Source organism: Metopolophium dirhodum, chromosome 2 (assembly GCF_019925205.1).
Source record: "Metopolophium dirhodum isolate CAU chromosome 2, ASM1992520v1, whole genome shotgun sequence".
Lineage (NCBI taxonomy): Eukaryota > Metazoa > Arthropoda > Insecta > Hemiptera > Aphididae > Metopolophium > Metopolophium dirhodum.
Genome location: NC_083561.1, coordinates 40,811,849 through 41,033,949, shown reverse-complemented (window position 1 = coordinate 41,033,949; position 222,101 = coordinate 40,811,849). Strand labels below are relative to the sequence as shown.

The 222,101-nt window shown below is 28.7% G+C and overlaps 5 protein-coding genes across 6 annotated transcripts; 3 read left to right on the top strand and 2 right to left on the bottom strand.

Annotated features, from left to right (window-relative positions):
• Positions 1–11,541: 11,541 nt before the first annotated feature.
• On the top strand, positions 11,542–171,768 carry LOC132939222 (otoferlin-like). Of its 2 annotated transcripts, none has more exons than XM_061006290.1 (37): positions 11,542–11,662; positions 51,850–51,896; positions 97,397–97,585; positions 134,960–135,285; positions 141,214–141,429; positions 141,514–141,709; positions 148,904–148,966; positions 154,027–154,111; positions 156,441–156,597; positions 158,317–158,503; positions 161,370–161,553; positions 162,627–162,841; positions 162,907–163,090; positions 163,167–163,351; positions 163,428–163,625; positions 163,691–163,807; positions 163,871–164,023; positions 164,114–164,314; positions 164,940–165,056; positions 165,163–165,297; positions 165,357–165,518; positions 165,613–165,755; positions 166,109–166,277; positions 166,416–166,602; positions 167,319–167,458; positions 167,515–167,667; positions 167,732–167,908; positions 168,023–168,157; positions 168,221–168,492; positions 168,552–168,722; positions 168,797–168,972; positions 169,042–169,172; positions 169,262–169,449; positions 169,536–169,774; positions 170,731–170,909; positions 170,976–171,076; positions 171,164–171,768. In XM_061006290.1, exons 1-37 carry the CDS (start codon positions 11,584–11,586, stop codon positions 171,342–171,344), a joined length of 6,138 nt encoding a protein of 2,045 aa, XP_060862273.1. In that variant the 5' UTR covers positions 11,542–11,583; the 3' UTR covers positions 171,345–171,768. The 2 variants fall into 2 exon arrangements, with proteins under 2 accessions (XP_060862273.1, XP_060862274.1); XM_061006291.1 differs by lacking the exon at positions 154,027–154,111 and adding an exon at positions 151,431–151,515.
• A 3,298-nt stretch (positions 171,769–175,066) lies between these two features.
• LOC132939806 (uncharacterized) lies at positions 175,067–177,462 on the top strand. Its single transcript, XM_061007187.1, has 3 exons — positions 175,067–175,218; positions 175,480–175,640; positions 176,189–177,462. Exons 1-3 carry the CDS (start codon positions 175,140–175,142, stop codon positions 176,378–176,380), a joined length of 432 nt encoding a protein of 143 aa, XP_060863170.1. The 5' UTR covers positions 175,067–175,139; the 3' UTR covers positions 176,381–177,462.
• A 4,644-nt stretch (positions 177,463–182,106) lies between these two features.
• On the top strand, positions 182,107–182,946 carry LOC132938938 (ATP synthase subunit s, mitochondrial-like). The gene is made up of 4 exons (XM_061005918.1): positions 182,107–182,207; positions 182,298–182,518; positions 182,603–182,765; positions 182,826–182,946. The coding sequence occupies exons 1-4, from the start codon at positions 182,107–182,109 to the stop codon at positions 182,944–182,946; spliced, it is 606 nt and encodes a 201-aa protein (XP_060861901.1).
• A 13,013-nt stretch (positions 182,947–195,959) lies between these two features.
• On the bottom strand, positions 195,960–197,972 carry LOC132938936 (zinc finger MYM-type protein 1-like). The gene is made up of 2 exons (XM_061005917.1): positions 197,471–197,972; positions 195,960–197,329 (listed from the first exon to the last, which is right to left on the bottom strand). Exons 1-2 carry the CDS (start codon positions 197,970–197,972, stop codon positions 195,960–195,962), a joined length of 1,872 nt encoding a protein of 623 aa, XP_060861900.1.
• A 1,576-nt stretch (positions 197,973–199,548) lies between these two features.
• On the bottom strand, positions 199,549–208,311 carry LOC132939610 (uncharacterized). Its single transcript, XM_061006871.1, has 3 exons — positions 208,153–208,311; positions 202,693–202,917; positions 199,549–201,422 (listed from the first exon to the last, which is right to left on the bottom strand). Exons 1-3 carry the CDS (start codon positions 208,244–208,246, stop codon positions 201,331–201,333), a joined length of 411 nt encoding a protein of 136 aa, XP_060862854.1. The 5' UTR covers positions 208,247–208,311; the 3' UTR covers positions 199,549–201,330.
• Between the last annotated feature and the right edge of the window lie 13,790 nt (positions 208,312–222,101).

The following is a 222,101-nucleotide window of genomic DNA, read 5'->3' as shown; positions in this document are numbered from 1 at the left end:
TCGATGTCTTGACAAAAGTATGCCGTGGTTTTTTAATACACTGTTTCTAAAATGTCTTTGGTAAAAAAAATATTTCATATATGAAGATTAAAAACTGTCATCATGCAAAGGAGTAAAATTTGAAATTTGTTTTATTTCAGCTGGTTATTATGTTTAGAACTGTCAAGTCACGACTGATGAACATGTTCACAATATTGTTTGGCATTTTATTTTGCCTTGTTGTTAAAAACAATTGGATATCAATTTCAACTTTTAACATTTATTTTTATTTTAACTGCAAATTTAGATAAAACAATACCCATTGGTAAGTAGGTATATTATCAAACACTAAAAGATAATATATTTTATAGAGTTTTTTTAATGTTTAATTTTACTTTTATGGGTTACTTATGGGATATTCGAATCCATAAATAACGATTTTGCGTGAATACATCTTTTCTATGTTGTGCGTTGGTTAATCTGAGAAAACAAAATATTGCGCTTGAAGAATTTAATTTGTGCTGTTTCTTATCTACTTTTTTGATTAAAATGTATAGAAAAAATATCAATCTTAAAAACCCAATAAGGTATAATTACAACTGCCACTCATTTTACAAAATACCGAACATCAAAACCAGACTAAAACTCAAAACTCACTTACGTCTTACATGTTTCGATGTGTTGAAAAAATTACAATCGAAAATATCAAAAATTCATCATGATCACAATATTTGACTTTAAAGTGTTAATAACAATTTTTAGGATCGGCCAGAAAGCTTGAAAATATAATATTAGATTTAACATAAGTTATTCTTGTTGCAATTTAAAAAGTGTCAAAAATACATAAACATTTTTCTTATAAACGTTTGAATTTAAAATGTCGACGGAATTCGATAACTAAATGAATAACAAAATTTAAATTATTTTGCTGTAATTCAGTAACTATTAGTCGTTGGAGAGACTTATACATTTTTGACATTAAGTAAAATGTATATTATTATTCTCTAAGCACAGACAATTTTTTAATATATTACCTATTATTATTAATATCATTTTAAGCTATTTATTATAGTATTCACGTCGTTTGTAAGTCTTTATCGCTCCCAAGACTTATAATTATTTATTATATAGTTAATATTATTAATGATATAAAATAATCAATTGTAAAATAATACTATAATTATAATATAATCGATTTTGCAAATGGTTTGGATTACTGTGTAAATGTGTGTGATCAATGAAATAAATATAATATAAAATACTTATCCTAGATTGACAGAAAGTCTCCTGCGCAGAATTCAAAATTTTCACTTCTATTACAGTGATCCACTCAACACCAACTGTAAAGTAGAGCTGTACCCCCTTGCCCATTTGAATAATGAAACTCGTTAAGTCGACTTATTCGAACAACAAGTAAATACAAATTGGCTTATGTAATGTCGTCAAACTGACTGTTGGTAATTTGGATTCAGATTCCTCGTGATATTCAAACGTAGGTACTAGGTATATACCTACCCTAAATGTTATTCTGAGGTATATGTCTTTATTACTATTCATACATGATTGAGATCCTATTCATTTGCACATTGAGTTGTAAAGATTTGTTGAATATTATATCCATTTTTAAAAGTTAATATTTTAAACTAATTTTGAACCCCCTGATCCTACAATAAGTTTTACTTAAAAGTACCAGGTATCGAATATTATTTATTAATATAAATAAAATAGAATATATGTAATTTATATATAAAACTAAGAACTACCTAGTTATTAACTATTAAGTATGATATTATGTTATTGTTATATAATATATTTATGTAGTTATGTGATTATGTACCTACCTATGTATATTATTATTATACCTATGTAATTATGCTGATCTATTAAAAAAAAAAATTAACAGACCCGATAACGGAACGAACGTAACGAGCGTGCGTACATGGCAAAGGTTACATCGCCGGACCGAAGAGATACGAATCGAAAAATGATTACATTTTTTCAAATCATATAATCAAGTGTATAGATATTATTTAATTAATTTATTAAATTTATTTACGGGCGTGAGCCTAATATTATTTACAAAGATATTATTAAATCTAAGTGGGTGTTACACATATCCAAATTTACATGGCCGTCATCAACTTTACAGTCAGTTGTTTCGTTATGAGATTATAAAGTTAATATAAATTACATAAATAATGAGATACAGCAATAATTATTTAACATGGCAAATTAAATAATACATATAAAAAAATAACAGTAACAATATCAACAGTAAAACAAGTGCGGGCGATGATCATTGCCAAGGCGCATCATCCTAACAACCGGCTGCTGTTTTCTACTATAATTAGTATTGCGAGTGGCAATTTTACAGTAATACTGTGTTTATTATTATTAATTATTATATAGTCCCAGGACTCTCGAATCCTCCACTCGAACATCCTTTTCTTTTGTCGGGCCATTTATATTTAATAAACTTCCTTCAGAATTACACCATCTAAATTATAAAGACTTTAAATTACAACTGTGGAAATGGCTACTCCAACAAACTGCAATCTGCACGCATTTAATATTATCCTAGAAATCTTTTATATTTCTAGATTAACCTATTACAATATACTACTGCTTTATTTTAACAACTTGAAGTTATTCATTTTAACTGTAATTTATTTTATTTTATAATACTTTTGTCTATTAGGAATGATATTATGTATTTATTTAGTAACATTTTGGATCCAAGTCTCTGACTACGTTTGTTTCTTACAATGTAGTATTCTGATTGGTTGATGGTAATGAATTGTGTAGTGTATGGTGTAACCGTTACAGCATGGTGGGATCGTAGGGTGTCAAGGAAAACATAACAAGGGGACAATATTGGGGAGGGGGCAAAATATATAATCACACCAAAGGGAACATGGGGAGTTAACTGGGTCGTTAGAAGTGTTTGGTCCTTCGTCGCCGCAGCTTTTCGGTCAATCACCACCGTCAAACGCCATCACCGCCTTTACAAGTCACACAATTTCTGTAAATAATTATTGGATAAATATGTAACAATAAGGGGGGGGGGGGGGAGGAAATAATAAAAAAGGTAATATAAAATTGGTAATTACCTTGGTAGGCATAACATTTTGTAATTTTGTAACTTTTTTATTTTGTACTTATATAATAATAAATAATATGATAATGAGATCACATGACTGTGGGGGAACTTGAAAAACCACATTTGTATTGTATTTAATGTGAAATGTTTTTTGATTTTCCATGTGGTTTGCCATCAGAGAAAATTTTATATTTTATGTTGTAATTTCGGTTTTTGATAATTTAAACTTTTAAAGAGGGAATTTTATACTCCGTGACGTTACCACTATAGTAAGATTATCTACCTACTATGCGCGTTAAATGTCCTGTGATTAAAATCCAAGGCCTTTGGTCATACATTTATAATAATATTATATAAAACAATACATATTTTAATATTTATATGAAAATCTCATGCCCCTATTATTAATACTTGCTTAGCTTCTTAACATTCCCGCCTTTCCCGACTATTGTTATTCATGAGTCACTGGGTCAGGCATATGTGAAACCGGAAGTTCATATTATATTTCATATACCGTATATCACTTTTTACGCCTATAGGCCGCCTAGGACTATTATCGCAGGCTTAACGGTAGAATTTCCTATTCCAAAATGAGTCATGGAAGTTTTCTTCCCTGGAACACCTTTCCGACGATCACTAGCCTTTTGAAATTATTTTCGCTATATCCAGCGCCTCGATATATATATATGTCGTAGGCCGTATGGAAAATTAAATTTTTTGCAAAAAGACTAGGCTCTTTGCAATGGGGTAGCCCGTTTGCGAATTACTTATTATTTTTCCATACAGCCTGCTGTTTTTAAGGCTCATTGCATACAGACTAACAGCAGTTAGGCCTTTTAAGAATTACAATCATAATAACAATAAATATTATGTGGTAATTTATTACTGATTATACTTATTACATAATTTAAATTATATTATTTTAAGGGTTATTGATAATAACACAGTACATTATAATATGTAACATGTAAACTGAATAATTATATACGGTAGGTATAAATTGGTACAAGATTTGGAATTATAAATACGTGGTTAAGCAGAAATGTTCTACAGACAACCGATGCAGAATTTCTTGACGAAGTACCAGATACGATGTTAACATTAAGAGAAATAGCGAAGAGACATTCTCAATTCGGAGGACAGGGTTATCAAAAATGTTTTTGAACACATCGTGCAAAACAAATAGATGCGCTTGTCGCAAAAACAATGTACTGTGTAGCTCAAGATGTCACGAAAAAACTACATGTAACAATAAGTAAATACTTTATATAATATTTAATATTGTAATGTAATATTTTTTATAATATTGCAATTTAATTTAATTTAATATTTTATATATATATTTTTTTTTTGTTAGTAATATAATATAGGTAATAAAACTAGTAATTCAATAGTCAATAACTGTACAAGTAATAAATTAATAAGTGTGTTATTATCAATAACCCTTAAAATAATATAATTTTAATTTTAAATTATGTAATAAGTATAATCAGTAATAAATTACCATATAATATTTATTGTTATTATGATTGTAATTCTTGAAAGGCCTAACTGCTGTTAGTCTGTATGCAATGAGCCTTAAAAACAGCAGGCTGTTTGGAAAAATAATAAGTAATTCGCGAATGGGCTACCCCATTGCAAAGAGCCTAGTCTTTTTGCAAAAAATCTAATTTTCCATACGGCCTACGACATATATATATTATAATTTTAAGCGAATCTCAGCCAAATTATTCAAACTGAAGTAGGTACCTTCATAAACCTATGATAATAATAACTAATAGTATAATATAATTATATTTTATAAATTATAACATGTTCCTAATAATTGTTGAGCTAAATACATTTTTGTCAAAAGCTAATAATAAAAAAAATACATATACATATGCATAATATAATATTATCAAAGCTCACTAAATTCAAATCAATGCGCACATGCACACATTCACTAATACAAATACAAATACAATTGATTTATTGTTGGTTTAGGTTAATCACGAACATCCGACAGTTTTAGTGTTAAAATTGCAAAAATGCAGCTGATAATACAAAAATTGCACAGCGCGAACTGCAGGATACCATTGAATCGCCGCTATAAATAAAATAAAATTAAAATTAAAAGATCAGTAGGCATATATTACGTTTTTTTTTAAAAAAAGCCATTACTAATTTAATCAGAAAATAGTGTAATCTACCTCAACGTACCTACCTACCTAATTGTATTATTTGACATTTAACTTATATTTCATATCATATGACTATAACGGCATTTTTAAATGTTTGCGGTTATTCATAAAAACGTTTTACTAAATTTTTAAATTTTGATATTCTTACCGATTATAATTTTAAATGACTAGTCTTATTAATTGTATTACTATAAGTCAAACATTACGTCATATTCTAAAACGTTAAGAACATTTAAAAACAATTTTAAAAAAACTTCTTATCTAAGCCTTAAAGTAAATTTATTTGCACGTTTATTATATTTTTAAAATAATAATGTAACCATAAAATATATACGTTGCTGTAACGGTGTGTGATCAGCTGTTGATTATAATATAGACTATGCTTTAATTTTCAAAAAAAAATATTTTCAAAGTACAAAATTGTATTAATAGTGATGGAAGAAAAATAAAAAATTGCTGATAAAATTAAAACTAGTTTGAAAAACATTCGCTTCTAGTTTGATAACTGTACCACTGGGTAATTGTGCAAGTAAACTTGCGTTCTGTTGGTAACATAGTATAAAAATATTTTAACTTTATTCTGTTTTTGACTAATCAGAATTAAAGAAAATTACAAGTTGAAATAACATGACCGATTTAATCGTATTTAACATATTATCATAAGACAGTATACTTACATAAAATAAATTCTAATTCGAGTAATAAGACGAATTGTAAATTGAATAAAAGTTTAAAAAAAATATGAAAAAGTTATTCCTTATTTTTATTTTTAATCGTATAAATTGATTTTCATATTATTCATAATCTAAATTACGCACAAATATTTTTAAATTGTTTAATATTCAATTAGGATTTAATATTCGGTTAACTATAAATTGTACGCGATCTACCAATAAAAACTAATAACAATGTTTTCAAAGTGTATCACCAGAGTTCGCCCAAATACTGTAATACTGTTAGGTTATCTATATTGATATGAATTAATGTTTCTTTGTCCACTATAGACTAAAAAACTACTGAACCGTTTTCAATAAAAATTATATCAATAGATTTCTTGAAACTCGGAGGGTATTTGTAGCTTATTTTTCAACCTCTTTAGGTTGGTAAAGGGTATTAGGGTGACTCACAGTCACACATGAATTTAGTTTTGGCTAACGAAAATCGAATATTACGTTGTTCGTTTCAATTTTAAATGGTTTCCATTGGTCTCAGATTATATACCTACTATAATATTAATAGGTAGAAAATATAATATGTATACCATTGTTTATTAAATAAAAAAACCCCAAATACTTATGAATTCAATCAAAACTTTTTTTTTTTTTTTAGTTAATTAGGCTTCAACTTCTAAGGTCATTATAGGCATTTATAGCCAGTAATAATTAAAAAGTAATAGTCTTAAAGCTATGGGAATACATTATGCTTAACATTAGGAAATAAATTATGTACATGTATTTTTTTTTTTTACAGTAATTTTGCTAAGCCTATGTTTGAGAAAAACGTAGCATATATGTTTTTGGAGTTCTTCAAGTGCTTGTTTCATCGTTGATGGGTTTCCGAGAATTTGTCTGGAGATTAAAATTATTACTTTTAAGGTTTATGATTTGCTTTCTTAATTGTGAACATATTTTTGATGTAAAAACATAAATGTGAATACTATTTACTAATCCTCATGATAGCTAATTTACGATGACTTTTACCAGTTGTTTGTGTTTAGGTGCATTCAAAATATCTCCAGATTTAGAAGTGGAAAATCTTAAAAACTAATAATTATAATTGTGTTTGTATTATATATTCCAACTGAAGCAAAACGGAATATGATAGAAAGATAGACCTGGGCGAAGTCAGATGATACAGCTAGTTTTTTTTAACAGTATTATGTAAATATATAATAAAATTATGTATATGTTTTTATTTTTATTCAGTGACTAGCTATCCCACCCGGCGTTGCCCCTGCCAAAGATTCGTTTTTTTAAAAAAATATATTTGTAAATAAAATGTATATAGGATATATTATCTACTAGTTATAATAGTAATATAATAATATATGATAATAATTAATAGAAACTCTATTGAGTATTGATAAACAAAAATAATATTATTTTTCGTGAGCTGAAAACAAATTTATTCATTAGATCCATTTAAATTACCTAGGTTTGGGATTGAAAAAATAAACTATAAACGCCTTCTAAATCTCAATGAATCTATTCGTATAACTTTTTACTGTCGACGGTCCAGTCTAGTGTTTGAGTCTACTGCATTTTTTTACTATTCAAGCTGTTATATCGTATGTTTAATTATTTTTATTTGTTTTTAGGTACATACAAATATACAATATTACAATTATTAATCTTACCAAATGGAACTTGTGATACATATCTGCGACGCGCTTGTCGCAGTGCGTTGCTTAAAATTAAATAAAGTTCTCGAACCTTATTTTACAGAAATTATGTATACGAATTATTAACAAAATATATTTTATAAATAATTATTGAAAATAAATTAGTTATCGCCTATCAATTAATTTTCTGTTCACAGACTTATCATTATATCATTTGATCTAGTTTATATCAAACTATAGACCGAATTGCAGAATGCAGGCTTCACCATGACCTAAGTTTAACTAGATCTGTCTATGTTAAAAATTGAGAACAAATCGATCAAGACTTCTCCGAAAAAATAGGAACGGAAGAATTTCCCATTTGAGTAGCCGTCAGGGAAGCTTTACTGCTTCGAACCCCGCAGTGCTTCAATAAATAATTTATTATTATAACTATTATACGTGATGTTTTGAAATTAAACATTTAGTGGCGAAACCTGACACTTAAAATGTGATTTAATTTAAATTTAAATTTAATTTACGAGTCTAAAAATAACATCTGAAGAGAAATGAAAAAGATGAATTTAATTTAAAATTTAAGAGGTTTGCTGCATAAAAAAAAATAACACTTATTCACGATTCTGACGTGCGGGTGTCGAAACGCACGACGAAAACCTTGGAATTGGATAACGTTTAGAATAATCTGTGCTGTGTGCCTGACATGTATACTATTGGAGTAGAACGGTTATTGTAATTAAGAATTTAATAGAAAATTAGAATCAATGTGGCCATTAATTAATTAAAAATATTAAGAGATATCAGTCAATTCACATTTAGAGGCTAGAGTGAGATTAAGAGTGAGTTTAGACGGGATCTGATTGGTGTAAAATCGTGGTGATCAAATATCATACTAAGCGTTTTTAATGTGTTAAATAAAATCGATATCAGATCAAGAATATGGGCTCAAAATTTGTATTCTAGAATGGACCTAACTAAATCGAAATAAAGCAGCTATTCAATTTTTCAGATCATCGAATTCTGATGAATGACGCTTCCACAAGTTCACAACATATATTTTGATAATATGTTTCTGGAAATTTAAATTGTGGGTTAAAATTATACCTAGGATTTTGGTGGTGGACGTGCAAATGCGTAGGTTCATATATTGCCATCTACAGCAATAAAGATATAAAGTCTGAGTTTCATGAGAATATTGATTTAGGAAAACTTCGAATAAAATCGATTGTTCGAAATCCTTCGTCCAATGTGTAAGTTTATAGATGTCCCAAGTACACTCTGTGGTCTGATTTTGTAAATATTTGAGATTTTTTTCAAGTTTTTGTTTATAATACATCATTTGTCGTAAGACATGATTTGTTTAATTTATCCCCAATTGTGAATCTCTCATTTTTTCTTTTAATTAAATTGATGCTATGTGACCTGTGTTTAACCCTTAAACCCTAGTTACCTCAATTATTTCATTCAAGATGAATTATTCTTATGAAAAAGTTTTAACAGATTTCTATGTGAGTTATCAGTTTATTTATTTTAATCATAATTGCATTTGGGGAGTCTGAACGAGAATTTATAAAGTGATAAGTGTCTTACCACTCTGTTACAAGTTTCCTTTTACTGGCTTTTTCTTGCATAAAATTCTTATCACAGTAGTACTACTTGTACTGATTTTTTTTTATAGATATTAGTGCTTTATCATATCGTTCTTTCGATTTAAGTTAATTATCTACTAGTCATGTTTTTGACAGTTGATTGATTTATTGTATTTGCAATAGTATTTTTCGTAGTTTTAAAGATAATCTGGATCGCAAGTGAACCATAGACTAACACTGACACACTGTTGAGGTTGAACATTTTTGTATGTAGAACGTATGGTCTTAAGACATACGCAATTAATTAAAAATTATTGGATCGTAACAAAACTACTAGTGTACAAACCTGTTTAAAAACAGTTGTTAAAATACCAATAAAGAAGACAACAAACTAAATTGTTTGACGGGAAAATTGTAAACTAGTTTGGATTGGCGATCCATACTTACAATCCAAACCGAATAGTGTATAGGCTCCCCCAGGGGTACCTTAACACTTTCGAAATGGTCTTATTATATAGTGATATGAGTTGTTGACTATAGTTGGCCCGCGATCAATAATCGTATAGATTATATATAGGTGTATCTCGAATAAAAATAAAAAATGGCTTACTTTTGCATTACCTATATTAGAATTCCGAAGTCGTGTTATTGGCTTCACTGTCGAAATCCTGTAGCAAGTCATTGGCGAAAACCGACAGTGTCTCGCACTAGTCCCAAATATCATACCCAATATCACCGCTGGTGCATGTTATCGAAGAATACATGTTGTGCTATATTTTTATCCGGAAATGTAAATTGCCGCTATCCAGTAAAACTGGTCGCACGTGTACAATTTTCTATGGCCAAACAATACGTCCACCCGTGCGTTTTCAGACGATGACTCCCCTAAGACGGCGGAAAGGTTCATCGACTGCAACCTTCTTTTACGCGTCGGAAAGCCATGATAATAACATCGGGTGTAAATCATAAGTAATGTTCATAGTGGTCAATAGTTGTGTGCGTATAATCAAAGCATACAGTGTAGCGGTGAACAAAAAATAAAAATATTTACATCGTACACAGGATCAATGTTGTTAGATATACTTTTAATGTTATGAACAATATGGACTAACATTACGTACTCTCCAGTTGTTTTTGCCTGTACAGGGTGTAATATTTCTTTAAACCATTAAAAATCAAACACTTTCCATAACCTGTTCATCTGCAATAAAAATTGTCATCAGTGTAAAAAAGCATATTTTAGGGGTTAGAGAATATTGAATACGTTAGAATTGAGGATATTTGAGAATATTTTATAAACATTTTTAATATTTTGATGATTTTACTTTTGCAAACACCTACAGTCTGTAAAATATTACTTCATTAATTTTATTAAAACTAACTTTCATCAAATTGTTACAACTATCAAAAGTTTGGAAAAATTTAATACGCCCTTAGTTGATATGATAAATATTATCAAAATAACTTTTACACAACTTGAGCAGATACCAGGAAAAATGGAGTAGTAAGAACAAAAATATTACGACTTAAAAAATCAAGGATGAACATTTTTGAAAAATATTGGACAATAGTTCTTGATGGAAATAACACAGTAGGTACATATTATTATCATGCATAATATATGTATAATATTATTACTTCACGGTGTCGTTCACTGACTATTATGTGATTCTAGCAAGCCCAGAATAAGGAGGAGGGTCTAAGGGGGCATAGTCCGGAGCATATTGATTTTGGGGGCCCATATTTATCTCCAAAATAAACATTGTTTTATAGGTTCAAAACCGTTTAAAAAAAATAAAATAATTTTAGTAGGTACTGATTAATATTATAGAATAAAAATGTTCTTAATTTTATACCACGAACAATTACAAAACGATAATAAATGCACAATTGATATTCCGATAGTTGATAACAGTATGACGAAGCTTATAAAATGGGAGTTATTGTGAACTATACATTGTACGCACAGATGATAGTGTTTATTATTTATGGTTGTACTTGGTAATATGATACAGAATTAAACAACTACACGCATGCAGTCGTAAGAATTTAGTGATACAATTTTTTTGAAGTTAAAGTATAAGGGTGTAAGTGATCCACGAGCTATATACAAATCAGTATTTTTAAGCGACCTTTTCGGTTGGGGACGTCGAAGAAGATTGGTCCGCTCGTCGGACCGAGAGAGAGCGGCACACAGCGCGTTCACAGGTGAAGAAAAACGCTCCGACCGAATCAACAAGTAAACCGTCGGGGCGGGGTGCTTGTTGCGCGGAAAACGCGCCGGTCCCGTCGCCGTCGCCGCCGCTGTTGCCGCCGCGGCCGGCCGAACCGCTCCAGTCGTCGTACCGCGGCCCCGCTGACCGTGTGCTCCGGTTCCGGATTTTGTGCGTCACCATGCGCTTGGTGGTGAAGATCAACTGCTGCAAGGTGCCCAAGTACAGCGGCGAGAGACTGTTCAAATTAGAGTTCAGAGGTAAGCAGAGCTGCAGCCCCAGTGTCACACCATGTCCGGTTCGGACGTTGGTGTTACAACATCCACGCCTCTCGTCTCGGAAAACGCAAATTTAAAAATAATAATATAACGACCGTATTGTCGCGTGTATAATTTTAACGATATTTTACGATTTATAATCATAATAATATTATTATCACCTACCGTAATCGTCTATTTATAGAAGTCATATCATGTCTATAATATGTATAATAATATACCCACTGTTGCCTGTTCGTCTTCATGTATTATTCGAAACATAAGACCGGAAACAAGAAAACACGGTGGGAGTACCTTGTAATATACACAGGAAACGCAATAACGTTACCATAATAATAAATCGTCGCACGTGCTATGTACGCGTGTGTGTAGGTATAAAAATCTATGATTCGGGGTTGGTGTACTATTTCATTCTAGGGGAAAAAAATATCATTATAAATAAAACTCGATAGATTTAGTAATTAAATAAATATTTATATTTAGTATTATAATATCATTGTCCATATTTTCATAATATAGCCTCAAACTATATTATATGCCTCACAAAACTTATAAATAACTAAATAAGTTATGTCTATGTATGAATGCATGCCCTAATAAATTTTTTTACCGGTAGTAATCTTATACATTGTGCAAATTAGAGATGACGTCTTATATGCATGTGTTGTCTCCGTCTTACAATAGTACAAGGTACACAACATAACAAATTTGAGTTCAGAAGAACCAAATTTCAACTTAAATATTAGAAACCTATTATTAAACTTTTGGGTAAGTATACATTGTTTGTATTTGTACGTTGGTTTTTACGGTATTTTAGTTTTCAAGAAAATTATAAGCATAATATAGTTTGAGGTGTTACAAATTTAAAAAATGCTGATAACTCGCTAAAAAATTAAAATATCGTAAAAAAACCAAAAGTACAACCACGGATATTGTAGATAGTTGGTTACAACATTCATTACTTTAATTTTTATTATTGGGAAATGCACTTTGATATTAATGCTAACAAAACAAAATTTGTTCTGCAGAACCCTAATTTTTTTATATTGTTTGTTTGTAAAATGGTGACGGCTCATGTAGGTATACTATATTAGTTGATAGCGCAAAATATTATCAATATAAACGAATATTTTTCAAATGATATTATGATATACAAAGTATAATATTAAACTTGGCAGGTAATCATTTTTATCCCTGTCAATGTAATGTTCTCTAATTAATATTTTTTTAAATATGATGTTGGATAGTGTTAACCGTTGTGTAATAGGGCAACAATTTATAATAAATATAATAAAAGGTATAGTATGTTTTTTGATTTACTTAAATTTAAAATAAACCAATTAAAATGGTTGGTTTGATTTTTTATTTTGTTCTTATGAGATTGCCTATTTATTATTTACAGTATTAATAGTTACATTTATATTTCTTATTAAGTACTCAAATACTATGAGTATTTAAGGAATGTGACGGATCCAAGAGTGGCCAGACATATTATTTCTCCAATTTTCATAGGGAAATTTACATAAACATTGACCTAGTAATAGTAATAGTCCTGTAATAATTGACTGTTTTCGAAAAAGTGACAATATGAAAAGACGTTTGGAATTTGTTGTTTAATATATAATAATTAATTGATTCGTTACATTAAGATTATACTAATATTGGGAAAAAATTTAAATTAAGAATAAAGTGTATGTTGTAATTTATTGTATTTGTGTTGTAAGAAAATTGTTGCCCTTGATAGTTTTTTTGAAAGTAACGAATGAAATAATTCGCATGTATTGGTAGTCTTTTTTGAAATCATAGCGTAGAAAAGGCGGGAAAGTCGAATTTGAGAAAATATATCTGTCAATCGAAATACCAAATGGACGGGAAATCATTTTTTCTAATAAAGGCTGAATTGAAATTGGATCTTCAATAAAACAGCTGTCTATTTCACTGTAATGCAAGACCGACAATTAAGTTAATCCATTTTACAATTTCTGAATTAGGATCCATATTTAATCAGGCCTCAATCTTAAATTTCGTACCTATGCGTTTCCGTCCTACTGGGTGAGATGAAATCTGAATTGAGAGCAATTCAAATTAATGGCCAAACGACTTCGGAAGTTATACATGAATATTTTGTTAGAAATCAGATACAATAATTGACAGATTGAATTCAAGTTGTTAAAGATTTGACTTAAATTTACATCTCCATTTAACACCGGCTTGTGTAATTTGATCCCTGTAAAACGTGTAATTATTTAAAACTAATAATATTTTGCACTTCCCATCATGTTACGGATGTCAGAGATTTTCGTCTACTGAAATGTAACTAAGTACATAGTACCATAAACAAATTCTAATCATTAAAATAATAATAATAATAAAGTTATAATTGATGATAATAACACGCGTATTACATAAAGTCTCATTTCCGTAACACGTTACCTATAATATGCATATCAGCTACCAGGGCCCCCACAAAGGGGGGGGGGGGCTATTGTATCTGATGTATAGGGGCCCGTTGAAATTAATTTGTAATTTTTGAAATTTCGATAAGAATACTTATTGTACCTTTATTAAAAAATATTTTATGATATAAATGTATATCATTATATTATATTTAACAAAAAAAACGCGTATGGAACACTTGCATCGCTTGTAATGGGTTGTATTTTATTGGAAAATTTAGTACAGGGGCCAAAATTTGATGTGGGGGGGGGGGGGGTTGCCCGAAAATCATAACTACAATATAATGAGTATTTTGTCGTACACAGACGCGTCTAAAATTACCCGTCCTGGTAAAATTCCCCGATGTGCGTATACCATAGGTTCGGTTTTTTTAATACAATTTTTTTTGACGAATTACTATATAATGTATGCCGATTATTATTAATATTGTATTTATTATGTAATAGGTATTATAATCGTATATACTTTATAGTATAATATAATGCCTATGTCATGGAAAATTGGTACATTCGGCTGTGAGAAACTGGTAAATATTTTAAACAGCCGAAAATAGCGCGGAAGGCAGCGCTATAGGTCACACCAGTTGAAGATAGTTTTTCAAAATTACCGTAGTTTGAATATTATAATTTAGTAACGAATCATATTGTGGCTATATCGTATTTTCCTTTTTAAATAAATATTACATTCACAATTTACTATTTAACTATTTTTTATAAAATTGTATAAAGTTTATGTTTGTGGATAATAGTAGGTAGTTAGTTAGTTAAGTTTATGTTAGTGTACAATATGTAGTGACTTCCAAATATGTCAACAACAATTCTTGTAAAAATGAAAATGTCTTCCATTTATACTCATGATTAAAATTATTTTCGAGGTAACCGAATGAATTTATGAAGATATACCATATAGATATGTGGACTTATTATTAATTTAAAGGATACCTGTACCTTTTTTCTATTAAAAAATTTAAGTAATACCAATGTAGTAGTAATTAATAATATATGTTATATAAATTCACAGAAACTTCATCAGATGTGAGATGATGCAAATGATATTCTAGTGGTTATAGCTAATTTAAATTGTTTTTTGATATTATTAAAAATAAAAATTTTCGATAAAATATACCTTAAACTTTTCCTCTAAAAATCATATAGGTATTAAGAAATTTTTTGAATATTTCAATTTTGACACAATATTATAATATTGCCGTTGATATAAAACAAGGAATACAGTTAAAATTTTACATTTGAAAGGTGCATGAAAAGTTACTAAAAATGGATAAAACACAAAGTGCTTTCCAAAAATATTTGTTACCTAGTGTATTAGAGGGCACCTGATATGGGGCCAATCACCTAACCTAACCCAGGCATATATTCTTGATACTTTAATTAACCATGTAAAACTGGTCATAACTTGGTTTAAAATTAAAATATTAAAAAAACCTTTCAAGGTGTCTCAGAAAATTATTCTTGTCTTTAAATTTGATAAAATGTAAAATCACTCTAGTACTAAAAATAACAGAGTAAAACAGATTATTTTTTACTTAAAATGTCCCATGCCAAGCCTTAGTAAAACGGAAACAACACTTGTGACCATGATGCCGGTTTGACAAAAAACTACTGCGCAATAGGAGTCATATGATGCGGATCCGCGAGAATTAGGGTGTAACATTTAATTTATATTTAGGTAGTCACTATATAATAATATATACCTATCGATAATATTAAAATATTAACAATAATATTCAATTTGTAATGAAATAATGACCAGGAAAGGGATATAATGCTTAGAATGTTTGCTAAGATAAAAATAAATGGCGTGGGAACATTTCTTCACAAAAACAAATAAATGGGATTTTATTTTATGAAAATAAATATAAAATGGTTTTAATTATTTCGTGTTGCGTTATGTTTTCTTTAATGATAATATTATTCTTTATGTTTTGTTATTACTATTATGTTATGTTTTTGCGGTATTTTATTTTTTTCGTTGATCGTGTTCCTTATTAATAACGTTTAAAAATTTCAATCGTTTTTTTTTCATACAACTTTATAAACATTACGTTATTTTCACATTTGAATGGCTTTTAACAAATAAAAGAAAATTCTGTTACATTTATGTTTGTTGATTTGTAAATTAAATTGCATATTATTAAAACTAACGAAGCTGAATAGGATTGTTGAACGTACATTTGCTATGTTACGGCCACTTGTAAGAGGGTGACATCACATGCTGGTAAGGTGTCCTTAAAAGTAGTTTTTTGAGCATTATTGTACCATAGCCTATATAGGTATACCTAGATAAATATATATTATTTAATTACCTATTTTATGTTTTAAAAAAATTCCGATGTTGGGTGAAATAATGAGATGATAGGTACAAAGTTGCATTATATCTAGTTTTTAATATTATTTTGGTGATACTAAAAGAAAATAACTATCACGTTTGTCTTCCATAAAAATATAATTCTACGACGGCCCAACAACAATGGATCTTGGTTGTTGACAGTGCAATGTACTTGACAATCGGTCATATATTTTAGTGTCAAGAGGCGTCATAAATACTGTCATCATTTATTAGATCCCAATACATATTAAGTAGCATACTCGTTTAATGTGTCAAATAATGATAAGTTGACAATTTATTTTTATTTACTATGAAAGCTAATCAAAAATTTTAAATCTAAAATTCTACCAGTTTATTTTTTAAGAACTTGCAACGGGACCGTAGGGAATTGATATACGTTATGTTAGCTACCTACATAATATTTTATGACATAATTATATTTTTGGATGACTTTTTTATTGATTGTGTATAGTTTGGTAAAGTTTTACGTGGATTAAATAAAAATAATATTGATACATTTAAATATTTCATATAGCGAATAGGTACATTTATGTATTTAATTCCGATTCCTGAGGAAATTAGAAAAATATATGTATATTCTATAAGCTTTGATAATTCTGGCGTTTCACGGGTTTAAAATTTGGTTTTTGTTTCTATATTCACAGCATGGTTGTCACATTCGGTAAAGTACCTTTATGTTTAGTTGATAGGAGAGTACAGAATTTTATTATTATATTTTATTTATTATATATTTTAGTTTTAAAAATAAAATTTTCACATCTAGATATCGTTTCTATTACAATGTTGTTAATATTGTTGTAAATACACAATAATATAAATTATAGTATACATTATAGGTCATCCAAAAACGTTTGGCCAAAACATACCTATTAAAAAAATAACTAATTGTTTTTTTTTGTTTTTATAATATAATTTTATTAAACAGTAAAAGTATGTAATTTTGAATAGGAAATTAAATAGCCATACTGGTGAAGAAAAGTTGCATGGATAGATTATAATTTATAGGTACTATTATAATCTCGTATTGAAGTATAATATTGTATTGTTTAAACTATTAAACTTTGAAACGTTTTGTTTTTGTAATATTAGGTTAAATTTCTGTTTTTATTTGTATAGTTAATCTTAATACCACGAAGGAAAGTTTGGAATAACTTTACTTATATAGTTATATCCCTGCATAACTACTGATTCACGATGTTTTATGGTTTATCTAATTATTTTTGATTAAACTGTGTTAAACAAACTTAAAGTATATTTAAAAATGTATTATCTATATATTTACAAATTGTTTTTACGAAATTTCAACGAAATTTGTTTCTATAAAACTTACTTATAGGATTCAAATAAAATATTTAACTGATATGATACGCTTATAGTAAATATTTAATTATTATTTAATTCTTAGTTTTTAATATTTCCTAAATTTGAAAAAAAGCTTAATTTATTAAAATTTAATTTACTATGGCATAATGTTTTATTTAAATCACGCACATAATGTAAAATACATATATTATTTGCAGTATTATATTGGATTAATAGTTAATATAGGTAAGTACTAATATTTAAATTATGTTTTTACATTGATATTATAAATTAAATTTCTGAATAAACCTATCTTATTACACGATTAAAAAAAATAACCCTTGTAATTTACTTTCTAAATAATAATATTTGATTATACTTAACTAAAATTTTATATGCAGAATAAACTAGAAGCATAATTATTTGGTGTCATAATATTACTCAGTTATGGTAATTATATTAAGAGAAGCCGAGTGCAGTACGATATTTTTTAATGCTTCTTTTTCAAGTTAAAAAAGAAAAAAAAACGTTTTGGTAGATCGATCCATAACTGGCTTACTGATTGGAAAGTGTTTTAAAATTAAGACACCTGGTGTATATATTAGTGAGAATTAAAAAAAAAACTGTATGGAATATCGTAGTTATTTTACCATAATCATTTTATGAAAATGTGATGGAATTTAAATAAGTAGTATAAACGGGGTAAAAAACATAAATAAAATGATTAGGTATTTTATTTTATTTTAGTAATAAGAGTTAATGCTCTTATATTTCTAAATAAATATTTTTGACGTACTTTTATTAAAATGTTTTTTAATATTATATCAAATGTGTGACGAGCAAGGAAAAACAAATAAACAAATTTTAAGAGTGGGTTTGTATTTAAATTAAAAATCAATCATAAATCATTGACCGACGAAACGGTTCTAAACACAAATTATGCAGAGTACCTAGGTACCTACTAACTTATGTTGTAAACATCATATTAAGTGCTTTAAAATAGATGTACTTGTTCATGAATATGCCACGGTTCAAATTTTAATATTTATTAAACATATTATCGACCAACAATTTTTAATATTTATTTTATTTTTTATTTTACTATAGTATAATATAATATTAAACATTTTTGAAAGCCAAAAAAAGCTTACAAAAACAAGTACTGTAATATAACAACCAAAGGTAAAAAAAAAACACACACACACACATAAATACACGTGAATAAAAAAAAACAACAAAAAGTAAGTTGGCTGATGCACGAAGCTTTGCAGAACCTTTTTATTGTTATATATAGGTGACGCTGTTATAGAAAAATTATCAAATTCATTAAATATGCTCATAAAAAGTCTGAAAGATTTAAACAATAATTTTAAATTAAAAAAAATATTATAACTTAATTAGTAGTGTAAACATAGTTAAAAGTATGTATTTGTTTCATAATATTATATAACAAACTATTTTTTATAAAAAATAACTATGATATTAATGAAATGTGGTGGAAAACTGGTTGGACAAAAATAATAATCAGTATTCAAAAGTTTTGTTACGAAGGAAAAAAATTGGCTGTTTGCTACTTTTCATAAATCTTTAGATAAATGGAAAATATCTGCGTTAAGTAATAAAAAAAACATATACATTTATTATTTTTAAATTGACAAATTTTGGATTTAAATTTTAGATTTTAAACTCATCGTCGTACAAAATGAAAATTCAAACTTTATCTGCTATACACGCCTAGAGCACAGATCTCTAATTTTACCATATTATTATGCCACACAGACACTGGAATTATAGTGTATACGATAATGAACTTAAATTGAAAAAAAATAAATATACACACCAATTAATTCATAAATATTAAAGTGTTTTACGAACTCGGTACTTTTAATACACACCCGTAAAATACTTGTAAACAATATATATTTATGTTTATGTTTTTAGAACGATTTAAAATAATAACTATACCACATATATCGAAAAAAAACTTTAAAACGAATTGGTGCATAAGTCAACAGCAGTTGTAGCCAGTAGAGTTTCTTACAGCCAACGGTGAAACAGTCGGTCATATTATTATATCCTACACAAATATTCAATAGACATTTTTAATACCTTTAAAAATATAATATAACTCACTTATATATTGTATAATTAACAATCATGATTGTCTCATTAAAGCATAATATTAATTAGATATTATAATATCTACTGACAAAACTTTTACTCATTAATACTACCTACTTAGTTAACTACACTCTTTAAAATGTTTTACCTAATTGTTGTAATATATTGTACGTGGCTGATATACGATTAGATCCAACTAAAAGAAATAGAATAGGAGATTTATAAAATTCAAAAGTCATCAATCAGGTATAAAACCTACGTGTATTTATAATTAGTAATTATTAATTTACTTTTATTTTATAATTACTTGTTTAACAATTTAGTATTTACTATTTATTATTTAATAATTAATATCTTATTATTTATAATTTATTATTAATTAAACCCTGTGAAAGTTAAATTTATGTTTGGTATTATAATATATAAATTAAAGAAAAAGAGTTATGAATAATATATTAGATCTTTTAAATTTGCATAATTAGTTAGGTTTACAAAATATAAATCTGACATCATTTTATTAAATTTTTTAATTTTTAAAAAATTGGTATCTACCTAACAATTTTTACTCTGCACAAAAGAGATGAGAATAAATGTATAATACTATAATTCTAAACTAAAATGTTATAACCGATAAGACTTCAATTATTTTAAAATTTGAATAGTAAATAATAATAATTTGAAAAGTTCGGTTCAAGACCAAATTTTTGAGTTCGACCCACCTCTTATAATTACTAATTGGGTATACATAATATAATATTATTATATGGTACGACTTAAAAGTTCCGGCGCATGCTAGTTGGGTCCCACATTCCAATTGGGTCCCCTGTAAAAAATCCTACTGTACTATTTTGGTCTAGTAGTATTTTTTTTCTCATGTTCACTATTTAATTTTTGTGATTTAAATTCGTCGTCTAGTTGTCGATAGTTAATAAGTTAATAATAAATGGGGCTGAAATTTACAAGATACAGCTGAGTTCAACGCATTTTATTATTACGATAAGATATTACTATTATTATACCTAATCAGTGTATTTCAAATTTTCAACGCAAATTACGTGATCCATATATTACATTTGTGCATTACATTATTACTACGATTCGATAAATAATTATAAACGGACCCGAATCGTACAAAATTTAAAACTTATATTATTTTCGGACTCAACTAGGATGCACCCAAAAGTTCAATATGAATTTCCACGGAAAATTATTTTTTTTCAACAGCTATATAACATAATTCTAGTTTAATAGCAATAGCTTAAAAAAAAATTCAATAAAATAATATTGTGTACATTAAATTTTTTAAAATGTTCAAAATAGTTATTTGACGTATTTGTTCATATAATATTATGACGTAAATTGTACATGCTTGGGACAGTTCAGCTTTTATCATTTCTTGTCACGCAGATTTACGGAGTAGTTGTTTTGTCAATTTTCATAAAAACTACTATACAATTTGAAAAATGACTTGTTGAGACTTATCAGAATTTAATTTCCAATTGACTGATTGATGATAACCACATGACACTTTTAGAAAATTCCCTATGCCCTAAATCAACGAAATACACATCGCTGTAAAATAAATACCTATATTAACATTTTCACATAGAAATGTGAACACGTGGTTAAAAGCTTGAATATGATTATTTCTGTTTATTTTCAAGGACATTTGGAGAGGAAAGAACCCTATACGAATAAAACTCCATGCTCAGGGTAGTTATATTTATCGTAATCTCCACTTAACTACTTATTCACTTCACTTTATGACATTTTTTAGCTGACAGTTTGGCTATGGAATTGCACATATTTTTGTCGAATTGCACTATTAGGACAATGAAAAGGTACCTCGCGTTCAAATTGCACTCAGTTCAAAAATAAGATAATGCTCGAATTGCATTCGTTCCAATCGTTACATTCAACCGTATAATAATATATCATTCGACGGTTAGAAAAATAACTCGTATTTCCATATCAAACTTTTAGATTCTGAGCGGAGCAATAGGAAGCTAGTGGTTTTACAATGGTGATTTTTATTTTTATTTTTTATCCTGTATACAACATTTCTACCAGAAGGAGTGCTTCGATTTCAACATATAGCGCCTTATATTTTAGCGATCAATATGGTACTGTAAAGAGGTCGTTTTTCGATTTTATCAATAGTTATTTAATGCCACGGGAAAAATTACCGAAAAATTACGAAAAACCACTAAAAATGGGATTTTAATTTCTAACGCTTTGTCTATCACCATAACAACGAATAGAAAATTATAATAATAATTATAATATTATTATAAAACTAATTCGACTTACAGGTTATAATAAATAATAACAATATAAAACATCCAGACTGTCGAACCCCGTTTCCGTTAGGTAACCTACTGTAACCTACTGTACAGCAGAGCGATATCCACTTGCCCGCTTTTTATTATTTTTATTTTTAATAATTACATATAGGTAGTATTCCTACTATTTAAATATACATTTTTTTCAATATTAATCAATAAGTAGTTATATTTTAAATGTTAAATACTTGGTTACGACGTGTAATAACGTCATTATAAATCGATCAACATAATATTATGAGCAACGGTGAATCGTGAAAAATAAGCATTAATAAGTTATCATAAGTAAGTATACTTCAGTCGCATATAATCTATAAAGAACTTTAAATGAAATCCATATTGAACGACATTCGAAATGGTTATAGGTATCTACATTTTGTATCACTCATAGGGCACGTCATATTATTTTAAAGATCTACCTTGACTCTGCCTTAGCAACTTCCATGTTTACAGAATCAAAATACTTCTTGGCTTGGCAGTGATAGTTGCTTCAAATAATATATATTGTTGTTTATTGTGAAAACATAATATAACTTGACGAAAATATCCCAAATGCAATAATAATACATAATATCTCGATTCTCGATTTGAAACACAATTTACCTTGGTAGGACAAAACTCAGTGTACGATGAAATACAAATGACCGTAAAATCATAAAGTTACGACGCTCGAGTGTAGTACCTAAGCATTGAATTAATGTTTTCTATTTTCACGCATATACAATATAGCACACATATGAAGGTTTTATTTATTTTTTGGTTTTATCATTCTTAAAATCAATAATATTATATTATGAATTGAACGTTTAAGATTTATTGGGCCTTAAAAATACTAAACTATTGTACTTAAGAGGACAACCACGTTACACCCGCATAATATTATGTTGTCGCCGTCTTACAAACGTACAAAATGGCGTATTTTACGTCGACAACAATCTATTTTACTCTGTTTTTTTAAAAAAATTAAACGGAGACAACATGTTATGCGGATGTAACGTCCTCTTAATCAACCATATAAACGTGGATAACTTTAAATCGAAAAACGTACTTACCTATTTTGAAATCATCGAATCACCCATATTTTGGTGTTTTTATTTTATCGTTATATACCTAAGTATTGAATTATAATAATAATTATCTATCTCAACATTATTCATTTGAAATCTAATGTAGGTAGCAATCTTATGTTTATAGTTTATTTATTTATTTTCCTTTTATTATGATAATCCTAAAAGGCCAATTGCATCTAGGTCATTGGCTGATAATTATTTACTTTTTTATGTTTGTTAATTATGTTTTGTTTTACTTGTCAGCTACTATATTGTTAATTAGTCAGTTATTAATATTATGATTAAAATATATTATCCTTAGCCCCTTAGGCGGATATATTTTTTTAATTTCTTACCACATTATAATCATTATAAACTTAAACTAGAATAAAAAAAAGACGACAGTACCCATTTAAACACGGGTTGTTTAAAAGTATTTTTCTTTTCGGAAGTATTAAAAATACTTAAGTAAACGGAAACTTTTAAAATTACAGAAATATGAGAATACTTTTACAAAAAAAAAACGATTTTTTTAATTTTCACTTCTAAGCTATTCTTTTATAATAAAACTTTATAGTTTATACCTATTACAATATTCCGTACTCACGAAAAATATATATACATAATATTACTTATTATTTTACGCACTGCGAGAAGATGAAGTTATTAAATCAGTCAGTACTTTGTTGTGTTGTAATTTTCAAAAAATACATTGTGATTTTTAACTATTTTAACTTTCAATAATATTATTTTAATAACTGTGTAATAGTAAATCACCGGTTTTCAATAAGTTTCTTAAGAGATTATGTAGGTCAGTTATATCTTATGTTATACTTAATAAGAATTATAATTACATTACAACATCATTTATATTTTTCTTTCTTTTACTTTCTTTAAATTCAACTAAAAACTAAAAATTGTCAGATATATATTTATATACCATATATTGTACTACCAATAAATATATAGGTAATAAATAAATAAATAAATATATAGGTACACATTTACGTTGGTTACCAATTAAATAATTAATTTAAGTGTGTTTATGCAAAGGTGTGTGTCTGTCACAACTCATAAGTTAGGAACTTCCTTTCTATTTTATTAATTTTTATTCTACTACAATATGGTAATGCCGAGTTAGTAAATCAAAATACTTGTAAATGCATCAATTGCCTAAAACCTTACTAAACTTAGATAGTAATACATAATATTATGATTACGTTTAAAAAACGATTACTCAAAAATACATCTAAAAATTGATTTGTATATCAAATATCTAATAATTTGGCTTAATACATCAACTCGAGCTATAGTTAAATGTCAACTTTGCGTTTTCGTGTGTCGAATATTGTTCTAATTGTATATTATTAGTATTTATTTTAAATATACCGACGATTGCAATTTGCGGCTATGTACAAATCCGGTAAGTAGTACTTGAAATTGAGAAAGTTTTCGGTTTCTATAATATATATAGTATTCCTTAAATAAGGACCGTGGTTTTAAACTATACTTGTTATCTATAAGTATTATTATTACATGGCTAGTCCGTGCACGTATCCATAAAAATAAAAGTCTCAGTCGGCAACTTGCGAGATAGAAAGTTTCTAGAAAATTATTCAATGTCTATAGAGACACAGTTAACTAACACTACTTTAATATACCAATGGACAGTATTACGTTAATTTGCTTAACAATTAAAATACTTTTAAATGCATTTTTTTGTCAGTAAAGGTTGTATAAGTTGCATTGGATTTTCGATGCTGACGATTCCAAGACTCGTGCAGGTTCAAGATTTAATTATAATCTATATTATTATAGTGTTTGACAATATTATCGTTCAAATTAATATTAAATTAATTAATATACCTATACATTTTGATAACTGTTTACTATATTAAAATTAATATTTGATAACTAGCACTATGTGCAAGTATTTTTTTAAGTTTGTGAAGGTACGTGGTTTCTAAAATAAAATAGATTTAAACTGTATTTATATTTTTATGTAAACTTGGTAAAGATTTATTATTTTGGTTAATAGTATAGTAGGTTGGTCTTAAATATTCTCAGGACAAAAGTTATTACCTATTTAGCTTAACTCAAAATATGTTTATGCTTATATTATACTACCTATAGTAATTAACATAGAGTTCACGAGGTCATTTACGGTCAAATGGTCACAAAATGAAGCTGTGCGGAATCAACTGAACGAACAGCAAGTAATGTCGGGCATGATATCGATTGAGGGTTATACTTACTACCTATTTACCTACTGTGGTTTTCTCTAGGTTAAAATGCCATAATTCGCGACGTTCATGTTAGCAATATTTTTTGTTGATTTACAAACTTCAGTTATCAACAAAATGCGACTCACGTAATTAACACAATTTACTATTTAAATGTATAAAAGGGAGATTAAAATATTGAATAGTATAATATTCATGAAAAAATATAGATAAGCAATTTGTTAAAGTTAATATAAAAAATTACGAAAGATATTTTAGATATTATATATTTATAGATACATTTAAAAAGATCATCCTGTATTTCATAAAGTACCAAAATACGTCCTGTAATATTTTGACAATTGTGGTTGCACTTACGTTATTAATTATTATGTAGAAAGAAGGTGCACTGTTTGCATTGAGATAAAATTACTTATTCTAATATTTAAACTTCAAATAGTTGTGTACTTGTGTGTGCTGATCTAGTAAAATGTAAAATATTTTCACATACCTATAAGAAATAATATATATTTTGTATAATAATGGAATAATATTTTGTATGTTACAAAATTATAGCTTTTAATTTATATTAAATTATAATAATATAAAAATTTAGTAAAATAAAAAAAATCTGAATTAATTATAATAGTTTAACGCATAATTAAAATAAATTGGATCTCTCGATATTTCAAGAAAGTATTAAATAATATTAACTAACCTGTATAATTTATAAAAGTATCAGCCATTTTTTTTTTTTATAATTTATCCGTCTTGTTAAACTTTTTTTCGTATTATTTTTTTTTTGGTTATTCGAAAAATTCGATTAATATTAACTGCAGCAGACACCGTTGTCCAATTTATAAGCTCAGCGGGTTTTGTTAAGCATTTCAAGCGATCTATAATAATATAGTACATCGCAGATTGTCTTATGCTTTTGGTTGGATTTTATTTTAATTAATGAAGAGCCTTGTTTCCATTCCATCAAATGCATTACCTCTTATTTTATCGCCTATAACTCTAATTTTTCTTTTCTTAACACCGTTGACGTTTTTAATCGACTGGGTGTAAGTAAACCATCAAAATTACATTATGTCATTATGTATATTATATATATATAACTGGATTTTAATTAACAAATAATACCTACATGGCCTTTATAATATAGGTAATATAATAGATTTTGCTGAGGTCACTGTCTTAAATCAGGTATTGTTCTAGATTTTACTTCATCGGGTGCGCTTAAAATAATATAAGACTCGTAATCTTTGTAAACGTGAACTAAGCTAACCGGTTTTGCACATATTATTTTGATAATTCACGATTTGTGAATGTGTAATGATTTATTTTTTCAACGTCAATTTTAATTTATTTAGAAGTTTAATTTTTAATTCAATAGTAGGTACTTTGGTATTGTAGACGAGTACTGTGTTTCAACATTTTATCGGTGGGTACCTATTCCGAATACAATTTGCTTGTAAATATACCTAATGGCGCAAATTATATTTTGATAATCTTAGATACTATAATATAGTATGTTACCTACCAAATAATAAATAATAAATATGCATTGATGATTTGAATAGCTGTTATGCCAACCTAAAATTTCTGATTTAATCGTTAATTATCGTTTAGGAAGGTTTACCTCCTTGATTTGTCAAAACCTTTCGATTTTTTTTAATTACATAAGTTTCAGCTGTTTTATTATATTGTTGTATTTATTCATTTGTCTATGGTAGCTAAACCTTAAGTCATATATTTAAAATTAGGGAAACAATTAACCACATATTTGTTGGTTTCTGCTAGCAAGTAGTAATTACGGCACAATAGCTAAGACAGACTTTTAAAAGACATTTTCTGAGCTCTTCGACGAACCTATCGTCTCCAACACGAACCAACAGGAATTATTATTGTTTTATTAAAAGGTTAAAATTTTATAGAATTATAATCATAATAATAACTTTATATCATGTATCCAGTGGCCACAATTTATATAAAAAAATACTAATTTCTACAATTACTATATTATAGTTGTCCCGCCCATGTCAAGATTTGTTTTTTTTTATAAATATATGTGTAAAAAAATATTATATAATATATCTACTAACTATAATAGTAATATAATATGCACCTATAACCAAATAATGTGTACCCTCTAACTAAACCAAATCGTATAATATTATATGAGCTCCTGTTTAGCTACCTAGGTATAGGTATTGATAAAAAATAATACTAATTTCTACTATTTATATAATATTATAATATGTAACCTGGCGACCATTTATAAACAAACACTGATTTTTAGAAAAATCCCATCGAAAAAAGCTTTTCAGTTTTTCCTGAATTTTCTAATTCTCTGAGAAACTTTTCCAATTTTTCGTTCCGTAAATACCTCATTCGGAATACTACGAACGTTTATAAAAAAAAATTAGACAAATCGGTCTTGATGAACAGCTTTTCGTGTAGCCATTACCTATATAGGGATTATTGTTATAATATTATATTATTACCATACGAGAATAATAAGTAAGTATCGAATTGACGAAAATAAGACATTTTTGTACAATAGTGTGCAATTGTGACAAGAGACAAAGTGTAACAATTGTATTCGTATCATATTTGTGAAAATGATACGATTCTGAATGTAGTTTATGTCTGACATGGTATATTATATTATGTGCATTTTAATATGGAAAATTTTCTAACTATTGCTGTCGATAGTTGGAATTTTAAAAATAAAGAAATATAAGACAGTAAAGTTTGTACCCACACAATATCTTCATGTAGACTAGGTATATGTACTTCTTTTGGGTAGATTAACAATTCAACTCATATAGTTGTAGCTGCAGTGACGTGTAATGTGCATTTTCAATAATAATAATAATTAATTACCTTTAACACCATAGATTTTGTAAGTTTTTTTTACGGTAATAACAAAATACGCTTTTGTATTCACTCAATATTATCATCTTCGACGATACTATTACTATTTATTTTATAAAAATGTTTTTAATTGTTTTATGAAACGATAGTTATATCTGTAAGATAATAATATAATGTAATGAATAATAATCGTAACCTTTTGAATATTTTTATTCCAATACTGTAGGTATTCAATTTACTTCGAGACGATTGCTATTCAAATAATAAAAAGTGATTTTTCCAGTGATATAAAATATATCTATTTATTTAATTATTAAGTGATATGTATTATTGTAAAAGATTTTCATTTTATTAAAAATTAATTGCATCACGTTCTTATAGGTATTCGACGCATTCAATGTGGCCACGTGAAGTAGCTTTTGAAACGCTTTCCATTTTTTTTTCCATAAGAAATAATAATTGCCTATACATTTTAACCTAAAGTTATTACTTATTACATTTATAACTTATAACTATTAGACATGTTGACACACATTATTCACGACAACATGAAATCATTAATCACCGGTAAATACGAAAGTAATGAATATTTAACCCCAAAACTAACCATTAAGTTAATTTAAGTAGCTAAAATTTGTCACGTACAAAAAACCGTCGGAAATTTAATTTAGGAAGATATTATGTAAAACGAACTTAAGCCTCGAGGAACTATGTTTATCGATTTTTCATTTCCATTGATACCCTAATGAAATTATTATATATCATCGGAGAAAAAAAAGCAACAATGTCATGACGTATCGATACTTAATCTTAACGTCTATTCTAATAATATATATAATAATATAACTTCTATATTGATCCATTATTTACATAACAATTGAATAATAATATTGTTCATAAATATAAAATGTTAAAAAATAATTTTTAAATATAATACCATTGTTTATGTTATGAATTAAAACAATATTTTAATGATAAATAAAATAATAATAAAAAAAACCTATTATAACTTTTAAACGTAAATATTATTTTACGCTTGCCGTATTGTATTATTTTTAATTTACTAAATTTTCCACACTTAGTAGGTATCCATGTATAAATGATTATAAAATGTACGTATAATATTATAGGTAGCTATTAATCTTATTTTCTATAACGTCATATAATATTTAATAGACTATCATAATAATGGTTAAAAAAGTAAACTCGAAACCGTCTAAAAAAAAAATCGAAAAGTTAAATTATTATTTACCATACCATTCATACCGTCAATAGATTCATTAATTTTCAATGTTTAGCTTACAAAATAAATTTGTTAACAATTCATTGCTCCCGGTATTATTATATCTTCCGATTTGTCACCATGCAACAGGAGTATGGTCTCTATACAGTGTGTTGCCTACACACAGGTACTCGTGCATACAGTGCAGTGTTTTATTTGTGACTGATGTTGCTGTCGCTACGTCTTTCATTAGTTTAATTAAAGTGGGTTCCAGGTGGCGACCCGTTCGTTCGAGAGGTTCTCACAGTTCCGTCACGTGGTTAAAGTAGGTCATTCGTGTTTGAGAAAATCAAGAAAATCAACCCCACGAATTCCCCCGAGTATGAACGATCCTCCCCCTCCCCCCCCACAACTTGAACTGTTAAAAGAGACATGTTGACGCGAAACCCATTGTTGTGTCACTGTACAAAAATCTATACACAAAAACAGAATGAATTGGTACTTTTTGTAGATTGCACTGAATACAAAAGTGTGTTGGGGTGCTCTATGGCGCGTACATCACTACATCTGACGCTATAATATATATAAAACTCGTATACAATACTTTTAAATTACCCGCGAAATGCTTCAAATATTATAATTGTTATTAACAATAGCCATGGCGGCCTCGGTGAACCGTTTTACCGTATTAAAGTTTGCATTTTTCCTTGTTCTCGTAGCCTTATGGTACAATTATAGCTGTTATAATAATGTAAAATAATTAATAAAGAGTAGAAATAATACTAACGTGCGTGTTCGCTTATAGATTACTTTTTTGAAATTATAACTGGCCGTTCGAATGGACCCCGATAAGTCAACACAATATGCTACGAATTAAAATTTAATTATAAGTGGGTACTTCTGAAATATTAAGCGTAGGCACTATAATACTATACTGTCGTCGTCCTGTCTTTTTCACGCTAAGACATTATCTTTTCTGTTATTCTCTTATACTACATTTGCTAATTATATTTTAAAACAAAAAATAACCCCCACTAGACGCGATAAAATAAAATATTATGTTAGCTATATGTAGGTACAAGAATACATTATATAAGTAATTATGTATCAAGTTTTAAGATATATCGTTATAGTGCAAACAGTCACCGTAAAGTTTATTTAGACCATATAATTAATTAAATGTAAATAATATGGTTAAATTAATTTTCAATGAGTTGGGAAAAATTAGGTTAGTACTATAAAATTCTATGTTTATTTTGAGATAAAATAATTTAATATGGGTACGAGATAAAATAAAATTATGCATTTTCTTTGGAACAACACGTGCATTTTAAAATAATGTATATATTTTATTTTAGAAAATTATTTATTCTAGTTTAATGAGTTGAAAACTTGAAAATAAACAATTATTTAACGACCATTTGTTTTATTATTATAATATAAAAGTAATACATTTTGTGTTCGAATTCAATCTTTTAAAGCTTCACAAAAAGTTTGAAGTTTTTCCTTAAAAATCTCTTCTGATTTAACAGTTTGAAAAACATTCAATAAAATCTAGTCCTCTATAAAATATTATTCTAATTTGTTTAATTAATTTCATTATCTTAAATTGTGTTTATTTAGTACGTATGCACATAAATGTCTTTAAAACAATTATTTAAAATGAACAATCTGTAAATCCATTTAGAATTATTATTAGTATGCGTAAATACGTAATTTATATAATGTATTATATTCGGACATGAAAGACAAGTTACAAAGAATCGACTATGTACTTTTGACGTAGGTAAATTGATTAACTAGATATATCAGAAAAAATATTTTTCAACCGATATAATGTTATGTAATCTGAAAATAAAAATAAACCATCCAAACACAATTATTTAATAACTTAGGTACTTATTATTCTTCAGCATTCAAATAATATGTATTTGCAATTCAAGCTATATATTCACTCGGAAACATCGGAATCCATATTGAATGAAACCAATTTAACTATGTGTTTAAAAGTTAATTGTTAAATCCATCAAATTCATTCGTATCGGTTATCAAAATTACGATTGATTATATATAGTCACTTCAATTTCATATCAATTACTATAATGATTTTTCAACTGAAACATTATTTTTTACTTAATGTAATTCAATTATAATGAGCATTTAATATAATTTACAATATCAACTTATATATTATTGTATAAATATATCCAAGAAATCATTTATCGACGAACAGTTTTTGTTTAACAACCATATAGGTATATACATACCTACTACATATTATTATTATACTCGTTTAAGTTTATTTTTTAGCAATTTGTCTTGTTTTGCCACGGTAATTCAATTAACTGCCGACGTTTTTAATTCGTATAGTAATTAGTTTTTTTTACGAGTTTTACATAGACGTTCGTTGAAATATTTTTAATTGAAAACATTACTGACGTAAAAATCAATATAATATTCTGTTTTGTGAAAAATTTGTGCCTCTGACGTTGATAAGCAAAATATTTTCGGTCAAAGGAAAATGAAAAAACCATTTACTAAACCGCGAGTTTAATGATAATAATCTTTTAATGTAGGAGTTTGATTTCGAGGCCATAGGGAATAATTTGACATGCGGATTTTCGCGTGGTTTGTTCCCCCTCAAGTGGGTGGGTAAATGACAACGTTTGTTGTATCTATAGGAAATAAATGTATTAAAATTGATAAACAAAAATGATTTGAGACGAATATATTTTGTGTTTACCATGTAATTTCTATGAGTTAAATACCGTTACACAATTTTTGTTAAGCTTTATACGTTAGTCGTCAGAACACATTTTTCAAACTGTAATTATTGAAAATGTATGGATGGTCTGTTCTCGAGTAAGTAAGACTTGACATGATGCTTTCATCAATGAATTATAGTTACTATATTATTATAAAGTTTTAAATTTAGGCGTCAGTTAGCAATTTTTTTATTCGTAAGCTTATATTTCAATACCCATCGAGTGCACCTTGAATTTATTTTCCCTTATTATAAAAAAAATGCGTTTTAAAAGTTGTTTTTTATTTGAAATAAAAGCAGCATAAGATGGTTGTAGTACACTATACGTTTTCTGTTTTATGTCTGCAATGTAACCAGAGTTACTGTTCTATTTTGTCTTTAAAATTAACGTTAAATAATGAAATATATGAAATTTTGATAATAGCTTTAAGACTGGGTCTATGTACCAAATATTTTAACATTAAAAATAACATAAAAAATGGTTACTAATTATACGGTACACTTACCAATGAAAAGTGTCGGTCGGCGCACAAACACAACGAGCACAATGTAGCGGAAATACTAAATAACTTAAACTAAATTTTAGAAACGAGATGTACAATATTTTTTTACTCGAGTACGTAAATTAAAATATTTAAAAACGTTGCTACTCAAATCACCAGTACATATTACTTTAATTTGTAGAACTATTTATCGGATTATAATATGATGAAATATAAATAGATACAATAATATGGACTGTAATATTATTCGACTCCCTGCAGGCCTTTCCCGGTATTCAGAACATTCTTGGAACATCTTCAACCATAGCCCTTTTTTTTTTTATATAATGTAATATTACCGTAATCTAATTTATTGTAAATATTATCGTATTTTTTTTCTTGATGGTTTACCTTTAAATTTATCAAGCACCGTCGATCGGTTTAAAAATAAATAATAACACGGTTCGTCAGTTAATTGACTTACATTTACCGCCATCGGTAATTTATATTATTATTATTATTATTATTAATATTACCCGTGTAAGTTTATTGATTTAATGTTAAATGGAATGAGCAACTACCATTTTACCACGAAATAGTTATGAAAACAGACTTTGGCAGAAGCGAAATTCTCAAACAGTATAGTAGGTAACTAAATATTAAACGTGGTCGAAAGCCCAGCATTTGAACAAGTTTACGAAGTATGCTGTCGTACTATATTGCAATGTCTAGTGTTTACATAATATTAGAACTATTAAAATACGTGTGGCCTAGAGCACAGTGCACGCGTATCTTGAAGATAACTGTCAAAATAGGACATGGTCAAAAACGTTTTATTATTTCACTGCAAGTCACGTACTACTTGGACTGATTAGTTTTGACACCATAACAGAACCCTAAAATGAATTAGGCCCTCATAAATTACGGTGTAATGGAGCCCTGACATAATTGATAATAATAATATGAAAGCTGCTCCGAAGGCTTTTCTCGTATAATTCAAAGTGTCGGAGGTCCAATGTCATAGCCATCACTTCCTAGTTTTGTTTTTTCCTCTTCTGAGACGCAAATAAGTTTACTATGCCTAATTAAATGTATTTTAATTGGAGATCTTATTGTTCGGAGAACAGTTGGACTTTCGTATCGATTATAAGTTATATACTCCCTCACTTTAACTTAAGAGACGTATTTTGATAGAATCCGCCTATGGGTTATTTTAAATTAACAGTTTCGTTAGGTGGGCTGTAACCCCCTAGAGGTAACCCTAGTTGCGCCCAAGGCAGCCGTCAAGTGTAATATTATAAATTTTAAATCGATGAGAATTCGTCATATGTGTAGTACATCTATTTTGACCCACGCTCAGTTAGAACCATAATTTGATTCGTTTCTTAAAAATTGTTTTCATTTTTCCGTAGTTTATTTGAGTTATTATTATTTTGTTGCATCGATGTTAGGCCCGAATAAAAAATAAGCATTTAAATTGTTTTACTATAATAGTATAATACATAAGTTTTTTTATTTGTGTTCATGTAATTTAAGATAACAATAAATCAAAAAGTTACATGAGATAAAAAAAAAACAAAACTATATTTTGTGTTATATTAATATCATAATAGGATAAAACGTATAAAACGTATAAAATATAAAATAACATAATAATCTTATAAAGTGCAAAATCTATGTAGATAATATATATAAATATTTTAGATATTTGGAGTAACTCAGAATTTACTTTCAGATATGTTACCGATGAAAGGACATAATATTTCAATGTAATTCTGTAATAAAACCTTGAAAAATAATATTATCCACCGTATTAGACTTTTTTATTTGATTCCTTTCAATGTTTTTTTTTTTAATATTTTAGTTTATTTGAAATCATAGCTCATCGACACAAGTTACAAAACAAACGCGATTTCGTGAATTCCATATTACTAGGTAGGTAGTTAAAATGGCGCAGCCTGTGGAATACAATAAATTAAGGTTAATTAACCGTTAAACACCCTCTCGTTGATTGCCAACAAACAGCAACTGCTAGAAATCAAAAACCATGTCCCAGCTGAGTTCCTGCATCAGTCACTGGGACAAGACGAGACGACCAGCAATCTAGCCTTAAAACCCATTATAGAAATTAGTATAGATACAATTATTTAATTGAAATAACATACATATTATAATGATATTATCATATTATTATTCAAAACCAACACCACTGTAACTAATATTATTTTAGCATTACTATTGTTTTATGTGTATCTATATAATATATAAACAAAACATGTTAATATATAATTGAAAGGAAATCAAACAATGTCCCAAACACCGTGACTTGTTTTAATAATAACAATAATTAAGAAAAATTGTTTAAGCTGATGCATAAAAAGAAACATTCGTGCAAAGATTCCTAGGTCAATATTGATATTTTCATCTATACATGCACATAGTACATACACACATATATACATACATACATATAATATACATATATACATACATACATACATACATGCATACATACATACATAGAGTTTATATATCCAGGTATGAATAAAATTGAAATGTCTGCTTGTTTGTATGGGCAAATCTCCGAAACGGCTGAACTGATTTTGACGGGATTTTCACAGGCAGATTGAGCCCGTTGCAAGGTGTTATCGAGGATACTTTTTAACCAGGAATTCAACCCCTAGCTAAACGGCGACTCACACGTGCGTTTCGTCCTTAAAAAGTATAAAAATTGAATTATTTGTTTATTTCTAGCAGCCGTTGGTTGCGCAGAAGAAAAAAAAACCGGTTAGTGATTATTATTTAACTTGGCGGTCACGAGCTAGAAAATCTCCTTTTAAATCATTCATTGAAGTACTACAAAGTACAAACACAGGTGTCCCTGCAATAATCCCAAACAACTGGTAATCCCCGTCTCGCGGTTGGATTTGTCCACAAACCGAGATACATTGACACAGACTTTCCCGTGGATTGAAGTATACTCAAACCGAAATACACCAAAATCGTTTTATATTTGTTCATTTCTCTCCGGGTGAATTCGGATAGTACAGCTGATGGTTTTGATATAAAAAAGAGGAAAAGTAGGCAACCGCTCTGGCACACAGTATAGGTGTCGAGTGTGATAAATGGAAATTTCATCCACGTAAAAAAACCAGCACACGGTCGTTTCGTCCCCGTCAATTACTAATAGGTAGCCAGGTAGGACATACTTTGCCCCCCGAGGACGTTATATTTTAGCCATAGGACGTTTGTTCTCCCAGTATCTTGTCAGTCAAATCTAAATCGCTATTTCTTTATTTAAATTTTCAATTCCTAATAAAAATGTAAAATGTCAGTATAATCATTAAATTTATATTTATTACAGTATAAAATTTCAAAATTCCTGTTTTTCCCTATTATTGAGATGAAAACTGGAAATTATTAATTGTTACCTCCCTAGAGTACCAACTAGATTAACTCTTCTACCAGAAAATATATTAAAATTAAAAATCAAAGAATTTTTCTTCTAGAAATCGTGTTCACATGAAAATTAAAAAAAACACACACGCATCACTGTACAATCAATACATTCATCGCTCCATTAAGATGCTAAAATGTGTTTGTAAAAAAAGAATATTTAAATATATGCATAATACTACAATAACATCATATTACTTTTAATCTATAATGTGCAAGCTGTATATATTATTCAGTTGCATATTATTATAAGCATCAAAATATTGAATATTTATGTAAAATAGGTATGATTAAAAAAAAGAAAACTTTATATCTGTATAGGAATAAACCTGTAGAGGGATACCTGAATTGTGTAAAGACTTCTCTAGACCTATCGTTTGGAGTGTGGGGTACACAAAAAAACGTTATACCTAAAATAATTTAACTGAACCTGAGCTTAAAATAGTGGTTGGATTTTACTTCGCCTTAACAGTTGTTTTGAACACTGTTCTACATTACATGTTAAATTAAAAGGTAAGCCATAGTAAGATAATGTATTGAGGTTGAACTCCCTTTCCTGTATGTATCAATGTATGTTATATTAACTCTATTCTAATTTAAATAAACACCTTGCACGTATGTAATACCTTACTTCTATGTTATTTTTTGTAATAAAATTAATATAATATATTACAGGTACCTGTAATACGATTTGTTACAAATTCACGAGTCATGACACACTTAATGAAATGCCTCGTTGATTTAATTAAAAAACGTATTTACTAAAAATGTTATTAAATCATTTTTTTGAGGGTTTCGATAATATAGCTAATGACACATGCTACTAATTAGGATTTAGAAAATAATTAATGGCATAAATAGATTACATTCCGATTTTCAAGTTAGTAGCGATGATTGGTGTAGGTATCAAACTATTATCAGTATTAAACTATAATATAGTCATATAGTGTAATCTGTAAACACGTAATAATAATTAGGTTTTTGTCATTAATGAACTTGGTGCATTACAAAGTGTCTTTGACGTAATATCATTGGATTAGAAGTATAATTCTTAATAATTTCACGAGCGTCATAAATAACCAACTTTATCATATTTTTAAGTCAATTTGATGAATGTAATGCATCAACAAACTACTGTATGTCTGTGTGCATATTAATTTAGACTTCTTAGTAAAATACAGCTACTGTTTAATATATTATGCAAATTAATAAACGTTTTACTTAAACTACTAAACTAACTAACTTCGTGTAGTCTTTATCTCAAATTAATGTCAAGCATATTATCATTATGTAATGACACAATTGTGTCTTGTTGTAAAATCCTAATACCTATTGCAATAGGTTTATGTAGATAAGTTTATTAGCATGCTTTCTACGACGGTAATTTGTGATGTGGGTTGATATTGCAAAAAAAAAAAAAAAGAATTATTATAAGGATAAAATTATTTATATACAATTATCATATTTATTAGTTGTTTGATTGTTTTTTTTTTGTCTTCTAGAAAGATATATTGATGTAGAAGTGATTTTATCTGGGCCTGGATGTTTTTTCACCAATTTTAAAATGTTTTGGGTTTTATTTAGTCTTTGTTTTAAATTGATTTTTTATCAATGGTGATCGGTGAGGATAATCCCGTATCGTTATGAATCTGTTTATTTTAATGAACTATGAGATTTTAGTGTTACTCTAGAAAATTTTGAAGAGTTTGTGCTTTTGTGATTTTTGTTTGGGATGAAGCAGCCCATACTAAGCATGAGCATAGGTTAGAAGTAGTCTTATTATTGCTATATTTAGCAGTAGAAAATATTTCATCTGCAGGGATGAGCTGTGATTTTATAAGGGTACAGGATTTTATCATTGTTTAAATCGTTTGTTTATGTGAACTCTCCAGGTTTATTTTGCATCTAGGTATATCCCTAAGTATCTTATCCTTGATGTTCCAATGAGTTTATTGGTTGTTAATTTGTACTAAGGTTGGATTTATGTATTTCCTTAAGCTAAATATCTTTGGTTTCATTTAGGTAGTGTATAAATAGTAAATAATTTACATTTTGAGAACCAAAAGGATAATTCATCAAGGAAGTGTTGTAGATATTTTATTGAAAGTTCTACGATTTTCGTTTTGTGTTATAATAAATGTCTATGTCATCTGCAAATATTATTGCCAACTGGAAATGCTGCGGTTTTGGTATGCTACGAGTTATGACAGTAGGTGTTAAATAACGTTAGTTCGATGACATATCCTGGAGGGATTCTTATCTAAAAGGCACGATTTATAATGATGGCAGGAGTGTTTGGTAAATGTATGTTGGGAGTTATAACTTTTAGGGTTCATTGTTTTGATAAAGTCATTCATTGATTATATCACTTTATCACAGGCCTGTGATATATTGAGGATGGCTCCCATTGATAGACTTGGTGCTTGGTAGTTGGTACTATTGTTAAGTGGAAGAGTTTAAATCCAAATTGATGGGGTGGATATTTTTAAAAACAGTTTTCCTCCATAATACAGCTGCAATAGGTGGTTCGTAAATTAAATTAATGACGTATCATTTGTGTGTTGAGAAATACTATTAAGTAATACAAATGGGTCAACAGTCAACACATATGATTTTGACAAGTATTCACTTCGTTATTGTGACCACAGACAATATTATATATACTGATCAGCTGTCCAAAATTGGTAAACGTGATTTCAGTCATTGGAATTATTATTTTTAAATTGCAACAAAATAACTTAAGAGAAACTTATGAAGAATCTTGTATTCAATTTTCAAATATTAGATATTAAAAGAACATTTTGTTAAATATTGGTTTTTACTTTTGACCACGCCTCCAAAATAAACAATTCCAACTAGATTCACTTTATTACCAGAAAATATGCTGAAGTAGAAAATAGAAGCATTTTTACTGCACCAAGAAGTGACAGGCATACACCAAAAAAAAAGTCACACATAGTAAAATCTATACGTCCATCGCGCCACTCAGAATTATCTATAACAACAATAATAACTTTAAAATGTAAATGTTTATTTTATAGTTTCATAAACACAGATAGTCAATTATTATAATATAATTCTCATAAATTAAATTTTTTAGTGCCATAAATAGTAGATTTAAATATAATAATATTATAGCAGTCAAATATTGTACGACACATTCTCAAAGCGTTTTTTTTTTATTATTTTTATCTTTTTCTCAAGTCTACTTTAGCTGATGGACGTAAATGTAATCATAAAGTACATTTTGAAGTAATAGGTATACAGATCTTGCTTTAGAGTTTGTCAGAAACGAAAAAAAACACTTAGTCACAAAAGAAAAGCCGTGTCAATCCCGTTTAGAAAAAAATCGTGAATATTGGTTAATCTACTGTGGGCACTTTAAAGAACTGTTAGTCATCTATCTACACTAAAAATAAAATTGATTTACCCAGAGATAAATATAATAATGCTAACAATTCCAAAGATAATATATAGGTAGTCACTAATCAAAAACATACTAATAAAAATTCGTATCATTATAAATTAATTCCCAGGTAACAAATTCAATACAATGTTACTTTTAGTTGGTTTTGTTTTATTATTTGCTGAGCTTTTCGTATACAATAGTATAATTGTTTTGCACATAATTGTATAACATATAGGGGATCAAAGAATGGTCCACGTTATACTTGAAAAACGTTAAGTACTTAAGGATACGATTTAATATTTATATTGTTTACAACTTTTATCCTAGGGTATCGAAACAGACGCGTTTTTTTATCTTGGTAGAACTTGCTTCGCAGACAACACTCACGGTTCACGAAATAATCAGATTTCGATAATTTTGTTTTATTTGAATCATGAGAACTTTATACAAGTCTCATTGCACTCGGAATTGTTGTTATTTTAAATATGTAATATATAGTATATACAATCTGCATCAGTTGACACAATATGCATATTTAGGCTCATAGTAAAAAGAAACACGATTACATTTGAAGAAAGAAGCCACACAATGGTGGTGACACTTTCACTTAAAAATAAAAATCTATTTTCAGACATTTTAATAAAGTCTAAAAAATCACGAATCTAATACTTTTATAGATAAAAATGAATATTATCCACGTATTATATGATAATATATTAGTTCAAGTAATTAATACTGGTAAAAACAATTTGAGAATTTAGTGTAATTGTATTAAATTAATATTGTCAAAACTAAAACTGTTGTAATAAGTCAAAATTTAAATTTAAACTGTGTGGAAATCTAACTCCATCTATAATGATGTTGTCATTACGATAATTATCCTTTCGTAATTATTATCGGCTAATTTGTGTTCTTAGAGCATATTTTTATCAGCGTTTCTTGTCGAACACACTTTTGGTACCTACAACTCATGTGTCAGCGAACAAATAATTAATATTATTATGTTCGTTGATACAAATGCGTTATACCAAAAGTGTGTTCGACAAGAAACGCTGAATGCTGATCAAAATATTATGCTAAATGTCGCTAAACTAAATACCATTTGTTTCAAGTAGGTAACCCCCTAAATACCTACGTGTTTCATAACTTATACCTATATCGTTGAAAATAATTTAAAAATAAGAAATTTTTTGTTTTATTAAACCTATCACAGAAAACAAAACAAAAAAAGGTGGGTAAGTGGATGTCGCTCTGCTGTACAGTTGTTTACAAATGGGTCACTGTAATGGATGGTGTTAAATTTGAATTCAATGATATAATATCGTTGTATAAGAAAAACGATTCTGAACGAAAACGGTCAGTCAGCCTATGATATTACCAAGTATATTTGATGATATTATTGTGAATAAAGTAATTTATATATTTACTTATTTACGTGGAACCTTGTTTTAAATTTTCAATCCTTAGCTACAAAAGTTGAACATTTTATAAATGTTTAACTACAAAATAATTATTACATTTTAAATTTGATAATTGTTGTCAAAATTTGAACTTTAAATGCTTAAAACCAACTAGATTCACTTTTCTATCAGAAAAGTTACTGTTGAAGAAAATCCAAGCACTTTTACTGTCCTAAAAGGTGATGACAGACACAAAAATAAAAAACACACATCATTGTAAAATCAATACATTCATCGCTTCGCTCAGAATCTAAAATATAACAAACTTTTAAATACAAGCCTATATTGAATATTTTTAAAACGTTCTTATGCCAAATGCCCAAATATGACCTATTGTAAGATAAGTAGGTAATGGAAATTTTTTTTTAAAAGCTAAACAAGACTAATTCAACTATTATTAATATGTCACGATATTCTTGCGAGTTATAGAACGGTTTATTTAAGAAAACAAGTATATATTTTTACTTCAATCTGGTTTCAAAAACAGTAATTGATAATTGTTACCAGATATTTGTGCTATGCCATGGGCCATGAATATAATTCTGTGCTTGACAAAAACAAAAAATTCAAATTCAAAGCTCCCTTAGGATGATAAAACTGGCATTTTAATGCAATAATTGCACGTCTCTTTACTCTGGACAGCAAATCAAATATTACTTTAAAACAAATATTTATATTTATGATTCTTACTGCTAGATGTGAGCGTCATGTGTTTATCAACTTATTTTCGTAAAATGTTCAAATCATATGATATTATTTAATGTCGTTTAAATAATGATAAATTTAAGCTAATATTATACAAAACAACAGTGAGTTATATTGTTTCAAAAAAAAGTTTTTTGTTATATAATGTGCTATTAAATATTATAGTGTAAATAGGTAATAGAATTATAATAATATTTATAAGTAATACAAAATTGTTTCTACAAGGTTAGTTCATCTATTATGTTAAATATGTTCAGAGGTAGTAGTGTAGTACATTATTATGGTTTGACTGACCAAGTCCTAAATTATTTATTAATTATACTGAGCTCTATTTAACAATATAATCTAAGCTGTTCTGAAACCACAGCAGTCCCGGGAGAAAAATGGATTTTCCGCGGTGAACGTCAAGTTACGAATTCCGAATTTGTGGTTACGAAATGGTTACTAAACAGTGGTACTATTTTGATTTAAATAAGTGCACTTTTCTTTAAGGGAGTGCCAGTGTAACGATACCGCACCACCTCCGGGAGAAAAATGATTTTCCGCGATGAAAATCAACTTATGAATTCCGACTTTGTGGTTACAAATTGGTTACTGACTAATAATATAGTTTTCTGAAAAAAATTCTGACACAAAGGGTGACAGAATAACGTAGGTACTGGCTGTATATATCAGTCTGAATATAATTAATAAATATTTATTTAAATGTATATAATATAAATAAAATAATATTATATTAGTATTCAATATTAAGTATACATATTTTACCGTATAAATCACTTATAGGCTATAGCCAATATAAGTATATTATTATCTGCTAAATTCAAATGCTTCTTTTCAAAAAAAAAAAAACGCTGTAGAAAAGTACGTAGTTGTGAAATGTTTTAACTACGCGGTGGATCATAATTAATTAATAAAACAGGTATAGTTGACTCTGTGAAAATACTAATAGTTTTGAACTTTTGTGTTAGACGATTTTTTTGTTTTATTTAATTGAAATTTATATGAAAAAGTATCTTTAACTTTAGGTTCTGAGCGGGACGAAGGATGTATTTATTTTTTAATGGTGTGTTTTTATTTTAGATTCTAAGCGGAGCGATGAATGTATTGATTTTACGATGATGTGTGTTTTTTATTATTTTTGTTTTTGTGTCTGTCAACACCGTTTGGGGCAGTAAAACTGCGTCGATTTTCTTCAACAGTATTTTGTTTGATGGGAAAGTGCATCTAGTTAGTGCATTCGGGAGGTCAAAATTTAAAATTCCCAATACCTAGTTTTCAAAAGCGCCGGGAAAAATGAACATAAAAATTAAGGAAAAACGTGAATTTTTACGCAAAATCGGTTTTGACAAAATCGATTTTGGTTTTTGGTGTAACTCTAAAACAAGTGAACGTATATTTTATTAGTATATCAATGACATTTTTACTGGTCGTTTATATTCGCATTTTCTGTAGGTACACGATACAATTTTCAAAATATTTAGTTTTGTTTTGAACTGTTTAGGGACATTTTCAGCTTCGGGTTGTATTTGTTTTTTTTTTTTCTATGAATGTCAATAAGACTTTATTTGTCGGCTTGAAAATGAAATACAATAGGCAACATCCGTGTGCGGTTTCGTTCGGCCGACATAAAGCACGTCCCGAGATTTGATCGAGTCGTCCGTGTCAGGAAACTTCTGTACGATAGCTCCGCATTGTAGACAGTGGTGCGCGGCAACGAGTTTGCTGCAGAACCAGTGTTCGGACTTATCTGGATAAATTCGTCTGGATAAATTTATCTGTTCATCTCTTATCTTATCTAGATAAATAGTTACAAGATATCTAAACGTTCATCTTGGATGATTTTTTTACCAATCTAAATAAATTCATCTAGATAATATTTTTTATTGATAAAAATCGCGAAATTCTACAAACACATTTTAAATATTTATACAGATTCTCAAACCAAGTTTATGGTTTGTAAATAATGTAATTATTTTTATTTATTATCATTATTATTATTATGTTCCAACTGAAATATACCTAAATTTAAAACCCATTTAAAAAAAAAATCGTATCTTTTTCTTATCTAGATAAAAAAGTATCTTTATCTTTATCTTTATCTAGATAAATATAATGAGTTAAGTTGTCTTTTATATCCATCTAGATGCATTTGAGTTGCATTATCTTTATCTTCGTCTAGATAAAAAAAAATTTCCATCTAATCCGAACACTGTATCGGGGACCCAACCGAAGTCCGCTGGCGTGATGCAACAGAACCGGTAAAAGAGGCCGTGGCTAAACACAAGGGCAGGTCGATATGGAAGAGGACAAAGCGTTTTCGTTATTGTCTTGTTGCGCTTGACATCGGCATGTTCTGTGATACACTTCGGAGCTTATATTATTAGGATAGTGTTCGGACTACCAACTCTAGTTTGAAAAAAAATGTATGCCTCGGACATAAAATTGTTATACCCTGTGCAAAGGCCTCTGTGACTTACACAATTAATAAACGTTTTCGTTACACTTTTGCCTATTTAATTGGCTTTCGTTTGATGTTATTACATCGTTGGTTATTATTAACACGCTTGTGAAAAATCAATTTATGCGGCTTGTGAAAATCGTGACTCTATTGTGCTGCGGGTTTTAGTTTTTAAATATTCTTATTTTTAATTGTATCTTATGGACACTTTTTAAAAAATGCTTCAATCTTCTATGCTTCGATATCTTTTCTGATAGGGGGAAGTTAACTAGTTACTGTACTTATTGTAGTTATTGTAATTTTTATAGCTAATGCTTGAGAATTTAATACATACCCAAAAATTTGAATTATTAAAAATGTATAAGCACTAGTTTTTTGTTATAGACATTCTACATTGAAATTCCGACGAAATCGGATATTTGAAGTTTAAACGAAGAGTAACGATTTTTAGTTATTATATTATATTTATCATTCTAAATTTTGTACACGGGGCCTTGGAACTGTTACGTATAATATTATTCTTTTTGTATTTTACTATACATGATGATATTTTTGAAATATTTAAATTATAGATATTGCCTATACCACGATAACCACTATCCGTTCAACGGTAAGCTGTAATTAAATAATAAGTTAATAACTATAACATAATATACATTAAAAAAATACATAATATTATAATAACTAATGATATTATAATGAATGCGATGTTTTCGGCAAAACAAAAATTCAACCAACCCGTATTACCGTAGGGGAGACTGAGATAACTACGGTCAGTGGGTATTACCGGTCACGTCGTTATCCAATTAACCAATACAAATAAATTATGTTTACCATACAAAAAGGTTAAGAATGATAGAAAACACTTATTCTTATCAGAACGATATTACCAATGGACGTATTCACGTTCGAATATGTACATTAATTAGTTTTAAGAGTTAATTTATGTAAAAAGAAATTTTCTTGCAATTTCAATTACGGCAAAAATATTGATAATATATTTCTACTATATCGAGACTTAAATCACGCATTCAAATCATGTACCTATAATAGTATTATGGGATTATTGGTGCAAAATATTTTCCAATTATTTGTGAAAAAGGGGAAATACCGATCAATATAATATAACATTATAATATACTATGCGTGTTGATAATCAACGATACCGCAGTAATTTGAATTTTTTTAAAAAAATATTTATATATATTTATATTTGTTTTAAAAATACGAGACTTATACACATCATAATGCGGATGTTTCTGTTTTTATTTAAAGTTAAACCAATCAATTTTGGATGAACAGCTTATGAAATAATGCGATTTCCCCGAGGTGACCGCAGTACCACTGCTATTTTTATTAATAAAATAAATTACAATAATTGCGAAAAAAATAAATAAAATAAAATATACTTGGTAATGACTAATTATGCCGTCTCCGCTCTCAGAATCGTTTTTTGTATGCAATGATTTATCGTTGAATTCAAACTTAACACGACCATTATACACGTACTACAGTGAACTCTATTCAATGACGAGGTACACTCGACTGAGGTACTGCATAACAGAGCGGTTGCCTACTTGCTAACTTTTTTTTTTTTATAATTATTTGTTGATTGGTTCTGTTACAGAAAATGGTTTATCTTATTTTATTTAATTTTCTTAATATTTAGTTTTATTAGCTTAATTTTAATATATATTGTCATTTCGTTTTCCCATAAGAAATACGTTTTCAATTTCCTTTAAATCATCTAGTCAATTATTTAGTATTTATTTTTTTAAAACTCTGTGTTTTCTATTTAACCATTTTCTAACTTGTAGTATTTACTTGTACGCACTCAAACACATAACATGGGCAGAAGTAATACCTATATAACCGACAACCAATGTGTACTACGTACCTACTTTAATTTTAATGACAAGATTTAAGATTTGGTATATGTATATCAATTTATACTTAAAGCGTATTTATTTACTGTTTAGATGTTTGCAGTACTCGGTGAACATTTTTTTAAGCTTTTAAAGCATAATATAGGAAAAGCTAACAGAAAAGCACAATTTTCAGAGCATTATCAGTACAAGAAATGATAAGCATTCTCAAGATTTAAATAAAAAAGCGTGTTTGGATGTATAGAATTCCTTTCTCCCTTTACTCTCTCTTAATTTAATATTCCTTTTATTCACTCCTAGTTATTCCTAATCCTAATTTACCACCTAAATAAACCCAATCCACCCCACTGCATCCAACTAAAAGTATTTGCGACTTTCAACATAATATACTTTTTAACTGTTTCTCATCCTCTTCTCAATCTTTGCCCTCGACGCTAACCTTGAAATTGTCATAAACGAAATGATCGCCATCGTATCTATTTTTTAAATAAATTATATTATTTACATATTTTACAATATAATATTATTGTTTATTATAATACTATTCACACGATTGGGTAACTCAACATAATATGTAGCACGGCGTAATGTATAGATAAAATAGGTACAACTGTGAATTATGTTTTGTAAATGGTTGAATATTGTTTAAGTAAATATGACGTAAGTAATTGCGTTTATATTACTCTTCAGCTTTCACGGTAGGTATGTGAATTTTAATTTTTAGTATTATAAATTCAAAACTCATAAGTTAGTCAAGTTAGAACTCAGAAACGGTTAGTTCCATCGAGCTTGGAAGTGTGTCTAAGTAGGGAAACAAAACGCCTGATGCGTTCCTTTTGCACTACTTTCATTAAAAGTTATCCAAATAATACTTATTATTACATTTAATTCCATTATTTGTAAACATAATATGTTTCTACTTTAAAAATAATTGTTAATTTGCTTTTTCATTATGAGGGCGGGCTACTTAATGTCTTTAAGTGCCCCATACAAAATTGAACCTTGTCTTATTTTTACTTAAGAAATCGTAAACGGTCAGTAAAATAATGATAGCAAATTATCTTTTATGATTTGCAGAAATTATTATCCTTTTTTATATTTAATACTGTTCGTTAAAATATTATTGTTATATAAATACCAAATAAAAATGATCTAACAATTGTTTTTCATGTTTAATTATGTTTAGTATATTTTATATATTGCTAAGGCTTTTACATAGGTATTTAAATCTTTAATACTATAACATATTTTTAATCCTCTAGAATAATATGGATATAAAGAATAATGTTTGACTTACTAAATGTTAGTACAATTTAAAACTGGATAATTGTCTTAGAGTTATATAATATATTTATATCTAGATAACATCCATAAACTAAACTATATGTAACATTTTCTACATTTTGTTTCGATTTAACAACATTAAGCAAATAATTCGGTGTTCTTTTTAGTGTTAATTTCCGTTTTCTGAAATATAATATTGTACGTTTTCTGACGTAAAAAATAAATGACATTTATCTGTACAACAAATGATATTTTGTGAGTACTTTTCTTTCGCTTCATTGATGTTCACATTTGCAAACATATATACATACTGTTTATTCGTTGGGGCGTGCACCATTATCCTATGATTTTTTTTTATACCAGGTAACTATGTGAATAAAACGATAGCTTGACAATTTTAAGTAAGGACAAAATTTACTGCACATTATTTGTACAAAAAGAAGACTTCAAACATTAAAAATTAAAATTAGATCTATAAAATAAAATTGAATAGCAATATGTTTATATGTCTTAACATCTTAACCTACTCGTGTGAAACAACTTAAATTAACTATATAGTAACTATAATAAGTAATAAGCATAATGTGTACTTTGTAGTTATCTATCACAAATACCGTATCAACCAAAAGACCAAAAATATAAAATTGGTTTTTTTTTTAAATAATACAAATATAAGAGAAATTGTAGATCACATATTGTTAGTATACAGTAAGTGAATAACGTATTTGAGATAGTTAAAATATTTTGTTGTTATTATTTATATAATCCTCGGCATTTTTGGATATTGGTTTTAAATTAAACAATATTATTATTACACTTTACTGTTATTATATCATGACATTTTTTTAGCATGGGCCATGCGCATACATTTAGTATATCGTATTATACTTTATATATTTAATATTTTGTTCATACTAATGTCTGTCATTGTTATTAATACTATATATGTTATGGTAAAAGACGTTATTAGTATCCTTAATAGATTATGGTAAAATTAAATGATTCTTCTTATTTTCAATTTCATAACCTATACCTACATATCCATGTAAAATCGTATCTTAGATTCGGTATATCATAAAAAAGATTATGAACTCTGGGCTTAATTGATTGGTTTTGGAATTTTAAAGTTATTAGTGAAAATAAGATGGAAAATATAAATGAAATATAAAATGTTAGAGTTTCACGTTTAATACAAAGTTTATTACTCTTCAAAATAATAAGTAATTCGATGTTAAAAGAAAAACCACGAGTAACAATAACGTACATAATGTAATACAAAAATAATAATAATAAAAAAAAAACGTACCTAAATGTTTGCTTGGTAAATAAAATCGGTAATAATAATATTAAATTGTCAAAATGTGATATAATGTATAATACCTTTAGGTGTTTTATTTTTACATTCAAATAATCTGACATTTGAACGAGTCCGCATACACTTTAGACCCTTAAATTTTGTTTCATCAGACGACACAGCTTAATTATTATGATTAGTTCCCATACGTTTGTTTTGTATAATATGTTTATCAGATTTTTATGACAGTAAATGTTTAAAATCAATTAAATAAAGAGCTGACCATAGTTCAAAAGTTTGAACGTTTATGGTACCCCCTAATTGAAATGTATATTTATAAATTAAATATAGATATAATATTATGCAGAAAATAAAATGTACCTACAAATATTATTTTGGAAAAAGTTCAAAAAAAAAACAACAACTATATTATGAAGTATTAGTTTTGATTAGTAAGTTATATTATAATCGTAGAGTAGAACGGAAAAACCAACCACGAAAAAAACAAATAAATGTACATACGGTTACACGGTACTTTATACATGGTATATTGGTATACTTATACATAGGTAGTTTTATCCATTCGATAGTAAGTTTTGAACAGCCATTGTTTTTTCAAAAATATTTACCTAATATTTACAATACCGTTATGATAAATAATGTTTGCATTTTCCATAGATATTCTGTTTGGCTTAACTTAATATCGTATAATGTTTCCATGGAACTTCATTGATTGGCTATGCGACAGAAATCAATAGGTTGATGATTACTAATTATCTCTACAGCCGATTAACTATGACTATCCTGCGAGTTGAAATAAAATTAATCTAAAACATATCATAATTAATGTGAACTCCAATATCCCCAGCCATCGTTACGTTGCATAAGTCGAAGGTTTGGTTTTTAACTAACACATTTTGACTCTTATGTGTATTATAAATAATATTAGTAATGAAATACACAGTATTTACTGACTCAGCCGTAAGACATCGTATCGACTATATCCAATATTTATCGAGATGTATGTATGTTGCTGTTATGCAAACAGACTGCGCCAGTATAAAATACAATCGCTACAAAATCGTTTCAACAACGTTTGTCTGCGTTATACCGAGTATAATAGTAAGATGTGGTTTGCATCTCGGTCCATAAATGCAACTCAGTGGGTACCTAGGTACTTCAGCTTTACGATTGAAATAAGGTTGCGATCAAAAGCAAACAAACAGTAATACGGGGAAATACAACTTAAAAATCAATGACATATTTTTACGTTTGAACCTGTATTTGAGTTTCTGTTTTTGTTTAACATCTAAAAATTAATAAGTTTCTACAAAGAAAAAAAAAATCAATAGAACCGTTGAATTCATACTTGTGCATAAGATTTTTTTCTTTTTGATACGATATTTCTATGTTGAAGTTGTTTCCAGTGTGGACTGAAGTCTTTATTTTTAATCTAAAACTGAGTGATAATTACTTCGTTTAAAAAAAAAAAAAAATTGTCACTTAAACATTTTTTAATTTTTTTCACCAAATGCATGGTTTTACACATTTTTTACGATAACTGTAAAACTATCGATATAAATTAAATATTTTTAACTTATATAAGAGGACGCCACGTGGGGATTTGTTGTCTCCGTCTTACATAAGTACAATATTACAAATTGTACGTTCACAACAACACATTTTACTCTGTAATTTAGAATATAATTACCTTATAATTTTAGAGGGAATTTACCTATTGTAAAATGTATAGGTAAGATTATTTATCTAGAACACGTCGGAGGCTTTTATTGATATTTTTTACTAAGAAACAAGTTATGACTATTTTTAAACTATAAATTATTGTTTGTATACTTTAAAAATTATCATAACACTTATTTAAAAATAACGATATTAATATCAAAAAAATCCCTCCAAGATGCCTTAGATAATATATTCTTATCTTTAAATTGTATTATAGGTAAATTCGCTCTGATTTTCGAAACTACAGAGTAAATAAAATTGTGTTATTGTGAACGTACAATAATTTACCATGTTATACGTTTATAGGACAATGAAGACAACAAATGCCCGTGGGACGTCCTCTGAAGTATATATCTATACTAATTATCTATATCGTAAAACCTATATATATATATAACTTAATATAATAGTATGCACTAAATCTACATATTTATATACCTGGATATATAAATATTAACCCTCCGAAATAGGAACTCGAAATAGGTAAGCTTACCAAAATGTTGTTTGGTTCTATAATATTATTATAGTTACAAATTCAATATACTAAGGTACAATAATATGACAAATCATTATATTTAATAAAATATGTGTTATTACAATCTTTTTTTTTTTTGTAAGTAAAAACCCCACGGCGCCATTGGGATAACGTGTATTATTATAATTTACTATCATGCGGTTTTTTCAAACAACAGCTGTTTAAAAATTTTTTTTCGATTGTAATTTATTTTACTAAAACGTTTGTAAATGTCGTAATATTACGTTACACTTACACTTACACGTACGTTATACTTACAACATAAAAAAAAAACTCAAGTTTACGTCTTTTTGGAAAACGTCAAAGAGTTGTTAAATCTTTACGAATTTGATTCTCATACTTAAATGTATTATGTTACATCCTGCGAGAAATCGGTAAAATATCTTTTTGACAAGATTATTTGACTATCGAAAACCACTTAAACTCCATTAAATTAATGAGTTTTAGTCTACCTACGTCGCCAACACCTATGTATAATAATTAGGTAATTAGGAATAGTTACGTTTTAAACACGCGTTCTTGTTTATAATGATTAAATACTTAATTATTTATATATTTCAACGATATCGCGTATAGTGTAGCGAAAGTGAAAAATGTCGGTATAATGTTATGTAAATTTATATTAAAAAGAAATTGAATTATTATTTTTTATAAAATATGCTTTACATTTAACACTGTATAATACAAGTTAATCGATTTACTTATGTTACGTGTTTATTTGTTTATAGGTATTGAGCAGCATTCAGAAATTATTGATTCTACATTAGTGAATCAAGTGAGTATCTATTTAATACTACAGTTTAACTTAATTTATTGCTAATGACTTAAGAATGTATTTCTATTATTTAATAAATAATACTGATGCGATAAAGTAAAGTCGTTTACCTATTAACATTTAGGTAGTCATATTTACACAACGTTTGGAGAATTAGACGTAATTCAATTTTAGTTTTCAGAAGGTAACTATATAACTTGGAATTTATACTTAAACTAAATGCTCATGCACTCAGATCAAAAAGACGACCGTTACACATAAAAACTCAAGTCGGAATGCTATAGTTTTCCTTTGGGCCTTATTTATAATAAAGGTTGCCCGTGGCGTTTGCTTTTAAAAGCTCTGTATAGAATATAACTTAGGTACCTCAAAAAAAAAAAACTTTAAATGCTAGTGTCATGTAACGTAAATAAACTTTATAGAAGTAAAAACTTATCGTTTATTATTATATTTAAAGCTTTGATGAATTAACCTTCTGTGTAACCTTCGATGATAAGATATTTTTGTTAAACTTATTATTTATAGACTATAGTTTTTAGTTAAAATCATTAATTTGTTAACGTATGTGATAATGTCTTGATCGTTAATGTTTCAAGAAATATTAATATGATAAAAGCTTTCATAACGCCTATTCATTCTATAATAAAAGTTTTTCCATTGTTGTATCGCTCGTATAACAATTAATATAGCGTCAGTCAAAATAGTAATCGTTATGAGTTTATATTAATTCTAATGGTATTTTTAACTCTACAAAAATGTGTACACATTTTAGTAATTATAAAGAAAATTATCCACCAACAGCACATAAACCGGATTTGGAATAAAATTCCGAATTAATATCTGAAAGTCTGGTTCTAACCAACAACTGTACATAATAATTTTTTTATGTAATGATTGGTTATTGTTTTCAAATCCAATATCAAAAAGTAATAAGTAATCTCCACATAGGTTTTTTTGTATCCGAATGATTCTTATTAAGGCCATTGTTAACTTAAATTTAGTACGAACAATAATTGTAGGAAATCATCTTATGTTGGTGTGGCATACTACAAACTACGGGGAGACAAAAGTGGTCCTTTGTCAGCGGTAATTGGATTTTCCACTATTTTGGACCATATTATTATTAGCTTAAATTTAAATAGCTATAAATATTAATACTCATATTAGATGTTAAATATTAGGCTATTGTAAGTACCAACGTAAAATTGTCAAGAAATATTAATTTAGTAATTTAATTTAAATTCATTCAAAAATATTGCTACCACATAAACAATTTATTTTTTAATATCTACCTTATATGTATAACTATGATTGAAAAAGAGTTTAAACAGCCATTTTTTTTTTTCAAACGTAAACATCAATATAATATATTATACAGGATGATTTACGAAGCGTATTCTTCCCCTTTTTTCTTTTTCAATTATGCAGTTATTCAAAATCTGTTCATGTAATTTTTGAATATAATTAAGACCGCATATTTTTATCAAATCCTACAGATTTGCGTACTACTCAAGGACTGCGAAAAAAAGGGTTGAGCACGGTAGACGAATCGCCATGTTTAATTTTCCGATCTCGGGCAAAAATACGAGATAATATCAAGTAAAGGCCAAATATTGCAACATCATTCTCTTAATTACCGAGCATGTTACTGCAGAGGTACTATGGTTTTTTATTTCATGTCTGTGTCTATTTTCTAAACTTGCAAACGGCCATTCACTGGATTAACATAACAATAATAATAATAATAATAAAGCAAGTATTGTTTCGAGTATCTCGGTATTTTAGTATTCATAATTTGGGACGAATAATGCACAACGGTGCATGCGAATAGGCGTGGGAGCACTCAGTCGAATGGGCTTGATGACCTGCAGTTTATTAGATTTAATATCGTCAGGAAATGTTCGTATATTATACTATTTGTAATTCATTGAAGAATACCTGCTGATGAATATTAAATGCTGGCCTAATCCTACCTTTGGAGGATCGTCAGAGGCAAAAAAAAAACTATACGGTGGAGAGTATACTGCAATTTATGGATTAGTAAAAAAAAACTCGTATAGGGTCGTGATGTGAGTCAGTCACTTGGGACGTGCCGATTATGTGAGCGAGATAGTATGGTTTAATGTATCAGCCACGTAGTTGTACATAATTTATTTTTCACGACATTTTAGCGACGGAAGATTATGCCGGTAGTCCTTTTGAAAAATATTGTTTGTTTCAGTAAAACAATATATTAAACAGAGTGATCGCTGCCGCAGTGAATGCATTAATTTTACTTATTTGGGCGTTATTTCGTTTTACAGTACGAACAAATGTCAACAGGTATAAGGCATATTAAGTACTAAGTGTATACGAAAAAAAAAAAATCAAAATATGACTGATTTTATACTTGGTCCCATAATTTTTTCTATGGTATTATGAGTGTATTTTTTTCAATTCAATATTTTTTCATTACCAAAATTTCAGCCTTGCAGTAACCAAAGCATATCACATTATTCTGAAATATTCTGATAATAATATTATACAAAATATCGAATACCGTACCGGCGCGCCAATTTTCATATTATATAATATATAGTACTCCGAGCGCTCCGAGTTCGAAGAAGTGGCTGGAATTGCAATAAAATTTCATAGCATATAAAATATATGCTACTGACTTCGGGGTTCGGGAGGTTGTCTTATTTTTACACTATAAAAATAAAAAAATAAAAAAAAATATGTAATATTATTTATACTTTACAGTAGTATTATATCGACCGAGAAAATGACGAGCATTACCTGTATAGTATAATATATATGTGGCACGTCAAAATAGTATTAGTGTTGCCCTGTAGTACATGTATATGACGTAATATATGCAGAAGTATTATTATGTTATGACGTATATTACGTGTGACAATCCGACCTTTGAGGCGGGTTTTTTTTTTTCTAAAAGGTATTTCGTGTCTTCCGCGTTAACAATCAACAACACTTTTTTGAGCCGCAGGAAAACGAGAGAGAGAGAAAAAAAAAAAGGTTGATACCTCGGTTCGTATTATACCTAGGTACCTAAAATATGCGGTCATGTCGAACGGTAACGTGTTCGGTATAGCTGAGATCGGAATGATGGATCGAATAGTTAAAGGGACGTCATCCGTTTGAAAACCCGGTAAGTTGACCTACTGCAGTTGGTGTTCGGAAATCGAAACGCACTATAAATAATTATTATTAAAAATCATCCGTAGCCGATTGCCGTGTAAACCTAAACCATACCACATTACCTTTGATTGTTCAATTAATCAACCTAAGCAAATGGCCACGTTGTCGTTTTTATTCTATCGTCATTATCGTATTATTGTATTATTAATTCCTAGAACGGCTTCGGAAAATTCATTCAGCTGCTGCGGCTGAAAATTCGATACTTGTACGACGAGCGTTAAATAATATTAATTCACACAGCTTGGAATTATTCCACTCGAATACGGATTAAAATAATATCTTTAGCTAAATGTCACGTTTTATCATATTTCGAGGAAAATGGCCACGTAGTCCAACGTATACGGCTTTAAAGGTAGCGTTTGAAATATAGGTATTCTGTTTCGTGTTGAAAATAATTCTCGCCGATATTATTATTGTAAAACCACGTGGATAGCATAATTATTTTGAAAATAATTAACAACATACCAACTACGTCTTTGAACTTTATTTGGAAAAATTGTACTCAAATATACATATAAGTTGGTTAATCATTTTTCCATTGAGAGTTGTATTCACGTATCACTCTGAATGTGAAATTAACTTCCAACAAATATCTTTCCAACAAAACCTGTTTGACTGTACGTATGAGAACTTAATTTATAGTGTTTTGAACAAATTGACCTAGTACATTGAATATTTTTGAAATGTGCTTGTAAGTCTCACACTTCATTTTAATAATATTTTGTATTTGAATAACATAAAAAATGTATAAACATTTTAAATAAAATGGATTCAATCAATGAACATTAAAACTAATATTTTTGAGTTGTGATTTTTTAGATACTTGTATATAGTATACCTAAATGTTACCATACATTTGGTCAAGGACTAATTCACAGTTAAATGTAGTCTAAACTTGACAATAATAAAACATTTAACATTGTTTAAAACAATAATAAAACTAAATTAAAATTCCTACGGCTCACATTTTGAAACACTTAAAACTAATAATTTGTATTATACACATTGTTAACATTTAATACTATAAACCACCATAAACAAAATTAATTTGTATAAAAATGTACATTTTCAACTTTTTAAATGGTATTTAAAATTGTTTACCAAACAATTAATTTTATGATATATTTTATTTAGTTTTTAACATTAAAAGCTATAGTTAAAAAAAATACCTAATATTTGTTTATATTTATTTTTTGTACTCGTTAGTCATTACCAGAGTTCATGACTTTAAGCATCAAAATAAAAGCACTTAAAAACTTAATTATACCTAAGCACTAAAAAACATTAAAATAATAATAAAAAAAATATATCAAAAACAGTAATACATCTCAAATTGAAAAAAAAGCTTTTTTTTCAAAACCATCCATGTTTTTTTATTTTTTACTATACATACATTTGTGCTTTTGTTGAGGATATTTTCTAAGACTGATTAGAAAAATAATATATTTTTGTCAATGGCTATCGACTGTCGTCTCAATGTTAAAATATAAAAAAAACTAGTAAAAAGCATAAAAATAATCAAAAGAGACATTTTAAAATTTAATATTTGAAATCGTTGTAACATGACATGAAAGCACACGAATAGATTCAAGCCAAAAGAATAAGCAAATTATTTAAACCTAGAACATTAGTTATCAATTATTGAATACGTCCGATTATCATTGGATACAAATTATAATATTTGATGCTTTAAACTAGTGTTTAGTTGATCAATAAAAATTTACTATGAGTCAAAATTAAAATTATATGCAAAATAGATATACTTTTATTTTTGATTGTAGTGCCAATTAAATATTAGGTTATAAATGTTTTAATAAGACATATTTATTATTAACTGAGTTGACACTTATGCTAAATATTCCAAATAAATTATGGTATAAGCATGAAATGTGTAAAAATGTACTTTTAATCAATCAACTTAAGTGAATACTTAAAAAAACATTGTTAGGTTATGCCATTTAATGGTTTATTCCTATTACGCGTTCGCTTCAACTAAGCAATTACAACAACTAGAAAATTGGACATGTACTGAAATCTATAGTTGTTGATCAATTAAATATAATTATTTATCAAAATAATTTATAAGCTTATCGGTCCATATTTGTTCAATTTATTGTTGAATTGGAGCGAATAATGTTAAACATACTTTCAGCACGCTTATGTTATTGTATACAACAACCTTTTCATAATTTCATGTTTACATAATATTGTAATCTAATAATATTATTCAATCAATTTAAATACACAATAGGACACTGTAAATTCGACCAAAAGAATTGTTTGTATGATTTATCACAAAACGATTTAAAGAAAACACGATCGTTCATTTTTTCATTCAAGCCTTTATTTAAGAAATTCAACTGGCATAAATATTTACTTTCTTTAATGAAAAACTAATCAGCAACAATGAATTCACGCTATTGTGAACTCGTTATTAACTGTTCCGGCATCTCGAAAATAAAATTAAAAAAACATAAAAAAACACACCTACAATATTCATGATTATACTTCAATTATTTGACGATTGGATTATCGACGTTATATTAATGCACTAAATATTATTATAATTTAATAGTAATTATATATTTTGATAAAACGGTTGGCTGGTGTTGCAGAAAATCCCTCTATGAATAATTATATATTTTGTACAGTGTATACTTTAGTTAGCTTATATTTCATAAAATCGGAAAAAAAAACCGTATCACTGCACTAAATCCGGTTTTTAGTGTAATACAGAGCGTAGTGTTTCAAAAAAGGGTGACTCGAGAATTTGAACTTTTTTATTTGGACACGCACAAATAATATGAAATAAAAATTATTTCTCTCGAGAAATAGTGATAAAGCCGCGCAGAAATAAAATAGCAATTAAAATAATAATAATACAAGTTTGAAATTTCAGTATTGCATCGTAAAGTATATAGTTTAATGTCCGTTTGGTATGACGTGTATAATATGTTTTTCCTTAAAGGTATATAATATTATTAGGTAGATACTTGTTGCTGAGAAGTACAAAATATAACAATGGTGCAAGCTTGCAACTTCATGGAGCTAATATAATATTTGGGACACGGGAAAAAAGCACTTAGAGGAACCACTGCGGTGTGGAGTATAGGAACCATACTGGCATAGAGTGCAGACTTATATTTTTCACTGCATAGTGTAGACCAGTGGTTCTCAATCTTTGTTGTTGTGCCGCGACCCAAATTTCCCCCGTAAAATCGTTCATGACCCACGCGTCGCTTAACTTTTTAAAAAGTAGGTTTAAAAACAAAATTTGTTTATTACTTTCATTGGGTATTTATTATTTTATAGGTTTATAATCGATATATTTTTACAAAATAATATACTTTTAATAATGAGGCGTATTAACCCGTCGTAATAAATAAATATACGACGAATTATTACTTATTACTCACGTAATATTTTTTGGTACTATATTACTATAATAATATAAGTATATTTAATAACCTAATAATATATTTAATATTAATTTAACATAAATTTCTTAAAATCTATGTAATTCAAAAAAATATTTCACCACCCACCAAAAATTGACTGACGACCCACCAGTGGGTCGCGACCCGCAGTTTGAGAAACGCTGGTGTAGACTTTATAATAGGAACACAACAATACCGTCTAAAAGATAACAATATTATAATACAGGTACGAGCGTGCAGCGAATAATGATACAAAACGTACATGTTACAAATGTTTATTCCATTTTACCTCTGTCCCTTTCCCATAATTCGTTCGTCTGTGCAACCATCGTATCGATATACGACGACGCAATCTCTTTGATGTCCTGTAATAACGTCCGTACAGTGCGTATAATATAACGTCGGCGCACAGACCTATACGAACACTGCAAATCGACGCGTTCTTTATTATTATTATTTTTTTAGTTTTGTGTATTTTCGCAGAAACACATAAAACAAAATATAAAACGATTCCGTTCATTCACGCGCGAAAATAAACGCGCGGTATTATTTTCATAAAATTTCGTGTTCCGGCATGATAAAAGTTCACAGAGGATGACGTCTATAATAGGGCAAACTCGCGTCGAAAACCCTAATAATATTTTAAGCGGGTTGTTTATTTTCGCGTGGTCCGTACTCCGTGCCCACAGCACACGACACACAGTAGTAAATGTCTAACTGAAGTTCAGTTGTTCAAGCAAAGTAATTATTGTTTCGAAGTGGATACAATTTTATAAATGCCCGGTTTTATTCGGTATGCCGAATATCTGTACGGATTGCCGGGATTTCATAAACACCTTGCACTGCCTAGTGCATTTTTCGATAGTTTAAAAATGTATACTTTTAGTAGGCCCAGAAAAAATATAGTATGATCATAATAATAATATCTCGTAAAATATACAGTATTTGTAAAATTTTAATTTTATGCGTATATATATTGTACTATAAACATTTATCAATCAGTTTTTAATGTTAATAGTCGTAAATCATTGTAGTTTGACGTACTTAAATACCATGTCTGACAATCTTAATTAGTATACAGGCAGATGCTTGAAATGCCATCTAAAGTAACCAAAAGTAATATTAGCTGATTAACTGTCATCTATAAATATTATGATACCGATTTGTCTACAGTATAGGTAGGTAAGCCGAAAAGGACAAAAAAAAAAAAATAAGTATACCGAATTTATTGTTTGACGTTAAAATTTTTATAGTTCCGCGGACGACGACGACATTCCTCAGCGCGCATAATTTTATACACGCTGGCTGCGTCCTTTGGGGCATTTGATTTTCAATAATAGTTTCATTTTGGAGTTTTGCACGCAGGCTTTGACGGTCCGAACTGAATTTCGAAATATATAGGTACTCTTGTCGAAACCGAGACGTGAATTTCTAGGTCTGTGTCCGCCTAGACGTAATTATATTATTATTATTAATATATGGGGGCGTGATAACAGTATAGACGGCGGACTTATTGCGAATCTCGAGCGGCGGGGCTGCGGCGGAGGGAGGGACGTAGCATTCGTCAAATGCCAGGCGAATTTCGGTAGAAAATAATAATAACATGATATCGGGTTCCGGGTCTCGCGCCGCTAAGAACTTATCTGTTTATCACAATAATTTCGCTTCCCGCGACTACTTCAGACGAACTACGGCCACGGTATGCTTACACCGGGTCGCGGTATAATATTATTCACAAGCGTATTGATTTAGGACGTAGGTAACCCGAAACCCGTCGCCGTAACCTCATTCAAAGTCAACACCACACGTCGTCTTACGATATTATCATCCGGTTATACGATGCATACAATATAATATCGTAGTACACACGCCTATACTCTTAAGACGCGTGTTAAGAGGACGTTATACCCGCATGACGTATTGTAGTTGTCTCCGTCTTACAAGTGCGTAACATAGCAAATTGTGCGCTCAGCAGAACACGTGTAGCTCCGTTATTATAAAAATTAGAGCGAATCGACCTCTTATGAAATCTAAAGGTAAGATTATTATCTAGGCAACCTCTTGGGTTTTTTTTTTTATTATATTTTAATTTTAACGCGAGTTATGAGTATTTTAAAATTGTAAATTTTTTACACGTCTCGAAATACTCATAACTCGCTTTAAAATTAAAATATACTAAAAAGCCCACGAGGTTGCCTAGATCTTACCTTTAGATTTTATAAGATGTCAATTCACACTAATTTTTAAATTAACGTAGCTACACGTGTTTTGCTGAGCGTACAATTTGCTATGTTACGCACTTGTAAGACGGAGACAACACATGCGGGTATAACGTCCTCTTAAGTATCATCAATAAACAGTCATTTCCTTGGTAAGGCAATGTGTCTTGGAAAACTATTTGATGTTGTTTTGAAGACAAAAAAATAATGACGGTTTTTTTTATAAAATTGTACATAGGTAATATGATTATTATAAGTTATAATTTTTTAAGATTTTTAATATTTTAAATGACAACTTCTGTCTCAGATTCTGAACGGATCGATGAATAATTTTAAGCTTTTTAATGTATTTGAATGTTTTTTTATAAACTTGAGCGAAAAAAAAATTGTATGCTTGGACATACAGCTTGAAAGTTTAATACTATAGGTTCCTCCTCCTGCAATAAGTAAAAAGAGGAACCTATACATTATATCTATAGACATTTCAACTTCAAATTTCCACGAATTTGGATAGGTATTTAAACAAAAATTAATTATTTTGTTGTAATTGGAAACATACGGTTCGCAGGAGCTTGCAACTTTTCAACATTACTTATCTGCGTATATTGTTATTTACTTACTGTAAATAATTCCATTTTAAAATTATTTAGATGACCAAATAGTTCTAAGCTACTTATATTACAACACGTTACCGCGATCTTATTCACGTTGTTCTACTTGTTTACCACGTTAAAAGACATTAGGAGGTACCTAGGTACATTATTTTTTATCGATTTCGGAAATTCACATTATGTTTTAATGAGCGTATCAAAAGAATACCTATGGCCTTTATAACGGGCAATTTAGCCCAAACTCAATATTATGTCCGTCTACTCTTGATGTTATCTTTCAAAACGTTTGTGTCACGGTACATTTATATAGTCGAAATAACTCTCCTGCGACATTTGAAACGATTGTTTTTATAAAATTGTGGTCATTAAACGAAAAACATTATCTGCGTACACCTGTTGTAATACATCTGCTTTTATTCTTTACGGGTTGTGTTTATTCAACGCCCATCCAACGTCCATATTATACAATTTACCTTTTCTTTTTGCCCTTTTTTTTTTTTCTTAACACGCAGTTGGTTTTTTACTACCTATATCAACATTATACTGTTCATTGTTACGGAAGCTACATCATATCGTCGTGTCCTTACAAAAATTGTGTTTGTACCTACCTAATAGGTACATTGCGACAAGTATTTAATATTTATAACAAACAAAATAATAAATTACGTTATCCACTCCATTGCTTAGTTTTTTTTTAAAAAGTCTTTTAAATTCCGTAGAATATAGGTGACAGTATGAACAAACCAATTACCTACCTGTTTTAAAAAAGGTTTTTATATGTAGGTACCTCAGAAAAATTATAAGAATGACATATAACCTATAATTATTTGATATATATTACAGGTTATGCAATTCTTTTAATTTTTAGATCTCTCCAATAGGTAGTGGAAAAGGTTGACTGTATTCTTTTTTAATTGAAAAGTGTGCTGTTGCGTTATATTTATACTATGAAAATTAGGACTTATTTTTTGGTTAGGACCATAAAATAATATAACATAAGGTATATGATTATCGAAAAAAAAATGTTCAATAGGTACTTATGTATTTTCGATAAGTAGGTACCTGTTGTATCTTGAATTCATGTGTCTGTTGCAGTATACATACCGAAAATCATTTATTATTTTTTTGAGTATGACTTTTATTGCCAAGTATTTCAATAACATGATTAAATTCCATTTATTTTTGGAGGTGTATGAATATTGAAGACGATAATATAAAATTAACATACCTCGCTATCGACTACTCAATTGTTTGAAAATGGTTTTTTTTATTTAAGTTTTTTTTTAGTTAAATTTTTTAGCTTTTAATAAAAATATCAACTATTTCGTAATTTTCGTTTTAAAATAATGTGATCTATATACTGTGCAAGTACTGTGAATGTAATCTGGATGTAGGCAAATTGGGTGTCCGCAAATCGTTCCAATTTGTATAGTATGGGAATATGGGATACTATAAGGATATTAGATATTTGGATAGCTTTACACAAAATATTTGCATAAACGTACGACCCCATACGACTCGACATGCCTATATTGGCTATTGTTGCATTGTGTTAAATGACTCGATACATTTCCTAAACGAGTGAACATGATATTATTTTAGTATAATGATATAATAATATAGGCGAAACGTTTTCCCTGAAATTAAACTAATATTGTAATGTTGTATCATTAATATTGCACTTAAATTTATTAGCGATAAACGTAAAAATTAATGTCGCGAGAACACGAACAGGATAATTTTTAACATATACGTAAATTAATTTCATCTTACAAAATTTATTTGTAGTATTTTATAATGAATATTCTACCAACGTACAATTTACAGTACTCGCAATGTATATTTATTCATAATAATGTCAATATGTTGAACACGTTAGACCCTTCATCGTGTAATATTAACGCTATCGCTTTCTCTCTGGGTCGTCAGACATAACGATCATTCTGATTGGTCAATTAGTAGTACCATTAAAATGGTTAATAGGCACACTCATTTTATGGTCGCAAGCTCACGCACGCCTTCAACCCTGCCTCGTTATTACATTTCACGGCACATATTACGGCAAAAGTCTAAATGAAAATATGAATGTGTTGTTATTATGTTATTGTGAGTTAATTTTTTTATATATAAACCTACTTATATCAGAAAGTGAGAAATTCTTTACACTGATGGTTACGATTCAACGATTAAGCTATTGCATAACATGTATTAACAGTTATGCTGTATAATATAATATTTTGATAATATAGAATAATATCATAGACCTTACTTTATATACCTTTTATTAGTATTTGGTCAACGTGTATAATAAACAAATTATGTAATTATAAATGGTAACAAATGGATAATACGTTAATACATATAATAATTATATTAGTACTTTTGCATGACGTATAGTATATTATAGTTAATAATGCGTGATAATTCAATACAATCGAATTCTTAACAACTTACTCTAGGTTTCAGAATACTCGTCTTGGAGTTTTAAAATGAATATTATTTCCACTTACTGCAGTCTAAAGTTGTATGCGTACGTCAATTCTAAAATTTTAAAATAATTCATAGAAGCATTATATATAACATATGATATTATATTATACGGACACCATCACGAAAGACGGAAAGAATAATAGAAACATCTGGGATTACATTTAATTTATTCGGTCGAATTACTCCAATGCTGGAGTTTACGCGTCCATCACTCTTATCTGTTTAGGTGTTCTTTCAGACAAGAAAAATATAGATTATTTTTGCCATCCATCATGATAGCATCGGAAATCTCTGTTTGTAGGTTAAAAGTCTTCGTCATTCTTTCAACTCGGACAGTATTGATTGTAACACCATGCTACAATAATAATACGATACTACGATTTATATAGTACGCCCATCATTTGAAGAGATTATTTTGATATAATATTTTTGGTAGTTGGTAGTATACTTCACATAATATTCTCTAGTTAAAATTCAACTGTTTGCATTCATAAGAATTTAAAACATACAAAATACGTACACAAATATATTACGTGTCAGCAAAAAAAAAAAAATAGATATAGGTACCTATATATTTTTTTAAATTTATTCAGCCGAAATAATAAATACAATACATTTCGTTAATAATAGCTGATACGTATACCAACTGAGCTGTAAGCTCGTATCTGGTAAACGGAAATAATAATAGTCGAATAATGTTACGTTTGTAACAGATTGAAAAATTGTAATTATTTTTTTTTTGTATACATATACTAATGTAAAGATATGATTTATTAATAAAAATTTTTCCACACAAGTTTCAATCAATATTTTTGGCGAACGTATATACAATTAATTGTTATTGAACCTATATAGATATCTTGTTTTTGTACAGATATTTAAAAACTGTTTTTAATTTGTTGTTATTGCTCGAGGGCTCTGCGCCCTGCTCCGTTCGCTCGCCAACTCTCCTGGGAGTGAGTGCAGATAAATTATTATAAATTATTATAAACTTTTATATTTTGTCTAAAATGTTTATCAATCACCGTACAATAAAACTTTCAATTCTTGGGGATACGTACCATATTCGGGGAGTTAAGCTTTTCCATGATGACGGCAAGTCTTTTTATTTTGAAAAGACGAAGCACAACAATATAAATTTACATTTTTTCAGTCATATTACGGATATCTAAATATTCAGGCTCATCCGTTTGTTCTTTCTCTAATTTTGGTTTCTTTGATTTCTTGTCTAGATACTCTTTGTGTTTTTATTTATTCTTTTCTACATTTTTTTCATGTTGTTCTTTTTTTTTTTGTGTAACGCACGCTCTTCATCTGATACTATCTGAAGCATCATTCCATTCATCTCAAAATGTACAAAAGATCTCTAATATTGGATGCCATAGTAATGTTATTTGACGAAAATGTTTTTCAAAACTTTTTTGTATAATATTGAAAGCTTATACTTTTAATCTTATTATTTTGCCTTTTTTTAACCAAAAAAACTTGTTGCTCTAAATTTTAATATATATGATTGATTTAATATGATTTACTAGGACTTACATAATATTATATGGGTATATAATGTGATTCACTAAGTATTTTTTCATTTAATAATAAACATTGATTCGAATTCTGATTTTTAAGTAGAAATGTCTAATTTCAAATTCTTGAGATATTTTGCACTACTTGACGATACAAACTTCTATTTTTAAAATGAGAGCCCCATCCTTTTTTTTATTGTAAATTATTTTGTGGATAATATTTTTTAAATTGTTGATGTACAAAATTTTAAAGTTATTATGAGTATTTTTTCAGTTATTAAAATGTTTATACTAAGAATAAAACTATTAAAGTCCCTAAAAATGGTTTTATAAATAAATGTAAAATTAGAGCTAGTGTTTATACTTGGACCATTTTTAAAAATTATAAATGTGAAGGATTAATATTAATTATCTACTAAATTGTTCAAGTCACCGTTATAATAGCACTCATATTTCCAAACCCATTATAATGTACCTACCTATTATTCTTAGTACCAAACGTTGAATAACTCAAAAACTATTCGCTTGCATTTTTATTTTCATGTCAACATTTTTAAAAAACATATCCGCTAAATAATTTTCAGTTGAAAAGTGGGGTTTACATTTAAAAATAACGATTGTATTTTCTCGAAATACTTAAGTAGTACGAAAAATCACACAAATCCTGAAATATAACCATTTAGTATAATAATTATTCTAAATTTTGAATGACTTCATTATTGAAGAAAAAGGAGGTGAGTATGCTTGGTGAATCACCCTGTATATATATACGTATAGCCAAAACGATGGTTAATACATTTTTTTTAAGTGGTATCTCAAAACAAAATATGTATAACATGAACAACAAGGCAACAATATATGTGAGGGGTGGGGGAGGGGGTTGCTGACCGAGCCCATTATCATAGAGAGCGCGTCTTACAGTAATCATAACAACATATAAATAATAATTAATAATAAATTAATATGTTTATATACATAAATACATAATGTTTGGTGTTCAATATTTGGCGGTACTAATCGTTTTTCCGGATACGTGCACTACTACGGTCTATAACCGCTGACGATTAATAACAATAATACCCGAAAGGTGCCGACCAACATCGTCGGCCACAACTCCTACCCCTGCACACTCACTCGTATAATATCTATGTGCCTACACATATAGACATAGTAGTAGTGGTAGTAGCGGTAGTAGTAATAATAATAATAATAATATCGATATATTGTAGTATATGCAAAGGGATAATTAATATTCCGAAACGATTGCGATATCGCGAGTACAAACAATAACAATAATAATAATAATATTATAATGTACACAATAATAGCGTACACGGGCACTGCTGTTCAGTTGCAGATATCGCGCAAAGGTGCGGTAACCGCGGCGTACGGGGTGCGGTATCAACGGTTGCCGAACATTGTATTGCTATTATTAACCCCGTACGTCGTACGCATATATTATTACGTATTATTTTACGACCAAATAATATCATTATAATATTATTTATTCGCATTGTTTACAATAGTGTGTTAATCCGGTAATCGTAATACACCGTTATTGTTTATCGTCGGTTAGGCGCATGGCCGCGGCACAGTGTCGAGACGACGGAATGAATATTGTCCTATTCCGCCGATCGATTTCCGCGCGCGCAACCCACACACACACAGAGGTAGGTTATACCGTGGTATAGGTATAATGCGTCATGATATAGAATAACAGAGCGAGAAACCGCGCGGTTTCGATTGTTGTCGCTTTCGATTTTGGTTTCGAAATGTTACTTGAAACCATCGCCCGAGAACAACTTACTATTATCGAGTGTTAGTGAAATGCCATGCCTCGGTCGGTGGCAAGGTATATTTTAATTTATTTAGATCCGGAAGATGGTGCCGCTATAGACTTTCTAGAAAATTATTTTCAAAAAATAAATATTTCCATATTATACCGAGTATAGACAAACGGTCGTCAGCACTTAACCGAAAGAATCTCGATTAAAATGTAGACCATATGCAAATGCATTATATTTATTAGACCTGCGTTCAACAGAAATCTATTTCCGAGACATAGGAATAATGAGACACGTGTAACGTACCATCTATTATACCGCGGTATAGGAAATCACAAGGTAAAAAAAAGTAATCCGCATAGCCCCCTCGGCCCAAAGACGCGTACCAGAGTCAAAAATCAAACGCACAGAGCTGGTACGTTGCAACACGAGCTTTATAATATTATAAATGCATATTACCACGGCGGAGGGATGAATATATTACAAAAAAAAAAAACATAAACCGACAACGCATTTTTGGCTATGACGCAGAAAACAAAAATGCGTATAATATTATAATACAGTGTGTTTCACTCAAATGGTAACACGAAATATTTTCATTCAGTGACCTTGGATTGAATTGGGGATTTTTTGAGGAGCTAGGGAATACTAAAATACACATTTTGTGATCATTTTCGAAATTTTAATTCTTTTATTGTACGCATGCGCACTAAAACTTACAATTTTTTTAAATGGAAACACCTATTTTCAACACCAGATTTCCATAGAACTATTTTTTTTAAGCAACTTTGATAAACAAACTTTTTTCCTATCTCAAAAATTGACTGAATTACAGCCATCCCAAGTTGAAACAAAAAAAATTGTTGTTAAATTTTCAATGTTCTGTATTTTGTCATTTTATTATTATTTTTGGTTGGAAGCAAGATAAACGGAAGGGCATGCGTTTATAGGTTATTTGAATAAAGTTAAACATTTTATTTTTATAATTAAGTTTAAATTTAATTTGAATTATTTTTAAACATATTATTACAAATATAATAATACACAATACAATAAGAATTATTTTGAAATAATTAATTACCACCAATTATTAACCTTCGGCATTTAAAACAAAATAACCTAACCGAAGCATGCACAAGACTGACCAAGGAACAAATAACGGCAGCTTCTCAAGACGAAGTCAAGCGCTGCTTACAATCATGTTTACTTAACAACGGGGAAAACTTTGAACAATTTATAAGGTGATTTGTATTATTTGTAATAATATGTTTAAAAATAATTTAAATTAAATTTAAACTTAATTATAAAAATAAAAAGTTTGACTTTATTTAAATAACCTATAAACGCATGCCATTCCATTTATCTTGCTTCCGACCAAAAATAATAATAAAATGACAAAATACAGAACATTGAAAATTTAACAACAATTTTTTTTGTTTCAACTTGAGATGGCTGTAATTCAGTCAATGTTTGAGATAGGAAAAAAGTTTGTTTATCAAAGTTGCTTAAAAAAAAATAGTTTTATCGAAATCTGGTGTAGAAAATAGGTGTTTCCGTTTAAAAAAAATGTAAGTTTAATCGCACAATAAAAGAATTAAAAATTCGAAAATGATCACAAAATGTGTATTTTAGTATTGCCTAGCTCCTCGAAAAATCCCCAATTCAATCCAAGGTCACTGAACGGAAATATTTCGTGTTACCATTCGAGTGAAACACACTGTATACGTCGGTCCCCGTACGCGTACTTAGTCGTGGGAGCATATTATAAAACACAAAAACAGTGCTCGGCGTGGCTTCGTCCCCGCACCTACCTGTACGATGGTTCCGAGGGGATTATAATATGGAAATGTGGAAAATTCCTGCAGCGCTGTGCGATTTCAGACGGGAAAATATCGTCACAACAATATTCGCCCTCTTCCCCGCGGCGTTGCTATACAATATTATAATATAATTTAATTTATTATTATTGTTTTCGTTATTCTCGTAAAATAGGTATACATGATAATATTATACATTATTTTATACACTACCGAATAGTGTTTAGGCGCAATTTTTTTTCAATGCATGCGTCACGACGCCGACGACTATATTATATGGCGGACGGGCGTCCGTTTTTCACGCGTATACTATATATTATTACGAGCCGACACGCATTCGCGTGTTTAGCGACGGACTTTTCATTTTTTGTCGCACTTTCGTGTGTGTATTATGTACGCAAAATCAATGACTGTGACAAAAGTAGGTTTTCCTCAGAAATGTAATGTGCAGTGTGCACCCACTAATGAATGAGTACCAGCAAAATAATTTTAAATATTATGCATTTCATTTTAGGCGTACCTACATTTTTTTCCCAAAATATTACTTTATTTCTGAAATGTATTATTAGTTTATTTAAACTTTAAGTGCAAAAACCAATTATGTGATTTTATCTAGCGGACAAATAACTTTTGTAGGGTTGAGCTGGATTTGTTTTTAAACGATAAGTGGGTACCTATTCTACAACTCAATATCAAGCAACTTCTTAAATTAAACAAAATTTTTATTTTTTTGTGAATCAAGCGCTGTTCTCTGGCACAGCACCGTAACGTGTCTCATTTTATACGCCATTAAGTTTTAGAAAAAATAATAACTGCGTGGTGAGTGGCTATTATATGGCTATAGATAAATCATTATTTTGTCAAGACGTCACAAAACGATGTATTTTAATTGCACACGGTTTAAAACTGATGTTACGCCGTAACCGTTGTTATTGTAGTACAATAATAAAATAAACTTAAAAATATGACCTTGTGTCCCACCTCATAATACAAGTGTGCAAATAACCCATGACTGGGTTTGATCTAAAAATATGTTTAATAGAATTTACTTACTATTATCATACTGATTTAATTCATCCATTCGAAACGGCTTTCAAATTTATTGATACAATTTATATGGATTTCAGTAAAGCTTTTGACAGAGTGATCCATGAATTGCTTGTAATTGACCTACAAATATTTGGACTGCACGGTAATTTTCTTAATTAGTTGAATTATTACTTTACTGATAGTGGGCAGTCAGTTAAATTGTCACATTCAATTTCAAAAATTATTTCTGTAACTTCTGGTGAACCTTAGGGTTCACACTTAAGGTCTTCATTATTTAATCTTTACATAAACGATCTACCGTTGGTTTTAATTCCGCTGTTAATGTCTTAATTTTCGGCGATGACACTAAATTATAGGCACTCAATTATTAAAAACCAGAATGATGCAATTAATCTCCAAGGATATTTAGAAGATAGGTTTGCACAATATGGTACCACGAAAATATATTACCAGTAAATATTAATAAATGCAATGCTATCTCAATAAGTAAAAAAAAACTATGCTTTAGTTTTAATTATAAAATTAATAATGTTATCATTCATCGAGTGGATTCAGTTAGAGATTTGGGTATTCTCTTTTCCTGTAATTTATCTTTCTCTTTTAGAGCCATGCGTGGTTAGACGTAAGCTATCTGACGTCTTACTCATTTATGATCTTTTTAATAACAATATTGAATAGTTATTAAGTAATATCGGTATTTGTACGCACAGTTATTCAATTAAAAACTCAAATTTATTTTTTGTACCTTTTTTAAAAAAATAATCACTGATTCTTTTTTCCCGATACCTTACCTAACCTAACCTAACCTATGTAATCTAATTTTTAACGATGTTGATTTCTTTTTTATGTTCCGCAAATGTTTTTAGAACGAAAGCTTTTTTTTATATTTTAAAACCAAAATCCATTGTTATAGTGTCACATTATTATGTTTCAGCTGGTACCTACTTAATCTAAACTAAAATATTATTGTATAATATATTATTTTGTTTTTGGTTGTTCTAGATTATTATCATATGTTTCTGTATTTAAAGGTCTGTCCCGTAAAAAGATGTACCTAAATAATAACTCATAGACTCATGAAAACATGGATAACATTATGCATTGTTCGTCTGTGAGAATAATATATTATACACATATAATTAATAAAGCTATTTACTGCAGTTGGGACTGGAAACAGCCAGTGAACATATAGGTGGAGGGTGAGAGCAAAACTATATCACGTACGGTATACCCATGCGTATTTAACTTCACCCACCTTTATAATATCATAGTTTATAGTTTTGACGAATTTACAACATACCTACGTATTATTAGCATATTAAAATTTCATAATTTATTGTTCTACAAGACTTATATTGTTACACGCCTAACGGTTATCGGCTTTTCGATACTTTTTAATCCCACCGTTTCATTTTGGATTCTGAGTCTATAACGGTACGCATAGTATTATAATAATGATAAATTAAAATATTATAAAATAATAATAATTCAAAACCGTTATTAGAAAATATAATAGGTACATATTTGTTATCGACGTATACCTATTCAATTAAAATATTTAAAAATTCAGTTGTTGATAGTTGTATTTGAAGCGAATGTTAAATGGAAACCGGCCACAAATATTGAGTCTTCTGTAGAGCAAATTGTTTATGAATAATATATTATTATTTATTATATTTCAAAATAATAAATATAATAAAACATAATATCATAACTTGTAAAATGTTTTAGCCAAATCGATATCGTTGTAAATGTTTATATAGTAATTACTTATTCTAATTTTTAAGTTTCAATAGAGAAATGTCTCTAAAATAATATATTATATGGGTATAGTTTAAAATTTATGATTAGATATCTATTGTTACTTATACATACACGTTTTTTAATTCAGTGTTTATTTTTTAATTTATTCGTCAATCATTTTTAAATAACTTACCTATATTATGTAGTATACTTGTCGTTATGATCTAAGTAGGTAGTAATAAGGCGGTGTGGTGTATGACGGTAAACAATGTTTTTAGATTATATCTAATATTTAGAGCTGTTTAAACTAAGTTAAGATAAAAGATAAGCGGCTCTTAGGTCTCGAAAGGCGGAATATTTTTCTTTGTCATTAATATCAAAGTAAAGAGTTTATTATTATTGATAAATTAAGTCTTGTGGAATGTGCGTGATCTTACTAATTAGTGCTATTGTTCACCAGTATTTTATTAATTATTATCATCTATACGTATGGAGGATAAAGCAGCTTTCTAATTTTCTACCCTTGGTATGGGGCGAAAAATAATCAAAATCAGGCATTCAATAAAACAATGTACTGCTCCAATATAGACTATGGTAGGTGTCTACTTTATAGATTTTTATTTCATTAAAATATAGGAAAACTAAAATATTATATTGATCTATATTCCATACAATATACTGTATAAAGCTGTATTAAAGCATATTATAGAAAAACTATAAACAATAAGACATTCGTTCGATTGTATAATGATTTTAGTCTACATTGTTATATTATTAAAATACTTGTGATTTATGAATATATCAATTTAAATTATGATTTTCTTTTAGTATGCGGTTTTTATCAAGTTGTATGCTAACCAGTCTCTTTTTATTCATATTTATAGTGCCTATTTATTTCAAATTTTAAATATGGTCGACAGCTGTGGCTAGCAAAGTGTTTAACAATTTGGTTGTTCAAAATACGTCTTATCATTAAAAATGTTCAAAACTGTTTACTTTAGAAAGTTTAATAAATATTTTCCTACTTATACATAAGGAAAAAATAGTTTAGAGTTAGATATTATACTGAACCGTAAAAACGGTATAAAACTGCATTTTTAAAACAAAAATCTTAGGCACCATATCGCTTGTATTGTAAACTATTTTCTGTCTACGATTCTGCGAACTAGTTGGTATCGCAGAGATGGAAAATATAAAAAAATATAGTACTTAGTATTGTAGTTGAAAATTTAGTGTCATTATAAGTTACACTCGTCATTAAATCACATCAAGTGTGTAAAAAGAAAAATACAGAAATTCCAGCGTCTACTTTATGACCATTCGAGGAAAAAATCTTATTTTTGTCATTTTATTTTGTTCCATAGTTGAGTTAATAAATAGAAATATATCTCAAAGTAATATCGAATGGAATGAAATAGAAATTCGAATACTATTCGAATCATATTTTAACAATATGATTCTTTTCCGTATTTTTTTCTATGACAATTCACTCACTTTAAATCGTTTATGTTACTGTTGCATTAAAAAAAAATATATATATATATGTATATATGTATATATAATACAAATTGTTTGTTTTATGAAAACTAAGGTGCTCTTAATTTATTCGTATACCTAATATTATGTAAGTGCATATCTTCTGCATATAATATTAAATAAATTATACAAAACCAATAAATGTTAATTCTGGAACTTAACATAAAAATGTATTAATTAAATCATTAAGAGACATTTTTATCTAGATAAACTATTATTTAAAAATCCAAATGAAAAATGTTTGAGAAAAACATATACATTAGTTCAGATTTATAACTTAATATATTTTGACCACTTATATCATTCATAATATTGTACACACAATTGTGTAGCTAATATTATAGTCTATAATTAACATTTTTCAAAGACTAATAATAATAATAATATGTTTTTATTGTTGTAAAAGTAGTCTTTATCGAATATGTTAAGTAATAATTACTTAAATAAAGCATTAAAATATGGATTTATTGGTAACCAGTAAAATGAATAATTATGATTTTCATTATAGGTACAACTACAGAAATATAGCAAGTATAAGGTACCTACGAACAAATGATATATTTCCACTTTTTTGTAGGCCCCTACTGAATATTTTTAAAATTGTGCTTATAGTAGATTGTCTGATAGTGTATCATTTCAGTAAAATAATTTACATAATAATGTAGTTTTTCAAATTATAAAATATGTGTACGTTTAATTACTGAAAATCGTGTTATAAACATATTAAATAGCTAAGGCTATTGTTTAATCTACAAGTAGGTAGTATAAATAACTGCTGTGTTAAATTGTAATATATATTTATTTTAAATTTTAATAAATTTAATTTTAGTTCTAATAATATTTATTAATTGCTTGTTTACACGGAAACTCACTGTTTTGTAAAATGGATATCTAGATAAAATCATTTCGGGATAGATTTCTTATGCATCGAAATGAAAAATAACAAACAAAATTATAACACTTTTAGAGATTTTACAACTCTTCGGCTTACATAAACACATTATTGTATACCTATTTGTATATTGCAAGTGGTCTGCTACATTATAATGTTATGTTGTAACAAAATACAATAATATAACAATAATTTATTGTACGGACGAAATATTTGTACATGCTACTTCGGTTTATCATTGAATCATTGCGTCACTCATTTGATGTATTGTGTTTTTATTTCAATATTAATCGCTGTTTTGACATAATATTTAAACCAATTGAACAATAAAAGGTCTATACTATAAATTATAATACACTTCGAGTGCCTATCTATATAGTTGTGTAAATTATTTACCATTGTTTATTTGTTTTAAATCCTAAATGTTACGTGAGAGCGATTTGTTTCACAATTATAGTGCATTTACATGGTTGTTTAATATATTTTTCTTTTGTACATTTTGGACGGTCACAACAACGATTTGAACGCAAAATACTTCCTTGCTTCTGGTAAAATAATATTTATTACAATTATTATTGGTATTTTTCAGAATTTTTTTTTTCTTTAAAATCTTGTCTACCTCACAACTTGAATAATATGCACTTAAACAGTAAGAGGAGCGCCACATTTTTATTTTTATCAATGATTTATACCATTATATTCATACTCTAGGGCACAATGAGAATATATGATAAATGAATACTGTTTACTATGAATATGACAGTGCTTTTCTTGATGGACAAAGCAATCCATTGGCGACACTTACTACCTATTATAGGCCTTAAGATCTCTGTCTCGGTGTTATATCAATACGAATCTCATAAATATAATTCCAGCTCCTTCTTCGGATTGAAAGATCGTTTAAAAAAAAATCCAAATCCGGGTTTAAAATGTATACTAAAGTAAAAAAATCATACTCAACTCTGAAGCAGTAACTCGCCATCTTCCCATGTCTCACATTTTTTTTGTTTTTTTTTTATTATTTTTTTTAAATATTTGATTACACGACATTATAGTAAGTTGTACGTACATTTTAAAATGGCTAAATAGCCGCTATAAATCGCACATACGTCCTAACCCCACCTACGTTTTGTCGTATCACGTACGGAAAATCGTGTGCGAGTGTGTTTACAAACGGTTTTCGGGTGTAATTTATTTGTCAGATATTACCTTTTAAAGGGATAAAACAGTTTTTACGTGTTCTGCAATAATAACATCACAATATTATTTAAAATGCGAGATAATCGCATAACGTTGAAACAATACACACACTGAAGGTATACCCGCGCGCTACACCTTACTCGTTTAATATACAGACATGGGTACGTAAATACAAAATATTAAATCGTAAAAACAGGGACAGCACTCGCAACTGTATGTGCTATATATATATATATACATCATAGTGAGTGGGTGTAAACGTCAGGGTAGGTTTGTGTATCACATAATAATAACGACGACAGTATAATATACACGCCACGTCGTACACTGCCGACGTTTTCCCGACCTACTCGTTATAAATTATAATTCTGCACAATATAATGTTTCGGCCGTGACGTATGTGCTCGGTGGTCGAGGGCATTTTTCGTGTGGGTACACTGTACAACACTTTGCCGACGGCGTCTTTGTGCTGTGAAACGGCAGCGAACTAAAGGCTTCAATGTCATATTATTATTTATATATCTATACGGCTGCAGCAAAGGGTCGCGCGATCAATCAACACTAAAAAGATTATGCGTATCTCGCCCGCGCTTTTCCGTATAACTCGTTTACCGGCGTTTGCGCGTGGGAAGTAAAATAATAAAATGATATCATACCAAGGTACTTACTTAATATTTTTCGTGTGCCCGCCGTCCCGCAGGTGTTCTAAGAGGTTAAAGGCTAACATAACGCAAGTGTGTTACCCCTGTGTTACCACGTCGTCGTCCCCGGGACCTGTTGTTGCGCAAAATGCGTAGTGCAATGTGCTTTTAATTTATTACTATAAAAATATTATCCAGCGCAGTAATCGATATAATGATTATGATAATAATAGGCACGTAGGTGTGTAATTTCCTAACGTCGTTTTTCCATTGTAATGCCACGAAATATATATGTTTGCTAATATAATAAATTAGCTACGTCGGTATACTGACGTCTTTGCTGTAGCGACACTTTTTTAGTGATTATAGTATAGTTAGATTAATATATTGAGTAGGGTGCATTAGTAGACACGTATATGAAGAGCTACACCTATAATATTATTATTGTACGAATGAGGTGTGTACAATATTAATGTCACACCGTCGATAAATCGTAGTACGAAAAAGATCATTCATTCGGAATTTGCAGCCTTCTCGTCGGATGTGGTTGATCGCATTATTATAATGATTGTAGATCGCCGGATATCTGCGGAAATTGTAGGCATTGGAGGATTTGTATTTCACATTAGAAGACTCCTTATACAATTACTGCAAAATTCCAATCACATAATATTATAATCTGCGGAGATATAAATTTAAATACTAAGACCGAAGATATACATTGTATTAAATATCTAAGTGTGTACTTAGTAGCTATGGATTTAAATCATGCATTAATGGTACTACTCGTAGCGTTGGTAATAGTAACACATGTATTGATCATATATTCGTAAAAAATAATCAGCTGTTTAATAACATTCATGGATACATAATATATCAAAGTACTATTACGGATAATTACGACGCCTCAGTCCGCTCGGCCACTCCGTCTCTCTAAAATTTATCATGGTTGTATTTAAGTCAGATTGTTATATTATTCTGAAATTTATTGTTCTTACTTCATCCACAATCGGCTAAACTGTTAATTATATATATTTAGATTAGTAACTGTAGGTACGAGAAACTTTATAAGAACGATCTTTGTCTCTAAAACAAGCTCAGCTTACGGAGAAAATCATTTATGTACAATGTCATATTACGAATTCATATTTGTATTAATTTAAATGTATATATATATATACCTGGAAATTGTTTTTAAACAAAAATAAATAAATCATAATAATAATACTATTTTATATCTAATAGGTAGTTTTTTTCGTTTGTTTTTAATATTGTTGTATTTACAAGCATCGAATTTGGGTCAATAAAATCGTGGGACTTGTCGTAACATAATTACAGGGACTTTTAAATTCTACTTGGAATATCAACGAACTGGATTCGGCTGACAAAAGTGTAGAAGGACCTAGACCCAATCACCTGCCTCTTCGGGGGTGAGTCCAATTCAATAAATCTATTTACTAGGCGTAATTATAAATCATCGTCCCGGAACTAACTGCGTACTACAGGCATTAAGCGCCGGCGGTCCGTTGCGTTGGAATTTGGCGGAGGCGCTGGGCAGAATACAAATGACGAAAGATATCACGAACGTCGAATATATAATAATATAATATATTGTGTCTGTGTAATAATATATTCCATCATTTTACCATTATTGATGTGCCTCCAACGGCGAAAACCATATTATAAGATCAATATAATATATTCAACTATGCCGTGCAGAGTAAAGTTTCACAACACCTATACGTGGTTTTCAGCACAATTACCATTATAAAACTGTTTATATTCAAATTTGAATACAATTTATAAGTTTGAAATCGTTTATATTATTTTGCTTTTATATGGGAGCGACAATGCGACATTGTTTCATATTACGACGCGTTTCCGCCGATTCCCACCGGCGTGATTTCGTGTTATTTAAACGCAGTGGAAACGACTTTACATAGATATATATTATATTTTTATTGTTGTGCTGAAATATTTGCCCGTATCATACCAACCATCAAAGCTAAAAGCTCAAAGTCAGACTCGGCGGAGATGGTCACTCTTATTGGACCGCGGTAAATATTTTGTTTTTTACAGATTTACTATTATCAGCAAATCTACCGGCAAAGCGGCACGGACGGATTTAGAAAAAGAGATCTTTGACAATAGATTACGCCAACATAATATTATGTTTGAGCTTTCATTGTTTACAGTTCTTTTCAATTTGGTCAGCGTTAGGTAAAAAAAATAAATATTTAATTATGTAGGTACATTCCATTCAATAGAAATGAACAAAAGAATGTTGTATTTGGTCAAAGTAACTCATCAGCAGTGAATTTGTTTTTCTTCAATATAAAAGAAGCAGAACTTTGGTAAAAAAAAAATTATTTGCTTTAACGTATAAACATAAAAAACCGTGTTCTAAATACTTACAGATAGTTCTTCCTTTGAAACTTCGATACCATCGAATTTAGGGAATATGAAACATGCACAGAAACTATATAATATAAATTAAATATAAAATGAGACAAATAATTTTGATTGAATAAAATGTAAAAAAATAATAATATTTCAGACTAACACACTAAGAGCCCACCAAAACAGTATACGACCTCACTCTATTTAAATTATAATTTGATATAATATTTAAATGTACACAGGTGGACTGCTTGCAATAATTTATTAGAAAACAATAAACTTATAAGTGTTTGTTCAAGTGCGTGTTGGATCTATTTTTATAGAGTACTTAAATGCCTTTGAAACATTTTTATATATTATTATTATTATACTGTAATATCCATAAAGGGATTATCAAAAAGAGAAATTGTTTTGAAGGTCATCAGCTTTATAATTTGTAATATAAAATACCTAATAGGTATATCCATACAATTTAAGTTTGTCAATATGTTTAACATACTTTCAAATGAATCTAAAATTACATTTAAATATAGTTGACTCGATAATTCAAATTCGTTTACAGTAAATTAATTTTGGATTTTTAAGAAACTAAGCTTATAAACACTTAACTATAGTCACTAATTTAGGTGTTAATTTTTTAGTTACTATTATGGTTCTTTTGTGTTATACACAAAGATAATATTGTCAGAAAATAATATGAAATAGCTAAAAGACCATATCAGTTATGGATTGTAAACCTTCATTGATCCAAACATTATTCTAAAAAATTTATATTTTTTCCGCAGCGTAGAAAAACATTGAATCGTGTTTTTGAGGCCACAATTCTAATGTAACAGATATAGCGCAAAAAAATTTTGTGTCAAAAAAAACAACTGTTAACTATGTAACGCAAAATAAAATTGGTTAACAATAATATACTAATTAATTATTTGTTTATGTTTGGTTGCCATTGCAACTTTGGCGCGAATAACAATACAATCTAATAACGATTAATTGATATAATTGTAGTTATCGTCTGATTGCCATGGCAAAAAAAAATTGTATCTAGTCCAAAAAACACGTGTATAAATTATATAATCGGACGTGTCCTGACTGACTAATACACATATAGAGCCTAAACCAGGGGGGAGGGGGTTAGGAGACATTAATGGACTGCTAAAAGTATTTTACATTTTTGCTAATTTTTTATTTCTTATTAGAGATTTAAAATAACTATCTAAGCAAAAAAAAAGTTTTCTGGACTTTGAAACTTTTTTCAAATCATCCAGATCCCCTTAGAAGCAAATGTCTTACCCCCGGCCTAAACTATGGTAGCTACAGAGACTTGAAATTTTCACGGTATTTTCGTATCACCATGCAGGGGTGCACTAAGAAAGGATGTTCAAAATTCGCATTTTAAAGAGGTGATCATACAAAGATTTTGAGATCCAAGATGGGAATTTTTTTTGTTTGTAAACGGTTGCCATTGGTTACATGTTATAATTTATTAGGTATTAGACATTTTTATTTTTTTGTATACAAATGGTCAACATTAATTACTCCGCGGCTGCAGATGAGGTAAAAGCATCAAATCGACGCGTTTGGCCTAAACAAATTATACTTTAATACAAATAGTTACGAGACTTTATTTATAAACTGATTAACCGTTTGCGACACAATTTCAGCGACGATTACTTAGAGATATCTATCAGGAAAGTTTAGAGAGTAGTTTGAACCACGTTCGGAAATATACAAAGACCTATAATATCTGATCCAGGGTATACTTAACCCTAGAAGCACATAGTTGATATTTTTACCGTCGACGAAGTTCACGGGGTCAGCTAGTACAATATTATACAATAACAGTTTTATCATCATAATTTAAAATTTCTTATTGTTCATTAAATGGCGAGCTGCGGCACACCGATTATAATACTGCGTTATCCGTGAACACACAAAGTTTGTTTTTAGGTACGTCTATAACTTTGAAACTTACACAAAAGGTAGCACTTATAATCGCAATACTACAAGACACGTAAGGTCGTAATTTGTACAATTTTATTGTTATTATTGATAACAAGTCGAGAGTTAATTTGTATAATAATTCAAATAACCATACCCATAATAGGTGAGAGTAACTTTCTGCTCTGAAATTATATCTTTACCTTCACTCACAGATTTAATAATTGTACAGCTATTACGCCACATAATATATCGTTGAAGAATATAATAATATATTCGAATAATATACAATAACTGTTACTGCAAACTAAAAAAAAAAAGATCATAAACGAACTGTCTATATAATCTCATTCAAATATTATTGAATAGAAACTTGAAATGAGGCGATCTTCATCAATTATGTACTAAAACACTTAAATGTTGATAATCGTTTTATTTCAAATACAATGCAATATCTATTATGGTATATTAACTCAACACTTTGTAAACTTAAAAATGTGTACGTAGGTAGGTAAAGGATCGAAAAATTCGAAAGTTTATGCTTACAATAAAATATATTTTTGTGTAGCAACATGTGTAATAATGCGTAGGTACATGGTAAATATTTTTGTTCGTGAGACAAACCGATGGTCAAATACTGCGTGTAATCTCCCTTTAATGTGCATAATATACGGTTTTTAACGGGAAATTCCCTCTTACTATACTTATACATGGTGTAATTACCACGGTGAAAAATGAAAATGGACAGTGAACAGACAAATAAATACTACTTACGTACTTACATTGTATATACTAACTATCCGATTAAACTAATGGATACAGGATACTCCAAGGCACCAACTAGTATAGATGCAATTTTCTACTTCATCTATTCACCTTCATTGTTGACAATTTAAGCATTTGTACTGCTTCAAAAGACGTCGATCGATACGAAGATAAAATCACACACATCAATGTAAAACCCAATACGATCATCGAACTCTGTTCAGAATCTAAAATGCAATCTTAATAATAACGGCTATAGACCGTTACTAGTAGCCCTATACCTACTTAAGAAAGAAACCTTATAATACATATTTGATGTTAATTACGTTAGAATGACTAAAACTAAATTCCAAAGACGATCAATAAAAAATTGTAATAATCTGGTCAAACAAAAACCACAAAAACATATGATGGCATATAGAACTTTTAAGCACATATCTTGCATACTCGAAACTAGTTTTCGACAAGTGTAGCGGTATAAACAACCCTTAAGTATTCCCGAAAGACCTTATGTTGGTTAATAGTTAGTTATAGGTTACTTACAACCGAGAATATTGTAGACTAAATAATAAATGCATTATTCGTTTCACTGCAACCTAGTTACCATGGTTAATACGTATTCGTAATACTAATAAATATTAAATGAAACTGTTACTATATAAATATAATTAGGAATATTTAACTACATTAATATATATATTATGTTCATCCCAAAGTGATAAGCAATCTAAAAAGATGAAATTCAAAATATATATATATAAATAATGATTTAGAGTACCTAGGTATATGGATTGCTGTTATAATTATTTTCTAAATATTTACTACAAAATATGCTTAAATAATGTGATATAGAAGATTATCTGTATTCAAAATGATGAGATATAAGATGACTATTTAACATCATCTGATCCTCAGGCTCAAAATTAACACCCACTTGTTCCGATCTTATAATACTTGTATTTTTTAAAACTAAATTTGAACTATAAACACTAATTTAAAAAATTTCATCACAAATTAAGTTAGCCATTCCACATCTAATTAGTAATTTCACTTTTGTATAAGTCACAAGTCGTTCTAAAATATTATTTAAATCTATTAGTTATAACTTATAACTTATCAGTACAATTATATTGGTGATCGGAATAGGAGTTATTAATTTAGTACACGTTTGAATTATGATTTTACTAGAAAAAAAAACCGTACACACTGCACACAAACAAATGAATATCCGACATACGAGTATAATACGACTATAGTTACACTCGTAACACCACGTAAAATTAGATTTTCGTCGAATATAGACTTTGACTTTGACATTGACATATCATTATCATATCGATTTGCCATGCGAGTAGACTTTAATGATAATATGTAATATGTAAATACAGTAATATAATATCAAGTGGCATTATGAGTAATAGGTATTATAATTTGTAAGGGTAGATATCACATAGACTGAAATATAATTGATTACTTTGTTGATCATGTGCTTGAATCATATTATCATATAAGTCATTTATTTAAACTAATCTCCCTCGTGCGTGGTTAAAACGATCACTTTTAATATACATATTTTACAAGAACCAATTTCATGAGTTCAATGATCAAATCAGCTGATACCTTGCGATACTGTTTGAATACAGTTTAATTCCAATATTGCAGTACAATTATTGTCCCTATAATATAATTTCGGAATGCTCCAAAAATAAGTCACTGATTTTTTTTATAAAGTACGAATTTAGCAATATATTGCAGTGGTTCCCAAATTTATTTTTCTTGTCACATATAATAATTATTATAAGCTACTAAAAAGTGCGGCATGCTTTCTATAAGCATTTATATACACATTGTACTTTTTCAATGCATATAGTATTGCCGAGTTGAGGAAAAACAAATGCCATCGACCAAAAGATAAAATACATTAAACTGTAGTTCTCATTAAAAACTATTAAAAATACAAATTTCAATTTTTAATACAAACTTGAATTTTTAATAACCACTTTTTTGTATATATATATAGCTTGAGCCATTTCTAGTTATAGAGTTTTGTCATACTAGTATTTTTCCATGGTTTACTTAAGGGTGAATATATATAATAAGTACTTGTCAATCTTCATTTTCAAATTCATTTCGTTGTTCACTTATATTATCTTTGAGGCATATATTATTTAGACCATGTGAAGCACAGCAGTGGAAATAACCTTATATTGTATCTAATAAACGCCTTACTCCTCTATAGTTTTCAGTGTTTTTATTTGATCTCCCTTCTAGAAGATGAACATAATATGCCTGTTTTCCAGGTTTAGACTTGTTATTTAAAAATTTTGAATCCGCAAAATGTATAAATTATAATCATACGGTTAAGATAAAAAAAATATAAATTTAAAACTGAAATCAAAATTATCATTACATAAATGATGTCCCACACTCCCACATAATTGGCTATTTAATCTTATTGCGTATCGTGAAAGTCTTTGAGTGTTCAATGGTTTACGACATGTTTTAAGCGTATATTAAAGTTTTTAATCAATATTTAGAAGTTTTGTAGCAAATAAAGCGTCATTTTAACTTACGTTGTTTGAACGTATATGTGGATAATAATATGTTATATATATATAATAACCATATATAACTGGCTAATTAATTATAATTATCGTATTTTAAAGTTTAAGCGAGAGGAAAGGAGTAGATGCACAGATAGATGATAATACATTTTAGAATTTTCTCTCCCCTCAGAATGTTTATAAACTTTAAATTAATAATATAACCACTCGGTGATTATTAATTAGGCACTAAAGAGATTGCTTGATATTCGATTTATACTAACCATTAGTTTCTAAAAATAAAATATTTTTCAATACAATGCAGAAATCCAAAATGAAACATCCGCAATCGATCACCATGTTCTGTTGTAAGTACTTATTATAGTATTTATTTTGAAAGCTTGTGCTCTAACTAATGAAAATTATTTTCCCACCTACTGTAGTAATAGTTAATATTTAATTTAATTTGACAGCACAAATAAATTATTGTATGTATATTGTCCAATTTAATAGGTAAAACAAATTCATCAGAGAAAAATAAGAGTATTTTATAATCAAGGAACATAATCAGAACACCGGGGCACAATAATTTTTTTTCATCCGTGGTTACTCAGTTTGTGAATAAGTAAAATATAACCATTTATTAGGTAGGTACAATAAAACATAATTTAAATAATTGTTACAAAAAATTATGAAAACAAATACGTCCATTTAAAAAAAATTACATCTTTGATAATTCACACACCTAATCAACATCCATTGTATCATATTATTGTATCCTCATATTATCATAAATACGTTTCTGGTCCCCATGTGAAACAATAACGTATACCCTTGTCAAGGTGGTTTTACAAGAAGCGTTCAAACTTTTCATAAATTATGTATTGAATAAAATTTTGCTTTTGGAATTATGAAGTAAGTGTACCTACTTAAAGTCTAGAGACTTTTTACATTTTTTTTTCATATAAAACATTTAAAAACTTTTGATATCACTATTTTATCAGATTTTCATTTGAATTGTACAAACCTATATATGCATACACATTACATGATCTGCAAGCAACCACGCAGTTAATTCTAAATATCAGTCGTAGGGTCATCTTAGAGGAATTAGTTAATAATTTCTATACATAGGTGACTGATGAGAGTCTTATGCCTTGACACGCCACCCTCAACTCGTAATCCTCGGTTAACGGACTGAGTCATTACGGATATTATCGGTCTGGGGCTCGCAAATGTCAAATGTACCATATGAGTAAATGACCCTATTTTCGATAGAATGTCATCGCGCTGCACTACTTTGCCTGCTCTCAAACAGTGACTACAAAAATGTTCGATCACGGATCGTTGAAAATCGTACACGTGTGCAGGACAGCGGCCATTGTGACCAACGGATAACATCACTGTCACCAGCTCGTAACTACGTAAACCACGTGGTTGATGATTGAGTCATCGAATCGACCATGGTATAAGTTTTGAAGCTCGACCAGAGAGCGTAACTCAAAATTTGGGACCGGAGCGAAATTGGATTCTCAAGTCTGTGTTAATATACTGTGATGTGTGTCCACTAGTGTGACGAAATTTGAGTAGAAACGAGTTGGACGTTTCCCAAAGGGCGACGATTACGAGCCGGGGGCCTCGAGGTAAGATACAAACACGTCGCCTATATTATTCATAATATAGTTCCTTTAGCGATGGACAGTTAATCTTACGGTTCTGTGACCGTTGCTGGCGTTCTTTAGAGTTTATTGTATTCTACAGGAATAGTACGTGCACACGACTAACTGCAGTATAATAGTATAATATTATAATATTATAAATTATACGACAATAGTATATAAAACGTATAACCATTTGAAATCGACCACTACGCAAAACTCTGTATTATACTGTAGACATATATATATATATATTAACTGTGGCCTTGAAGTGTATCTGCCTTTACTAGCTGGCCAACTATTTTTAAATTAAACGAAATTCTAACATTTTGTATCATGTCTATCGATCAATCCACAATCAATCACATACATTTTTAAATGGTGAACTATTAATAAACGAATGAAAAACATGTCCACAAATGCTGCGGTACATCGGAGTATCGCAAGTCCTTTCGTGTTGAAGGGTCGGCTGGTCGATATAAAAACCCACTGAACAGTGAACATACGAGAAAATCAATTTGTGAATGCAGGTCGGAAAATATTTTGGAAATTCATATTACGAGCTCAGTTGTGTAGTTGTCAGCATATTGGCTTAAATTAATAAACCGTCTTAGGGAATACAACTATTATTTTATATTATATTTTTTTTTGTTATCATACTTTATTACACATTTGTATTGTGCATGGTTGGATGGATGACCGTTAACGGTAATTTAGTCCACATATCGATGTAATGAAATCGTTATGTTCTTATAAATTTGCGTTATTTGGACATTAAGATTAAAATAGTGTGAAATATATCCCTAAAAACCTTGTTTCTGTAGTTGAATAAAAAAAATATCCCTCAAGTTAAAATATTATTTTAGGTTAGTTACATGCCCGAAAGCTTTATTTTTAATGATAGTCCATCATCGCTATTTATATAGGCATATAATATATAAATGTGCTTATCAAAATATAATATATAATACAAATCAATATTATATAATCGATGAATTTTGGTTTTAATGTGTGAATATATCGAAATAAATCATTAATTGTCGTAGAATTAAATATTCCATTAGGATTTTCATTATTCAGTGTGATAACAAAAAAAAAGGCAAACACCGTTGGAGAATAAAAATAATATCCCGTTTAAGGTTTAAGTCATTTGTTATAATCCAATACTTTAGAGGTACAAAATAAAGCTACTATAATTTCATGCACTTTGTATAATCTACTGTTTATAAAAAACTGACACGGATATAACGTTTTCATCATGAAAAACCATTACTCTTTTTGTCGCATTAGTTTAGTTTGAGAATAGCAAAGTAATGAAGCAATTATTGGCTTTACAATTTATTTTTTCGTAAGAAACAAATTTTTGTGAAAAGCTGAAAACATGATTTAAATATGTTCCACGTAGCATCCTATAATAAACTGGAAGTTAAACTTATATTTTTTTGTGAGCATGTTAAAATAAGAATTATTAAATTATTTCCCGAAAACATCACAAAAAAACAACGAAATGTAACAATAATGGTGACTAAGTACAAACATTTAAACTTTAAAATTGAAATGCCTATAAACAAATAACAATGCATTCAATATTTAATGATATTTTCAAATCAATTTGGGTTTAAAATTGTCTGCCTTAAATTATTATAAAACGTTAAGTGTAGTTTCAAACTTAAAATTTAAAACTTGATAGTGCTATCGACTGAATAAATAGAAAAAGCATCTGACTGAGTCAAAAAAACTTTTTACTCATTAGGGAAGTTCCCAAAGTTCTTTAACTATAAAATGTTGTCTAGAGGAACGAACATAAAATTGTACACCTACCTACATAGCTATAAAAAAAACAACTCTAACTTACAGCCATGAAAACGATTTGATTACCTACACTTTTTAAGATTTGTTAACAACTATTTATATAATATTATAAAAAACACAGAAATACAAATAGGCAATAGCAAACATTTTGAGTTAGAGTTTTTTAAAAAATATATATTATACCTATTAATGTAATAAAGAAGAACTATTGTAAATAAAATATTATAAATAATGTTGAGAAAAATACAGAAATAACAAAAAAGAAGTAAGTAAAAAAACACGTTCCACTCAGAATCTAAAACACGATATAGGATATATTTAAAAATATATGTACAAAAATTACTTGGATGAACGGTGGTAAATAAATATAGTAATATAATATTATTTTTACCTGAAAATAAATCATCATATAAATAAGTATCTTTTTTCTAGACTGTAAAAACAATAAAATTAATAATAACGTATAAAAACAAAATACGAAACACTAAATTTATAGGAAGTAAGTATGTATAATATTATGTTTATTATTGTATAATTATTCGGTATAATATTATTTATTTTTTACCTCGGGGAAAACTACTAAGAAAATGGAAAAAATGTATTTTTCAAATACCAATTATCATACAACGTGAAACGTTTGGAGCAAACTTAATAAAGAAAACAGTTATAACAAAACAAATAAAAAAATAATTTTTTCAAGTTATTTTAAAACTTTGTTCAATTCATCCCTTAGCAAAGATTTATTTAATTTCAATGTATGCATACGTTAACAATAAAATAAAAAACAAGTATTATGAACACGTTTTTCTAAATATTTAATTTCTGTTTGAAAACACACTTTTACAGTTGTCAGTTTGAGTAATTTTATGATTGCGATAAATTTATTTATGGAATTCAAAAACACGACACACTCAGGATATTCGTTTACATTATATTTAAAAACTATAAATTTTAACTATATTCAAAATAGTGTTTGAAGTAGGATTTATGTGGTTATAAATAATAAAACTTCATGAGAAAAACACGTAGTGTAAAATTCCATTGTTTCATTTTCCCTTTGCTATTAGGTCCCGACACAATATAGCAACAACAAGGAATATTTTTACATTAGCCGAAATACAATGCTTTTTTTGTAGGCAATTAAGACATTTAAAACCAAATATGATTTATGCGTCACATAAGCTCGAAAAATGTTTCACTTTTTATAAAACAATAATCGTTACCAAATACATGGCATGGTCTATATTATATTATTAATACCTAAGTAAATTTATATTAAGTTTCTCAATTTTTAATACACGTAATAAATGAAAACACCCACAAGTATTCAAACTTAAGCACTTTTCTTTTGAATCTATTTTGTTATTTTTCATTTGAATGAAGCCACTTTTAATAATGGACATAAAATCAAACAATTTAGGCGTAGGTACGTTGTACATTTTACTTGATAAAAAAACAGTCCCTGAATTCAAGCCCTAACATTAATACTGAAATGGAGTTACCACCGTAAAAAGTTTGAACCAATGAAGTACTGAAAACAAGTCCTTATTTCTGAATTTTTGATTAAACTATATATTTTAGACTTCCATCTTTTTAAAATCCGTGCTTAACTAAGGAACGTGAAACTTTTTATCATAATACAGTAATTTAGTATCCCTAAATATTTGAAGTGAAACATATCTTAACAGATGTTCGGATGGAAATTGGTTTTTGGTTGTGTGGAAATATAAGATAATTTCTTTTTTTTGAATAAGTTGAAAAAAACGATTCTATTCCGTATGGTTATACTACATTGTAAATGCTTTCAAACTATATAATACGGAAACAGGGCCCTGGGGGCTAGGTCACTATAGTTTAAGTGATCGAGCCAAAATATTTTCTTGATGCACAAAAGACCACCTCCCACGTGTAAAGTTTGAGCCTTTATTCTTGTTTGTTTCAAATGTTCCTTTTATTTTATATTCCGAGTTGAAACCGAGGGTTATTGCAATTGCTTTTACAATTGATTTTTTTTTCTAAAAACTCTTTTTTGCATGGGTATAAAAAATTAATTTCTCTATAGATTGGAAAATTAAACATAAATTGTATTTTAAGAATTTTTTTTGTTTATATTACTCTGTATTTTTTGAAAAAAATATAAAATAAATTCCTCCACAGATACTCATAATGAAATTTTTCTCGTTCTGTAACGGTTACTTTATTCCTATAGTTGTCTATTACCTATTGTAATAAGATTTAAATACTTGAGTTACAATTGTTTCCGCTTATAACTCGGTTGTTGATGCCAAAAACATCTAACAAAAAGAGAAGAATTAGGTATTATCGCGTAATATTATTTTGATTTCAAAGAAAACTATGCAAAATCATGTATGTTTTTTTTATTTCGATGATAGTATTTTGGAATTGTTTGCAATGACTAGATTTTTCTTGCTGACGGTTACACTAAGTTATGAAGTAATAATATGTACTATTTTATTTTATTTTGTTTAACTGCATACACAGATTTATAACTATATAAAATTACGGCGATAACTTTTTATAACTGAAATTTATGACGTTCATTATAACATGATATATAATTTATTCTATCAATTAATTTAATATGAACAAATTTCTTCAGTAGGTAGTTCAATAATGTGTAAATAAACGGAAAATGAACTTCAAATGTCTATGCTGAATGAAGAATTTAGAAGCTGTATAATTCTCTCCAAATTCTTAAAATATTAGCTGATAAAAACGGCACTTGTATATTTAAAAATATAATTGCGAAAATTAATTGAAATTATTGTGGAACAAATGAAATTAGAATCAGTGGACTCGTAAAAATACAAGAATTGATTTTTACCGATCATTATAGATTATATTTTATGTGTATATTATAATGACGTATCCCGACGCTACAACCGGTATTAAATTTAATTTTATTCCGAGGTTAGGTTAGGTTAGGTTATGGTATTATGTAGGGCCTTAATAGGAACTGTAAAAGACTAAAGATTTAATTTTTTTTCAAGACTTTTCAAAACTTGAAAACTTGTTATTTTGATGATTAAACTTGATCAATTGAAAAATACAACGTTGACTTTTTATTTTAATTCAATTCTCTTCCGACCTTCGGGTTATTGTTATATTTTTAGAAAAGCACATCCCGAGTGTCTCACATTTATTATGATGGGCATTGGACATTGGACATATGTACAAAATGTTACAATGTGTAACAACTACTATGCTGTAAATGCTACACATTGTTTTTGTATAGATCATTTTCACATTTCATACACACTCAAACGATAATATTATACACGTATAATATTGTATATTATGCAGAATTTTCATCTCTCAGAAATATCAAATAAATCTAACGCAATTTTATAGCACGGTATAAGCTTCGTGCTTTTATAAGATTATGCTAATGCTTACTGAAGTGTAAAATTTAATAATAAGCAGTTTTCTTCAAACCTTCCAGAATATGTTGTGTTTATAACTATTTTTTCATAAAACAAAATTGAAGTTTCGTTTTAATTAAATTACAATTTCTTGAATATGTGTATGTATACTTTGTACATTTTTTGAACAATTAATAAACAATATTTTTTGCAGCGAGTAATAAATTTAAACTTGAACCACAAATTCTCTGATTAAGTGCTTTTATATTAAAAAAAAACAGATACGGACGTTAATTATGCGTTTACTTTCGCGACATCCATTATTTTAGCGGACTTTCTAAATCATTTTGAACAGCGAATCATAAAAGTTGTACTATGTTTACGGGGTGATTATTTTAACAGTAAATACTCATTATCTAGAAAATTTCAAAGTATTACCAACGGTTTTAAAACTATTTTATTTACCTAATTTAAATTTATTACAAATTAGATTTATATTTTTTTTCTATTGTTTTTGATCGATATAATTTTTGAGTAAAAAAAGCAAATACTTGCTTTGAAATAAAACGTACATATTATTTAATTTCATATTTCAAACCAAAATATTTTGTTCAGAATGACTTATAATAATATAAACTGGGGAAGTCACTTCGATGTATGGGTAGATGAGTGTATCTCGTCATTGACTAGGTCACTGTAATGGATGTGTTAAATTTTTATTCAATGATAGGACACTGCATACGAAAAACGAATCTGAGCGGAAATGGTCGGTCAGCATATATGATATCTAAGAATATTAATTACCTTTATATTTATATCGCTATAGGTAATTTATATTTCTGTTAGTTATAAGTTAAACTAATAAAGTAGGTTAAACTATTTTTTTTTCAAAAAAAAATCGCATACCTATATTATAGTTTGATGTTTATCATAATTTTATTTCACATAATATTACTAGCTGTTTTCTGATTGTTTCGAACGTATAGAAATGAAGATATTTTAAACTTTTTATAATTATTTACAATTTGCGATGAGTGGAGTATATTGGAAAAATATTTTGTGGGGTACAACTTTTCACAAGAATGAATGTTTTTGTCAATATAATCATGCAGTACTCGCATAATTTTCGATACAATATTATGTGGTGGTGCATGTGTTTACGAAAGTTGTTTGTTGTTTGTTGACATTTTTTTTTAAATTGTTTAATCTACGGCACAACGGTTTGTATTGTTGTCAGACATTTTAAATTGTTGAAGTTAAAATCCACGGCGAATATGTATATTGTCAATCCTGAGATAGTGCAAAATAATGTATTTTAAAGTACCTTTTAACGCATTATTAATTATACATATTGGCTACTTTATTGCACACCATAAACATAAATATTAATTTTTGTACATACGAAACGATTATTAACGTTACTGCTTTATTTTATTAAAAAAATCTATTACAAATACAACTTTAACATAATACGAAAATACAAACAAATAAAAACTCGATTTTTAAAAAACAGACATTACTTTCTGAATAATAACAATAATAATAGCTCTGGTGTAATACAACGGAATCTTATCTAACCATCAAAACTACTCATTTTAAAAGTCATTAAGTGTCGTTCTTATAATCTTCTTCTAAATAAATGATGAGAGTAAAATATATAGAAAATAAGCCTTACGCCAAATCCTTGCCCTCAGTTAACCTACAGCCAGCAAGTATACATTTTACAGTATTTGAAAATAGTGTACCGCCGTAATGGCATAATCCCGTGTCCATCAATGGTCATCTAATGGAAAGGGATAGATATTAAACACCACGCCTGGTTTATATCATGTAAAAACAAAGTTAAAAGAATATATTATTGTATCACCTTGAGATGCGAAGTGCTATTCAATGTTCTTAACGAAGAATTCACACTGACTTGAGGTCATACGTGAAAAATTATATAAACTTTATAGTTCCAATGTGTACTTACAATTTACCAATCTGGAAATTATTCGTCTAAGAATTCGTTAAAACGCAAATCCGGAAGTGGCATTAAATAGTTTTGATTTTTATATAGAGTTTCCATCCAGTGATTTTACTCTGATCAATAATTTTTGTTTTATGTAACCGTATTTAAAATGAATAAGCTAACTTTTAATAGTAAAGTTTCTGTCATGTTATAAAATATTAAATAATACGCTATAAGTGTTCATAGATGGCACATTAATATATTATTATATTATTTTTCACTCCTATTCGCTAATTTAGATTCTGAGTGGAGCGATCAATATAATATTTAAATCTATTACAACCATGTGTGTTGTTTAGCATATTTTCTGGTAGAAAAATATTTCTAGTTAGAAATTTGTAAACATTTTTCTATGTGTACTAAAATTTGAAAATTTAACACAAGATTCAAAGGATAAGTATTCCTATATTTAAATATTTTGACGATAGGAATTTTAAGTTCAAATTTGGACGAAATTAGATATTTAAACGAAAAATAACGCTTTTAGTTATTTAGTTGAGGCACCTATAATTTAAAAATATTATTCGTGAGTTCATTTTTAAAATATACCTATATTATACATTAAAATAATATTTTATACACATTTTTAAATATAATTTATATATATATATATATATATAATTTTATACTAAATGCTTAATAGTAAATTACTTTAATATCTATGACTAATAATGAATAATATAGGCTGACAGACCGTCTTCGCTCAGAATTGTTTTTCATATACACTGATTTTATATAATTTATCTAATTAAAATTTAATACATCCATTACAGTGACTCCTCTAAAAATCTAATGTACAGCAGAGCGTTACCCACTCGCCTACTTTTTAATTTACATTTTTATGGTTTGCACAGTTTTCTTGCATATTTTATTGTATCATTAATTAGGTATTAAAAACGCAAACAACTACAACAGTGTGAATTTGTCTTCAGTTAATTCAAATAATATTAATTGACTGAACATTTTACATCATAATTTATATATTTCATAGGTCATAAAGTGTCACTAACGAGTGGCTCCTTTTCAAAAGAAAGAGTACACGTGAAAGTAAAAACAAAAAAAATTCTTCTCGTTGACTGATAAATGTATAGAACGTATACAGCTAAAAGACAATATTATATAACATAACTATTGTATCTTTCCTTATAACTTTATATTTTTGACATTGTCTTCATATTAAATCAGCAACTCAGGGAATCATTTATAAAATAATGCCCTTGAGGCAATATTTGTTTTGATAAACTCATTGAGCTACGTTTTATAAAATAAAATAAAGTAACAAATATAATATAGTAGGTACATTGAAATAAAATATCTTATATAAGAAATTCAATAAAAAAATATATAGGTATACACAAGGATTATTATTTTTATAAAAATAATGATTATCAACAACTATTAGGTACATTATTTTGTTATGAACTTTTATAACTGTGTGTAATTACACAAAAATATTGTTTTTTTTTTGAAATTAAAAAAAACCATCCAGATGAATAACATACTAAAAATATTGGTTGGTTAAATTATTTAGTTACCTATATGGTTTAAGAAGAGAAAATTGTATTATAGTACTTATTTAGAAATCTTGTTAATTATTAAAACTTTTATTTCATTAATTATAATAATAATTATATTTTAATTATATACTAAATTATATTTAATAATAATGAATAATGTAATATTATCTGAATCGAAATATGAGTGCCTACCTAGTGTTCTAGTTGTGTTTATTTGTCCAATAAAATCAATGAAGCTAGATAATTATTGTAATAAATATGGAAAAAATATATCATTTTAGAAACTGCATAGGTTGTAATTTTCAACTGTGATTATTCTTAATCAAATATTTAAATTGAATAGGTACCTGCCAATATGAAAATATATGTACATGTAATAGTTTTCGTATAATATTTAAAATGTCAACTATTTTATAAATTGTTAGGTATTATTTATTTTAGAAATGTGTTGTATTTCACTGAACATAATATTATATGTAGGTGCCTACCTATATATTTAATTTAATTTTTATTTTATTTACAATTTTTTATACAAACAAAGAAAATATGATAAAATGAAAACGTTTTTGTGACAGAATAATTATTTTGATCAAACATGCTATATTATTATAATAAAAAATGTATACATGTGCCTTAATGCATGTTAAAAATGTCTAATTATTAAAATATCATTATATATTATTGTCTATAGTCTATATAAATAATTACTTTAATCGGGTATAATTATAAGGCATATATTTAAAATCTGATATTGACGACCAAACGTTTTTGACGGTTATACAATTTCTAGAGTTAATATTATACTTGGCAATTGATTTTTCAGAAACCAAATGCCATTTTATAAATTAAATAAACAATCAAACAACAAACTCACATTTTTATGCCACGCAACCTAAAAATTCTAAAAAACAGAACACCTATTATTAATTAGGTAATGGATGTGCGTTTATTATAATAATATTATTGATGTGTTATAACTGCCAAATTGAATATGGATTGCATATTTTATAAGTTTTTATACATTATTTTTTGTCACTAAAATAGATAGGTACAATTATTATTAGATACAGATTTTTCTATGGTATAACATGTACCTATATAATATGTACATAATTATTATATTTAATTTAAAACTAAATTAACGGAGATTTCAATAAAAATTATGAAAACAACCGAATATATTATTATAAAAATAACTGTAGAATGAATTTATTACATTGCCAACATTTACCGAAATCATTGTAGTTTGTCTACATTAACAGTTACGTTCGACCGAGCAACACGTTTATCGTATCGCGCTCTCGTATTTTAGCTCTCGTAAGCATTCAATTGAGTTACATGTGAATCAGCTAAATATATGAATATTTATCATAAAGAAGATTTTTTTGGTTTTACGCATACTTGTTTCTCATTAGTATTCACACCCCAAAATGGGCGATAAACCCAACAATTCTATAAGTCTTAAAGACAGACTTATTCAGTCATCAAAAACAAATCATAGTAAACCCAATGATATAACATCTAATCCCGAGTCCACAGCCAACACAGTAGACAATATGACCAATGAATCACCAGCATCCTCACAATACTCAGATAACGCTGCTTACAATATCGCATTCAAGGCCATCGACACAAATAATTCCAATTACGAAATCAACAACAATACCAGTTATATACAGAGCGTTCCAAACTTAAGTATAAGCTCCACATCGAATATTAACATCGAAACCAAAAAAAACACCTTTGGAATGAAAACATTTGCTGAGACTACTCTCAACGTTAACCTACCCAAAAAGACCAGGCAATCGTCTTCGAATCATTTGATAACGTATCTCAAATCGAATACATCTTAGCAATCAGCAAATTAATTCTACAGAAAAATATCTAATACGTTTGTAGAATATCCAACAACCGTTTAAGTATATATTTAAACGACAAAAACACTGTTGATTTTCTGATTGATAATATCAATTTAAATGACCACACACAAGTAACAATTAGACAGTTAGTAAACTCGGCCAAAATAATTATAATTTTAAATGTTTTGCCCACTATTTCCAATGATATCATCACATTAAACCTATAAAATTACAACTTTCAACTGTTATCTCCGATAACTCACATCAACACAGGATTCAACATAAAAGAACTAGCACACATCCTATGCTTTAGACGTTAAATCTATATAAACCCCGTACAGCACTGTAAGCAGCTTTATCACCTTCAAAGAAAACTCAGCGCACAACGAGCCCCCAGTATCTGCTCAATATCTACCCAGTATGAGATACTCTCATAAAAAAACCTAAAGAACGACACTGATGCAAGCAACATGCAAACCTCAATTCAACCAACCCTCCTCGATGCCCCAGTAATTATAGAATCAACGCAAAACGATATTACGTCAATTCCCACTTCCGAAACAAAAAAAAGACCGGCACTATCATCAACAATATCAAGTCCAACAACTTGCTCGCCATCCCTTAAATCCGCGCCTCAAGACACGACTTTAAATGTAACTATATCTCCAAATCCAAAGTCAAAGAAAACAACTCAACCATCAACAAAAAAAAAAAAAACAAAACGTTCCGATTCTATCGAAAATATAATCATAAAGCTAGACGAAACACTGGAACCCATTAAAAATAGCTTCGAAAAGATAACGAACAAGAAATTAAACTATGAGCAGTTTAAGTACATAATGGAAAAATCTCTTAGTGAGCCCAACCCAACCCCAGTATTAGAACAGTTCAACATCACATGAAATGATCGAAATCATTGGTTCCATTCGGCCTAAAATTAATAATCCAAGCCTTAAAAACAGACTGACGAGACTTTGTAATGCTCTTTTATACACAGCTTTCTCCACTGACCCAAACCATACTAATTAATTAATTTAAATTTAGATTAAAAATAAAAAAATGCAATCCATCTTTAAAAATATCATTTAGTAGACTCTAAATGAACTTCACCAAAATCTCAAAATTATCCCCCAATATGCCTATTATGCGGCACCTGTCTTACAATTAAACACATAATGACAGAATGTCAAACATACATCGAATCAAGATTGACCTCAAAACTTCCGAAACACCTTCAGAACCTCTCTTTAAATTATTCGCAAACTTTTCTGTATATCGTTAGAAATAAGTTCTTAATGACATTTAAATAATAACTGTATGACTGTATCCCAATGACCTATGTCGCTGAGGGTAAAAAAAAATTATATTTTATTAAGATTATAAATGAGATAATCATAATATTAACTATTGCAGTCTGCAGAACAACTATTACAAATAAAATAATAATAAATGCGTGTTTTATTTTTCTAGAACTTTGAATGGCCGATATCAAAACGCTTGGGAAACGACGATGTACTCATCGTGCAACTACTCAGTCATCAACGACACCAGTGTGACAAAACTTTAGGGTATTACACTTTGCAAATGGACAAGGTGGTGGCCGAGGAGCACGTTCATCTAGTGGATTCGTTCTCAGACATAAACGACCGAGCTCTTCCGGTAAGTCTAAAAAGCGTTAGTTTTATAATATCCATCTATAATACCTATGCGCATATACTTTATTATAATAAATTATTTTAGATAGTTTAAATTATGATCTTATGGTAATTTCCGGTCTAACGATAATGACACAATTTATCTCACTGTTTGACAATTCTCACATAAATGTGGGCCGGAAGTGAGCTTATGACGTGTAGCATATAAATCCCATTTTACTTTTTATCGATTTTATATCTTATACAGTTTTTAACAGTCACAACCAATTTTAGTTTTCGAGAATCCGTTTTCCGCGATGAACCTTGTTTCTGTTTTATTCGTTTCGCCTGAAATCATCACTAGGTATATAATGGAATTTTCATTATTCATCTGCACGAAACGGATTCATTCAAGTACTATTCATACAATAGTGATTTCTCATTTAACTCCCCGGAATATGCACCTTTGTCTCGGACATGAGTGGTTTTACTATTCCAGCCATTGTCATGTTATACTTATAGATACATTGTACATTTATATACTTATACATTATACACGGCATCCTGAAGTTTAAAACGATCGCCCATCATAATGACCTTCTTTGTCAGTTTAATTTATTTTTAATTGGTGTTTACATAGGTAGGTACTTTAATAATTTCACCAATTTCTTATTAAGAACAAAAAAAAAAACGAAAGAAAGACGGACTTTAATGCTTATTAAAAATAATAATAATAAAATATTTTGATATCCATACATGAACTTATACTTTATTTATTTTATTGATTATTTCTTAAAAATGTAACGTCTACATTTATATTATAGCAGTATTATAATACATATGTTTGTAATAAATGTAATCATACATACGTTGTGCCCTTCAATAGATATTTATATTATAATTGTGTTATGAAAATCAATTTTTCTATACATATTTTGCATAACATTGTAAGCTGATTACTGACTGATAGGTTATTTAAATTTTTTATAACGTTACCTGTCTAAATCAATAAATATTAACCACTAGCTAAGCATTTAAGGAAGGTACGCGTTTAGCATTTTAAATTCAGTGTTTTAGATCATTCTCAATCCTAGCTACTAGATTTCGCAAAATCGACAGCTTTCAGTTTCTATACCGTAAAATAAATTATGAATTTAAATTTTCCAAAGTTGGATAAAATATTGTAACATGTAAATTCTTTTCTGCTCAACTACGGTTTTATGCTTACGACAGACAATTTCTTCTCCAAATAATATGATAAAAAAAAAAAGTTGGTCTTGTAAACAATCTTTACGTTTGTTATGTTTTAATACATTCAGCTGATGTTGACACATTAAACAGAGTTAATAGTGTAATGATAATGTATACAATTTTACAATAACAATATACGTTCAGAAGTCTTAAAATATATAAATATATGTCCATATACATCGCTAATAATTGTTTTGTAAAGTGATACATTCGTTAATATTTATTACTCAAGTTTTGTGCTTTTTGTATTTAAAACTATTGAACAAATTAACTATGATTTATCGTACCTAATGATTTAAACTTATAAAACGAATATAAATAAAATATTAAATGCATATTTATATAAATAGCAATAAACGAAACACAATATGAAGTCAACGAATGTCAGCACTCGAAACACTTAGTATTGATGGACAAAACTAACAAAAGAGCATCCAAGTATGGTCTGAAGTATCTCAAACACAATATGGACACACAAATATAGGTGTTATAAAAACTAAAAAAAACTATATTAATTTGTTTGATTGCATTTTTTAAAGGAATTTGTCTTTTGGCAAGTGCCGATGTGTATGTGTTAAAATCGCATTGCAAAATTGATTTTCCCATAACAACAAATTGACTCGGAAATTTATATATTATATGGTGAATAAAAATAACCTCTATGACTGTTAAATTATTATTTTGTTGTGATTTTTGCAGTACATAATCTTTAACACAAGATTAATTTGTCAGTAAATATTATGCTGTGTAAATTACGAGTGTTATTCATTCCTTACAGTATACCATTTACCATGGGATTACAACTAAACACGATGTTTATGGTTCCAAAAAAATTATTAAAATAAACATTCACTTTTTAATTGCTTAATATTGACATTTAAAATAAAATGTTGTGTATAAATATCTACGAAATCAATTACATCAAATTTACTTTGAAAATTAGATATAAAATAATTGTATATAATTGCATTGCTAATACGAATTTAATACTTTAATAGTTTAATCATTATAAGTATCATAATAAATAAATACAAGTAGGTTTATTAAAAAAAAAATACGATTGCGCATAGGTATAATATCGAAGTTCAATATTTAGTGGAAAATACTATAATATGTTCAAAAGTGTGTGCAATTATTTGTTTTAAATAAGTTTTTTTATTCGTTATTTATTTTAATAAGTCAAATTCAATTTGTGTTTATCGATCCATTTTAATGTTGAATTGTTACCAATATTTGACTGTTAAAATATGTAGTATACTTTTTTCATACAACAATTATTATTAAAAATGTTTTCAGTATAATAATATGATTTGTAGATGCATGTAGCGAAATTGACTACCCAGGACGCCGTCATAAATAATATTATTATTGTTGTAAAATAAAATAAAATTGATTGCTTTTCGATATCAATATCAATTTTATGCCATATTCAGCCATTTAAAATACATTCTAGTAATTGAAAATAGTTTTACCGTTATACCTAATTTTATTTTTAAACGATATTTCATAACAGCTGGACTATGTATACTTTGTTATTACCTACAATAATAATTATAGGTATATTGTCCACGTCAATTGCTTTTAGCTCTTCACATATATTATATTATTAGCTATACTACAATAATATATTACAACACATGTTGTGGCCAAAAGTTATTACATAAAAAAAATAATACAACAGTTATTTATTGCCTTAATGCATATAATAATATTATTATTTCCACGCGGTCGACAAATAGCATTTTTATCTCAATTGATGTTAATCGAGAAACCAATTCATGGTTTTCAATGCGTCACGTATTCAATCTCTCGACAATTAAAACCACGAACTAAGATCGTGATAGTATTAGCATATTACTGAAAAAAATTTACTAGAGGATGCGAAGTCAGCAAATTATGCAAATTGTGACTGAAGGCAACACACAGAACAATTTAAATAAGTATATTGAATTTTAAATGGATTTCAAACCGGATAACGTAGTTTTTCGTTACATATATTTTACTATCACATTGGTTACAGTTGTAACCATTTTTTTTTTAAACCATTAAAACTGGCTAAAAAGCTATATTATTATTTTTTTATTGAAACTTAGATTGTCAAAAAAAAAACGACGGCTGTTTTGAAACAATAAATATTATTTCGGAGAGCCATCGTGGTATACAGTAGTTGTGCATGAAGCGATTAGACGTGGACTTAACGGTACGCTATAACGATTGTTATTATTTGCTCATCCAGAGTGTAATGGGAATTATGATTATCACGATGTTATTAAAAAAAAAATCGCTTTTGACGTTAAAATATTTGATATTTCATTTTCTGTGCGGTGCAGCACGCAGGCACGCACAAAATAGGAAAAAGAAATATAATGAAATATGATATAAATATTATACTATTGAGGAAGAACAACATTGTTTTCCTCTCATTGTTCATCACTCGATGGTTTGGGGAAGAATGGTGAAAAACTATAGAAATATAGAAGTACAATGAAAATCAGGCGTTATTGTTGACCAATGGGTGTCGAAAGTTAACAAAACCAGAACCGTATTTAGATATTTTAACATAATTATTTCCACCCTTTCCCACTCACTCCGTAAATAAAATGTACACTTTTTTGCAAATAAAAAAATTATTTTACAAAACTATCGATAGGTACCTATCTTTTAATATAATAGTATATTAAATATGCAATTTTCTGGATCAGTTGAAATATTGTCCACACCTTTAAAAGAACCAATGTCTTAATTCAGCCATGAACAGAACAAGAACATTTTGACTCGGAAATTTTGAATTTCTTCTTCTCTGCCTACCAACGGTAGAAAGTCTACTGAAGTTTGATCTAAAAGATTATGCGTATACTTACGAATACACGATGTGGAGATCTTAAATCCGAGCCATTCATGCAGTTGTACTCGTGTAGACACGACACACGAAATTCGTATACATTACATGTGAAACATTCGTAAGAGTGATTATTATTTTTATCGTCCGACCACCGTTTCGAAGATTTTGTTCAAAAGACAAGTGAGTAACCGAATGTTTAAACGTGGTTATTTTATAAATACCGTTTTATATAATATTATTATAGTTCAAAAAATCGTGGTAGAACAAAAACACAAATGTCAATATATTAAAACTAATATTTCAATAGTATGACGTAATTATTAGATAGAAAATATAATATATTCTTAATTAACTAAGTTCAAAAAGTTAATGATTAATTATTTCCATTTTTAATCTATTTTCGTTGTCCTCTATCCATGTGTTCAATATACTATACCTACATTTTATTTTATTGAAGGTCGAAATTATTAAAACTTGTATTATTATTATTATTATTCATTAGGCACCTTTCAATATTTAATTGGACGAAAATTACTCCAAAAAGTCTTAACTGTTCGCATTAAATGGTGAAAATAAAAACAATTAGGTAATCCATCCGTCGCTTGGCCAATTTGTATATTATGTGGCGTATTACATTTATTTAAACCTTTATTGGTGTTTCGTGGTAATGCGAATGGTTAATAGTAGTTTACCGATGAAATGCGTACGATTATTTATTGATAAAAAACTAAGTTGCATTATTATTAAATCTTGTTGAATAACTATTCGTTTTTTTATTTCCACCTATGGTGTTTATACAAATGTAGGCAGCGGTAGCGGTATGTATACTCGATGATCGGTTACCATTACGGCATTTGAGTTAGTACACTCCATGGTATAACATCTAAGCCGACGAAGTTTTTCTTATTTTATTTATGCAGTTTATCTCGTTTTTTTCAACCCGTAAAAATGTTTATACATGGACGAGAGAAAGAGCAAAATACATTTTATACATTTTTTTTTTGTTTGTTTCATCATCAACCGGGCTACAGCTTTACCACCGCCGACACGTTTCGCTCTCTGCAAATAATTTATTGTTTACGCTTTTATTACATCGGTGCGATCTTAACGCCGTTGCCTTTATTCCACGAGCCTTTAATAATAATACAGTGGACTATCGGGTCACGTCTTTTATTTTTTTTATAGAAAAATTCCCACCACAACGCTGTTTTTAATAGCAGCCGCCGCACAGGTCGTCTACTCGTCTCTTAGTTCTCTACCCCACATTTGGCCTACAATATACAGGGTGTCCCGCGGGGATTTACTCCATTGCAATATCTCTTGAGATAATAGATATATAATAAACCTGTTTTTTTTATTAGACTCATAGAGACAAGGACTACACATATTTTATTTTATTTTTTGGTAAAAATGTTTCAAAGTTATTTTTTATTTTTGAAAAAATTGAAAATAGCCACTTTATAGAGTATTATTTTGTGAACATTTTGACATTTCAACATTTTATTTTCATTAATTTCATGATTTTTAATTGTTTTTTTTAGTTTATATGTAAAACGGCAAAAAACCGTTTTTGTCGAGGCGGCGAGTCCCCCCTCTACGGCTAATGTGTATAATATATCCTCACACGACACTCTGTATAATAATAATAATAATAATATAGCATTAAAATTAAAATAATAATCTATATATTATAATACCCGCGTGAGTGTCATTGATGGATGACTTCTCGCATCCATCATTTCTTGTAGGTAAATATTCTATTTATTTATCTATTCACTAAAGTGTTTATAAATAAATATGTGTATATGTAATTCTTCACTTACCACATAATAATATTATACTTAGTGTTCCTATAGGTATTATATTATCTAATAAATAATATATATATATGTATATATATTACCCATCTGTTCAGCCGAACCACGTTCTCCGCGGTAGTACGACATTATTGAACGTAATCAAAATTTTCAAAATAATTGTTGCAATTTTACTTTATACTATCACAACCACAGTAAGTTTCTCATTATAATATTGTTTTAGTGTTATATGATTGCTTGCGATGGCTATTGTTTCTTTTGATAATTTACTCCGAGACCTGCGCGGATATAATATAATATCCGCCCGAGTTCTCTGAAATATTTGTAAAAATGTTAATTAAAACCACCATCGCCGCCACCACCATCACCAAAACCACCACAAGCATAACGCAATTTCTAAAAATCCAATTAAATTTTTAAGCGCCAAGCAGTACAAACGAACAGCGAGCCGTGTCGGACTTAATTGTCAGGAACTTTGAATATTATTATTTTGTTTTATTCGGTTAAAAATATCATAATAACATTGTACCTACCTACGTAAAATCTCGCCGTCGTCGCGAGCGGTTTATTATTTACAGTAGGCACTTGGTGCTTTGTTCGTTTGTCAAATTTATTATTTTATATGATATGACTATATGATTATTATATTTATTATATTGTCTAATAACAATACAATATACATATTATAATATCAACTCAAGTAGTTTGTCGGCACTAGCATTTTTGTACTCGGTTTTCACGTCCAAATCTCGCAGTATTCGTGTTCGTTATTATAGATTATTATTTTCACGGTTTTTTGCAAATAATATGTATCGTACACTATATAGCTCCAAGGACCGTGCCTTGTCGTAATTTTTGTCGTATACGTATCCAACCGGACGATCCGGCAAAACCAATTTGACAGACCACTAATAATAATAATAATAATAATAATATTGTTTTATTAATTTAAAGTTTCGGGATTTTGTGCGACCTGTACCGTAGGTTTATCGCGCCACTTCATCTCCCATATAAATATACATAATATGTAGGTGTATAAATCGTGTGATATGATGGTTTGGACTTCATAATGTATACAATATTGTACATTATTATTAGAGCGCGGATTTGTAGACTTTCGCGGACTTAAAAGTATTGAAATATGCCATATAATATGCAGTAAAAATCATGAAAATATGCAAAAAATATGCAGTAAAAATCATGAAAATATGCAAAAAATATGGAGTCAAAATCATAAAAATATGTAAAAAATATGCAAAAATTTTTTATTTATTTAAAATTTACAATACAACTTATAATAATTAATTACTTAAATAGGTACTTCATAAAAAAAAATTTAGGGAATTTTCTGAAAAACTTAATTTATTTTTAAAATTTTATTTATTATTAAAATGAATAATCATGTGCATTTCAAGTTTTTCTTCTGTAAAGCTGTATCGTTTATCGGTTAACATATTTTTAAAGACTGAGAACGAACGTTCGACGTCAACCGAAGTTATTGGGGCATATTTGAAGCAACTTAGTATTGTCGGGTCTTCATAAAGATCTTCGAGCTGAACGTTTAGTTAACGAAACTCAGTTGTATACTGGTATGTCGATAACTGACTGATACAGCAAGAGCAATTTAGATTATAGGTAGACACACATTTATTTTCGGCATATTAACGATTTACGGACAACGAAAAACGATGTAACCGAGTGCCAAGTGGTATGTCGATAACCGACTGACACAGCAAGAGCGATTAAGTTTACGTCGTAATCGATTATGTATCTAATAAAGTTTTAAATAAATATATATATACATTATTGTTTAGTGACTATGAAATTTAGTTTTAATTTTTCTACTTGACAAAATATTATTTTATACATTTTTTTCAATTTTCGCTTCAATATGCAATAAATTTTGAATTTTGCCAAAATATGCAAAAATATGCAATAACCTTTAAATATGCAGAAATATGCAAAAAAAATTTTCTCCATTAGCTTCAAATTATGATTCGTGGAGATAACTGATAACAATCCAAAAATATTAAAAGGAAAAAATATGCAATTGCATAGAAATCCGCGCTCTAATTATTATATAGAAGCCGGAAAACTGTCAGTTTCAACTATGAACGATGAACGTGTATTTAATTATAATATTGTGTTCAAACATAACTTACTATTGTTGTAGGTATCCGTAACTTCTCGATCTTGGCGATTCTACCTGTCACGAAGTATATATACATATTATATAGTACGAAATTCGCTCGTTTGACGTCCATACACCCACGCTAACGATTTACTTTTCAATCAAAGTGTTGTTAATAATAGGCACTATCGATCATCGTGTAATTTGAATAGGTTATATCAACTCTTCAATCCTTCAATATAAACACCTACGATAGTTTCGTATCAAACACGACGTTATGCCGCGTTGTGCAGCGAATGTTAGAAATAGTCATAGACATAGATATTAATAAATGGACTGCGCCTGCGCCTATGTCACCGCGAGGCCAACATTGTTAGAAAGAGATCAAAGATGTTATACATGTATATGAAAGAGATAAAGTATAGTTTAAGAAAATCGTAACAGAAAAATAATTAGATATCATGGAATGATAAGCAAAATTTGAAGAGGGAAACCACAGACTTATCTATATTACACTGTCTAGATAAAGAACTCCTATACAATTTACATTGTTACAAGTGAAATTCAGCTGTAGACGGCCGCCATTTTGTTGATTGGCAAAACATTTCATTTATTATACAAAATGTATTAGGAATTATATTTTTTTTAATAGTCAAATAAAATAGTAAATGTAAAATGACTTTTCTAAAATATTTATTTTTTTAAACAACATGTTTAAAAATAATAAAATACTATACAAAATAAATCAGAATATCATCTTACTTGTCATATGAAATACCACACAATTGCCAACCGACTTAGAAGCTTCAATTCATGGCGGGAGTTCACTATCTATAGTACTATATACAAATCTATGGTGGAAACATTTTTAAAAACAATGTTATAGTGTATTACAATGTTTTTTACTCCATGATATGTGATTTGTTCTTTTATGACCGTCTTAAGATGCATGCTATCTCTTCCTAACAATGTTGGTATACGAACTGCGAAACCTCTATATCTACGATCAGTTAATTTATGTCTATGGGAATTATAGTATAAAATAGGTAGTGTTCGTGTATCGAATGGTTCGACATCGTATTACATAATATTATTATATATTATAACATATTATTTATGAAACGCATCTAAAATAGTAACTTTTGTCGCGAATATTAAATTGTTGACAGGGCACACACGAACAACAGTTCAGTTATTTGTTAATTGTCATGCTTGAACAATTTTACTCAACCTTCATCTGTGACGTGTCGTTATAAATACCCTATTAATACTTATTCGATATTATATAAATCCCATTCTTCAAATATACAACAAATCATGTTAACAATCACAATTAAGGTATCTAAATTATTTTATTTTATTTCTAATTAACATTGTCGTATAATAATATGAAATATAAAGAATAAAATACATATTTTGTACGAAACGTAACTAATATTAATAATTATTAATCATACATTTATTTTTCCTAATTCTTTTTGGGAATCATTATTGTTTTGGTAAAAGTTAAGCACATTTTAGAAACAATATTTTTGAATTTAAATCAAATATGATGTCAACAATTATGTCCAAAGCACCATATACGTTTAAGTTTTTTTTTAGACATGTCACGAAAATTTGTCATGTACCAAATAAATCCCATGCGAATGATCCTTGAGCTATTTACGGATTTATATTTTGCTCCTCCATATTTGTTATGTTAAAATCTTATGCAAATTAGAACTTAAAGTATTTAACCCGTCAGACATCAAAAAAGGGGTTAGGTGGGTACTAAAATGTAAAATGTTCGCATATTGTATGATGTCTTAAAGCATTTGGATAAAATATGTTTACGTTTACAATATAGCTAGGTAGGTAGGTACTTGTGAATTATGATATTTCGTTTTATTATTGTTAATATTTTATGTTACATTTCACTATTGACATAATATATTATTTTATTATAGTATTTATTTCTGAAATAAAAGAAAAAATAATCTTTTATTTCTCTTATAATATTCCTTTGTTCTACGTGTGAGCATCAGGAGAAAACGGAGTGCTGTATAAATCATAAAATGTGTAGGTATCCCGTAGATAAGGTTTGTTGGCCATCTAGATTATTTACGATTACGCACAAAAAACTTCTAGAAATCGAAATTTACTACTCTATACCTACCTAAGTTATAATGATTCAAAAAACAAAACAAGAAGTGTTGAATTATTTTATTTGTTTCTATAATTTATTCCATAAAGTAATCATATAATTATTGGACTTGTTATTAATAAACAACCTATTCAACAGATTATTGTTTTGAATAGGTATTTTAATAAAAAAAATAATATTCAAATCCAAATTTCACATTAAATTTATATTGAGTTATATCTGCCATAGATGATGGCATATTACAAATTATTCATGAATGCATAATTTGTCATCAATGCATTATACTATAGGTTCTAAGAATGCAAAATACAAATATTATTACATCGGTACTTATTTCAATATTCCAATTCAGTTACCTTTTAATATACTATAAAAAATAGTTTTAATTTTGTGAAAGGTTTTTAAAAATTCAAATTATGTTATTTATTTATCCGGAAATACATTAATTCCACTTGAAACCATTTATTAAATTTGACCGTGTAAATAGAGCGTTTCAAATTATTAGAATAAAATAATATTAATTAAAATTTTTTGACATTTTATTTCTGATATTACTGGAGTCGAATAAATAGATTTGTGTTTATTTTATTCGGTTGTTAATAGTCTATGCAAAATAGTAATTATAAACACCAGTATTTAATCCATATATTCATCATAGTAATTTAAAGTTATCAATTTTATACTCTAATAACTTTGATATTTCACAAATGGAAAAAATAAAATAAATTGTATAAGATATATATGTATTTTAAATCATAGAAAATAAAACTAAGAATCGATTGATTTGAAATTTGAATGATTCAACACAAATTAAATCTGACTTTAATTGGATGATATTTATGGGATATTTGTCCATGGATTTATTGATATAACACAATATTTTCTCTAGCCAAAAATGTACGTACCCATAATAAAAAATAGGTAAGCATTTTAGAACAAAAAAAGAAAAAGGTCGTTATGGTTGGTGTCTTCATAGTTTCCTTAGTCACCGTCCGGATGTATAGGTAATGTGTTTTCTCAGGTTTGCTAGTAGTTCACGAGCTCAAACTTACTTTCAAATGTTCATTAATGACGTTAATTATTATATTAGTGGCATCGTACAAACTTTGACGAACCAACTTAGACACAGTCGAAATAATATTATTTTCAAAAACACAAAACCTTGGTGAAATTATATATAATATTATAATAATTTTCACAATGTAGGTAGGTACTGACGTCAGTAGTATAAACTGTACATAATATGTAGACAAATCCAGCTTTCACATGAATCATCAATTAAATGTCAAACTGGATCCAATATTAAAAATCACTCAACTTAACGCATAAAATAAAACACGTCCAGAAATAGTATAAATTACTTTTGTGGTAAGCACCTGCTATAATCTATTATGTAGATCATAAATTAAAATCTGTTGAAAAATGTATACCCATACAATAATAAGATAATTTCGTTTCACCGCTATTTCTTAAAAAGTTGCTATATTGATAATGTACAATATTCAACACGATCTATCACTCGGGATTCTGTGAATAACAATTTTTAAATTAGTGGTCAAAACGAATGATTTCATATAATTTTATAATTTCTTATTTTACATCGTATTCAGTTTAATTTATTTAACATCTATAAGCAAAATCATATGATTTCAATATTATTTATTGCACTTCGTACTTTTAAAAATATTTGCGTAGCTTGGAAGTATTTAATGCTTATATTAAATTATTTCACTGGCATTTAAAAAATGAATAGATATCGCATGTTTATTATAAAAAAAAAAACAACTAATAAACAGGTATTTATTAAAAATGTAATCGAACAGATATTTTATTCATTCACAAAATTAAATTTAGAGAATTTTATAACATGCAATCATTTGTAAATATACATAATATTATTCAATTTCATTATTAATAATTGTAAAAGTTCTGATCTGCGGGGAATATTTTTCAATCAATATTTCGGCGAATTAACGTAAAATATATTACGGTAAAGTATACTGTAAAAGTATCATATTATAATAATAACGCAAATACACTGTGGTAAATATATAAAATGTGTTTTTTAAAAGTTTTCCCCACGAAATTATATTATCATGAGATTTTCTTTCACATTATAAAGTTTTAAAATAATATAGGTATGCATGAAAAACGATATACTTACTTACCAATTGATATTGATAAAACGTGTTCTGAAATGAAACATTTATTACAAATTACCATAGTAATATTATGTATATTATACTCCTTTACAATCATTATTATTTTATATACTAGATAATCTTTATATATATATTTCTTCTATCCGTGTGTAAGTATTCACACTTCTCCTAAACAGCTGCTCTGTTTTTGATGATATTTTTTTCGTGTGTGCTTGAGTGGGTCCTCGAATGGTTTAGATTCACAATTGGATGGACCAGGTAGTGGGCATACCTGAACAGGTACTAAAACAGTAATTTTGAGATTTACGATGGACCTTTTTGTTTATAAATGGTTGCTATTGGTTATAGGAGAAATAATTAGTAGAGATTAGTATTTATTTATTATTGGTTGCCATTAGTTATTTATAGTCACCTAACCAAGGTGACTGAGATTTACTGCAGCAAGTTACACCCAAAAGTAGCTAAAAAATCACATTTATTTTTATCATTTTTTACGAGAACGAAGTGCGTAGAATCAGCTAGTTATTATATAGCATTGTTTTTGAAAGCTTGCAAACTTAGCTTTTAATATTAACTTTCCTTGGGACATCGAAATATAATATTTATATACATTTTGTAGGTAAAATGTGATAATATAATTAGATAAACTATAAAATATATATTAACATTACAGGTATAGATAATAGGAGGATAATTATGGTGCATTTTAACTGGCAATAAATTATTATTATTATTATTTCAAAAACTATTACTTACTGAATAAGCCGCTTTTGATTACGAGTACCTAATTACAGCTATAAAGTTATATTGCGTTTTTGTTTGGGCACCTAATGCATTCTTGATGCATACTTTAGCTATTATGGTTCGATGGTACAATTATTACGTTTGTGCTAGGATTTCAACGTTATAATAATTAATAAGTATTATGCAGGCTCATTATTAATTTTTACTTTAAACCTAAGTAAGCTACATACTATGATAACACCTTATTTGCATTAAAATTGCCTTGTTTATACTATATTTTTAATGTAGGTACTACGTCACATAATTTCAGATTAGGTTCATTTTTTGCGTGTTCACAACATTGTTTTTTATTTCAAGTTTGCATTTGAAAATAAAATACCATATAATATATATATATCGTTATAATAAAATATGTGTGACGAAGTAGTAAGACTTACCTAAATATTTAAAAATGAATCATCTGTATTTTAAATATTAAATTACGGAAACGATGCAGTTTGTCATAATTTAAATTGACATGCATAATTCAGTTATGTATTTGAATTATTAAAAAATCCCCGTAAAGTTTTGTTTCTAAAAACTACGCCAAAACTTTAAATGGCAATTTCGTTTTTTATTTTTAATATCCTATCTCACAGGAGTTTCAGATAGCTCCAGAGTTAGATTAAACTCGATTTTAAAACTCATCACAATCTTTATTCTCATGAGTGAATGCGATAGTCGTCAATAGAGAAAAAGCTGCATAGGCACCTAATGACGTATATTTTAATGCACAAAATCCATAAAGTTGACAAAAGTATTAATATTGAAATTAAATACTTAAAGTTTTTTTATTTTTATTATTAACAGTAAGATGCTCCTATAGTCTAGGCCCTACAGTCTAGACTCTAGGGTATTTATATATATATAGATTATTAAGTTTTGACTATTTTAACATGATATAAGTTATATAATTAGCCCCGTTAAATGTTGACACAATAAAATTTTAATAATAATAATAACAATAATTATGTATAATAATATAAAAATATATAAGAAATGAACAAAAATAAATAAATAAAATATATAATTAAAATAAATAGAGAAGAATGGCGTGGATGTTAGCATAATAGAATATTGACGTTGACGTTTTATCTGAGCAATCGTATAGTTAATTAAAAAAGTCACGAGGACGACCCCGTTTTAATCAGCGTTGAGGTGGTTGTGCATGTAAGTTGTAGTACATTGAACCTGTTAAACTGAGCATCCATGAACTATGGACATTTTCAGTGTTTTTAACGTTCCTTTTAAATAGGAATCCGTTTAATTCCTCGTTCCTTTAGTATAAGCAGGAATTCGTTCAGTTCCTCGTTCACATGATGTTAAAAGGAACTTTCTCGTTCAATTCCTAGTTCCTCATGGTTCATGAGTTATCAGTTATTATCATAATCACTTATCAGTAATCAAAAAACCAAGTCATATGTGAATAAAAAATTGGAAGTCTCGTCTATTATTTTTCTTATAGATTAAAAACACGATAAGTAAACAACATTTTTCTCCCCAAATGTTTTTTTTAACTTTTCCGAGAAGAACAAAAGAATTATAATATTTACGTTCCTATTCCTAAAAATAAGGAATTGATTCACGTTCCTATTCCTTTAAAAAATAATGGAATCTATTCTTTCATTCGTTCCTCTACAAAGGAATCATTTCCAGGAATCGTTCCTTAACAACGCTGGACATTTTTAGGTAGAAATTTTATGCAGTCTTTGTGCAGTTTTTTAATATTTCTTATGAGCCAAAATGGGGCATCTGTGATTATTCAGAGTGCTTTGTTTTGGAAGGTTAGTATTTTTTTGTTATCTGAGAAGATGGATAATTTCTTTGTAATTACTATTAATTATTATGTTTATTGTTCGTTTATTATACTATAATATTTAACAGTTGATGTATCGAACCGTGTTTGAGAGCACAAAGTAGGTACCTATAGTATAATTTTACTTACGAACCGTTATCCTTTACCATATTATAATATCGTATTATATTCACGACCATATAGCACTATGTTTGTTTCAAATAGCGTTAAACTAATTATAGGTATTGCGTTCTCCGCAATCGACTGCAGCTTATCTATGGCTTATGCATAATATTATAGATTATTATTTATTCAAATTTGGTAAATCATGAAATACGTGATGAACCAATATGTACACACACATATTATATTTAGACGTAAATACACTAATTCGTGCGCGATATTTAATATTTGAACATGACGTCATGATTTGTTCAGGTCTCGTCAGGATGATCAATAAACGCAATATGTGCGTCACATCATCTATATCATTTGTCAAAGCAATAACTCAATCACCCACATTCAATGATTCGTATATTAATAAAAGAGTTATGAGGAAAACGTTTTTCTACTACATATTATAATAAAAATGATTCTTTGAGTCATAAACGATTATCTTATAGCTGTAGTTTTCCCGGTTATAATATAATATAGTTATTCATCTGCAAATAAAATATAATTAAAACCAATTCATATTACCCTATCATTGTTTGTCAGATATTTTTAAAACGACACCAAATATTTGGTAGGTATTCAACATTTATAATTTATTATAATATCGAAAGTTGTGTTTTTGACATAATATAATACAATATGTTTTAGATACCTATTTAATTTTTTCATAATAATAAAGTGTGTACTTATTAGAAGAGAGGAATAGATAAAACAAATAAATACCCATTAGGTTTCTGCGACCCTTCACGAAAACCTATTAAAAGCATATCGGCTTACTTGCTGAAGGACGATTTAAAAAATAAATGGAACTGATGATTCTGAAAAATTTATCCGTGAATTTTATAAACGTTAAACTCTGTCTAATTGTAGCCTGTAGGTAGTAGTTTCTATCGCCAAATGGTCAACACCATAATATGATAAAAAAAAATCAGATTTTTATACTCTACATCAAATTCACTCATTTATTGTGCCACATGAATAGCACTGATCGTATAAATAACAATCAGAAAATATATATATACTTAGGTGTACCTATAAATCGATATAAAAAATGTCGAACTACGTGTGCGTGCACCATATACACATTCACATATTATAATATATTATATTATGCACTTAACCACTCGTGGTAATACGTACTATATATTATGTATACCTACACAAAAAAAAAAGGTTCGATAAGATTATTCCGCCTGTATAATCACACACGGAGAACCTACAATCCAGTTTTTTTTTTTTTTTTTGATCGGCGCCCGTGTACCTACCGCGTATGCTCGTATAATATATTATTATTGAATCCGATGACTGCTCGTCGAAAAACCAACGCCCGGAATTTGCAATTAATTAGTTCGAAAAAAAAACCCCAGTACGAGGATTATCGTTTTGACGTCGGGTGGCGTTTGCATTACGACGACCGTAGTAGTATCTATCACGTGAATCGAGTGGCGTACGCATCGACATAATATTATCAATATTATACAAAACGCCCGCGCCGTTTCAAACTCGTCCACCATCGGGACGAAAATCACTCGGAAATCGAGTACGTCTGCAGAGCTCGCCGCCGGCCAATATCCCTACCCGCTAGTGGGAATACTTATTTATATACATAATATATGCTGGGTGATTCTCTTTTTATCGCCAAACACTCATCATTTCGAAAAGTATAAATGTTTTTGAAAAAAAATGTTACACGATTTAAATTAATTTATACTCAATATTTTTATTTATTTATTATTATACATAACGGGCAGAGCCTAATTCATTAGAAAATATTACATTAATATAAAGATAAAGATATAATATAACAGTAATATATATATAGGCCATTATGCAATAGATCGGGTTTTAACCTAACCTACCGTAATTTGTGGTGCAATTCAGCACCAGGAAAGGAGTAAAGTGACGAAGGAAATTATGTGGTACCCTAAAGTTGATATTGGAAAGCAGAATGGGGGCATCTATAGAACCGTCCAAGAGTTTGTTTAGAAACGATAAATTAGCAGCTGCTCTTCTATCAGCCAGTGACGAAAGCTTAAGTTCGATAAGTACAGGGAAATAGTCATGTGGGGCATGATCTATCTTTAGTATATATGAAGCGAAAGATAGGAAAAGTCTTTGGACGCGCTCTAGCATGAGAGAGTTTGAGGTTGTATGAGGGTCCCACAGTACTGATCCATTCAACAATAGACCGAACTTGAGAGCAATATAATAGTTTTATTGATGACTCAAGCTTAAATTCAGACGCTATTCTCTTAATAAATCCCAGTACTTAGAGAGCCCTGCAAGATGATGATTCAATGTGTTTGTGAAAATCAAGTGTAGGGGTGTATACTGTAGAGAATACCTGGTCTTTCACACTCAACACAGAAACAAGGGGAGAATCATTAATGGTGTATTGGAATGGAATGAAAGATCGACATCTGGTAAACGTCATTGTTTGGCACTTCTCCACATTGAGGCTGAGACCTAGTGAATTTAAGTAGAAGACCAGATTGTCCCAACTAGACTAGAATAAGTGACAGTCATTTATTGATGATATTTTTTGGAGTAATTTAAGGTCATTGGAAAAAGCAAGAAAGTGGCAGTTTGACAGTATTTGTTTATACCATTTAAAAAATAAACAATAATAGTGATTTTTGAAGTTTTTAACTTTTTCGAACGACAACACATATTCAAAAACAATAGTACTTTTTGAACAACGAGTGTTCCACGTTAAACAAATCGCCCGACACATAAGCTAGGTGTAGTCTCGTTAATATTTCGCATACATCAACACATATCCTGCTCATGGCCGCCGCCGACCCCTGTACGGGTTTGTATGACGTGAATACGAGCACGATACATATCATCTCGTTAGCAGATAAGTTGTTAAGAGTACTTATTTTGTTTTTCACCGGAACAATATATACGCAGGTGGTAGGTACTCATACGGACGACAAGTGTCAGTGGCACTCAGTGCGCGCAGTCAAGCTCGTGTCGCGGCAAATACAAACGAATCGCACAGTTCATAGTTCGTACAACAACGCGTTTTGTACTTTTGTACATAAATAAGTATGTATATGGGCTGTGGATATCACGGCTGGTGCCCATCCTACCTCTACGTTAGTTTTCAAGAGATTCTTCGAACGATTTCGTCGAAAAAATGTGCATATTTTCACCAAAACACTTTGGTCCCGAATCCCACATTTTCCTCAAAAAACGAGACGTGGCATTTTCCCCCGAGATAAAATAAAAATAAATCTTGACCATTTTCCTCCGATAAGGATAGAATTCAGAATATAATAAATATATTTCAAGTTATATTATATTATTAAATTTAAGTAAAAAAAAAAATTACCTTTGAATTATTTATTTTAATATTTGGAGGAATATGATAAATATTCCTAATTTTAGTCCATAAAACTAAAAAAGTGAAAATGGATCCACCACTCGGTGCTTATATACTAAATCAAGTAATAACAATAGTACAATACGCTCACAAATCATTATGTTTATTTTACAAATGTTTATTGTAGTGACTGCAATGAAACCAGTATTGTTTGATTTGTGCGGAAAGCCCGTAATAATTATAATATTATATTGTAATTATTTATTTTGTGAATTTTTTTTTTTAAATTCAAAGTATTATGATGAACTAAAATCAATCAAACTTTTTGTTAATGAAACAGTATAAATAATATGACACACAATTTCCAATTTAAATTCAATTCATCGTATATGTATAATTAATCAAAATCCTGAAATATGGAAACAGTTCGGCTTAATCTATATTATTATTATCATTATAATCATTATTAGATACTCTCTGCAGTCCTACTGAGTATACATCGCTTCAGAAAAAAAATTTCCAAAATCATTGTATATTATTATGATGTTATTTTAAATAATTATTACTTTTAAAAAAAAATATCAAACTTTATTTTATCAACTATAATATTATGTAATACCTACTATAATATGGAAAGTAATTCATAATTTAGATAGAATAATTTTGAACCCTCTTATTAATTATTATAGGTATTATATAATATTAATACAGAACATTAAAGTTTATAACATACAATCTATGCCTTAGGTTCTATACCAAGTAACAAGCTGTAAGACTGTTGGTAAGATGTAACATTCGTCAATATGCATTGTTGTGTATGCGTAATATTATCATAATATATTAATTATATATTTCCAAAAGTAAAAAAAAAACAATAGGAATTTATATAAATTTTATTTTCACTCTTTATTTAAACATTCGTTGCTCTTTATTTTACGGTATTTCCATATGAACCTTATAAGGATTAATTAATATACCGAATACATACAGAGTGTCCCGTGAGGATATCCCCATTATCCGTAGAGGGGACTCGACCGGTATTTTGCTGTTTTACCTATAAACTAAAAAAAATATTAAAAATCAGAGATTAATTAAAATAAAATGTTGAAAAGTCAGTTTTCACAAAAATATAAACTCTATAAAATGGCTATCTTCAACGGTTTCAAAAAAAAAACTTTTTAAAATTTTTTTAGCAAAAAATGTTATTAAATTAAAAAATAAAATACGTTTAGTTATATTATCTTTATGAGTCTAATAACATAAACAGATTTATGATATATTATCTCAGGAGAAATCGCAATGGGTAAATCCTCGTGGAACATCTTGTATAATATACTATATACCTATGTAATTTTTGGTACCTATACAATAGGTAATGTAGTTCATGTATTGAAGGTTATTTTTAGTTGATTATTTCCGTGTAACCAACTTAAGTTATCATTATATCCTTATATATATATATAAAAGAACAGGCCTGTTTTATGTACCAATTTTCTGACGACACTATTGAATTTTTTCCCATGTTTTTCGCAGAGTTATTCCAAATATTTAAATGAATGTCACCACGTCGCCCGATTTTTAATTTTTTTGTCAGGGAGGGGAGAGGGGTCGTGTTGTATTTAAAGATTATGGTTTTTACCGTGTCGTTTAAATAATTTAACGATTTTTTTATAAAGTTGTTTCAAATTCTCTTCCGAGTAAACTATTATTTCCAACTTAATTGTTACTGTTTGGTGGTTAGGTGTGTTCATTTTTTCCCGGGCGAAGTCGGGTGATACAGATAGTAAAATAATATAATATATATATATTTTTTTAAATTTTTAATACTGAACATTTTATTTGATACTTTGAATTTTTCCACTATACAGGGTGATTTTTTTATCGTGAACCAGTTAATATCTCGGGAAGTATAAGGAATTTAAAAATAATTTTTTTTTTAAGCTTTCAAGGTTTTACTATTTTACACTGTGTTACCTGATAATTGATAACGCTTGTCACTTCATACTTCATAATTTGTATATGACAGTTTAAACTTAAAAAGATTATAATCTAAGACCGTGCTTAAAAGTTAAAAGTTAAATTATATTAAAATACATAATATCTAATTAATTCATTATTTCAATTAAGTTGTTTTTATAAGTCATGGTAGTTAGTGCGTTTGAATTTTTGTTAACTAGTTCTTATCGTTTGGAAATGTTTGCATTCATTTTAAATTGACATCAGAAGATGTAATTTCGATACATAATTTGGTATATTTAACTATTTGCACTAAGACTTAAAAGGTACTTTATATCTCATAGAAAAATTATATTTTTATTCATTACCATCATTATTTAAAATTTGAGAATGTTATGTATAGTTTAATTATTTATCAATTTGTTAATGCCTTCAATGTCATATTTAATTATGATAGTATAACATTGTACTAACGCATGATACATATCGAAGACTTAATAGTATGTACCTATTATTGTATTTTTGTTTTTTTTCTGAGTGAAACATTTCTTTCATTCATGACCTGTAATTCTTACAGTACCTACTATAAATCTTTTACGTTCTGGCCGAAAAAAGGGCTAAATAATAAAATATGCCACTAAATACAATAATCATATTTAATTATATCGGTAGTTAGTATGTGAATATAGAATGCTTAATCCAGTTTTATATTCTGAGTGGTAATGTTAATACATTTATTGATTACCTTTACATTATACAATACACATTTTTATACCACTAGATAAGAGATTGATTTAACCCTAATATTTATTGGATGTTTTGAGACCAATAATTCTTTAAACTTCAACTATTAATCTTATGAAATGTAAATTTTAAATCTAAAGTATTAACATTTTTCTTAAATTCTTGAAATGTAGATTATACCTTGTGAGATTTTTAATGGCCACTAAGATCTACTTATTAATTATTATACATACTTATGTTAATATATTATTATTATTTATTACCTACTTATTAATTTTATTGGAGACGATTCATATTCTTCAATTGCAAGTCATTGTACATTTTGTACCTATCTAAGATTTCAAATTTGAAATTAGTATTTTCATCACAATTCAATGTGTAATTTTCATTTATTTACAAGTATCTAGATTCTAGATTCTCTAATGTATTCACCATAATTTTACTTTAATTCCTGACTCGTGACTCATGACTCATGAGTAATAATTTCTAAAGAATTAAAACATTTTTAAAGTTCTTGAAATATAGACGAGATGAACCATTTTGAATAAGATATTTTTGAAATTTCATAGTTGTCATTATTCTCAAATATTCTTCAATTTCTCTAAAAGTTGTTGTTCATTTGTACAATTGTACCTATCTAGGATTTCAAATTTCAAAATAGCTTTTTCATCAATAATTCAATGTGTATTCATTGTTTATTTAATTTTTATTCAGCCCATTGATTTAAATTATAACTGTTATTAGATATGGTCTATTTTCTTCAAACAGTTTACGAAAAAAGTTTATTATTATGTATGGTAAATTATTATGAAAATTGAAAGCAATTTTTTATTTCTCTAAAAGTCATTGTTCCTAAGATTTCAAACGTGACATTATTTTTTTTATTTAACTATATTCTCCATTAAATATTGTCATTATTAATCATATTGTGTCATTGTGATGTCTGATGATATATTTTTACTTTAATGTAAAGTGGAACAATTCAGCATATTTCAGCACCTAAATATCTAGATTTGCTAATATATTTACTTTAATTCCTGATTCGTGACTCATGAGTCATGAGTAATCATTTATGAAGAATTAAAACATTTTTTAAATTATTGACATTTAGACATGTTGAACCATTTTGAATTAGACATTAGTCGTCCATAGTCGTCATTATTCTCAATAAAATTATTCTTCAATTTATCTAAAAGTCATTGTTCATTTGTACCTAAATAGGATTTCAAATTTCAAATTAGCTTTTTAATCACAATTCTATGTGTATCTCGATGTGTATTCTTAATTTCCTAAATTTTTAAATGTGACATAATTTTTTTTATTAAATTATGTTCTCCATATTGATACTGTAATGAAAAGTGGAACAAAACAGAATATTTTAGATACTTATCTAGATTTGCTATTTTGTTAAATGTATTTAACATTATTTTGACTCACGAGTAATCATTTCATAGAATTAAATAATTTACTTAGTAAATATTTGCATGTATGGGTTTTTGTTGGTTTGTGTTAATAAAATTATAGAATTTATAACTTTTTGACTTTAAAACTTTAATGCAGTAATATTTTACAAAGTTATTCATACAAAAGCAACTATTTTGAGGACTTATGAATGCCTTATAAGTTATAATTATTTTCTACTAATTTGTTTAAACATTGGTCGCATTTAATAGTGTAATAAATATAGAAATCAATACAGTGTAGAGGTCGATTGAACTCATTTAAACCTCTGGCATGGACCAAAATTCTGCAAGTCTAAAATGACACTCATAATCATATTGTATTGAGAGTATATAACTTGTTGCAAATAAAAGAATTGCGAGTGTTTTGAACAACTAGTTGGTACCTATATTGATATAAGTTTTTAAAGACTTGTAGACTGTAGTTTATTTTACAAGGTTATTTGCACAAAACCAACTATTTTTAATCATTTTGAGCATATGAATACTTTAAAATACCTATTTATTAAGTAATTTGTTTAAACATTAGTCTCATTTAATAATGTAATAAATATAGCAAAATAGTAAATATACATATAATTTATTATTCAATTGCACCTCTTGTACGAACAATGTTCACTAAGTTTAAATTAGGTATGAAGTATGTTTTTATAGGGCTTTTTAACTGCTGACTTTCTTATCTCTTAAAGTAATATTTTTTTTTTACATTGTATCTTCACAAAATCATTTCATATAACCATAACTACAATAATTTAACATTTAAAAAAAATTTAAAGAATTTTTTTATTTGTGTTGTGTGCTCCTTTAACTTCTGAATAATAATATTTACTAAATTACAACAATAATGTATCATTTTATTAGTGAATATTGATCCTTCCGTATCAAAATTGTACACATTTCAAATATATTCACATTTATTAATACTAAATTGAGTTTTAAAATGGTCTTTCGGAAATCATGAATTTGATTTTAAATTTATTTTACTCTGCATAATATCTTGATTCCTCGGTAATTTTAATATACTAATATTTATTAAATGGTTCAACAATTATTTGTCTTTATATCAGTGAATGTTGATCCTTACTTATCAAAATTGTACACATTTCAAATCTGTACATTTATAAATATTAAATTAAAAGTTTTAAAAATGCTCTAAATCCAGTCGGAAAATGCTTCTAAAAAATGTTCAATCCCGGTCTAAAACTTAACCTTATTCACCACTCAGAATATATTACTATGATTTTTTACTGATGCAATTGACATATTTAAAATACTTCATATTTATGTTTGATGTTATGATTGGGACTTTGATGTTGTTATAATTAATTTTAAATGTGTACAATGTACATTATAAAATGTATAATAATATTAAACTTTATTTTGCATATTATAATGTTTCTACTTATTAGAGCAAAAAAATTTCATAAAAATGTAGTTTAAATTGCTTACACAAATGTGATGTATTTTACTAATGTTGTGTAAATATTGTGCGACTTTCATGTGATGATGGCATGTGCTCCATGTCACAGATGTTAATCTCTCCTACCGGTCTATAATTTTTTTTTTTGTTCAAAAGCATCGGAGCAATAGGTACAGTTATTTAAAAAAGGAAAAATTGATAATACATTAATAATTATTAAATACATTTTTCAATAAATACTGTCAAAATTGTCTTGTTCTACTGTTCTAGTGTATACATATTTTCTTATATTTGTATGCGTATATGTTTGTGTTTAAAGCTTCTAAGTCCCTAAGTCTAGCCATAACCTTTAGTCTTTAATAACTTTTAATTTTTAATTAATGTAACAACATCCAAGCCCTAATTAGGCTAGGAGTAGATAATGTAAAGTATGTTCAATGTTCATTTAATTTTTATTAATTTATCTAGGGTAGTGGACATGTTAGGTGTTAATTTTTTTTATTATTTATGACCTTACCCAAATCCTGCAAAAATTTGCACTATGGAAATTTGTTAATACCTACTCTAGTAAAGTTATAGATAACTAATGTGTTTATTGCCTTTAATAATTTAGTATTGAATTAATGTCCATTATTTGGTCTATTCACACACAAGATAGTTTTGATATAAAATGCAAATTATACATTATACAAAAAATATATCCCAGGATACGTAATAATTATAAATGGAAAGTCGGGTAGGCACTATGAACAATGGGCTCTGGGCCTATAGGCCCGCAAACAGATTAACAAGACTCACTTCTTCGATGCACAAAATATTGTAATATCAGTCTGACGTAGGTTATTTCTCGTGTCGCTTTATTTGTGTTATCAAAATAACTTACCTATTCTATTTTTTTTTAGTATACACAGATTGATTTGTAATTATTTATTTTTAATGAAAAGAAAACCTTAAATGGGAGGGGCATTGAAAAATGTATAACTAAAAAAAAAACGAAATGTGTGAATAGACCACTACTTTAGTCTTAGCTCTAAATCCAGAATCTAAGTACACACTATGTCATATTGTCATATACATATTTCGTATCTGAATATTAAGTTAATAAAGTTGTCGGCAAAGTATGAAATCTAATTCCCATATTATACTTAAAAATATTGCTGATTTGATAGAAGTATATTTTTAATTAAATTCAAGTTTATAACCAAAATACAATATTAAAACACATGTATATTGTAATTTTATTGAATTTAGATTTTGACTTTTGATATTTGGTTAAAAATAAGACAGAAAAAGATTTAATCTTCTTTTATTAAAATATAAACAACTAATGTATTAAGTTTCTGGTGACTGCCTTTGCCACCAAATTCGCGACCAAATATCGCACAATATTTACAAACTGCACCTTGTTCATCAATTCTCGAATAAACAACCCAAGGAAAACGCTTAATCCATCCTAATTGAAACTTTAAATTTTTTTTTAGATTTGTAGTTATTGGAAATTTGTAATTTTCATCTGGTGACCAATGATCAGTTAATAATTTAAATTGTATTTCATCACATACATTTTTACCAAAACAGTAGCCAATATCGTTGTCTTCAACGACTTCAACTATTTGCTCAGCGTCCGAATTTAATATATTATTTTCGGTTGTTTGCAAATATGTGGTTGAATGACTACATGATGGCTCTGGCGTGTCTATTTGTGGTAGAAGAATAGGAACATTATCAGTCTAAAATAAAGTTTATGAATTAACATTTTGGTAATTAAATTATTAATATACATAACACATGAAATAATATAACGTACCTTTGGAAGTTTAGAAAAATAATTTGACAGTACATTTTTGTTTTCTAGTTTACTTATTGTGATAAATTTAGAAAACGATTCGACGTGTTTGTCACAAACGTGCAGACGACAAAATGGTATAATAAATAGTAATATAATTTATAATTTACACAGATCTAATATTGTTGTTGTTAATCGTCGCTGACCCCCGACCGGCATCTACAGCGGTCGTTGTCCATCGATAATAAACAATCTATTATTAGCATAGACGTCAGATTTCTATGGAATACGCGCGTTGGTATAGAAGTCTGTGATTATTATTATTAGACGCTATAATATTTTCATATGATATTATGATATAAAACTAAAAACAGTCAATGATTAATTGGAGCTTAAGTCATTTTTGACTGAAAATATTTTTATGTTGGTATTAAAAATAAATAATTATTTTAAACATTTGTAAAATATTGAAGAAATTTCGGGGGGGGGGGGGGGGTCCAGACACCCTGGACCCCCCCCCCAGATACGGCCTTGCTGGTATACATCTAAACGTTTTTCAAAGTTGGACTTAATGAAATAAATATTCCGTTGATGTATGCCAACATTTCTTAAACAGAATGTATAATAGATACCATTAGAATAATTAATTTTTTTATTAGTTTTACTCTAATAACACAAATAGCCCACATAGTATAAAACTAAATCATGTTAAACAGAAGTATTCGGCCAAACATTGTCAAGAATACGGAATAAATAAATAATTACATAATAATGCAAAACATCGGTTATTTGAAAAAAAAAAAATATATTATTAAGTCTAGATTATTCATTAGTAATAATTAATATAAAATTTCTAAAATTAGCATTTAATTGCTTATATTTAATTAAAATCACATTTTTTATTTTTAATAGCCGTAATTTTTTTTTAAAATTTAAATCTTAAATTGAATATGAACGCACAGTGCTACCCCATACTTGTAGCACTAATATCCCTGTATACCTATTATTTGCTATTGAACAGTATTCCAGTAGGTTAACAGTCATTGTATCCTGTTACAATTTTAAATACTTAATTTTAGAGGTAAAATTGACATTTACATACTTTTCCTCCGATTCAGGCTTCTTGCGGAAGTATTTAATTATAACTATGAAACTATTTCATCGAGTATGATAATATAAAATAATAAATATTAATACACTCTTAAATACAAAAACTTACAAGAGATTTAATGCACATTGGAATTTAAAATAGCACCATAATATTATTATAACGTTCACAATTTGAAACTAACTTGCTTATTTATCTATTTTTATACAATTGTACTACAACATATACTTATAGATATAAATGTATAATTAAATCACCTCCGTAATAATATATACACTGCGGTATGTAAATAAAACATTATACATGCATGTTTTTCCGTAAAGTTCATATGAGTTGTTTTTTTTTTAGGGAGAGGGCCCTTGTGGCCTGAGGGACTGTAAATAAATTATTAGTTTTCGATTTAAATTAATCTTCAAAAGACCTAGGTATTTACATCACCACGTGTACGTGAGGTACAACTGCAGGGTGTGGCATGAGACAAGGTGTACATCATAGGTCAACAGAGGGTTGTTCTGAATAGTGACATAAACAGTTTCGTACTATGCAGTTTCATCTGTTTGGGTCAGTGTAGAATATTAAGTGGTTATAGCGAGGGGTCCTTCTAATAGTCCTAACTCAAGTACCTACCTAAGTTTATTATTATGATTTACATTTTTATTTTTCAGATCTTATAACATAATAGTATATACCATTGTACCTATATGAATTATGCACATTGAATATAGATTTTGTATTTACTTCTTATCTGATAACAACTCATATAATTTATATACCAATACACCTAGTATACTACCTAATAATTTAACTATATTATTGTTGGCCATGTGTGATGTCAATCGTACATAATAAATAAATAATATACACATATTAGGTAAGTATATATTTTTTTATAATATTTTTATAACTATACATTAAATTATAGCCTTAAATAGTTGTATCCTGATACTGTCCTCAAACATAAATTTGAATTTGCAACTTAATTGATAATTATGTTGAATTATAATAAGTTGTATTTATTTACATAAACATATTTCAATTATATGTCTAAATTCAAAAATAATTCATCAAATTGTCCTTACTATTTTTTTTTAAATGTTCTAATTTTATTTTAAGCACCATTATTTGTCAGATATTTAATTTATAGTTCACGTATTGTTTTACACTTTTGCTGAAATATTTAGTCATACTATATTGAAACTATGAAAACTTATTAAAACGTGTGGTGTAAAGATTAAACTATTAAAGGGTATCTAGTCGTTTCAATAGCTAGTAATTTTTCTGACATTAATTATGATGATTTATAAAATAGTTGGTGGTAACATGTATTATAATTTATTGTTTTTATGAGTAAAATGTTATAACTAAAGAAATGTATAAATAGTCTTTACAAAACTGTGTAGTTACATAAAAATAAAACTCATGAATTAAAATACACCCCCTTCCTTCTATAATAAAATAGATGGATACAATTTGTTGAAAAAAAAAATCAAGTACCAGATACTATATTACTACTATGCTTACCTACCTTAATTCCATATTACGATCAAGCAGTGCTATGATTACAGTTTACCTTTACATAATTATTTACCTGTATAAATTGTATCTATAACTAAAATATATTATTGCATTTAATTAAATATACATACTCGTTAAATTTTCCATTAGTTAAGGATTAATATGATGTACTATTGATGTTGAAAATAATAAAATTTTACTATGAAAAAATGAATTAGTGAAATAAATCGTGGATAATGATTACATTGGTAATCATAATGATTAATGTATTAATATGACTAATCTTCCTAATTAATTTTTTTTGTAGTCAAATTTTATGAAATAATGAAATTCGTAAATATTAATTAGTTATAGATAAAATGCATATAAACTGTAATCATCGGTTTGTCGTAGAATTACCAAAAATATTTAGAATCACTACTATCAAGTAGGTAATCAAATAAGTATTACATATTACTCATATTAGTATATTACATATTACATATAGTGTCATAGTAGGTACCTACATATTATTGTATAGTGCATACCATAATTATTAAACCATTTTATTAACAATGTAAATATTATAAGGTATTATGCTAAAACAGTTTGAAAAATATATCGTTTTGGATTGGAATATACAACAAGAATCTAATTTGTTACAAGTTTTATAATCCACCCAAAAATATGTAAATATATGCAAGCGAACGCGGCAAACCTCAGTTCAACATCTCTACAGCGAAACTTATAAAAATCTCATATGAACTTTTAAATGTATATTTTATGTTTTCCCGAGAAAAGGATATATTTCAGAACGATACATCAGTTGAATTAACAATTGTTTGCAAGTTACAACAGTAGAACTTAGAAGAGACTCCTGTAGTAATTTTATTTTTAAGTAGTAACGCTGAGCACTCTATAATATGAAATATTCTACATTTACACTGCAAAATAATGAAGTTTAGTAAAAGAGGAAGTAATTATAACAAAGAACATTGTTCGTACACTTCATTATTTTTGTGTATGATGATTCTAATGAGCAAAATATGTTGAAATTAAAAACAATATCGAATTAATACATGACTTGGGCTGCCGATAAAAAAATACAACTTTAAACCATTCGGTTGTATTTTTCATGTTTTATCGTATTTATCATTGTTCTTGGAATTATGTCTACGTTTGTTTACGAAATACAGATTTAAAAATTCATTAACTCAACAAACTATATGCAAGTTTTAAGCTTATTAGTATTCCTGAAAAAAAAAAAAAGACAGCAATTTATGATAAGTATAGAACTTATTGTTTACCATGTCTTTGTTGTAAATCTTAATTAGGACATTGAATTATACATCAAACGTTTCAATTATAATAAGAGAATTCTCTTTCATAAATTTTATTTTTATTTATTTTCATTATAATGTAGTATATAAGTTCTAATCAAAAATCTAAATGTCGGAATTATCGGACCTTTTGTAAAACGCCAAAATAATACTTAAATGGGTTACTTCGATAAACATTTTCGTTGTTTGAAGTGAAGTACTTATACAATTTGCCTTTAAGGATAAACCAACAAACAACGCTTATTTTGTCTTAATCTGACTCGTATAAAACAAAGTTGTATTAATCAAAGTTGTATTAAGTTAAAAATACATACGGTGAAACCTAGGTTCTTCTAAAAAAACCTTTATATTTTCTTGAAATAATAGTCGTTTATTATTTGAGTTTTTATATTATGTTATAAATATAATATCAGTTAACCTATTCTTTTTTTTATAATCCATACAAACAAGAGAAAACGTGATATAATGGTGCTAAAATCTTGGACTTAAATTAATTTACAACAGCTATCCAAAGGGATTTTTCATTTGAATCACCTCTATATAAGCCAGACGCCGCTATTTTTTTATTATTGTTATTTATCTGAAAACAACCGAGCTCAACTAAGAATTTCCGTTTCACGAATGCACTATTTAAATAACTGGGACATTTAAAAATTACTTCTTTAAAGTAGAATATGTGAATCCCCCCCAATAAAAAACCACACAAAACAAATGTGACCCCAGCTCTGATAAAAGTCAATAGGTAATACGGATATTCGTCGTTCGTGATGTGTTTCATTCATTATATGAATCGCTAAGGGAGGTGATGTATAGTCATACAATATATTTTAAAACAGTTCTGAACGATATTCTGTTTAGTATTTTAGTATTGCAGTAGAACCTTGATTATACGAATCCTCTATTATCCGAACAAATATCAAATGCAATTTACGTATCCGAACGTCAATAAAACCCTATTGTATAGTTCTTATACACCCAATCATGTATTTATTTGTATAATGATTCAATATTGTTAATAATAATAATAATAATAATAATAATAATAATAATAATAATAATATATCGTATAATATTATGTATGTTTTTGCGTGATATGTATGCACGTATTAAATATTGTATACAGTGAAACTCTAAATACCGGACACTCTAGGTCGCCGGATCTTGTCCGCTATATTCGGAGGTGTTTCCTATTCGGAGACTTCAAATAATGTAGAAAGTTTGTGGTTGGTTCTCAAGAAAACATTGACTATTGAGTGGTGTCCGCTTTGGGAGGTACATCAATATAATATGATGCAATATGAAATATGAATGTACCTACCTATATAATATTGAAAAAAATTCCCAATATCCGAACTTTCAAAGTTCCGAACGCGCGGTCCCAATTAGTTGGAATACCATCAAAGTATCTATATAATCAACTTATGTATTTAAGTTTTTTCAATGATTGTGATTCAGAGCAAAGTTAATACTATTAAAATCGTGTTTGTAAATCGTATCTACGAAAATATAAATAACAAAAGAAGTAAGTCCGATACATAAGAAATGATTAATAATTGCACTGAATTTTATTGATAAAATCAATTTTATTTAACCAGCAATAAATCGAAATTTGGAAATATGAGTGTCTTAAATATTGTTCTCTTATGAATATTTTATCTTTTTTTCCAGATGATTTATTTCCTTCTAAGCGATAGGGATAAAATGAATATTCAACGTTTTTATTTTATATCAAGAGAGCTTACAAATTATTTTAAAAAGATATTTATGTGGAATCAATATAATCATTTTATTTTATTCAATGGTTTGATGTCCGATATCATTTAATTTCAAAGTTTTACTTATTTCGTTTCAAAAAGAGTTAGGTATCTCTAAAAAAATTCATGCTATTTAGCCTGTTACAAAATATTATTATGAATAATATTATTTTAAACAAATCACTGATAATATAATATTTTAAACAAAGAAGGTCGTTAAGTGTGTAGTGTGTATTTTTCTTACTTTTGAAGAAATATAAGAGGCTATTAATAACACTACCAAAAATAAGACTAACTCGTACATAATATTCATCGTTCAGCAATGGTTGAACATTAATTTGTATGTAAACATATAAACATAATATAATGTCTACATTCGCCTAGCATAATAGGTTGATATAATATTATAATTCATAAGACGTGTACTATAAAACATTATTTATTATAATGAGCGTTAGGTTATTGCAGTTCCATACAACCCCAAAAAAAGCACTTAAGGTGACAAAAGAGCACTTAAATTAGTTTAAAAACTATTTCAAGAGGTAGGTAGGTACCCAATTTATGTTTAGAAGTTATCAAATACGTAAGACTATAATATTCTGGGTCAGGTAAAATTTTGTGAACATTATTTATGCTCTAGGTCTACTCGTTTTGGAATTACAACAAATTAGAAAATCGTTTAATAAGAAATATAATTTTACAAGTGAAATGTAATAAAAATTTGACATTCATTAAAAATGGACGTGACTTTTTGGTAAACTATGTTTTTTATTGTTCATTGTTATGGATAGATAAACTTTTAGAAGAATCATATTATACTCAATTTTCAAATCTTAGATGTAAAAATGAAAGTTTATGAATTTCTAACCACGAAATAGTTTTGAAATTTTCACGATGTTGAAGAATTATTTATAAGAAAAACTAAGATGCATAGACAATATCTCACATCTATAAATAGTTCAAAAAGAGTCAAAATATTTTGAAATGTATAAAAAATGCTAATATAAATATAGTTAGTGAACATTGCATGCATCTTAGATAAGACCTGTTATTACGGGTTTTCCTTGATTACCTTAAAAAAAAACAAAATCAATTTTGGTCAAAAACTAGTTTTGCGTACAAATTTTAGTTTTCACCTAATTTTCTTTTTTGTTTTTCCCAAAGATTAAGAAAAGTATAGGAAGTTTTTAACTTTGACCTCTTATAAGAACCAACTAAATTCAATTTGCTACTAGAAACCACCTCCAAAGTTAATAACCGAAAAAATATCTTATACTACTGATCGTGTATATTATATGAAAAAAAACTCATCTTTGTTGTCAAGTCAATAATATATCATCGTTTCACTCAGGATCTAATCTGATCAAGACTATATGTAAAAAATAAATGAAATAAAAAAAGCAAAATAACATTTGTGTATTATATTCCATACACACCTAGTGTGAATCAAACTTGTAACTGAAATAGCTTTGTATTAGAATGATTGAAAAAAAATAAAAATAAAATTGCTAAAAATCTGAACTTTTAGGTATATTTAATATAAATGGCATAAATCCTTCCTGCGTACACTGTTTGCATATTGTTAACATTAAATAGCAGTAACTATATATTAACGCATTAGAGTTGAATTTTTGGGACTCTATTTTACTAGCGATAGCTTAACTGGATATGTTAATTAAATTAAATAATTAATTACTGCAACTACAAAAATAGATAACCATGGAAATACACATATCACGAGAAAAGATTTCGCAATTATGCTGATAAATATTAAATACAAATATTTTATGTTTTTAGTTTTACTTGAATGTGTTTCAAAGTGTACTCCAAAATTCGGTACTTACATATTTTATATAATATAATATATATATTTTTATTTTTATAAGAATTTTACAATCTATTCTTAACTAGAATAATAAGCAAATGTGACAAAGAGTATTTACATGTGAATATTTTGAGGGAAGAACAATTAGTGACATTACCTATTTTGAATTGTTTTTTTTTAACATATTAAGCAAAACTATTTAAGTTTCAGCTGATAAAAGGTCGCAACACCATCTACGTACATTTATATTTTAAAATAATATTCACGTAGGTAAGATAAAAAAGAAAAAAACAACAACAAATATTTATATTGAGTTATTAAACAAATGTTGGAAAGTATGGAAATAAGTTCTTAAAGTTGTAACGGGATTGATTTAAGTTAGACTGAATAATAATAACGACGTTTTTTTGAAATAATAAAATTATTGATGAGTGTTATGATAGTAACAATCTCTTTTTGTATCTATAATTAAATTAATTTAAAAATACGCAGGAATCTTCTCAAATATTTTGAAAAGTAGAAATTTGAATAACATTTTCACGGTTTTGAATAATTGAGATTTTATAAATGTTGAACGTGTATTATAAGACGCAAAACAAAACAAAATAATACGATACCAGCTGTGCGTAAACTTTGTTATTCGCGGTGCTCCTCACGTACTATTTGTTTTGTGAATCTTTAAAAGTTAACTCGACTGAGAAAGATTGATATTTAATATTTATTAAATTGTTCTTCAAGATTATGCTCGTGTTTGATTTGAAACTATTACTATAGTGTTAAAGACGACGCTTGAAAAAATTTCAAAGACTTGAGATGGAAAGAAGCTATCTAGCTATCTCAACAAAGAAAATACCTAGGTATCTTAATATTTTCTTAAATGCACGAAATTAAGATATTTACAAAAGTTTCACACCTGTACCATGTACCATAGGTACCTACATGATAAATAGTCCACAAATACCTTCAGTTTGATTCACTAAGCTAACGACATAAATCCTAAGTACAATTTATTACCATTTTGAGAATCGTGACGGTAAAATATTTTATAAGAATTAAAATTACCATACACATTGAATAGGATCACTATTTATCAAAACATATTTTAAATATGCGTAGGCACCTACGTCTTATAAAAAATACAATAATATTATATTATATAAAGATTTATGTTATAGCTGATGGTATAATATTATATATACTGGAAACAAATAATATTATAATAGGCGTGTAAGTGTACTTTTTTTTTTTTTAATTTTAAACACGTTTATGAATTTAGAATTTTTTTTTATTACAATTTCCGAACAACATTTAGGTTGAATATTTGCAAAACCAGTATTTTTTTATTTTTTTTTTTTGTAACAAATGAATATTCATGAGTTAGTTGAACTAAAGTGAGTTAAAAAAGCAAATGCATTTTAAAAATCAATAGTTATATTCTAGTACTTGCGCATAGTAAATAAGTTGTTACTGGTATTTGTAAAAGCCCAAATGCTAATAAAATTGTATAAAAAGATATAGAACAATGTTTGAAATTATTAACATAAAAGCATTTCTATTTTGTTTCAAGACGATATCCATATAAATTGCTATTTTTAACAGTTATATAAAATATTTCAAAAACATCAAGGTCTGATGAGTTACAAATTATTACTTCGCCTATAATCCAATAAAGTTAAAATAAATTCTGAGTACATCATACATACCCTTTGAATTGTTAATTTGTTGACTTTTGTCTGTTTTGTTATGACACGCGTGCATAATTCATATTGTACTGAAAATGAAAATATCATTCTCAAAATATTCATTAAAGTTTAAATAATCAAAAAAGTGTATTTCATCCAGAATTCCGTACCACCTTTATAATATGTATTTAACCATGATTTAATCATTTTAAAATGACATTAATTCATTATTATTTATGAATAACTTATTACAAGTTACAACAACATTTTATCGTATCTAAAATTACTTTTTTTAACAATAATCTGATCATTACGGCGTAAAATTGGCTGTTATCTCCTTATAGCCTATGCCCTATAGGTACTTAAAATAGTATACCTACTAGTATTAGTGATGGGCAAAATTATCTTGGTCTTGCAGTCTTGGTCTTGCTGCAAGACCAAGACCAAGACTACGAATTGCTTTGCAAGACCAAGACCAAGACCAAAACAAGACCCACACTGCAAGAGTCTTTCAGTCTTGCAATATTTATTGTAATTTTTTTTTTGAAAATGTTCTCAGAAAACACGTCATTTAGTTGAGGTTAAATGAAATAATTTATTAGGTATATAATAAAATTGTAATATTGCATTGGACTGTACAACACGTTCCAGGAATTGAGGAAATAACAAATTATTGAATTATTGAAAACAAGATAAGAAATAATTGGGTACCACCATAGACATATTATAATAGAATATATATGTCTATGGATACCACTATAATAAACAGTATAAAGTGGTTTTGTAGCAAATAGCAATACAGAAATTTAATGGAATAATTTTTAGATACCGAATATGACACAAACGTTGATGTGCGAGCCGTGAGCACATACAAATATTATTATAATAATAACACCAGTCACCAATATGGGCGATACAGTATATATATAAACAGATCACATAGCTGCAAAATCTGAATTGACTAGTGACCTGAGGGAGTAGAAAATTACAAAATCAATTTATAAAAAGTGTATTAACATAATAATTATTTATAAATAAGTGCAAAATGACATATAACTGTTTATGTTTGAACTTTGAATTATATATTTATTATATATATATACATAAACTCTTTCTCTCTCTATACATGATATATATATATTGTAAAATATAGTTATACCTTAGAGATAATAAACAATTAACAAACTCTACAAACTCATAGCATAAATAGAGATCTTTTTTTAAATATTGCAAGAGTCTTGCAGCAAGACCAAGACTTAAAGTGCAAGACCAAGACAATAAATGGCTTTGCAAATTTGCAATACCAAGACCAAGACTGAAGGGGGGTTCACACTTACACCGTGTCGTGTTGAGTCGTGTGAAAAATTTTCTCTGATTGGCTGAACCGCGTGGTTCTATTGAGGTTTACCATATAGTATATTATCATAATTTGATCACACGATACCACAGTAACCAAACGATACCGCATAGTTGAATATATTCAACTTTTGGCCGTGTGGTTACAGATTAAGTGCAGAAAAATGATAACTGAAAAAATAATAACATTTACTGGAATTGATAATAATTTTGGTATCGTTGGTATTGTATTTTGGTATAAAACCCACGAAACGATGATGATCGTGATAAATGTGATCACACGATCATAAAAACTAGATACAACACGACACGACACGGTGTAAGTGTGAACCCCCCTTGAGTCTGCAAGTCTTGGTTTGCCCATCACAAACTAGTATCACTTCAGGTGATTCTCTCATGAATCCGATAAATGTACTATTTCTAATATGATAATTATTTTAAACCATACTTTTTGAAACGTGCATTGTTCAATAAACTAAGAAACACTTCTTGCGTAGGTATAATTTTTGTGTTAATTTTATCATAAAATGCATTCGTAAAATACATGTTGAAAACCAGCGACCCTGCACTCAGTGTTCGGAATTATCTAGATAATTATTTGTTCATCTTTTATCTTATCTAGATAAATAGTTACAAGGTATCTAAACATTCATCTTAGATAATTTTTTCACTAATCTAAATAAATTCATCTAGATACATTTTTTATTGATAAAAATCGCGAAATTGTACAAACGCATTTTAAATATTTGTATAGATTATCAAACCAAGTTTATGGTTTATAAATAATGTAACTAAAATATACCAAACTTTAAAACCCATTTAAAAAAAATTGTATCTTTTCTTTTATCTAGATACGTATTTTGAGTTCCATTATCTTTATTTAGATAAAAAATACTTATCTAATACGAACACTGCCTGCGCTCAGTTTTGTTATGAACGTATAAATTACGATCCTCGGACATTCGCCTTATCTCGCAACCGTTATGGTTGTGCGTATGGAAGTCACTCGATACAATTACCTATGTAATATTATTATGTCTGTTTACAGATCACCATCGATTTGGACATCGAATACTCCTCGACGAACGACAGCCGGAACCGGACGCCGTCGTTGTTCAGCTCGCGCCCAGAGTCGCCGACCGAATCGACTGACGAGCGGCAGATGCTGTTGGATGTCGAACAAAACATCGCCAACCTGGAGAGGACGTTCACCGATAGCCGACGGTTGGGTGAACGGCAACAGGACAACGAAAACAACGGCGAGAAGGAAGTCGTAGTCGGTGGCGGAAGTCGGACCGCGCCCAAGAAAGGGCTGTTCCGGTACAGCTCGTTTAGTTCGGACAAAGATGTCGGCGGTGGAAACGATCGGAAAAGGTGAGACGCTCCCTACCCATCCCCTCCTATCGTAGACGAATATACGAAAAGTCTGTGAGCACGAGGCACGGTCGTTTATAATATAATATTATTATTTACGGCCAGAACGAGACGAGGCTTTTCCGGAGACTACGACTGCTTTCAACGAAGCTTGAGGTCCATATCACGATCATCGTAGTTTCTATTATTGGTAAAACAACAATAATACTATTTCTCCACCGTTTCGCCTGGGTGGCAGACTGCTGAGGTGGAAAGACGTGTGCGTATCGACTATATGAATTAGTCTGGCTTCATACGGGGTCGTTAGAATCTCGTGTTCACAGGTTTTTTAGCCGGTTTGAAAGATATTATAAAGCCGTTTTGATAAAAAAAAAAAAAAATTCACACCGTATAAATGTACCTACATAATATTATTATAATACATAGTACAGCGGTTTTTTTTTTGTTATTACTCTGCTATATTTTCTGACCATACTCCCAGGTGTTTTTTGTTATTATTTTTCGTTTTTATGTAAAAATTATACAGCGTTGTCGATTAACAATAGGATGCGGGGATGCACCATTGTAAACACATTGTATAACTTTATATAATAGTCAGCGATGCGTATCCGTACGGATTAGACCTAATTATAAATACAGTCACATTTATTTTATTTGGATCAGTGATTTACTAATTGGCAATTTTATATCGGTAAATAATATGGGTATTATTTTACAGATAATCAGTACAATATAATACACTTTTTTGATGATTGGTAACAATTATACTGTATTTAGAGTCGCATTATTAAAGGTCGCAGCTTGAACTCGTATACTAACCTACTCTAAGTTATAGTATATGTTTTGTCCTTTCCTTAACTTTTGATTGCATCGAGTAAGAACTTCGTAATGATATCAAATTACTTAAAGAAAACCTTTTGGATATAAAGTGATCCATTTAGGTGGATATATATCGTCCAACATTTAAATACAGTGACGTAACAAAAACGCGTTTGCTAATAATTTATTCATTATATTTTAAGTTATTCTTTTTTAGTTTTTTGTACGGTTTTTATTAAATAATAAAATGGCTTACATTTAAACAAACTTAAAGTATAATCTAGTAGTCTACATCCCATTCATTGAACATGCCATACAATGGAATTGGATCATATTTACCACACGAATATCATAGAGCTTACGGACACAATGAAATAAAATATCAATAACGTCTTATATTTATATAGTACATATTATGAGTATAAGCCATGAATCATAACTTTTTTTTTTATTAAAAATAAATTCCAATCTATATACAATAAATAATTTTAGTGACGATGAATTAATGTATAATGATAATTCTACAATGGTGGAATGAAAGACAGGCAATCGTCCGGAAGATAAATTCAACAGGTTAATTGGAAGAGACAAAATTTAGTATTCTCGGTCAGGTTCTTTAGTGCGAGAAAAAAGGAGTTTGATTAGTGGATCGTGGTGAATTTGTGCTCTTTAGTGAAGTGAGAGGTAATGACTTTTTGGTAGCTGATTTAGTGTTCGGATTTTGAGGTCTTGAGCGTCCTAACATTTGAAAATTTAGCTTAATCCCATACTCGAATTCCACTTTAATGACCAGACCGATCTATAATAAGTATAATCGTAACAGGTTTCATAAATTATGAGTTTGAAGGTGGTTGATAATCTGGTGGATTAGATAAGTGGGCCAAGTCGGTTGAGCCTGCAGGTTTCAGCTGCTTTTCGTTTAGATTTAAAACGAGGGGTCCAGCTCAAACGTCAAAAATTAAGCCTAGATATTTTACTTAGGATCCATTAGAAATGTGTGATATTTTAGTTTGATCGATGAACATAAAGTACGTTAAGAGATCCTTTGGCATAAATAGAAGGTTATAAACGATGACGAGTGCTTTTTCACTTCCAACATTGGATCATATCAGGGTGTTTATGTGAATAAATGCTATAAGACAGCTATTGGATCTTTATCTGAAGCCATTTAGCTTTTATTATTGTGTCATCGGCGCATGTACCAATTTATATAATATTATATTATACTGCGATAAGTGTATCGAAATCGAATACAAATTTAATAAAGAAAAGTAGAAATGTCGCTACCGTGAATGACTCCAACTAGAATAATAACTATAGCCAATATATTTTTCTCTCAACTTCAAATCTAAAAACGAATAATATTTATATTATTTACTTTTACGTATACATTTTGCACCGACTAAGAAGTTTTTATAGCAAATGGAATTTACTATATTCGTATATACCTAAATGGTAATATTTTGAATACATGCACTTGATGCACAAAGCAAACACTTATATTACATATTTGATCACATAACCTATAACACTGTGTTCAGACTTTTGAAACAAGTGAGATACCACTTTCTTTTATGCGTCATACATACAATATTGTTTTTGTATTATCAATGTTGAGATATCTTCAAGTTATCTTTTGTTATATTTGTAGAAAACAAGTTTTTATCAACTATTCCATGATTTAAAATTTCCCCAGCCCATACATAAAAAACGAAACATATAGATTCAGTAATTTTATGATATTGCACTGATTTATAGTTAATATTATTTTTACTTTTAATCTTTAATATTTTTTAATTTATAAACAATGTCAACTATAATCGTATATACCGTGTTAACATTAAACTAGGTACCTATTTAAAAAGACTTTGTGTAAAATTGGATTTAGATACTCTTCAGTCTTCGTATATTTTGCCATGTTAAAAATATTTTGACATTTGATGGTTCAACATTAAAATATGATTTATATTATATTATATATGATAAGTATAGCCATATAGATAAATATAATAAATGTATACATTTATTTCAGTATACTACCTAGTACCTATATGGTCTAGATGACAATAATATTATAAGAAAACTAGTTGTTGCTGGTTGGGTACCTAAGTATAACTGAATAAGATTGATGATTTAAAAATGTCATGAATATAATATAATTTTTATTTTACTAATTTATTTCCTTTTATAAACGCTGGTTCTACAAATAATATTATATCATATAATAGTGTGGTAAATAGAAATAATTTTACTAATGATCCCTATAAATTATAATTTTATATAGTAATTTGGTTTAAACGAACAATAAACAATGCACAGGTTGATTAACTACCATCTTCTAAAGTTCATAATTTAATTGCAAAATAATAATATTTTGTTAAATTAGTACCTATATAATGTATACTAATATTATTATTTTACAATTTAATCCAAAATGCAGACTAAAATATCATTGTTTTAATTTAACGCTTTGCGCAAAAATTACAAAATAAAAAATGTGTAACCTATTGTTTACTCATTGTTTTTGTCTTGATTTCTAATTTGTAATCTTATTTGATAGTTTTATTTTTTAATTATAACATAACAGTATTGAGTACATATGTGTGTTATATGTTATTAGTTATTACTCTTCGTCCTCACTATTTTTCAGAGAAATTGAATGACAGTGTACCTAAATTACACGTAACTTAACCATCTCGTTTTACATACCATTCTCGCTATAAAACAATTAAATAATATTATTTTAAAACTGCTTATTAAAAAAAAATAAACATTTCCAATTATATTATATGATTTATAATGATTTCACTACTAAATTATGATTATATAAGTTTAAAATAAATATTTTTTTTTCTTTGGTTATAAGTACCTAGTAATATCATGTTGACTTAATTTTTGATGTTTTTGAAAACTCTTGTAACGCGCTGTCCCGTGAACAAAGTGAACTCATTTTAATTATTAATAGTCACCAAGTTTTAGATTCTGAGCGAAGCGACAAATGTATTGATTTTACAATGATGTGTGTTATTTTTTTGTTTTATTTTTTATTTTTGTGTCTGTCATCACCTTTTAGGACAGTAAAAGTGCTTGGATTTTCTTCAACAGTAACTTTTCTGATAGGAAAGTGAATCTAGTTGGTACTTTGGGGGGTCAAAAGTAAAAAATTTCCCAGTAGTTTTCAAAAGCGACGTGAAAAACAAAAGAAACATTAAGGAAAAACGGGAATTTTTACGCAAAATCTGTTTTCGAGAAAATCAATTTTGGTTTTTGGTGTAACACTAAAAAAAATGACCGTAGATACTTGCAAATTTCATTGAATATTTATATTAGCATTTTCTATACACCATAAAATTTTAAAAATATTTTGACTCTCTTTGAGCTGTTTACGGACATTGTCAGTTTTCAATTTTTTTAGTTTTTTTTTCTATAAATATCAATACAATTTTACTTGTCGGGTAAAAATGCGTGAATATTTAATATAAGGCTCCTGATATATCGTTCTAATAGCAGTTAAAAAATATTAAAAATACATAGGCAAAATTTTTTTTTATAAGCATTTAAAGTTTAAATTTTGACAACATTTATCAAATTTATAATTTATTAATTATTTTGTAGTTAAAAATGTATAAAATGTTTAACTTTTATGGCTAAGGATTGAAAATTTAAAACAAGGCTCCACGTAAATAGGTTATATATAAATTACTTTATTCACAATAATATCATCAAATATACTTGGTAATATCATAGGCTGACTGACCGTTTTCGCTCAGAATCGTTTTTCTTATACTATGATATTATATCATTGAATTCAAATTTAACACCATCCATTACAGTGACCCACTTGTAACCTACTGTACAGCAGAGCGACATCCACTTATCCACCTTTTTTTATTCAATTTATGTGAAAGCTACAGTTTAGGCCGTTATATTTGTGTATTTTTTAATTTTAAATTCAAATAGTTGATGAACATTAAAATAATTCATCGGAATTACGGACGAGAGTCTTCGGACTACCAGTTGGGAACCACTGGCTTACGTGGACAGTGGTGAGTTAGGTCTTCTAGTTAGTGATACCTAAATAAATGGCCAGCATGTGCGATAGTCTTGAAGTCGTCCGCAAATACTTGAGTTCTGACTCGAGTTGAAATTGTTTGTGTATCCGGGGATATAAATGTGCTGATTCTATAGCATGTCAGTGGAAAGAGATGTTTGTAAATTTGGAAGACAGTTGATCGGTGTTGAATGTTAGCATAATGTTAAGAGCGATGGTTTTCCATTGTTCCCTGGTTGAATAATGATAGAATTTAGTCTGGAATTAAATGCCATGAAACGTAGATGTTAATCGGTGAAAATTCGATGTCAGACGGAGGCTTGACTTGATGGTTCTCGGAGCCAGAGGTTCAGGCGAATTAATCAGTGACACCTCCTTTGGCCGTTTTATTGACTTGTTTTGTCATTGTACCCGGTTAAAAGGTCCAGTAGCTCTTAAAATACCGGGTCTGGTAATGGTAATAATGAAACTATGATATAATAATTATAATACGATTGGAGACTGATAATCTTGACTGGGTACACAAAAAAAAATTAAGGTGTTATTGTGGAATGCATCCATATTATATTATATAAGAGTATTTTCATTGATTTTAACCAGTGTTTGTTGATTTCCGGAGAGTTATATATTGTTGATGATGGAGAATAGCATTTGCTGCTGGGAGTTGATTTACGTCCTATGATATGCTTATGCTAAGTTACTTCGTTTGATCCTACCAAATCGTGTGAAAGATTTGTGATAGATTTTTTACATGGTGGACTGGTCGCGCGATGCAGTGTAATAGTTGCCTACATTTTGCCGATCCGGGGTTAGTTTCGTATTGATAAGGTTTCCGGTAAGAATATCTGTCAAAGTATTTTTTGTATATATTTTTCAGGTATTGTATGTCACTCACATAAAATGTATTTTAATATTTTTCTTATCCATATAAATACGATACACATCTAATAATATTATGTCATACTAATACAATTATTATACCATACATATAATAATAATAATAATAATAATAATAATAATATCTGGCATAGATTTCTTACTGTATTATAATTTTACAGTCGCGGTACAATTTTTAAGAAAGGCGTGAAGAGCTTAATGAGAATGGGTAAACAAAGAATTCCACAAGATAAAGAGGCATTGGTGGACAGCGACGATAGTGCTCAAACAGCTGGAATTACTCATCAACGGGGTCACACGACCGAGACAAGCGACCTATCTTCGGACAACGAATCTATTAGTTCTCTTAATGCCGAATACTCACCTAAACCGAAAAAGTAAGTTGCTATAAGAAACATGGTGTGGTCTGTGAAACGAAAACTTACCTAATGTTTTTTCTGTTATTTATAAACAATTTTCAGACCACTGAAACATAAAGATCAGCTGAACGCAACACAAAATGCGCTTAAATCTCAAGACTTTCAAGTATGTGTAACCATCATCGAGGCTAGACAGCTAGCAGGTCTGAATATGGATCCTGTTGTCTGCGTTCAAGTTGGTGAAGTAAAGAAATATACGAGCGTAAAGGAAAGCACTAACTGTCCTTACTACAATGAAGTAAGTACCATTAGTGTTTTATTACTTTGTTACAATAGTAGTACGTCATAATATTTACATAACATGGTAAATAAACTTTCTAAACATTCTGTGAGTATTATTTTAGAATAATATAATGTTACAGAGAATGTAATTGTTGCTGCAGGTTTAATGTCTACAATAACATTAGTCTTTTGAAAAATATTCGTACGATTTTTGTGCAGTATATATCATAATAATACACGAACACACAAGAGTCAAATTAAAAAATTAGTATTTGATATGGGTTGTTTTAATTAATTATAAATCGCTACTAGTACAAATTATTTGTATAACGTCAATATTAAAAGTGTTACCTATACTAAGAACATTTGGTTATACTTCAAAGAAAACTGAACAATACTTCTTGATCCAAACTTGGTATGAACGATTGTCACCATAATCATAGAAAATATATAAATATAATGCATAGAATGAATGGATTATATTCGCTATTTCGTGTCCTATAATATACTTATTATTTCATAAAATGTCAATCAATATTACTTTGGTGTATGACGTAAATGTCTTAAGTCAAAAACGCCAAATCCTTAGAAAAAAACATCGATAAATCATTCAAAAACGTTGATAATATTGTATTGGCTGATAATAAGGAATGCATTTAAAATTATTACGAAACTTGACTTAAGGTGATTAGACCATTTTAAAATGATCGATCTGTCAGATCCTTAACTCTGAACTAGATATATGTGTTTTGTACCTAATATAATGTGACCGCCTTCAATATTTCACGGTACATGACACGATAAATGTGGATATTCATATACATTATCAGGTATCAGTTCAACGTTATCAGTCGTCATAAGCCACCGGCTGATTCTGGGCATACCCACTTGTGTCGTGTAAGTGGAATTTTGATGGTGATGGTGATAATGTGGGACACTATTGAGTATATAGGAGTTGAACAAACACATAGCCACAACGCCACATCCATAGTATTTGAACTAAAACCTAAATAGTACTATATTAATATGGTCTATGTTCTTATCTAAATAAAGCTTTTGATAAGATACACATCTTCAGGGCCTTCCATTTGTACATTAATTCCAACTATTAAGATGCTGATTCGGTGGTTTCATCAATACGCATACTATGATTATACAGCTATGTAATGGTTTCTCTCAGCAGCATACACTATTAGCGAAACCTATTCATAACATAATATATTGAAATTAAATTTACGTAAAATTAAATATGTTTGTTACAATATTTTGATAAAAAAAAGTTTTGAAAATGTCATTGGTCATGTTATTCATCGAAATATTAGTCGCGACAAAAACGTATAGTTACATTATACTATATTATGGGTCGTAATTATAATAAGATTTAAAAATCATTTTGATGAACAAGACATAAATAAAGGTTGTACATTTTTATCATTTACGATTTTTCACTAACGCATTTTTTGCCTATCTTTTCCGAAATATTGCTGTACGTTGCATTTTTAGTATCTCGCTACTTTGACGTCACAAATTACACTGTAAGGGATTGATCGTATGGTTGAAAAAACATTGAAATACACTTTTTCCAAACTGTAACGTACAGTATCTAATGTTTTTTTTTCAAATTTAATATTTCAATAATTGTCTAAGCTATCGCCTATCAGCATATCAAAATAACAGAAAATAATATTAGGCCAAATAAGAACTAATAAGTTTTTAGTACCTCGCTACTTTGACGTCACAAATTACCATGTAAGGGATTGATCGTATGGTTAAAAAAAAACATTGAAATACACTGTTTCCAAACTGTAACGTATAGTACCTAATGTTTTTTTCAAAATTAATATTTCAATTGTCTAAGCTATTAGCATATCGAAATAGCAGAAAATAATATTGGCCAAAATAAGAACTACGCTAGGTAATTGGATTGGACGACGTATCCATGACTGGTACATGAGTACACGACGTACAAATGTACAATCTACTTGTCATTAACTCATTGTACTTTTACTTTTTAAGAACTTTAATAGATGCTTAATGACATTGCACAAACAAATACATAAACAAAACTTCTGCGATAAATGATAATGAAGTAAACATATGTAATTCCAATTCCCTATAATTACCAACCTGTCACTTCGAATATAAAATCGACAACGCATCGTTGTCTGTTCTGATTGTATCGATGTTCTGAAGTACCTACGAATTATTATAACTTAAAAGTAATACAATATTCTCATTTAAGCCATAATTTCAAAAAATCCAAACAATATCATTTGTGTCCCTAAATAATATTATTTTTTAATGCGTGTTATACTTATTAGTTTATTAACTTAATGATGCATACCTAGTTAGCATAATATTATTAATAAGTGCTAAAATATATAAAATCAAACTTCCATTTACCTTCTTATGAATGTTAATCCATTTTGTTTGCTTATTGACTATTGTATTTCATATACTTTACTCAATTCCTTCGTAATGCGCCCTGTTTTGTTGACACATTTCCGTGGAAATATATGCCCAGTGATAATTATACATTATAGTTTGAACTTTAAGCTATGTGTGTTACTAATTTTTAATTTATTTTTGGGTCACTTGTGGTTATTAAGAATCGAATTGTTTAATTCGATTTAATTTTTAAAATCGATAATACTATTTTACAATAAACAACTATCTCCAGGTTATATATATACATAATACACATAGTACTATATTAAAATTGTTTTCAGGTATCTATGCTACTAAATATACATTTGTAAATTTAGATTTATTAGTATTATAATTGTGCACTTTAACTAATAGGAACAGGGATAACACAGGGGGCCCTGGAGAAAGTGACCAGATGGTGATCCCCTGAGAAAATATTTTTTTAATAATTTGGACTTTTCAAATAAATAACAAAATATAAAAATTCCTTCTTAGTTAATTTATTTCCACGGTTATAGTAAAAAAGTGACATTTTGTGAAACTGTAGCACTTTGGCACTGACATGGGTTTTATGGGTATACAGTCGTGGAAGGACTGAAATACCATAGGAAAGTACAGCTAAAGTATTTTGTGAGATAATTCTCTGCGGGTGTCCCCGACTGCACAGCATACAGAGTGATTAAAAAATGTCCAGATACCTGTGTATTTTAACAAAAAATGTACGAAATAATAAAATGCAAATATAAATGTCTGTTTTAGATAATATATTATTTTGTGAAGCAATTTAAGCGGTCAAATATCCACATACACCATTCTATATCACTGCACTATTTTAATACGTTCTGGGGTAATTATTTACCTCGTGTGCGCTACGACAAAGTAAATTAATTTAATATAATATACAACTTTAAAATAATTACAACTGTATGTTTTTAGTTGCACAGTGTATACCCTACAAAATAAATAAACAAATATTTTGAATATTTTAAGTACTCATAAACTTTGTTTGCGACCAAATTTAAACCCATAATCTTACAAAACAAATTGCGGACATTTTGTGTCCATTATATTATTTAGTTACATCAAACTATATATTATAAGTGTTACTTTTGACCTAAATGTACAAAACCATCAATGGATTATAACCGTTTTAAAATTTAAACCTAACTTAACACTATCTCTCGTATTTAATAAACCACGTGAAACACATTCTATTTAAATTTGTACCTAGTCGCATTTATTATAAACTTATAAACGCGACAGATACACTTGTTTTCAATACATTTTATTGTTGTTAAATGGAGTTTTGTTCTTGACGCTCGCAAACAATGTAACGTTTTTATTTCTCCATTCGTTTTCACTACAGCATTATACTTTAAAACGATTTAGCTATAAAATATACACATTAAAAAATAAAACAAATTCTATTTCACAAACTATTATCTTGTTGCCCCAACTTCACCAATTCGTTTTAATCAAGAAAATTTATTACATGACGTATTTATAGTCACTATTTCGACCAGTTAATTGTTATCGAATCGAATTTTTCGTTGGCTAGTGAAGAATTGTCTGTAGTAATTTAAATACAGTTGAATTTGCATATAGGTGCTTTAAATTCTTTAGTAGTACCTTCAGTAGACATACTTTTTCGCGTAATTCTATAAACATAAACTAATATAATGTTTTTAACAAGAACCCATAGTATTATTTAAAAATTAAATTATTCATTCAATCAAGTCATTAAATCATTAAATAAAGTATGGTATATAATATTATATTATTGTCAATTTGATTTTTCCTGTATGGCTCGTGCTTAAAACTAATTCCAACGCTATTATGAAAATGTGAAACAATTTTTTGTCATGAACTTAATCTGTATTTACTATCCAATTTATGCACCAGTTGAGTTTATATTTTAACCACTTATAGAACGCGTTTAGTGATTAATTTTCCTTAAATTGCTAATAGTGTAATATCAAAAGTAAAACAGTATAATTCAATTATTATTGTTTCAAAAATCCATTATATTGCTTATCTTACAGCGTAAGTACAGCGTATTAGTTTATCTTTAGGGCATAAACGTAAGAACAAAGTCTTCTCGGTTTTTTATTCCACTTTATCAAAGCATGGAGTTAATATATTTCTCAGTTATAAGAAAAACTTTAATATAAAATATGCTAAAAAATGTTCCAAACATTTATGTTGTATAATATTAAATATGTTCAATTTAATAAACCATATTATAATATATGCAGTTAATATATAAAGCCATGGCATTTCCAACAAAGTGGTTTTATGCTAAATTATTATTTATTTAATTATATTATCAACACTGCATCATACCCATTGTCAGCTATACATTCTAAAAATTCGAAGAATGCATTGATAAATTGAATTTTGTTTCAATATATTTTTCTGGGAATACTGTTTGGGTCGATAGAATATTTAAATTCCTTAAAACCCTCCCCGAAATTACATAAGTGTTATTCAACGTACTTAAATTTTGTCTTTACATGAATATATGACAAGAAGCGTGGTGAACTATACCGTGTAATATTTTCTAAATAGGTACCTACCAACTACCATAAAAAACCTATAAGGTTACATTCAAAAAGTAGTTGTCTTTAAGACTGATCGTTTGAATAATAATAATATATTATTAAAATAGTGATATATTATTCAAGCGAGTGAAAAAAATAATGTAGGATACTATAAAGTCAATATTAATATTTAAAACTGTAAACAATGGTTGTAAAGATACAAGTGGCTTATGATATGGAGACAAAGTGGAACAATAATAAGAAAAAAAGTAAATAAATAATATTTTACATAATACAGATAATAATATGACTAAACATTTATACTACACTTACAATATATTAAATAGCATACATATTCTGTTTTTGTAGGTACCCAAATGTTAAAAAAAACATAATAGTTTATAATTAGTTTTTTGTTTTATAATTATTATGGTTTAAATTGTTTAAATATTAGTATTTATCGTTAAAAATTATTCTTATATTTATCAAACAATAAATAGGTATCAATTTAATATAAGTTTATACAGTATAGTTAAATCACATTTACAAAAATAATATAATTTAATTTAGGTAATAAAACGAAAATTCTGAACTAAAAACATGGTTAGGTAATGTAATATGCCTGCCACATTAAACATTTATTTTATCTCAGTAATGAACACAATCTAACGAAGATTTTAACTACACAATTATTTTGTGTATCATATTAAATAATGATTATAATATTGAATCCGTTAATTATTACTTTAAGATTTTAATTTATTTTGTATTGAAAATAATATGTTGTAAGTTTGAAATTAGTTAGGAGATGATAAATTAAAAATAATATTGCAGTAGATAAAATATGACAAATCTATCACAAATATAATATGTGTTATTGTAAATTTAGTTTAATATCAAATAATACACAGTTATAAAATACTCAAAGAAGTGTAAAACCAAATATTTAAAAATATTTTTAAGCGACTTTTTCTTTTTTTGCCCTGATGTTGGAACGCACATTTTTTCCGTATCTCATCAGTATAACATTTTTTTAATACTTTTGGACATCGATCACACGGCGCTTTACATAGGCAAAATAGGTACACCACTGTTGTGGTTTAATTTTCCTGCGTCATAATAATATTATATAATATAATATTTCAAATTTCAATACATCAAATTATGATATAAGGTTGTAAGTAAACTGTGAAATTAGAAAACATATTATAATGTATATATTATATACATAGGGTGTAACAAAAATTAACTTAAACGCCTGACATAATTGGTAATTATTATTTGTGTAATCATTTTTGTTCTTATTAATACTTTTTTTATGAATGATTAACAATAACCATAATAATAATAGTATATAACATCTACATTTTAAAAAAAAAATTTTTAAACGATACAAAATCAGTTAATTACATATTATTCATGTTATTTATGTTTCATCTAACACCTAGTATATAATGGCTGAATTAAATTGTATGTAAATACCGTTAATGAATTGTTTAATTTTTTATGACAAAACCATAATTGACTTTAAAATGTATAAATAATTTATAATTACCTATCTTATACGTTTTTTTTCATAAAATGTAATATTTGTATTTAAGTACCTATCAACCATATGGATTTTTCAATTTAATAAGAACACTACTAATATTTCAAACATCCTTAGTCCATGGTTTTTATGGTATCGACGCCAATTCCACGACCGCGGTTACCATGTTTACGGTTTTAGTGCGTATTTAACGGTGAGTCGGAAAGACTGATGGCCGAACCATTGATGTAGTTTTAACCACTGAAACAGCCACCAAAATCTAATTTAACTGTCGTACAATCCGTAGTAGATGTAAATAATAGATTTGTGGTGTCAATCTGGTACATTAATTTATATTGTCGACCAATAGATTTCACTTTTGCGAGAAAAATCAATGCATTGATTGGCCATGGTTAGCCATTGTCGTGTAAAAAAAAACTACAAACTTCAAGTTGATATATCTGTGTGGTTACAATAAAGTCTAATATTAAACATTAACATAAGTCGATTATTTTAAATATATAATAAAACACAACTATGGTAATGAAAAATATGTCAAGACCTGTATTATTTTTGAAACAAATTTCTAATATGTCATGTTATTTATATTTATGTGCCTATAGTATAAGTAATAGGTATTATTAATTTATATATTATGATATAAGTAGATATACAATAATTTTTAAATTAATTTTCGCAATTGTTCTTTTTTCAGTATTTTGTATTCGATTTTCATATGCCAACTGTTATGTTATTTGATAAAATCATAACACTATCGGTAAGTAACTCATGTTATAATATATCAAAGTATTTACATTTTATCTATGTGTATAGAATGGGCCATCGTAGTGTTTTCCCAATAGTTAATATTATGTAACAAATGTTAACAAATACAATATAGGACAATATTTGACGACGGGTAATTATGCCACGAATCTACCTGTATACAGGTATATATAGTATAAATGTTATATTATTATGTGGATATAATACATAATATAAAGACTTTTATGTTTCGAAAATTATTACCAAAATAGCATTCTAAATTTATTCCACCAATGGAACTTTAATAATTTTAACTAAACATCTATATCGTTAAACAATAATGAAAAATTATCTCTAAACACATCACTTAAAACATAATATTATACTATACATTTCGGCTTTAAGGTACTTTGATAACTTTAAGTAGGTACTTCACATTAAACTAGTTCACAACAAGTAATTAATTTCACTGTAATCCTACCAGGAATCTAAAAATAAATCTAGGTTGAATAAATTAATACATTTTTAACATGCTATTCAGCTATAATTTATTCGTTGCATTTATCTTTTACGATTAATAAGACATTAAATTCATATCAAATCATAATATTATTATGAAAACATGTAGATAATATCGTTTTTTTTAACATAATATATGTATACTTACTTTAAAAAGTTGAGCATGAGAATTTTAAATTTTCTAAAAGAAACTGCAATGTATAATTGTATATAGAATATTATTTTATCACTTTTTGATATCATACGATAAAAAATTATAATATAATAATATTATGGTCAAGACTGAAGTTTTTTATTTATACCCCTATAACATCGCGCGTTGGTAAAATTTTATAACAATATATATTTCAAAATTTAACATAAAATCTAAAAGATATAAGCATATCCAAATAAAATAAAGCATGCGCTTGATATCAGTAAGACGTATTTGCACATAACATTACCTTTAATATGACGAATAACGGTATATAATAAAATGTAATATAGAACATAAACCCCATGATTTTTTTCTTAAAAAATTTTCAAGTTATTGGGGAGATATTCTAAGAGGACGCCATTCTCTCATGCGTTGTCGCCGTATTACAAACGCATAACATAGACAATTGTACGTTCTGAATAATTAATTTAACTATGTTATGTTTAATTTTAGAGTGAATAAACCTATTACTAAAATCTAAATTTAGAAGTAAAAATATTATCTAGTGACAACATAGTTTTTTTGTATATTTTAGTTTTAAAATCGTAAAATGTTTGTACATTTTAAAATGCTCATAAATCACTTTACAGTTAAAATATAAAATAGGTCAATTCACTCTAAAATCAAACATAACAAAGTTAATAAATTATTCAGAACGTACAATTTGTAAGGTATGTTATGTGTTTGTAAGGCGGAGGAGATAAAGCAAAAACAAGGGTTTAAAAAAGTATGCTTTAAGTTGTACTTATTTAATTGATATAATATCAATTAATTAAAATGTTCCTATAGTATTAACAATGTGAGTATGCACTCTAAATATATTTACTTCAATATTACATACAATTTTACAACACTGTCTGCCCAAGGTATTTCAACATGAAAATTAGTTATTTTACAATCATAATATTATAAAATTTTTATGGTTATTACGTTTTATTGGAATTTTTAAATTATTCATTCTTAATAAAAGCCCGTATTTACATAATATTTTTTTTTACTCAGTCTTAGGCCATAAAACTATTACAGTGGGTACCAATAATGCACCTAATACCTATATATTCATATTATATTGGTAATTTTTTTAAAGTGAAGCAGTGGCAGTCCATATTAATATAATGAAAAATCTACTTACAATCTTTCACTAAGTATTTTAATCATTTGATTTATTTATGATGCAAGAATATTTTTGGATTTTAAAACGTTAAGCTAAAATTTTAATTTTTAATTTTAAAGAGGGGTTTTTTGAAAAGGTAGCTGATATTATTCGAAGAATTTCCTTGTAGGAATATCTATATTAAAATTTATTAAATTCAGTTTTACGTCTTACTAAAATGAGTATACATTAAAATTAATGTAGTTTCACTATTATATGAATATAGTCCTTCATATCTAAAGTGATTATTTTCAAACATTAGATATTTCATAATTACAAAGCTACTTCACAATATTAATAATTATTATAATTGTTCGTTTACACGTTTAGGGAGAATATTGAAAAATGCCACTAGACTTACACAGTTTTATTGAATATTGTAATGCTTAACACTTTTGAAAGTTGCTAACGTATACAAATCAATTTTTCAAGCATACGAATATGATAATAAGTATATATTTTATTTGATTAGGTATGCAATATGTTTATTGTATACACTAATGGAAAAACTCAACGAAATACATTTATTAAAACGTCATTGAAATGTTATGAGGTCAATACAGGTGATTGCGTTTTCTCTAAAATAATGTCTTTATGAAAAATCTTCAGGTTTTGCATTCTAAAAAAATCCTAAGGTCAGGCACGGTGGTTGGATCATTCAAGATCGACTTACACACCGTCTATGACACGCCCGGTACATTGCATTTTCTTTTTTCATAATTTGTTTATTGTTGTTTTTTTTTTAATATCCTTTGTACACTTTTGTACTATATCTACCAATCATATTATTGTATAATGCAACGTACACACACACACTCTCTTTCACACACGCACACACGCACACACACACACACACACACACACACACACACACATAAACACAAACAAACACCACTCGCATACGCACACATTATCACCTATTGTACACGAATTAATACTCACGTAATTTTGCTTGTTTACCATGTTTTGTCTTATTGTAATTTATTCAACAATACATCCCATACTATATTATGTTGTCTGTAATACTTACACAATAGTCCGCATAGTCCGTTACAAATGTTTCTACATGGTCATTGGTGCTTTGTACCACCAGGGATTCGGTTGGATTGGGATTGCGAACAAATTTAACTTGCAAAATAATAATGTTATGATTTCATTGGGTTCGATACGAAACAACCAAAAAAAAATTTTTCCGTCGGGAGGTTGTAATCCGAAAGGTACCTATGTGGCAGTATAATACTTTTTCCCATATGAGCAGTTATATTAGTGATTGATTCAAAAATGTTATTTTTTTTACAGCAATACCTACCTACCTACGTAACGAAGTTACGCCGAACCCTTGGTCGTTCAAAACGCACCATTAGCAGTATTTTTAGACCATATTATATAATATTTAAACGGTCTATGTTGTTATATTTATCGAATATTTTCTGATTTTTCGGAATGCTTTATTAAACCTAATATAATATTTTTGGCTTTATGTTTTAATTTTAAAAATGACTCTTGTTTTATTGACTTTATTTAGTCAGTGAATAATTAATATGAATAATATAAACAGTGACTTACAAAACAATACAATGTTGATAGCAAAACACAATCAAATATTAGTCATCACTCATCGTTTTTTTTTTTCCAAATGTACCATTGAAAATATGTTTGTTTTTCTTATGATTTTGAACATTTATTAAAATTCGTTATGAATAAAACTCCATAATATTGTATAATATTCATACTATGTTATTATATAATTAATTATATTAATAAAAAAACTAAAGACTGTATATATTGGAAAATGTTTAAATATGTTTTATTAACTTCGTACACTATCAAAATAGTTGTTGAATGATTTTTCCTATTCGGTTCAAAAGATATAACATTTAAAAAAATAATTGTATACGGTTACCTATCTATCTGTTTCAGGGGCGTGATCAAGGGGGGGAGGGGGTCAAACATTTCTACCTCCCCGTGGTCTCTGGACAAATATATATATTCTTACACAAAATTATTATTATTGTATTTCAAAATTTTAGATCAGGCAATTTGGTCTGATAAAAGTTTGAACCCCGCTCCATTAAAAACTTCTGAGATCGCCTACGATCAGTTTGGTTCCTAGCTAATTTTTTATAAATTAAACAGCTTTGTTATATTTTAAAATAATATTCACTAAACATGATAACAGTACTTACAAAGACCGTCGATAATAATAATGAGTAACAATATATTAAACAATATACCTAACTAAAGATTTGAGATTAATTGTGTTTAATATCTATAATAAAGTAACTAAATTAAATTCCTTACCATGAGGATTAATAATATAATAATAAAAAATCGAAATCTAATCAATGTTCCCAATGCTTTTATATATATTTGATCTTTTTTTTCAAGAATTCCTTGGTATTAGTAATTATTAGTAAAATATTGAGCCATTAAGTAATTAATCTTATAATTCAATTCAATGTGATCATTGATAAGCCATTGATTTTATTTTTAACGACCTCTGATTGATAAAAATTGCAATGTGTATCTTCTATAATAAATTCTTTATTAACAAAAATTAAACAAGTTAAATGAAAGTTGTAATTCGGTTAATAATAAAATTAAATTCAAATTAGAACAGTTCACTGTTTTTTTTTTTAAATATGTGTGTTTAAAAACGGTCTTTAATTTAATTTAATGATAGATACATAAAAATACGTATTACTATTTAGGACGCATTTTATATCTTACTATTGGTACGAGTACAATTAAGATCATTGGTTTAATCTGAACTCTAAATTAAAACTTAATTTATTTTATAATTTTCTAATTTTCTAATTTATACTTCACGTCATGCAATGTGTTAGTAATGCGAATGGTGTCTTATAATGAATATTATTGAATTAAAAAATAATCATATGACGACAACAACGATGAAAAAAAAAATAAATAAATAATTATAACTGCTGAACCAAAATTTGCATCAAACCTAAATGTTAAATTTATAAAATATAATAATATTATTATTTCGGAAAAATACAATTCACGCTTACAATTTTTATTGAGACACATGTCGGCGCCAGTTTAACTGGATTTAACACGAGGCGTGTGTTGAGTTCACATTATTTTATTATTTAGACTGACACGTATTTGTATTGTTGTACCTACACGAATTGCTGGACTTGTATTTTGTTTTTGTTCTCTGTCTGTCCAAACGCTCAAAAAGGTCTTACAATCCAGACACATATTAAAAGCGTCAAAACTGTGGGGCAGCTTTAAATTAGACGTTGGCACCGTCTGGTACCAGCCAGGTACATTATGGAGTTAACACTATAAACAATTGTATAGAAAAAATTATTAATAATTGTTAATCATGTACAATGTAGATAAATACCAAGTAATGAGTGTACAGAGATCGATATATTATATTATATATATATATATAGGAATGTTTTAATATTATTTTTTGTTGTTTACGACAATATTCTCCCATTCAACATTAATATAATATCTATAATATATTGATAATCATTTAATATTATATCCCACAATATACTTCATTGTCATGTAACATGTCATATTTAGTTCATTTTCCCTCTCGCATATTATAATTTATAATAAAACTACTGTCTCATTCATATTTTTTTTCATCGCATGAAGTATTTCCTCTTTTTGTATGATAATAATATAAAACATACATATATTGTCTGGCTCAGTCACTTTATTTTCGTCGAAATTTTTCCCACACAGCATGTTTTTTCTCTCACTATATTTTATTAAAATGTTATAATACCTATCATGAACTCGACAAATATTCATTTGCAAAGAAAAAACCGCACTTTGGTACTTTTATATTATATGCCTACCTATAGAACTTAGCTGCCAATGAAAATAGCCTGAATTCCCCTTCGCTTTTACGACTGAATTTTTTTTTTATGCATGGTTTTCTACGCGCTGCCGTTTTCGATTAAATCAAAACCTCGATCGGGCTAATTGCAATGGATTTTTTTTTGTCTGAGTAACAAATTTGTACTGCCGTCGGCATACTAATTGCAATCTAAAAATAGTTACATTGTTCTAATTGTAACATCGGAACAAATTTATGTTTAATACAATTTCTGTGTAAGTTATCGTATAGGACGCCAGTCCTCGTCAAAAAAGAAATGTATGAAGTCGAAGGGATTAATAATATGTTAATTTTATTTATAATAAAATCCATAACGAAAAAATATAATTTGTTTGTTCTTTAAAAATTATAGTTAACTTTTTCCTCGCAGATGACATATTTTACAATGAGGTAACCAGTTATGAATTATATTAAATATACGCTTTACGAAACAATCTTTAAGTAACTGTAGTTTTTAAGTATGTGTTTAAGTAGTGAATGATCTCGTAACTGTCTTTCATCAATATAATACAGGACAGTATAGACACTGTCTATAGACAGCCAAAAAACCACACTTGTTTTACACTAACAGTAGGTTACTTCTCACAGTAGTTATAATTTCAATAGGTATTTACTTCATTTTAATGTTACACTGCAATATTTCGCTGATCATAGGTTAGGTTAGGATATATGTCTGTATAATTTTCAGAATATTAGTTCAAAATTTAAACTTTGAAATCCTTGATTGAAATGTTAGCAATTAAAAAGTATTCAATAGGTAATGAAATCCGACTTTATAATATTTGATAGGAACTTAGGTACATAATATTATGGTTTTACGTTTCAATTAATTATGTCACCACAACAAGGTAAATTAATTAAAATGTTCATAATAACTAGTCTTGAAATATTTAATAACACACTAACGAGAGACAATACTAATTACAATTAAGTGTATAAATCATTAACGCACTGTAACGCTATTTTTGAATACACAATAAATGTAATAATAATTGATTAATTTTATTTTATATAATTGAAAACTATACCTAAAAAATCACTGTTAAATGTTTAAATTATAATATCTTAAATGTGGCACAAATCTCAATTTTTTTTTATTTTATACATTTTTAAACAGTTTTGATGCACAACGTAATAATTGTTTATTATTAAGAAAGTGAATTTACTAATATAGATTTTACTAAAATCTTACCAGCAATTGTTATTTTCTTTGTTTATAGGTTGATATAAAATAATACAAAAGCGTACAATTTAACTGATTACAAACGAATTACATGAAAAGTACCTTTATATTATTAATTATTAACGTAAAAATAATAAGTAATATTAAACTAAAAAATGATAAGTATTATTTTTCTTTCGACTCATAATATATTTTCTTCTACTCAACCCCAGTGATTTTTTTACAGTAGCCAAAGTGATTGTAAACAAAATAACTAAAACAGTTGTGCGTAAATAAACATCAAATAGCAATTAAAAATATTTGTGTATTGGATGAAACCCGAGTAGGTATAGCTACTCTAAACTTTTAAGAAACAATAAAAAGGTTCTGAGATCGAAAACGGTTTCGTTCATTATTTTTTTTACCACGTTCTTTTTTCAATTATTTATTTTTTAGATTTATTTTTAGTAATTAAAAAAAAACAGACCTAAACGAATCTTTTATTTTTTTTCATTATTGTATAATTCCAATATAAAAATCACTATAACGTTGGTGTGCCGTGACATTTCAGAGCATCAATTTTATCATAAATGGGCACTTCTCACCGACCCCGACGACATAGCTGGCGGACCCAAAGGATATCTAAAATGTGACATCAGCGTAATCGGAAAAGGAGACACTATTAAAATACCACCAAAAACAGAAAAAGACGAAGACGACATTGAGGCGTAAGTTGTTGTACATAGTAAAATATTATTTTTATAAGGAGGTGTATTACAAACGGAATTTTTATTTCTCTAATAAGTTATTAAGCAAAATAAAGTCTACTGAAACGTGTTCGGCTATAACGAGCTGGTCGTTATCTTTTTCCTATTATATACATATTATTTAAGTCAGCCTACTAGTTGTATTTTATTTATTTTTTTTTTTTTGATCCGTAAATGTTATCTTTAATTTTAATACACAACATAGGTTGGTATTGTCAAAATCTCAGGCAGTTATCCTCAATTACGTTCTGATTGGCTAACCTAACCTAACCTAACATTTTGCCATCCTTCCGGCTCTGGCCCTCCAACCGGTTACTGTGATTGACCGGTTATAACAAATACTCGTTATAAGGTGTATGACAAGCTACCGGTTATGACGAGAAAAACTAGCTGGCCCTCGAAACTCGTAATAACCGATTTCTACTGTATATTGTACTATTATTAACTTATTATATTACTTTATAATATTATTGTATTTCAGTTGGCTATCAACCTGTATATTTACTACTTAAATCTATTTAAATAAATTAATAAAATATCCTTTGAAATAAACTGCACTGACTCACCGGGAAAATCGTTTATCGTATTCAATAGTTAATAATTAAATTAAAATTTAACATATAAATTACAGTGACCTACTCAGTGACAAAGTACACTCAAACACAGCAAAGCGACCCATTGGTACGTATTAATAGTGTTATGTCCCCTTTGTCAAATTAATCTGGTAAGATTGTGTTTGTGGCATTATCCGTGAAAAATATTATACATTTATAACTATTCACCAATCCATTCTGTGTTTACCTAAGTGGGCTTAAACGAAAAACCATACGTATAAAATCCTCGAATTTTTAAATCCTCAATAGAATATTTTATTTACTTACTCAGGTCTCAGGGAAAATATCGCTGAACTTTTGATTAAAAATGTTCCACAAGAAAAATAGTAAAAGGTTTATAAATAATACATTATTATATTCGTGAGCTGCAAGTTGTGATGTTTATATTTTGTGTTTGTGTTTATTTTTTTCGCAACATCAAGCTATATATTATTTTTAATTTTCGAACATTTGAATACATAATAATCGAATATTTTTACCTTATTATTTTAATAAATGTTCGTGGTTTACCCTACCACCCCACTCCAGCTATTGTGTAGAAACTTTTCATGTTTATAAATAATAGACTACTGTTGGTTCAATGTTTGTTAAACGCTGCCATAATTTAAAATAAATGAAACTCCTTATAAATAACTAAGATAAAAATAGTAAACATTTTAAACTTATTTTTCAAAACCGTATTTCATGTACACAAAAAAAATTATTGTTTTGCGTGTAAAAAAATTTACTAGAATTAATACTATATTATTATGGCGGAAAAAAAGTAAGAATTCTATACTGCACGCACTTCCCGGCGGGAAACACTGCAGCTTTAGAAAGGTTTGGGGTAATTGATTGAGGGACTGCAGGTGGACTGCACATGTATATATGTAATGATGCTGGCTGCGGCCATGCAATCTGGTCTGATCACGATACTGTAATAACAATAATAATAATAATAATTATTATTATTATTTATTACAATTAAACCGATAAAATATAATAACTACGAGCGTTGATGGATCACTCGTGCAGGATGTCTATTGCACGTTGCTGCAACATTGAAATTAAAATATGATTATTTCAGCAACCTGTTGTTGCCGGACGGAGTGCCGGTGGACCGGCAGAGGGCCAAGTACGTGGTTCGAATATACAGGGCCGACGGCCTGCCAAAAATGAACAGCACGCTGGTGGCGAACGTGAAAAAAGCGTTTACTGGAGAGAACCGAGACCTTGTTGACCCTTTCGTGCAAGTATCGTTCGCCGGGCTAACCGTAAGTCAACCGCATCGATAACGTAATTTTGTCACCGTCGTCGAGGTCGTTACCGCCCACTGAAGCCAAAATATATTTTGTCCGCGAGTATCATAATAATATCGATATTTAATTTATTATTGCCATAGGGGAGTACGACGGTGGGTTTGGTTGGTAGGGCTATAGTCGCACCTAAAGTTATTATTTTTTGGCACCAAAAAATGGGCAAAAAAAAATTATTCCCCTCAAGTCTTTTCTACCTGATTGTTGGAATTTGGAAGTATATTACCGTGACGATGACATTGCGCATTCCACAACACGGGGGATGGGTTATTTAATGTATACATTACACTTTAATTTTCTGTTTGAGTATGTTTTATTCATGCACATTTTAGTAGGCATGTACACTTCTCTGAGAGGGGACAGTTTGAACTCTGAATGGGTGGGTGATCGAAAAAATAGTAGCCACGTCTGCCACATAAGTCTGCGCACGCCTATGCATGTATTACGTATTATGGTAGGAATTTCGGTAATATTGCAGATAAACGCATTGGGGAATCTTGTATAAAAAATTTATAAATTCATAGAATAATATTATTAAAATCGATTGATGACTTTGGTATCAATTAAAGTAAAGTAACAGAAATATAACGATTGAATAATGTTCGAATTAAATTGACATGGATATTTAAACATAATTCCTGATGATCAAGGATATTTTTAGGTATATGAAATAATAAAAGTGTTGGGCCTTATCGTCTCACTTTTCACAAAATATAAAATTGTACTTGTACTAATATTTTTGAATTTTAATATAAGAAAAGCTAAACAAAATACTGAGTCCAGGTTGTTAGTCAGACTCATAGTTAATATTATCTACTAGTTAGTACACTCATGATTCATGTCTAAACAATCTCTAACATTCAATATCGTATTCTCAAAATACATGTGAACTTTAACTGAATCATTTATCTGTATTAAAATCTGTATCTGTATCTTCAAAAAAAAAATAACACTAAAATGTAAAAACAGATAAAAGACTCGTTTTTATTGAAAAATTATATTCTAATACCATCACAGGCGTCACGACGAATCCGTTTTAAGTTAACTACCAAATTAAACGAAATAAACAATATTAAGTAGTTAACAACTTACTATACATAGGTTAGGTTATCGTAATGAAATCAATATTAATAATAGTTACAAATTATTACGAAACCTCTACCTACACTGTTTATCGTAGCCACAATAATTTATATTTAATACAAAGCGTTTTATAATGCATTACTAATGATTTATGAAAAGTATCGATTTGCTTCATTCTATTTACCCTAATTTATGAAAACTCGTCTAAACATAGCATCATATTATATAGTCTTTGATGGACTTACAAAGAATACCTACGACAGATTTATATAAATGTTTCAAATATTATTTTTTTATGAAAAAGTGGATACTTCGTCATTTATTTTGATGAAATAAAAGTTCATTTTACATTTTGACACACAAAGAATACCATAAAGTTGATTTACAGATAAATATCAGTTTAGTATTGAAATAAAGTATGCACAAATCATTTATAAATATTAATATCAGTCATCAGACATTTATTTCCTAATGACATTTAAGACTAACAGCTATAGTATTTTGTTTAAATCTTAATGAGTAATGAACATTTAATAATAATTAAAGTTTAGTTGATCGAATCAGATATCACTATAAAAAAAAAAAACTAAGTCTGTTCATAATATTTATAATCCGTGATAATATAAAATATATTCGTACGCACTACGCATTGACCCACTTATTCTGTAGAGTATCGTAGGTAATAAGTACACAAGTACCTACAACTGACTCGACAAAATCAAATAACCGATGAATTTACGAATTTGACCTGCACCTGCATATTGTGTATTAATCCCCAAAAAATTAAGATTATAGCCCAACAATCGATATGGTCGAAACCATCAATAATGAAGTCAACGACATATTATTATATCGACATTTTAAGTTGGAAATTAAAAAAATGGTATGCACATCTATTCCGCTAGTAGTCCTACCGCTTTTCACCTTAATTTAATATAATAAGTAATAACTATTTAACTAGGTATTTTAATGATTTTAATGTTTTTCTTTTAGCGTTAATGCATATAGATCACATATTATTGTACGACTTTTATGTATTAGATGTAATATCATCATAATTCAACAATTAAATACTTATTAGTAAGTTATATTATATTAAACTCCATAATCCCGCTACAACCATAGCTTACAGGGATTAGGCATCAACATTTATATTAGTATATACTATATGAAGTATGTTTATATAATTGTAATATTTATACACAATGTTTTGACGATTAAAATAAATAAATAAATATATCGTCTACTTAATATGTTAAGCGTTAAGCTAATAATGGATTTACCTATAATAATAATATATTTAGCACTAAAACGTCTTCGTTATTACCTCGCTACTGGCGTTTTAATGAAACACTACAGTTCGCGTTTCCATAACTTCACGGCACTCAGAGTTTAATTAAACGTTCAAAGCATTCCATCGTTATAGGACATAGGTTCACGTTCAGGAGCCATAGCTCTTACATATATTAATAATATGTACGTTACAATAAACCATTGTTCTGTTAATGCGTCGTTAGTGCGTGAGATTTAAATTTCGACGGTGTGCTATCGAAAACGATAAAGTAATATCGTGACTGTATTAGTATTATTTCGCAATGAAATAGACATAGAATTTTCAAAATTTGGCCGAACGACCGCGACGGTGTGAATACAAAATAATATGATTGAGAATTTAGCGATTGTATTTTTATCATTATTATTGTATATTATTGGTCTACGTGACTGAATTTGTTGGCTTAAGGGCAAAACGAGCGTACGCAAACACAGCTATTCGCCTGTGTGGAACGAGCAAATTGTTTTCTCCGAGATGTTTCCTCCGCTCTGCCAGCGGATAAAAATTCAACTGAGGGACAATGATCCAGTAAACACGATTATTGGCACGCACTTCATCGACCTGAAGACAATATCAAACGACGGCGAAAGAGGTTCTTAAATATACTTACACTGTGTATAGTCTGATAATATCTTTGACAATATTATTATAAGCTATCAAAGCATTTTTTAACATGCGGTCCGTCAAAATAATATTATATTATTATTAAAGTTTATTGTATTTCTAAGCGATATTAAATATCTGGGGCTTATGAATAATTTTTCTTAGTGTTTGTTATAAACTTATCTGCAGGCAACTAATTTGTATTTATACAGTTTTACATAAGATACAAAAACGAAATATTCACTAATTAGTAAACATATAATATTATAATCAATAATCATATTGAATCTAATGTAAGTAACAACTAACAACTACCGTATTGCACCATCTACAGTCTACACCAAAGATATTATAATATATAATAGGTTTTTAAATATTATTAAATCAATAAATGTAATACTAATATTATAGTAATATAATACATATTTAAGAGGACGTGATACCCGCATGTGTTGTCTCCGTCTTACAAGTGCGTAACATACCAAATTTTATGCAAAGCAGAACACGTGTAGCTCCCCATTAGTTTAAAAATTAGAGTGAATTGACCTCGTATAAAATCTAAAGGTAAGATTATTATCTAGACAACCTCATGAGCTTTTCATTATATTTTAATTTTTAAGCGAGTTATGAGTACTTTAAAATGTACGAACAATTTACAATTTTAAAATACTCATAGTTTGCTTTAAAATTAAAATATAATAAAAATCCCAAGAGGTTGTCTAGATAATAATCTTACCTTTAGATTTTATAAGAGGTCAATTCACTTTAATTTTTAAGCTAACGGTACTACATATGTTCTGCTTTGCGTACAATTTGCTATGTTACGCACTTGTAAGACGGAGACAACACATGCGAGTATCACGTCCTCTTAATATCTCTTTTAAAAAACTGAACCCATATCCCGAATTTACATTAAATAATTAAATAATTTCTAATTGAATTCGATTCAAATTTGGAGTAAATCCCTTGCATTTATAATGATAAATTGTTGAACTTTTTGATAGCTTATTTTATACGTAAATAAATTATATACAATACAAAAATGTTAAATTGGTATCATAGGGTTTCCCCCAACATTCGGTCCCACGTTCATACACATGTACGGATCAACAAGAGATTATAGTATTTTAGACAAGCACGCGACGCTTAATACTGGCCTTGGAGAAGGTGTTTCATACAGGGCAAGAGTATTAGTAGCGATACGAACTGAAATCACCGAAAACACGGAATTTATGAATTCCGGTGTAGATGTCGAACCTACCTACCCCATCACAGAGGTAAAACATAATTTCGTTTTTGAATAATTTATCCACTTATTCATCGACATTTTTCTGATTTCCAGACATCGTACTGTAAAAACGAAGAGTTCTTTTTGTTCATGACCATTTTAGATGCATCGATGATCGACAAGAAACTTGGAGAGAAACCAATATTTTTTGAACTCAGTATTGGGAATGCTGGAAATATGATTGATGGCCATAACGAATCTAGTTCTCAAGAAGATCACGATAAAGTCAACGTGCTCGGTAAATTTTCGTTTACTTTATGAATAATTTATACATCCCGATGGTTGTCTATCTTTTACGGATCACAATGTTTTAGAGAGCGTTATTTCGGAATCGTGGCAAAGCACAACGGCAGCCATAAAGCCTATATCCAACGATAAGGTGTATTATTATTTGCCATTGCGTGAAGACAAGCCTTGTTTACATGTCAAGTCAATATGGCCAGATTACAGACGAAGAATGTACAACTCGAATATTATAAATAAAATATCGGACAAACTGGTATGGCATGTTATAGGTTTATAAATATTTGATGTTTTTAAGTTGTTACCTATTATAATATTTTATGTGTGCACAGGAAGAAGGTCTGAATGAAGTGTCATTTTTGGTTGACGATGATGATCCGGATAAAGAAGAAAAACTGAAATCTGTCTTAGACGAACTGTCAATTAGTTGCAACCGATACGTGAATTTCACAAAGGGTGTAGGGTGTGGTCAGGGATTAGGAAAAACTAAGTTAGATAAAGAGAGAATGAAGCTATGCCTTAGAGAGATAGTAATTATTATAAAAACTGTTTATAACATTGAATAATTTATCGAAATTGTAAATTAAAAATACAGGAACACATTGGAAAAATGTCAAGAACTTTGAAAGCTATAGTTACCAAAAATTCATTCAAAGAACGTTACAGAACGGCACTGAGCTACTTACAAAAAATCAAAGTCCTCATCGAAGATGTTTGTATAATTTAAATACGTTTTTCAGTTTTTTTTTATCGTCGTACCTACTTTGATTTCTAGCCGCAACACGCATTGCCTGACATTTTCCTATGGATGGTAAGCAATGGAAAGAGAGTAGCTTATCAACGAATCATGACTAGGCACTTAATATATTCGGTAGCAGACGAAGAATGCGGAAAATTCTGTTCAAAAGTACACAGCATGTTCTTAAAGGTATTTCGATTAAAATACAATTATTGTCAAACACAATGAACATAATATTGTAAATAATTAAGGTATTCAATTTTATTATTATGATTTCAGTTACCGGGAAAGAAAAATTACGGTTCGTCTGGTTGGGCAGTACCAGCTAAATTGCAAGTGTACACGTGGTTGGGGCAAATGAAACACAAGAAGTACCTCTCGAACGGTCTGCCAAAAGGTTATAACACCACGCCTGAATTGTACAGTTCGGAAAATCCGAGATTGCCACCGCCGGCCTACATTCATTATTGTGAAAAATATGTAAGTCTATTTACTTTTGTAGGTTTTCCACTGCGTTCATATAACTGCACCGTAATTTTTGACTGATTTATAACAATCTCACTAGCAATCTTTTAAATAATTCAATTATAACTGGTGTTTTAATACTTTAGTACCTGCTCAAGAACAATACATTTTAAACGGGCAGATTTTATGAGAATTATTATTCAAATACGTATTCTAAACATGTTTTGTACTATTTATTTATGTGAAAAATACTTTAAACTTACAACAATATTTTTCATCAATGGAGAAAAAAGTTTTTGAACCCAAATTTATTACATAATATAATATGTCAACGTTTACAACGCTATTTTCAAAACATCTATAAATTATAATTGTTATAACATAAATGGGTTTCACATGGGACATTAAAAGAGCGTTCCTTTATATCATATTAGACTTAATAAGGGATGTGTGTATAAATAATATTATATTTACATAAAATATTAAACAAATTAGAATTAATCAAAATTAAAATAATCTTCGAATACTTTTTTTAAGTATTCTTTATTCGGATGAACATTGTGAATGCTTTTTGTGAACAGGTGTTCTAAAAAATGTAATTGATTCGTTACAACATTGACCACTGGTGTGTTTATTTTAGACATTTCAACTGAGGGCGTACATGTATCAAGCCCGTTCGTTAATAGGTTCCGACGCGTCCGGCTTGTCCGATCCGTACGCACAAATTATATTCTGCGAAAACTCGACCAAGACACAAGTAGGTTGTATATTATACTATAACATATACCTGGATACTATATTCAATCGGGTCGTCAGACTGTTAGATTTTGATGTTTAACAGTTTGCTTATCATCACATTACAGGTAATCGACGAAACGTTAAGTCCCACCTGGGATGAACTGTTGATCATCGACGAAGTGATTCTGTACGGGACGAAAGACGACATTAAAAAGCATCCGCCGACCATCGTGGTGGAAATATTCGATCAAGACAAAGTGGTAACTGTTCTGTTTCGTATGGGAAACGTAAACTGACTGTTTTCGTGTGTTGTCTATAGGGAAAGTCTGAATTTATCGGAAGAACCGTAGCTAAACCACACGTGAAACTTTTGGAAGACGATTATGTAAGACCGGAATTCCCACCGTCGTTGGAATGGTATGATGTCCATAGAGGCATGGAACACGCCGGAGAGCTTTTAGCGACGTTCGAATTATTACAAGTTCGATATTTGAAAATATATACTTATCTATTTTATGTATAAAATATGTACTAACCAAAACACATAATTTGTAATTTGATATGTTTTTGTACAGCTCCCTAACGCACTAATTGGCGAAAGTGCAATATTACCACCATTGCCAAATCCTAAGGATATTTATTCGATAGTAGACGGACAACACTGTGAACCAATCTTACCGATTCCAAAAGATATTAGACCAACGTTAGCAAAATATAGGTACTTAACGATAATATTTAATTACAATGAATTATTTATTTTTAATTTCCTACTATGGTTTACGTTTAATATTACTGGCGATACGATGACCTCATGCTCGACCACAATGTACATCGTTATATATGACTATACACTATACATAAGCAGTTAACTAGATTCTAAGGTGATTCACCAAGCATGCTCATCCTCGTTATTTCCATTAAAAATGTATCTATTAAAATTAGAATTGTAGTGTTCATTTTAGGACCATATTTCCAAAAACGTTTTCAAATAATTTTAAGAGTATTATGGATTTACAAAAAAAAAAAACAAAGACAGTTAATGAACAAGTAATGAATCACAATTGTTTTCAGGATTGAAGTATTATTTTGGGGACTGCGAGACCTGAAGCGTGTTCACTTGATGACTGTAGACAAGCCCCGTGTAGATATTGAGTGCGCCGGTCACATACTCTACTCGTCTATAATTCAAAATGCACGCAAGAATCCAAATTTCAGTACTCCAGTAAAATTTTTAGAGCTAGTAAGAGTCGTAAATTATTGAAAAAAAATACTATAATTGCTATTTAACCTATAATAGTATTTGAAAATTATTTCAATAGGTTCATAATGTTATTCTAGGTACATTGAACTGCAATATTATTATTGATGTATTTTATAGGAGCTTCCGGAACAAGAGCTTTATCGCCCGCCTCTCACAATACGCGCGGTCGACTGTAGGAGTTTTGGCAGATTTACCTTGGTAGGTACACATCTTATAAACTCAATCCATAGATATATGTATGTACCAACAACAAAGAAAGAAAGAGAAGCACTCGAACGAAATAGATCGCTACAACAACTACAACGTAAGAATGCAAAATAATTTTTTACTTTGTATTTTATTATATTTCATGAATGATTTAACTTTTTTTCGGAAGTTGTGCTTTTACGTGTTCCTCTCCATTAAAACAAATATCTAATTATTGTCTAAAAATTATATTTAAAAAAAAACTAAAAATAGGTATTAACATTAACATTAATTACAATTAACTTACAGCATTTATTACACAAATAAATTTTAATATTATAAGTTAAACGTGTACTTACATCTTTATATTATTTAAATGTTATTATTTAAACGCATTCGAACGGAGTTTTTAAAATTTAAAGAGCATACTTCGGAGCCGGTTATAAGAATAATTCTATTCGAGTGGTGCCATCTGTCCAGTAAAATTAAAAATTAAAAGAAACATAAAACTTTTTCCCGAACAAATTCGGACGACGAGTAATACAGCTAGATAAATATTGTTATTTGTATTAGCTTTTTTCAGTTAAGTAATTTTAAAACAATGATTACTTATGAAAATCTACAACTTTGATTAAAATTAAAAGTAAATTTCATATTTATTGTTTAATCTCATCATCAATTAAATACAACAAAACTAATACTTCTAAGCATCACTATTACGATAAAATGAGAAATCTACACATGTATAAAAACATATTATTATGATCAGTTTAACAATGTACTTGTCAAGCATGTACCTATATTAAAATATTATATAGTATAATGTATTTATAGAAATCAATCCAAAAAAAAATCAAGTGAGCACTAGTCGATTTACTAAAAGTGAGCAAAATACTAATAATAACAATAATACACAGCCTAATGGAAAGAACAATACTTCAGACAATAAAGATGCTGTAATCAACATTAGTTATGTAAGTTGTGACCCACGTAACTTAACATGATTTGACCAATGCTTATTTTATTTTAGGGTTCTAGTCATCTGACACAAAAAGACATAAAGACACAATTAAATAGATTAAATCGGATACAAAGTGTCGAGGAAATAATAGAATTGAAAAATGACGATAGCCGTGATTGGTGGACAAAATATTTTGCTTCTGTTGAAAGCGCTATTATTGAAGTTTGTACACAATAACTATTAAATAAAGTTCATCGTCAATTTAAACAATTAATACTTATCTTAGGAAAACCGAAAAATAGCATATGGAGACACTAACGGACTATTACCGATTCAAATGGAACCTACCCAAATTGAAGTGAAACCGCCCAAAAAAAGTTCAAAAGCATCACGTTTTGTAGCAAAATTAAGTCCAAAAAAATTTCAAAGGAAACGGGAAATTACCAAAATTGCTACTATGAAGGTAAATAAACTATTAACTAATAACTACTTGTATTTAATAAATCAGATTTATTAAATCTAATCTACGTAGTTTTATTAAATTAATAAATAACGGCTTGTTATTCAAATTAAATAGATATATTCAAACGAACTTGAGGCACAGCCCGAATTCAATGGTTTTCGAGAATGGTTATTACCATTTGATTTGTATCGGGGTAAAAAAACAGGTGATGATGTCGAAGATGACGCTCGGATAGTGGGGACATTTAAAGTAATATGTATACAATCATTTCGTTGCAACATTGTAATAAACATCAGTTTTAATGAATTTCAGGGTTCAATAAAAGTATATAAATGGCCTTTACCGAAAGACATAGAAGATCATACTATAATGGGCTTTGATCCGCAGTACGGATTTTTTCAAGGTTTACCTTCAAATGATCCAATCCATGTGTTGGTTAGAGTGTACATTGTAAAAGCTAATGATCTCCATCCTATGGATATCAATGGAAAAGCTGATCCATATGTAGTATTACAATTAGGCTCAAAAAAAATTAGCGACAAAGACAATTACATTTCAAAACAGCTCAATCCGGTTTTTGGAAAGTATGTTTTACTTACAAATATAAATATTGTATATACTAACATTTAATTATTCGTATTAGATGTTTTGAAATCGAAGCGACATTCCCACAAGACTCGATGTTAACTGTGCAAATACTAGATTGGGATCTATTGGGATCAGATGATTTAATAGGAGAGACCAGAATAGACTTAGAAAATCGATTTTATAGTAGACATAGAGCGATATGTGGTATTCCTAAAACGTATGAACTGTAAGTAGTGTCAAATTATCTTGGCCAGAGCTTAAGTATAAATAGTTGTTTATATATTTTATTCAAACATTTAGATCGGGGTACAATCGGTGGAGAGATTCAATGAAACCAACACAAATATTAGCCAAATTATGCAAAGAGGCTAAATTAGACCCACCAGTGTATTTAAACGGAACGGTTAAAATTGGTACTAAGACATTTTGTCTTCAAAATAATATCGACGACACAATCGAATGGTATTGTGCTAAAGGCAAGTGGAACATCTAGAATACAGAATGAAATTCAATTTATCACAGACGTTTAATAAGTATTGTTTTAGGTACGGAAGAACACATGGCGTTAGCCGTCTTGCACAACTGGCACGAAATACCGCGAAGAGGTTGTCACCTTGTACCCGAACATATTGAGACTAGGCCGCTGTTTATTGCGGACAAAGCGGGAATCGAAAGAGTAAGTCGCCATCAAAATAATGTTTCGATGAAATAAAAACTTGTCCGATGAACTGTAACAATAGTATTTACACTGATTCACACACTTAGGGCAAACTAGAAATGTGGGTGGACATGTTTCCGATGGATATGCCACTGCCGGGCCCGGCGTTAGACATATCGCCAAGGAAACCAAAATCATACCAGTTGCGAGTGATCATTTGGAACACGGACGACGTAGTATTAGAAGATGACGCATTTTTCACGGGCGAAAAGATGAGTGACATCTACGTGAAAGGGTGATTGCGATTGCCATAAACCATAATAGCGCTACATAATATAAAAATCACGATATATAACATGATAATAATTACTATATACACAGGTGGTTGAAGGGTCCGGATGACTGTCAGAGCACAGACATACATTACAGGTCGTTGACAGGAGAGGGCAATTTCAATTGGAGATTTCTATTTCCGTTCGACTATTTAGTGGCGGAAGAGAAAATCGTTATATCGAAAAAAGAATCACTGTTCTCGTGGGATGAAACGGAGAGTAAAATACCGGCTAGGCTCGAGCTTCAAGTGTGGGATGCTGATCATTTTTCAGCTGACGATTTTTTGGGTAAATGCGATAGCTGATAGTTATAGCATGATTGCAAATAGTTGATGCGTGTTAAGGTTCAGAAATAGTGATATTACTATTTTACGAGTGTTTTTATAATATGACTTTCACAACATTAACGTAAGTATTATAATAAAAAGCATTAACAATTGGTCAAAATTGGAAAACTTAACAATTTTTTATGTTGACACTAGACACTTATATTAACTAAAAAACTAAATATAATGCTGGATAGTAAGTGATGCACGGTAATACATGTGTTAAAAATTATATGGATTTGATGACACATTTTTCGGTCTGAAATGCAGTTTACCACGGTCTCAACAAATATTAAAAACAAAAATTTTAAAAACGTATTTACAACGCTGATTTTGAAATTGTTTAATTTTTTTTGTGGAAACCATCATCAAAAAAGTAATGATAAAAATACTCATAATGTTTGGTGCATCCGTAAAATGAGAGTTTGGAGATTCAATTCTCAATATGATACTTTTTATGGTTAAGTTAGTTTTTGAGATTAACTCGAATATAGTTTTTCATAACAAAGATGATTTTTTTAGTTTGTTGAGCGTAGCGAGTGAGTGCCTTATACACGATCAACTTTTTATTGGAAAATGTACTTTACCGAAGACCCGAAGTTTTTTAAGGTTGTTTTGTCATAACTTCTTTAATAATGATTTTGGCAAAAAAAAAATGTAATTCATGAGAAGTGTGGTAAAGTGCATTTGTTCTCATTTTTTGTTAAACAATATATCTTATTATATCTAATTTCTATTAGAATTTAGAATTTACAAGTTACAAGTTATATTAGAAAAACAGCATTAATAACCTTATTTTCCTCAAATTATTCTAAATAAACGTAAAAACAGTACCTATGCTAGTTGTACAAGTTCCAGTATTGTAAACTTGTGACAAACGACAAAGGGTTCCTCTATTCAAACCAATTAAATGTTTAGGAGCTTTAACGTTGGACTTGAACAATTTTCCGCGAGGTGCCAAATCTTCAAAGTTGTGCACGTTGGAAATGCTCAAGTCGGATGGATCAGTACCGATGGTTAATATATTCAAGCAAAAACGCGTTAAAGGCTGGTGGCCGTTTTATGTGAAAAAAGAAAACGAGGAAATGGAATTGACGGTTTGTAAACCATGGTAGTGTAACAATTTAATATTATTGTAATTTTCGCAAAACTCCATTTTACAGGGGAAGGTTGAGGCCGAGTTACACTTGCTTACCACCGACGAAGCGGAAAAGATTCCCGCGGGTATTGGGCGCAATGAACCAGATCCGTTGGATAAGCCAAAGTAAAATATGAATTTTGAATTAAATTCATTTGATTCACGTCATGTACAATACAATATTAAAATATGGTTATTATTTTATTTTTGCAGCCGACCAGATGCTTCATTCATGTGGTTCCTAAATCCATTTAAATCTATACGTTACATAATTTGGCACAATTATAAATGGAAAATTTTGAAGGGGATCATTGTGCTGGCGATATTCCTCATGATAATTTTGTTTTTCTATTCCATTCCCGGTTACTCAGTTAAAAAAATGTTAGGAGCCTAATCGTTTTGTTTTGTTTGTTTTCTTAAACTAAACCAATATTATCTGAGTAAAATATATGCATATAATTTTAGTTTTTGATCGTAATTTTTATTTTACATATCAGTACCATAACTATATAATATTCTAAAAAGTAGATGCGACTAGATTATCAGTATTGTAAAATAACTCTATTAGGATACCCATTTTTCGCATAATTTTATTAAACATAATCACTCTCGAAGTAACCATCCAAGTCCTTCCAAAAGTCTGTGTTCACAAAAATAGTATCCTAAAATCACAATATTGTTCATCATAACATTATACATGACGTAATCATGTAATTTCAATTTCCAGTTTATTTTTGATACGACTCGCGTCAGATAGGAATTGATCGAAATATAGTTAGTACCATATTTATATAAATAAAAAGGCTAAAATGATTAATTTAATCATATTTAAGTAAACGCCTAATTATTTTTAATAATACATACAATAATTATTATCACCAATAAAAATTATAATTGTAAGTTGTATTTTACATTTAATATTAAGATAAGACAACAGCAATAATATATCATAATTGATTATATATTTTATTTTATAAAATCGAATACGATTTAAATTATAAACATTGTAATCATTGATTCTTCATGCAGAATGCTTGTTACAAATAATTTAATAAGCAGAATAGCTTAAAGCTAAAATTTAATATTATTGTTAAATATTTTTTTTTTATAAATGTTTATATTTTATGGAATATTATATAGAAGTGAAATCTGGAACATTTTTTGAACGGCCGTTTATCTATAAAAAAAATTAAAAAATACTAAATATTATATAGAAACTTAAAATAATAGACAATGACCTGAATAAATGAAATAGTAATATGCATTATTTATGCAACTATACAAATATTATAATATTTGAACACAAGTTAATGTTGATAAGTGGCAATCAATTTTAGTAATATAATACCACACTACACAAATCCACCAAAATAGTTATACTATTATGTATTTATTTTTAAATTCTATCCTTTAATTAATAGTTTTATTTATTCTGATGGAAGAAAATTATTTAAGAAATCAGTTTATTATGACAATAATATTTTTATGTAAAACATTTTTTTAGATTATCTTATTCGTCTTATTATTATTAGTGTATAATCAATACTATTTGTAGTTATTTATTTATTTGTTTTTATTTATATACCTACTCCATAGTTAATAGATAATAAATTTGTTTTCCATGTTAATATAATACAGAGTATAATTATTACCATAACTTATGTTGTCAATGGTTAAGCAATTTCTTAGGAAACATAATATTTATGATAAAAATGTTTTTATAAATTAGTTGAGTACCAATGGACAGATACATTTTTGTTTAAACACATTCTATAAGATTTTTAACATTTATGTTTCAGTTTAAATGATTAAAACTTTTATAAGAATATTAGCTTTAGTTTATCAATAATTTTAAACCTTGTAACTTTAAATAAAAAAAAATTGTTTAGTTCATTACAAAGCCAACATCATATTATTATAATATATTGTACCTACATATTATAAGAAATCAACAGTTTTTATTTAAAAAAAACAAAGGTTTTTAATTATTATGGATCTATATACCTATTAATATTATTAATATTAACTATAACTTATAGTATTATGTTGTTGTTCAATAAGAATACTGACTAATCAAAATCAAGAACATCAAACATTTTATTTTTAAATGTAGACAAATAATTATACACGATATTTTATTTAGTAAAAGAAAAAAAACAAATTGTAAAACTTGTAAACAGAATTATTAGTAGATTATAAAATATAGAAACTACCTATTCATAATTGTTATTGGGGCTCAGTGATGTTTAAAAAAATGTTATAATGCTCTTTAGGCTCTTTTACGTTTGATAAGTTATATTGTATATTATAGTATATTGATACTAATTGGCTGGCGGTCAGTACTATGCACAATTACAAAGGCGTGATAAATGATATAGTGTGTTCGTGAAAGAGGTTTGTGAAAGATTAATTTATTGTATGTACGTTTTGAAAACCATAGAGAGAGCACGTTAGGTGTTAGTTTTTGACGTTTTAATAATATTGTTTATCTGACAGTTGATTGGGAGAAGGGATTTCATTTGAACAATAAATTATTTTCTACGTAGTCGTTTTCGGTTGTTATAGGTATATTGGCAAAAATGTGTTTGTTCGACGCATATATATCCATAGGACGCCGTTCGCCCATGGGGTTTGTGAGTTGCGTGTCCATTAGAGACGTTGGCCTATGGTCAATTTTGTTTCATTTGAACCTAAGTTTCGGATGTCTGCGTTGCTAATGAAAAATCTAGCTAAAATTGACTATTTTTGTAACGGTTAAAAAGTTAACTGATAATTAACTTTCTAGCCATCATAAATTAATAAAAAAGTTTAAAAAAAAAAAAATTGTCAAGGCTTGTGTATGGATCCATCTCATTAATATCTTATATTAAATCGAACTTAATTTGTAATTACGCCCTACTCATTATTACTGCTGAGTTGAATGTTGACTATTTTCCTATTTACCAAAAACTCTTGAAGTTTTCAAAATTCAGATTTTTTTCCAATTACCAAACTTACTTAATTAAAAATTGAAAAAGTAATTATATAAAATATTCGAAAAACCACTTTTACCGTATAAAAATTATTATTGGTATCTAAATAGCGTTTTTAAAGTTTATCGCTTTCTTTAATTATTAGATATTTTTGTTGAAAATCTTATTTGATTTTAACTATGACCTGTTTTCATATAGATGCTTATTAAATTAAGTTAAATCAGTAATTAATCATTTAATATAATAATATTCAGTATTCAAACTATAACTAAAATACTAAATATGCCTTAGGTACCTACAGTGTTGGGAATAGATAACCAAAAAATCATCTGGATAAGATAACAGATAATTCATACAAAATTTATCTAGATAAGATAAATATAACATCATTTTTTTTTATCTAGATAAAGAAATAGATAATTTTTTTAAAATTATACTATAAATAGTGTAATTTATTAGTACCTAATTACTAATTAGATAATATTTATTCATTAATAATGTCATTTCTCACCTAAAATAATATACAATTTACATTTTTGATACAACATGAATAAAGATAAAATAACTAAATAAGACTGACAACATTTCAGTAAACATTTATTTTTTTAACCATAATAATATTGGAATTTGGAATCACTACTCGGTTCTCGTAAATTATTGACTATTTCAGTATTTAAAAATATTCTTATTATTATATTATTCATCTAGATAAATTACCACAGATAACCATTACATTTATCTAGATGAGATAATTAGATGATTTAATTATTTTTATCTAGATAAGATAATTGAAGAAATAATTTTATCTAGACGATTCCCAACGCTGGGTACTTACTAATTCCAATCACGAATAAAATGGATCATACTTTTCAATGCGTTTTGGTCAATATTATTATTAACCGGAAACAGTGCACTATAACATTATGTTTTGAGTATCGTAAGCGTAGGTAGCAAATAATATGTGGCAATGACAATCCTAATAATATATTAATAAAATTGGTAGTAATAATATTATACATTTTTATACGGCAATTGGCTGGAATTATAATAACAGCTGGGTAACTAGTGCGTATTCGTCTGACGTTGCTATTCAAAAAAACAATACTATTATACACTCGTATTGCTTTTAAACAATTGGTAGCATACAAATATACAGATTTTATTTTAACGATATTGAGATCTTTCGAAGAACAGCGTAAAATTCTCGAAGTATTAACATGACAGACTACGCACAAGAATTCACCGAAATGACGGAGGTCGCTAAGACTATGATACCGCTGATGAGGGACATGGATGGTAATATTTTATAATATTTTACCGTTGTGGCTTTTTTTTTCTTTTAAATTATTATAATTATTATCGAACTAAACCGATTAATATCGCATTATGCTTATTGTTGTTTTTCCCGAACAAAATAACTGATTTCGATAATATTATGATAATGGTGTCATTGAAATTTGTCCACTGGTCTCGCGTTCAATAGTATACCACGTTATATCGTCGTCGTCGGACTATATAGGTACCTATAATTATAACGATTTCGTTTTCGTTCTACAGACAGAGGCATCACCGAAAAGTGGATAAATCGAGCAAAGGCTCTGCAGAGCAGGGACGTGAACGTGTTGAAACACCGGAACAATTTCATGAAATATTTCATGGGAGTCGTCAGGCGGACGATTGCCGAGACCGGACAATTTCCGACTTGCTGCAATTGGGGAGTAAGTGCCAGAAACACCGACGCCGTAGACACGCGGGTGATGAGCGGAGATGAGGGGGATGAGAGATTATAGACACCTAGCTACATTATAATATTACCTGTCAAACATTTTGAGTGCAATAATATTATTATTACCGCTTTTGAAAGACGATTCCTCAGTGTTTTGGTAGGTCAAACGAAAACAACTACCGACTTTTTCGCGACCTTTCTTTTTAAAAAAAAAACCCATAGAAAGTAGGTATGTATCTATAAAATAACGTCGACGACTATATATTTAACAGGATTAATCTAAAATCATTTTTTTTTTTTTTTTTGAAAACTATAATAAATTAGACCAATAACAATTTCCACAGTAACTATTAATACTAACTATGAGTGAAAACTCGGCAGTTATAATATTATAATACATTATAACATCCGGTTTGAGTAAAATAATTAAATCTAACTTACTTAAATTAAACGGTTTGAAATTATTTCGGCCAACTAGTCTAAAATATATATATAAGCGATTATAAGTACACCTGTGTCTAATATACAAATATTATTTAGAAACCCGAGCCCGGACCTTTCGATAAGCCAATTCCTCCACCTAAACCTCTTCCATATCAATGCCACTGGACGCCGGACAAACGGACCTACGTGGCCATTCAACCGCTGCCAAACCGGGGTGCTATGGTCTACATGGCTGTGGCCGAAAAACCGGAACTCGGTTGGGATTTCCCCAAAAAAGAAACGTCATAGTGTTGGTTATGTGCCTGTAATAAACTAATATAATATACTAAATGTGTTGTGTATCTAATACGTTGTATGAGAAATAATATTGTTATTCCCAAACGGTTTAAAATATACGATGTTTCTATTTATTTTTCCATAAAGAAACTAATTTTTTTCTATAAAAAAGTACAATAATGAAAAGAATTCATCAGTTCCACCTGACCAAGACGTGTATTGGATATTGGCATTGGCGCGAATAGGGGACTTAGTTCCCGCATGTTTCTACCAAGTCCCCCCCAGTTTAAAAGTCAGTAATTAGTACTGAGCATATTATTATAATATAATGTCTAGAAAATATTATAGAATGGGGCTTTAGTCCACCCAAAATAATTTGGCTATTGCGCCTATGCATATTGGACTTAAGTCCATTGTCCGTTCGTTAGAATAGATTAATAACGTCGATTGTCGTGATTTGACTTAATTGTTACAAACTAGGACAACTGCCGGACAATAGTGCGTCACGTGAACAAATTTACAATCAATTAAGAAAAAAATCGCAATGATTTAAAATCATTCACAGTATAATTACTTACCTATACATGTATTGTAAATAGCTAATTACAACAATCTCTCTAACAAAAAAAAAAAAAAAAATACTATAAACAACTAATGATGGAAACATTTTCGTATAACAAAATTTACTATAAAAAAACTTAAAAATATTTAACGAAATTGGTCTTGATACATTATTGGCGAGATTACTCATTAGGTATGTATAGGTGATTCGCATATATAAATGTAATTGTGTTTCACTATTACACATATCGGCATGCACTGTTATACCTTCCCAATTTTAATTTCTTCTCATGACCTATATAATTTATCGATTCATTTTATGTGAAAGCATCATATATTTTGAAGAATAAACTAATTAATTGCATATGGCTTAACGTCGATATAAATTAGTTTGCATCCAAAAACCTCACACTTTTCATTTCGACCCCAATAAGGCCGATAGACAAAAACCGCTGCACACTTTGTCGGTCACTTTTATTCTGGGTTGCACAAACAATTTATTAAATTTAATGGTTCACTAAAAATGTAATGGACCAATCCTGGGCCTCTAAATCTTATTTAAGGGACCATTAGCTCACTATTGAATCATTAAAATCGCACGCTATTTGTTCCGCTAAATAATGAATAAGATACTATATATTTATACAATAATCATGTGAACACGTTTTAAGTCTTAATTCTTTAGTCACGTATTTAGCCACTCGTTACTAGCCGGTCTTGTTTTCATAGTGGTTAAAACGTATAAGTCCCATAATGGAGTGTAGAATATTGTCCGTCCAATTGAAAAACAAAAACAAATTAGTAAATACATGGATAATAGTAATATTTTTTATTTTTATTTTTATTGATTAAATTATTTATTTTTTTTACGAGCACTTGTTTAAATTTTTTAATTTTGTTTGCATATAACTATGCATATGCATTATAAAATACTATAGTAATGACCTTTTAGTGGTCAAAGTCATGTGTGCGGTTTTTGGATACAACAATTTTTAAAATTGTGCTGTTCTAACCTAAAAAATGTGTGCGGTTTTTTCCTGTATTTTATCGCAAGTGTGCGGTTTTAGGAGTCAACGATAAATCAATAACTACCTACGTCTGCAGTTAAAAAGGAAATCAGACAAATAAAATATATGACGTAGTATAACAATGTTTACAAATGTTTGCTCGAGCGTCAGTGCTAATGTGTAAATAAATGTACACTCGCACGCATATAATATTGTATTTTTTTTTTTATAATTATAAATTAATAATTACAATTTGTTTCATCAAAAAAGTACAATAATGAAAAGAATTCATCAGTTCCACCTGACCAAGACGTGTATTGGATATTGGCATTGGCGCGAATAGGGGACTTAGTTCCCGCATGTTTCTACCAAGTCCCACCAGTTTAAAAGTCAGTAATTAGTACTGAGCATATTATTATAATATAATGTCTAGAAAATATTATAGAATGGGGCTTTAGTCCACCCAAAATAATTTGGCTATTGCGCCTATGCATATTGGACTTAAGTCCATTGTCCGTTCGTTAGAATAGATTAATAACGTCTATTGTCGTGATTTGACTTAATTGTTACAAACTAGGACAACTGCCGGACAATAGTGCGTCACGTGAACGAAGTCGCGTTTCTTATCACGTGCCGCCCGCATGTATATTATGTACTCCGACGGAGACAAATGAGAAGATTCCCAGTGCAGTTCATGTTCCGAATAAACAGCTACAGCGTCCCTCGGGACCGCGTTATTTAGCGACGATAAAAATAAAATAAAATAACCCCGCCTCGACTGCCCCTTACCTCCCCCCCCCACCCCTGTCGCAACGGTCGTTTGTGAGTCGTTTCTCCGCCGTAACGGATCTCGTGAGCAGCATTATACTATATCGAGAGAAACTCGGTGACGCAAATTCGAAATTTTTTACCTGCTTACGAACGAGCCCAAAGAAAAAGCCATTCAATCACGTTTAAAAGGGTACGCGGCAACGATATTCGGATGCACTAAAAAATAAGTCCCTCGATCGTTGAACACCGTATATTATAAAACGAAACTTCGACATAAACTACTATTGCGCTGTTCCAAATCAATATAACTTACTATTAAGACATAATAAACGATAGCAATTAATATAATAAGTAAGTATCTACAATAATTTCTAAATAGTATAAATAGTTTGACAATAATAACAATATATTATATAGTTTAATATTATTATTGAAAAGTGTACAATTCAACAATATCATGACAAACAATTTCCAATTTTAGTGACAAAAAATTTAAAGTATTTAAAAAACACATACACAAACACACACAGTTCTAACTTTGTTGACGTGCGAAGAAAATGTACGAAAATGTTCACCGAAAGGATAAACCGCGTTTTTTATATTTCATGATCTTTGTATTGCATATACATTAAATTGTTTCTGTAATCGTAAATACAATATAATATAATAAGCTACATTACTACGGACCTTGGAAAGGTTTCGTCGAAAAATATCGTTTTTTTACGTCGCTAGAGACGGAAAGTAGCAATCATTTGTTGTCTTTGTAAATCCGACGAAACAATAAACAAAAATTTGATTCGATTGTGGTTTTCCCGTATTTACTTCTGATAGTCGATACGTGCTATGAGTACTATTGTCTGTCTAAATCGAATTTTTTATACATCCAGGTCAAACGGAAACACGCATTTTTTTTATAAAGGTACGGGATTGTACAATCTCAATAGTATTTGTTAGAAATTCACGAATAAACAATGAAATTCGTCATAATATTATTATTAATTATTATGTACATATAAATAGGGGGTGGTTGCATAATAGGAGCAACGATTCATCTAATTACGGGGTGAACATACGGTTATATAATTTCTCACAATTACATAATTTATAGGTAGGTTTGGTAGATAGGTATAGGTACCATATTTATAATTAATATTGAAATATCACTGTAAAGTTGTGTGTGCATAAAAGGAACGTAATCAAATTCCAGAGATAAGCTAAAGTAGAAAATTTGCTTACTATAACATGTGTGAATACATAATTTATCTCAATGCAATTTGATGCCGATAAAGTACTAAAATATAGTACTAAGTCCTAATTATTATCCTTAAATACCTTAGGGCTAACTAAGGCACTGACGGCCTCGCGGTTTAACATTTTATTTTTATTATTTTTTTTGTGCAGTATGGTGTCACCATAGCTAGAGTTTACGATTTATGCGAATTATGCATCGATAGAAACCTTCATATTGTTCAGCGACAATATTGCAAGGGGTATGGAAAAGTTACTACGATAATACATATTTGATAAGTATCTATACCGTAGTCTCCAGATAATAATTCCGTTGATTAAAATCAATATTATACATTTTAACAGTTAAATATTAATTATATATATATATATGTAATATTATAAATTGGACTTAAACGTTAATGGTTACAATATATTGATGTATACCTACAAACCTATACGTTTATGTTTGTTATCAAATAATAAATGAATTTATTTATTCACATAAAACCGTTTGAGTATCTTCGGCCTATATCTAATAACTAATAAGGTTTAATCGTGTATTCGTTTGTCGTGATGACAGCCGCGCAGACTGGTGGAGAAATATGCGTACGATGTTCTTCTACGAGACAATTTTTTTTACAAACCGTTGATATTAACTTGTGTATAATATTAATGGTTCCAACGCTGTAGGAATTTGGTATCCTTAACTCCAGATTTCATGGTCTGTACTCTGCACCTTAGATCATGTCGTAAAAACAGAACGTGTTAAGTAAAAATGTAATTTAATTTTACAATTTGTTTTAAATCAATGCAGGCCATTATACAAAATATAATAAATATTAATTCACACCACAAAAACTTTTGGAATGTATCAAAGTATTCAATCATAAATTACACACCATCATTACACTATATTTTGCACTCATAAGTCATAGTTGAGGGTACTCGTGGGCTCAGAACCAAAAGGTGCCACCATCTCGAAATATCAAATTGTTCAGGAGAGCTATTTTAAACTATTTTCCACTTGAAACTGTATTTTTTTTTCGTAATGAATGATTTTTAGTGATTGGCACATTCAAAAATTCACAAAGTTGTTCTGCGTTAGTAACAGTAATTTGTTTTTTTTATTTTAATCAAAACGTAACGTAAAAAAAACAAAATTGTAAAAAATCTCCGGTAAGAACCAAAAAGTTCTTCAGATATAACCTTTTGGTTGTTAATATAATTTTTTTCACTTAGTTAGAACTGTTTCGTTCTGAATTAAATGTTTGTTTTTACTAAGACATTACCAACCGCAAAATAAAAAATAATGTGACATTAGCTTTTCATTTATAGATTCCTATTTTAAGGCAGTAATTTGGGAGGGGGTCAAGGGTATTGTATACCATCATTTTATTATTGTATGGTTGATACAATGAATATGAGATAGTACTTTTTGTTTCTCACTAATTTCTTTTATCGTGCAGATAGAACCTTTTGGTTTTAACACTATTAATAAGAACAAAAAGGTGCTATTTAGATCGCTATAAGAAAAACAAAAGTGTAAATTTGGTCGATTTGGCACCTTTTAGTTCTGGATAACTCCTTAAATAATGAACCTACAAAGTTGGATGTGAGCTTGGATTATAGACCATTGACCAATAAACCCATTTATATCAAAAAGTGGATTTTCGAAAAAATCAATTTAGCATCTTTTGGCTCTGAGGCCACACGTACTGGTAAAATAACCAGAAATATCCTTTCTTTTTAATTTTCAGGAGACACAGATTCTGAGTGGAGCGATGGATGTATTGATTTTACAATAAGTCAATTATGTGTTTTCACTTTTAATTTAGCGTCTGAAGACAATTTTTAAAGTTCAGAAACTACACCTATAATTTATTAAATATTTAATTAGTTATTGATGAAGTACACTCGAAAATCTACTGTAAGCAGAGTGGTATCGCTTGCCCACTTTTTTAATATATTACAAGGAGGTATTCAATTGTTACAAGGATTCGTTGCCCTGGTTTTTGTATTTGTTTATTATCAAACACGGACTTATGTCTTATAATACACGTGTAATTATCGTCACTCATCTCTGACTGATAATTATAATCCTTAAGTGCAATAATAGAGCTAACATTGTATTGTTTTGCGTAATTGTGTTAGTTTTGAGATAATAAGATCATGCAGATTTTAAAAACTTTAGAATCAATTTTTTTCAGAAAAACTAGAATTGGAATGAATACACGTTCCTTATGGCAATGGATTGATGACACATTCAACCGGTAAGTGCTTTTACAATAATTAAATGACAAGGATTAAGTATTAAAGTGCATTATAGCTTTATTTCTATTGTTATTTTATATGAAAAAAAGTTTGGATGATGATCGTATCAAAGAAATTGGCCCTAATTTGGCATGTGCCGAATGGCTCATGAAAAATGGTGCACATGTCAAATTTAAAGGTTGTAAGGAATATGTCCGACATTACGATTGCCTGCCCAATACAACAACAGTTCGCCGTGAACAGTTTCTAATACAGAAAGTTTATGCTGGAAATCAAGCTTCAATTTCACATATGGGGTTTAGTTATTTTAGTATGTTTCTCGATATGTGTAATAAATAATAAGAACATTTATTTTTGGATGATATTGATAACTTATAAAATGTTAATTTTACAGAAAACTGTAAACATATTTCTGAAGTGGAATTTGATGGATGTAAGTCAATTAATAATAAAGCATTAGTTGAACTTAATATATTGAAAGATCACTTGACAAGCTTGAAAATTAATAACTGTGCAAATGTTTCTGACCAAGGAATAATATCATTGAAACATCTCCAGTAGGGATACGATTAATGTATTTAATACAATTTACATTGATTAATAATTTTAATTTACAGGGCATTAAAACATTTGGAGTTGAAAAATATAAAAATTTTTAACGAACCTGAAAAAACGATTGGCTTTCTGAAAACAAAGTTGCCAGAATGCAACATAGAATACTATAGTATTTATAAATGATGATGATAAAATTCTGTGTCCACAATAATATCAGTAATATATAATCATTAGGATAACATTTTACACAGTCATTGGTTTTAAAAAATTTCTTTATACCAATTAGCAGCATCTTTTCCAGCATACACTTGTTAGATCAGAAACCGTTTGTGCCTGTTAGTGAAATCATGTTATATTAAGAAACCAATTGAATGACTGACGATTTTTTACAACTTTTCCATCTTTTCTGTGTACCATTTTTCAAAAGCTATTCAGTGGCTGAGTGGCATGTTAAGTTAGGGCTATAGTAGATCTAGCTGATGCAAAAATGGTAGGTACTGGTTTCTAATTGCTCCATCCAATTTATATCTACTAGCTTTACTAGACTTAACAATGTGCTGAATAGTCTATAAAAAATGGCACTTAAGTTAGATGAACAAGTTTAGACAAAGTTAGCTTTACAACTTGTCCATCTGACTTGTGGGCTATTTTTTATAGACTATTCAGCACATTGTTAAGTCTAGTAAAGCTAGTAGATATAAATTGGATGGAGAAATTAGAAACCAGTACCTACCATTTTTTCATCAGCTAGATGACTATAGCCCTAACTTAACATGCCACTCAGCCACTGGTTAGCTTTTGAAGAATAATACATAGGTTAAATGGAAAAGTTGTAAAAAATCGTTAGTCATTCAATTGGTTACTTAATATAACATAATTTCACCAACAGGCACTAACAGTTTCTGATCCAACAAATGTGTGCTGGAAAAGATGCTGCTAATTGATATAAAGAAATAAATAATACTTCCAATGTTGACTGTTTTTAATTTGTATATAATATTATGTCTGATTTAAATGTGTTAAATTATTGATCAATTATTACAATTATTTTTGTATGTTAAGAAAAATAAAAAACAAGTTGTAAACTTTATTTTATTTATTTTACCACTTATACAAACATACAATTAAATATGCGTACCTACTGCATGAATCTATGGCCTATTTAATTTCTTAACCTAACCAACAGTTTTATAATTACAGTGTTTTTTTTTTAAGGACACGACAAACCACATAATATAGACTGAACAATTAAACCATTAAAAAAATTGATTTGGGGCTTATTGATAATGATAGACATTAGATCAACATAATATGATAAACATATAAAATATATATATAATTACATTTGATTAGATCGCTTTAATATTTAGCCAATGCATGATTTAAATTAACTAACCATAATATAATACCTGTCAATAAAATCAATTAAGATTATTTTAATTTGAAATGCTACAGCAATTTCCTTCTGTATAATTAAATACCATTAATATACAAAGACATTTGGTCTTCTTTAGATGTACCTTGGAGCTGTTTAGCTGTATAATGTAAATTTAAATATTTTTCCTTTGATTGCCTACCTACAATCTATCATGTTCTAAGTAAACCAAACGCTACTATCAACCGAGTTTTTACTTACAAATAAATATGCATATATTATACTCGACCATTACGATAATGTATAATATAAATGACTAGGTAATCCAATGGAATTGTAATGGTTTATTTTTATGGGTCCCCTCTCACACTGGCATAAATGGCAACGAACTAGCGGACAAGGCAGCCAACGAAGCAATATCATCACCCAGCTCGGTATTAATAAACAAAATTACATTCCAAGACGCACTCATAAAAATAAACAAACTAACTAAAAGTCTTTGGCAAGACTCGTGGGAGAAGACTTCAAACATAAATAAATTAAAAGAAATTAAAACATCAATCGACCCTTGGAAAACTCCTCCACCCTCATCCAGGCACGAAGAAGTAGTCACCACAAGAACTCGGATTGGTCACTCCCGTCTAACACACCTGCATCTCATAACAAAAGAAGACAGCCCGACCTGCGAACTCTGTGACAAAGCGCTGACAACCAAACACGTCACACTTGAATGCCCCAAGTTCATCAACTCTAGACAAATTCTCGGAAACCCATCAACAATGCGACAGGCACTTGGCGAAGAGAACACTAAAAATATATATAATTTTTTCAAAAACATAGGCTTAGCAAAATTAATTTAGAAAAATTACTAATAATTAAATAATTAAATGTATATATATCCCACAAAATCCCTATATTGTTAAACGTAATGTATCTCCATAGTTGTAAGACCAATATTCACTTAATATTTTTTTTGTAATTTTCACAGGCTAATAACCTCAGGAGTTGAAGCCTTATTTAAATAAAAAAAAAAAATGACTAGGTATAGAATAAAGTGCACATTTTAAACAAGTACAATATAATTATTATATTTTGATAATATTTTCATATTGATAAAATAATAATAACTTACACGTAATACTTATAAATAAATGTGTAGAACATATATGTGTATTAGACTTAAGTATCTTAGTTGTATTTTTTTTTTTACCTGGATAGGTATGCCACGAAACTTATTAAGACAAGTTTATTACTGTTGCTCACTTCTTGGCAAAACAAAACGTAGAACGTTTTTTCATTTGCTGTTATGGCAATTAATTAATTATTATCTTGTAATGAATTGGTTATATATACATATATAAATAAATACATATCAAAAATAATTACCACCAGTGTAGCTTTACAAAATTCACCGTGAACTATTGAGACAATAATATATTTTTGTCGGACTAGACTGTATATTATAATATCAGCTATGCTGTTATTGTTCGAAGACGAATGTGAAGTCATCGTAACTGCAATTCCCTCTTGTTTGTATTTTGTTATACAATATTATATTTTAGAACTTGAGGTCTCTTGTACGTGGTAAAACTGTTTTTTTATAGAAAAATCAGTAAATCACAAATGTCTTTTACACATTTTATGTAGCTTGACTTATAAGTTATAATCAATTAGGTATTATAGTTTTACTTGGATTCATACATAGGTGTGTACACATATTATATTGATTTAAATGATTAAATACCATTTTATGTGCACACATTAATGTGTTGTATAACGAACGTCGTGTTCAAGTCTCTAAGTTCAAGCTGTTCGACAGTACATATTTTATAAAAATAAAAGAAAAGATAATCATAAAATTATTTCGAAAGAGTATTTTTAATTTGATTACATTTGTTATAGTAGGTACATTGTTTTCATCAATAATTATACAGTAATTCATGTACTTATATTAAAAAAGCTAATAGATGTGGATAGAATTTTAGTCATCCATAGCTCTTCACCTAGACTTCAGTGTACGTAAAAGTGTTGTATTATTATTTAAAATTTAAATACATTTCAGATAAATCATATCATTTGAAAGAACTTCAGAGCGATGGCACTCAAGATTGGTCCCGATTTGGATTCACATTTCACGGTATTTTCGAAGTATTTTGAATGAGTTTTTTAACAAACATTGAAAACGAAAAATTATCTCTCTATAGTATCATTTGCATTCAATTTCCAATCAACTGATTGGTCTTCACAAACAAATCAATTAAACTGTCTTATAATGTGTTTTTCGAAAAATAAACAAGGACGTATTATTTGTCCGCGGGGTATCAACCTGTTGACGTAGACGCCGTTTGTGTCCATTGGGGTAATCATCAGTAGGTAGTAGCGTTTACTAGCTGGTGCCCTCAGATAGCTCATTTTTCCCTTCTAACAATATTAACTAAAGTTACTGTGGTCTAATTGTAAGTATTTGTAACCTCAAACCAATTGGAATGTTTATGTAAAAATATACCTATAAATAATAATTACGAATTTACAAAATGCTCTGCTGCTGTAATTTACATGAATAAACGTTTTTGTTTTAATAATATGTACTTATATGTTATTATAATATGTTACTCATTCAAGCAAAATTACAAATCTGGGGTCGGGCATGCTTGGTGAATCATCCTGTATATTATTATAAACTAGCCCTCCAGTCTATCCGAGGGAGATGTCCCCAGGTTTCGTTCTTATATTATATTTATTTAAATTGTATATGCCATGTGCCACCTTATATTTCGTGTATTTGCCGTGCGCCACCTTATAAATTAATAACTATTTTATATGTGTACAATACACTCACCTGATTACCCGTAAAAAAAGCATTCGTATTATTTATTTTATTTTAACTTATTTCCCCCCATAAATATTGAGCTTTCATTAGCCCATGCGTGCAACAAAGCCTGTGAGCTCCACCGACTTGACCCCGAGGGTCTCACGCGGTGCGGCTCACAGGTCACGACTAAAGTGTTCCCCTTTGGTCGTGGGTAGTTTTTGGTAGGGTAAAATCTACCAAACTCTTACAACACCAAAATGAATAGCAGTTTGATATCAGAATTTGAAGAAAAAGAGGACGAAGAAGAAGAAGAATAAGTAGAAGAAATACAAAACCACGAGAAAGAAGAATTGTTTCCGTCACGAAAAAAGGTTACAAATGTTGATAGCATAAAGACTGTATATAAAATATTTCAAGTCAATCAATTAGCTACTATATTTCCTTTGTTAGATACAGCTTTAAAAATTATTTTGACCTTACCAGTTGCAAGCGCATCAACAGAACGCAGCTTTTCCAAACTTAAAATAATCAAAAATAGACTCCGGACCACAATTTCACAAGATAGGTTAGAAGATTTGATGATTATAAGTTGCGAGAAGAATATTTCAAAAAGTATAAACCATGAAGAAATATTGAAAATTTTTTTTGATAAAAGTAGTATTTTAAGTAAACACTTAATTTAAATTTTAATTCTTTGTTGTATTTAAATTTTTAAAGTGAATAAGTTTTGTTTTGTTATGTTTATGAATAAACAAAGATTTTATAAAATTAATATTAAAAAGGACTTAGTAAGTACTAAGTACACTGAGCACTAATATATTATGTATAGTTAAATCTTCCTTGAAATCAGTTATAATATCTCAATTTTAAACTAATTTTGAGACATTGTATATTATTATCCTTTTTTACATGATAATATGATGGTATATTATCATATATATATCATATATATATTATATATATTTACATATTATAAATATTGTATATATTTTGTATATATTACATATTTTCCTTAAAAAATGGTTGTCTTAATTCAATGTAATAACTATTATTCATTTTTTAACTAATTAACACAAATTGTCTTCTTTTTTTTCTAACTAATAGATATGTTATATTTTGATAACACCCAAAAATTATCAAAAATTGTAAAAATATAAGACCAATTTGTTGAATATTGGTAATTTGTTTTTTCTAACCAATATTTGTAGGTGGGTGGGTGGTGGGTCATTAGAAATATTTTCAGCAACACATATTTTTTCGAGGATAGCCGCCACTGCAGAAGTACATATCTCAATAACGCTATTGATATGCCAAATGCCAACTACGTGGTTTCCATGTATATGAATGTTTGAAAAATCTACAACTCGTATCTGTGTCACATAGTTACCACTTGTAAATATTTATTACTTGCGTTCATTACGAATAATTTTCAATTCTACGAATTTTCGTATAATTTTCTCCGCTGATTATTCTGTCTATACTCTATATATTATCAGATGCATATGTCAAATAGATATGCTTCTATGCCTAACCTGGCCATTATGGAATCAAATTCAACCAAAATGACAGAGATTAGGTGGCAATCAACACCAAATCTAAAATTTCAGCAAGTCGCCAACGATATACCGCAGAGACCGGAGTCATCGGAACATCGCGGTGGTGCCAAGAGTGTACTGGACGGCAGGATGTGTGTATCTGCGCCAGATATCCCCGAACGTCCAAATTTAGCTGGCAAAACACTTGCAGTGACTGGGTGGCAATCGACGCCAAATTTAAAAGGTCAACATATCACCAGCGATATACTGCAGAGATCGGAATCGTCGGAACACTGCGGTGATGCCAAGAGTTCGCTGGATGGCAGTATGTGTGTATCTGCGCCGGATATCCCCGAACGTAAAAATGTAGCTGGTGATGCTCCAGAGTTGCCGGTTTGGAATGCGACGCAAAACACGGATGGTCCTGCACGTCGTTCGTTTTGGCGCCGGACGAAGGAATTCGGACGAATCGTCAGGAGGTTGTTTTGTTGTTGTAGTTCTATTGACACGATAGACTAGTATAATGTACATTATAGAGTTTAACGTCCCCTCCCCTTCCACCGTTATCTCACTCACATGTGCGCTGGTACTATTGTGTCCGGCTATGATTCTTAAACCATTTATTCTAAAATCTTAAACCATTTATTAATTACGAATTTACAAAATGCTCTGCTGCTGTAATTTACATGAATAAACGTTTTTGTTTTAATAATATGTACTTATATGTTATTATAATATGTTACTTATTCAAGCAAAATTACAAATCTTGGGTCGGGCATGCTTGGTGAATCATCCTGTATATTATTATAATCTAGCCCTCCAGTCTATCCGAGGGAGACCCCAAACCCTCAGTGTTAGCTAAAAGTGTTGGAAAAACAGTAGAATTATAAAAGTCGCACTTATAATGAAGGTGATTTTGGTGGTCGAAGGTGATTTGTTAATAAGAATTTAAGATAAAGCCTGGCTCATTGGTGGTCTTGTTTCAAAGGCGGGAATGTTATAAAGTCGAGTTTCAGTGTCTAGAAATCTCCCATGAAAATCGGCAATTGAATGATACGATTCCCCGACGTATGTCCGTTGCTTTTTTTGTAAGTGTAAAAAAAATGTAAATTCGAAAACCATGTTAAAATGTCTAGCAAGTCAGTCATCACCCGTCTAAGAAGAAACCAAAATGAGCAATAGAGTGTCGCTTGTCCGGTGCTTTTTGTGTGTGGAACAATGTTATGTTTAAAACCGTGTTGGAGTGTCTATCAAGTCAGTCATTTCAAGTTAAAAACGATTAAGTCATCGTTGTAAGTGTTATCATACTATTTTCATTGATAGTGGCATATACAAAAAAAATATATACAAACTAATGTTGTCTTCAATAAATAGCATTCTATCGAAAACTTGAATAAAAATACATTAATATGACCCAAAATAAATTCAATTAAAATTTGCTGACACACTTATAACTTAACAACAAATATGCATTATTATAATTAAAAATAAAGTGAATATCGTTGTTACAATATGACTTAGTAAATTTTAACCGTTATATTATAAAACAATATCTATTATTCTTATAGAGTTGGCATTTTTAATGTGCATCGAGGTTCACAGGATCAGCTAGTATATATATACATATAAATGAATGTTTTTCTGTCTGCCTGTCTATGTGTGTGTCCTTTATGCATTCTTTAACCGTTCATCTGATTGCGATGAAATTTTGTACGGAGATAGATAAGATTTTTCTTCTTTATCTATACATACGCATAACGCATGTATGTTTTTTTTATTCATTGGATTTTAGTACGGTTAGGATTTTGTATTAATTGAATGTATTGATTCGCCGTAGGTTGAATTAAGTAAAAACGACAAACTTTGATACTTTAGAGTTAAATTATACACTTACGTACGAACCACACAGAAGGGTCTTCGATCCACCGCAGTTAGGTTCCTTACCTGATAAATCTCACGAATCTCGCGAATCTCACGGACAACGCCGGTCGGTGGCTAATGGCTATTATAATATCATTTACACTTAAAAAGACATTGCTTCAACAGGGTGTTACACCCAAAAGGGGTCGAATAATCAGAATTTTTTTCCTGGCAACACCTGGTAATTCAGCTAGTAATAAATAATTACCGATGATAATAATATTATTAGATTCTGTTTTCTGCGATGGTTTTACAATAATGTGTGATGATTTTTGGTTTGTGTCTTTATACACAATCAATTGTTTAAATAATGTAGTTTGAATACTTAGACACGGACAGAAGAAATATGTATATAATATATATAATAATATAAAAATAATTTCATAAACTTTACAGTTTGCTTTGATTATTTTGATATCACGGGTTCTACAGTCTTATTTATTGTGTAGTTATTGTTAAAAAATGTTGATACTTGGTTTATGTTTAAATTAAGTGGTTAGTCAAATAATATTTTATAATATAATATAATGTTGTATGTATAATACTAATTAATAAAAATAAAAATGTATACAATTTTGTAGGTACAAATTTTAAATAAATCGACTTTAAATATTCAAGTCCATTTTGCAAAAACAAACTTGCTCTAAGTAAAACGGCATACTTTCAAATTTGTAGTGGGCCAAACATCTTAAATTGCTGTGTGGATACCTTGGATATTAACTCAGATAATATTACCTACAGTATTGGTGTGACCGAAACTAGTATGCAGTTTTCGTTCTCATGGTGAATTTTTTGCTAAATTTGTTCTACACATTGGTGGATTAAAATAACCCTGAACCTATAGTGTAGCGGATCACATATGTGACATGTGTGTGTAATGATATGCTCACACATCATTATAATAAATAAACTAAAATCTTACAGAATAATAAATAACGGCCAGACTGTCGTTCGTAGAAATCGGTCATCCCCAATAAAACTATTGTCACCGACAAAAAGGTCTTTGCCGCCGAAGAGAAATCTAGTTCGGGGAAATACAAAAAACATTTGATAAAACCACCTACCACTCTCTGGTCGGCATATCCGTGTCGTCCCTTAAACCAGTCCATGAGCACCAACCACCAGAGTAACAACCTCTCAAGTCTCATAAAACCGATTTCAACGAGCGACAACTGGACTCCTTATGCGAGCAATAACCAGTGCGTTCTTTAATTCAATTTTTGTATTTGAAGTATTACTTTGTTTCATCTAAAACCTAAAACTCCTACAGTATTATCTACAATGAACTGCGGATCAGGTAAGACATTTAATATATTATTTTATATTTATTGCATTTAATACATTATATGTGCTCTTTACATAAAATTACATTGTACGGTGTATTTGATCTAATTCTCAAATACACGATCTCGAGAGCCCTCCGAACACCTGGAGGAAGGTAATAGCTTAATTTTACTATTTTAACATCTGACTTTAATATAACTATCGACAGGAGTCGTATTTATATTTATATATTTATCTGATTTCTAAGTTATTACAAAGCGGCGCCCATCACAAGTTCAGTATATTCAGATAAATAAACTGAGAATTGATCAAATACATTTTACAAAATTATATTCGTTTTATAAGATTATAATATTTTAATATTAATTTTAAGAATTTATTAATAAAAAAATAAATTATCAATACAAAAAAATTTTAAAAATTCACGGGAAATAATTCTGAAAACGTCGATTCTTTCTTAAAAAATTATCAAAGAGCTGCACTTATTAACGGATGGTCCGAATCTGAAAAAAGTCTATATATTCCCGTATTTTTAGAAGGCACTGCTCTCATATTTTTTGACAATATTATGGATACCGTTGAAAACATTAATTGGTCCGATCTAGAAAAAAAATTTAAGCTAGAATTTGAACCCATTGCCCAAAATCATATGCTCCGAATAATGCTTGAAAAACGCAAACAGAAACCTGATGAACAAAGTGTGTCTTACATTAATGAAGTAGAGTCATTGTGTAGGTGAATTGACAAAGATATGTCACAAGGAGAAATGGTACGAAGTATAATGAAAGGCTTAAAACCCACAATATTAAGATGTATAGGCATATTAGGAAATGAAACACTTGATGAACTTAAAAAAAACGTTCGCAAATATGAACTTATAGAGTTATGACAGAAGATAGTATAGATAAAAACCCGAATGCAATTGACAACCCGTAATTGATACGTGCATATACGAATGACAGCTATGGTCTACGTTATAAACTTAAAAATAACAATTTGTACCAGATAAATTCACTTCGGGTGTATCAGCCGGATTTCTTGATAATATTATAGGTACATACTACATAGGTATATATGTTTAATACATTACCACCAGAATGTGTAATCGACAAAGAACTATTTCTTAGTATTTTAGTAATCTTATCTTAATAGTCTTTGATAATAGTTAAAACTTTTTTACGGGCAATATTCATTTCCAATATTTAGTTGACATTTTTAATATTTAATAGTGTTTAGTAACGACGATTACGTTTGCATATGTGGTAAAAAAAACGTAGTCATAATCCTATAAATTGGACACGCCATATTTCGTCATGTAAAGTGAAACAAAACAAAATTAAAAATTTAGATATTTCAAAATTTTTCAAAAGGCCAGCTGTATCGATATCAACTGAAAACAGTGATACTCAAACAAAAAAATTGCGGCCAGAAGGTAAGTATAAATTACATTTAGGTATTAAAAGGCTGTACATTTAAGTATTTAATGTCTGCAGGTAGCTATAGTGGTATTAAATATTAAAGGGAACATATTGTATAATGAATTTTTTATTTTTTTTTCGGAAACCTAGGTAAATCAACGTTTAGGTAAAACCACCATGATTGAGTGTTGGGGTTTAAACAAAATTAATACACTGAGTTTTTTTGAATAAATATATTATTATATTATTTCTTTTTAATATCAATTGAAATTGTTTTACCTGGTGATCTATTCTTAAAAACTATTGATTTCTGATAATTTATTTGTACACCATAACTTTTAAAAGCATAAAAAGCAATAATATAATAATGTATTTATTCAAAAAAACTCAGTGTATTAATTTTGTTTAAACCCCAACACCCAATCATGGTGGTTTTACATAGCAAGTCAATGGATGTTGAATTGTCAGAGCGAGTGACAACGCCGCGCCGTGTACCTACTACCTATATATGAAAATAGGTACTATACATTTAAATTAGCTATAACTTTAAAATAAGTCTAACAGCCTAATTCTGACTTCACCATCATTTTCGGCATGCTTAACTTTAAGAAACGTTAAAAATAATGTTGCAAAAAAGGGGGTTCGGTAAAACAGAAAATCTCCAAACGCGTGGCAAAATGGAGCGTTTTACAAATGCGTAAAACACCGATTATTGCGATCTACGCGTATGTCAATAACTTAAAAACTATATATTCATTTCTGATAATTAATGTCTGCGCCATCATTTTTAAAACGTTGATTTACCTAGGTTTCCGAAAAAAAAATAAAAAATTCATTATACAATATGTTCCCTTTAATATTTAATACCACTATAGCTACCTGCAGACATTAAATACTTAAATGTACAGCCTTTTAATACCTAAATGTAATTTATACTTACCTTCTGGCCGCAATTTTTTTGTTTGAGTATCACTGTTTTCAGTTGATATCGATGCAGCTGGCCTTTTGAAAAATTTTGAAATATCTAAATTTTTAATTTTGTTTCACTTTACATGACGAAATATGGCGTGTCCAATTTGTAGGATTATGACTACGTTATTTTTTACCACATATGCAAACGTAATCGTCGTTACTAAACACTATTAAATATTAAAAACTATTTAATAAAAATTAAATAATAATTCGGTAACTTATAAGAACATTTAGTATGTACGGACTACCGAATACTGATTTCTACTTTCTTATAATTATAAACACTTGATACTCACAACGTGAATGAATGAAATGAAAAACACAAATGAAGAATAAACTTGTAAAATATATTAAAATAAACTCGATGTTTCGGCGGGTAAAACGCCCAATATGAATAATATTGGAAATAATCGGTTTATTTTTAGAGCTATGGCGCGATCAAACGTCCAAAGTTAATTAAACCAGTGCGTTCAAACGCGACCGAACGCTATAGAGTATAGACCGCACACGTATTTTATCGATGTGAAAATTTAATATTATAGGCTGCTGATTTATTTTAAGCGATCTAATTGTGACGTTTTTAACAGGCTGCAGACGCTTGCCATAGAATCGTCTATACTGTAGATTGTACAATATTTGAATATTGTACGCCACTTTATAAACCAATTACTCATATACCTACTACATATAATGAATAAATAACCCAGCATCTATTCAATCACCCAACTGGGTACCCACCCACCCACCCACCCTGAATTTGTATGTGTTGCTCAAGCAACACATGGACCATAGAATAGCCACCACTGTACTTCAGTGCAGTTATACCTAGTACTATACATCATTAACAATATTCATTATTTTTTTCTACTCAAACGGTAAGTATCCTTAAACCGAAGGCAAGTAAATATAATACAATTTATAAAATATTCGTTTGTTAAAATCGTTAACAACAATTGCTCCGCAGGAGAGTCAATAAACATTATAATATTGTCTGTTTGGCATATAGCATAATATAATAATATCAAACATTTCGTAAATCGTAGCACACTAAAACGTCAGAACTTAAACCAAATGTCAACTAAATATTGGAAATGAATATTGCCCGTGAAAAAGTTTTAACTATTATCAAAGACTATTAAGATAAGATTACTAAAATACTAAGAAATAGTTCTTTGTCGATTACACATTCTGGTGGTAATGTATTAAACATATATACCTATGTAGTATGTACCTATAATATTATCAAGAAATCCGGCTGATACACCCGAAGTGAATTTATCTGGTACAAATTGTTATTTTTAAGTTTATAACGTAGACCATAGCTGTCATTTGTATATGCACGTATCAATGTTTATCGATTATTCTAGACTGAAATAGTTATTTTATTACGACATAACATAACGTGAAAAATTTCGGGGGGGGGGGTTTGAACCAACAAACCCCCTCCCCACAGATACGGCCTTGACTTACAACGATGACTTAATCGTTTTTCACTTGAGATGACTGACTTGATAGACACTCCAACACCGTTTTAACCTAACCTAACCTAACATTGTTCCACACACAAAAAGCACCGGACAAGCGACACTCTATTGCTCATTTTGGTTTCTTCTTAGACGGGTGATGACTGACTTGCTAGACATTTTAACATGGTTTTCGAATTTACATTTTTTTACACTTACAAAAAAAGCAACGGACATACGTCGGGGAATCGTATCATTCAATTGCCGATTTTCATGGGAGATTTCTAGACACTGAAACTCGACATTTAAACATTCCCGCCTTCGAAACAAGACCGCCAATGAATCAGGCTTTATCTTAAATTCTTATTAAAAAATCACCTCCGACCACCAAAATCACCTTCATTATAAGTGCGACTTTTATAATTCTACTGTTTTTCCAACACTTTTAGCTAACACTGAGGGTTTGGGAGTCTCCCTATTGGGAAGTAAAAAGCACAGCGAAGATATTATTTTTTTATGGTTAGTGAAGCGTTCTTTTAATTGTCTTATAAAATCATCAAAAAATGGTATTGCAATAGCTATACGAAAATATGTTTTCGGACAATTAGTAACAATATTCACACGATTTTGTTGACGAGCTACTATTCTGGGAATTCTAATATTTTCTTCTCCGTCAATAGATTTTAAAAGAAGTTCAGATTGTTCAAAAATGTCATTAAACGTATGATCAATATTTTCACGTAAATGAGTTAATTCGTTTAGTATTGTCTCGATATGTTGTACAGCTTCTACTAAGTCACAACTAACTGATTGTAAACTTTTACACAGTGGAAGTGTCATTGAAAACAGAGTATTTGATGTAACCATACTTAATATAAATTCACTAGTAACTATTGCTCGATAAAATTGAATTGATTTTGATGACGTATTGATGTCTTGAACTAATTGTAATTCTTCCAAAGTTTCAACAATGGGTTGAAAAATTTCAACAAATCTTTGAATTCCGTTGTGGTTTTCAACCCAACGAGTGTCACACATTGATGTCAGTTTAGTCCACTTGGTATTAGGTAAAATGTTTTTTATTTTAGTTTTTAATATATTTGTCCGCATAGCCGAACTTTTAATGAAATTTCCAATAGATTTTATTGTACCAATACAATTTCTGACGTATTGAACATTGCACGAATGAGCTAGCGCTAAATTTAAAGAGTGCGCACTACAATGCACGTAAAGTGCTGCTGGATGACTTTCCCTTATAATAGTTTGGACGCCTTTAAGATTTCCACTCATGGACGCAGCGCCATCATAACCCTGACCGACCATATATTTATCGTTAATTCCAAGTGCTTGTAATGAATTTATTATTACAGAGGCTAGGTTTTGACCAGTAGTGCTGTGAACCGGTACAAATTGTAAAAAGTCTTCACGTAAAACATAATTAATAGTATCAGTTGTCTCTACTGAATCTATATATCTAATACAAAGAGTCAATTGTTCTATGCGTGATATGTCGGTAGTTTCGTCAACGAGAACCGAAAACGACTTCGCTGCATTAATTTTACAAACTAAATTATCTTGAATTATTTTCCCACAAATCTTAATAAAATTATTTTGTATACTAGGACTTATGTACATAGCGTTTAAAGACTGATTTTCAATATGATTAATTAATTGTTTGTCTCCGCATGAAATTCGCATACGCAACAGTGCTCTAAAATTACCATCATTATGATCAGGTTCATTTAAATCAAGAGGACCCGAATCATTTCGCCCTCGAAGTGCTAACTCTTGTCGGCCACATAAAATAATTGTTTTTATAATTGGAACGAGTTTTTTTCTATTTTCAGAAATTTGTAGAGCTCTTGCGGAATCGAGTTGTTGTCGAATATCTGGTTGAAGTTTGGTATACGTGTTAATAAAATTTTCACCAAATATTACACTATTTTTATGAAACTGTGTTGTGCTATGATGGGATAAAGTTTCAATAGCTTTTTTCCAATTATTAAATGGCTTATTAACTAAGATTCCTAATTGTTGATGATTTCCCTTTCCTCCGAAATCCCTGGCAAATAAAACACAAAACGTGCACATTGCTCCTTGTTCGCCTATTGTTGTGTAAGCAAGCCAAGAAAATCGTTTAAACCAATTAAACTGGAATTTTAAATTTCTTTTTCCAACTATGGGAAATTTATAAGTTTCATCGGGTGTCCATTTATTTACTAATAATTTATACTTCAATTCGTTACTTACAGTTTGATTCAAATATTTCCCAATATCATAAATATTAACGTTTGAGGTAGATGTTTCATTGTTCAACTCTGGACATAAACTTGATGTATGTGGTGTGTCTTCGACTTCATTTTCCAATAAATTTAATTTAGGCTTTTTTATAAAAAAATTATTCATCATAGTGTTTTGTCTTTTTGCCATTTCAAATAAATAAATTAAACACTTCGTAAATCGTAGCACAATAAAACGACAGAACGTAAACCAAATGTCAACTAAATATTGGAAATGAATATTGCCCGTGAAAAAGTTTTAACTATCATCAAAGACTATTAAGATAAGATTACTAAAATACTAAGAAATAGTTCTTTGTCGATTACACATTCTGGTGGTAATGTATTATACATATACCTATGCAGTATGTACCTATAATATTATCAAGAAATCCGGCTGATATACCCGAAGTGAATTTATCTGGTACAAATTGTTATTTTTAAGTTTATAACGTAGACCATAGCTGTCATTCGTATATGCACGTATCAATGTTTATCGATTATTCTAGACTGAAATAGTTATTTTATTACGACATAAAATAACGCGAACAATTTCGGGGGGGGTTTGAACCCCCAAACCCCCCCCCCCCCCCAGATACAGCCTTGAGTGCACGTAGTTTTTGTATTGTTCTGGAATATTATATGCAATTAAGTCATTTTTCCTTACAGAGGTTGATAAAAATTTAAGTAAATAAACATATTATGCGAGAATGATCCCACATTACAGATAAGTAGACTTGATAGTCATAAATGCATAATATAAAATTTTTAAGAATGTTCAACACTAGTTTTTTCAAAAAGAATCATCATTTTTGGAAATTGTTATTTATACATAACTTTAAGTCATGTCAAAACAATATTTGCTGACTATTTTTATCGTTATCATTTAAGAAAATTACTTACATCATACATTATTTTGTATAGTTTATTAGTTATAATTTACAAGTATTTAAAGCTTAACGGAGCTGAGTAATTTACCAACATTTTCAGTCGCGGACTGGCTGACTTGACCTAAAATATATTTGCCTAATATTATTCATTATATATTTAAAGACTCTAGACACCTAATGAGCAGCAGATTGTTATCAACTTACGATTACTATAGTAATCTATAATATTGTACAACTTTGATTGAAAGTTGGTTGTAATTTGGTACTTATTTACGTTTTTAACGTACATTCAATATTTTTTTTAAAACAAAATAAAATATATTAATATTTTATAATATTAATCTACCACCTACCAACATCTATTAAATTCGCCCCAACAACTGTTGTCATTTGCCCTTTAAATTGTGTAGCATCCTGTGTCCTATTTTACCAGCCCGTGCCTGAACATTTTTACCAGGTATCTCTACGCCTCTACGCTGTCTGGTCCATATAAACTCCAAATAATTATATCTACTTAACCACTCATTAAAAATTCTCAAAAAAAAAAAAAATTTATTTAGAAATATGATATTAAAAATGTGCACTGATAATTTCCATTCAAAATGGTAAAATACTTAAAAAATATACCCAACGAAAAAAATCTAAAATAACTATACATTTTCTTTAAAACGTTGTTTTGTAATTGTCTTCAAACTAAGCAAAAAAAACTACTGAACTACTACTACATATGTATTTCAATTATTTCAATTATTATGGTCACACGCCAATGTTGATCAGTATACTGGTACAAGCATGCATAAGTTACGTAAGTCAATATTTATATAAAAAAAAACTGTGTTTTCGTCAAACAGTTTATTTATTAAATATAATATGCATTTTAATTATGTGTACAATAGAAACGAATAAGTAGTACCTATAATTACAATATTGAAATGTAGCTATACTATACTTGGACATATTGAGCTCTTTTGATTTTATCAATGATGATATTATTACTTAAAAAGGCACGTCATGTATTTATTCATAGTATTTATAACAATTAAAAATGTATATATAGCAATATCATTATAACACTTGTCTTTTTTATTCGAAAACAAATTAGGTACTATTTTTAACGAGCTTATAAAGCAAAAATGACTAGAAATTATACTTATTGTTACAATAAAAAATTAATTTAAAAAAAAAATTGGAAAATATCACTATTACATAAATCAATGGAAGATCATACTCATAGAATATCGATATTTATCCATATTATTTTATAAGTGTTTTCCGTGCTTATTATAAGCACAGAATAATTAGAAATTAAATAGAAAAAAAAATTCAAACTGAAAAGAGTGCCCCTCGAAGCATACATATTATAAAAGAAGTATTGCTGTATAGTTGTGACGACCGGGCTGCTGCTGGGAAACGGATTGTGGTGCAGTGTTTACCCAATATTATAACATTATTATTATTATTACCTTTTATACCTATAGGTATTATCGTTGTACAGGTATCGGATTTCAATCACGACAAATAAGAACACGGTCGAAGTCGTAGGTATACATATTATAGCACAATATAAATTATAATTATCACAATAATAATAATAATAATAATAATGTGTTCTGTATCGGCCAATCACTGAACTCGGCAATATCAAATAAACAATACTGCAGAACACCTAAAGTATTATTACGATATCAGTTACATATTTTTTTTATACCCATATATAAACGTAAAACAAAATTGTACATAAGTAAATCACGACGAATCGTCGAAAGTGGAGCCGCGTTCAAAACGATAATACCTAAATACATGTGTTACAATAGATTGCGGTCCCATCATACTCAGACAAGTCTTGTACATTATTATCATAATTTAAAAAAAAAAAAATAACAATGATACCACTGTGGATATAATATTATGTGATGTATGACCGGTTTCCCGCGCAAAATTTGTATCGCAAAATTATATTATCTTCGGTGCACCATAAAGCGGTCGCTGCGGTTGAGATATTTTCCTCGGCTTGACTGCATAAAATCAAAACATTGCTTTATGTGCTATACACGTTATATGTTATTTCGTATTGAGGTATAATGCCATCGTGGTGTTTTAATAATTATATGCGACCACCGGCGAATTCGGTGATAAAAATTCGGACAGACCACTTAAATATTATATTTAATCGATGCGAAAATGCAACCGTTTCCAAAACATTGCCGGTGACTAATGCAGTGCAATTAAACGAAGCCGACGATATCCGCATATTATAATATAACTGAACACAGTCGTATACTCATTTTGTATTTTTTTAAAGTGATAAAATCCGTAGACCGACGAGTGGTGTGATGCGAAGGAGAGTCAGCATGTCGTAACGATAATATTATAATAATATAATAAAATGTTATAATATTATGAGTCGTACGATCGTACCACATGTCTTGTGAATTTTCTTCCTCGCCAATTCGTGAGTAGGACAATAATAATAATAATAATAACAATATGTGGGCTGGAGCAGCAACCTGTCGGCACAATGTCGTCTGTGATTCGGTATGGAATGTGAATCGAATTCAGTGGCCATTTCGATTCATAAAAATGTGCATTGCGTTGTTCACGTGATATTATTCGTGTGTTTTATCGGATTCGTGACACAATTTGACGACGGGGTCGAGAGTAGGTGATGAGATTATCTTCGACCAATCCATCTTTGTAGCTTTCAAAATGCACTAAAAAGTAAAAACGAAATCAAATACCGTACTTAACAATACTACAATAAGCGCTGCGCCTTAAAATATGATTATAAATCTTTGAATATTATTAACAACGTTGTTAAAACGAATATTTTTAGGTAGGTATTTTACGTTATTTTACGAATGGGTCACTTGCAGGGAATTTATTATTCCCAAAAGAACATAATATTATAAATTCGAAACGTTTGACAAGCGGAATATGGACAGGTATCGCCCGGTATATAGTTTTTGCCTATAATCAAAAACTAATTTTTTCGATACTTATATTATGCTACTTCTATAGAATTTCTTCGTAAGTTTCTACATTCATCGTAGTTTCTATGACCCACGATAAATTTAACCGTGAATTTATTCTGCAGGAAGGTGCGTCAAAAACATAGATCAAATGATTTAATGTTTTTGCGTGGAACGCAGAAACTATGAGCAGTGTATTACGATTTACGTTTATTTTTCATATACTTTAAAGGCTGTCGTATATAAAATTTTTTTTTCAAATAAGAACACCCGTTTGAATTTATAAGAAGATGATTTTTTTTTTTTTTTTGAAACGTTGATGAATTCAAATCGAAATTCGAATGAGTAGTTTCCGACGTATATTAAACTTAATGTACTAAAGATAATATAATAGTATATTTTAATAATTAATAGAAATTGAAATATATCAATACCTATAGGTCGATGATAATTTGAAAATTATAGTTATAATATTAATACATCAACATTTTTTAATTCGTAAAAATTGCAGGAGTATTAAAATATCATCAATAATTATGTACAAAACATATTATGTGTTTTGTGTAAAACAGTTATTAAAGATGTTTGTCCTATTTATTTTATCACTATATAGGTAAATTTAATAATATCTGAGACAATAAGAAAATTTCAATTTGACCGCATCAAAACTTTGAAAACAAATCGTGTACCCACTAACAATAATTTACAAGTAAAAAAGGAATTTGTCATTTGTGATTAGGTATAGGAGATTGTATCGGCCACAGGACATTCCTTATAATGTAAAAAGTAAAAAACGGTACTTTGAAATAATGTCGAATAATGTTCTAGTATAATACCAACCTATACCTACTAAAAAATTCCAAAAAACCAGAATACGAATAAACGCATACAAAGAGAGAAAGAGGGGGCGAGGACTTGAGCATCCTCTGTGCGAGTCGACCTGCATAATAATTATACAGTTTTACGCATTCTACGTTACCGTACAATATAAAATAATTAATTATATGCTCACGTGTTATTCCGGGTAAAACTTCCGGAATGACTTCGTCTATGGCTAGTCTTTCTTCTCTGGTCACAGTCTCTGGCGCACAGCACACCACTGGCATTTTGCCTTTGAAACTGCAAATAGTCGGATACTTAACGTTGTCCCTAATGTCTTGAATGGCCGTCTTGCAGTCGTCCAACACTTTGCACACGTGAGTTTTCCCCGAAATTAAACTCTTCTTGCAGACTTCTCCTACGAGAGAAAAAAAAAACACTATCGTTAATAATATAAAATTAATCACAAAGATATTATTATACGTCATATTATATTTTAACAAGCATTTTCATATTATAATAACTATTACAACGGCGTTTTAGATTCTGAGCGGAGCGAGGAATGTAATGGTTTTACAATGATGTTTATTTCTTTTTTATTCTGTAAACACTTTTTCTCCCTCTAAACTTGCTCAAAAGTATCAAGTATCATCTTTTCTGAAAGGTCGTGTTCTTGAGCTGGTACTTTGGAGAGGTCATTTTTCGATTTTCGAAACGCTACTCGATATAAAAGCGGTTAAAGGAGAAAAAACGTACGATTTCACGATTTTATAATATTAAATAATTACGGACGACGTTTTCTACCAGAAATATTGCTTCAAATGAAAAATGACAACAGATATTTTTTGTTGTATTTTGGGTTTTGTTAGGTTAGGTTTTTTCAAATTGAATACAGTAAAATTACACTATCCTGTCCGAGGCCCACATCCACCACCGAAATGCGCTGACCCACTTTTTTTTTAAATATGACTTTCTTCGGCGGCCATTCAAATAATTCTGACAAAATAAGATCTAATATCATAGTATAAATTTAGAGCTGAATCTATGCCGTTTACATAATTTTTTCCTTTGAGCCCAAATTGATTGATTGTCACGTCTTGTCAGTTGTCAGATAATATGTCAACGATTCGAATTATTCTCGATTACATATTTTTGGATATTTTGAACATAGTTCGAGTATAATTGCATACTTCGATTTTTGGAAATCTTATGGATTTTAAATGGTATTTGTCTGATGAAAGTCTATGATTTATTGTTGGGTTATTTGTCGAATTAAATTTACTAATGTTATATTGGTCAAACAACCGGTAGGATTACCTATAGGTACCCATTAAAGACCTGCAAAAAAGTTCCTTAAAAAGCCCGGCTCGTAGTGACATTGGACCGGGCCGGGCCCTTGAAATAAAATAAAGGGTTGGACCGGGCTTTTTAATTCTTGGAATTTTATTCCCGGCCGGGCCTGGGCTTTTTTTTGGTACAATTTTTCGAGCCGGGCCGGGCCGGACTTCGAATAATAAATCACAGGGGTTGGACCGGGCTTTTTAAGGATTTTTCTTCGACAATAAATAATCACAATTTAATAATAATGATAACACCGACGTCGGTACAGGTAGATACACCTAGAGTATCCTCTATGGATAGATACTAGATAGTAGTTACAACCACAATGAATATAATCATAATATATTGATTGGTGGGCATAATAAAGCTATTTATATACCATAATAATATTATATTTTGATTCACAGTATTTGGACCAGGCCGGGCTGGGCTTGAGGATAAAATGTATGCGGACCGGACCGGGCTTAGCATTATTTTTGGACCGGGCCAGGGCTTTTTTTTCACAATATTTTTTGGACCGGGCCGAAAATTTACGGCACTTGCAGGTCTTTAGTGCCTACCAATACATTTTTTTGTTTTTCATTAGTACAATAAGTTTTGATCGATATAAATCCATCCATCGTTCCAATTGCCAGTCATACGTGTTTCAAAATTTTAAAGGTCATTACAGCAATATTCAATGTAATACTATTGGTAGCTATAGTCACTACTTATAATAAATAATAATAAATCGATATTAATTGGTGGGTAGGTTCTGTTTCAATGAGTTTCTGATTTTTATGTAAAAAATATTAAATATAATGTAAACATAAAAATAAAAAATTGTTTTTGCATATTTCGGTGATTAAAATGCATATTTTACAATTTTTATTGCACATAAACCCTAGCCCCACGTATAATATGTATTATACACTTATAGTTGATATATTTCCTGTTTGCATTTAATAACTCCATATATTAAACTATTCCAAATATTTGTACTGAGATAAGGAGGTTCTGCATTATGTAATAATAAAAACAACTACACGCGCGAACTACCTTTGATAATAATATTACAATATCGTTTGGTCTAATGCGATATGGATAGATTTTAATTTTGAGTTCACGCCTTAGTTATTTATTACATTTTATGCGGTAAGTACAACTTGAGCGCAACATACCAACATGTTAATATATAAGACTTATAAATTAAAGCTAGATCCTATGCTATGTTGTAACCAGGTATAAATCGGTACCTATTCCGTGTTTTTGTTGAGCTGCATTAAGTGCGAAGTGCAACGGAGTGCAGCGGAGTGCATCTAAACAATATATATAACTTACTGTGAACTTCTGAGATATTTTGTCGTCTTTTTAGTACGACGTTCAGACAAAAAAAAAAAGTAACAATAACTAATACAAAGAACCAAAGAGGAAATCGTTATTCTATACAAGTGTTTTTTTTTTTTTTTTTTGTTAATTAAAAACAACAATTTTCAATGCCACGATGTATAATAAACTGCAGTTGTTTTATACAGGTAATATAGGTAGTTATGTAACTGCACAAAAAACCAGACTTTATACGTATTACGATCCGCTTCCACAATATCACCAATTAGAATTTATGCAGAGTATTTCCAGCAATATATAAATGGCAATAATAAACCTGATTATAAACAATTTTTTAGTGGATGGCCTTTTTCGGTTGACATTAATATTATAGACCGTAGTCTGTACATATCACGAGATTCGCCAGATGGACGTCACCATTTTTCATTGTGTCACTGACAATTTGTTTTTATTTTATTATTTCTTCGTTGTAAGTAAATAATTTTTATCAAAAAATCAAATTTTTGGATACAATCATATTTAATAAATATAAAAATTGTTACAATCAGTTGTTATAATTGTAAATTTTAAAGAAAACTGTACTGGCTGAAAAGGGAAAGTTACATCTTAGCAGAAGCCACCCCGCCAAATACATGGGTACCTACGCTTTTGGTTATACTTGCGTCAATTATAGATATCCATAGGTTTTAGTTGAATTTTATTACTTTAGAGTGCGAACTATACGGAATGATTCAATTTTGCGATGAAAATGTGGTCATAGCATTTATTATTATTACGTGACAACGTAGTCATACAACGAATGTGAGGTTTTTTTTTTTATGTATAATAATTACGACAAAATTGTAGTTGAGAAGTGGTTACAAAACGAGTTTCCTGTTGCCTACACATATTATTATATAGTGTCATAGCTCAGCTACACATTGTATGTTATACCTTAACGTTATACCTAACTATTCACGTTAATTTGTTTTCTTATTAAATACACACTTCCAGTTTTTCTTCCATTGAACTTGATAGTTGAACGTTGTTCAATGACCTTGAATATTAAATTACATTTATTTTATTGAGTAGTCTACATACGAAGCATTAATACCTATTTATTTGATATAAAAATACATAAATTAAAATTGTTGTACGCCAATATTCGTGTGGTGGGGATTTTCATCAAACCCACATAAATTTAATCGTTTTAGAAATTAAAATGGATAGGTACTACAGTCGTCGAATCTGCTATTGTAATAAATTGTAATAAATGATAGTAATTTTAATATCAAAATGATACCTTAATAACAACTATAACCCTATTAGTTATAATAACTATATTAGAAATGGTAATTATTGCAATGTGTACACAAACATAACGCGCTAAAGTATAGATATTTATTATAATAACTTACGATATTTATCGACATTGAATGGTTATAAATTAAAGGTAGATTTATTCGCAAAGAATAAAACCTGAATGAGTTTCCTTCGTGTATAAAGTCCATTGTTATTATTTTGTGTTCGTTTAAGTTTCCATTTTTAATATCCCAAAATAATATAATAATAATATGCAGATTGCTGCAGATATTAAAAATAACGAATATAGTATGACCATTAGTGTTTAATTACTAATGACTATGAATATAAAATATTTAATGAAAATAGCACACTCAAACCTATACCTGTACCTATACAATAATATGATCTGACAAAAAATCTAGTTGGGTACAACAAGTTTTTTGTAGGTAACAATAATTATTATATACCTACCAAAAACTATTGCCGTATAATATTATAATATGCAAAATGGTGTGGTCATAATAAGACTATACCTACAAGTTGATAACAATCGTTATTTCTATCAAACACACTCGAGGATGATAAAAAATAATGTTCAGGTAGGTAATTAAAAATATTTTCGTTCACACGAAAATTCATTAAAAATGAATTCTAAATACTTAAAAATTAGCTTTTTCTAAATGAGCAAACAAAATTAAAATTTTAGATATTAATCATTTGAATAGTAAGTAATTCACTGAAAATTAACATAATTAAGTTTAATATTACCAACAAAAAAAACCTAATTTTAATTTTGATTATAACGTATTATTATTATTATTATTATTATTATTATTACTATCTATTTTCTTGTAGTAAAATTATACCTACACCAAAGAATATATTAAATAAACTTTTTTTAAAAAATGTTATTATTTTATTAAAACTTGTTTTTCAAAAATGATTTATTCATTAAAATGCATAATATTAAATATTGAAACCCAACTCAAAACGTGAAACCAAAAAGATTGAAAATTATTTTAAATTTTATACTAATTCAGTTTTCTGGTACAACTTATTTAATACGGTATGGATTATATTTTATTTCAACCTCTATAATTTACAGATTAATTACAAAAAAATGTATTGAAATTGCATCATCTTAAAAGCGTATTTTAAATTGTTTTAATTTTATCAACAAATTAGTATTTTTTGAATCTTTCTTTTAACAATAAATATGAAATTTATAAATCGACTGATTAGTTTCTATATTATTAATACCTACCTATCTAATTCAATTTCTATATTTTTTGTCAACTAAAAAATATACCTTAAGGTACTATAAGATGTATGGTATAACTTACTGTATACCTAGCTATAAATGATAAATAGAATATCTGTGGTACATGAAGTTGCATAGTGATAATGTTTTATAAACGTTCAGTTGTTGTATATTATATTATTATAATAGGTATAGCTTATTTGATTTATTTGCGGTCATAATATCATTATCAGTGAAGTAAAATACATTCCTTTTGAGTTGTATGCCCACATAATATCCGTTGTTGATATTATTATAAACAATTTCACATTCTAAAGTAATTTCGACGACTCGATAATGGACAATAATATTGTGTACCTACACGTGTTGTTTATAGCTTTAATGACTAAAACTATAATTACTTATTATATTAGCAATAATATTATGACGAGTTTTACTCACCTTCGTCCAACCACAATATGTCGGGTGGAGTGAACGTCGACGAGGAGGCCAATGCAACGAGCAGAGCATAGCAGAAAATGTATGAGAAGTACATACCTAACAATAACTATATTACAGCTCCGCGTTGGACGACACTAAATGAACGAATGAGAACCGATGGATACCGGGTACATAGTAAGGACCGCGAGATCGGGAAAACTCCGACGAAACAAAAACCGGTTCCGACATAATTTTATGCGCGCCGTTATACGATTTGGGGTTTCCGATTGGTTTTTCGTGCACTTAAATCGCGTTTACTCGTATGATACTGCTGTGATAATAAAATAATGTAATGGTACAACAGGTAGGCGTATGGGTAATTGCCTATACTCGATCAATTACGATATTCGATAGTGTATGCAGAATGCATCATTTTTATTTTAGGTTCGGAGCGAAACGATTTGATTTTACGATGAAGTGTGTGTGTGTGTGTGTGTGTGTGTGTGTGTGTGTGTGTGTGTGTGTGTGTGTGTGTGTGTGTGTGTGTGTGACTATATCACCAATTTGTAGTAGTAAAAATGCTTAGGTTTTCGACTTAGTGATGGGATTCTGGTAGAAAATTTGACGTAGTAGTTACTTTGGATAATATGATAATCATAAGGAAAAAAATTAACAGGAAAAACCAAATAAGGAATTTTCCGGTTTTCAACAAATTTGATTTTGTTTTTTGGCGTTAGTTCATATATAATACGAATCACTGAATAACAGACTTGAATTTTCCACTTAATGTTTTGTATTACCATTTTCTAAATATGGTATAAGTTTCAGAATATTTCTGCACTTATCAGTGGGCTTTTAGAATTTATAGACATTTAAAATGTTGGAGTTATAGTTTTTTTTTATGTTTATGTTCATATATTAAACAATGTTTGCAACAAAGTTTAAAGTTTAAAGTTTACATTTTGACGAAAATCATGAACCCAACCGTTCTACGTTACCTCGGTATTGCCTTATATAAGTTAATGACAGCTATAATATAGTAATATTATAATATGATATAAATAATAATATTAAAATAATTACCACATAATACATGCGATTTGTTTTTGGCAAAAAATATTTCAACCTATCGTATTATTGTGTTAATAATTGAAAAATAAATTAGTAACAGAAGTATAAAAATATCCTTATAGAAACATTGGCTCACAGTTCCGATCGGAATCGTTATTCGTAAGCATTGAATAATATTGTAAATATTGAATTCAAGTTTAACACATCCATTAGGGTGACTAGCTCAATGACAAAGTAATCGCTCGAAAGTCGACAACTTTTTTGATACGAGACGCTGCCATAGATGGTCAGTATTTAATCAAAAATATTAATGCAATGATCGTTGTACAATAATATAGTGACAATACATAGTGAAAATACAAATGAAAAATTGAAAATTATAATTTCTTTTTTTTATAATATACCTATTCACGCGCCTCTAATTGTTATCACCTCCCGTGACTTTACGTTCAAGGCCCTTGCAGGTGTCTGGTATAGTTTTACTCTATATGATATACATAATACAATTACAAAGGAAATCTATAATAATAAGTACCTACAATATGATGTACTTACATAATAATATATTTCTGATACAGTCATCGACAACATGATTATTATAGCCTATAGTTATAACTACTTAATTTTTTATTAAATAATACTAATTACTAAATTTATTCAATATAAGTTGAGAATAAAAAATGCACTCACAATACGCTAGTTCAATGATTTAAAAATGATTATTAATTTAACAACTTCATTATCATATTTTTTAGATATTTAATATTATGTTTACTAAACTGTAATTTGTTTTACGTTTTAACAGTACTTAGTTTTCTAATTCATCAATTGTTTTCTTTTATTTCTTTTAAACATTTTATCAGAATAATTATTTATATTCATAATTATTTAAAAGTTAAGACAATTTTTTTTTTATAAATTTATCCAATAATTTAGTCTTAGTGTCTTATACGTTTTAATTAATATCTTGGACATTTGATTTACAATAGTAAACAAGTTTACGAGGACGTAAGTAACATTGTAAGTTATAATACTCAATAATATGCCTGTTACAATTGTGACCCAGCCGACGTCCATCCTAAAATACAAACATTACAGTATATTATACCCTTAAATGTAAATAACTGACTAAAGGAGCATATTTTATCATATCAACCCTTAAATTTTGAAAACACTATAGGCAGTATACCACTAAGTATAGCCAGAGATGTAAAATTTCATGATTTTACTCTCCCGATAAAACTTTTATGAAACTTTTTAAAAGGAAATTGATACTTTTCATCTTGCTCTTTTAAACCTTTAACTTGGTTTGTATAATACCTGTTCCACAGTTAAAATTGTTCATTATATTTTACATCTCATCACCTTACCAAATTATATATTATATAGTAGTGATTTATTAGATGTTATTGATTTAACTATTAAAATAAAATTAATACTTCAAGAATAGTATCCATCACTCTTTGGCAAGTAATGAAAAGTTACAAAACTTTTTATTTCAACAACCTTTAAAACTTTTAACATTTTATGAAAAGTTTCACTTGAAAACTTTTGAAACTTTTCAGTCTTACATTTCAGTCTTACAAGTATGCCTAAATCCACTGAAAACTTTTTATAATTCGTTTTGCATTAAAATGCATTGATGCAAAGTTCACCCTGTGTTCATGTTATATTTATTATAGATCTACTAATTAAGAATCCTAAGTAGTTACCCATTTATTGATTTTTATTTTTTAATTTTTATTTTGAAAATGTACAATCCGTAAGTACCCATAATGAATAGAGGCACAATAACCATAATATGACTAAAGAAATATAAACATAAATAATTTTTAAACAGCCATTATTACATATTAAACAATACAATATAAATTGTAATTTAATTTTTTTTTTTAAATTCTGAGCGGAGCGAGGAAGCTAGTGGTTTTACAATGGTGTTTATTTTTTTTTATATCCTGTATACAAAATTTTTACCAGAAGAAGTGCTTCGACATATAGTACCTTATCTTTTGGCAAATTGGATCAAGATGGTACTTTAAACGAATAAAAAAATATAATATTATAATAATTATTCAACTTGCATGGTATAATAAATAATAACAATATAAAATATCTAGACTGACCAACCGTCTCCGCTCAGAATCGTTTTTCTTATACAATTATATTATATCATTGAATTCAAGTTTAATACAATCCATTATACAATGACCCACTTGTTATCTACTGTACATCAGGACGACATCCACTTACCCGCTTTTTTTAAATTTTTGTATGTGTTAATATGAAAAATATTATCTACAATGTATGTAGGTAAAATTATTATTATTAAATTATAGGTGTGTAGTTAAAATTAAATTTTAATTACAGAAACGTGCATGCATATTAATGATACCTTATTATTAATGATACTTGTTTGATTATATTTCATCATTAATAGTGTATGCTTGATTTCAAAAAAATTTTGTTATTTACATTTATTTATGGATATAAAATTTAACCAGGTTCCCCATAATAGGTCTCATTTAAAAAAAAAATTGTATTAAACTTCGTAAATAATACTTAATAGTTAATACCTACACATAACTATAAACATTTAAAAAAAAATCTAAAAATATTCACTATTCAACAAAAATTTGTTATTTATCATACTTTTCAAAAATATTTTGATAAACTTAAAAAATTGGCCGGTAATATTAAAATAAGTAAATTTGTATTTCAAACACAACATTTTAAATATTTCATCTACCGGGTAAATGTGCGATTATTTATTAATTAAATAATAATTGTAGTATAACAACTGATGAAATAAATAGGTAATTATACATTTCAAAAAGCAAAACCATCCCTTAAAAACAATTTTGATCAGCTTGTAGAGATAAGATCAACATTTTTTGATGATAGTTGATAATTTTTTTTCTAGGGAAAGTTATTTTTGATTTAGTACTTTCTCATTAGAAAGTAACAAAAATTATAATTTTAAAGTACCAGTACTTTCGGAATGAAATATTTCCTACATGGAAATATACTAACAGTTCATACATAAAAAGCAGGTAAGTGGATGTCACTCTGCTGTATAGTAGGTTACAAGTGGGTCACTGTTATAAATGGTGTTCTATATGGTATGTTAGTTTTAATATGTGATTTCGTCAAAATTTGAATTTAAAATATCATTAAAAAATAACTGTGTATATTTTTTGGATTTTTTAGTTACACTATGAACTATTAATGAGAACCTTTTTTTTTAAATTTGTAATCCTTGCCGATAAAAATTGAATATTTTATAACTTAATAAATACAATAATTGATCATTTTCAAGATTTTTATAAATTTTGTCAAAATTAGAACTTTAAATACTTATAATAAAAAATCCAACATATGGATCTTTCATATTTTTAAATTGCTATTTAAACAATATATCAGGAGCCTTTGTATTAAACTATCAAGCTTTTTTACCCAACAAATAAAATTATATTGACATTTATAGACAAAAAAATTTTAAAAGATTGAAAATTGAAAATGTCCGTAAACGCAGCCCTAGTCAAAATATTTTGAAAATGTTATCAAGTACCTATAGGAATTAATAAAATAAACATATGGCATAAATTTTAAGTATCTATTCCGTTATTCGTTTTTGAATTACAACAAAATAATAAATTAGCTACATGAAAAATCGAGTAAATATTCAATGTTGTAAAAATTTGAAATTCAAACGCTCATAAAAATTTAGTTTGACTTTCCAGTATAATTTTTTTTTGTTTTTGAAAGGTAGACAAACTATTATAATACTATTGTATTGAATTTTAAAATCTTAGGTTTAAAAAGAAACATTTTTATGAATTTCTAACTCAAAATAATTTGCACACTTAACTGATTTTTACGTATTTTATCGAAATTCAAACTTTAAATGATTATAAAAAAAAAATTGTTACTATATATTTTTAATATTTTTTAACTGCCATTGTATTAGGAGCCTTGCTTTTTTTACAATTTTATTGACATTTATAGAAAAAAAAGCTAAAAGAATTAAAAACTGAATATGTCCATAATAACAGCTCAAAACAAGTCAAAATATTTTGAAAGTTCTATGATATATATAGAAAATGATAATGTAAACATTCAGTGAAAATGTCATGTTTATACAATATATTCATGTATTTGTTTTAGAGTTAGAACAAAAACCAAAATCGATTGGTTCGAAAACTGACTTTGCGTAAAAATTCACGGTTTTCCTTAATTTTTCGTGATTTTCTTGAGAATCCTGGGAATTTTGACCGCCCAGAATACCAACAACATTCACTTTCCTAACAGAAAAGATGCTGATGAAGAAAATCTACGCATTTTTACTGTCCTAAATAGTGATGGCAGACACAGAAAAAAACACATCATTGTAATAATCATTACATTCATCGTTCCGCTCAGAATCTAAAAAGAATAAATTTAAAAACCAAAAAACCAATTAATTTTAAAATTTGACATTTAAGTAGCAATTGTCCATACTATTAGTGGCTACTAATAAGTAAAGAAATTCAGCGTGCGTGAGTCACGTGTGTAGGTAGATACTATATAGAGGATATATCATGCAATACTCGTGAGTTATGACTTCAGAAGAACAGTAAGTTATGAGTTATGACAATTGTAGGCAACATTTTATGTTCAAGTATCTACATATTATTGAATGAGTGGATATTATGATTGGTAACGTCTCAAATGTGTTTATTACTTTTTATTTATATATTCAATGAAAACGATAAATAACTATATTTTTTGTAGAAAAATAATTGCGCTATTAAATATTGCTAAATGCATGACGTGTCGTCTCTGTCGGCTGTCTTGTACACTGTTGGCTTGTTATAATAGTTAAGGTTAATATTAAAAGTGAATTTATTTTTTATAGAATTTGTAGAGGAGAATTTAAACCGTCCTCGAACGAAGAGTTTTTTTGTACTTACTATTTCAAAACGAGCGTTGTATTAGTTTAAAAAAATGAATTATTCAAGTACCTTCTTGAAATCATATTAAAAAAAAATTATTTATCAAAAAAACCATTCATTCGGACACACAAATAATAATGTTCTCCTTTGCTCTAATATTAATAATTAATAAACTGTACTCTGTAGTAATAATCCAGTATGTAGATTTGATATTGCTTATTTTACACGTGCAGTGTTTGGCTGAGAACACGTCATGCGTGTATGTCGAGGTGATAATATAGCTTGGTACCAAATAAAATGTATAAAACAATTATTGAAAATGTGTAATTTAAAAAAAATTAGGAATCAAGTTTAAAATCCAAAGGCTTGAATGATATTCTAAGACATAGAGAGGTGATGATTTTTTTTTTAATTAGTTAGTTAAGTATAGGTGTATCAATATTATAGCAAAATGTAGCATGCGCGAAGCGTTGTAGCCTACCTCTACATTACTTCAACTTACCGATGTATTAAATTATTTATCATGATACATATATTAGACATAATATTTTAAACGAGTAACTTAAATTTGGATTTCCATGTTTTGGAAATATTTGACTATACCTAGACCTAAAATACTTGGAAATAAAACACATTATACGACATCTAGTGGATAAATACAAGAGTACCTACTTATTCATACTTACTTATGAGTTCAGAGAATTGACTTAGAGTTATTTTTGCTGAGGATGTGTAATTTGAATCAAGGGAGTCGGGGTGTTTAATTTATGAAGAGTATAATATTATAAGTTATTAAAACAAGCCAAGTGGAAACATTTTTAAAAATATTTTATTTTAATGTTATATTTTACTTTACAACGATGCGACTTTCTACACAAAATACAGACTTACCATCCAAAAAAAAACTGGTTTTAGAAATACGAACGATAGTTTAATTATGAGCGATATTTCGGGTTATTATACAATTAATTTCGTTTGGGATGGGGTATTCTAACCATTCACATCGACTGGACAATAGCTGATAGGTACTAGTGGGCGATTGTAAACTTGGCCAGAGGAAAAAATATGTTCAAAAGGTCTATTGTAAACTCGGCCCGTGTTTTTTTTTCAGGTAAAAATGATTGACGTGTAAGCACGGTCCGAATAAAAATATTTGTATAATATTTTTGAGAATAATTTAGCATTACCCCATTACCCAGAGGACACCATGAGGAAAAGATTATCATTATCCTCCGAAAATTATTTTCATTTTCATATTTTTATTCATAGTATGAGGTTCGTTACATACATGTGAAATTCACTAAAATTGTGTAAAAATGTAAATAATATGTTTCAGTGTCAAAAAACATAAGTAAAATGTATCCATGTAAAATTGTAAGTGTATAAAAGTGTAAAAATATAATTAAAACTGTAGTGTAATAATTAATGTTGTAAGGTTATAATACAAATCTTTTTAAGTAAAAAGCCATGCGTTTGACTACGTATTCACTCACCGATATAATATACACACCGATGTACCTAACATTCGTTGACAACAAATTGTTCCGATAATATATAGAATATGGATACGTCATTTATTATTAAATTATATCGTGGTTATCATAACTAATTGGTCAAAATAATTATCGGACCTTTTTTATTATTTTAAATTTCCGGGCCGAGTTTACAACAAAAAATGTAACCGCGGGCCCAGTACCCGCAGTATGTGACTATACATAGCATTTGCCTTTTCGAATACAATAATAGTATGTGCCCGATTCAAGCATGACCGTCAGACTTACAGCGATGAATTTATAATACTCTAATCATCAGTATAATATTAGTCATTTGTATAATTAAATTACGATAAAAACATATTATTTCGTTTGATCACAACATGTTCCTACTGTACAATTATCCCTTAGACGTATGTCTTTGATCATTACTTTAAAAATAACACATTTAAAAATTTAAAGACAATCTATTTAAGGCAGTACGCTAGCTAATACCAGTATTTTATGTATGTTACCATACAAAACTATAAGTACATATAATTATATTAATATTTAATACTAGCCATCTGTAAACGCGTCCAGGTATTGAACACAATATTCCATAAATCATGTTAAGTATATTATTAAGACTAATTTTTTTTAATGGTTTTAGTAGTTGTTTCTCTATAATTATTATTAGTGTATGAAAGAACATTTAATAGGTTTCTATGGGTTTTTTCGGACCAAAAAATAATTGGGACAACATTTAGTTACCTAGGTAGTTTAAACATCCACTGATAGGTGATAACAAGTGAGATTTTAAACTGTGTTCCCAGATGGATGTTAAACGTACCTCCTCAGGCATATGCATACTATTTTTTATTTTAATTCATAAGTAACAAATAGTATATTCATTATTCATTAATATACTTAATATTATATATTTATTTTGTTTCAAATGTTTAACATACCTACGTTTTATTGTTTTAAATAGGTATAATATGTAGGTACTATAATACTTACGTACTACGACTATGAATAAGGCGGTTCTTCTTCCATGACCTTGATAGGCGGACAGAATTTCGGAATTACAAATAATTAATTAAATGCTTATGAATACCCACATACTAATAGCTAATGATCGGGAAACGTGCCTAAGGTATTTTGAAAATATTCTCATTATTGTTTTATAAATACATAATGCATTTTGTAAGAAATTAAGAAGTAGATGTATTTATAATAGTAGTATATGAACGAAAATAAAAAATGAACAATTCAATGAATTATATTTTTCAAAATGTATTCGACAAAATGCACTTAGCTATTTGTACGACCATTAGGTTTCGTTTGTGTGTTTGTAATGGTAGGTAGGTACCTAAATTGATATTATATTTTTGTAAAAACATTTTTTTATTACTGTTGTGAAGGTACCTGGTACACATTAATGTCCCATTGTACCTATATTGTATCATTGGATTGTTTTAATAATTTCTATATTAAAAAAAAAAGAAAATTTCTCTATATCTATATTATATGAGTAAATTAATTTACAAAAATATTTTACATTACTTAAATTTATTGTTTGGTTCTTGGTTACACAGTTTGTTTTTCCCCAATATTATATGCCTACTTCGAGTAGTATTATAGGTATGTGATCGTATAATCTCCAGCAAAATTATACATTTCAATCAAACAATGGTTTATAAAAAAAAATACACCTCCCGATCATTATTCAGAAGTGTCTATAGTTACTTTTTAGATTCTGAGGTTTTACAATTATGTTTATTTCTTTTTTATTCTGTAAACACTTTTTCTCCCTCTAAACTTGCTCAAAAGTATCAAGTATAGCATCTTTTCTGAAAGGTCGTGTTCTTGAGCTGGTACTTTAGAGAGATCATTTTTCGATTTTCGAAACGCTACTCGATATTTCGTAGATTTCGAGTTAACTTCGTGACGAATTCAGAAATTCTATCGGATGGCTATAGTTTAAGTACAATGTTGGCGAACGATTGATACTTTAAGACACCGTATACACACTCGCACACTTAAAAAAAATCGCAGATATCGAACTCGTTGAAAAAACGGTCGGAATCGAGGCCACTTGTGTAAGACATAATAATATGTGGTTACGACCAGGAAAATGAATACATCGTCGACAGAAATAATGCTTCGAGATTGAGCGATGACGAATACAGTAATCCCGGCAGTGGCGGATCACGGGTCACGGGCGAGCATGACACGTGTGACTGCTCTCCCTCCACTTCGATAAATCGCTCGTCTTAAATGCAAACACCACGCCGGTCGATGTACAATATAAGTCATCGCATTGTTTTCGCGTGATTTTTTTTTTATGTTTAATCACGAATCACGCATAAATTGTTTTGTGAAAACGCTCATATTTTTGCGTGATGGGTGCTTTGATCTTTTTGGAAATAATAATAAAACGAAATAATGACGTCTTGATTTCGAGCCCATTGATTAATGCGGTCGGTTTGTTCTTCGTAAAGAGATCGCGACTAAGAAAACGTTGAATCGCATAGGCGATGAAAACAATTCTGGATATTCCAACATCCAGCAGCAGTAAAATGTATAGATCACACTTTCGTTACTTAACCCTATTACACTGCAGGGTACGACGGGTTACTGTGTGGCCGTGTCACGACCCAAAGATGAACCATGATATACCTGAACGGGTTTTACTTCGTTACGAAAATAGGTATAATGGAGGATTTTGTAAAACAAGTACATAGGTATAAAGTGTATGGTCGGAAAGAATATAACATGATAAAATAAGCAACGGTATAATCGTAAGTCGATTATGCAAAATTGCAAAAACAATAAAAAGATAATATTTATATCATATTATCCACTGTAATGATGTGTAAAAATAATTCCTTATAAACATTAGTGTCTTCCCCGCAACTACACAATTATTATTACTACTTTATAGTCTTTCTTACTTTATTATTTTTTTTTTTTATATATACCTACAATAATATTATCTTAGTGTTTTTCGATTAATATTTTACTTTTTATTTTAAGCTCTTACAAAACACAATATATGAAACTCGAAATAATTGGCAATCTGATTTCTATCTATTAGTACTAAAATAATTAATTTTCAATTAAATATATCGACGATTTACAGTTGTCCCGTACAGGTAATATCCATCATTTTTTCGACATAGTTGTATTACGGTATTAAACAATAGCTTTATAAAAAAAACCCAGAAATATTTCTTGTGATGAGAATTCATGTCACATGCCTACTCAAATTGCACAATTATTCAGATCGTATCAATTGCTGTAATTAATAAATGCAATAATTTATTTTTTTTTAAAACAGAGAGAGATGTGAAAGTATATCACCATTTACCATTACTTCCTATGTAATATGACTATTCATAAAAATGATGTGAGAACTAGGTAACTTTGAATATTTAAGTTGTGAATGACATATTATTATAACATGACTAACCTTGTATTACCTACGTTTTTAGATGTATAAAAGACAATTGCTAATTATTGTAGTTTATATGATTCATGGAATATAAAATAATTTTTCTTGACTTTGTGGGAATTTTTCAGACAAAAATCCAAAGTTTATATACGTTTTTAGCAAACATTAATGGCCATTACCAATACTTTGATCAAAATGTTAGCAGTAAAAAATAGTTTTTTTTGGGGGGGTCTATCTCCCTAACCCTCCCCCTCCTTAATTACGCCCCTGGTAGGTGTACGTGATTTCTTATGGTTGAGTTTCATTTGAAAGACTTAACTAAAAATAAATTCCATCAACATAATATGATATTTAACACACCTACATCGTATACCTACCATTTTGTATTCAAATTATTAATTAATGGTTATAATAAGATACATCATTGTTTTTCTTATTTTAAGTATAAACACTAAAAGTCAATTTAATGATTTATGTGGAATTATACATTTTCATAAAATATGCGCAATACGCTATAGATATAAACCGGATTTAAGTATTATTGTAAAAAACACATTTATTTTATGTACGTTTTGAAACAAAACAATGACTTGATATGTTTGAGATAAATTAATCGATACTTACTGAAGTAAGTAAGTAAGTATAATTAATTATTCAAAAAACTAAACATAGATATTTTACTAAAAGTATAAAATAAGTACCTAGCTACATGTTTTTATTAATTATACTTGTTCAAAATTCCGGTTATGGTATTATTTATGAACTTAAATTAATACAAATTGTATTACTTTAAATTCAGAGTGGAGCGATACTTATAGTTCTTACAAATTATGTGTTTCTTATACAATTTTAATTTTTTGTCTGACATAACCCTTTGGAGTAGTGAACATTACATTTTACATTTAAAACAATTTTCTTACATTTTCAACTTTGAAGGTGGTCAAAATTCCAAGCACTTACATAGTTAAATAGGTACATTAATTATTGTACATTTGGTATGCACATCTCACATATATCTACAGTAAAATAGACGACCGATATTATAAAAAGCACCTAAAAGCGCAATTGAAAAGAATTCGTTTGTCACATCTGTAACAATCAACTAATAACCGAACTTTCATTTAAAAATGTAAAATAAATGTTTCATTTCCATTCTGAAATATCTGCTTATACGATTAAATACTTTACAATAGATATTGTTTTCTTTTTCCACAAATAATATCTCATACATATTTGAAAATTGTATGTATTTTTTAATTATTTGAATTAGTAAGTTATAGGTAATCGTGTTCATCGTTGGGCAGAACATTTTTGCACAGAGTTCATGTCATAGAAGTAATACACAGCATACAATACGATATAATTTTAGCTATATTTTATGACTTGTCAGTTGTCTTAAAATATATTTTATAAGTACTCGCAACTGCGGTTATAGGTGTAAACGATTTCGTTCAATCTAAGGCACTTGAAATATTAGACTCCATTTATTGTAATACGGACAGTACGAAAAATATGTAACCTTTGATTGTTGATGTCCAACTTATCGTTTTATATTACCTATATATTATTATCCCCGAGACCTTCATTGGTTGTAGTATTATAATATTACATTAATACCTTTATTCGTAATATATTTGAGACAAAATCTATCCATCGTTCGTGGTTTCAATTTTCAACAGACCACAACGATAGTCCTATAAAATAAAATTGAGTTAATATGATACGCTTTCATAATAGATAAATCATAATCAATACTTATTATGTTATAATTTTGATGCGTTTATTGTCCGTGTTACATTTCTCAGTAGACTATAATATAAGATTACTAACTAATAATATATGCAATTACGTAGAAATATAAAATTGTCATATTGTATAAATCTCACTAGTAACTCTGTAACTGACATCGGCGTTTTTACATATTATTAAATATGTAGGTACTCCCGTAAGACATAAAAAAAAATGGTATTTATGTGCGTTAGTAAGATAGTATATTATTTTCTTACCTGGATACAATTTATTTATCATAATATAGGTACCTAATTCTAAGAATTATTATATCGTTTTAAATAAAAATAATTTTTAGGAATTTTGGTCCTTAAAATGCTTTAGTTTATCTGTTGCTGCATGTATGAATAAAAATAATTGTAAAAAAATATATATATATATTTCACAGGCTCCCTCAACTGTTAAACATAATGTATCCCCCACAGTCTCAAGACCAATATGTAATTATTACAGGCTAATGACCTCAGAAGTTGAAGCTTTATCTACCCGAAAAAAATAAAAAATAAAATAATAATATATAAATGATTAATGAATAGTTAAAATATCGATATCTTAAGATTCAAATAAAAAATATTAAACTATACAATATAATTTATCAGAAAATTATTTTATGTGTTAATAATATTACAACTTAATATACGTTTTAATAACGATACTTAATAACTGTTTTTTCGAAACACACAAAGTATGAAGAATATAAACCCAACAAAAATAAATATTTCAACATATTCATCACAGTTTATAACATTTTACTTTTGATTTATGAAGAATGTACAAATTATCTGATGAATACCTGACATTCTAATATTTGATATTAGTCCTATACAAAAACAATTACATTTATAGTACTAGAACTCACGTGTTAGTATAGCCGGTTGAAGTATTTTTACGCGCCTCCAATTTTTTGAATTTTTTCATACCCAAATTTTATAGTATTTCACACCTTTAGGTACCTATACCACTGCGGTAACGTTTGCACGAAATCACCGGTAAAGACAATCAATGTTACTTCACCCATAGTTTTTTCTGATGCTATTTTAAGCCTATTATTTAAGGGTACTGTTAACTGTGTATTACGGTAGGTACTTGTAAGAGAGAAGAGACATCCTACATTCACCCCAAACTATTAAAGATGCTTGTTAGTGAACGTTGCACGAACTTTATGAAACTAATAAAGAGATGGGATGTCACTGTTTCGGAAATATTTAATTTAGCAATGTTTACAAAACCATTAGTGCGTAGTAATCA

Bases quoted from the DNA above. Each gene is read 5' to 3' on its own strand.
- LOC132938936 (XM_061005917.1), bottom strand. From the start codon at position 197,972: ATGGCAAAAAGACAAAACACTATGATGAATAATTTTTTTATAAAAAAG. The intron at 197,330-197,470 runs GTGAAAATTTTA...GTGGCCGACAAG, and splicing joins TAAAAATAGTGTAATATTTG to AGTTAGCACTTCGAGGGCGA.
- LOC132938938 (XM_061005918.1), top strand. From the start codon at position 182,107: ATGCAGATTTTAAAAACTTTAGAATCAATTTTTTTCAGAAAAACTAGA. The intron at 182,208-182,297 runs GTAAGTGCTTTT...TATGAAAAAAAG, and splicing joins ATTGATGACACATTCAACCG to TTTGGATGATGATCGTATCA. The intron at 182,766-182,825 runs GTAGGGATACGA...TTTAATTTACAG, and splicing joins ATATCATTGAAACATCTCCA to GGCATTAAAACATTTGGAGT.
- LOC132939610 (XM_061006871.1), bottom strand. From the start codon at position 208,246: ATGTACTTCTCATACATTTTCTGCTATGCTCTGCTCGTTGCATTGGCC. The intron at 202,918-208,152 runs GTGAGTAAAACT...TTTCTCTCGTAG, and splicing joins CATATTGTGGTTGGACGAAG to GAGAAGTCTGCAAGAAGAGT. The intron at 201,423-202,692 runs GTGAGCATATAA...TTTACTTTTTAG, and splicing joins AGTTTTACCCGGAATAACAC to TGCATTTTGAAAGCTACAAA.
- LOC132939222 (XM_061006290.1), top strand. From the start codon at position 11,584: ATGCGCTTGGTGGTGAAGATCAACTGCTGCAAGGTGCCCAAGTACAGC. The intron at 168,973-169,041 runs GCAAGTGGAACA...GTATTGTTTTAG, and splicing joins CGAATGGTATTGTGCTAAAG to GTACGGAAGAACACATGGCG. The intron at 169,775-170,730 runs GTAAATGCGATA...TTAAATGTTTAG, and splicing joins TTCAGCTGACGATTTTTTGG to GAGCTTTAACGTTGGACTTG.
- LOC132939806 (XM_061007187.1), top strand. From the start codon at position 175,140: ATGACAGACTACGCACAAGAATTCACCGAAATGACGGAGGTCGCTAAG. The intron at 175,219-175,479 runs GTAATATTTTAT...TTCGTTCTACAG, and splicing joins GCTGATGAGGGACATGGATG to ACAGAGGCATCACCGAAAAG. The intron at 175,641-176,188 runs GTAAGTGCCAGA...AATATTATTTAG, and splicing joins CGACTTGCTGCAATTGGGGA to AAACCCGAGCCCGGACCTTT.